At 45.4% G+C, this 288,358-nt stretch overlaps 3 protein-coding genes across 5 annotated transcripts in view; 1 reads left to right on the forward strand and 2 right to left on the reverse strand.

The window, feature by feature from the left end:
- Positions 1 to 42,712: 42,712 nt before the first annotated feature.
- On the reverse strand, positions 42,713 to 101,193 carry QRSL1 (glutaminyl-tRNA amidotransferase subunit QRSL1). The gene is made up of 11 exons (XM_075338377.1): positions 101,103 to 101,193; positions 90,901 to 91,060; positions 90,496 to 90,594; positions 88,436 to 88,532; positions 66,800 to 66,976; positions 58,795 to 58,970; positions 58,602 to 58,714; positions 51,752 to 51,944; positions 50,155 to 50,272; positions 45,082 to 45,287; positions 42,713 to 42,959 (listed from the first exon to the last, which is right to left on the reverse strand). Exons 1-11 carry the CDS (start codon positions 101,124 to 101,126, stop codon positions 42,748 to 42,750), a joined length of 1,575 nt encoding a protein of 524 aa, XP_075194492.1. The 5' UTR covers positions 101,127 to 101,193; the 3' UTR covers positions 42,713 to 42,747.
- Positions 101,194 to 101,273: 80 nt separating this feature from the next.
- Positions 101,274 to 160,874, forward strand: RTN4IP1 (reticulon 4 interacting protein 1). Of its 2 annotated transcripts, none has more exons than XM_075338378.1 (9): positions 101,274 to 101,815; positions 103,776 to 103,927; positions 117,760 to 117,828; positions 123,301 to 123,425; positions 127,454 to 127,502; positions 128,907 to 129,043; positions 156,163 to 156,346; positions 156,488 to 156,580; positions 160,735 to 160,874. In XM_075338378.1, the coding sequence occupies exons 1-9, from the start codon at positions 101,566 to 101,568 to the stop codon at positions 160,852 to 160,854; spliced, it is 1,179 nt and encodes a 392-aa protein (XP_075194493.1). In that variant the 5' UTR covers positions 101,274 to 101,565; the 3' UTR covers positions 160,855 to 160,874. The 2 variants fall into 2 exon arrangements, with proteins under 2 accessions (XP_075194493.1, XP_075194494.1); XM_075338379.1 differs by having other exon boundaries at positions 101,671 to 101,760.
- Positions 160,875 to 191,987: 31,113 nt separating this feature from the next.
- Positions 191,988 to 288,358, reverse strand: part of CRYBG1 (crystallin beta-gamma domain containing 1) — a 448,368-nt gene continuing 351,997 nt past the window's right edge. For both annotated transcript variants that reach the window (XM_075340074.1, XM_075340075.1), the window contains 19 exons: positions 255,658 to 259,063; positions 250,560 to 250,607; positions 250,351 to 250,469; positions 246,852 to 247,002; positions 242,397 to 242,536; positions 237,300 to 237,426; positions 236,031 to 236,066; positions 235,488 to 235,642; positions 233,399 to 233,525; positions 232,570 to 232,715; positions 226,807 to 226,933; positions 212,312 to 212,341; positions 207,492 to 207,604; positions 206,493 to 206,622; positions 206,209 to 206,348; positions 202,488 to 202,611; positions 197,287 to 197,445; positions 193,614 to 193,776; positions 191,988 to 193,377 (listed from right to left, as the gene is read on the reverse strand). In XM_075340074.1, coding sequence (XP_075196189.1) covers positions 193,289 to 193,377; positions 193,614 to 193,776; positions 197,287 to 197,445; positions 202,488 to 202,611; positions 206,209 to 206,348; positions 206,493 to 206,622; positions 207,492 to 207,604; positions 212,312 to 212,341; positions 226,807 to 226,933; positions 232,570 to 232,715; positions 233,399 to 233,525; positions 235,488 to 235,642; positions 236,031 to 236,066; positions 237,300 to 237,426; positions 242,397 to 242,536; positions 246,852 to 247,002; positions 250,351 to 250,469; positions 250,560 to 250,607; positions 255,658 to 259,063 — 5,530 coding nt within the window. In that variant the 3' untranslated portion in view covers positions 191,988 to 193,288. The remainder of the gene's footprint in view (positions 193,378 to 193,613; positions 193,777 to 197,286; positions 197,446 to 202,487; positions 202,612 to 206,208; positions 206,349 to 206,492; positions 206,623 to 207,491; positions 207,605 to 212,311; positions 212,342 to 226,806; positions 226,934 to 232,569; positions 232,716 to 233,398; positions 233,526 to 235,487; positions 235,643 to 236,030; positions 236,067 to 237,299; positions 237,427 to 242,396; positions 242,537 to 246,851; positions 247,003 to 250,350; positions 250,470 to 250,559; positions 250,608 to 255,657; positions 259,064 to 288,358) is intronic.

A 288,358-nucleotide genomic window follows, 5' to 3' on the forward strand; every position in this document is an offset into this window, starting at 1 on the left:
TCCTGCAGGTGTGTGCAGTAAAATACATAAAAATACAAAAAAAATGTACGCCGATTATTTTATTTTTTTTATAGCTTTTTTCCCCCATTTTTATGCATATTTTGTGTTTTGGATTTTTTTTGTTTAATACTGGGATTCTGTACTCGAAAACGCAAATGTGTTTCTTTAGGCTCCAAATCAAAGTCTATATGGAAATCATGCACTAAGCAATGCACGGTAGAACAGCTTCTTTCACCACACAGTGAGCATGCATTTTTATGAAATCACATTCCCTTTGATTGAATGAACTGTTAAACACAGTAGATTTACACAAAAAAAAAATCAGTGAGAAAAAACACAAGGTATATAGTGAAATGAGCCTGTTTTTTTCCAGGCCGGTTTCAGTCACTGCTCAGTACATAGTGAGCGGCGGCTGTAACCACTCCCCGGCACTGGCTGACATCCGACTCAGCACTGATGAAATACAGAGTCGGCTGACAGTCAGTGCCATGGTTAAAGGGCCTCTATCAGGACAGGATGACTGTTCACACCAAGTACAGGCGCTTGTGCATCATGGTGGGGCTAATCATTTAAATACACCTTCTCACCTGCTTGTTTTCCATCTATCGCCTCCCTTTTCGGGGTCTATTATGCCAGAGCTGTCAATCACAGAAGAGGGAAGGGTGGAGCTAGATGGAAACAAGCAGGTGGGAAGGTGGATTTAAATGATTAGCCCTGTCAGGATACATAGAGCACCTGTACTTGGTTGACCCTGATCTGGGCCCTAGGTAGGGAACGGATTGGATGAGCACTTAGTCAACCCCACTAAATACTAAAGAACACACAGGAAACATAAACAGAGGAAAGTATACAATCAACTTATCTCCAGGATGACTGTAGGAGAGGTACAGCAACAAACAACATTGTCTCTTCAGATGAATACAAGACGACTGCTTGCAGCCAAGACCTGTATAGGAATATAGCTCTATCACCAGCAAACACCAATGGGAAATGTGGGTATTTAAGGACACAAGGGGAAGTGATGATAATTAACAGCTGAAAGATGAGCATATCTGCAGGATCCAAAAAGGAAAGGGATTAACCCCAAACAGAGAGGATACATAGGATACCATTTACACCGCAGGAAGAATAGAATGTAAGGGAGCAGTTTGTATAACCTTTAACAGCCAGACACCACAGGACTGTGTCAACCGTGACACACAAATGACACGTAATTTGATGATACTTTTCTTGCATAGCATTTGTTCTTCTGTAGTTTTAATATTATTTATTCAGTATTATTTGGGTCTTGTACAGTGATAAATATTGGTCTTTCTAAATAGGTAGTATTTAGTCCTAGTATATCAGCAATAATGGTATATGATAGCGATTGAAACATGATCTTTTAAGACCCAAGCAGTGCAGCATTTAGATGGTTAGACAACAGTGATTGGAGCTAGCTTTCATCTCTGCTGTTAGAGGCATGTGCCGGCAGTATAAGGAACCTGCTCCATACACACGCAACACCCACCATACATGTATGCCAAATGATGTAAGGAGGTAAATAGACCTTATTTGTAAGGGACTTACTGCACAATCAGCTTCAAATACAATGACAGAGGAAGGCCATGTTCATACATTCAGTATTTTACCTCATTATTTGTAAGCCAAAACCAGGAGTGGAACAATCAGAGGAAAAGTATAATAGAAACATGTGAACCACTTCTGCATTTTTCACCCACTCCTGATTTTGGCTACAAATACTGAGTTAAAATACTGATCAAATACTGACGATGTCCTAAGGTTGATAAAAGACACAGCTCCATCAAGTTCAACTGAGGGTTTTCTCCTTGTAGACCTCTTTTAGCCTCATTGTGTCAGACCTACAGCCAATTAAAAGATCCACTGTCACTCGTAGTTCAATTTGACCTTGTGTATACACTATAATGTTGTAGGTTTCATGACCCTCTATAACTGGCGACTACCTGTACGGAAGTCCTTGAAAATGACTAGTTGTCGGTCGAAACGTTGGACAATTGTCTGTTTCTTCTTTCATGCTGAATCACAATAAACTACTTTTGCAGAGAGAATGTCTACGTTTGTCATTTTGGTGCTGAGGTTTACGCTACAGTTGTAGGAGTCATACCATTAATTCTGCGTCAATCAGAATAAAAGATGTGTGGCTTTACAATCCTTTTTTAAATTCACTTTCCCCAGTGAGCCTAAATAATAGCTCCTTAGTGTCACACCTTCCTGAGGCTGAGATCTATTATCTCTACATCAAATGTGCAATGTCATGCTCTGGTTTGCAAAAGACTCTTTTTTGCATAAACAAAATATTGGAGAAGGAGCGTGGAAACATAAAAAGCCACACAGTCAGCGCTGTCTGTACGTCTGTACCCAAAAAGCTACACAGTCAGCGCCATCTGTGCCCAAAAAGATATACAGTCAGCATTGTCTGTGCCCAAGAGATAACAGGGAGACCTCACTCCTGCGAGTGAACTCCTGGACTGACTGGATATCTATTCAAGATACAATGTGATTGGACAATTCTTCAATCTATTGCTATACAAACCTTTCTTCTGTGATGAAGCTGCTGGAATGAACAAGTAAAATTACAAAAAAATCACCTTATTTTTAAAAGCCATGCCAAAGCATGAAATAATCTTTTCATTGGAGCAGTTTCTCGCTGATTTTTATTCACAATAACGGTTTATATTGTGGAATCTGGTGACAGATCCACTTTTTTTTGATATTCATACTATGATAATTGAATTCAAAATATTATTTGCAGATAAAATTATCATTCCACTGAGCATCATAATTCAGAGGCTCAAAATGTATATAGGAGATTAAGTTGGGGCTCAGGCTGTATTTAGAAGGCTATGTGGGTCTCAAAATGTATATTGGAGGCTATGTGGGCCTCATGCTGTATACAGGAGTCTATGTGGGGTTCATACTGTATATGGAGAGGTTATATGGGGGCTCACATTATACTGTATATAAAAGGGCTATGTAGGGGCTCACAGTGAATACAGAAGGGCTGGCTGTGTGTGGGGTCAATGTAAACATTAAAGGGAACCGGTCACCACTTTTTTGGACTAGAAGCTGCAGCCACCACCACCGGGCTCATATATACAGCATTCTAACATGCTATATATAACAGCCCAGGCCGCTGTGAGAACATAAAAAACACTTTATAATACTTACCTCACGGTCGCTCTGCGGTGTAATAGGGCCTAATGGGTGTCTCCGTTGTCCGATGCGGGCGCCTTCCCTTTCGGCCATCTTAGTCCTCTTTGTGAAGCCTGTGTGAATGACGCGGCTACGTCATACACACTCGCCGATCCTGCGCAGGCGCACTACAATACTTTGATCTGCCCTGCTCAGGGCAGATCAAAGTGCGCCTGCTCAGGACCGGAATGCCGGCGAGTGTGGATGAAGTCGGACCCGTCATACACCGCGGCTAGAGGAGGAGAAAATAATGGAGACGCCCATTAGGCCCTATTCCACCGCAGCGCAACCGTTAGGTAAGTATTATAAAGTGTTTTTTATGTTGTCAATGGTCAACGTTGTCTTATATACAGCATTCTAACATGCTATATATAAGAGCCCGGTGGTGGTGGCCGCAGCTTATAGTCCAAAAAAGTGGTGACAGGTTCCCTTTAAGGAGCTATGTGGGGGTCACATTGTATATAGAAGGGGTTATGTGGGGGCTCAAACTATATAAAGGGAATATGAGGGGGCTCATACTGTAAATAAGAAGCTATGTGGGGGCTCACATGCTATATAGAGGGGCTATGTAGGGGCTCATGCAGAATATAAGGAGCTCTGTGAGGACCTTCTACTGTATATAGAGAGGCGGTGTGATTGCTTATATTGTATATAGAGGCTATGTGGGGGCTTATACTGTATACAGGGGGAGTATATAGGGGACTATGTGGGAGCTCTTGCTCTCTCATACATATATTATATATATATATATATATATATATATATATATATATATATATATATATATATATATACACACACACACACACACACACACACACACACATTATATATATATATATATATATATATATATATAGGGGCTGTGTGTGGACTCATACTTTATATAGAGGGTTATGTGGAGGATCATATTGTATGTTAGGGGCTGTGTGGAGGCTCATATTGTATGTAGGGGGTTGTGTGGCGGCTCATGCTGTATATAGGGAGGGCTGCGTTTTTGCTCACTCTCTATAGGGGAATGTCAGCACACCTAATTCTGCTCAATATTAAGTGATACAATTAATATAAAATAATTATATTTAATATTAATATTGATCATAATTAATTTCAGCCTATAGGTTCGGACCTCCACACAAGTCCCAATCTTTTATGTAGCATTTTGGAAAAATTGATTGCCCATCCATGGCCTAGGCTCTAAGACAGTTGCCAATACTCAAACTGAGCTGCAACACAGTGGCCAAAAGAATATAGTGGTATAACAAGACAGGTTCCACTCTGTGCAGGCCTCACCATGGTCAACCAAAGAAATTGAGTGCATGTGATCAGTGTCATATCCAGAGGATATCTTTTCAAAATAGACGCATGAGTTCTGCTAACATTGCTGCAGAGGTTAAAGAGGTGGTGGTGGTGGGGGGGGCAGCCTGTCAGTGCTCAGACCATACACAACACACTGCATCAAATTGGTCTACTCTGCTGTTGTTCCAGAAGGAAACCTCTTCTAATGATGATGCACAAGAGCTATTAATGGAAACATGAAATATGGTCTGATGAGACTAAGATAAACTTATTTCGCTCAGATGGTGTTAAGCATATGTGGCAGCAACCAGGTAAGGAGTACAAAGACAAGTATGTCTTGGCTATAGTCCAGTATGGTGGTGGTTCCAGGCTGCACAGAATGTTTCCCGGGGTGGACACCAGCTGCTGGAGATGTGGAGTAGAGGTGGGGGACTTTGTACATGTCTTATGGACCTGTCCGGCTTTGAGATGGTTCTGGGATGGAGTGTGTGAGGTGATCAGACATCTGACTGGATCTACCCCGGTCATCGGCCTGGAGTTCTTCTTTCTACAGTTGTAGGGGACCCTGGCATCTCTGTATAAGAAATCGTTGCTGCATTTCTTGGTGATGGCGGCATCCCCTGGAAAAGGAAGTTGGATGGTCTTCCCACTCTGGCCCTTTGTGCTTCAAGGGTTAATGATCTCCTACATATGAAGGATCTGACTTCCTCCCTCTATGATATAGATATGAGCTCTTATACAGGACCTGTTTCCCTTGGCTGAACTTTAAGTTTTCCAGCGAATATGCCCGGCTGTTGGATGACTCGTTGACATCCTCTGGTACTGGATGGATGTCTTCCCCTGAAGGGGCTGATCTCCCCCCCGCTTCTCTTTCCTCTCTGGCAACACTCCCCTCCCCTCTTTTTTTCTCCCCCCTTTTTTTTTCTCTCATCTTCTTTTTCTTCCCTTTGCTCTCCCTCACCCCCCTCATTTCCTCTCTTGCACCCACCTTCTAGACTCCCTTCGGGGGTTGAGGGGGCTGTTTCTTGGTTGGTGTGCTCACTATCCTTCTTTAATCCCCTTCTTAATATTTCAAAATGTATAGACCCACACACTAGGGGGGAAAGGTTACTTGGATTTGTATCTGCACACGGAGTTTGTTAGCCCCCATAGTTATGTATAATGGGGTCAAGTTTTACATGTTTTTGTTCTGTCTGGGAATTTTTATAAATCAAGAATTAATAATAATAAAAAAAAAAGCATGGTGGTGGGATTGTTATGGTTTAGGGTGGCATGAGTACTGCTGGCTGTGGGGAGCTACAGTTGATTGAGGGAACCATGAATGCCAACATGTACTGTGAAACATTAAAGCAGAGCATGATCCCCTGCCTTCAGAAACTCGGCCGCAGGGCAGTATTCCAACATGATAACGACCCCATACAAAATGAAGGTTAAAGTGCTGGACTGACCAAGCATGTCTCCAGACCTAAACCATGTTGAGCATCTGTGGGGCATGCTCAAATGGAAAGTGGAGACGGGCAAGGTCTTTAAAATCCAGCAGCTGATGTTGTCATGGAGAACTGGAAGAGCACTCCAATGTCAACCTGTTAAGCTCTAGTGAACTCTGCTGGCTGTGGGTAGCTACAGTTCAATGAGGGAACCATGAATGCCAACGTTCTACTGTGACATACTGGAGCAGAACACGATCACTGTCTCTTTATATTCCAGCATGATAACAACCCCAAACACAACTTCAAGAAGACCATTGCCTTGCTAAAGAAACTGATGGTAAAGATGCTGGTCTGGCCTAGCATGAATCCAGACTTAAACCCTATGGGGCATCCTCCAACAGAAGATGGAGGAACGCTTGGTCTCTAACATCCACCAGCTCCATGATGTCGTCATGGAGGAGTAAAAGAGTATTCTAGTGACTCCTGTGAAGCTCTAGTGAACTCCATGTCCAAGAGAGTTAAGACAGTGCTTGAAAATAATGGTGGTGACACAAATTATTGACACTTTGGGCACAATTTGGTCATTTTCACTTAGGGATGTACTCACTGTGTTGCTAGTTGTTTAGACATTAATGACTGTGTTGAGTTACAGGGCACACCAAATTTACACTGTTAAGCTGTAAACTGACTACTGTACATTATATCAAAGTGTCATATCTTCAGTGTTGTCCCATGAAAAGATATAATAAAATATTTACAAAAATATGAGGCTCATACTTTCCAACTTGACAGGTATAGGGACATGTATTGCAGCACATACACAGAAATAGAGCCCCAACTGAAGCCCTTTAGTATTATCAACCTGTAATGCCTGATAGGAGCCAAAGACTCAGACTGGCTGTAAGGGGAATCTAGAGAAAAGCCACTCACAAAGCAGGACCCCAAGAACTCTGCAACCCTTTAACCCCTTTACAGGGATTTGGAATTACACAGAGCCTCAGAGATCGTTTCCTGTGGTAGACTGTAGTCCGTGGTCGTCAGGCAGGGTCAAAATCCAGGAGATGCAAAACAGGAACAGAATCGGCAGGCAAGGGCGTAGTGAGGAGACAAAGCAGGGGTCAAATCCGGAACTGGCAGCAAGGTACAAAAATGACAGGCAGGAGGGTAGTGAAACAACAAGCAAGGTCAGCGCACAGGAATCACAATACAAACAGCACATGAGCCAGGAGAACAGAACTATCACTGGCAGTGGGCATGTGACAGGAGGGGGAATAAGAAGGGTGTGGTGTCTTCCCATAGGCTGCAGGTGAATGTTGGCCACTTCAGCCGGGAGACACACGCCAACTACAGTCAGCCAGTGGTACTACAGGTTCCAGGGAAACCCAGCCTAGTGGTTGAGCAGAGCCTGTGCTCCGCAGAACCTCGGGCACCGACTCCACTCCCATCACCAGCACTATCCATGGTGGGAACATGGCGTCGTCTGGCGATCGGAGCAGAAGTCGCAGGAGCGGACTCCGGTGGGGACGGGACAGTACCCCCCCCTTCCCCTCCACGAGGGGCCACTGGACCGTCAAAACCTGGTTTGTCAGGGAACTGGAGGTGAAATCGCCTGACAAGACCTTTAGCGTGGACCTCACTTGCTTTTGACCCATAATCGCTCCTCAGAGCCATAACCCTTCCAATGTACAAGATACTGCACCGTCCCTCTGAAAATACGGGAGTCAAGAATCCTCTGCACTTCATACTCCAGGTTACCCTTGACCAAAACAGGAGGAGGGGGGGGCCTGACTGGGAGAATGGGAACACGATACAACTTGAGGAGGGATTTGTGGAACACATTCGATATTTTGAAGGATTGAGGGAGGTTCAGGCGGAAAGCTGTGGGATTGATGACCTCGACTATCTCGTAAGGTCCAATAAATCTGGGACCCAGCTTAGCAGAAGGGACCTTGAGTTTAATATGACGGGTGGACAACCATACCTTATCCCCAACTCCAAGGCTTGGGCCCTTAGAACGCCTCTTATTAGCAGCTGAGGCTTGACCACACTGTGCCCTCTTCAAGTTCTCTTTCACCTCAGACCAGATAGCCTTCAGTTTGTTCACAGTGCTTTCAGCCTCAGGAGTATCCACCATAGCGGAAGAAAAGGAGCCAAAACGTGGATGCAACCCAAAATTGCAGAAAAAAGGGGTAGTCTGGATAGACTCCTGATACTGGTTATTAATGGCAAACTCAGCTAGTGGTAGATATTCCACCCAGTTAGACTGATGATCAGACACATAACACCGGAGATATTGTTCTAAGATTTGATTAGAACGTTCAGTCTGACCATTGGTTTCTGGGTGATAGGCGGAAGAAAAAGATAACTCTATATTAATCTTTTTACAAAGAGCCCTCCAGAATTTCGAGACAAACTGCGTTCCTCTGTCAGAAACAATATTTTCAGGAACCCCGTGTAACCGCACAATATGCCTAATGAACAACCTGCTAAGCGTTTCAGAGTTAGGTAAACCGGACAACGGAACAAAATGACACTGTTTACTAAATCTATCCACTACTACCCAGATACAAGTTTTCCCTTCTGAGGGTGGAAGGTCAATGATGAAGTCCATGGAGAGGTGGATCCAAGGGCTTTCTGGAATAGGTAGGGACTGGAGAAATCCAGCGGGACGGGTACGGGGTGTCTTGGCTCGAGCACAAGTTTCACAGGCCAGGATGTATTCCTTACAGTCCTTTGCTATGGTTGGCCACCAAAAGCTCCTAGTTACAAGTCGGAGGGTATTGCCTATACCAGGGTGACCTGCAAGGACAGAATTATGGGACTCCTGAAGTACCCGTAGACGAAGTGGGGGAGCGACAAACAGTTTACTGTCAGGAGTGGTTTCAGGGGCCTGGTCTTGGGCATTACGGATTTGTTCTATCAAATCTATGGATACCGATGATACCACAATGCCCTTACCTAAAATAGGGACTGGTTCGATGTTTTTTGACTGAGAGGGACAGAAGCTACGGGAAAGTGCATCAGCTATCGTGTTCTTGGTACCGGCCAAAACGTCACCACGAAATCAAATCTGGAGAAGAACAATGCCCACCTAGCTTGCCTAGGATTGAGTCTCTTAGCAGATTCCAGATAGGTGAGGTTCTTGTGGTCTGTGAGAACTGTGACCTTATGTTTGGCACCCTCGAGGAAGTGGCGCCATTCCTCGAAGGCCCATTTAATGGCCAACAGCTAACGATTACCAATATCATAGTGTGTCTCGGTGGGGGAAAATTTGCGGGAAAAGAAGGCACAAGGACGAAGTTGACTGAGAGACTGAGTACCTTGTGATAGCACCGCCCCCACTCCAACTTCGGATGCATCGACTTCTACAATTACAATAAACGGACGCATGAGGTCAGGCTGAACCAGAATCGGGTCTGAGGAAAAACATTCTTTTAATGTAGAGAAGGCATGGATCGCCTCTGGCTTCCAATTAACCACATCAGCCCCCTTTTTAGTCAAATCAGTGAGGGGTTTGGCAATCTTGGAAAAATCCCTAATAAATTTGCGATAGTAATTTGCAAACCCAAGGAAACGCTGCAAGGCTTTCAGGGACTTGGGTTGCACCCACTCCATAATCGGCTGTAGCTTAGAGGGATCCATGCGGAAGCCTCCTGCAGACAATATATATCCCAGAAAATTAACCTCATCAACAAAAAAAACCACATTTTTCATACTTAGCAAATAGGGAGTTCTCCCTGAGTCTCTGGAGTACAGTGGGGACATGTTTGACATGTGACTTAGCATCAGGAGAATAAATCAGGATGTCATCCAGATAGACCACCACATATTAACCACAGATATCCCTGAAAATGTCATTGACAAAAGCCTGAAAGACCGCCAGCGCATTACTTAACCCAAACGACATTACCAAGTATTCATAGTGTCCCTCTGGAGTATTAAATGCTGTTTTCCACTCATCCCCTTCTCTGATGCGGATTAGGTTATATGCACCCCTGAGATCCAGCTTTGTGACGTACCGGGCTCCTGTGAGCTGGTTAAAGAGATCGGGGATCAGTGGCAGAGGGTACTGATTCTTTACGGTAATGGGATTAAGTTCCCGATAGTCAATACAAGGTCTGAGGCCACCATCTTTTTTCTCCACAAAAAAGAATCCAGTGCCGACTGGTGACCTGGATGGTCTAATAACCCCTCTCTGCAGACTGTCTGCTATATAATCTTTCATGGCCTGACGTTCTGGACCAGAAAGATTATAAATCCTACCCTTGGGGAATCGGGAATTGGGGACCAAATCTATCAGGCAGTCATATTCTCTGTGTGGAGGCAATTTTTCAGAGTCAGAAACAGAGAACACGTCAGCAAAATCCCTGAATGCATGAGGTATAAGGACAGGTTCAGCTCTAGTCAGGTTAACAGATAACGACATACACGTCTCCTGACACTCAGGGCTCCAGCGCACAATCTCACCCTGGTGCCAGTCTATGACGGGGTTATGTTGCGCAGCCATGGCATGCCCAATACCACTGCTGCTGTCAGGTTCTCAAGAACAAAAAATGACACTGATTCTACATGCAGAGCACCCACAAGCATGGAGGTCTCTGGAGTTACAAGGTTAACCACACCCTGAGTGAGAGGGGTATTATCAATTGCAGAGAATTTAATGGGAGAGTTCAGTCTCAGCAAAGGCAAACCCAGCTCTCTTACTACATCAGAGTTTATGAAATTAACCACAGACCCACAATCAATAAAGCCTGTAGTTACACAGCTTTTCCCTGGTGAGACAATGAGACAGGTAACATTAACTTCATAGGATCTGCAGGGAGTACCTGGGCACCTGATTGAGTATCCTGCTCAATCAGGTGCGGTTGCTGCACTGGAGGCGATTGTCTCTGAGATCCAGGCTCTCCATGATGGTCTCTCCAATGTGATCTGCTCCCTTGATGTCGACAGGACTCTGGACATGATGAGGAAGGTGCTGCAGAAGCTTGGACCTGGGCAGACTGCAGCTCTTGCATCTGCTGTGCAAGTCCTTGAACCAAGCCAGACAGGGTCAGCACCTGGTCCATCACAGCTTGGAGAGGATCCATTTTTTTTTTCTGTGTTAGTGGGCCAGTGATAATGTAATGCCTGATAGGAGCCACAGACTCAGACTAGCTGTAAGGGGAATCTAGAGAAAAGATACTCACAAAGCAGGACCCCAAGAACTCTGCAACCCTTTAACCCCTTTACAGGGATTTGGAATTACACAGAGCCTCAGAGATCGCTACCTGTGGTAGACTGTAGTCTGTGGTCGTCAGGCAGGGTCAAAATCCAGTAGATGCAAAACAGGAAAAGAATCGGCAGGCAAGGGCGTAGTGAGGAGACAAAGCAGGGGTCAAATCCGGAACTGGCAGCAAGGTACAAAAATGACAGGCAGGAGGGTAGTGAAACAACAAGCAAGGTCAGCGCACAGGAATCACAATACAAACAGCACATGAGCCAGGAGAACAGAACTATCACTGGCAGTGGTCATGTGACAGGAGGGGGAATAAGAAGGGTGTGGTGTCTTCCCATAGGCTGCAGGTGAATGTTGGCCACTTCAGCCGGGAGACACGCCACCTACAGTCAGCCAGTGGTACTGCAGGTTCCAGGGAAACCCAGCCTAGTGGTTGAACGGAGCCTGTGCTCTGCAGAACCTCGGGCATGACTCCTCTCCCATCACCAGCACTATCCATGGTGGGAACATGGCGTCGTCTGGCGATCGGAGCAGAAGTCCGGTGGGGACGTGACACAACCACTACAATATCTATGTCGTGGTGTCATAAGGGTGTCTGCCCTCTTGAGACTTCGGGGATCAGAAATCAGAAGGTCTCAGCGTTTAGTCGGTTGTTTACAGATCCGTTTTAGAATTCGCTAATTGCTTGTCCTGAAATCCATTTGGTGCTGAAGAGGTTAAGGTTTCTTTTTTATCCTGCTATTGAAAATCTCAGCTGCAGCCACGCCCTTCCGCTATATAAGGTCACTCCTCACTCTCTCCTATGCCGGCTATAGTTCATTCTATAACGGACCACTTTGAAGGAACCTGGCTCTGGAGAAGCTGAGATGTTGTTTCTGTTGCAGCTGAGAAGCTTTTTGCTTGAGTAGCAAAGGAGAACCATTTGTTGTGTCTTTCCATGGTAGAGGTAAAACTAGTGTCTTACTAGCCTTCACACTAGTCAAAGTGAAATCAGGGTCAGTAAGGGCATAAGCACGTGATGGCGCATGGGGGCAGGACCCATCTCGGGACTTTAGGGTTCAGCCTCAAGTAAATGTGGAGGTGATCCAGCTCCCCTCTGCCTAGCACCAGGGACTTCCGTTGTATCGTTTCACTGGTGTATCTTTTATGTTGCGCCACTTGCCGCGGGTCCTCTTGCACCTGGTGTGACACCTGCAGTCACATCATGACACATGGCACCCATAGGGTATGATGCCCCCGAAACTCCCCCACACATACACTGTAATACCCATACAGTGAATTCCTTCACACAGTAAGGCCCTACACACACAGTATTGTGACCTCAGCAAAGTGTGATGCCCCCACAGTGCCTTCAAAACAGTACTGATAACCCCCACACAATATGATTGCACTCCCCCTGCCACACACAGTATGATGATCCCCTGAAAGCCCCATACAGTATACTGGCCCCCACAGTTCCCCTATGCATGATGAGTCTCGTATAGCATGAGGACGACACAGCAGCTCCACACAGTATGATGGCTCCCATAACACCCACACAGTATGATGTCCTCCACACACAGTATCATGGCTACACAGTCCCTTTACACAGTATGATGCCCTCTTATTTTTTGAGACTCTGCAGTCCCCCAAAAGTAATGACTGGCAAAAAAAATCTAAAACCTACTCACCTTGTCCTGTCATCTACTATGCTTAGACTCAAAAGAGGCTGAAGCTCCTTGTACCACCATTTTATTCGCCTGTATCCACATCCTGAGTGTACAGATGCCGTTGAAATCAAATTATGGGTGGGGCAGGGGGAAGAGCAGCGCTGTTTGGATTGAGCCCCTCGCCACCTTTGGAACTTTCCACATGTATGTTACATGCTAAACAGGGCACATTTACAGTGGTTTGAGCTCCATTTTTCTGCTACAATTTTCCAAATACCTTCTCTTCAACCAGCATTAGTTGTAAATGGCAAACGTTTGGCTGCCATTATCAGTTACTATACCTAATTTTTACTGCTCCTATACAACTCAATACTAATTGTCTAAATCTAAGTGAATGTACCTACCGGAGCTGTGCTTTTAGGAAAAAAGTATTTTAAAATAAAAATTTAATGGTGACAAGTGGCACATCAAGCCAAACATTTCACTAAACTCCTGATTGCAATACTGTACCCATGGTTATATAAGTCTACATAAACGGAGGTGTATCAAGATATGCAAAGAAAAAAGATGCCAGCATTTGTACGAAAAGCAAATAAGTAACCTGTTAAATAACTATATCAATCATCAATATGTCGTCTAATGGAGACTGTGGAATGCTCAGCAGGGGAGTGCAGTTTTACTATTATTTAGTATACTCCTGCAGCTACTATGCTGATTATGCGAGATTAACGAAACTACGGTAATAGAGGTCATGCATAAATAAATCACATAGATAAGAAGAATTTCACTCTACTAGAAACATTCCTTAAAAAAAGGTAGGCTGGTCTAATGAATTATTGTTTACACAGGGACTAGAAATATAAAACAATATCGTGGTTGGTGTATACGACCATTACTGCTTGTTAAAGATTGAGAAACTGGACCTCATACATAACATCTCTTGTAGAAGAAGGCATCCATAATCTCCATTGTAACTAATCATATTACTTCTTAAATGGTTATTCCAGTGCTGGAAAAAACTGGACTCTTAATGATATTGATTGATCACATTTTAAAATTTCTTTCTAAGGGCTGTATTGCTTTCCTGGTGTCTCCGTCCCCCCTTGCGTAAATGGCAATTATCAAATTGTCTCTTCAAGGAGGAAGAAGACGAACTCTGGTGCCGCCTACTGGAGGTAGCAATCCTAGAAGTCAAAGTCACCCTCCAACGAGTCTTGTTGTATGACTTAGGATTTATGCCAGATCAGAACATCAATTTGCAGACACATTGTTTTTGGATGGGTGTCCCTCTAAAGGCTGCTTTACATGGAATGATATCGCTAGCGATGTCGCTAGCGATCTCACCCATCACCGTCGTGCGTGCGTCACAGGCAAATTGCTGCCCGTAACCAACAATATCGGTAGTACGCGTCACACACGCACATACCTTCCAAAATCTCTTTTTTAAGGGGGAGGTTCGTGCGGTGTCACACAGCGGGCCACAAATAGAAGCGGAGGGGCGGAGAGAAGCCGCATTAACGACACGCCCACCTCGTTGCCGGAGGATGCAGGAACGCTGTTGTTCGTTGTTCCCGGGGTGTCACACGTAGCGATGTGTGCTGCCTCAAGAACGACGAACAACCTGCATCCAGAACGAGCAACGTTATTTGGAAAATGAACGTGTCAACAATCAACGATTTTGTGAGTATTTCGGATCGTTAGCGGTCGCTCGTAGGTGTCACACGCAACGACGTCGCTAACGAGGCCGGATGTGAGTCACGAATTCTGTGACCTCAGCGATATCTCGTTAGTGATGTCGTTGCGTGTAACGGGGACTTTAGTCATACGACAAGACTCGTTGGACAGTCACGTTGACTTCTAGGATTGCTACCTCCAATAGGTAGCACCAGAGTTCGTCTTCTCCCTCCCTAAAGAGATAATTTGAGTATTTCCCAGAGGAGCATTGTGGCTTAAAAGTCTCCTCACTGGCATGCTGGAATAGTTTGTCAGTCTCCGTAAGGAGAATAGCTTCAATTATCAGTAACAGACTGACCAGGCTGTCAGTTAGGTAAACATTTTTTTTTTTTTTAAATTATTTGAAATTGATTTAAGGCTATGTGCACACGTTGTTTTTTTTCAGCGCGAAAAAAAATGCACCCTCTGGCAGAGGGGAGAATTGTAAACAATGCTTTTTTGAGTAAAAAGCATCGAAAACGCATGCGTTTTTCATGCGTTTTTTTAGGTGCGTTTTTTAAGACTTGTCAGTGTTAATAAAGTTGGTTGAACACAGAACTTTGGAAAAAAAACCCTATGATGTCATTTCCTTCTCCACATTCTGTTTGGATAAATGGGAGGGCTTGGAATGGAAGGAGCACCATTTGAATTTTTGAAAAGTTGAAATAAACTTCGCACACCATGTCACATTAGCAGGGCCCCTTGGGCACCTATACGTCAAAAAAACCCCACAAGTGACCCCATTTTGGAATCTGCATCCCTCAAGGATTTTATTCAGGAGTATATTAAGCATTTTGAATCATCAGCTACTTCACCCAAAATGTTGCTGTAGCAACAATATTCTCACTTTTAGGCTATGTGGCCATGATCCAGCGACACGGCGTCTAGTACACAGTATCAGCCTTCCTGCAGAGATGTGAATGTTGTCCACGGGAGAACGCAGCTGGCCATGCCCACGATTTGGGTTCAGGCTGCTGTGGACTTTAGTTCTATTCTACCTGCAGAGAGCACTCTCGTCTCCACAGCATAAATTGACATGCTGAGGCTCGGGAAGCCACGCCACCGTTCAGTTTATGCTGCGGAGAAAAGAAGCACAGTGGGCACGGGATCTCCAAAAATCCTTCCACTGTGCTTCTACTGCACAACGCAGCGTTATGGACGCAGGGAAAACACTCAGCGCCCAAACCACTGCAAAACCTGATTGTGGGCACAGCCAAAAAAGCGTCAATGGATGAATGGATGTCAAATATATATAACGTCCCACCCCCGCCTGCATATTCTAAGCTGGCACCTTTAGTACCTTTCATGTGGCACTAAAGGGTGCCTAGCTTAGTATTTATCCAAAAAAAAAAAAAAACCCAATGAAAAAAATGGCGTGGGGTCCCCCCTATTTTTGATAGCCAGTCAGGGTAAAGCAGACAGCTGTAGCCTGCAAACCACAGCTGGCAGCTTCATCTTGTCTGGTGATCAATTTGGAAGGCTCCACAGGCTTTTTTTTTTATTTATAAATAAAGAATTAAAAAAAAAATAACGTGGGGTCCCCCCAAATTAGATCACCAGCCAAGGTGAAGCTGACAGCTGGGGTCTGGTATTCTCAGGATGGGAAGAGCCATGGTTATTGGACTCTTCCCAGCCTAAAAATAGCAGGCCGCAGCTGCCCCAGAAGTGGCGCATCCATTAGATGCGCCAATCCTGGCGCTTCGCCCCAACTCATCCCGCGCCCTGGTGCGTTGGCAAACGGGGTAATAAATGGGGTTGATACCAGATGTGTAATGTCACCTGGCATCAAGCCCAGCAATTAGTGATGTCACGGCGTCTATCAGATACCAGACATAACTAATTGATAGTAAACAAAAGCAGAAAAAAATGACAAAAAAATTTTTATTAGAAAAAACACTCCCCAAATCATTCCCTCGTTCACCAATTTAATAAAAAAAAAATTGAAAAAAATGGGTCCGCAGAAATCCATTTGGATGTCCCACGTCGGCTCTGGACCTTCTAGAATATGGGGGCACGTTCAGGGAACGTATCCCCCATTTTCTAGGAGAGCAGACCCTCCATTTGAGGAGAGTGGGTGCCAAAAATCTGCACCCACTCTCCCCGGGTCACAGCTGCAGAGTGCGAGCAGCCAGCACAGCTCTCTGAACACAGTGCTGGCTGTCAGCTGCTCTGCTCATGTGACCGCACTGACCGGCGTCTGCTGTGAAGGAGGAGGGGGCCGCGGGGGATCAGCGCTGCGACCGGACAGGTAAGTGGGAATACCGGGGGGAATAGGGGGAGACCTGGCAGGGCCTGGGGGCATTTTTCTGTCGCATGTCTCAAGGCACATGCGACAGAAATCATAGGAGTAGGTTGCGGCCGGTGCGCTACTGTGCGCGCGGCCATGTTGGATTTTCGGGAGGGGGGTCGGGGGTCGGGGCGGGCACTTTGGCGACACCGGGGGCTTTCCAGGACTTTGCCAGGAAGTGAGGTCAACAGGAAACCTCTTGACCTCACTTCCAGGTAAATGCCTGCGTTCTAGCATGCCGATAAAGCCCGTGGACCGCAACAAAAAAGCAGCTCACTGCGGTGTAGCTGCGTTCTGACCCACATCATTGATTCAATGGGGGAGAGAACGCAGCTACACCGAACAAAAGAAGTGACATGCTGCTTTTCTTTCCGCACCGATTTTTGGCATCCAAAACGCTGCGTTTAGAAACGCAGCGTGTGCACTGATTTTTCGGCTTTCTCATACACTTTGCTGGGAAAGCTGAATGCATGCAATTTGCCACTGAAACGCTGCGGTTCTAAACGCAGCGTTTCCGCGGTAAAAAACGCAACGTGTGCACACAGCCTAAACCCCCCCAAAAAATATGCAAAAAATAAGCTCTACATAACTCACATATCCTTTTTCTTTCTTGTTTTGTTGGTGCTGGGTCACTACTTCTAGCTCTAACGATATTTGGCATCGGGGACATAGGACTGCTGCAGCCAAACACTGGAAATGATGGAGTGAAAATGGCATGAAATCACTGAAGAACTAGCACATCATTGGGTCTCTTATTACATATTACCACAAAAAATACTACCTAGTAAAAGTCGCATACACAGAGAGCAAAGGGAAGTTGGATTAAAGGGCTATTGCCATTTTCTAGATCCTATCACAATATGTAGTAGGTGTAATAATAATGTTAGCAAATACCTCCAATTAGAAATGTAGTATAGTTCTTCTGATTCACTATGTTGCTTACCTCATGTGCAGGGCATTGCAGGACCTTAGCTGCTTACGGTCATAACCATGGATACCTAACTGTGACTATTTGTGTGGACGTAACCATGCATACCTAAAGGTCCTGCAATCCCATAAACATGAGGGAAGCGACATAGTGAATAAGAAGAACTATACTACATTTCTAATTGGAGTTATTTCCTTAAATTATTGGAAGATCTCCAGAAAAATGATAGTTTCGCATTGACCTCCATTATACTCGAGACACCCCTGACCTGCTTATTTAAAGTATCGAGCACGGCAGCACTCACTCAACACTAGTGATGAGTTGTAATTGTAGGAAAACGCCTTTTATCCCTGAATGACAGAGCCAATTTTCATCTTTCCTGATAGAACCCCATTTTTTAAATTTGACCAGTGTTACTTTATGTGGTAATAATTCTGGAATGCTTTTATATATTACAGTAATTCAGACACTTTTTGTGACACTTATGTTAGCGGTACTTTTTAGCTGATTAGCTTTTTTGTTTGTTTTTTTTGTGTGAAAATATCTGAAATTTGATGTATATTTTTTAAAAAACTAGCGTTTTTCAAATTTTGAAAGCTTATCTATTTAAACCAGATAGTCATATCACGCAGAATAGTTAATAACATTTTGGATATGTTTACTTTGTCACCATCATTTTTCAAATGTCCTTTTATTTAATTATGATGTTAAAAGGGTTAAAGTTTAGCAGCAATTTTCCATTTTTTTCAAGGAAAATGTACACTTTTAATTGTTTACGGACTTATTCAGTTTTGATAAGACTTTGAGGGTACTATGTATTGGAATATCACAGAAGTGATACCATTGTAAAAACTGCACCCCTCAAATTGTTCTAAAGTGCTGTTGGAAAATTTGTTAATCCTTCAGGTGGCAAACAGGAATTAAGGCAAAATGGATTGGAAAAATGAAAAATATTTTTTCCACTAAAATATTGCTTTAGAAGCAAATTTTTCATTTTCACAGGGGGTAATAGGAGAAAAATGGAACCTAAAGTGTGTTATACAATGTCTCTCAACATGGCAATATCCCATATGAGGTCAAAAACTGCTGTTTTGGCACACAGCCAGGCTCATAAGTAAAGAAACACTATTTGGTAACTGAAGCAATAATTTGGCTGGAGTAGGTTGCAGACATCAGGTTTCATGATCAGAGCTGCTGAAATACTAAAACATCAGAAATCCCCACAAGTGACCTCATTTTTCAAAAAACACCACTCACAAAATTTAAATAGGGATGTGCTGAACAAAACTTTTTAAAATTTGGATGTGAAAACAAAAATGTTTTTTTCCCCACTAAAATGTTGTTTTAATCCAAAGTTTGTAATAATAACAAGGGATAATAGGAGCAAATGGACCCCATCATTTGTTGCACCAATGGTATCCCATATGTGGTCAAAAAATGCTGTTTGGGCTCATGGCAGGGCTCTGAAAAGCGTGTTATTTACTTTTTGGAGAATACATTTGTCTGGAATAGATTGTGAATCACTTGTCACTTTTGCAGAACTCCCGACATTCCAAAACAGCAGAAACTCTCACAAAACTTTATAACATATAGATGTCTACAAAAAATTATTTTTTTTCACCAAAATACTAATTTTTAGCACCAAATGTATAATTTCCACAAGGGTTAATAGGAGTTGTCTCCAGAAGTCACCAAATAAGTAAATTGAGTTCACCTCTTTGAAATTTATTCTCCATATAACTACAGCTGTTATGTGAAGGCTTCAGAGGTTTGTTTGAGAACATTAAGCATCAAACAGCACCAGAATAACCAAGGAGCACACCGGTCAGGCCAGGGATAAAGTTGGAAAAAAGAGTAAAGCAGGATTAGGTTATTAAAAATAGCTCAAGCTCTGAACATCTTATGAAGCACTGTTCAATTCATTATGCAAAAATGAAAGGTATGACACAACTGCAAACCTACCAAGACATGGCCTTTCACCTAAACTGATATGCCAAACTAGGGTAACACTAATTAGCAAATCAAACAAAAAGCCCATGGTCACGCCGGATTTGCTGCAGAGATACACAGCTCAGGTGTTAGAATTTGTCCACAGGACAACTATTGTAAGCTCCACAAATCTGACTTTTATGGAAGAGTGGTAAGAAGAAACAGATTTTTTTTTAAAACAAGCCCTAAAAGGTCCTGTTTGTAGTTTGCAAAAAGCCACGTAGGGAAAACAGGTAGCATGTGGAAGAAGGTGCACTGGTCAGATAAAACCAAAGTAGAACTTTTTGGGGTACATGCAAAATGCTATCCCCATTGTCAAACATGCTGCAGGCAGGATCATGCTGTGGGGATGATATTCTTCAGCAGGGACAGGTAAGCTAGTGAATATTATTAGGAACATAGGTGGAGCTAATTACAGGCATATCCTGGAGGAAAACCTATTAGAGGCTAGAAAAGACTTGAGACTGAGGAGTAGGTCCATATTACAGCAGGACGACGACCCTAAACATACTGCCAGAGCTACAATTGAATGATTTAGATCAAAGGATAATTATGTGTTTGAATGGTGTAGTCAAAGTTCAGGCCTAAATCCCATTGACAATCTTTGGTGGCATGACTTGAAAATTGCAGTTCACAGATGCTCTCCATCCAATCTTATTAAGCTAAAGCTATTTTGCACAGAAGAAAAGGAAAAAAATTCCGCCTTGAAATCTGGAAAGCTGTTAGAGGCGTAACTCAAAAGACTTGCAGCAGTAATTGCAGTGAAAGGTGGTCCTAAAAAGTATGGACTCAATGCACAAATGCACATCACATTTTTGAGCCAAACTAGTTACAAAGTGGCATAAGGATAACAAAGTCAATGTTTTGGAATGGTCATCACAACGCCCTGATCTTAATCCTATTGAAAATTCATGGGCAGGCTGAAAAGGCAGGTGCGAGGAAGGAGACTTACAAACATGGCTCAGTTACACCAGTTCTGTCAGGAGGAATGGGCCCAAATTCCTACCAACTATTGTGAGAAGCTTGTGGAAAAATATCCAAAATATTTGACCCAAGTCATACAGTTTAATAGCAATGGGACCTAATACTAATGAAATGTATGTAAATGCTTGACTTTGCAGAAAGTAACAAAAATGCCTTAAAACATTCTCTCTCAATATTCTGGCATTTGGAAAGTATAAATGATTTTGGTTCCTAATTGACCTAAAATGGGAAACGTTTATTCTGATTTCATGTCAGATAGTGAAAAAAACATGCAGATGTGTCTTTTAGATAGTGTATGTAAACTTCTGGTTTTAATTGTATGGTCTGTGCGTCACATACAGAGATAGAGTTCTTTGTAGTGGGAATATGAACATTAGCAAGCCTAATCACTTCCTACATTTAAAGGGAAGGTGTCGTAATAAATAAAATAAAATTCAATAACTGAAAAAATTTAAAGTATTAATGTTTTGTTTAAATAGTATTTGTTTTTAATTGAGCAAAATATGAAAAGAAATATTTTAAAAGTTTGATATTTTCCACTCTTAAACACTAGAGGGAGCAGCTGCTGAATTCCTAGTGTACAACTAGCTCACATTACAACTGCAGTAAAAGTGGATGGAATCTCTCATGTGTGTGTGGTGCCACGCCTCCCCCTCCCCTTCTGGGTGTTTCCAAAAGGATAAGGGAAGATGTAGTTTAGGGACACAGTGCGGAGCCATTTTGTTGGTGACCACAAAGCGATCCTAATATGTCTAAAGTATCACCAATGACACCTGGCACAGTGCTCCACTGTATACTGTGCCCCATTGTATACTATGCCCCATATACTCTGCCACCATATTTATGTGCCCCTATATAATGTCCTCTGAAAGGAGAAACTGCTGAGACACCAGGCTGACAAGAGAAGGTGCTGACCGGGATTGGAGTCTGAGGTGACATACGGCGAGGAGGGGTGATCTGCAGCCTGAGCCCCGGTACTGCACTACAGATGTAATGGGCGTGAACACCGCTCTCAGCCGCATGCACTCATCTCAGACTTCCGCCCTTGGCAGCCTCTCCTGAGGGGGGAAGGGGTGATCGCAGCGTGACTTCCACAGCACACCAGGATCAGTTGGGGGGGGGAGAATGGGGGGAACGGTGATCACAGCGACTTCCACAGCACACCAGGATCAGTTAGGGTGGGATCATTGCTGCCTGCCACCGGTACTCACCCCATCCCGCACTATCTCCTGTGAGCCTGGTGTCTCGTCAGCTCCTCCTTTCACAGCTCAACTAGCGTTGAGCACAGTGCAGGTGACAGGGGGAAAGTGCACACAGCATACACTGTGGGCTACAGAGAGATGGCAGCAGTCTCCTCCCAGAGCTGCGATCCAGGTCACATTAGGGAGTAGTCACAGTGTAAAACATAGGGTCGGACGGCAACTATCAGTTGTTATGCACAGGGGTTTAAAATTAAAAAAAGTGACACCTTTCCTTTAGAAAAGAAAAAAAAGGCTCCGTAAGTATGAAATGCTCACTTAATTCTTTTCTCTCTTTATGTTTTCTTTAATTTCCCCAGTGCCAAATCCGGATCGTATGCGCGGAATCCAGGGCCCGGGCCCGGCACCCGGGCATCTTTGAAACCTCGCAGATCCGGACTATAACAATCTGGGTCTGCTCAGCCCTAGTTGTTGGTGGTTGTTTCCTCAGTATCTTGCACCTGTGCTGCCCCCACCTTTATCATGGGGTCCTGTAGTGTTTTAGTATTGTGATAAAAAGGTAAAGAATGCTGCATTTTTATGTGATTTTTTTCTCCTTTTCTGTCAATTATAATTGATGATGTTTGCATCATATGGATCTCACAGTTTTGGTAAATATTAGTGGAAAGCGAATATACTCTGCGCTATTCGTTACTCGCACGAATATTAAGGTATTCTCGAGATCCGTTACTTGTTGCGTATTTTGGTCCTCGCCTCATGAGTTTCGAGTCCCTTTCCTGCATCTTTGGCACCTGATTTTCAACCACTAAACATGCTGGGATGGCTTGCCAATCACAGTAATGCTATAGCCATCTTTGCTACTGGCATTATTGTGATTGGGAGGCGCAGTGGGGAAAAAAATAACTTGATGTCATTAAAGAAGGAGAATTACACTTAGCACGTTTCCCACAGCTGTAACACGACTTTCTAGTCTACTCATGAACTCTTATGAATAGGAACTTCCTCCCATGTCCACCCTCTGTGCCGGCGTCTAATTGGTTTCCCTCACACTAGCTGTCTGGGTCAGGAAGGGGAGTCGAAAAATAAATAAATAAATTGGAAAAAATGAAGAAGGGACCCCCATGTATTGATTCCTAGGGCAGATAAGAAGACAGCTAAATAATTAAAAAACGGTGTGCGGTACCCCCCAATTTTGATACCCAGCTAAGATAAAGCAGGCAGCTGGGAGTGGTATTCGTAAGTTAGGAAGGCCGACGATTATTGGGCCCCTGCTCAGCCTAAAAATAGCAGCCCACAGCCACCCCACAATTTGCGCATTGATTAAATGTGCCAATTGTGGCGCTTTACCAACACATCCTGACTGACCTGGTGCAGTGGCAAATCTAGGTTACATGTGGTTGATCTCAACTGTGTTTTGTGAAAAATCACAGCTACCTCCAAGCCATGGGGTGTTAATGGAGATGTTTATATCAGACCCCCCAATTACCAACTCTAAGTAAAAAGAAAAAAAAAAATCACAAATAAAAATCCTTTATTTTAAATTAAAAAAAAACTTTCACCAATTTATTAACTCCCCAAAACACTCCCACAGGTCTGAAGTAATCCACACAACTTCCTACAATGGTCCAATCTTTGCTGCATCCAGAAGCTGCAGTGACTGAAAACGCGATCACTCACTACAGCTCTTGGGACACATTGAGGGCAGCAGGGTGACCCGATGGTGAGAATTAGTGACGTCAGTCAAGTCACGGGAGTTCACAGCCGAGTTCACATGGCACCAAGTGTGTCTGCCAGTGAACTTGTTGCCGGACTGCGGGACATGGTGCCACAGAAATCCGGCAGTCAGGTAACCGGAGTTCACCAGACTGTTGGATTGCGGGACATGGCCGCATGACAATCCGGCAGGCAGTTCCATATTCACTGAGTGCAGCGAGTTCAGCTTTCAGGGAACCCAGAGCGTGAACTCCGGTGACCTGACGTCACACTTGGGGCTCCCCGCTACCCTCAGTGAAAGTTGGACTCGCTGCTCTCAGTGAAAGTGGAACCTGTTGTCGGATTGCCGGACTGTTGGATTGCAGGACACGGCAGGAGAGAATTTTTCCCATAATAAGAGAAAGTTAGCATTTAGCTCATGTTTTTTTTTTTTGCCTTGCTTTGGTAGATTATAGCATGAACTTCCTGGACTTAGGACTACTCTCATGTTAAAATAAATTTAATAATTTAATTTATTATTTTATGGATAATTGTGTTGTACGAAGGCTTCGTTTTTGCGGGACACGTAAAATACTCTTTTTGGTACCATATCTATTTATAATTTTAAAGTTTTCCCAGTGTGGTAAAAGCAATAAGGGCATTTTGTTCTTTGGGTCAGTATAATCATAGCGATACCATATTTATATTTTTTTTATGCTTTTATACACTAAATACAATACTTTGCAAAAATGAAGTTTTGCATTGCCATATTCTCAGAGCTGTAACTTTTTTTTATTTTTTTATTTTGGCATTTCAGTTATAAAATTTTTTATTTTTTTTTATAAATGATTGCTTTTTGTTTTTTCCTATGTTAGTACGATGAAAAGCTATATTTTTGTTGCATTTTTTTAATTTTTATTTTACTGTTTTTGCTAAACAGAATGTCCGGGTCGATGTATACGCAATGATGACAATTACGTGTAGGTGTAGTTTTTTTTTTTTTTTTTTTTTACACAAAAAGAAGATTTTTGTGTACTCACTGTAAAATTTCTTTCTTGGAGCCCCTATTGTGGGACATAAGACCATGGGTATATGCTACTGGATCTAGGAGGCTGACAGTAGGCAAACAAAAAAGTTAGCTACTCCCTAGCAGTGAAACAAACTCTGATTAGTGGACAAGTAGTAGTCTAATCAAAGAGAAAGGCACAAACTTGTGTCCCCCACTGAGGGCTCTGAGAAAGCGATTTTATGGTGAATACACAAATTTTCTTCTTTCGCTCGCCTCAAAGGAGGACACAGCACCATGGGATGTCCCAAAGTAGTTCCAAGGAGGGGATAAACAATAAAAAAACAAGAAGGAAGTGGCTCAGCCTGGACTAGAGATGGGCAACTGCTGTCTGCAGAACCTTTCTACTGAGGTTTGCATCTGCTGAGACAAAAGTATGCACCCTATAAAACTTAGAAAAGGTGTGTAACTAAACAACGTAGCAGCCATACATATCTGGGTAGCAGAGGCCTGGTGACGAAAAGCCCAGGAGGCCCCCATCGCCCGAGTGGAATGCGCCTTAAGGCAATGAGGAGGGGATCTACCCTTGACCCGATATGCATCCAAAACCGCAGAACGAATCCAGCACGCAATGGTGGAATGGTGGATTTAGAGGCCAGAAGACCCTTGCTCGGACCAATGGGAATAACAAATAAAGAATCAGTCTTCTTAAAGGGAAATAAAAATGTAGCAAGATCCAACTTATGTAAGGTGCGCTTGCGCAAATTAGAGGGATTCGTACAGAAAGGCGGCAGAATGATATCCTCATTAATATAGAAGGGAGACACGACCTTAGGCAGGGAGGAAGGAACCGAATAGAGCACTGCCTTTTCCTGATGAAGGACCAAGGAGCGAGAGTGACAGGACAAGGCAACCAATTCAGAAACCAGTCTAAGGCCTCTGTCACACGTTCGTGCCTCCGGTACGTGTTTGACAGTTTTCTCACATACCGGAGACACGTACACACATGGACCTATGTATTCCTAATGGTTTGGACACATGTAAGTATTTTGGAACGGAACGTTTCAGAGAAAAAAATAACAAATCTTTACTCACCTTCTCCTGCCCTCCAGTCTCTGCCGCTGCTGTCACTTGCTTCCAACCGCCACTCATTATGATCATTGCATATTCACTTCACTGCGGCCGGAAGCAGCAGCAGCGGGGAGTCGTCAGAACCGGAGACCGAAGTTCAGCACCACTTACAGCGACGCCAGGGACAGGTGAGTTAAAAGTTCTCGCTCTCCGTGTGTTATCACGGATAACACACGGAGAAGACACGTAGTGCCATAAACACGGCTCATGGAGGGGAAAACGCACCTCTGACACGTCCGAGAAACACGTGCGTGATTTTCACGGGTGTGTGACAGAGGCCTAAGAGAGTTAATAGCTACCAGGGAGGAAACCTTTTTAGGACAGAAGGAGAAGAGAGGACTCCTGTATGGGCTTGAAAGGCGAAGACAAAAGAGCACTAAGCACAAGATAAAGGTCCCAAGGGTCCACAGGATACCGAGGCGGGAGAGCAATATGAGCTACACCCTGGAGAAAAGTTTTAACCTGGGACTGGGAAGCCAAATCTTTCTGAAAGAAAAATTGACAGAGCCGAGACCTGAATTTAAGGATACTAATGGACAAATTGGAATCCAAACCTGATTGTAAAAAGGCAAGAATATTAGACAGAAAGAAACACAAAGCGGGGGCACGATTAAGCTTGGACCACTGAAAGAAAGCAATTCCATGTCCTGTAGTAAATACGGGACGAGGAGGGTTTCCTGGCTCTAATCATAGTTTGACCCACTCATTGGGAAAAGCTCGCCTTTGTCAAACCATCAAATCCAGCGACTGAGAATTGGAAGAAAGCTCCCCGAGAGAGAAGGCCGGGAAGGTCCAGAAGCTTCCAGGGTACATCCACATACCAAAACCTCCTGGGCCAGTCCGGAGCTGTTAGGATGACCAGGACCCCCTCCATTTTCTTGATGACATTCAGAACTAAGGGGAGAGGAGGGAAGATGTACAGAAGGCAAAAAGGAGACCAGGGAATGACGAGAGCATCTGACTGGACCGTGAAGGGATCCTGGTATCGCGACACAATGCACGGAACCTTGAAATTTTGGCGGGACGCCATAAGGTCATCCGGGGTTTTCCACCTTTGACAAATTTGACCGAATACGGCCGAGTCGAGGGACCACACTCCCAGCGAGAGCTCCTGGTGACTTATGAAGTCTGCAGTCTAATTCTCTACACCTGGAAAATGAACCGCAGAGATGGCGGGGACCTGACCTTGGCCCAGACAAGGATCCACGATACCTTTGCCATTATTGCCCTGCTGCGGGTCCCCCTGGTGGTTTAAATAAGCCATGGCTGTAGCATTGTTGGACTGAACTCTTACTGGGGAACCTGCTGACAGAGGTTGCAGACGCCTCAGAGAAAGAAAGATTGCCTGAAGCTCCAGAATGGTGATGGGCATGGGCAGGTGGAACTCTGTGGGAGACCACAGACCCTGCATAGTGTGGTGAAGGAAGACTGCCCCCAACCCTGGAGGCTCGCATATGTCCAGACCATACCATGCCATCGTAGGGGATAGAATGATTTCCCAAAGCGGAGAGAGGATGGGTGAGTCCACCAGGTGAAGGACCTCCTCAACGAAGGAGGAAGGCGGAATGAACGATCCAGAGAGGATGGACATCTGTCCCACACAGAAAGGAGGGCCAACTGGAGGGGGCATAGGGAACCGCTTCTATGGTTGCGACCATCCTGCCTAGTACCTAGCTGCCGCCTGAACAAACGAGAGCCACTCCTCTCTGAACAGAAGATGGCTGCTGACTCTGTCGTGGCCCTAGGGAGGAGGCCACAAGTCATGCGGCGGAGAAACAGTGGGATTTAGACCTTGAGGACCTTGCTTAGCGGGTACAGGAGCCCCAAGCTGGATTAGTCTTAAAAGACAGGGCCCTCTTATCCTTTTAGATCAGACAGCAATTCCTCAGAGACCATGCTGGCAAACGTCCGAAAGTACCAAAAACGGGAAGGGTGACCCCTTGGTAAAGGACGCATAGCCTTTTGCTGGGGAAGAGACATACTCTTACCACCCCCCGTGACATCCAAAATCAATTTGTTCAGATTTTTGCCAAAAAGACAAAACCCCTGGAAAGGGAGACTAGAAGGGGATTTTTAAGAAGCCGCATCAGTATTCCAATCCTTCAGCCAAAGAGTCCTGCGGACTACCGCTGCTTTGCTAGATGCAAGAATGGAACAAGATGAAGTGTCGAGGGACGCTAATAACAAGTATTTCTTGGCAAGGGAAATCTGATCCGAAAAATTCACTAGCTCCGCTGGGAAGGGTGGGGCAGGAGATGACAACATTTTCGAGGAGCTTTGTCCAGATACATACTGATTTGGCAACCCATTCAGGGGTAATAGAGGGGCAAAGAGAGGCACCGGCTGACTCAAAAATAGATTGACAGCGTCTCTATGTGCCTAATTGGTAGGATCCTTGTGGGAAGTCCCGTCCAGCAGTGAGAGGACATTATTGGATGATAGACAAAATACAGGTAGGTCCACAAACAGGGACTCTATCCAATCTTTAAGAAGCTCTGTGGCAAAAGAGTATAGAGAACAAGTCGTTTCCTGCCTTAAAAGCACTCCTATGGGTGTTTCCTTTGCTTGGAGAGGATAAGCAATGAGGGGGGGCTGGACTTTCTTAAAGTAGACCAAACGATCCAGGAGTGGGGGGGTCATCACACTCGAATTTAAGGGTATAATTAACTACAGTAATGAGGCTGTCAACCATCTTTTGCACACCACAGGACTCAGAGGCGTATCTAAGGGGGGCTGGCAGGGCATCTGCCCCGGGCGCAACTGTCAGGGGGCGCTGTCGGGCTGCCTGATGCGGCGCTGTGAAAGTCTCCCTGCGTTAGCCCGCCCCGTAGTGGGAGCCGCCATTCTCTGAGCGCAGCTGTCATGCTGACAGCCGAGACACAGGGAAACTGCAGTGCGCGGCTCCCACTGATCAATTGTCCTTGTATCTTTCAGACGTGAGGACAATTGAACCAGTGCCCGGCGGCGCTGACTTCCGGGTCAGAGCGATGGCTGTAGTGTGATGAGGTCAGCTGATCCCACTGCTGACGCGGAAGTCAGGGCCACAGCGCAGAGGCAGCAGAGAGCACAAATGATAAGTGTGGAGCTGAAGAAACAGAAGAGGAACTCTACTGGGTGAGGGGCGAGGCATCTATGGCATAGTATGAGGGTGGGGAAGGGGTAGTATCCATAGACACAGTATCGGGGAGAGAGGGAACTATCTGTGGACACAGTATGGGGGGACAGAAGGTGGAGAGGGGGCAGTATCTATAGACACAGTATGGTGGAAGAGATGGTGGGGGGAGAGAAATATATGGTCACAGTGTTGTGGGAAGAGAGGATGGGGAGGGGGAAGTATCTTTGGACACAGAATGGGGAGAGGGAGGGGTGATATATGGGCAGAGAGGGTGAGAGGTGATTTATGCGGAGAGAGGGTGGGGGTGATGTATACAGACATAGTATAGGGGGTTAGGGGGAAATGTAAACATAGTATAGGGAGTGAGGAGTGATGTATGGAGAGAGCGGGAGAGAGGTAATGTATACAAACATCGTATAGGGAGAGAGGGTGAGGGGTGATGTATACAGATATGGCGAGTGAGCGTAATGTATACAGACATAGTTTAGGAGGTGAGAGTATACAGACATAATATAGGGAGCGAGGGTGAGGGGAGAATGCATACATAGTATATGGAGCGATTTGGGTAACCTATATGGACATAGTATGGGGAGTAAACAGGGGAAAGAAATTTTGAAGACACAAAATAAAGAGTGACATGGTATGAGGAGCAAGTGGGCAGGATGGGGAGTGAGGGGGAAAAGTATATGGATACACAGGAGGTAGCGAGGAGACAGTAAGGGAGAAAAAAATGTGAGGGGGCAAAGAATAGAGACTGAGTAGTGGAGGGGGGCGGTATGGAGAGGGGATAGCATCAGGGGATAGTGTGAAACCATAGCGAGGAGGGGTGTGTGATGAGAGAGCACAGTATAAAGACTGGGCAGTATAAGGGGACACAGTGTAAAAGACAGTGTGAAGTGTGCACTCAATATGGAAAGGAGATGGAATGTGGAGAGCATGTACCATAAGAGGGACAGTGTGTGGGTCATATTTAGCACAGAGAACACAGTGAGGGGCCATTATTTATTCTGGGGCACAGTGTAGAGCAGATATTTTTAACTAGGTATATTATAATCATTCTGCTATTTTTCAGGGCATCGTATTTGGATGTGCTCCAGAAGACCAGAGAAGATGGAGGTCTGCAGAGACGAGATGTGAATGTGAAAAGTTATCATGGCGTCAGGAAAACATGAAGAATAGAAAGAAACGACTCAGAAACATCATCTATAAGGTACCTGAATGTAAATGTTTATTTGTGATACTGAGTATGTCCCATCATTAGGCCTCAGTCCCACTTGCGCATTGCTTCTGATATGACAGCAATGGGACCCCCACTGATCAGCTGTTCTTGGTGCAGGTGGCCGGAAATGCTTATTTCTGGATCTGCTGAATACTCTGATACTGTCCACAACCGGGTACTGCACATCTGCCTCATTGATTTTAGTAAGAGGTTGCTGCCATTATCAGAAGGCAGAGCAGATCCAGATCTGACCACTTAGAGCCACCTGTCACCACCGGCACCTAGAACAAGTGACTGGCAAGGGTCCCAGGTGCCGGACTCCGACCAATCAGACATTGGTGACCTATCCTTTTCAACAATCTCTTTAATAGTCTTGTGCCGTTTGACAAGTTAAGGGTTACTATTAGGGATGATCGAATACCTCAAATATTCGGCTTTGTGAATATTTGTCGAATAGGTCGCCGCTATTCGACTATTCGCGAATATTCGATGCGCAATGTAAGTCTATGGGAAACCCAAATAACTATTCGGGCTTCCCATAGACTTTCATCGCGCATCGAATATTCGAATAGCGGCGACCTATTCGTCGGATATTCGCGAAGCCGAATATTTGAGGTATTCGATCATCCCTAGCTACTATGTTTTTATTTATGTTATTAGGAGCATTAAAGGGGTTGTCCAAGTTTGTGATGAGTCTGCAGTCACTCCATTTGTTCTCACAGTGCACACACTGCATGCCGTCAGGATTCTCTGGTGCCGGCGGTGAGAGTGCGAGGTTACGAAGCTGCAAGTATGCGATTGCAATTAAAATGAATTGACTGAGGCCAGACACATCAAATCAGAATATGGCCAGAAGTATAAAAATCTCATACTTGTGCTCACATGATCGTCCACTCTCGTCACTGGCACCGGAGAATCCTAAAAGTGTGCAGAGCATGCATTTAAAGAATTAAGAAGCCTGAAGTCACGAATAGAGTCACTGCAGACTTTCATTTCAAACCTGGACAACCCCTTTAATTGTAAAAAAGAGAATTTTGTTTACTTACCGTAAATTCTTTTTCTTATAGTTCCGTATTGGGAGACCCAGACCATGGGTGTTTAGCTTCTGCCTCCGGAGGACACACAAAGTACTACACTAAAAAGTGTAGCTCCTCCCTCTGAGCTTATACACCCCCTGGTGAGCAGACCCAGCCAGTTTAGTGCAAACGCTGAAGGAGAATAGCCACCCACAAGTAGAACAGAGCAAGAGCCGGAACAACCGGAGACTCTGTCCACGACAACAGCCGGTGAGAACACGCGGAACAAGAAAAATTGCCAACAGGCAACAGGGAGGGTGATGGGTCTCCCAATACGGAACTATAAGAAAAAGAATTTACAGTAAGTAAACAAAATTCTCTTTATCGTTCCTTTGGGAGACCCAGACCATGGGACATTCCAAAGCAGTCCCTGGGTGGGAAATAAACAGAATAAACTAAGAAGTAGGCAGAACCTAACGTCACAAATGGGCGACAGCCGCCTGAAGGATGCGTCTGCCCAAGTTCGCATCTGCCGAAGCATGAGCATGCACTTGGTAGTGCTTCGAAAAGGTATGCAGGCTAGTCCAAGTGGCAGCCTGACAGACTTGTTGAGCCGTAGCCTGGTGTCTAAAAGCCCAAGAGGCACCGACAGCTCTGGTCGAATGTGCCTTGATCCCCGGCGGGGGAGGCACCTGAGTAGTCTGGTAGGCGTCCGAAATGGTCGATCTAATCCAACGGGCTAAGGTCGGCTTAGAAGCAGAGAGGCCCTTGCGCCGACCTGTGGTTAGTACAAAAAGAGAAGTGCACCGCCTAAGTGCAGCGGTGCGAGACACATAGATCCGGAGAGCACGCACCAGATCCAGAGTATGCAGCGCCTTTTCAAAGCGATGAACAGGAGCCGGACAAAAGGAAGGTAGGGTAATGTCCTGGTTAAGGTAGAAAGGAGAGACCACCTTAGGAAGAAAGTCCGGAGTCGGACGGAGAACCACCTTGTCTTGATGAAAGACCAAAAAAGTGACTCAGAAGAGAGCGCAGCCAAATCAGAGACTCTCCTGAGGGAAGTTATGGCCACCAGAAAGGCCACTTTCTGTTAAAGACGATACAAGGAAACTTCCCTAAGAGGCTCAAAGGGGGGTTTCTGCAAAACCGTGAGAACCAAATTAAGGTCCCAGGTATCCAAGGGCCGCCGGTAAGGTGGAATGATGTGAGACGCGCCCTGCATGAAGGTGCGGACCTGAGCAAGCCGAGCGAGACGCCGCTGGAACAGAACAGACAGAGCTGAGACTTGTCCCTTGAGAGAGTTGAGGGACAGTCCTAGCTGCAGACCGGACTGTAGAAAAGACAGACGGGTCGGCAAGGAGAAAGGCCAAGGAGGATGGTCGGTAGAGCGACACCAGGATAGGAAAATTCTCCAAGTCCTGTGATAGATCTTAGCGGAGGAAGACTTACGGGCCCGAGTCATAGTGGAGATGACTTCAGGAGGAATACCAGAAGCCGTCAAAATCCAGGACTCAAGAGCCACGCCGTCAATTTGAGAGCTGCAGAATTCAGGCGGAAAAACGGACCTTGCGAGAGAAGGTCTGGACGGTCCGGAAGATGCCACGGCATCTCTACGGACAGATGGAGCAGGTCTGGATACCAAGCTCGCCTGGGCCAGTCCGATGCAATGAGGATGACTCGACGGCCCTCCATTCTGATCTTGTGCAGGACTCTGGGCAAGAGAGCTAGAGGGGGAAACACGTAGGACAGACGAAACTGGGACCAGTCTTGAACCAGAGCGTCCGCGGCGAATGCCTGAGGATCGTGGGAGCGAGCCACGTAAACAGGAACTTTGTTGTTGTGACGGGATGCCATTAGGTCCACGTCCGGAGTGCCCCATTTGCGGCAGATTGACTGAAACACTGCCGGGTGCAGGGACCACTCGCCACCGTCCACGGTTTGACGGCTGAGATAATCTGCCTCCCAGTTTTCCACGCCTGGGATGTGGACTGCGGATATGGTGGACTTGGAGTCCTCCACCCATTGAAGGATGCGTTGTACCTCCAACATTGCCAGGCGGCTGCGTGTCCCGCCTTGGTGATTGATGTAGGCAACCGCTGTCGCGTTGTCTGACTGGACTCGAATGTGCTTGCCCGCCAACAGGTGGTGAAAAGCTAGAAGAGCTAGAAGCACGGCTCTGGTCTCCAGCACATTGATTGAAAGGGCTGACTCGGACGGAGTCCAAGTGCCCTGCGCTCTGTGGTGGAGACATACCGCTCCCCAGCCGGATAGACTGGCATCCGTGGTGAGGATCACCCAGGACGGGGCCAGGAAGGAGCGCCCCTGGGACAGAGAGAGGGGCCGAAGCCACCACTGAAGAGAGCTCCTGGTCTGTGGCGACAGAGCCACTAGCCTGTGTAAGGAGGAAGGCCGCTTGTCCCAACAGCGGAGAATGACCAGCTGCAGGGGGCGCAGATGGAACTGGGCAAAGGGGACAGCTTCCATTGACGCCATTTGACCCAGCACCTGCATCAGACGCCTGAGGGTATAACGGCGGGGCCTCAGCAGAGAGCGCACTGCCAGTTGGAGGGACTGCTGTTTGACTAAGGGCAACTTCACAAGTGCCGGCAAAGTCTCGAACTGCATCCCTAGGTACGTGAGACTCTGGGTCAGAGTCAGAGTGGATTTGGGAAGATTGACCAGCCACCCGAATTGGGCTAGAGTGGCGAGAGTGAGCGAGACACTCCGCTGACAGTCTGCGCTGGATGAAGCCTTGACTAGAAGGTCGTCCAGGTAAGGAATCACTGCCAACCCCTGTAGGAGCAGAACCGCAATCACTGCAGCCATGACCTTGGTGAATACCCGAGGGGCTGTGGCCAACCCGAAGGGGAGAGCCACGAATTGGAAATGATCTTCTCCTATTGCAAAACGTAGCCAACGCTGGTGTGAAACTGCAATTGGCACATGCAGATAGGCATCTCTGATGTCGATGGACGCCAGGAAATCCCCTTGGGTCATTGAGGCAATGACTGATCGCAGAGACTCCATGCGAAAGTGCCGCACCTGAACATGCTTGTTGAGAAGCTTGAGATCCAGGATGGGCCGGAAAGTACCGTCCTTTTTGGGGACTAGGAAGAGATTTGAGTAGAAACCTCTGAACCGTTCCCGGGCGGGAACCGGTACAATTACTCCGTTGGCCTGCAAGGATGCCACGACCTGTGAGAAGGCGGCGGCCTTGGAGCAGGGGGGGGGGGTTGAGAGAAAAAATCTGTTTGGCGGACTGGAAGAAAATTCTATCCTGTAGCCGTGGGAGATGATATCTCTCACCTCACCCACTGATCGGAGACGTGTTGAAACCAAGCGTCGCCAAAGTGGGAGAGCCTGCCACCGACCAAGGACATTGCTGGAGCGGGCAGATAGTCACAAGGAGGCTGCCTTAGTGGCAGCACCTCCTACGGTCTTCTGTGGACGCGCCTTTGGGCGCCGGTTGGATTTCTGATCCTTGGCTGAGTTAGTGGACGAGGCCGAGGGCTTAGAGGACGACCAGTTGGAGGAACGAAAGGAGCGAAACCTCGACTGATTCCTACCCTGGGCAGGTTTCCTGGCTTTGGTTTGTGGCATGGAAGTACTCTTCCCGCCAGTAGCTTCCTTAATAATTTCATCCAGCTGTTCTCCGAACAGCCGGGACCCAGCAAACGGGAGCCCAGCAAGGCACTTCTTAGAAGAAGCATCTGCCTTCCACTCTCGAAGCCACAAGATCCTGCGGATAGCGAGGGAATTAGCCGAAGCCACCGCAGTGCGGTGAGAAGCCTCCAGCATGGCAAACATGGCATAGGATGAAAAAGCTGAAGCTTGGGAAGTCAAGGCAACCATTTCGGGCATAGATTCCCTGGTGAGGGAATGCATCTCCTCCTCCTCCAGAGAAGCAGATATGGCTTTGAGAGCCCACACTGCTGCAAAAGTCGGGGAAAACGAGGCCCCCGCCGCTTCATATACGGATTTGGCCAGAAGGTCAATCTGGCGGTCAGTGGAATCCTTAAGGGAGGTGCCATCAGCCACCGACACAAAGGTCCGGGCTGAGAGCCTAGACACCGGGGGGGTCTACCTTTGGGGACTGAGCCCACTCCTTGACCACCTCAGGTGGAAAGGGAAAACGGTCATCAGAACCACGCTTTGGGAAGCGTTTGTCAGGACAGGCCCTGGGCTTGGACACAGCGGCCTGAGAACTGGAGTGGTTAAAGAACACACTCTTTGCCCTCTTAGGCGAGGTAAACTGGTGCTTTTCTGCCAGAGAGGGTTGCTCCTCTGATACTGGCGGATTAAGATCCAGAACAGAATTAATGGAAGCAATCAAGTCACTAAGATCTGAGTCACTTTCAGACAGATCAATGGGGTACATGGAGTCAGCCTCCGAGCCCCCTGTAAAGGCATCCTCCTCATCCTGCGAGTCCGCTCTTGAATCAGAGCCGCGGGAGGAGGAGGGAGAGGGAACCCTACATCTCTTCTTAGGAGGACGGGGTCTGGGACCTGATGATGAATCCTCTGTGAGCTCCTGTCCTGAGAGAGCCCTAGCAGCAGAGGCACCCTGTGAGGGGGGCTGATGCATATTCAGCAAAGTCCTGGACAGAAGTCCCATGGACTCAGCAAAAGACTGGGAGATAGACCTAGAAAAGGATTCTACCCAGGCCGGGGGCTCAGCCACAGGAGCAGGAGCAGCCTGAGAGACCACTGGGGGAGAGATTCCAGGCTATGGCACCGCCAAGGTAGAGCAGGCATCACAATGTGGATAGGTGCTCGGTTCAGGCAGCAGGAGCTTACATGCAGCGCATACAGAGTAAAGCTTTGGAGCCTTGCTCCTCGTGTGAGACATGCTGCTGGAGTGGGGGCTCTGCCAGAGAATGAACCCCAGAGAGTATATACAGGGGTCCACAACCAGAGCCGGTTGTGGCTTACCAGACCGCTGTGCTGTGCAGAGCGGTGTTGTGTGCCCTCCAGATCCCTAAGCCCGGACCCCCAAACACAGCACCTCAGCAGGGATGCAGAACGCAGACCAACGCTGAGAGAACTCTGAGAAAATGGCCGCCGGAGCGAAGAGAGGGGGCGGGACTTGCATGAAGAGCGGGATCTGGAGAGCCATAGAGACCTACAGGGGAGGAGACACGCACAGCAGTGGGGAGTGTCCCTCCCCTGTACAGAACGGCCTCCGGGAGGAGCCGCGCTGTCCCTCTGCATGAGTGACATGCGAGGGCAGTAAAACGAAACTAGGCCTCCGGCGAAGCCGGGGCCTAAATTTGAGCGGCGAGGTCGACGCGCAGGCACCATCGGCGCGGTTCTCGGGCGACAGCTAGAGAACCCGCCGGAAATGTCAGTAAATACAGTAAGCATACTCTCCCCAAACAATAAAGCACAGGGACCCCCAAATATAAACGTCTCAGGTACTTAGCTGCTGAGACGCAGGGCCAGGTCCCTGGGGATGAGTGCTCCGGTCCAGCAGGGTCCTGAAGGGCTGCGGATGGAGACCGGTCTCCTGCCAGGCATGGAGACCGTGCTGGCTCCCACTTCAAGCCAGAGCCCAGGAGGGATGGTGAAGGAGCACGGCATGTAAGGCTCCAGCCTAGGAAATCAACCTTACAACACCGCCGACACAGTGGGGTGAGAAGGGACATGCCGGGGGTCCAGACGTGGACCCACAGTTCTTCAAACTCATTCCAAAAGGAAAAAATCATATGAGAATGCATGTGTGGATGTATGCCTCCTGAACACAAAGCGATAAACTGGCTGGGTCTGCTCACCAAGGGGTGTATAAGCTCAGAGGGAGGAGCTACACTTTTTAGTGTAGTACTTTGTGTGTCCTCCAGAGGCAGAAGCTAAACACCCATGGTCTGGGTCTCCCAAAGGAACGATAAAGAAATTAAGCAGTGTAGTATACTCCGTTTTAACAATGTGTAATATACACCCTTGTCAAGATTCAGCTCTGCTTGTTGGTTCCAGCAGTCATCAAATGGCCGCTCCACTCAAATGTGATTTTCATACTTGCATGTGACAACTGGCTTTTCTTCCTATGTTTCTCATTGAACATTGAGAGAATTAAGAGAAGCTCATCATCACGTGACTATAAGTGTGCAAATCACATATAATTGGGTGGTTGTCGTCATGTGACCAAACTGCTTGGTTGGGGGCGTGCGCCAAACTGAATTTTTGCTCCGAGTGCTGGAAAGCCTAGGTACACCTCTGATAGGACTGATCAGAATTAAAATCTAGATCAGAGTGTGCAGAGGAATCTTGCTCACCTGGGGAGCGGGAGGAGGAACAAGAAGGTGTGGACCACCGCTTCCTCACCCTCTTATGCGGCCTGAAATGCGTCCTACCAAAGGGAGAGGTGTGACCAGGGTCCAAAGGAGCGCTCAGGGATGCATAGGGCAAATGCTGAACAGCCTGAACAAGGGACTGAGAGACCTTGGATAGGACATCCACAGACAAAGCGGTAGTACACTCCAGAGGAGAGTGTATGCTTTGAACCTAGGCACAGCATTGAACCTGAGCAGCGGGGGGCTCCTAAGGGGCTTGCATGATAGGGGTGGAAAAATTGGGACAGAGCACAGAATCCTGACCTAAGGGGAGTTTTTTAATGCAGTAAGAGTATGCAAAGTGACGAACTAGGGTGGCCTGGTCAGGACTGGACTTTTTGGAGTTAGGCATAAAGTTGGGGCTAGACACTGCTGAGGATGGCAAAGCCTAGTGAGAGGCTCTAAGTCAGAGCTTACCCAGACCTGGAGGCACAATCCACAAGGGTATGGTTCGTGGCAGGCTGTGAGGGTCCAAAGCAGGCTTTGAGGGTCCGTGGCGCTGAGCAATCACACAAGAGGATCCGAGAGACCCGCAACGTGGGAGGCAAGATGGCGACAGGAAGGGGCGGAGTCACAGAGGTCAGGCACACATACACTGCATGCCGACGCCGGACGTTAAGGAGCGGTGCATCAAACTTAGATAATGGTATAATGCCTCAAGCATATGGAAAATTATTGGAATATACAATGAAAAATGCTACTTGCTAATTTGAACATGTGAATAATGAATTGCATACCTGCTATGAATATTAGGAAAAAGGAGATATTTAGCAATCGCATTGATCAATGTAACTGAGCCCCAAGGCTTATGTATAGTATGTATTTTTGGCTTGCACTCATATATATATATATTAGTGCTCACTTCAGTTATCCTATTCAGTTAAGGAGCGGTGGGCGTGACCAAAGGCCTGAAAGAGGAGGTGCGGCTTTGCTGAGGCCTGAAGCCGGGACCTGACTCTAGAAGCAAGCTGAAAAGGGAGCCACTGTTGCCGAAACAGGACAGGCATGCAGAGCCAGGCACCTTATGTGAAGCAAAGGTTCCACACCACACAGTTGAGACCAGACAGCCAGGTGCACGTGGATGATGATCAGACTGCACAGAAGGTGGCTCTGAACCCTGAAGCCAGCAGGATGAGCCACGTTCCTCCTGGCAATGACTTGCAGGCAAATTGGGGGAGGGGAACTGGCACGGAACAGACATCACTGGTCATGGAGACAAAAGTGTAGAAGGGAAAATCAGCCTCGCAGAATGGAGGGGGTACGAAGTGGATCAGACTACCCTGTTCCCTGGAGAGGATCTGAAAAACAATAAAGGGAGAAGATTAAGATTAAAACATACTTACACAAGGTGGAAAGCGGGTATGACCGCAGTCCCACGTCCGCCTCCATTAGACACTAAGCAAAAAACTGAGTTGGTTTCCTGTCAGCTAGTGATTATACACTGCTGGAGAGGAGCTAGGTTTTTTGTTTGCGTAGTGTCAGCATCTTAGATTCAGCAGCATATACCCATGGTCCTGTGTCCCCCACTGAGGCGAGAGAGAAAGCTGCATTTTTAGTGGCAAAACAGATTTGTATTTTTGTGAGTTTTTATACTTTTAAATATTTTATTTTTTCTTTTTACTTAGCCACATGAATATTTTTCACTTTAATTGCTGGTCTCATGCAATCCAGTACTAGTGTATTGCTCTGCATGAGATCTGTGTCAGTTTATCACTGATACACCTTTTTAGACCAGGGGTGGGGAACCACCTTTTCTGCAGCCCCCGGGCAGATCTCCAGGGACCACAGTGCTTGGGAGGCAGTCGTATCTTCCTGGCTGCTGGCCCTTTAAACCCTGCATGTAGCGTTCGATGATGAATGCTGCAATGCTTACACTGGAGGATTAAGTCCTCACGCAGGCCAGTGCCGGTGTGTGGATGTACATTAAGGGCAGGGTACACGTACATTGTGGGCAGGGTAAGCGCACAATACACTCACATCCAACAGAAGAGGAGCAGCTGCCACAGCTTCCCCCAGGGCTCTTCGTGCCCCCCAGTTATGTCTGTTTCCCCAGGGCTCTCTGTGCCAACAGCTTCCACCAGGGCTCTCTGTGTCCCCAGCATTGTCTGTGTCCCCAGCCTTCACCAGTGCTCTCTGTGCCCCCAGCCTCCACCAGGGCTCTCTGTGCCCCCAGCGACCTCTAGGGCTCTCCGTGGCCCCCAGCGACCTTCATGGCTCCCTGTGCCCCCAGGGCACTCTATGCCCCCAGCCTGCCTCAGCGCTTTCTGTTTATGCCCCATCATTCCCAGGTGTCTGTTTGTGCCCCCAGTGCTGGCTGTTCCCCCCAGCATCCCGCAGTGCTCTGTGACCCCAGCATCCCCCAGTGCTCTCTGTACCCGCCAGCATTCCCCAGGTCTGTCCGTTTATGCCCCCAGGTAAGTATATACCACCTCAGTGATGTAATACACCCGGCAAATGTCTGTGCCCCCTAGTGATGTATCAACCCCCCAGTGAGGTCTGCCATGTCTATGCCCAGCAACTTCCCTAGTTATGTATATTATTCCCAGCCCTCCCCAGTGATGTATATGCCCTCAGTGTCTCCTATGATGTATATTCCTCCCAGCCCTCCCCAGTGATGTACAGCCACCAATCGTGCAAGTTCTCCCACTTAAAAGGGTCTGTAATTGACATCATAGGTAGACCACGACTATGAGAGTCAAAATGAGAAAACAAATCCAGAAAATCACCTTGTCTCATTTGGCAAGATTTTTTTTTTGAAAATTATGGTGGAAAATACATATTTAGTCAAAAACAAAAGTTCATATCAATATTTTGTTATATATCCTTTGTTGGCAATGACAGAGGTCAATCGTTTTCTGAAAGTCTTCATAAGGTTGGCACACACTGTTGGTGGTATGTTTCCCCATTCCTCCATGCAGATCTCCTCTAGAGCAGTGATGTTTTGGGCCTGTCGCTGGGCAACACGGACTTTCAACTCCCTCCAAAGGTTTTCAATGGGGTTGAGATCTGGAGACTAGCTAGGCCACTCCAGGATCTTCATATGCTTCTTACAAAGCCACGCCTTCGTTGCCTTGGCAGTGTGCTTGGGATCATTATCATGCTGAAATTCCAGCCACGTTTCATCTTCAATGTCCTTGCTGATGGAAGGAGGTTTGCACTCAAAAGCTCACGATACATGGCCCCCTTCATTCTTTCATGTACATGATCAGTTGTCCTAGTCCCTTTGCAAAGAAACAGCCCCAAAGCATGATGTTGCCACCCCCATGCTTCACAATAGGTATGGTGTTCTTTGGATGCAACTCAGCATTCTGTCTCCTCCAAATATGACAAGTTGTGTTTCTACCAAACAGTTCTACTTTGGATTCATCAGACCATATGACATTCTCCCAATACTCTTCTGAATAATCCAAATGCTCTCTAGCAAACTTCAGGTGGACCCGGACATGTACTGGCTTAAGCAGGAGAACACGTCTGACACTGCAGGATCTGAGTCCCTGGCGGCATATTGTTACTGATGGTAACCTTTGTTATGGTGGTCCAAGCTCTATGCAGGTCATTCACTAAGTCCCCCCGTGTGGTTCTCAGATTTTTGCTCACCGTTCTCATGATCATTTTGACCCCACGGGGTAAGATCTTGCGTGGAGCCCCAGATAGAGGGAGATTATCAGTGGTCTTGTATGTCTTCCATTTTCTTATTATTGCTCCCACAGTTGATTTCATCACACCAAGCTGTTTGCCTATTACAGATTCAGTCTTCCCAGCCTGGTGCATGGCTACAATTTGGTTTCTGGTGTCCTTCGACAGCTCTTTTGTCTTCATCATAGTGGAGTTTGGAGTGTGATTTTTGAGGTTGTGGACAGGTGTCTTTTATACTGATAACATGTTCAAACAGGTGCCATTACTACAGGGTATGAATGGAGGACAGGCCAGTCTCTTAAAGAAGAAGTTACAGGTCTGTGAGAGCCACAAATCATGCATGTTTTTAGGTGACTAAATACTTATTTTCCACCATAATTTGCAAAAGAAATCTTGCCAAATCAGAGAAGCTGAATTTCTGGATTAGTTTTCTCATTTTGTCTCTCATAGCTTGGTCTACCTATGATGTCAATTACAAACCTCTCTCATCTTTTTAAGTGGGAGAACTTGCACAATTGGTGGCTGACTAAATACTTTTTTTCCCACTGTATATTCCTCCCAGCCCTCACCAGTGATGTATATACCCAGTCTCTCGTGTGGTGTATATGCCCATAGCCTCTCCTGTGATGTATATTCCTCCCAGGCCTCCTGTGATATATATGTGCTCCAGCCTGTCCTATGTATGCGCTCCAGCCCCTCCTGTCATGTGTATGTACCCAGTGTATGTATATGCCCTCAGTGTCTCGTATGTGATGTGTATACAACAGTCCCAGTCAACAAAAACCTGACAAAAGTTGTGAGAAGCAATAAGATCAATATTGCCCAATATCACAGCCGCGAGAAGAAGCTCCAGCCACCACAGTGAGTTGTTTGACCAAACATAGCAGGGTAATTTTTAAGTTGATCATTTTGTGCGGCCCCCGAATGATGGTAAAAATTTCCAAATGGCCCCCTTCAGAAAAAAAGGTTCCCCCCCACTACTTTAGACCATGCTTATAATGAGGTTTAATAGGCCACGGTATCCTCAGGTCATCGGATGACCTCGGGTTGCGATAGCAATTATCAGCACTTGTGATGACAATCACTGGGAGCAAATGGTGTTTAAGAAGATGTTCTCACCCCCTTAACCATCTAGATGCCACTGTGACAACTGACAGAGGCATCTAATGGGATTACCAGCCCCAAGTGGTTCCAAAACCGGTAGGGATCGATGCCGCAGGAAGTCAGCTGTCATATAAAGTCAATGGCCTTTTTCGCCCGTTGAGGGGCATTACCACTTATTCTTCAGTACTGTGAAAAAGCAGAGTTTGAAGATAAGGCCTTTTAATAACCGTCATGAAAAGGTGCATCAGCTATCATTAAGGTGTTAGGTAACAGGTGAAGTTGATGACGTTCATGGATTGACCCCCCCCCCCCTTACTCTCGGGATGCCACCGGCACAGTTGTTATTTCTGCACATCATAGTAAGGAACCTGAATAGTGGCAATCCTCCAAAGGAAACAAGTTCTGTGTTTGCCAAAGGAGGCTGTGGAAAGTGGCTCTTGGAAAGTCAAAAGGAGAATTAAGGTATACCTAGATAAACAAGACAAAATACACTTCCAATCTGTAGATTTTGAACCAATACACTGCATGTACTGACTACATGAAGATAATTTTAACGTCAAAATATAATAAATAACAGAAGCAGACTTTATTTATATTGACTAAAATGAAGAAGCACATTTAGTTTGTCTTGTAATTATGTGTCCATTTTCATGATTTTTATGAAACTCTAGTGGGCAGAAGTTAGTTTGATTTTCAAACCATTTAGCGACACTTAGAAGCTGTTCTTCACAAAAGGCTTGTCCAATGAACTGGAGGCCAAGAGGTAGTCCTCTACTAGAAATGCCTGCAGGAACGGTTATGGCAGGAACACCTTAAGAGAGGAGAAACAAGACATTAAAGCAACTGAGCAATGTCAGAGTTAACATTACATATTGAAACAAAATATATAAGAATCTAAACATATATAGCAAATGTAACAGTTACAACATATTGTCCCATGCTAAACATTAAAGAAAAAATCTGGCTCAGGTTTTGCTCATATCTGTGTATAAATACGCAGAATGTATTGTGCTCGCCCCAATGTTATTCAATGAGTTAGCACTGATCTGTGATTTTTCCCTAAGCTGTATTTGGCCTGAGAAAAAAAAATGCAGCATGCTATGTATGGTCACATAAAACGGCTAAAATTCACCAATGCAAGTCAAAGGGTGCAAGGGAAAGAAAAAAAAAAAAAATCGGATGTCTCACGGACCACTCATATAGCACCTGATTTTTAAGGATACATTGCCATTCTGTAGTGTAGATCAGTGTCCTGGGTCTCTTGGTGTGCAGCATGAGCCCACTGTCTGCTGCTCAAAGCCTATGGAGCCTCGTTCTGAGGCATCATAGAGTTTCATGCAGGTAATCGAGGAACGACGTGGGAACCGCCGGACTATGTTGGAGCTGGGAACTTTGCTTTCCAATAAATTGGTGAATGAAGGACAGTGTCTTGTTTTGTTTTCTCTCTTTTTAGGTCTTTCCATTTTTGGACTATGTCGGAATCCCTGGACTATGGTGGACCTGCATGGATTTATTTTTTTTTTAATAAAATGGTGAACCAAGGAAACTGTGGTGGATTGTTTTTCCACATTAAGTATTTTTGTGTGTGTTTTGCTTCCTTTACCCTTACTGGGTCAGTAACGGGGGTGTCTGATAAACACTTCTCCATTACTAACACCAGGGATTGATGCCAGGTGACACTACACAGCTGACATTAACCCCGGGCAGTGCACATGACCAGAAGTCCTGGCACTTCCGGTCATGCGAACTAGACCTCTCTGAAGCCAGGACGCGTACACCCGGCTTCATAGCGCGCATGACTGGAAGTACAGTGACTTCTGATCATGCGCCCTGCCCGATGTCTGATGCGGTGACAACGGACACAGGTACGTGTGTCACTGCTAAGGCTGCTTTCACACTACGTTTTTTTAGCATGCAACATGAACGTTTTTTTGTTGCAAAAGCGGATCCTGTTTTTGCAGAGAAATACGCATGTGTTATTTTGCAGGATCCTGTCACTTGAAGTTTATGGGCGGGCATTGGAGTCATGTGATCGGGAGTGAGGGGAACTGAACGCGAGACTGGAAGCCGGCATCTGACAGCTGCGGTAAGCTGTAACCAAGGTAAATATCGGATAACTAAGTGAAGTGCTTTGCTCGAATACCCGATATTTACCTTGGTTACGAGCGTCCGCAGCTGCTAGGAGCCGGCTCCCTGCACACGTAACCAAGGGAAACATCGGGTAACTAAGAAGCGCTTTGCTTGGCTACCTGGTATTTACCTTGGTTACGAGCATCCGCCGCTCTCAGGCGGGGGAGAGAGGGAGGGGGAGAGAGACTGATCACGACAGGCTGGTTTCTGGGCATGCTCAGTAGAGCAAGCAGGATCCTGTCTATCAGCATGCCAGCGTTTACATGCATTTGCGTGCTGTTTAGTCAGGATCCAGTGATTTGCAGTATTTGGACGCAGCTCAAAAACGCTACAAGTAGCGTTTTTGAAAAAAGTTAAAATACTGCAAGTCGCTGGATCCTCACTATAACGCATGCAAACGCATGTGAACGCATGTTGACGCGAGTCCATTGCAAATGCATTGAAATGAAAACACATTTTGCACTGGATCAGTTTTTGCGTTAAAAAAACGTGCATGACGTATGTTAAAAAAACGTAGTGTGAAAGCAGCCTAATGATGCTAGGCAATGGCCAGCTGATGCCCAATGCTTATGCCTTTCCCATGTTGTACATTTACAGCAGTGTGGGAAGAACCAGCTTCCAGCACTGGAAATGTATGGCGTGGTGTGGAAAAGGATGACAATATTAGCACTTCAGAAGTAAGCTGTGAATTTAAACCCCACTAACACTGCTTACAAATAACTTCATCGGAGGGTTTGTAATAAATTGTGATGCAACATCTGCCACGACTTTGTTATTCAAGACAATTCTTAAATTATGCTTACCAGCCATGTTGGCACATTGTGTAAAGACGTCCTCCTGGGAACTGCGAGTTCTGTTATCCTCCAGGATGAACTCTGAGTAAGGAGCTGCATCTCCTAGTGTGGTTGGAGTAAGTAAGACATCTACCCCAGATGTGAACACATTCACAAAGTCATCTGCTATCAAACGTCGCACCTTCTGAGCCTTCAGGAAATACTTTTCATAATTTCTGGAACAAAGAACACAATTCCTAATGAGATGGTGTGAAAAATACATAAAGCTGGAGATTAAAAAATATATCAATTCACGGGAGGGGCCCGAGGGGTCTTTTCCATACATGCGGAAATGGGAGTCTCTATTGGGAAGGCGGATACTTCCTCAGGAATGGGCAGCAATCTGGGGAAACGCCGCCAAGACGTCAATATGCACACTATATAAGGAAAATATCTATAAAATTTTGCTATTTTGGTACCACACTCCAGATTTCCTTCATGGCATAGACCCCTCCATACCGGCTTGTTGCTGGAGATGCGGGGGAGGCAGGGGCACCATTCTGCACATATTCTGGTCCTGTCCAGGGATAGTCCCCTTCTGGGAGCGGGTTAGAGGGTTGATCCATAAAGTACTATATATAGAGGTTGATCTTGATCCCCTGATCTATGTTCTGGGTCTTGGGAATGGGGGATTGGGAAAAACGGCCTCTAAGCTTTTGTCCCACATCCTTACGGCGGCCAGATGCTTAATTGCAAAGAATTGGAGGCAGCCAGGGACACCCTCACTCCAGAGCCTCAAGTATAGATTACTGGACGTTAGACGCATGGAACATCTCACGGCACTATTGCATGACACAGTTGACCGCTTCCAGGCCGTGTGGGCACCATGGGACTACTTTGCGGGACAGGAGGATCTGTGAGACTGAGGCCTAAGGGTCCTATGGAAGGAGCATGGACTCTTGAAACCCTTCCCTCTTCCCTCCTATTTCTCCTCTCCCCTCCTAACCCTCCTCACCTGTCCTGTCATTGTTTGTCTAGGTTCGATAAGAATTGTGAATTTTATGTTTTATTTTATGTATGAAAAACGTAAATTGAAAATCTCAATAAAAATTCAAAGTTTAAAAAAAAAAAAAAAAAAAAAAAAAATATATCAAAATATATTTGAAAAGTCACTTTGAATATGATGAAAGCAAGATGGGCACTCTTCAGTGTGTCCCCTACTTATAGATTAAATGACACAAAATGTATATGGGCAACACTGCTCCTAACTCAAACAATACATTGCCATACAAATTAGATGCAGGAACACTAGTAAAAATGTACACACTTATGCTGTGTTATAGCTTGTGCAGAAATTGAAAAGGAGGTACATGAGTCATGCAGGCTGAGCACAGGAGATAGCATAGTGCATTAGTTTTTCCTGGAATGCTCCTTTAAGGGGTACTTCACACACAGCGAGATCGCTACTGAGATCGCTTCTGAGTCACGTTTTTTGTGACCTCATTAACGATCTCGCTGTGTGTGACACTGAGCAGCGATCTGGCCCCTGCTGTGAGATCGCTGCTCGTTACACACAGTGCTGGTTCGTTTTTTTATTGTTGCTCTCCCGCTGATAAGCACACATCGCTGTGTGTGACAGCGAGAGAGCAACAATCCTGAATGTGCAGGGAGCAGGAGCCGGCGTCTGACAGCCTGCGGTAAGCTGTAACCAAGGTAAACATCGGGTAACCAAGGTGGTTACCCAATATTTACCTTCGTTACCAGCCTCCGCAGCTCACGCTGCCAGTACCGGCTCCTGCTCCCTGCACACGCGAAGTTAAGCGGTGTGAGCTGGTAACTAAGGTAAACATCGGGTAACCATACCCGATGTTTACCTAAGTTACCAGTGTCCGCAGCTTCCAGACGCCGGCTCCGTGCAAGCGCAGTGTCGCTTGCACGTCGCTGCTGGCTGGGGGCTGGTCACTGGCTGCTGGTGAGATCTGCCTGTTTGACAGCTCACCAGCGACCATGTAGCGATGCAGCAGCGATCCTGACCAGGTCAGATCGCTGGTCTGATCGCTGCTGCATCGCTAAAGTGTGAAGGTACCCTAAGAGGTCAAGTCATTGAGCCATGTTGATCTAGGTTTACTAAAGAGGTTGTCTGTTACTGAAACACTCCCTTCTTAAATACAACTGTGCTCTTTGTAAAATAAAAAAAAACAAATATATACTCACCCCTTGGTCTAGCAGCATTTCAGAGATGTCAGTACTGTGTGATTTTAAGTTACCTGAGCACCTATGAGCGGCCACTATAGAACTAATGATAGCAAGATAAAAAAAAAGTTTTACCCCTTGGAAAAAGGGTGGATGGAGGAGGGGGTGGGAAAGTCGAAATTGTCCAGCCAGTAAGAGGTTAACTGTACTGTATTCAGAAATGTTCCTCAGCCTCCATAATTTACCTAACTTGCCTAACACAACTTTGGCAGATTCTGTTTAGCAATTGTACAGGGTGATTCATTCGCTACTTTCCCCCCTAAATTGTTGTAACTTCTAAAAGACGGTCGATCCTACTGAAATTTGGATGTAAATATTTTGGTAAATGAGACGTGAGAGTGCAGTGAACCTCAGCGACAGTGACGAGAAACATCCTGGTGCAGAGTGGTCTCACCAACTTGTCACCCTACTGGTTGTCTCTACTATGAGATAGACCTGGTAAGAGATTGAAGCCTTCTTTGATAAAAAAGTAATTTATAAGGGACATTGGCCATCAAGATTTAGCACTGCTGGATTTTTTTCCTTTTGGGGCTATTTGAAAGATTGGGTGTACAGCAACAAACCATGAGCATTACAGGCCCTCTGAGAGAACATACAGTGAGAAATTCAGGCTATGACCTCAGATGTCCTGCGAAATACATTCAGCAATAAGGAATGGCGAGTGCAGGCATGCTTGGATGCCAACAGTGGACATTTTCAGCACCGGCTTGAAAACATCAGTTTTTCATGAAGAAAAGTAGGTACAGTTCAAATTTAAAGAGAGACAACCAGCAGGTTTTTAACATATAAAGTACAGATGGTGCCATAGTGGAACTAGGACGCTGAATGAAATCATACCATCAGTTTAGAGATTTGATGCTTGATTGAAATGAAAATCCTTTATTAAAGCTTCAGAAATGACATCATTGGTACTGTGGCTTGAGCATCGGGGTGGTACTATGTGGGTCGGGTCTTGTGGAAATATTTCTCCCCTGTGTGCTTTGCAGGCTATTATGTAAATTTCTCCCCTCGATTGCCACCATTATACTTATTGCTGGCGCATGCGCAGTAAAATCTTAAATTATTACAGAAACTCTTCAATAAAGTGGTGCCAGAGTCAGCGCACGTACATACTACTATCTCTGGCAGCGGTTTATTGAAGACACTGTCCTCCTGCTTCTGAGTTGTCGAATCCTTGTGCTGTGGGCAGCGCATGTGTGCTCTTACCCTCTCCCCTCGTCAAAGCTGCAGAAGCACGCGTGGTCACACTAGCCCACAGCATGAGCATTCGACAAGTCAAAAGTAGGAGGACAGGGTCTTCAATAAAATGGCAACAGGGATAGCGGTATGGACATGCGCTGATTCCGGCGCCATTTTATTGAAGAATTCCTGTAATACTTCAATTTTCTCCTGCGCATGCGACGGCTATAACTATAATGGCAGCAACAAAGGAGAAAAATGTACATAACGGTCAGCCAAGCACACAAGGGAGTTACTGTGCATCTCCCGCCCCCCATCATGGGCTTCTCTTTACCCCTTCTAATAATGTTTCTAAAAGGGAACCTATTACCAGGATTTCCTAAACTAAACTAAAGCCACTACTTTTATCTCCTCTATCACTGCAATCCATAGCCCTGACGTGCCCTTGCACAAATTAAAAAGGAGCCGACGTGCAAAAATAAAAAAAAAAAAATATAAAAAAGATGTCCATCCTACTGGACCATGCCATATGCCAGAAGTATGGCATATGAAGGGAGAGTTCATGGCTTAGATAAAGGTTGATGGACTGCAGTGCAGAGCAGAACGAGGTGGCTTTAGTTTATTTTGAGAAAACCTGGTGACCGCTTCCCTTTAACTCTCCCTTTTTTGTTTTTCAACTCGGCCTTCTAAGAAATACAACTTTTTAATGTGCTTTGTTGCCTTGCTAAAAGGATTTGTGTCCTGCATTGTTGTCGTTTTTAGGAACCTTAAACCCCTTCCCAACATGGCTAATTCTATTTTTTTTTGGGTTTTCATTTTTTCATCCCTTTCTTCCAAAGGACATAACTTTAAATTTTCATATTTTCATTCACATAGATTTCTCTGACAGCTTTTTTTTTTGGCAGGATGAGTTTTACTTTTTGATTGACAGCATTCATTTTACCACATAGTGTACTAAAAAGTGTGTGGGGGGGGATTCCAAGTTTGGTGAAATTGCAAAAAAAACACAAACCTCCTGTAATTCTGAAAATTCATACTTTTTGTAGTAAAAATGACCTGCCATCAAGATTGTCTAGGTCAGTACAATTATGGAAATATCATACTTGTCCATTTTTTTTATTTCGTGCTGAAAATTTTTTGTAGAAGGATGATTGTGTTGCCAATTTATGAGACCCCATAACATTTTCAGGTTTTGGTGATTGAAGCGGATTGCTTTTAACTGCATGTTAAAGGCAAATATTGCTTACAATCTACAACCCAATTCCAGAGAACTCGGAACACTGTGTAAATGTCAACCATTTGTAAATTAGTTCATTTTTTCAAAATGAAATAATAAAAAAAAAAAAAAAAAGAAAAATTTCTAACTTTCAACTTGTAATCTACATTCTGTTGTGAATAAAATATGGCAGTAAGATATTTCCAAATCATTGCATTCTTGTTTTCTTTAATTTTCTAGTGTCCCAACATTTTTTGAATTGGGGTTGTATAATTTATTCAATATTTAAAAAACCCTTTTAATGTTTTTTTTTGTTTTTTAATTTCATACCTGACATAAATGGGGTGTTTTAAATTATTTTCTTGCAGTTTCAAAATTAAAAGATAACATTGTGTGAAGGAGCCCAATAGCAGGATGACATTGCCAGCAGTGGCTTGCAAAAAACAATGACCTACTGTTTCAGAAGGAAGAAGTTTCCTGATAATATTCTTCCCCTTACAACATCATTAAAGCCTTCTCTTCTGGTTGTAGAATACATGGCTTCTGTTGAAACGGTCACATCAGCCCGATGTCCTGTAAAGCATAAATAAACCATATTGCTGAATAAAAAAAAAATAACAGCATAAAAGAAAGATAAAAAAACAACACATTTCTAAATCATGGCTAAGGATTGATGATAAAAGAGGCAAAAGCAATAAAGGCCTCATCAGATAGAAATGTAGCATAATGGAGGGACAAAAACCCTGATTCCAGTAATGTGTCCCTTAGTTTACTGGGTGCAGCAGTTGTGATACAATAAGAGTTTTCTTTGCTGTAGATGTTGCAGCGCTCAGAAAGCTGACCCCATCCACAACCCTGATTATCAGCACTTTTGTGCACATTATATATATTGTCAGTAAACAGCTTAATCAATGTTGAGTGCGTAGCTGGGTCCAGGAGGCATGCGGGCAGCTAGTCCAACAGTGATTATCTCCTGCTCAAAAACCACTGATTGCATTGAAACAATGGCCAAATAAGAGACATCACTGTAATCAATGTTTTAGCCCCTGTATCATGGTGCTCTTAGATTACAGAACAAAAACCTGCTGACAGATTCCCTTTAAGGAGTAAGATTAAACTTTCAAGAGAAGCGTATTAAAGGGAACCTGTCAGTTGATTTATGCTGCCCAGATCACGTACAGCATAAGGCTGGGGCCACACAGGGCATTACTGCGATGCTCGCATGACACTCGGCTCGCGCTGGCAGCACAGCAGGAGCCGAGTGTCATGCTAGTATCCATGCGACTGAGGTCCAACTGTTCGAGCGGACCTCAGCTGCGGGTGAGCGGGCCGGTGCTGCGGGCCGGTGCTGCGGAGGGGCAGGCCGGCACTGCGGAGGGGAGGGATTTATCTCCCTCTCTCCTCCGTAGCCGGCTATTGCGAATCTCGCTCTGCACGCATGGTACACCGGTGTACCGCGAGTGCAGTGCGATTTTTCTCTCCCCCCATTCACTTTAATGGGTGCAAGAGAAAAGAGTCTCGCATTACAGTCGCAGCATGCTGCGATTGTTTTGTCGGTCCGATTAGGGCTGAGAAAATAATCGCTCATGGTTGCTGACACACAGGCTAATATTGGTCCGAGTGGAATGCGATGTTTTATCGCACTCCACTCGCACCGATTTTCATGCCGTGTGTCTTAGGCCTAAATCAGAGCCCGGCTGCACGATTGCAGCCAAGTAAGTTTTCCTTTGAGTTGCTCTGGTGCCGCCCCTGACTAGCTTCCCTATGCACAAACATGGGAGAGGCTTGTCAGTCTGCTAGATGAGGGGAGAAGGTGGCCGTAGCGCCACTGGACTAGTCATCTCTCCCAAGGGTCTCTGTCCAGATCTTCAAACTAGGTTCGCATTTAGGCTCGGATTCATGCTGTCTGTAGTTTGGGCAGCATGTATCGACTGACAGGTTCCTTCTAAACAGATGTAAATACGACAGCAAAGCATTACATAAGACAATATCAGACATTCTGGTCCAATTCTATTGACAACATAGTCTAATGTGAAGTTAGCAAATATTTACCATATTCGAGTCCATCAAATCGAGCCATATTTGAGGCTACTTCAGCTGTACACAAGACATGGTAGCAAACAATGGAGTAGCGTGTGTGAGGCATTGAAACTTCAACCACCTTGGCTCCAGCATTTTCCAACAAATCTGCTGCTTTTGACCACAGAGAAAGTATTTCCATAGATAATCCTGGGGCATGATATTCCTTTTAAAAAAAAACAAACAGCGGTAATCTCGGCTCCGCACAATGGACCTAGGTGGGTTAAACTTGAAAATTTGATCTTGGCTCCCTACTCCTATGGAATATGGACCCACTTCCAGAGAATTTGACACAGTTGACCCCTTTTACTTTCCACTCCCGCTGTGTTTGGAGACAGCTAAGGCTACTTTCACACATCCGGTTTGAGCACTGCGGCTCAATCCGGCTGTGAAACCTATGCAACGGATGTGGCGAAAACACCGCATCCTTTGCATGAGTTTTTACATGCGGCCCGTCCGTTTTTTTCCAGTTGCGGCACGCTACTGAGCATGCGTAGTGAAAGAAACTGCATGCGGCGGCCGGATGCGTTTTTTGCCGCATCGCATCCGGCGTCCATAGGCATGCGTTGAAAAATGTGCCACAGCGGTCGGATGCAGCGCGATGCGTTTTTTTTTCCGGAGCAAAAAACGTGCCAGGGAACGTTCCATCCGGCCGCCGCATCGGCTAAATCTGCAGCATGCGGCAAAAACCGGATGGAACGCAAGCCCATGCGGCACAATGTGGCGCCAATGCAAATCAATGCTGGAAAAAACGAAACCGGCGGCAAAAAAAAAATGGTTTCATTTTTGCAGCAGAGCGCCGGATTGTGCCGCACTGATACAGCCGGATGTGTGAACGTAGCCTTAGGCAGCACGACAAGCTGCAATCCTGCCCTCCTCCCCTCGGGCATCAAGCCTTTGCCTGGTGGAAACGCAAAGGAATCACAATGTTACAACACATCTGGAACATTGATAAAGTAATGTCTAGATTGGACCCTATCCAAAAAGTACAGCACCCCTTCCCCGCTAGAAGCGATGAGACTCAATCAAGTTTTACATTTGGGGAACACAGTGACTCGCAACACTAGTAAAACACCACCAACCTTTTTTGAATCCTTCTCCTCCAATAATACTTTTGGAAAAGGATTCACTTCCAGGCTCTACTTTTAATAACCCTCCAGACCCCTTAAAACTACCCTTTATAGCACAGTGGGAAAATGACATGAATCTATCACTCTCCCCAGAGATATGGCAACAATGCTTCACTCAAAGGCAGTCATCAATCCTCCCTTTCAGACACCACAATTAAATTGCTTCACAGAGCATCCTATGTCCCGTATAGACTCAAACTTTTATACCCACACGTCTCAGATCAATGCTTCAGTGGATGCAACACAACTGGGGAAATAAAACACATATGGTGGGATTTTCCTAGAGCCCAAACTTTCTGGACTAACGTGAACACACAAACACACAAAATGGAGTTGAGAAGGGGTTAAAGCCGCGCATCAGCCGAAATGAAGATGTAACGTGTTGATGAAGATAAACTTTCTTTTATTCCATAGGTCTACGCGTTTCGAGGTAAAACCTCTTCTTCAGGACCAGTACATCAACATAAAAGGCTTTTATGTTGATGTACTGGTCCTGAGGCTTTTATGTTGATGTACTGGTCTTGAGGCTTTTATGTTGATGTACTGGTCCTGAGGCTTTTATGTTGATGTACTGGTCTTGAGGCTTTTATGTTGATGTACTGGTCCTGAAGAAGAGGTTTTACCTCGAAACGCGTAGACCTATGGAATAAAAGAAAGTTTATCTTCATCAACACGTTACATCTTCATTTCGGCTGATGCGCGGCTTTAACCCCTTCTCGACTCTATTTTGTATGCTCATCCACGTGGGGCTGCAGCAGACGCCATTACCTTATGTGCATCAGTGGTTGTGACCATCACAACCCGTTCAGGTGAGTGTATACTTACAGTTTAACCTCACCGATCTCTCTGGTGTTACACTATCAGCGCTCCTTATTTTCAGATTTATATGGACTAACGTGAAGCAAGTCAGTCACAATGTCCTGGCCCATCTAACCTCCTGCTAGGACATAAACCTGTGGGACTCCACTACAAATCATTTCGCCTACACTGACATATTATTATGGCTGCAAAAATCCACCTAGCCTCCAAATGGAAAACTCCCTACTTATCCGTCCAGGCGGTCAAGGATAGACTCGATAAGATCCTGCTGTATGAACGCATTAACGCAACATGGTCGGACAGTTTAGAACCTTTTATGCTATATGGAATCCCTGGATGGATTTGCATCATGTCCGTGGCAATGACCTATCCAAGTCTTACACCTATCCACCATGATTTCACTTTGGATACAGACCTCTTTAGGAATATAACTTAATTACAATGGCATAGGTGCACACTCTTCCCCTTCCTTCCCCTCCCCCCTCACATAACTTCTCTCTCAGTTACTTATTTATTATTCTTCTCTTTTGAATTACCTTATCAGTTTGTATAGATTTCATGATTTCTATTTAATACATGTAATCACGCATAGTAATCCCCAGATAGGAGAGTATATGGTTTGTATTGTTGGAAAATTTAATAAAAAAAACTGTTTGAAACTGAAGAAAAACAGATAAAAGTGTTAAATTAGGGCAAGGATGGAAAAGCAATACCTAATTTAGGCTGGTATAAAAGCAAGAACACCCAAATGATGAAACATATACGTGTTTTTTTTAATGCTGTGTTTCTCAGGGCTCACAAACATGTAAAGTCCTTCCCAGGGTACCTACAGGACTCTACAGGATCATTTCTCCACAATGCAGCCTTCAGTGGAGCATTTCACAATCGGATCTCTCAAAAGCTTTGAGGAAATAAAATGCATTAAACAATAAGAGGCACACAGAGGTACACTATAATGAAAAAATAAAGCCCAAGCTAAATACAATAGCCACTGTATTTGCCGTTAATTACAGCCTTCCCTAACTGTGTAATCCAGACCATATAATGAGAAACAAAAAACTGCTTAACCCCTTCACCCCTGGGTGATGTTCCATTTTTGTTTTTTCCTTCCCCTTCTTCCAAGAGCCATAGCTTTTTTTATTTTTCCATCAATCTAGCCATATGAGGGCTGTTTTTGCTGGACCATTAGTACTTTTAAATGACAATTCATTCTGCCCCATATTCTACTGGAAATGGGTGCAAAAAAAAAAATTCCAAGTGCAGTGAGATTGCAAAGAAAAAAAAAGTGGAATTGCGCAATTGTTTTTTTTTGGGGGGGCTTTATGTACCATATTTACTATATTGTAAGCCTGACCTGGCATTATGATTCCCCAGATCAGTACGAGTTCATAAATACAAAGCATGTATAGTTTTACTTTCATCTAAAAATAGTGCTTTTGTCGTCACTTTCCGGGACCCGTAATGTTCTCATTTTTCGGGATCTGGGGCTCAGTGATGGCTGATTTTTTCGTCTTGATCTGGCATTTTCAATTATGTACATTATTTTTGCGTAGATGTGATATTTTTGATTGCCTTGTTTTGCATTTTAATGCAATATTGCGACGACCAAACAAACCCCATAATTCTGGCATTTTTTCTTTTTCTTGCTAAGCCCTTTGCCTTTCAGATAAATTGACTTTATATTTTGATAGATCGGGTATTTCTGAACACAGTGATACCAAATATGTGGATTTTTTTTTTAATTATTTTCTATTGTTTTATTTTCAATGGGACAAAAGGGAGGTGATATGAACTTTTAGGTTTTTGGGGCTTTTTTTTCATATTTTTTTAAAAAAATTTTTTCTTTTACATTTTTTTATTGATTTTCATAGACCCCCTATGCGACTTTATGCCTGCACAGTCTGATTGCTTCTGCTGATCAGAGCAAGGATTCAGCATCACTCTGATCAGCAGAAATGCTGATCTCCTATGAATGCTGGCACTGTGCAAGCATTCACACAAAGCACGTCATGACAGCAACAGGGGTCATCATCTGACCCCATGCTGTCATGTCTACCCATTGACACCCCATGATCATGTCAAGGGGGCATCGATGGCAGCGGGGAACAGCGCAATGCCTGGCTCTGTTAGATTGTGCTGTCAAGAGTTTATGAGCACAATCCAAGAGATCAGCAGGCGTGGGTCGTTCAGAGCTCCACCCACGCCTGTTAGCTGCACACGTTTGCTGCTCAGATCAGGAGACTTGTGCGGGAAATAATGCGAGCTTGCTGCGCAAGTCTGCATTAAAATGGACAGACAAGGCCAAGGACATATATACATTTGTCCTTGGTCGTGAAGGGGCTAAAGTCATTATTTACTTTTTTGAAAAGTTTCCTTTTTATGCGAGATACATAAAAACTTTTACATAAAGGAATGTACAGGAAAATCCAGATATATATTCACTTCTCCACAACTGCGGTTAATCTAAGTACTGGAAGACCAGATAAATAACATGTCCTAATCATTGCACACTGTCCCGGTATTCTTTTCATGCACATTATATTCAAAAATTCATCATATTAAAATTGATGCACAAAAATGCATAAAGAATGTCCAGACATAATCCAGTGGCTAAAAAGAGCTCAAAAAGTGCTATCATTTTTCTCTATGCATCTATGATGCGTGAGGAAGGTGGTGTGGCCCTCGAAACATCGGTCAAATGTGAAGGACTTGATTCCACGTTTATCATGGAGGTCTCACGTGTGGAGAGGTTACGGAGCCTTTCTATATCTGTTTGCACCGTCTACTGAGTGCTGGATCTGGAGATCGCTGAGCTTTTTACAGACGGTAGCTCCACATGATCCGCAAACTCACTGTATCCAATTCACATGAGGAATATACATGCATGCATGTCCTTAAACATACAGCTCAGTGCTTAAATATTGAGAGCATTGTGGATGCATGGAGAAAAGTAGTATAGCACTTTGAGCTATCTTTAGCCACTGGATCACATCTGGACATTCTATATGCATTTTTGTGGATTGATTTAATAGGATACATTTTTGAATATAATGTGCATGAAAAGAATAGCGGGACAGAGTGCAATGATTAGGACATGTTACTTAACAGGTCTTCCAGTACTTAGATTATCCTCTGTTGTGGAGAAGTGAATCTATATCTGGATTTTCCTGTATTTTCCTCTATGTAAAAGTCTGTATGTATCTCACATAAAAAGGAAACTTTTCAAAAAGTAAATAAGGACTTTAAGCCGTTTTTTGTTTCTCATTAAGAGTTAGAGTATAGGCAGATTATTAAAGAAAATAATTGTATGAAAAATACCTTGAATAATAATGAATAAAATGCAAGTGCTTAATAACAGGGTACTTAGTATATACATTTTTGCAAAAAGGTAAGAAGCCATCCCACCTCGTCACGGTCGTCAACTAAAGTTGCTTAGTTGGTTAGGGAACGTCCCAGATGGGTACACCGTGACGAGGTTGGATGGCTTCTTACCTTTTTGCAAAAATGTATATACTAAGTACCCTGTTATTAAGCACTTGCATTTTATTTATTATTATTCAGGGTATTTTTCATACAATTTTTTTCTTTGTTTTTTTCTTGTCTAGAGGCTGCCATTTACATGCTTGGAACGTTGCATGTTTACTGTTTTTTTAGTTACAGCTCAGTTTTTTGGTGTTTTTTATAGGCCGATTATTGCAGCTATTGTATATGAACCCTTAGGGGTACTTTGCACACTACGATATCGCAGGTGCGATGTCGGTGGGGTCAAATCGAAAGTGACGCACATCCGGCGTTGCTGTCGATATCGTAGTGTGTAAATCCTTTATGATACGATTAACGAGTACAAAAGCGTCGTAATCGTATCATGGGTGTAGGGTCCGACATTTCCATAATGCAGCTGCAGCGACGGTACGATGTTGTTCCTCGTTCCTGCGGCAGCACACATTGCTGTGTGTGAAGCCGCAGGAGCGAGGAACATCAGCTTATCTGCGTCACCGAGACTCACGCCGGCTATGCGGAAGGACCGAGATGGGCGGGATATTTACGTCCGGCTCACCTCCGCCCCTCCGCTTCTATTGGCCGCCTGCCGTGTGACGTCGCTATGACACCACACGACCCGCCCCCTTAGGAAGGAGGCGGGTCGCCGGCCAGAGCGACGTAGCAGGGCAGGTAAGTGCGTGTGAAGCTGTCGTAGCGATAATGTTCGCTACGGCAGCAATCACAAGATATCGCTGCTGTGACGGGGGTGGGTGCTATCGCGCTCGGCATCGCAAGCATCGGCTTGTGATGTCGCAGTGTGCAAAGTACCCCTTAGAATCCATGGTGAACTTGGCAGTGCGACTCCTGTTTACGCTGGAATATTCACTGCCGAGCACAATGATCTTTTATGCTGCGCAAAAGATCATTTCACCTGATGAATGAGCATTTTCCTTGTATATTGGGCGATTGCCAGGCTGTTAACACTAGATGTGCAATATGTGCTTCAGAGGTGGCACAGGTTGTACTGTTGCCATCCATTCTAAGGCTTTAGAAAACTGGATTTTTTTGTTAAGGTTTTTTTAAACAATTTCTCTAAAAAGGTAGAAAGAAAGCAGCAAACATACTAAAATAAAAAAATAAACAAGGCTCAATTCAACAGTGGCTGATGCAGTGGAGGTGCACAGTTGGGTGTCCAAAATATTTGGTTTACATACCTCTAACTATGGCATGCCATACCAGAAATGTTGAATACACATAACCAGTTCCATATTCTTCTAAGACTAGAAGCTGTATATTTCAAAAGCACTCTATGAAACCCATCTGGATAGTCATCCACATGTTTCTTAGTGCGTGCTTGCCAAGAACTAGGTTGGCATTCATATGTTTGGCCTTACCTTTGGAATTCCTACACACAGCTTAGACACATCTATTGTGTCGGGAAGAGTGAATGGCTGGAAGTGCTCATGGATTGTTGTTGAGTCTTGTGGGTCATGACCAGCAAGTACCCCTAAGAAAACAAGAGGTTTGTTCAGCAGTGAAAGTACCGGTAACACTTGTAGTATACAGTTGCATATGTCTTTATATTACCTAGTACAGCTGCAGCATCATCCACACATCTTGTTAAAATGCCAGGTACATCCATAGAGTTTACCAAAGGAATAAGTCCATGGCGGGACACAAGTCCATATGTTGGTTTCAAGCCCACTATACCACAGTGAGATGCTGGATTTCGGGTTGATCCTCCTGTGTCAGATCCAAGTGCCCTGTTCATAATCAAAAAGTTTATTTTTTATATTAAAATGCCAAAAATATATATAAAAAAAACAAAAAAAAACTGAGCTGTGACAAATGTTCAATAAACATGCAACATTACAAGCATGTGAATTGCAGCCTCAAGACTAGAAAAAAACCAAGGAGAAAATTGTAGAAAAAATACCCTGACTATAAATAAATAAATAAATTGCAAGTGCTTAATAAACAGGGTACTTAGTATATACATTTTTGCAAAAAGGTAAGAAGCCTCGTCACGGTGTACCCATCTGAGACAGTCCCTAACCTACTAAAGTTAAAAACATATTCTGTACCTGACTAGTGTCATGTCAAAACTTCAATATGGATGTGACAAATGTTCAATAAACATGCAACATTACAAGCATGTGAATTGCAGCCTCAAGACTAGAAAAAAACCAAGGAGAAAATTGTAGAAAAAATAATATGTAAGAATATGTTTTTAACTTTAGTAGGTTAGGGACTGTCTCAGATGGGTACACCGTGACGAGGTGAGACAGCTTCTTACCTTTTTGCAAAAATGTATATACTAAGTACCCTGTTTATTAAGCACTTGCAATTTATTTATTTATTTATAGTCAGGGTATTTTTTCTACAATTTTCTCCTTGGTTTTTTTCCAAAAATATATATAGTAAAAAAATGCATCAAATTAATGAAAACTAATAGGAAATATACAAGATTGTAAAGGAGAAATGCTTGTTCACTTGTACAAGTTGTAGCTACTTATTTTGAAGAACGCCCCTGGGTATAGCTGTAATGGAGAAGTACAATTCCCTCTTATATTGTATGCACAGATATTATAGCAAGGCATGAATGGTGGGAGAAAATTGACAGACAAATTTGGATTAGTACACTCTCCAAGAAAAGAAAAGAAAAAAAAAAAAAAAAAAGTACAGTTCTTCCCTTGGGGAACAGGAAATGACAGGAGATATGCCTCAAAAGCATTTTATTAACTGTAGTTTGTCGTCGTGTTATTGGCCTGCCTTTTAAAGTCCCCCATAAATGGTGGATATCTTATAAGTCCCCCAAACAAGTTCGGTCCGAGCACCTGGGTTGTGCATGAAAGAGCCAATGCCCCTCTCCTCTTACCCCCCAACAGACCCCACAGGTGCCAGTATAGCTTCTGAATAACAAAAGGATTGTCTGCTGACAATCTGAACTGCTGGATATGAGTCAGGCCTTGTGCGCACTAGGCGTTTTAGCTGCGTTTTTAGCGGCGTTTTTTACTGCGTTTTTGCGCTGAAAACACAGTGACTTTGCTTCCCCAGCAATGTCTATGAGTTTTCATTTTTGCTGTCCGGACAGGGCGTTTTTTTGTAGCTGCGTTTTTGTGGTGACCACAAAAACGCAGCATGTCAATTATTTCTGCGTTTTTCACTGCGTTTTTCAGCCATTGAATTCATTGAGATGTTCAAAAACGCAATGAAAAACGCATATAGCTGCGTTTCTATGACTAAAAACGCAGCTATAAACGCAAGGGGTGGGCAGTAAAGTGACGTGTACAGGAAGAGGATTCCTTCTGTTGGTAAACACAGAAGCGTGAATCCTCCCGGTACCGTCACTGCTGCGTCCACCTCCAGTCCTGTGCATGTCTGCTCCCGTGCGGCGCCATGTCTGGGCGGGAGGTGGAGGCAGCGGCGAAAACAAAAGTGAACAGTAGAAAAAAAAATGTCATACTCACCTGTCTGCAGGGTCCCGGTGCCATATCCACTCCCAGCTCCTCTCCCGGTACCGCCGCTTCGGCTGTGTGCAGTCTCCCTGGGCACCTACGATGCCTGCAGGACCTGGCGATGGATCACCTGATGCAGTCACCTGACGCATCAGCTGATCGTAATTCTCGCGGTGTCGCCGGCTTTTTAGCGCCCGGCCGACTTAACTTAACTTATCAGCTGATCCTGCCATCAGGAGACTTCATCAGCTGATTACCGGCAGCTCCTGCAGCGATGGGACAGGATCAGACTCTCATCCGATCGCTCCAGGAGCTGCCGGTAATCAGCACGGACGTGACTCAGTATTTTATTTTTTTTTTTCTACTGATGCATCAGCTGATTGTATAATCGGCTTTTATACAATCAGCTGATGTGTGATGTGATTCACGTCCTTTAACCTGACATCATCTGATCGCTTTGCCTTCCAGCAAACCGATCAGATGATATTGGATCTGGATTGGACGGCGAGGGACCCTTGACCCAGGATTACTGCGGAGGGGGGTTCTTTATTTCAATAAAGATGGAGTCACTAATTGTGTTGTGTTTTATTTCTAATAAAAAAATTTTTTGTGTGTCGTGTTTTTTTTTTATTCTTACTAGAAATTCATGGTGGCCATGTCTAATATTGGCGTGACATCATGAATTTCGGGCTTAGGGCCAGCTGACAATATACAGCTAGCCTTAACCCCTTTATTACCCAGCGAGCCACCCGTCACCAGGGCAGCTGGAAGAGTTGGATACAGCGCCAGAAGATGGCGCTTCTATGAAAGCGCCATTTTCTGGGGTGGCTGCGGACTGCAATTCACGGCGGGGGTGCCCAGAAAGCATGGGCACCCTGCACTGTGGATTCCAATCCACAGCTGCCTAGTTGTACCTAGCTGGACTCAAAAAATTGGGCGAAGCCCACGTCATTTTTTTTAAAAATTATTTCTTGAAATTCATGAAATAAAAAAAAAAGGGGGCTTCCCTATATTTTTGATTGCCAGATGGGTACAAATAGGCAGCTGGGGGTTGGGGGCAGCCCGTACCTGCCTGCTGTACCTGGCTAGCATACAAAAATATAGCGAAGCCCATGTCATTTTTTTTTTTTTGGGCAAAAAACTCCTGCATACAGTCCTGGATGGAGGATGCTGAGCCTTGTAGTTCTGCAGCTGCTGTTTGCTCTCCTGCATACACTAGTTCTGCAGCTGTCTGCTCTCCTGCATACAATGAAGAACATATTGAAGAAGGAAATGACATCAGACCTTTTTTTTTTCCCCATCAACAATCTTTAATGGCATTGTTCACGGATTAAAAACGTAGTGAGCAAAAACGCAGCAAAAACGCACCAAAACATGGTAAAAACGCATGCGTTTTTTGCCGCGGGTGCGTTTTTAAGACAAAAACGCACATAAAAACGCAGCGTGAAAAAAACGCCTAGTGCGCACTAAGCGTTTTTGGGATCAAAACTGCTTGACTTGGCTTCCCCAGCAAAGTCTATGACTTTTCATTTTTGCTGTCCGCACACAACTTTTTTTTAGCTGCGTTTTTGAGCTAAAAAAACCCCCCAAAATATGGACATGTCTATTCTTTCCTGCGTTTTACTGTGTTTATCACCCATACAATGCATTGGAAAAACGCAGCAAAACGCAGCAAAACGCAGTGATCAAAAACGCAGCGAAACGTGGTAATAACTCAAGCATTTTTTACAGGTGCGTTTTTTTGCTGCCTAAAACGCACAAAAACGCTGTGTGCGCACATAGCCTTAGAAGGACCACAGAAGCACACTAGCAAGAAAATTACTCATACTCCTTCCAACAATAGTGAAAAGATTTTCCCATTCCTGACAAGTGAACTGCAGAAAACAAAACGTTTCAGCCTACTAAATTACTCACGTCATCAGTGTGAACAATTAAATATTTCAAGATTATTTATTTATATTTGGGCAGTACAAAAAATATAGGAAACCAACATGCTACAGATGTTTAAAATCTGTTTAGAATAAAAAGCCTGTGAAGCCTGAGTGAACGCAGCAAAGACCGGGGAGCAAAGCTTCTGGGGAACGGGAGTAAGGCAAGTATTTTTTATAGGGTGTGAATGTGTGAGGGCCTATACTGTACGTAGGGTGAGGTGCTCTCTGAAGGGTCATATCATTTGGGTAGCTCTGTGGGGCTCATAGTGTATATAGGTGCCATGTGTGGGCTGCTGTGAGGACTGTCATGCCATTTGTGGGATGCAGTGAGGACAGTCATACTGTGTGCATCTGGCTGTAAGGACTATCATACCGTGTATGTGAAGGGCTGTCTGGACCATAATTACAGTCTGTGACGTCGATAATATTGTGTGAATGGGCTATGAGGACCATTAAACCATGTTTGTGGGGGCTGAGAGATCCATCATACTGTGTGGAGAGCTGTGGGGGGGTATCATGCTATATTGGGAAGCTGTGGAGGGGGTATCATACTGTGTAGGCAGGCTATGGGGCATCATAACTGTTTGAATGGTTGTGGGACCATTACCGTATATTGTGTGTAGAAGTGCTATGGGGATATCATACAGAGTCTGTGGGGACATCATACTGTGTAGGTTTATGGATCATGCAAAAGCCATGATCCATAAACAAACAGGAAACATTTTTTCCCCAAGGTATTAGATATACCATAGAAAACTGTGAAGATGGTCATTAAGGCAAAAAGAAAAATAATTGGTCCAAGAAGTTGCCAAAATACCTACAACTACATTAAAGGAGCTGCAGGAATTTCTGTCAGGTGTTGGTTGTGTACTGCATGTGACAACAATTTACTAAGCTCTTCATATATCGTATCTGTAAAAGCAGGGGGCAAGATGGAAAGCCTTTCTAACAAAAAAACAAAAAAAAAAACAAAAACAAAAACACATCAGAGTGCTGCTATGCTTTGCCAAAAGATATATCTGTCTGCCAACAGAACAAGTCTGCTAAAAGCACATCTGAAAACCTGAAATGGTCTAAGGAGACCAAGGATGAATTTTTTGGCCATAATTCCAAAATATATGTTTGCCCGCAAAGCTAGAACTGCACATCACCAAAAGAAAACCATACAAACCGTGAAGCACGGTGGAGACAGAATTTGGTTTTGGGGCTATTTTTCGACAAAGCTGGGGCTTTAGTCAAGGTGGAGCCAATTATGAATGATTCCAAAGGTCTATCAATTTTGCATCCAAATCTTCAAGCCTCTGTTAAAGAGCTGAAGATGAAGTGGAATTTAACACTACAAAAGTTGCTAGGAATAACTCCAAATCAACAAAAGACTAGCTTAGTCAGAAGAAGGTCCAAGCCAAAGCCCCCCTGAGGAAGAAAGAACAAAACGTGCGTTGAGGCCTGGCACAACTCTGAGGGTCTCCACTGACACTGCCGCTTCAGCATTTTATAAGTAGGTATATTAAATACCGATCCTGATTGTCCTTCTGTTGCACTATTGACAGCACCTTAATATGGATAGGCACCTTTACTAGGATTCGTCCATTCATGGTAGTAGGCTGTATATATGTCTTGCTGACAGAACTATACAGATAGTTATTTAAAGTGGGGATTCTTTATAGGCAACTTGTTATCATGCTCTTATGGAGGCTGAGTTGGAAAGGCTAAGTTACTGTTGCATCTGGTACACTAGTTATTTGTTAGCATTGTACATATATGCTGATTGAGATTCAATACCACTTTTGTATTGTGGAATGATACACAGGTTGTGCACACACTGGAACTTCCCTGCATTTGAAATTGTGACTTTAATTTTACTTTAATAAAGTTAGATGGCATTTTTTGTATCCATTGTTACAGTATTTCCTGGGGTTCTCCCTAGTTATATTGGATTTTGATAGTTACTAATAGTAACACTGTTTATTTACGATCGCATGTTCTGTGTTTTCTGTGGATGCCAATACCGTTAATATGGTTTTTAAAGGCTGAAATAAAACGGATGTTTTTACTTATCCCTACCTGCTGTCCGCTGGATTGGTTTCTTTTTTCCTTTGGAGACTGTTCATTTAAAAATGAGATTTGGATTATCACTTACTCAGAAGAAGATCGACATTTTGGAAGGGCAGAAACAAAGCCCAGACATGAATCCAATAGAAAATCTGTGGGTTGACCTGAAAGACGTCTGTATACAGAATAGGCCATTGCAATCTGTCTTCTACCCAAAAAGACTGAATTCTGTCATAATTTCAAAGAGTACGTCAACAAAGTATTGGGTTAAGGGGGGTACAGATTATAGGTGAAATTAAAGGTGGAAAAGTACTGAAATGATGCTTCTTGGTATAATTTGCCAAATATTGCATTTTAACAGGGGTGTGTAGGCTTTTTATGTCCGCTGTTGCTAGCGTAGGTATGCAAAGATGTGTGGCGTCAGCATCCCTGCATTGCTCTCTCCAGCAGGGATGCCATTTCACTCACAGTCACAGCCGGCCTGTGCCAGCTGCCTTCCCCATGGTTCTCCCGGGACTAGGCACGCCGCACAGGTCTGTCAGGAATACGCCTAGGGTGCGCCCACATACACCTGCCCGGCTCTTAAAGGGCCAGCGCACCATTTCCTTGAAGTGCCTCTCAGCCTGTTGCTGAGAGCACTAGTTACTTAAGGCACTCTCCCACTGGGGAGGTGCCTGAGCAATGTGGTTAGTTAGTTAATGGTCTGTTTCCTAGATAGCTTGTTGTCAGGTCCTCTTGTCCACTTTTTGTGTCCGTGCCAGAGTACATTTTTAGATTACTGTTTCCCGATCCCACAGATAACCATGCCTGTCCATGCCAACTGCCTCAGTTGTCCTGGTGATCTCTGTCTACAGTAGTGACTCTGCCTGTCCATCCTATCTGCCTCAGCCATCCAGGTTGCCTTTGTCTAAACTAGTGACTCTGCCTGTTTTTCCTGGCCATGCTAGCTGCCTCAGTCGTCTTGGTGGTTCCTGTCTAGACTAAACTTTGCCAGTCCACACCTGTGTCCGCTACTGCCCTGCGGGTCAGCTGCCACAGTCCTGGTCACTGCCCTGCGAGTGGCATGTGGCGTCCGCCTAGCGGCGTTTGCTTAGTCAAACCCCTCCCACTAAACGATAAACCCACGTCCCCCTGTGGTCCATTGAGTCCACTTGTGCTAGCGGTGAGCGTTACAAGATGTATGGAGCTCTCCATAAAATTTGACTGCTGGCTGAATTATACAGCAGACACCTATCTATAACTCCTATGTAATTTAAAGTTACCCTCCTAGATGCCAATGTAAATAGAAACTATGGCATCCAAGATGTTAGCCCTTGTGGCCTCCTGCCAGTACAAAATCCCATTCAAGTAGGAAGGAAACCAATCACTGTACTGGACATGTTTGCAGCAATGTGACTCAGCTGATGCTGCACCCCAATGACCCAAAGTAATAAACACAAAAGTTATGAAAGTTTAAAGGCATTATCTGGGACTTTGCTTATTTTTCCCTATTGGGCTAGGAACTTACAGTAAAGTATTTATTAACTACCTGTCCATTCTGCCCGGTGTCGATCTCTACTGGCACAAAGTGGTCACAGAGTGCTCCTCTGAGTTCTGGTGAGATAATGTCAATAGACAAGCGAGAGCCTGTATTAAAGGGACGCACACGACTTATGACGTACCGATACGTCATAGTTCGTGAAGGGGGTTAATGAATAATTAGATTTGTTTGTGGTTGAATTCTTGTTAGGTAGAATTTTGTAATGTTGGAACATTACTTTGTTCTTAAGACTTTCATTAGGGTGTAATCATTATTGCAACAGTCTTTACTTAATTTGTTGAAAAAAATTAAAATTTTTGGGTGTGCAAAATAACAAATCTTGTTTACAATCTATAACCCACATTATGGTATTCTGAATGGGAATTAAAGGTTTTCTGACAAATCTGTTGAGGTGTACTCATTTATGCAGAGCACAGTGTGTGTATTTTATATTTATATACACACAAAAGATAGAAGAAAACATTACATGTCCTTGGATTCACAAAAGCATTATTAAAGGTTAGTATTACAATGCACCCTCTTATTTCATTTCATGCCCAAACGTTATCTATAAACAAAAGGTAAGAAATCTGCTAACAAAGGAATCATTGTCCCCATGTCCAGTCACTCACACGTAGCATGTTCCAGCGGACACTGAAGCAGCGCTGCCTCCTGAACTTCCCCCTGTTATCACCCAATCTGAAGGTCCATCACCATCAGGACAAGAGTCTTTTCTCTTCTCTCGATGTTTCTTTGAATAGCTCCATGGATTTTTCACTGGTCCGAATATGCTATCAGTGCTGCCCGACCTGCAGGAAAGAAATGAAATGGCATAATATAACAGGATTTTATATAAAGAGCATGGTGACATTTCCGTAAACCCAGAACAAGCAGGTGTGCATTGTTTTCGGAGCACCAACATGAGTTTCCAAGCATTCTAGATTCTCAGAACACTGTTCCTGTTGCTAAATGACACAATTGACTCTTCACCAACCCTAACCTACTTATTTTATACAGGAGTAAAGGGTGTAATAAATCCTGAGCAAAAATTACATCACCATTACAGCCAAAGTAAACGTTTGGCTGTAATGGTGGTGGAATACTGATTACACAGTTACCTTTGGTGAAGAAATCAGTTTTCTGGTTCTTCTTTAATCACCATTTTCGATTTTCTGCTAAATAGACTATGGTGCACAGTGCATGAGATTTCTTCTCCCTGTCTGTAATTACAGAGCCCCTCTGCCTGCCGCCAGTCTGTAAATGACCTTGCCTCCTTTGAAATCTCAGCAGTGATCAGTCATTCACAGATCAGAGGCAGGCGGAGGGGCTGGGGAATCACAGATAGGGAGAAGTCCTAACTAGTAGAAAACTTCAAGGGTATGTGCGCATGTTGTGTTCATAACAGTGCGGAAAAGACTGTAAACACTGTAAAAAAAAAAATGCATCCAAAATGCATGCATTTTAGATGCGTTTTTTGCAGTGCGGCCCCATGGCAATTGAGGTCTGTAATGCCCACTGACAGCAGACAGAGTTGCGCGATGAGAATGAACTCGGATGAACTTCACCAGACTTCATTGTCATACTGTGGCTCTGTCTGTGTTGCGTCCTGATTAGCGGTCACCCGCGAAGGACTCACCGGTGACCGCTAATCCCCTGTATAAAGTGAGCAGCACGATCAGCGCTGCCGTCACTCAGGTTACCCGAGGCCAGCTGGAGTACTCCACCCAAGACCGCAACTCACCTGTGTCGTCATCGCTGATCGCGCAGATCACTTCAGTCACTTGGGCGACTTGCTGTCACAATTGGAGGATCCAGCAGTGGCCGCGGGTAACCTGACTGACGTCATCGCTGATCGTGCGGCTCACTTCAGTTGCTGCGTGGAGCTGACAGAGTGTTCTGGTCTGTGACCGTTCCTGTCAGCTTCATATAGCAGAGCTGAGAGCGTCGTGGGACGTCGTGTGAATTACGCCAGACCTGGATGGGTATTTGGGGGTTAATAAAGTGGTGAAAGAGGGTGGTTTTTTTTGTCTTTTATTCCAAATAAAGGATTTTTTCGGGTGTGTTTACTTTCTTTAACTTACAGATTAATCATAGAAGGTATCTCAGGGAGACGACTGCCATGATTAACCTAGGACTTAGTGGCAGCTATGGGCTGCTGCCAATAACCCTTTATTACCTCGATTGCCACCGCACCAGGGCAATTCGGGATGAGACGGGTAGAGTCCCGGGACTGTTGCATCTAATGAATGCAGCAATTCCGGGCGGCTGCTGGCTGATATTGTTAGGCTGGGGAGTTCCCCATAACGTGGAGCTCCCCATCCTGAGAATACCAGCCTTCAGCTGTGTGGCTTTACCCTGGCTGGTATCAAAATTGCAGGGGACCGCACGTTTATTTAAAATTATTTATTTTACTGCACGATATAGACCCGTTCATCGACGGCTGTGATTGGTTGCAGTGAGACAGCTGTCACTCAGTGTGGGGGCGTGTCTGACTGCAACCAATCATAGGCGTCGGTGGGCGGGGAAAGCAGGGAATACAAGATTGAATAATGAGCGGGCGGCATTTTTAAAAGAGGAAAAGCCGCCGAAGCTTGTGACAGCCGTGCAGCGCCGCGCTGGTGATCGGCGATTGGTGAGTATGAGAGAGGGGGAGAGACCGACCGACGGACAGAGAGAGGGACAATCAAAGAGAGACCGATGGACAGAGAGAAAGAGCGAGACAGAGCGACCAACTGACAGTGAAAGAGACTGACCGACAGACAGAGGGAGATTGACCGACATCGACAGAGAGAGACTGAAGACCTGCGTTTTGCTTGTCAAAAAAGCATGCGGAACGCAAAAAAATGCAGTCCAAGTGCATTTTAGTTGCGTTTTGACCCACATCATTGATTTCAATGGGTGGAGAACGCAGCTACAACGCACAAAAGAAGTGACATGCTGCTTTTTTTTCCGCAGCGATTTTTGGCATCCAAAACACTGCGTTTAAAAACGCAGCATGTGCATTGAATTTTCGGACTTCTCATAGACTTTGCTGGGGAAGCAGAACGCATGAAATTTGGCACTGAAACGCTGCAGTTCAAAACGCAGCGTTAACACGGGAAAAAACGCAACGAGCGCACATAGCCTAAATGCTGATTAGAGGAGAACCACAAAGCTGATTTCTTCACCAAAAATATCAATGTAATCTTTACATCACAAAATTCTGCGACAGGTTTTCTTTAACTATATTTTAGCATGGAATTAGATCACGTGTCCTCATTATGTATTTACAGAAGTATTCAAACTTCATAATTTGGCTTTAAAAACTCTACACATTTAGCCAAGCCAAAATCCTCAAAGCGCGTAATCATTTAAGCTATGTGCCCACGGGACAACGTACCCGCGGATATGTCCGAGGGTATGTCTGCAGCTGATCCCCGAAATCCGCAGCTATCCATTGCTGCGGGATTCCAGTGAAATATCTGCGGGAAACCTGCGGACATTCATGCGACTTACCTGCGGAAATCCCGGCTTCTATCTCCATAGTGGAGAGGCGGGACATCTGCAGGTATTTCCACAGGAATAATTGACATGCAGTTACGTGCGGCTGCGGGAAATCCGCAGCATATTCCGCAGCCGCACATACCACAGCATTGATACAGCACTCCCCAAATCCCATAGGGTAACATGGGGAGTGTCTGTACTTGCGATTTATCTGGATTTTCCAGCTAAATCGCGGGTTTTCCGCGGCAAAATCCGCGGGTACAGAGTCCCGTGGGCACATAATTTTAAAGTGATGCTAGGCAGTACAATCAAGACAAAATCTGTAAAATTATGTACATACTATATGAAGATTAGAATATAACAAAATTTAAAAAACCGTTATACAAAATGCAGGTTAAGACATTGAATAAAACTAAAGTATATAAAGCAAGTAGCTATAAAAGTTATGAACTTAAATGGGTTGCCTGCCACTGATCTGTATCGCCATGAACATACTGTTTTGGCAGAGGTGAGCTTGTGACCAGACCTGAAATCTTGTGTAAAGCATGGAAGAAGTATGTGTTACCTTCCCAAGCACAGAGAGTATTTCTCATAAAGTATTGACAAGTCTACTCTCACAGGGAACAAGATAAGGCAGTTCAGTTTGCTGTCCTAGAGTTCTGGAGATTTTAATGGAAAGTATCAAATCTCCTCGTTTCTCAGAGCAATGAAGGTAGACTGTGGTCACAGTGTACTTAAGTAAATTATTAGCCATTCATCAGCGGACGCCGCAGCTGCCTCTTTATTTATCCACATCCGAACGCAGGTGCAGGAAAACCATTTTACAGCCATCATAGTTTTCAATTATGTTAAATATAGCAAAATAATCTATAGCCTAAAACTAACAATGTATAAACATGAGCACCCAAAGCAAATCGACAGCAAGAGACACACTATACAAGTAAAGCAAATAGGAAACTCATCCCATCAAAGCAGCCGATTAGGGTCACTGGATGAGAATTTAGCCGTATGTAAGAAGATATACCCTAGATAATGTGGCAAGCAGAGTTTATAGAAAGAAAAAAGGCAGAGCACTGCTAGTAAGTGACAAGGAAAATACTGGTAACCAGCAAGGAAAGACCTCACCTACGGTTGCTGGGTATAGCCACAAAACCACATACAGGTTATAGTATGCAATTCCATATGTGCTCGAAGAGCCAAAGATGTCACCTCTTGGAGCCACTTTAGTTTAACCCCTTCAGCCCCCGGGCACTTTCCGTTTTTGCGTTTTTGTTTTTTGCTCGCCTTCTTCCGAGAGCCGTAACTTTTTTATTTTTCCGTTAATCTTGCCATATGAGGGCTTGTTTTTTGCGGGACAAGTTGTACTTTTAAATGAAACCATAAGTTTTACCATATGGTGTACTGGAAACAGCAAACAAATTCCAAATGCGGAAAAATTGGAAAAAAAAAGTGTGATGGCACAATAGTTTTTGGGATGTTTTATTCACGGTGTTCACTATATGGTAAAACTGATGTGTGGGTATGATACCTGAGGTCGGTGCGAGTTTGTAGACACCAAACATGTATAGGTTTACTTGTATCTAAGGGGTTAAAAAAAATTCACAAGTTTGTCCAATAAAAGTGGCGCACGTTTTGCGCCATTTTCCGAAACACGTAGCATTCTTATTTTTTGGGATCTATGGCTCAGCGACGGCTTATTTTTTGCGTCTCGAGCTGACGTTTCTAATGGTACCATTTTTGCGCAGATGCTACGTTTTGATCGCCTGTTATTGCATTTTGCGTAAGGCTAGTTTCACACTTGCGCTATTTTGACGCAAACGGAATCCGTCACTAATGTACTACAGTTCATTTATTTACAGTGGAAGCGCGTTACTATGGCGCGTGTGTGTGTCATGCAGTACCCGCTTGTGTCCACATGATGTCGCGCTTCCACTGTAAATAAAAGAACTGTACTACATTAGTGACGGATTCCGTTTGCGTCAAAATAGCGCAAGTGTGAGTGGGTCCTAAAACTTGCGGCGACCAAAAAACGTAATTTTGGCGTTTGGTAAATGGCGTAGTGGCAAAAAAATTCCAATCAGATTAATTGATTTTATATTTTGATAGATCGGGCATTTCTGAACGCGGCGATACCAAATATGTGTATATTTATTTATTTTTTAACCCTTTTATTTTCAATGGGGGGAAAGGGGTGGTGATTTGAACTTTTAGGTTTTTTTTTATTTTTTAAAACTTTTTTTTTACTTTTTTTTATTTTACTAGTCCCCCTAGGGGGCTATAGCGATCAGCAATCCGATCACTATTATCTATCTGCTGATCACAGCTATACAGTTGTAAACAGCAGATACAGTCACTTTCTTATTCCCTCTGCTCCGTGCCGAGGGAAAATGAAAGTGAAACATCATAGCTGCAGGCGTCATCACATGACCCTGTGCTACAATGGCAACACACGCACGTGACTTCCGGTGGGGGCGGCGGTAAGTAAAAAACATGGCCGCGCGCATTTAGATCTTGCTGCCAGACTTTGGCAGCAAGATTTAAGGGGTTAATGGCTGCGGGTGGAATCGCTAGCAGGCACACGTCAGCTGTTGAAAACAGCTGATATGTGTGCCGACCGCCGCCGCCTGCCCGCGGCAGGGGGCGGGGCTTAACGGGACACACTCCATGACGGATATATCTGTCCATGGTCGTGAAGGGGTTAACAGAACATAAAAATCAATTTTCAATGTAGAAGTAGAACACGCCACACAATACCACTCCCATGATGTAGCAAAACAAAGGAAAAGGAGTCCAGTAAGTGTGCATTTTAGGGATAAAAGTTCAAAACTTATTTCTGGAGAAATTTTCAATAACAACTTATTTTCTAATTTTACTTGACACCATTGATACCCAATTGTCGACCTGATGTCACTAACTGTCACGTAGAAATTTTCTCTAACGTCGCCGACTGTCATGGCGAAGTCAGGTCCTGTTCAGATTGCAGATTCTGACCCTCCACCTGAGAGATTCTCTGGTGATTGGAAGCAACACAGGCATACTCTGGCATCGACCTTCTGTGTGCTGATTTATAGGCAGACTAGTAAGAGTTAATCTCTGCTAGTCTGCTCTCTTTGATCACCTGTTGTGAGGAAACCTATCACATCTGCTCTCCGACTATGGGCACTTCCTCCTATGGCACCTATAGCTTGACTTACGGTAGTTGGTCTGGTGTCTCAGACTATCTGGTGCTTGTAGTTCTAGATGCTCTGTGCGGTTGTAGAATTTACTCCAGTTGCATTTTGTAGTTCCTTCCTGCTCTTGTTTTCCTCCCGAATCTCTTATTGTCCTATCCTGTGTGTGTGCAGTGTGTCAGAGTTTTGGTTTTTCCTTGTCTTCATCTGTGTTTAACATCATAACTCCTGCCTAGTCCTTTATTGGTGGGAGAAGAAAATCAAATTAGGTCTGGTCAGGAGCAGGGCCAGGAACAGGACTCAGATGTTTCCACCATCAGGAGTATCCCTGAGATTAGGGATAGCATAGGGCCCCCTAGCGAGAGGGACAGCATAGGGGCCTCTATCCCTCAAGTCAAATCATGACAGTAACCTTTGTAAACTGGATTAACCTAAACAAAATGGCTTTCAGAAATAGATTACTCACAGTTGTATTATATGAAGAAAAAAGGAAAAAAAAAAAAAAAAAAAAGTGTATATGGATTTCACCCACACTGTTTACTTTACTACTAGATACATAAAAGCTCAATTGCTAAGTAAATCATTAGCTGAAAAAGATGGCATTGTGATGTCATCCAACATATTCCCTGAATGAAGGAAGTCCTCCAGAAAAAGATGGCTTTCATCCCACACAGGCAGTGAAAACATTTGTGGTTCAGTGTTGACAGCGAGGACTGGTGTCTGTCCCCAATAACTCTCTATGAGCAATAGAGACAAAAATTGCTCATATCACTGAACAACCAATGTCGTAATACACAATTACCAGCATTAAGCTGGGTTCACACTAAGCGACAACGACGTCGCTGTTACGTCACCATTTTCGGTGACGTAACAGCGACCTTGTAAGTCGCTGTTATGATCGCTGCTTAGCTGTCAAACACAGCAGAAGCAGCAGCGATCATAACGTCGCTGTGCTACATGTGCAGAGAGCAGGGAGCTGCGCTTAGGGCTGGCTCCTTGCTCTCCTAGGTACAGTACACATCGGGTTAATTAACCCGATGTGTGCTGCAGCTACATGTCACAGTGCAGAGAGCAGGGAGCCGCGCTTAGCGCTGGCTCCTTGCTCTCCTAGGTACAGTACATATCGGGTTAATTAACCCGATGTGTGCTGCAGCTACATGTCACAGTGCAGAGAGCAGGGAGCCGCGCTTAGCGCTGGCTCCTTGCTCTCCTTGCTACAGTATACATCGGGTTAATTACCTGATGTGTACTGCAGCTACATGTGCACAGAGCAGGAGCCGGCACTGGCAGCAAGAGCGGAGGCTGGTAACGAAGGTAAATATCGGGTAACCAGGGAAAGGTCTTCCCTTGGTTACCCGATGTTTACGCTGGTTACAGCTTACCGCAGCTGCCAGACGCCGGCTCCTGGTCCCTGCTCGCTTCATTTCGTCGCTCTCTCGCTGTCACACACAGCGATGTGTGTGTCACAGCGGGAGAGTGACGACCAAAAAATGAAGCTGGACATTCAGCAACGACCGGCGACCTCACAGCAGGGGCCAGGTCGTTGCTGGATGTCACACACAGCGACAGCGACGGGACGTCGCTGCAACGTCACAGAAAATGGTGACGTAGCAGCGACGTCATTGTCGTTGTCGCTGTGTGTGACACCAGCTTTACAGTGCCTACAAGTAGTATTCAACCCCCTGTAGATTTAGCAGGTTTGATAAGATGCAAATAAGTTAGAGCCTGCAAACTTCAAACAAGAGCAGGATTTATTAACAGATGCATAAATCTTACAAACCAACAAGTTATGTAGCTCAGTTAAATTTTAATAAATTTTCAACATAAAAGCGTGGGTCAATTATTATTCAACCCCTAGGTTTAATATTTTGTGGAATAACCCTTGTTTGCAATTACAGCTAATAATCGTCTTTTATAAGACCTGATCAGGCCGGCACAGGTCTCTGGAGTTATCTTGGCCCACTCCTCCATGCAGATCTTCTCCAAGTTATCTAGGTTCTTTGGGTGTTTCATGTGGACTTTAATCTTGAGCTCCTTCCACAAGTTTTCAATTGGGTTAAGGTCAGGAGACTGACTAGGCCACTGCAACACCTTGATTTTTTCCCTTTTGAACCAGGCCTTGGTTTTCTTGGCTGTGTGCTTTGGGTCGTTGTCTTGTTGGAAGATGAAATGACGACCCATCTTAAGATCCTTGATGGAGGAGCGGAGGTTCTTGGCCAAAATCTCCAGGTAGGCCGTGCTATCCATCTTCCCATGGATGCGGACCAGATGGCCAGGCCCCTTGGCTGAGAAACAGCCCCACAGCATGATGCTGCCACCACCATGCTTGACTGTAGGGATGGTATTCTTGGGGTCGTATGCAGTGCCATCCAGTCTCCAAACGTCACGTGTGTGGTTGGCACCAAAGATCTCGATCTTGGTCTCATCAGACCAGAGAACCTTGAACCAGTCTGTCTCAGAGTCCTCCAAGTGATCATGAGCAAACTGTAGACGAGCCTTGACATGACGCTTTGAAAGTAAAGGTACCTTACGGGCTCGTCTGGAACGGAGACCATTGCGGTGGAGTACGTAACTTATGGTATTGACTGAAACCAATGTCCCCACTGCCATGAGATCTTCCCAGAGCTCCTTCCTTGTTGTCCTTGGGTTAGCCTTGACTCTTCGGACAAGCCTGGCCTCGGCACGGGTGGAAACTTTCAAAGGCTGTCCAGGCCGTGGAAGGCTAACAGTAGTTCCATAAGCCTTCCACTTCCGGATGATGCTCCCAACAGTGGAGACAGGTAGGCCCAACTCCTTGGAAAGGGTTTTGTACCCCTTGCCAGCCTTGTGACCCTCCACGATCTTGTCTCTGATGGCCTTGGAATGCTTCTTTGTCTTTCCCATGTTGACCAAGTATGAGTGCTGTTCACAAGTTTGGGGAGGGTCTTAATTAGTCAGAAAAGGCTGGAAAAAGAGATAATTAATCCAAACATGTGAAGCTCATTGTTCTTTGTGCCTGAAATACTTCTTAATACTTTAGGGGAACCAAACAGAATTCTTGTGGTTTGAGGGGTTGAATAATAAATGACCCTCTGAATAAACTTTTCACAATTTAAAAAAAAAATAAAAAAAGAAATAACATTCTTTTTTGCTGCAGTGCATTTCATGCTTCCAGGCTGATCTACAGTCCAAATGTCAAGTTAATTCCGAATGTGTAAACCTGCTAAATCTGCAGGGGGTTGAATACTACTTATAGGCACTGTAGATAATAAGAGAATAAGCAGGACACTGCAGCTGGCACTGCCTGCGGCTCACACTGTCATGGACATTCCGAGACTAGCAATGTCATGCAGACCTTGTGCAGTTTCTACATCCTTAGTGAACCAAAAAAAAAAAAAAGAATGGACACAATAATGTTAACAACAAGATAAAATGATAGAGTTTGCAATTGTAACAAATCGTATGATAAAAGTTAAATATTGTGCCTTGAAAAAACAGTGCCTTGATAACATTTTCTAACCTTGTGAACTTCTCTAAAATTTTCAATGTTACACGCAAACAATTACATGGATATTATTGGGATTTTTTGCAATATACCAACACAAAGTACCAAGTATTTGTGAAGTGTAATGAAAATTATAAATGTTTTTTGTTTTTTTGTTTTTTTTAAATATTTGAAAAATCTAGATCTGAAAATTGTGACGTGCATTTGTACTCCGCTCCCTGTAGTCAGATACCCCTGAATAAAATCCTGAGGGGCCAGTTGCCTTCAGAAGTTTATTTTCAGTATAACTACAGAGGTTCGTTTGAGAGCATTAGGCCGGGGTCCCACTAGCGTATAACGTCTCTCGACTAGAGATGAGCGAACCTCTAGAGGCTCGAGTTCGGTTCATCGAACGGAGGCCGCGTTCGAGTTCGGTTCAGCGAACCCCATTGAAAACAATGGGAGGCAATCACAAACACATAAAAACACATAGAAAACACCTTCAAAGGTGTCTAAAAGGTGACAAACAACTCACAAGACAACAAAAACACATGGGAAAGTGACAAGGACAAATACTCATGCGAAAACAAAACAGCTGGACGAGGAAAAAGAGGAGGAGACACAGATATAGGCATGTCATGCCCTTCTAAAATCATGCAAAACACAGCAAGGGAACTCCAAGCACAGTCTCCCTTTTTTCCAAAAATTGGGTCACACAGACACCCCTTCAGTGGCATCACTTGTGCCCTAGTTGCAAACTTGACAGGTACATTTGCATCAAGCACATTCCAAATCCACAAACCTTTACTCTCCCCAGGAAGACACAGGGGTAGTAAATTCCTTGTGGATCCATGACTTGTTCATCTTGATGAACGTTAGTCTGTCCACATTGTCACTGGACAGATGCGTGCGCTTATCTGTCAGCACACACCCAGCAGCACTGAAGACACATTCAGAGACAACGCTGGCAGATGGACACGACAAGATCTCCAAGGCGTAAGTGGAGAGCTCAGGCCATTTTTTCAAGATTTGAAGCCCAAAATGAGCAAGGCTGCAGTTGCAAACTCATGGCATCGATGTTCATTTGGAGATATTCCTGTATCATCCTCTCCAGCCGTTGACTATGTGTCAGACTTGTTGTCTCTGGTGGCCTTGCAAAGGATGGTCTAAAAAAAATTATGAAACGATTCAATAAAATTGCTGTTACCAGCACCACAAACGGTGCTGCTGTTACGGTTAGACTGTTGATGATGAGACAGTCCCATGTTTGTCAAGTTACAACTGGGAGATTCACTGTGTGCACCACTGTTTGGTGGAAAAGCAGAGCTAAGATTGAGTAACAGCTTCTGCTGATACTCCTGCATACGTGCGTCCCTTTCTATGGCTGGAATTATGTCACAAAATTTGGACTTGTACCGGGGATCTAATAGTGTGGCAAGCCAGTAGTCATCAACACTTCTAATTTTGACAATCCGTGGGTTATGTTGTAGGTAGTGCAGCAAGAAGGCGCTCATGTGTCTTGCGCATCCAGGAGGACCAAGTCCTCGCTGTGTTTGTGGCATAGAGGTTCTAACCGTTTCTTCTTCCTCTGACATCTCCACCCAACCTCGTTCAACGGAAATTTGACCAAGGTCTCCCTCATCTGCTGAGTCTTCCATGTCCATCGAGAGTTCGTCCTCCATTTCTTCATGGTCTCCTGCACCTTCATCAACATTTTGGCTGCTATCATGCGCCCTTGTTAATCCCTCTTCCCCATCGTCCCATGCCTGCTGCCTTGGTGATGATGAACGTCTGGACCTTGTAGATGTTGGTATCCTTTGCGCATATGAATCCTCCTGTACTTCCTCCCCTTCCTCTTGTCCCACCCCCTGACTCCAAATAGTGTTTAGCGTGTGCTCCAGCATGTAAATGACTGAAATTGGCATGCTGATAATGGCATTGTCAGCGCTAAATATATTTGTCGCCATGTCGAAACTGTGCAGAAGGGTGCATAGGTCCTTGATCTGAGACTACTCCATCAGCGTGATCTGCCCCACCTCTGCATCTCGTTGGCCCAGGCTATACGTCATAACGTATTGCACCAGGGCTCGGCGGTGCTGCCACAGTCGCTGTAACATGTGGAGAGTCGAATTCCAGCGTGTCGCCACATCGCATTTTAGGCGATGAACCGGCAGGCCGAATGACTTCTGGAGCGATGCAAGTTGGTCAGCTGCGGCGGTTGAACGGCGGAAGTGAGCAGAGATTGACCGTGCCCTGTGCAGAAGCCCATCTAGGCCGGGATAGTGAGTTAAAAATTGCTGGACAACAAGGTTCAACACGTGAGCCATACAAGGCACGTGTGTCACCTTGCCACGGCGAAGGGCCGCACCCATGTTTGCAGCATTGTCGCACACGGCCTTCCCTGGCTGCAAGTTGAGTGGAGACAACCATTTACGAAACTCGGACCGCAGAGCTGCCCACAACTCCTCTGCTGTGTGACTCTTATTTCTAAGACATTTCAAGCTAAAGACCGCCTGAGGCCGTTGAGCTCTGCTGCCAGCATAGTAAGGAGGTGTGCAGGATTCCTTGTGCGCAGTTGCAACGCGGGTGGCCTGACCAGGCAGGCTTGGGTCGGAGGTGGAGGACCCAGACGAGGTTGAGGAGGCAGAAGCAGTGGAGGAACTTCTACATACAGAGGATTGACGCACAAGTCGTGGGGACTGCTTGTTGAGCAGACCCTTCTCCATCTATCACCATAGTTACCCAGTGCCCAGTCAGCGACATGTAACGCCCCTGTCCATGCTTACTGGTCCAAGTATCGGTGGTGAAATGCACCCGGTCACACACAGAGTTTCTCAAGGAAGCGGTGATGTTGTGTGCGACATGCTGGTGTAGCGCAGGCACACCTTTCTTGGAGAAGTAGTGGCGACTGGGCATCTGGTACTGGGGCACTGCGACGGACATAAGGTCTCGAAAATCCGCTGTGTCCACCAGGCGGTAAGGCAGAATTTCGGTAGCCAAGAGCTTACAGAGGGATAAAGTCAACCTCTTTGCTTTGTCATGGCTCGGAGGAAATGGCCTTTTATTTGTCCACATCTGAGGGACCGAGATCTGGCTGCTGTGTGGAGACGGTGGTGAGTAGGGTGTCCCTGAAAAACTGCAGGTCTGTGAGGAAAGTGCAGGCGAAACATGATGTTGCCTTCATCCAAAGTTGGTGCTTTCGATGTCTGAGAGAGCTGTACACCAGCACTTGTTTCCCCTTTAAAACCAACTGACGACCTACGAAGCAAACTGCCTGTTGAGGTTAAAGTGGTGGAAGATCTGCGTGGAAGAACAGGTTTGACAGCTGTCCCCACAGTCATAGAAGATGAAGAGCACGCGGATGCACTGGAAGGGGCAGGCGGTGGATGGCCCGCTCCGCTAGGACGCATTGCAGCACGGTGAGCTTCCCACTGGGACTTATGCTTGTTATTCATGTGACGATTCATGGAAGAAGTTGTCAAACTGGTGAGGTTTTGGCCTCTACTCATAGATTGCCGACAAATTTTACAGATCACGTGATTTGGGACAAGGACCAGGCTAGGCAAGGCTTAGAGAACATGCGACCTGCAGAGCCACCCCGACTTGTGCTCAGAGGCAGAGTGGTGGATGAGGATGCACTTGTTGACATGCTTCCAGTACTCCGACTCTGTCCAGGAAGGCGCAAGGTAACTTTGTCATCAGTTGCATCCTCCTCCACCGCCTCTGGTGACCTCCTTGAGTGCCCGACTGAGGGTCGACAGTATGTGGGATCTAGAACTTCATCATGAAGCGTTGTGTTTGCACTCCCCTCGCCCTCAGACCTAACCTCTTCCTGCCCTGACTTAATACTTAAGTTGTTATCCCAATCTGGTATCTGCGTCTCATCGTCATCGGTATGTTCCTCATTGTCTCCACCAACAGGTGTTACAGTTTGGGAATGAGGCTCTACATTATGCTCTGAAACTTGGTCATCAGGGCCTGAATCTGACTCACAAAAGGTTCTGGGCATCACTGTAGACCATTTCCTGGTCTGTACTCACTGTAGCTTGGGAGCAGACCTCTGATTCCCAGCCTATAGTGTGACTGAACAGCTCTGCAGACTCAGCCATCTCTGTTACACCATACTCTGCAGGGCGGGTGGAGACTTGAGAGCTGGGAGAAAGCAAGTGCGATTGGGAAGACAACTCAGAGGACTGTTGTTTTTTGGATTTTGAAGTTGAGCTGGAGACGAGGCCACTCGTTGGAGCACTTGAGATCCATTCAAGCATGTGTTTTTTTTGTGCATCGTCTACCTCTGTTCCAGTTGTTTTGTTCTGTAAAAAAGGGAGCACATCGGATTGTCCACGGAAAGTAGTAGACATCTTACTTTTGCTGGAAGATGGCCAATCTTCAGCAGATGTTAATGTACCTGTCTCACCTTCCCCACGGACACAAACTTTTTTTCCTTTTCCAACACGCCTGTTCCCCTTTCCACCAGCATCTGTCCTTTTGCCACTCATTTTGTTAATGACAAGATTGGCCACTTAAAATGTGGTAGCAAAAATTGAGAAGTGGTGTAGATTGCAGACGTGGTCTAGCTTTATTGTCAGCTGAAGAACCAACACTGACTATCCCTGACAATGCAACTATGGCCCTAAAACTGGCAGCACTGTTTGCTATAAAAATATCGTAGCAAAATGTGCTGGAGGTGGTGGAACTTGCTTGGCACTAGTGGGACACAAAATTAGTATAGCAGACACTTTTTGAATGCCACTAAGTGTCAGCACTGTTTGCTATAAAAAATAGCTTAGCAAAAATGGGCAGGTGGGTACAGTGCCCCCCCCCCCCCCCCCCCCCCCACCCCCCCCCCCCCCCCCCCCCCCCCCCCCCCCCCCCCCCCCCCCCCACCCCCCCCCCCCCCCCCCCCCCCCCCCCCCCCCCCCCCCCCCCCACCCCCCCCCCCCCCCCCCCCCCTCCCCCCCCCCCCCCCCCCCCCCCCCCCCCCCCCCCCCCCCCCCCCCCCCCCCCCCCCCCCCCCCCCCCCCCCCACCCCCCCCCCCCCCCCCCCCCCCCCCCCCCCCCCCCCCCCCCCACCCCCCCCCCCACCCCCTTCTGTGGGTACCAGGACAGGAAAGGAAGCCTCACTTTCTATCCCTCCTAATGATAGATGCAGCAAGGAATTCCGGATCTGAGGTACACAGATGCTGTTATCTGAAGCTGTATACAGCGTTTGCACGACCCAGCCTGTCAGCTATGGCTCTGAGCACCTGCAAATAAGCCCTGGAAAGGGCTGAAACGAAAACTGTAGTCCCTAATCTGTACAGCGCTGTGTTACGACCAGGACCTGGGACAGCAACGTGAGCGGTGATTGTCACCCACACGCAGAAAGCACATAATGGCGGCGTGAGGGAAAATGGACGTATTAATAAGGCAAGGACATGTGACATTCACAGCCTATGACACATGCCCTTGCTTGTCTGGCAAAAAGTACACTTAACTGCGTGTGTGTTTGTGATTGGCTGACATCCTGGCCCGCCCCACTGCATGTGCGCTTGGGGGGGGGGGAGGCGATCGGCATTCTATCAGCATCACAGATCTAAACCGCGTCCCCCCAGCACACTATACGCTGAAATTTGATAATAGTGTGAATCACAGTGACTCACACTATTACAGTGAAAATCCAGCTAGTAAATAGCTAGGCTTTTTGCTGATCGAACCGTTCTCAAACGTAACTTGAGCGAGCGAGCTTTTAGCAAAAAGCTCGAGTTCGATCTCGAGCACCCCCCAAAATCGCTCGAACATGAAATTGGTGAACCTCGAACATCGCTCATCTCTACTCTCGACATTCAGTGAGAGAGCATTGGATGTGATATGCTAATGACATTCTGCTCAGGTTCTGCTGTGAGTGTCATGCAACTGTGATCCAATTATGCTTTGGAGCCACCAAGGATCCTGTTGCAGGACAGAAGAAGACGATCATCCATCTCCTCATCTGTAAAGGCTAGCTCAGCAACTACAGCTACTTGGCCGAATTTGCCTATACCCACTCCACCTCCTTTAATGGAAACCTGACTTGGCAGTTCTATTTATTGGCGTTTCTAGCTGATCTTAATAATTTTTACATTGTTCAGATGTTTATTTTGTATATTGGGTATCAATAGGAGGGTTTTACTTGGGTCATTGTCTTTTGGATGATCCTAGGTATTGGACTGCACTATAAGAATCTTTAAGGCTGTTTGGAGGGATACATATTTTATAGTTTCCTTATTTTACAAATGCTAATTTTTGCTTCCGACATAATTCAGGTTTTGCCCTCTCCCACACGGTTGTTGGGAGGAGTGTATTGTCCATTACATATGCTGGCTGAGGGGCTCCCTCCAGATGATTAGCTTCACTTTCACTTTATCCTAGTAGGTCCTAGGCTGGTTCCTGCACCTGTTTGTAAGCTCTCTCATTTTCCTGCTCTCCTTTTCCTCTTAATTGTTTTTCGTCTCTATTAGAGATGAGCAAACCTGAGATTTGGTATTCGAACTTCCATGACAAAACTGAGTTCAGGTTCACAGTTCCGGTGAACGTATGAACTTCACTTGCACGAGCATGACTGTGCTCAGGTACGCTTGGTGCTCAGTCCTGTACGAGCTGCTTGCAGTGTTTGAACGGCTCGCACACGGAGTAACAACAGCATGATCGGATGTAGTGTATATACACACACACATATATATATATTATATTATATATATACACACACACACACACACACACAGTCATATGAAAAAGTTTGGGCACCCCTATTAATGTTAACCTTTTTTCTTTATAACAAATTGGGTTTTTGCAACAGCTATTTCAGTTACATATATCTAATACATGATGGACTCAGTAATATTTCTGGATTGAAATGAGGTTTATTGTACTAACAGAAAATGTGCAATCTACATTTAAACTAAATTTGGCAGGTGCATAAGTATGAGCACCCTTATCAATTTCTTGTTTTGAACACTCCTAACTACTTTTTACTGACTTACTGAAGCACTAAATTGGTTTTGTAACCTCATTGAGCTTTGAACTTCATAGGCAGGTGTATCCAATCATGAGAAAAGGTATTTAAGGTGGTAACTTGCAAGTTGTTCTCCTATCTGAATCTCCTATAAAGAGTAGCAACATGGGCTCCTCAAAACAACTCTCAAATGATCTGAAAACAAAGATTATTCAACATAGTTGTTCAGGGGAAAGATACAAAGAGTTGTCAGAGATTTAAACTGTCAGTTTCCACTGTCAGGAACATAGTAAGGAAATGGAAGAACACAGGTACAGTTCTTGTTAAGCCCAGAAGTGGCAGGCCAAGAAAAATATCAGAAAGGCAGAGAAGAAGAATGGTGAGAACAGTCAAGAACAATCCAGAGACCACTTCCAAAGACCTGCAACATCATCTTGCTGCAGATAGTGTCACTGTGCATCGGTCAACAATGCAGCGCACTTTGCACAAGGAGAAGCTGTATAGGAGAGTGATGCGAAAGAAGCCGTTTCTGCAAGCACGCCACAAACAGAGTCGCCTGAGGTATGCAAAAGCACATTTGGACAAGCCAGTTATATTTTGGAAGAAGTTCCTGTGGACCGATGAAACAAAGATTGAGTTGTTTGGTCATACAAAAAGGCGTTATGCATGGAGGCAAAAAAATCCCCACGGCATTCCAAGAAAAGCACTTGCTACCCACAGTAAAATTTTGTGGAGGTTCCATCATGCTTTGGGGCTGTGTGGCCAATGCCGGCACCAGGAATCTTGTTAAAGTTGAGGGTCGCATGGATTCAACTCAGTATCAGCAGATTCTTGACAATAATGTGCAAGAATCAGTGACGAAGTTGAAGTTACGCAGGGGATGGATATTTCAGCAAGACAATGATCCAAAACACCGCTCCAAATCTACTTAGGCATTCATGCAAAGGAACAATTACAATGTTCTGGAATGGCCATCCCAGTCCCCAGACCTGAATATCATTGAACATCTGTGGGATGATTTGAAGCGTGCTGTCCATTCTCGGCGACCATCAAACTTAACTGAACTGGAATTGTTTTGTAAACAGGAATGGTCAAGAATACCTTCATCCAGGATCCAGGAACTCATTAAAAGCTACAGGAAGCGACTAGAGGCTGTGATTTTTGCAAAAGGAGGATCTACAAAATATTAATGTCACTTTTATGTTGAGGTGCCCATACTTATGCACCTGTCAAATTTAGTTTAAATGCAGATTGCACATTTTCTGTTAGTACAATAAACCTCATTTCAATTCAGAAATATTACTCAGTCCATAATTTACTAGATATATGAAACTGAAATAGCTGTTGCAAAAACCCAAATTGTTATAAAAGAAAAAAAGGTTAACATTAATAGGGGTGCCCAAACTTTTTCATATGACTTTTTATATATATATATATATATATATATATATATATATATATATATATATATATAAATTAGGGAAAAACTCTGCCCACCCACCCAAGGAAGTGATCTGTATATGGCTGGCTGCATGTGGGCGAGACCCGAACTGCCCAATTAGTGACTTCCATTGGGGTTCAGGTCAAATTCAGGTCCCAAACTGAACTTTAAATTAAGGTCGGCTAACTCCGCCGAACCAAACTTCAACAGGTCCGCTCATACCTAGTCTCTATCCTTTTCTCCTTCTTCTACCAGAAGATACTTCTTTCTTTTTCACCCCCCCATTTAATGTCTAAGCAGGTAAAGTCTGAGATTCATGTTGGCTCACTTAATCGAAAGAGTTTTCATAGCCCTGAAAAATGCTGTATTCTCCTGAATATGCAATAGAGTAACTGATTACAAATAGTCTTTTTACAAGAAACTTAATATTGTACAGGCAAACCCTTTTAAGACACGCTTCCAATAATTTACCATTCTCCCTCTCCTGGCTCGAAATCCTTTGGGACATGTATTTTGATATCAAGTTCACTTCCTTGGCAGTTTATTGAGTCTCACACTGATGAGGAAGGCATATTTTTGTTGCTCAATGGCCAAGTTACTTGCCTAATTCTTTACTTTTGCATTTCTATGTCTTCCTGATGTGGGTCAATGCTCTTCGCTCTTACATTATCTTGATTTAGAAGAGCATACAGAATACACGCTAATTTTAAGAGGTGATGTTAACGTATCTCTAGAACCTTCGGTAGATATATCAAAGTCAACTTCGTGTATGCCACAAACTACATTACAACGTATTAGACGGGAGCTTCATGAACATCAGTTGATTGGCATCTGCCGTCTTCTACACCCATCAGACAGGGATGATACAAACTACTCTTCAGTATATGATACTTATTCGCACATAGCTTAGTACGTCATCAAACAAACTACATTTAGGCTGTTTTCACACATCCGGTTTTTGCAGTGTGGCTCAATCCGGCTCAAAAACCTATGCAACGGATGCGGCGAAAAAAAACGGATCCGTTGCATAAGTTTTTCCATGCGGCCCGTCCGTTTTTTGACGGATGCAGCTTGATTCTGAGCATGCGCAGTGCAAAAAAAAACGCATCCGGCATCCATAGGCTTGCATTGTAAATCGCGCCACACAAAAAAACGTGCCAGGCAATGTTCCATCTGGCCGCCGCATGGGCTAAATATTCCGCATCTGGCAAAAAACGGACGCAACACAAGGCCATGCGGCACAGTACGGCGCTAATGCAAGTCTATGCAGAAAAAAAACGCAACCGGCGGCAAAAAAAATGGTTGCGTTTTTTCTGCAAAGCGCCGTATTGTGCCGCTCAGCAAATACCGGATGTTTGAAAGCAGCCTGACTTGTTCATGTCTCAAATGATAAAATTTCTGTCTCAAACTGTGTTTTAGTCACTCTAAAGGCCACTTTACACGCAACGACATCGCTAACGAGATATCGCTGGGGTCACGGAAATCGTAACGCACATCCGGCCTCGTTAGCGATGCCGTTGCGTGTAACACGTACGAGCGACCGCTAACAGTCTCACTTACCTCAAATATCGTTGATCGTTGACATTTTCCAAATGTCGTTGAACTTCTGGGACGCAGGTTGTTCATCGTTCCTGAGGCAGCACACATCGCTACGTGTGACAACCCGGGAACGACGAACAACATTGTTCCTGCGTCCTCCCGCAATGAGGTGGGAGTGTCGATAATGCGGCTGCTCTCCGCCCCTCCACTTCTATTGGTGGGCTGCTGTGTGATGTCGCACAAACCTCCCCCTTAGAAAAGAGGTTGTTCGCCGGCCACAGCGACGTCGTTAGTAAGGTATGTGTGTGTGATGCGCAGTACCGATATTGTCCGTCACGGGCAGCAATTTGCCTGTAACGCATGAACGACGGGGGCGGGTGCGATCGCTAGCGACATCGCTGGCAATGTCGCAGCGTGTAAAGCAGCCTTTAGGGTATGTGCGCACGTTGCTTTTTACCTGCTTTTTACCTGCTTTTTTGCTGCTTTTTCTTCTGCGCTGTTTAATGCCAAAATGGATGTGTTCTTCTATTCAAGCAAAGTCTATGGGAATTTGGGTTTCTTGTTCACACTATGTTGTTCAAAATGCTGCCTTTTTGTGGCAGAACTTTGGTCAAAAACTCAGCTGTGCAGTGCAAAACCCAAATGGCAAAAACAATTGACATGCTGCTTCTTTGAAAAGCTGAGTTTTTGACCAAAGTTCTGCCTCAAAAAGGCAGCATTTTGAACAACATAGTGTGAACAAGAAACCCAAATTCCCATAGACTTTGCTTGAATAGAAGAACACATCCATTTTGGCATTAAACAGCGCAGAAGAAAAAGCAGCAAAAAAGCAGGTAAAAAGCAGGTAAAAAGCAACGTGCGCACATACCCTTACTCTCATCTTATTACTTACTTGTCTCATCTAATTCCCAGGCATAGGCATTGGATACTAAATATGGCATTACTCAATGACCAGACAACTACCTGAGAAATCCAGAAGTCTCTAAAGGACTATTTCATCACCAACTCTACAGAGGTGATGGCTCCAAATATAATCTGGGAGGCTCAAAAATGTGTGGTCAGGTGAATCTTATTAAACATGGATCTAAAATGGGAGTGAGTTTTAGCAATCAATGAGCTGCTGGCCAACATTCGTACACTTGAAATCCGCCCTAAGGGCCTCCCTGATCACGCTACAGAAGTTTTTCTCATCCAGAAAAGAGAAGAGTTAAAATCCCTACTATCTCATAGACCTAGGTGCTCCTGGCCAAATGTCCAAGACACTTTTACAAATTTGGTAATAAAAGCAGTAGAAAACTTGCCAGAGCCTTGAGGATTCAACTATCAAAGAAATTTATTCCATTCATCCAAATCTCTTCAGGTAATAAAGCTATTTTGCCTAAGCACTTTGCCTCTCCTTTAAGGAGTTTTGCACTTCTCTATATCCTAAAGCATGGTACTCGACTGAGGTCAATAAACAATGTACAATGCTGCTGTGTTCCACCTGTACATCTTCTAGTTCTGGTCACTGTCGGAGCAGTTTTCAGCTCTTCGTAGAAGTGCTAGGTGTCAGACCCACACTCATATTGATGACCAATCCTGTGGATAGATGACCAATCAAAAAGTCCTGTAGAACCCCTTTAAGTGGGCAATTCCAAACATTTCACTGTTATAGAAGATAATGGTAGACACACCGGCCAGGTATATGTAGGTGCTCAGTGGTAGATAAACAAAATGAAGAGTAGTTGATTAGCATAGCACTGAAATGCATATAACACGAGGTTTATTAGAGTGATGCAGCAATATATCTGTTCAAGTAGAAAAACCATCATTTTGCACACACTGAGGCATTCTGCTTATTTCACCGGTTTGATTTTTGGGTGCCATGTCGCTTCTCAGTGCTTTTTAGCCAGTAGTAACATGTAGATTGGCATATTTTTCTCTGAAATGCATTGGCGTTTTCGAAAAAACATAGTTGGACGGGTCAGGGATCACAGAGAAACAAGACTAGTCTGGAGCCGTCCCTGGCCAAATTCTCCCAGCACTGGTTTTCTTTTAATGAACATAGTTTTCTCTGAAATGCTCTGCCCGCAACAAGATCCCTTTATTTCATTTTTCATTAATTCAATAAAATTACCAGCAAAACTGTATTCTGTGATGACTAGTCTAGTTATAAATCATGTATGATTTGGACAGTCATGTTATGAGCTAATTACTTACCCCATACCAAATTCATCCAGATTTGTTTTTCCCATAAGCACTGCTCCTTGATCGAGAAGTCTTTGGACAACTGTAGCATTATAGGGGGGGATATATCCTGAGGGATCAAAGCAGCAAGAATACTAGCGGTTAGATTTGTACAAATATCCTAGACTCTGAAACACCTACATGTGGCTGACGCTCTGATGACCCGTTGGAGGTTCCATTGAGGATTTCAGTGTTTTGATGGTGAGAACAGAGCAGCATCTTGCATTATTTTGAATGTTAAAAGGAACACCTCATGAGGTTTTGTCATATAATCCGAGAGCTGCAAGATACAGGAAAAGAGACTACGAATCCAACGATGTATCACTCAGTTTACTGAGTGCAGCAGTTCTGACACAATCAGAGTTTTTAGATTTAGTATGCAACAAAGGGGAAAAAGCTGCCCCCACCCACATGAGGCTCTGTATGTACAATGTCTATAGATAGTGAGCTGCTAATCACATCAGGGGGCCTCTATCTGACCTAGTCCACCAATGATAATCTCCTGAAGCTAAAACAAACATTGCAAATAAACAACAGCACCATAAGAGACACATCACTGAAATCTTGGTGTAAACCCTTACAGCACGCTGTCTGAAGATTACATAGTATAAACTTCTTGACAGATTCCCCTTAAATCTGATAGAACCGCCATTACCCGTTTTACCGTATATACTTGTATTAGCAGAGTTTTCGGCCCATTTTTTTAAGCTGAAAATGCCCCCCCTCGGCTTATACTCGCAAAAAAAATTACACATATTCTCACCTGTCCTCCGTTCCCGCGGTGACCTCAGCTGCTTCTTGTAGACCGCAAGGCACGTAGACCCCTCCATGATAGCGTCTGATGCACAGGGCTGCAGAATGCAGTCATGTCTTTACTACAGATGAATGCTTTACAGCGGCGGCAGTGCAGCAAAGCATTCAACTGCTGTAAAGCGCTGACAGTAGCGGTGGCCCCGTGCGCACTGCTGCCGCCGTAAAGCATTCAACTGCTGTAAAGCCATGATGGCATCCTGCGGTGTGATCATCAAGGGGTGCTTCTTACAGACTGCAGGCACATAGACTCCTCCGTGATCGTGTCCTGTACACGGGGCCGCCGCTGCTGCCGTCATGTCTTTACTGCAGTTGAATGCTTTAATGCACCGCTGCCGCCATAAAGCATTCAACTGCAGTAAAACCACGATGGCAGCCTGTAGCCCCGTGCATTGGACGCGAACACGAAGGGGTCTAAAAGAAGCAGCTGAGGTCAACACGGGAATGAAGGACAGGTGAGAATAATTTTTATTTCATAATAGAGGGGAAGGGGACTGATAGGAGGACATTACTGTAGGGCACATTACTAGAGGGAACAGCAGGAAAAGAGGGATGGGACTCAGCACCAATTCTGTATGATAAAACTTGGAATCTTTATTTAAAAAATTAAAACGATCACAGGTCATCCAGAAAAAACGCCATGCGGCTTGATGCGTTTCGGACGGAAAGGGGGGGATTAAAACCAGTATGATTAAGGACTGGTTTTAATCCCCCCTTACCGTCCGAAATGCGTCAAGCCGCATGGCGTTTTTTCTGGATGACCTGTGATCGTTTTAATTTTTGAAATAAAGATTCCAAGTTTTATCATACAGAATTGGTGCTGAGTCCCATCCCTCTTTTCCTGCTGTTGCCTTGGATCACGGACCTGCCTGTCCGGGGGACTACAAGCATCCACTCCAGCCTGAAGGACATCACACGGGTGAGCTGAAATCCATATTTTTACATTACTAGAGGGCCCAAGGAAGGGGCACAAAATGGGCACATTACTACAAGTGGGGACAAGGAAGGGGCACAGTACATTTTATTGGGGTTTATTTTTCTTTTTGAAACTTCCCAGTAGCTGCTGCATTTCCCTCCCTAGGCTTATACTCGAGTCAATATGGTTTCCCAGTTTTTTGTGGTAGAATTGGGGGCCTCAGCTTATACTTGGGTCGGCTTATACTCGAGTATATACGGTATTTGAACACGGCCTTCCAACAATACTCCTTAACATTTATACTCACCTTTTAGCATTTTTGATGCACATGTTGTCTCTATATTTTTGGTGCTAAAGTTGTCTTTAATTGCAATAGGAATTCCATCTAAAACCCCAAGGGGTTTACCTGTAATGTAATATGGTAAAAAATAAATACAAGATCGAGAGTCCCAAACAAAAATACAGTGAATAGGTACAGGACACTCCATTATATTGATAATAATACTATATTAATAACATGTTAAATAACCAAAGCAATCACACTCTTTATACAGCGGGATCAGGATCTCATCATGTACTAGCAACATTTTTTATTTTTATATCCGTTTGTATTTTTGATTTGTAGGCGAATGCTTGGTGGTTCACACATTTTCTATACCTTTGTCTTTACATTCTAGTATAGAGTAACCCGCTTTGCACTATTAAATCCTACCTTGTTGAAAACGCTTGTCTGCCTCTGCCGCCTGTTTTAGGGCAACCTCTTCAGTTACAGTAATGTAACAATTGAGAAATGATGTTTCCTTAATAAACGATAGGCACTTCTGGCATAGCTCTGTAGGATTCAGTTGTCCAAGTCTAAAGGCAGCAGCTGCCTGTGGAGCACAAGATACAACGTCAGAGACTATTCCCAATGCTATGGAGGTAACGCACAAACAGAGACGTTCTGCAGTGTTTTAATATGCTGCTTTATTGCATTGGCAATTTCTACAAGTCTGCCTGTGGTAAGGGAGTAGAAATCTACAAAACCTTAAAGGGATTGTCTGCAAATTGTAAAACCCCTAATAATAGAACTAGGGAACTTAAAATAAAACAATACTCACCTCCCAGACAGGCCCCATTCTCAGCGCTGTGTACCCTGCCGTTTTGTTTTTGTACCAACAGTCAGTGTTTCTTCTAGTTTGACTTGGACGAAATGTGAACAATACAAGAAATTAATGGATGCCGATTGGCTGCAGCGGTCATCCGACACCCCAACTGGATGATGATGGCTGGAAACCGGCAGAGAACGTAGCACCGAGTATGGAGGAGCGGTGCCGGTCTGGAGGGAGATAAATACTGAGTATGGAGGAGCGGTGCCGGTCTGGAGGGAGATAAATACTGAGTATGGAGGAGCGGTGCCGGTCTGGCAGGAGATAAAGACTGAGTATGGAGGAGCGGTGCCGGTCTGGAGGGAGATAAATACCGAGTATGGAGGAGCGGTGCCGTTCTGGGAGGAGATAAAGACTGAGTATGGAGGAGCGGTTCCAGTCTGGGAGGAGATAAAAACTGAGTATGGAGGAGCGGTGCCAGTCTGGGAGGAGATAAATACTGAGTATGGAGGAGTGGTGCCGGTCTGGGAGGAGATAAATACTGAGTATGGAGGAGTGGTGCCGGTCTGGGAGGAGATAAAAACTGAGTATGGAGGAGCGGTGCCGGTCTGGGAGGAGATAAATACTGAGTATGGAGGAGTGGTGCCGGTCTGGGAGGAGATAAATACTAAGTATGGAGGAGCGGTGCCGGTCTGGAGGGAGATAAATACTGAGTATGGAGGAGCGGTGCTGGTCTGGAGGGAGATAAAGACTGAGTATGGAGGAGCGGTGCCGGTCTGGGAGGTGATAAAGTTGATGAAAACACAAATGGTAAAAACAGACACATCAACCAAGCAAAACAAACATCTGAATGAGGTTTTGGGGATCAGACGTCTGTATTTTCAGTCAGTGTGCTGAACAATGTAATAACTGGTGTGCATGTACAGAACAATGATTTTCCACATGGACCAATAATGCGTGTGAATAAAACGAGCCAGACCAACACATGCTGCAATTTCTTAATTTATTTTTTAATTATAATTAAAAAATAAATTAAGAAATTGCAGCATGCGTTGGTCTGGCTTGTTTTATTGACCAGACTAGAGCAGGTAAATGCAGAAGTCCTATAAGGATGAGGCACATGGCCCTGCTTACACAAACAGTTATGTCTGAAATTTGTGGAAATAAATAGCTGACTTTTTTGTATGGTCGTTTGAACCGGTCCTAATTGTGTGCCCCATTTTTTTGCCTTAAAAAGTGGTTTAAAAGAAAGCCATCTAATAGACGGCATGTAAACTTAAAGGAATCTGTCAGCAGCTTTTTGCTATGTAAGCTGAGAACAGCATGCTGGAGGGGTTATAAAACAAAAAGCAACTGTGCCTCTCTTATCAGTGTGTGTGCTATTGTTAACTTAAACAAACAGCTTTATTACCCTGTGTTTAACATTGCAGGACTAGGGGGTGCTTCACACACAGCGAGCTCGCTGCCGAGATCGCTGCTGAGTCACGCTTTTTGTGACGCAGCAGTGACCTCATTAGCGATCTCGCTGTGTGTGACACTGAGCAGCGATCTGGCCCCTGCTGCGAGATCGCTGCTCGTTACACACAGCCCTGGTTCGTTTTCTTCAAAGCCGCTCTCCTGCTGTGACACACAGATCGCTGTGTGTGACAGCAAGAGAGCGACAAATGAAGCGAACAGGGAGCAGGAGCCGGCGTCTGACAGCTGAGGTAAGCTGTATCCAAGATAAACATCGGGTAACCAAGGTGGTTACCCGATATTTACCTTAGTTACCAGCCTCCGCAGCTCTCACGCTGCCTGTGCTGCCGGCTCCGGCTCTCTGCACATGTAGCTGCTGTACACATCGGGTTAATTAACCCGATGTGTACAGCAGCTAGGAGAGCAAGGAGCCAGCGCTCAGTGTGCGCGGCTCCCTGCTCTCTGCACATGTAGCTGCATTACACATCGGGTTAATTAACCCGATGTGTACTGTAGCTAGGAGAGCAAGGAGCCAGCGCTTAGTGTGCGCGGCTCCCTGCTCCCTGCTCACACTGGTAACTAATGTAAACATCGGGTAACCATACCCGATGTTTACCTTAGTTACCAGTCTCCGCAGCTTCCAGACGGCGGCTCCGTGCAAGCGCAACGTCGCTTGCACGTCGCTGCTGGCTGGGGGCTGGTCACTGGTGAGATCTGCCTGTTTGACAACTCACCAGCGACCATGTAGCGATGCAGCAGCGATCCTGACCAGGTCAGATCGCTGGTCGGATCGCTGCTGCATCGCTAAGTGTGAAGGTACCCTAGCTGGGATGTGGAGAGCAGTCCAACACGTTCCTGCTGTGACTGACACCTTACAGTCCATGAACAATCTCTATTGAGAGCCTGTTGGGGGCAGGACAGTTCCCTGGGCTCAGCTACATGCTTAAGGCTATGTGCGCACACTGCAGATTTACCGCGGATTTTACTGCAGAAAATATGTCTAACATTGCTGTAGTTATTCCCCTATAAAACCTATGCGTATAAAAAAATGCTGTACGCACACTGCATTTTTTTTTGATACCTGCAGATTTACCCACGGATTTTCCGATGCGGAATTAACGAGCCTGTCACTTCTTTTCTGCAGGTACCTGCGGTTTTTGCCATAGATAATGGTAAAAAAAAAAAACGCAGGGACCAACCCGTGGCAAAAACGCATCAAATCGCGAATTTTTCTTAAGAAGAGTCCATTTTCTAGTGCGCAGATAGCCTTAAGCCCGCTTTACACGCTTCAATATATCTCACAATCCGTCGTTGGGGTCAAGTTGTAAGTGACGCACATCCGGCATCGTTTGTGAGGTATCTGCGTGTGACACCTAAGTGCGATCAGGATTGAACGCAAAACCGTTGATCGCAAACACATCGTATCTTTGTCTAGAATTGAACGCTTTGTTGCACGAACCTAGTCAATTGTAACGTGTGACATCCCTCATACGATTTTGGTGTCTGATGCTATGTGCGCAGGTGTGCGCTCTGCACCGCAGCTTAAAAAAGGTCCGCTTCAGAGCGCAGCTGAAAAGCTGCGTTCTGAAGCGCCTCACAATGTCTGTCATTCACTAATCTCTGTCAGTCAGTCACTATCTCTGTCCCTCTCTCTCTGTCCATGTCAGTCTATCCCTCTTACCCCATCTCTCATATACTCACTGATCCCCGATCCCCGGCGCGGCGCTGCACGGCATTCACACTGCTCCGGCGGCTTTTACTATTTTGAAAAAGCCGGCCGCCCATTAAACAATTTCGTATTCCCTGCTTTCCCCGCCCGCCGGCGCCTATGATTGGTTGCAGTGAGACACGCCCCCACGCTGAGTGACAGGTGTCACACTGCACCCAATCACAGCAGCCGGTGGGCGTGTCTATACTGTGCAGTGAAATAAATAATTAAATAATTTAAAAAAACGGCGTGCGGTCCCCCCCAATTTTAAAACAGCCAGATAAAGCCATACGGCTGAAGGCTGGTATTCTCAGGATGGGGAGCTCCACGTTATGGGGAGCCCCCCAGCCTAACAATATCAGCCAACAGCCGCCCAGAATTGCCGCATACATTAGATGCGACAGCTCTGGGACTGTACCCGGCTCTTCCTGATTTGCCCTGGTGCGTTGGCAAATCGGGGTAATAAGGAGTTATTGGCAGCCCATAGCTGCCAATAACTCCTAGATTAATCATGTCAGGCATCTCCACGAGATACCTTCCATGATTAATCTGTAAGTGACAGTAAATAAACACACACACCCGAAAAAATCCTTTATTAGAAATAAAAAACACAAACATATACCCTGGTTCACCACTTTAATAAGCCCGAAAAAGCCCTCCATGTCCGGCGTACTCCAGGATGGTCCAGCGTCGCTTCCAGCTCTGCTGCATGGAGGTGACCGGAGCTGCAGCAGACACCGCCGCTCCTATCACCTCCACACAGCAACAGAAGACAGCCGCGCGATCAGCTGAGCTGTCACTGAGGTTACCCGCTGTAAGCTGATCGCGCGGCTGTCTTCAGTTGCTGTGTGGAGGTGACAGGAGCGGCGGTGTCTGCTGCAGCTCCGGTCACCTCCATGCAGCAGAGCTGGAAGCGACGCTGGACCATCCTGGAGTACGCCGGACATGGAGGGCTTTTTCGGGCTTATTAAAGTGGTGAACCAGGGTATATGTTTGTGTTTTTTATTTATAATAAAGGATTTTTTCGGGGGTGTGTGTTTATTTACTGTCACTTACAGATTAATCATGGAAGGTATCTCGGGGAGACGCCTGACATGATTAATCTAGGACTTATTGGCAGCTATGGGCTGCCAATAACTCCTTATTACCCCGATTTGCCAACGCACCAGGGCAAATCGGGAAGAGCCGGGTACAGTCCCAGAACTGTCGCATCTAATGTATGCGGCAATTCTGGGCGGCTGTTGGCTGATATTGTTAGGCTGGGGGGCTCCCCATAACGTGGAGCTCCCCATCCTGAGAATACCAGTCTTCAGCCGTTTGGCTTTATCTGGCTGGTTTTAAAATTGGGGGGGACCGCACGCCGTTTTTTTAAATTATTTAATTATTTATTTCACTGCACAGTATAGACACGCCCACCGGCTGCTGTGATTGGGTGAAGTGAGACACCTGTCACCCAGCGTGGGGGCGTGTCTCACTGTAACCAATCATAGGCGCCGGTGGGCGGGGAAAGCAGGGAATACGAGATTGTTTAATGGGCGGCCGGCTTTTTCAAAATAGTAAAAGCCGCCGGAGCAGTGTGAATGCCGTGTAGCGCCGCGCCGGTGATCGGTGAGTATGAGAGAGGGCTGCTAACTTCAGTCACTCAGGGGATTAGCGGTAACCGGTGAGCCCTTCACTGGTGACCGCTAATCAGGATGTGGCACAGACAGAGCCGCAGCATGACAATGAAGTCGGGTGAGGTTCACCCGAGTTCATTCTGACAGTGCGGCTCTGTCTGTGTCTGCTGTCATCTGCCATTAAGCTCTGCTACATGGCTGTCTGTGGCTGCTGTCAGCAGCCATGTAGCAGAGCTGAATGGCAGATGACATAGTAAAAACGCATCCCTACACATTACACACGCTTGGCAAGTCAATAAATAAAAAAAAAAAAAAAGGTGCCCAATGCATACGTCACAGAACACATGATCTAAAGGATCGCACACAAAATTGATCAATTTAACATAGACTACTAACGCACGTGTGACAGCAAATGAACGACCAACGTGAAATCTCATAGATCCCGTATGCAACCTGGGCGTGTCACATCGCAAATGCGATTGTACAACTAATTGCAACGTGTAAAGCAGGCTTAAGACTCAATTCTTTGATTATGTGAGAACGGCTGCACCCAGTAATCTATATGATACATCGTTGGATTCAGTATCTCATTGCCTACATAATGTTGCTCTCAGATGAGGTAGCAAAAATCTGCTGACAGATTCCCTTTAAGGGACATTTACACTGCAAGATAATTGTGAACTAGTGTAGTTAAAAGCACTAATGTCAAAATGATCTTGTCCATGTAAACAGGCTGCCGATCACCCAATGAATGGGCAAAATTATCTTTTATGAAGCATAACCAAATATCAATCTCGGCTATGCATCATGAGTAAACCGGACTCACACTGCTGAGAACAATGTTTGCCTATGGACACTGAGCGGTCTAGTATATATTCCTCAGTGCGCATAGTTTGCTTTGGTCTGACAGGCATTCAAACGACTGCCGATTGATAAAGGTTTACCACATGGCAACTGTATTGTGCCGCCGGTTTATGTAAACAGACTAGACAGTCTCATGAAGGAACTAGATTTGAGCCAACCCAACCCTCTGATCGAAACGCGTTGGTTTTCCTTACTAAGCTGGAGTGTCTGTACTTCTGATCCTGAAATAAAGTTGAAGATTTTAGCCCATGAGCAGAATGGCAGATATCCTTTCATCGTTACGGTGGTAGATTTGGTGCAGTTGGAGAATTTCCAATGTAATGTGTAATGGCCCTTTTACACAAGTCAGTCATTCGGTGACGTCAGCTGTTTACACAGGAAGAAAACTCATAACAATAACTTCTATGTATGAATAAAAATCGATACAACCAGCGATCAAGTCCTGTCAGCGCATGTTCATCAAGCTGGATCTTGGCTCAGTGAACATGATCCCGGAGTTTTGGTCATGTGCACTACTTCAGTTTGAAGCCAGGACGCATACACCCAGCTTCATAGTGCGCATGACCCAAACTCCGGAGTCATGTGCACTGAGCCGAAATCCAGCATCAAGCGGCAATGGCGGCGGAGAGGTGAGTGAGATCATCCCCTGATGCTGAACATTCATTAGCATGATAGCACACCCACAGGGGCGTACTAACATGCTAATGGGGGCGACTAGCAAGGGAAGCAACACCCTTGGGACTAGTAGTCGTGCTCATTAGCATACGGTGAAAGATCTTTAGAAATACTTTTTCTAAAGATCTCTTTATCTATGCTAGTGTATACAGGGACGATTAGGCAGGGATTAGCAATATACTCCCAGAACTGCTCGTGGTTCTGTGTGCATATTACACCTGACAGGTTCCCTTTAAATCAGCCTTTAAAGGGGGTGTCAAATTTCATAAAACATTGGACTATGAGTGTCGTGATGAATAAAAATAAAAATTCTGCCTTTACTCTCCCTTCCCGGGTCCACTGCTGACTCTCCACCACTGTTCTAGCCTCTGTCAGCAGCGCTGCAGACAATCGGCTTCTGCCATCTACACAAAACCCTCACAGGGTTAGTAAATCTTCAGGGAGTGTAGGAGTGCACAGCTTCCCCCTGCAGTCTTGCCAGGTAAGGCTACTTTCACACATCAGTTTTTTTTTTCCAATCAGGCACAATCCGGTTTGTACCTGATGGAATGGATCCGTCTCAGATTGGGTAAAAACTGATGTGACGGATCCGGTAAGAAACAGATCCTTTTTTTTTTTTTTTTTTTTAAAGGCTGAGGGAGAGACCCCATCATCACCGCACATACACCGGCACTCCCGCACATCACCGCACATACACCGGCACTCCCGCACATCACCGCACATACACCGGCACTCCCGCACATCACCGCACATACACCGGCACTCCCGCACATCACCGCACATACAGCGGCACTTCCGCACATACACCGACACTCCCGCACATCACCGCACATACACCGGCAATCCCGCACATCACCGCACATACACCGGCACTCCCGCACATCACCGCACATACACCGGAACTCCCGCACATCACCGCACATACAGCGGCACTTCCGCACATACACCGACACTCCCGCACATCACCGCACATACACCGGCAATCCCGCTCATCACCGCACATACACCGGCACTCCCGCACATCACCGCACATACACCGGCACATCACCGCACATACACCGGCACTCCCGCACATCACCGCACATACACCGGCACTCCCGCACATCACCGCACATACAGCGGCACTTCCGCACATACACCGACACTCCCGCACATCACCGCACATACACCGGCAATCCCGCACATCACCGCACATACACCGGCACTCCCGCACATCACCGCACATACACCGGAACTCCCGCACATCACCGCACATACAGCGGCACTTCCGCACATACACCGACACTCCCGCACATCACCGCACATACACCGGCAATCCCGCACATCACCGCACATACACCGGCACTCCCGCACATCACCGCACATACAGCGGCACTCCCGCACATCACCGCACATACACCGGCAATCCCGCACATCACCGCACATACACCGGCACTCCCGCACATACACCGGCACTCCTGCACATCACCGCACATACACCGGCATTACCTCAGTGACGTCACCACTGACAGCGCGACTCCCTACAGTTGCTGCGGTGTTCTACAACCGCTCCTGTCAGCTTCATGTAGCAGAGCTGAGAGCGTCGCGGGACCTCTGTGCATTACTTCGGACCTGGAGGGGTATTTGGGGATTTTAATAAAATGGTGAAAGAGGGTGTTTTTTGTCTTTTATTCCAAATAAAGTATTTTTTTGGGTGTATGTGTTTATTTACTTTCACTTACAGGTTAATCATTGGGGGTGTCTCATATACGCCTGCCATGATTAACTCCTTTTTACCCCGATTGCCACCGCACCAGGGCAATTCGGGATGAGCCGGGTAAAGTCCCGGGACTGTCGCATCTAATGGATGCAGCAATTCTGGGCGGCTGCTGGCTGATATTGTTATGGGGAGATAAGGTATGCACACCAGTGACTATGTAAGGGGAATACATGAAATAGTAGAAACTGCTGTGTGACCTTATCTCCCCATAGTGATGTTTTTTTAGGCTTTTGCACCCAGTTCAGACTTAGAATGGTGTTCCAAATGTTATTCGTTATTGTTAGTATTTTTTCGTTTGTGAACCCTCCCCATACACACCTATTGCCAATCCATATCATACGTATATATAGCCTGGGTCTCAGCTTCCCATACACGGTAAGTTTTTTAACTGCATGAGAGGACACACACAAGCTAGGGACCCCAACGTAGAGAAATACTTTGGCGTAGTGTTGGGGCTCTATTGCATTGATCAATTCAGTAGCTAAATTTCTCTTGATTCATATGTTCATGGCAGTAATGCAGATTCCATTTTTCACATTTTCACTTTTACACATAGCTATTGGATTTTTCATGTCAGTATTCACACAGCAGTTTCTGCTATTCCATGTATTCCCCTTCCATAGGCACTGGTGTGCATACCTTATCTCCCCATAGTGATGTTTTTTAGGTTTTTGCACCCAGTTCAGACTTAGAATGGTGTTCCAAACGTTATTCGTTATTATTGGCTGATATTGTTAGGCAGGGGGGCTCCCCATAACGTGGAACTCCCCATCCTGAGAATACCAGCCTGCAGCCGTGTGGCCTTATCTTGGCTGGTATCAAAATTGGGGGGGACCGCACGCCGTTGTTTTTTAATTATTTATTTATTTTACTGCAAGATATAGACCCGCCCACCGGCGGCTGTGATTGGTTGCAGTGAGACAGCTGTCACTCAGCGTGGGGGCGTGTCTGACTGCAACCAATCATAGGCGCCGGTGGGCAGGGAAAGCAGGGAATACGAGATTGAATAATGGTCGGCCGGCTTTTTCAAATCAGGAGAAGCCGCCAGCAATGTGAACGCAGTGCAGCGCCGCGCCAGTGATCGGTGAGTGAGTGAATGAGTCAGTGAGTGAGTGAGTGAGAGAGTGAGTGATTGCTTGTCAGAAAATCAATGCATTTCTCACTTCTGTGCATGCTCAGAAGTAAAAACCGGATACGGTACATGCTTCCGGCATTTGAAGCATGGCACCATATCCGGCGTGCATAGACTTTCATTATGCACCATGCCGCACAGCGCCGCACCCGGCGCTATGCGGTTTTTTGCCGCTGGCAAAAAACGTTCCTCTCTGCGTCCTGAGTGACGATTTTTGCCGCAACCGGATCAAACGCAGGTACATGCGGCACAATCCGGCGGTAATGAAAGTCTTTGAGGAAAAACAGCACCCAGCGGAAAAAAAAAACGGATGCGTTTTTCCTGCAAATCACCGGATTATGCCACACAGCAAAACCGGATGTGTGAAAGCAGCCTAAGTGATACCAGTGCCCCCTGTACACCTGTGTGTAACCAGGGGTAGCCCTCGGGTATATACAGCATATTGTGATGGAGATTAGTAATATTTGGGTACAATGGGGCCATTTTATATAAGAATTTAACGTGCCATGGAGTGAGATTGGCATTTTGTGTAATATCTGTCTCCACATTACAGCAGCCTCAACTAAGACACGGTCAGCTGTAGCCAAGAAACAGTCCAACATCTCCTCATCACTTACCTCCCGCAAACCGGAGCCGAGCATGCCTTATAATCGCTGCCAGACACTACATTCACAGACGGCTGGCAAACTACAGGAAGCCGACATGTGTTGGTTGGCAAAAAGTGACAAGAAGCAAGAACGTTTCCAATTGGTTGACAGTCCAGTATTCGACGCTGTGATTGGACGATGCGAAAACGAGGCTCGGGACGCGGAAGTGCACAGAGGACATAGCGGGGACAACACTTGAAAGTGTGGAGAACTGACAAGTGAAGCAGCGGCAGGCTGGGGACTGTTCACACGTGGGACGTATGAGCGCCGAGCTTTGACTGAAGGAGTTACTGTCTGTCTCTCGGCTCCTGTATTAATGATATGAAGTGCACCGCTGGAGGCTCGTGATGTCTCTGTAGGATCGTGCATGTGACAGTGCTGCTCTAGTCATTTATGTTTTGTAGGGCTCCTGAGGAGCACCAGGCTGATCAGGATGAACATTGTGTGCAGATCCGCCTTCCATCTGTGCAGACGACCCAGTATAATAGCAGATGGCGGTAGAGGGGTCCATACCTCATGTCGGAGGAGCATCGTTATGCCAGCCTGGGTCATTGACAAATATGGGGACAATGATGTGCTCCGCTTTAATGAAAACGTGCTTTTTCCCATCATCCACTATCCAAATGAGGTGATCATTAAAGTCCACGCTGCAAGTGTAAATCCCATTGATGTGAACATGAGGAGTAAGTGGCCAAGATCATATACTTGTCTGCAAGGATCCTACAAAAGGAGCTGTTAGGTTCTGGCTACGCGGCATCCTCGGCTGCGACAGGTCGGGATTGCTGTATGGCGCTGCTACATTGCAGCATAGTGCAAGTGAATGGGGTACGACAAGCACATCACTAGACGTCAGAGCCTGGTGGATATCATGAGACCTGAAGGTAACTGTGACCCCTTGCACTGTGCTGCAGTGGTGTTTGGCTATGCGAAATGAGGGGCAGCGACAGTTGCCGTGTAGCCTCAGCCTTAACCCGTACCAGGTAGTTTAGAAATTTGTATGGGTAAACCTTAAAGGGGTTGTCCATCCTCAGGGGTACACATTTGTTGTCTCTTTGTGACTGCAGACTTGTGAATCCTCACAGTGTGCACACTGTCAGGATTCTCCGGTGCCGACTGCAGGAGCTGGCAGTCATCGCCAGTATGTGATTTGCACACTTCTGATCCCATTCCCACTAGACATATCCGGCTTCACTCAATTCACTTGCATTGAATGAGGCCAAGTCTAGTCGGCACTACTTGCATACTTGCTGTCACAACCCCACTTGCTTCTGGCATCGGAAAATCCTGACAGTGTGCGTGTTGTGAGGATTAGGGCTCCTGTCCACTTGCGATTAAAAAATCCCTGCGATACACTGCCAGAAAAGTGAGTAGAGTGTCCTGTGTATGATCTGCGTATGATTTGCGTATAGTGTTTTTTTTTTTTCTCACATGGCATCCGTATGACATGCGAGCATCATGCGAGTGCTATGTGAGTGTTTATGCAAGCAGCAATGGACTGACTACCGGAGGAATCTCCAGTAATACCAGTCCTGGCCGCGGTTACCTGCACTGAACCCCGGAGCTGTCACCTGAGCTCCAGAGATCAGCCCGGTCTGTCTGCAGCTGTGCATATACCGTATTTTTCGCTTTATAAGACGCACTTCTGTTTCCCCAAATTTTGGGGGAAAGTAGGGGGTGCGTCTTATAAACCGAATATACGGATTATATACTGCAGGGTCCAGGGGAGGTGGGGGCCGCTCTGGAGCGGTGCTGGAGGGGCTGGTGGAGGCTGGTGAGCTGCGGGAGGGAGCCTTTGATCTCCTGCTCCCGCTCATATAATATGCACAGCCGCTGTCAATCACCGTGGTGCTGAAACCGTACCGCGGCGATGGGCTTGGGTAGCGGCGCATATTATATGTGCCTGCGCTTACCTTTGAAGGCACATGCCCCCCCCCCCCCCATGTTAGCTATGGCCCCCATGCTGCTGCCCATAGTAAAATAATAAACTCTTTACTTACCCCCTCCAGTGTGTCTCCCCGGTCTCCCTCCTGCCGCTGTGATCAGGCACACAGAGATTATATCACTCTGCTGTGCCGATCACGTGACCGGCCGAGATCCAGGAAATGCAGGAGGCCGGAGCTCAACCCCAAGGAGGGAGACACGAGGGAGCACAGTGCTCGAGAAGGTAAGGAAAGAGTTTATTTTACTAAAAGCAGCAGCATGGTGCGATATCTAACACAAGGTGATGTGTGCCAGCCCCAGGGGCCAGTGTGTGCCAGCCATAGAGGACGTGTGCCAGTCATAGGGGACGTGTGCCAGCAATAGGGGACATGTTGCATCACTGGGGGACGCGTGCCTGCACAAGGGGGCTATATTCAATATAAGGTGGCCATATCCAGATTAAGGGGGCTAATTTTAGAATGGGGGGGCTATGAGGGACATACTCTATATGATTTGTTAGATGGACACTGGCATTATAAGACAGACATTTATTAAAAAAAAAATTCTCTATTCCTTCACCAAATTTGGGGGTGCGTCTTATAAAGCGAAAAATACGGTATATATATATTACAGAAAATAGGAGAGATCCTATTAGAGATCCTATATAGAGAATAGTAGAAATTTGCAAGTACCAGCCAATAATTTCCCTCAATTTATTTCTAGATGGTTACGGAGCAAAAAGTCTGAATATGAGTCGGGATCCCCTTAATGTAAAGATGTCTGGAACTGAGTTCCCATTGACTTTGGGCAGAGATGCTTCAGGAACTGTCATGGAATGTGGACTTAGTGTACGCTACTTCAAACCTGGAGATCAGGCAAGTATATGAAAGAAAACTGGTTGTCATATTTTACCAGAAAGGTGTACAGCAGGTGAAATAAGTATTGAAGATGTCACCAATTTTCTAAGTAAATATATTTTTAAAGGTGCTATTGACATGAATTTCTCAGCAGATGTCGGTAACAACCCATCCAATCCACACCATCAAGGATATCAAGCTATAGTTGTGATTACTTCTGTATGGAGAAACTAGTCACATGCATTGTTCAGGTGTGATTTTTGGCCTGTTCTTCCACACAGACACTTTGCAAATCCTGAAGGTTCCGTGGGCTCGTTCTATTAAGTCTGAGCTTTAGTTCTTTACATTCATTTTCTATTGGATTCAGGTCCAGTGATGGGCTGGGCCATTCTAGCAGCTTTGTTTTCTTACTCTGAAGCCAATTTAAGAGGTTGTTTTTTTTGTTTTGTATTTGAGATCACTGTCTTGCTGTAATGTCCACCCTCGTTTCTTCATTATCCTAGTAGATGGCAGCAGATTTTTGTCAAGAATGTCTCTGTACATTTGTCCATTCATCCTTCCTTCAATTACATGAAGTTTGCCTGTGCCATACACTGAAAAACAGCCCCACACCATAATTTTCCCATCTCCAAACTTCACTGTTGGTATGGTGTTGTGGGTTTGATATGCAGTGCCTTTTGGCCTCCTAACATGGTGTGTATTATGGCATCCGAGTTTAATTTTGGACTCGTCTGACCAGACTATAATCTCACAGTATTTCACAGCTCCATATGCGCAAGTGGCGCTCTGGGTGCCATTTCTCTGAAGCCCGGACCGACGACAGTGCATCTGGGACACTCGCCGCATTGGCCTGTTCCACTGCAGCTTCCGCTGCCAGCACAGACCCACCACCGCTGCCAGCACAGACCCGCCGCCACCAGCACTGACCCACCGCTGCTGCCAGCACAGCCTCTGCCTCCTGTGACACCTGCTTCCGCTGCCAGCACAGACCCGCTGCCAGCACAGACCCGCCACCGCCGCCAGCAATGACCCGCTATCGCCAGTAATGACCCGATGCCGCTAGCACTGACCTGCTGCCAGCACAGTGACCCCCGCCCCACCACCGCTGCCGCCCCCTTCCGTTAACACAACACCGGAGTATAAGACGGACCCCATTATTTATTTTTATTTTTTTTTTACCTTTTTAATTTCTAAATTTGGGGTGCGTCTTATAATCCGGTGCGTCTTATAAAATGAACAATACGGTAATTTAGTGATGTGTTCAATTGTTCAATACTTATTTCACCCACTGTATATGTATTAATGAGATGTTAATGTTTTCTGACTCCTCTCAAGGTCATTGCTGACCCTTTTTATTGTTAACGCAGGTCAATAGACTGGCAACTGGTATTCTAATCTCCCCTTTTAAATTATATGTAACTGTCTCGGAGTTGTCAGGGATAACAGTAGACCGACGCTCCTTGCCTGACCTTCAGGCTAGGGAGCTCTAGCTGTCCTTTATCCTCTTATGGTGTAGATGTCTGGGCCGACTTCCTTGCCCTGCTCCTGGCCAGCCCTGATATAATACCCCCTCTCTCCCACTCCAGGTTAGGGCCGGGACAGAAGTTGTAGAACCCACAAAAATAGACAAACAGGGAAACCAAAACTTTTTCACACAGCAAGCATGCATGAGGTATAAGACAATACATGATTAGGAGGAAATAACCAGACGACAAGAGGGTTACCAAACACACCAAGCAGCACTCATTAAATCGACCAGCAACTGGATCACAACAACACATGGACCGATGTAGCAAAAGCTATAGTTGGCATGGGATGACCGTTTCCACCATCTTAAAAAGTCGGGGAGTGATTGTGATACGTCTTCCACAACATGAGATCCTAGAGGTAACCAACAGGATAGCAGAGATTAAGGCTATGTGCACATGTAGCAGATCTTTTTCTGCATAAAAAAGCATGTTTTGGCAGGAAAAAAAGAACATTTTTAGGCTGTTGCTTTTTTGTGTGCTTCTTTTCTGCACACAAATAGCATGTTTTGGCAGGAAAAAAATGTGTATTTTTATTGCGTTTTTTGTCACTTGCGTTTTTCCAGCTTTTTTTGGTGCTTTTTTTTTTTCAGTCATCAGGATTGCAGGGTTTCAGGCGCTGCCCAACCGGGATTGCCACCGGGTCTCTGGCTGATGTTACAGCTGGGACCGGGCTTTCACTTCTTGGACCAGTGCCTGCGCCACTCCCAGTAGTTTAACCCCTTGAATGCTCAGATTAGTGTGATCGCAGCATTCAGAAAGCAGGGAGAGGAATCGCTTACCTCTCCCTGGTGATCGGGTCCCTGTAATGCGATCACAGGGACCCGATCACTGCCATAGTAACCCTGGGTCGTCACCATGATGACCCCGGGTTACTGAGCTACGGAGAGCCTTGCACACCATGCGGTATGGAAGTAAAAACGTATGAAAAAACCTGCAATGTGTGCACATAGCCTCCTGCTAGACCAACCACTAATGAGCACACAGCTGGTCGATGCCCGAGCCTGCCTATGCAACTGGAAAGCACCGGAGAAACCACGGTGTGAAGTGTCAGAGTCTGTAGTGTGAACAGTGGCTGATGCCGCCATGACACATGGTGAGTTTTGAGCCAAACGCCATGTGACTGTAATATATTAGTCAGTTAGATTTTTTTGTCGATATATGGAAAAGTCTGCAAATTGTCCTAATTAAAAATCCTCTACGATTGTGTCCACCGCTCCTAAATAGCCTCGACCTGAGCCTCCGTGGATACAGACTACAAACAAACCCCGTGTAGCTTGAACCTGCTGTTATTCTCTTTCCATCTGCCCCTATTTTTATCTATTGCACATTAAGGCTCTGTGCGCACTGGGAAATGGAATTTTCTTGAGAAAATTCCGCATGTCCTCAAAGATTACCGCACCCGCGGTAAAAAACCGCGGGAAACTGCATCCGAAAACCGCATGCGGTTTGCCGCGGTTTGCTGCGGTTTTACCGCGGTATTATTCGCGGTATTTCCGCGGTTTTGGCGCGTGCGGGTTGGGATGTGCTTTATTGCATTCAATGCAATAAAGCACATTGAAGAAAAAAAAAAAAAAAAAAAAATAATACATTTAATTCTGATAGTAGTTAGACAGAAGAATAGATAGAGGGATAGATAGATAGACAGACAGAGGGATAGATAGATAGATAGAGGACAGATCGCTGCATTTCCCATGGTCGGCAGTGAGTTCACATTACCGGCCGTGGGAAATGACCGGTAATTACCTCTGCTGTCTGCTGCATTCATTCAGCGCTGTGTCTGTGACAGTCGCGGCTGGATGGAAGCAGCGCAGGACGCAGGAGCTGTGGATTACGCCGGAGCTTTGTTTCGGGGGGGTTAATAAAAGGGTGAACGAGGCTTGTTTGTTTTATTTAAAATAAAGGATTTTTCTGTGTGTGTTTTATTCACTTTACTTACGGGTTGATCATGTCAGCTGTCACATAGACACTGCCATGATCAAGCCTGGAGTTAATGGCGGTAGTCCCCCACCATCATTAACCCCTTGTATTACCTTGCCACCACTGCTACACGGTGGCAAGAAGAGCCGAGGACACTCCGGTAGTGCCGCATAATGCATGCGACAGTCCCGGGGCAGCTGCGGCTGATATTCTCGTCTGCCGGAGGGGGAGTGAGGCGGGGGACATTAACCCTGCCCCTGTCCCTCCCCAGCCTGAGAATACCGGGCCGCCGCTGTGTGCTTACCTCGGCTGGAAGGTAAATATGCAGCGGAGCCCACGTTCTTTTTTTTTTTTTCTATATTTCCGCTTTCTTTCTATGTGTGTTCTATATGTCTGTGATGTGTTCTATGTGTGTGTGTGTGTGTGTGTGTGTGTGTGTGTGTGTTTCTTTTTCGCTCCTAATTGGGAGACCCAGACAATTGGGTGTATAGCTATTGCCTCTGGAGGCCACACAAAGTATTACACTTAAAAGTGTAAGGCCCCTCCCCTTCTGGCTATACACCCCCAGTGGGATCACTGGCTCACCAGTTTTGTGCTTTGTGCGAAGGAGGCAACACATCCACGCATAGCTCCACTTTTTAGTCAGCAGCAGCTGCTGACTATGTCGGATGGAAGAAAAGAGGACACATATAGTGTCCCCAGCATGCTCCCTTCTCACCCCACTGTATGTCGGAGGTGTTTGTAAGGTTGAGGTACCCATTGCGGGTACGGCGGCAGGAGCCCACATGCTGATTCCTTCCCCATCCCTTTTTACAGGGCTCTGGGTGAAGTGGGATTTACCGGTCTCCAGGCACTGAGACCGTGCTCCATCTACAGCCCCTGGAGAAGATGCTGGATGGAGCGGAGTACATCAGGGACATGGCCCTGCTTCCTCAAGGTACTCTGTGTCCCCGTGCATTTGGCGCTTACACCGCAGCATGCTGGGTGTTGTAGTGCGCCGGGGGACATCAGCGCTGCGGCGCCTGTGCCATGGCCTCATTCAGCTTCGCTGAAGCAGGCTCACTTATGGGAATTGGTCGCGCCGGCCGCTGGGACTGCGGCGCGGCTGGCACTTGTAGTGCGCCGGGGACTTCAGCGCGGCCTGCGCTTTTACGGCGGCCGCGCTGATAACTAGAGTCCCCGGCTTTTGCGGCCTGCTTCCGTTCGTTCCCGCCCCCAGACCTGCCAGTCAGGAGAGGGGCGGGACGCTGGCCACTTCTAGGAATCGGTCGCGCCGGCCGCTGGGACTGCGGCGCGGCTGGCACTTGTGGTGCGCCGGGGACTTCAGCGCGGCCCGCGCTTTTACGGCGGCCGCGCTGTTAACTCGAGTCCCCGGCTTCTGGGCCTAGTCTCCCTTCGTTACCGCCCACAGCCCTGACAGTCAGGGTAGGGGCGTGACGCTGCATAGCACAGCAGCGCTGAGAGCTGGAGTATGTTTTGCATACTCCACCCCTCTCACTGTGTGCACTGTGAATCCGGATTCCCGCACTTTCTCAGGCACGCCCACGGCTTCCTTCTCTACAAGGACGCCGGCAGCCATTAGTGTCAGTTTCTGTACGATACAGAGACAAGTGTGGAAGACCCTGGCATTCTGATAGTCACACAATCGCTGCAACAGGCGTTAAGCAGCACCTGTGGTGCTAACCCCACTAGTGCAGAAGTGCACTTATAGATATGCTTGTACTATATACATTGCACTGTTTGGTCGCACGTTGTATATACCCTCCTGGATTATGCGGAGGAGTTATCAGCATATTCTCTGTGTAAAACAAAGGTGCAGAACCACATGTTTTTCTATACAGCTGGTACAGCATGTACGGCTATACGGCCGGCAGGTTACATAGACTCCCATTGTATGCACTAATGGCCAGGGGATGAGGACGGTGTCTGCAGTATTTACTGACAGTTTTTCTGAGACTATGGCTATGATACTAGAAGCCTAGCAGTCCGGACATGTCTCTCACAATATGGGCACTGTTGAATCATTGATCCATGGCCCCCCTCAGTGTGAACAACTAACAGCTCCGGGAATGTCACACGCATCCCAGAGTCACGGCTCTGCACGGACGTCAGTCCCAGACAGCCTAAGCGGGCTCACTATGAGCGGCCTCGCTTTCATCAGGGTCCTAGCAGAAGGACTCGCTGTGTAATGAGGCGGAAGTAGCGGCTCAGGATTCTGATCCTGAGACCGCTCTCAATCTGGATACACCTGATCGTGACGCCATAGTAAATAATCTTATAGCGTCCATCTATAGAATGTGGGTTATTTCTCACAGCTCCTCCAGTGGAGGAGTCAGCTTCACGTATTTTTCTGGACCACTCTGCCTTCAGAGAGGCAGTCCAGGAACACCACGCTTATCCAGATATGCGCTTCTCCAAACGGCTTAGGATACACGTTATCCCTGTCCCCTGACTTGGTCAGGGACTGGACCCAGTGTCTCAAGCGGCATCCTCCAATCTCCAGGCTTGTAGCTAGATCCATAGTTGCAGTGGGAGATGGAACTGCTGTTGGCTCCGGCATTCTCTCCCTTGGGGCACTCCAAGCTATTTCAGCTTGTCTTACACAGATTGACACGGTTACACGTACATCTGTGCCGCAGGTGGCATCCTTAACCTCTCAAATGTCTGCATTTGCTTCTTACGCGATTCAGATTGTCCTGGACTCTGCGAACCGTGCGGCGGTAGCCTCCGCTACTCCGTGTTTTTAAGCAGAGCCTGGTCTGCTCGTTAAGTGAATGGAAGGCAGATTCTGCTTCCAAAAAAGGTTGCCTACCAGTTGCCTTTTTCTGCTGACCGACTGTTTGGTGAATGTAACCATTAAACAGTCCAGGGGTAAGGATTCATCCTTTCCTCAGCCCGGACACAACAAACCCCAACAGAGCAAGAGGCAGTCGGGGTTTTCGGCCTTTTCGAGGCTCGGGCAGGTCCCATTTTTCCTCGTCCAATGTGGACTCAAAAGGATCAGAGGAGCTCAGATTCTTAGCGGGCTCAGTCACGCCCAAAAAATCGACAGTCTGAAAACCCGCTTCCAAGGCGGCTTCCTCATGACTTGCGGCCTCGGTCGGTAGCAGGCTCTCCCGCCTTGGCGATATTTAGCTGCCATAGGTCAATGACCATTGAGTGTGAGACATTCTGTCTCACGGGTACAGGATAGAGCTCACTTCTCGTCCTCCAACTCGATTCTTCAGAATTTCTCCACCTCCCGGCCGAGCCGCTGCTCTTCTGCAAACAGGGTGCACTCTATAGGCAGAAAGAGTGATGACCCCCGTTCCTCTTCAGGAACAAGGTCACGGTTTTTACCCCAAATTCTTTGCGGTACCTATAACAACGGGCCGTTCCATCCCGTTCTGGATCTAAAAATGCTCAGCAAGCTCGTGGACACCAGGCGGTTCCGGATGGAAACACTCCGCCTCAAGGTCCCAAGGATATTTCCTAGCATCATTAGGCATCAAGGATGCTTATCCACACGTGCCGATTGATCCAGAGCACTAGCGTTTCTACGCTTCGTTATAGGAGACAAACACCTTCTGTTCGTAGCTCTACCTTCCGGCTAGCGACAGTCCCACTGGTCTTCGCCAAGGTCAGGGCAGCAGTAGTCACAGTCCTGCACTCTCAGAGTCACTCTGTGATCCCGTATTTAGACGATCTACTTGTCAAGGCACTCTCTTAGGAAACATGCCAACACTGCCCGAACGTTGCGCTGGAGACTCTCTAAAGTTTTGGGTGGATCATCAACTTTTCAAAGTCAGATCCGACCCCGACCCTATCGATAACATATCTAGGCATAGAGTTTCTTACTCTCTCAGCGATAGTGAAGCTTCCGCTAGACAAACAGCATTCACTACGGGCTGCAAGCTCTTCTTTAAGAACCAGTCGCACACATTGAGACGCCTCATGCACTTCCTACGTAAGATGGTAGCAATGGAGGCAGTTCCTTTCGCGCAGTTTTACTGCGTCCACTACAATGGGACATTCTCCGCCAATGGGACGAGGAGTCGACGTCCCTCAACAGAGTCGTCGTTCTTTCTCAGGCGGCCAAGGAATCTCTACGGTGGTGGCTTCTTCCCACCTCTTGGTTAAAAAAGAAGGTCCTTCCTATCCCCATCCTGGGCGATAGTTACGACAGACGCGAGTCTATCAGGGTGGGGAGCAGTTTCTCTCCACTACAGCGCTCAGGGTACGTGGACTCAGCAAGAGTCCACCCTTCAGATCAATGTTCTTGAACACAGAGCAGTGTATCTTGCCCTACAAACCTTCCAACAGCGGCTGGAAAGCAAGCATATCCGACTTCAGTCGGACAGCTCCACAGCGGTGGCATACATCAACCACCAAGGAAGAACGCGCAACCGGCAAGCCTTCCAGGAAGTCCGGCAGGTTCTGATGTGGGTGGAAGACACGGCATCCACCATATCCACAATTCACATCCCAAGTGTGGAAACTAGGAAGCTGACTTCCTAAGTCGCTGAGGTGTGGCCGAAAGAGGATGGTCTCCTCACCCGGACGGGTTTCAGGAGATCTGGCGCCGCTGACAGAGGCCGGACGTCGATCTAATGGCGTCACGGCACAACAACAATGTGCCAGCTTCATGGCACGGTTTCACAATCATCGAGCTCTGGCGGCAAACGCCTTAGTTCAGCATTGGTCGCAGTTCCAGCTACCTTAGGTGCCACCTCTGGCATTGTTGCCCAGAGTACTGCGCTAGATCAAGACCGACTGCGGCCGCGCCATCCTCGTCGCTACAGATTGGCCGAGGATGTTGTGGTACTCGGTTCTGTGGTGCCTCACGGTAGGCTAACCGGGGGCACTACCAGACCAATCAGACTGGCTGTCTCAAGGGCCATTCTTCCATTTGAACAGGACGTGGAAGATATTCTTATCTCGGTGCTCGGCGCAGGGTGTTTCTCCCTGGCCGGTTGCATCGTCTATGTTTCCTTCCTTCCTGCAATCTAGGTAGGAAAATGGGTTGTCGCTCAGTTCCCTTTAGGGACAAGTCTCAGCGCTATCTGTATTTTTCAGAAACGACGACTTCCTCAGGTACGCACGTTCCTACGGGGAGTTTGTCTTCTCAGCACTCCGTACAAGCGGCCGTTAGAGCCCTGAGATCTGAACAAGGTTCTAATTGCTCTCCAGATGCCGCCTTTCGAGCCTTTGAAAGATGTCTCCCTTCCCGCTTTTCACGGGAAGTGGCCTTCTAGTAACGGTCTCGTCTCTCAGGACAGTGTCCGAGCTAGCAACGCTCTCATACAAACTCCCTTCCTGGTCCTTCACCAGGACAGGGTAGTTCTGCGTCCGGTTCCGGAATTTCTCCCTAAGGTGGTATCCCACTTTCATATCAATCAGGATATCACCTCACCTTCTTTGTGTCCTCGTCCAGTCCACCAATTTCAGAAAGATTTGCATCTGTTGGTTCTGGTGAGAGCACTCAGGTTCTACTTCCCGCATGGCGCTCCTGCGCCACCCGGATACACTCTTTGTCCTTGTCGCTGGTCGGCGTAAACAGTCGCAAGCTTCCAAATCCACCCTTGCTCGGGGGATCGAGGAACCAATTCTTGAAACCTACAGTTCTACTGGGCTTCTGGTTCTCTCAAGGCCGAAGGCCCATTCTATCAGAGCCGTGGGTGCATCCTGGACATTACGGCACCAGGCTACGGCTCAGCAGGTGTGTCAGGCACCTACCTGATTGGGTCTGCATACTTTTACCAAGCATTTTCAGGTGCATACCTACGCTTCGGCAGACGCCAGCCTAGGTAGATAAGTCCTTCAGGCGGCAATTGCCCACCTGTAGGAAAGGGCTGTTTGACGGCCCTATCACGAGGTATTCTTTTACCCACCCAGGGACTGCTTTTGGACGTCCCAATTGTCTGGGTCTCCCAATTAGGAGCGAAAAAGAAGAAGGGAATTTTGTTTACTTACCGTAAATTCCTTTTCTTCTAGCTCCAATTGGGAGACCCAGCACCCGCCCTGTTTTCTCTGGGTTTTTCTGTTTTTTCGGGTACACATGTTGTTCATGTGGTATGGTTCAGTTCTCCGATGTTTCCTCGGATTAAATTGGTCTTTAAACCAGTTATTGGCTTTCCTCCTTCTTGCTTTGGCACTAAAACTGGTGAGCCAGTGATCCCACTGGGGGTGTATAGCCAGAAGGGGAGGGGCCTTACACTTTTAAGTGTAATACTTTGTGTGGCCTCCAGAGGCAATAGCTATACACCCAATTGTCTGGGTCTCCCAATTGGAGCTAGAAGAAAAGGAATTTACGGTAAGTAAACAAAATTCCCTTCTTTCTCTGCACGGCTTCCTCTTCCTGTAATGACATCACTTCCCTGCAAAACCGCAGACAAGCGATGCACATTACCGGAGGTAAACCGCGAAATACCGCAGGGAATAACGCAGGAAAACGCAGTGAACCGCACAGAATTTGCTGCCTGCGTTATTCCCGGCGGGATTTCATGATTAACATTGGAGTCAATGGAGTGAAATCCCGCAGCGATGTGCGGAAAAGAAGTGACAGGCACTTGTTTTTGCTGCGGGATTCCCGCAGCAAAACATGCAGCTGTCAAATTCCGCCCAGTGCGCACAGGATTTTTTTTCTCCATAGGATTTGCTGGTGATTCACTGCAGAGATGTTATGAACATTTTCTGCAGCGAAACATGCAGCAAATCCGCGGAAAATCCGCGGCAAAAACCGGTAAGTGCGCACATAGCCTTAGTAGTTAGTAAGACGTCAGGGACTGGTGACTACTGTATCAGACTACCCTTGGCTTGTTTGAAGTTGGTTACTATGGAGACACATAGATCTGCATGATAACTGTAGACTCAAAACAGTGGAGCATTTTCAATCCTGACTATTTCGTTTGCCTATTTTCATTTTGCATTCATTGGAGCTAAGGAAATGGTTAATTGTACATACGATAAGCAGGGCTGTGGAGTCGGTAAGCCAAACCTTCGACTCCGACTCCGACTCCTCAAATTCTCTTGCACCGACTCCGACTCCGGCTCCGGCTCCGACTCTGACTCCTACATATATTGCTTATAGTTAGGTGAAAAATTTATTGTAGTACATCAATATGTGTATGTGAACATCAGACATTTAATAATTTTTATGATACAATAATCAAGATATTTGGATAGAACATAAAATATATTTATTGGAATACAACATTAGAACACAAAACTGTAATAAATTGTAAATATGTAATACACTATGTAATATACAGTAGATTACATATATATCTTGTGTGTGTATATACACTGTGTGTATATATATATATATATATATATATATATATATATATATATATATATATTACATATTTACAATTTATTAGTTTTTTGTGTTCTAAAGTTGTATTCCAATAAATATTTTATGTTCTATCCAAATATCTTGATTATTGTATCATAAAAACAATTAAATGTCTGATGTTCACACTGTACTACAATAAATTTTTCACTTAAATATAAGCATTATACTAAATGTTATTATTTAGTAAAATATTCAGCACATTCTGCATTGCACTACTGTCCCCAATTTATTATATATTTTAGGAGTCGGAGTCGGTGCATTTTATACCGACTCCGACTCCACCAAAATGAGCTCCGACTCCGACTCCACCAAAATGAGCTCCGACTCCGACTCCACAGCCCTGATGATAAGTATGGATGAGTAGTAGAGGCATATGTGGAAGACTCTGTGTTTCCTTTCTTCCCATCCAGCATCCGCTATGGTGTTGATCTTCTGAATACTTCTCATTGTACAGTATATACTACCGTGTTTTTCCAAAAATTAGACCTCCCCCAAAAATAAGCCCTAGCAGGGATTTTCAGCATTTTCGGAGAAAGGCTTAAATATAAGCCCTCCCCCGAAAATAAGCCCTAGTCGCGGATCAATAATGAAGTATCCATGCAGCTAAAAAAGTTACAGATACTGCAGAACATTTCATTATACACAGCGGCACCCAGCAATTACACTCACCCGAAGCTGAGCGGCAGGACCTGCAGTGATCACACACACACACACACACACACACACACAAACACACACACAATCAGATCTCACACACAAACATCGGATCGCACACACAGTCAGATCGCACACATAATCAGATCGCACACACAAACATCGGATCACACGCAAACATCAAATCGCATACACACTCACCTCATCCAGCGACATTAATCTCTTCTGGCTGGGAGAATCCTGAGAGGCAGTATGCAGTGCAGTGGAGCGCAACGAACAGGACCTGCGGCCGGACATGTGACTTGCTCTCATTCCCTGCTGCCGTAAGTGCTGGATGTGATGTGATGTGATGTGGTGTGTGTGTGTGTGTGTGTGTGTGATCTGCTGTGTGTGTCTGCAATCGGCTGTGTTTTTCTGCGTTCGGCTGTGTGTATCTGTGATCGGCTGTGTGTGCCTGTGATCGGACGTGTGTATCTGTGATCGGCTGTGTATATCTGTGATCTGCTGTGTGTCCCTGCAATCTGCTGTGTGTGTCAGCTAGCAGCAGGGGAAGACTGCGTGCAGCACCGACCGGAGATCACAGGAGGACCTTGGAACCACGCAGACGTCCTGGTCTGGTGAGTATAAAGGCTGCTTTACACGGTACGACCGATTGTGCAATTTCACAATCGATCGTACCCGCCCCCGTCCTTTCTGCGTCACGGGCAAATCGCTGCCCGTGTCGCACAAGGTCGGTAACCCCCGTCACACGTACTTACCTCTCGTGCGACCACGCTGTGGGCGGCGAACGTCCACTTCCTGGAGTGGGAGGGACGTTCGGCATCACAGCGACGTCACACGGCCGCCGGCCAATGGAAGCGGAGGGGCGGAGAGGAGCGGGACGTAAACATCCCGCCCACCTCCTTCCTTCACATAGCCGGTGGCGGTCGTGTGACGCAGGTGAGCTGCTGTTCTTCGTTCCCGGGGTGTCACACGGAGCGGCGTGTGCTACCACGGAAACGATGAACAACTAAATTAAACGATATTATGGAACCTAGCGACCAGTACACGACTCACGATTTGTGAGCGATACTGCGTCACTAGGAGGTGTCACACAGGCCGGCATCGCCAGCAATGCCGGATGTGCGTCACAAAAACCGTGACCCTGACGGTCTATCGCACGATAGATTGTCTGGTGTAAAGCAGCCTTAAGTCTCCTGGGATGTGGGGAGTCTGCTTTTTTGGGGGGTAAACTTACCCCCAACCGTGTTTCTCCAAGAATAAGACCTCCTCCAAAAATAAGCCCTAGTGCTTTTTTGGGGGGCAAAAAAAATATAAGACAGTGTCTTATTTTTGGAAAAACACGGTAGGTTGCTATGCGTTATTATTCATTTCTCAGACATAAGGAAGAAACCTTTACTTATAGTGTGGACCAATCAATATGTTTTTTCTATAGCGCAAGGGTAGTTATGAATTTTTCAGCCTCATTCACAATTATATGCAAATATCAGTCTGTTCAATACAAACCAGTTTGAAGACCTTTTATTTGGTAGCGGATGAACAAAATATGCAGTTCCTGAAGGATAGCAGAGGTGTGACCATCTCTATGGAGTCTTCTCCTATTCTTGGCCCATATTCAGTACCAATGCAGATGATCGATGTAACATGTGCAACTCTCATTTAGATGCATTTGCTTTTAGAGCCATGGAAAAGCGCAAAATAACCAAGGGTAGCTGAATAGTATTGAGTCTTCCATGCAAGAAGTTTAAAGGGAACCTGTCACCAGTTTTTTGGGTGTTTAAACCAAAAGTAGTATCTTATGCAGCTCCTGGGATGCATTCTATGAAAGTCCACCTTCTCCTCCGTTATCATCCACGTTGCTGGGCAAAATCGCGTGCCTGCGCAGTCATTCCCAGCTCGCACAGGCGCACTTTGCTCTGCCCCATTGTGGGCAGAGCCGAAAACATGTGCGCTTGTGCGAGCCGGTGAGCTCTCTCACAAGCTTGCGCCTGCACAGAGAGCTCACCGGCTCACGCAAACGCACCTATGGGACAGAGCAAAGTGCTACTGCGCTAGCCGGGAATGACCTGCGCAGGCACGCGATTTTGCCCAGCTATGTGGATGATGACAGAGGAGTCACCTACGTCAATCATCAAAGGAGGATGGCAGAAGGAGGAACAGGAGCTGAAAAAGAGGACGCCCATCCAACCAGAACGGTTCATTTCCATGCGTGGCAGCAGATTTTATAAAGGTATTTGTGGGGCTGCGAGGGGAGTCAGCTTCATAGAATGCAGCTGTGGAGCTGCATAAGTCCCCTTTTGGTTCAATACTGAAAAAACTGGTGACAGGTTCCCTTTAATAGCTATAGCATTCTAATAAATCTAAATAAAATGTACGATTTTCATGCTAATTCTGTAAGTTTTCGGCTTTGACAGGTGTGGGCAGCCATCCCTCCATGGAAGCAAGGGACCTTTGCAGAGTTTGTCGTTGCAAGTGTTAATGAGGTAAAGATACAATGTTCACTCCATCTTTATCTCCACTTGTGTTGTATTTTTCTGCATACTACAATATATAGATAGATTTTATATTAGAATATTAATATTCCTATCTATGTGTCAGTGATGTAGCCATGAATCCATGCATATGGTGCCTTTCCTTTTTGCGATGCCACATGTCAACGCAACAAAATTTGTGACGCAAAGCACAAACATCTAAAAAAAATATTAACATTCCTTCAACCTACCATTTAATAATCCAACACAGGCTTGTATGATCTTGCGTTTTACATGAAAACTGACCAGAAAGCAAAGATTTCATTAAAGGGGTGTTCTAAAGTTCATATATTGCTTTAATTAGACAGCATGAAAATAAGCAAGTTTGCATTTGACTTGCTTTTTCTATCTCATGCCATTCTCCTGCAATGAGAGACTTTATATTTTATAGTGTGCAGCTCTTTTCCATGAAGGTTTCTAGTGCCTACCCAGACCCTGGCTGAGTTTGCAGAGTAGTTATATTCCAGGAGAGGGGTTAACTCTTAACATACCAGCCACCTTTGTCCAATCCATTGATTTATATACAGCAGTTAGCTGCTCACCTCCCCCTCTCATCTTCTGAAGAGATGCAGTTATAAATCACCCACCCTGCAGCTTTCAGAGCAGGTTTCCTAATTGTGGCTCGCACTCTTCAGACCTGTGTGCTTGTTCAAATGCCATGTTCTCCCTATGTGTATATACAGTGATAACAATGTAGACTCAGAACACACCACTGAGGGTAGAATGTGTTATAGCAGAACCATTGCTGGGCTTTATAGTTCTATAAATACAGCAGTTCTATTCACTAAGGCCGGGGGCACACGGGGCACTAGTGCGATCCCCTCGCATGACACTCGGCTCACGCTGGCAGCACAGCGGGAGCCGAGTGTCATGCTAGTATCCCTGTGACTGTGGTCTGACTGTGCGAGCGGACCTCAGCTGCAGGGGGGCGGGCCGGCTCTGAGAAGGGGAGGGAGTGATTTATCTCCCTCTCTCCTCCGTAGCCGGCTATTGCGATTCTCGCTCTGCACGCGCTGTACACCGGTGTACCGTGAGTGCAGTGCGGTTTTGTTTTTTTTCCCTCTCGCCCCATTCACTTGAATGGGAGCGAGAGAAAGAGTCTCGCATTACACCCACAGCATGCTGCGTTTGTTTTCTCGGTCTGATTAGGGCTAAGAAAATAATCGCTCATGTGTGCTGACACAGGCTAATACTGGTCCGAGTGGAATGCAATGTTTTATCACACTCCACTTGCACTGATTTTCTCGCTGTGTGGTTTAAGGTACCGTCACACTAAGCAACATCGCTAGCAACATCGCTGCTGAGGCACAACTTGCTAGCGATGTTGCTGTGTGTGACATCGAGCAACAACCTGGCCCCTGCTGTGAGGTCGTTGGTTGTTGCTAAATGTCCTGGACCATTTTTTAGTTGTTGCTCTCCTGCTGTGAAGCACAGATCGCTGTGTGTGACAGCGAGAGAGCAACAACTGAATGTGCAGTGAGCAGGAGCCGGCTTCTGCGGACGCTGGTAACCAATGTAAATATCGGGTAACCAAGAAGCCTTTTCCTTGGTTACCCGATATTTATCTTCGTTACCAGTGTCCGCCGCTCTCACACTGTCAGTGCCGGCTCCCTGTTCCCTGCAATCCTAGCCACAAACAACTTACCAGCGATCCCAACAACGATACAACCTGATAGGGATCGCTGGTAAGTTGCTAGGAGGTCGCTGGTGAGATGTCACACTAAGCGACGCTCCAGCGATCCCACCAGCAACCTGACCTGGCAGGGATCGCTGGAGCGTCGCTACACGTGAAAGCATGCTGCGCTTGGTAACTAAGGTAAATATCGGGTAACCAACCCGATATTTACCTTGGTTACCAGCGCACACCGCTTAGCACTGGCTCCCTGCACACCTAGCCACAGTACACATTGGGTTAATTACCCGATGTGTACTCCAGCTACGTGTACAGGGAGCCGGCACTGGCAGTGTGAGAGCGGCGGACGCTGGTAACGAAGGTAAATATCGGGTAACCAAGGAAAGGGCTTCTTGGTTACCCAATATTTACATTGGTTACCAACATCCGCAGAAGCCGGCTCCCTGCTCACTGCACACGTAGCAGAGTACACATCGGGTAATTAACCCGATGTGTACTGTGGCTAGGTGTGCAGGGAGCCAGTGCTAAGCGGTGTGCGCTTGTAACCAAGGTAAATATCGGGTTGGTTACCCGATATTTACCTTAGTTACCAAGCGCAGCATGCTTCCACGTGTAGCGACGCTCCAGCGATCCCTGCCAGGTCAGGTTGCTGGTGGGATCGCTGGAGCGTCGCTTAGTGTGACATCTCACCAGCGACCTCCTAGCATCTTACCAGCGATCCCTATCAGGTTGTATCGTTGTTGGGATCGCTGGTAAGTTGTTTAGTGTGACTGGGCCTTTAGGCCTAAAGGTGTCCTTCAAGGAGGATGTCCCACCCTGCTAGAAACCAGAAAGTAAGAAAACAAAGGCAATTGCATTGTTCTGCGCAAGGTACAGCTTCAGAATACCCTATAAATAAATAATAAGTTGTAGTAAAATATTTTCTATTCTGTTTTGCCATTAATTGTTAATTTGATATCCTTTTTTATGGTTGTTAAATAAATCAGAATATTGAGTATGGTAAGCATCGTGTTCTAGTACGGTAATACTAAGTGAAGCGAAATATACTTTGCATGGGAGACTGAATAATGCAAATAAGTCCTGTTTGATTTTTTTTGCATTTTTTTTTTTTTTTTTTTTTTTTTAAAGAGGTTTTCCCCAAATTGCAAATTATCATTTATTCACATGATCAGGGATAACTTTATTGCTGGGGTCGTGCCTTTTAGTCCTTAGTAATCCCAAGAACTAGGATTTGTAGGGCTATGTCGTGAATGGAGGGGAGATAGGTTTGCATGGCCTTTGCCCTTTTCATTGTCAATGGTGGAAATGACTGAGCACTGTAGTTGGCATTGTCTTACAGTCCCATAGACAATGAATGGAGCAGGGGTCAAGCATGCACACCACTGCTCTCTTCAAGATAGGGTTTTGTAAGGGGTGCTTCACACACAGCGAGATCGCTGCTGAGTCACGGTTTTTGTGACGCACCAGTGACCTCATTAGCGATCTCGCTGTGTGTGACACTGAGCAGCGATCTAGCCCCTGCTATGAGATCGCTGCTCGTTACACACAGCCCTGGTTCGTTTTTTTTATTGTTGCTCTCCCGCTGTGACACACACATCGCTGTGTGTGACAGCGAGAGAGCGACGAAATGAAGCGAGCAGGGAGCAGGAGCCGGCATCTGGCAGCTGCGGTAAGCTGTAACCAGGGTAAACATCGGGTAACCAAGGTGGTTACCCGATATTTACCTTCGTTACCAGCCTCCGCCGCTCTCACGCTGCCTGTGCTGCCGGCTCCCTGCTCTCTGCACATGTAGCTGCTGTACACATCAGGTTAATTAACCCGATGTGTACTGTAGCTAGGAGAGCAGGGAATCAGCGCTAAGCAGTGTGCGCGGCTCCCTGCTCTCTGCACATGTAGCAACGTTATGATCGTTGCTGCGTCGCTGTGTTTGACAGCTAAGCAGCGATCATAACAGCGACATACAAGGTCGCTGTTGCGTCACAGAAAATGGTGATGTAACAGCGATGTCGTTGTCGCTGTCGCTATGTGTGAACCCAGCCTAAGCAGTTCTTAGCATGGCAGAGTGATAAAGAATAAGATGAACTATTTGGAAAACCCCTTTAACTCCTTAAGCTTGAAGCCAGTAGACTATGTACACCTATAGTAACTTTCTATAAGTCTGAAAAGGTTGCCGGTATCCTCCAGAAATGTGCAGTTTTTTGGAGATCCATCATTCAAAATACCATGTATCAGCCTGCACTGAGGCCTTATTCAAGTGTCACTTGCTATTTTGTATGGAATTGCACTTATATTTTTATCACGGTCCGTGACGTTCTGTAGAATTAATAGCACAATATACAGAATATATAACAAAAGTGAGTACAGTCCTCATATTTTTTGTAAACATTTTTTTTATACCTTTTCATAAGTCAACACTGAATACCATGTACAGTTGTCAGTGTACAGCTTGTATAACGGTCTGTAAATTTGGGGTCCTCTAAATACCTGAACACAGCCAGTAATTTCTAAACCTCTGGTAACAAAAGTGAGTACACCCCTAAGGGAAAATTGCCAAATTGTGCCCAATTAGCCATTTTCCCTTCCCAGTGTCATGTGACTCACTGGTGTGAATGGGAAGCAGCTGTGAGTAAAGGGAACCTGTCACCAGAATTTTCGCTATTAAACTAAAAGAATCCCCTTCTGCAGCTCATGGGCTGCATTCTATAAAGGTTCATCTTGCTACTGGCCCTCCTTTCAGACCTACATAACAATTTTATAAAATATTATTTTTTGCTATGGTAATGAGGTTTGCTAGCCCCAGGGGGCGGGCTGTATTTCGTATGTTATCCCCCCTCCTGCCGCTGTTCGCCATCCCCCCAGTGTTCATTTACATAGATGAGGCCACTGCTCTCATCTTCCGCAGTGCTCCAGAAGTCTCACTCATGCACAGTGGCACTATCGTGGGACTGAGCACTGTTTTCAAAAAAAGGTAAACGGGGATGATAAAAAATAAGCAATTGCCAGCGCAAGCGCATAACAGTAGAGGCAGAGGTAAAAGCGCGGGCAAACGATTAAGGACGGGTACTTGGATGACGATGGTGATGACATTCACAGCGCCGCCCATAATCTCGCGTCTGCGCAATAACATCACTGGCGCTCGCGTTTTGAAAACAGTGCTCAGTCCCACGATAGTGCCACTGCGCATGCGGAGACTTCCTCATCTATGTAAATGAACACTGGGGGACGGCGAACAGCGGCAGGAGGGGGGTAACAGATTAAATACAGCTCACCCCCGTGCCCAGCAAACCTCATTACCATAGCAAAAGGTAAGATTTTATAAAGTTGTTATGTAGGTCTGAAAGGGAGGCCAGTAGCAAGATGAACCTTTCTAGAATGCAGCCCATGAGCTGCACAAGGGTATTCTTTTAGTTTAATAGCGAAAATTCTTGTGACAGGTTCCCTTTAAATTTAGTGTTTATCGTTCACACACACTCTCATACTGGTCACTGGAAGTTCAATATGGCACCTCATGGCAAAGAACTCTCTGAAGATTTGGAAAAAAACTGTTTATAGATCATGTTCTGCTCAGTGGTAGCCCCACAATGGCCAAATGTCCTTGAAGCAAGGTATTCCAAGTATAGGAACTGAGCTCTTTTAACGATGCTACCAAACGTTCTTGTATCTCTTGTATCTCGATGAATACTATCTGGAAATGGAATACGGATTGTTTGGTGGACCCTGCTTGTACGGTCTAAAGATTTGTCTTTGCTATGGTTAAATTGATTTTGAAATAATGTGCTATTTGTTTCTAGGTATCCTTAAAACCAAAGTCCCTTAGTCATACAGAAGCTGCATCCTTACCCTATGCCATACTCACCGCATGGGCAGCCCTTGTTAACAGCTGTGGATTGAGTAAGGAGAAGTGTCCAGGAAAACGGTAACCGCCACTCAATTATTAATGCTGCACTTATAATATTACTAGAAGGTGGCCCGATTCTAACGCATCGGGTATTCTAGAATTTATTGTGTAGTTAATGTATGTTTTTTGTTATATATATATATATATATATATATATATCGATATATCGATGTTGTTGTGTGTAGTTGCCAGTGTTTGTGTAGGGCGCTGTAAATGTTCTGGGTGTTGTGTGGGTGTGTGAGAGCGGTGTTGTATGTGTGTTGCGTTGTTTGTGGAGCACTGTGTGTCTGCAGTGTTGTCTGTGTGTGGTGCTGTGTGTGTTGCGCGGTTTGTGTGGGTGTGGAGTGCGTGTGTGTGTTTTGGGGGAGGTATGTTTTGTGCAGTGTGTGTGTTGCGCGGTATGTGCGTATATTTGTGTATGCCGCGGTGTTTGTGTGTTGGGTGTTGTGTGTGTGTGCGGCGTTGTCTGTGTGTGGGTGTCTGTGTAGGGCGGTGTTTGTGGTTCCCAGTGTGTGTGTGTGTGGTGTGTTGTGCGGTGCACGTGTGGCGCTGTGTGTGTGCACCCCCCATTGTGCTCCATCCCCCATGCAGCCCACCCCCCATCATGCTCCATCCCCCATGCTGCGCACCCCCCATCGTGCTCCATCCCCCAGGCTGGGTACCCCCCATCGTGCTCCATCCCCCAGGCTGCGCACTCCCCTTCGTGCTCCACAGTCACACATCAGACAGTATACACGCACACATCTGAGCGCATACACTCACACCCCACTTCTCCCTGTGCCCTCCGGTGGGCGGTCCCAGCAGCTGTGCTGCACGCCGTGCTCCTCTGCCGACACTCACAGATCCGATCGCATACACGCACACATCCGATCGCATACACGCACACATCCGATCGCATACACGCACACATCCGATCGCATATACGCACACACACACTGACTATATCGCACATACGCGCTCACACACTCACAACATCCGGAGATACCACATGCTTCCGGCCATGTGATCCTCCGGCAGGTCCTGGAAGGTCACTGCACGCACAGTATCGCCGCCGAGAAGTAAGCGATATCACTGGATGTTGTGAGTGTGTGGATGCGATCTGATGTGTGTGTGTCTGTTCTTATGTGTGTGTGTGTGTGTGTGTGTGTTCCGCCGCTGCAGGACTTTGATGCGCTCACCTGCTCCCGTTCTGCGTCTGGTGAGTATGATCGGGGGTCTTCTTTCTTCTGTCTTCTCTCTTCTGGGGGTGCCCGCTGCCTATAATGAAGTGTCTTGCAGTGTCTTTAACTCTTTCACCGCTGCATGACACTTCATTATTGACCGCACCGTATGCCGGCTCTCTGCATATGTGTACCGGGAGCCGGTGTTCGCTGGTAACCATGATACACATCGGGTAACTAAGGGAAGCGCTCCCTATAGTTACGCGATGTGTATCATGGTTACCAGCATACACCGGCTCCGTCACGATCCCAGCATCGCAAGGTTATGTCCGCCGGGGGCAAGGCCGAGTGTGCCAACGAGTGGCGGGGGCGGGCGAGGCGTCAGCGTATGCCGGCTCCCTGCACATGTTTCCCGGGAGCCGGTGTACGCTGGAGTGGGTGATGCGTGCGGAGGGCCGGGGCGAGCGGCTAATCCATGCGGGGGGCGGGGCCAGGCCGAGCCCAGCGGCCAATCCGACAGTTGTCACGCTAACGACACTGTCGCGGTGACACAATTTTGGAGCAAGACAGACAGACAGAATAAGGCAATTATATATATACTAGAAGGTGGCCCGATTCTACGCATCGGGTATTCTAGAATTTACGTATTGTGTAGTTCATGTATGAGTTTTGTTTTATATATATAATATATAATATTATATAGATGTTGTTGTGTGTAGTTACCAAGTGTTTGTGTAGGGCGCTGTACATGTTCTGGGTGTTGTCTGGGTGTGGCGGGGAGGGAGAGCGGTGTTGTTTGTGTGTTGCGTTGTTTGTGGAGCGCTGTGTGTCTGTAGCGTTGTGTGTGTGTGTGTGTGTTGCGCGGTTTGTGTGTGTGTGGTGTGTTTTGGGGGGAGGTATGTTTTGTGCAATGTGTGTGTTGTGCGGTATGTGCGTATATTTGTGTGTGCAGTGTTGTCTGTGTGTGGGTGTCTGTGTAGGGCAGTTGTTTGTGGTTCCCAGTGTGTGTGTGTGTGTGTGTGTGTGTGGTGTGTTGTGCAGTGCGCGCGCGCGCGTGTGTGTGTGTTGGGGGGAGCTGTGCACTCCCCATCGTGCTCCATCCCCTATGCTGCGCACCCCCCATCGTGCTACATCTCCCATCCTGCGCACTCCCAAACGTGCTCCATCCGCCATGCTGCGCACTCCCAAACGTGCTCCATCCGCCATGCTGCGCACTCCCAAACGTGCTCCATCCGCCATGCTGCGCACTCCCAAACGTGCTCCATCCGCCATACTCCGCACTCCCCATCGTGCTCCATCCCCCATGCAGCGCACTCCCCATCGTGCTCCATCCCCTATGCTGCGCACCCCCCATCGTGCTCCATCTCCCATGCTGCGCACTCCCAAACGTGCTCCATCCGCCATGCTGCGCACTCCCAAACGTGCTCCATCCGCCATGCTGCGCACTCCCAAACGTGCTCCATCCGCCATGCTGCGCACTCCCAAACGTGCTCCATCCGCCATGCTGCGCACTCCCAAACGTGCTCCATCCGCAATGCTGCGCCAGCATCAGCCTCTCTGTCCCCAGCATCAGCCTCTCTGTCCCCAGCATCAGCCTCTCTGTCCCCAGCATCAGCCTCTCTGTCCCCAGCATCAGCCTCTCTGTCCCCAGCATCAGCCTCTCTGTCCCCAGCATCAGCCTCTCTGTCCCCAGCATCAGCCTCTCTGTCCCCAGCATCAGCCTCTCTGTCCCCAGCATCAGCCTCTCTGTCCCCAGCATCAGCCTCTCCGTCCCAGCCTCCTCCAGCACGCCATGCTCCTCTGCCGACACTCACACACCCGATCGCATACACTCACACACACCCGATCGCATACACTCACGCACACACACATTGACGATATTGCACATACGCGCTCATACTCACAACATCCGGAGATACCACATGCTTCTGGCCATGTGATCCTCCGACAGGTCCTGGAAGGTCACAACAGCACATTATCGAGGCCGAGAAGCAAGCGATATCGCCGGATGCTGTGAGTGTGTGGATGCGATGTGATGTATGTGTGAGGTGTGTGTGAGAGTGAGTGTGAGCCGGTGTACACTGTTAACTATGATACACATCGGGTAACCAAGGGACCTTAGTTACCCGATGTGTATAATGGTTAACAGCGTTCACGGGCTCTGTGAAGATCCCAGCATCGCAAGGTTATGTCTGGCGCTGCTGGGATCGTGACGGAGCCGGTGTAGAAGCAAGCGATATCCCAGGATGTTGTGAGTGTGTGGATGTGATGTGTGAGGTGTGTGTGAGAGTGAGTGTGATCTGATGTGTGTGTACTCACCTGGGAGTCGGAGCTACGTGTCAGTTGGGCAAGAGCGAGCGTGCATTGCGTGAGGGGGGCGGAGCCTGCAGAGAGCCGGGGCGAGAGGCCAATCCGTGTGGGGGGGCGGGGCCATGGCGAGCCCAGCGGCCAATCAGCTTTGTGTCACCGTAAGGACACAATTTTGGAGCAAGACAGACAGACAGACAGACAGACAGACAGACAGACAGACAGACAGACAGAATAAGGCAATTATATATATAGATATAGATAATAAATGAACCCTGAAACTAAACATAATATATAGCACCAACATATTCTGCAGTGCTGTTCAATTTAGAGGGAACGTGCACAAATGTTATCAGACACTATAGAGTAACGCATAACAGATCAAAGAAGAGCAATGAGGGCCTGGCTTACAAGCTCATTACATTTTTTGGTTTTATTACATCAATGACATAGTCACCGTTCCTCTCTTCATTTTTTGGATACTTTAGATAAAATACAGTGGAAATTTGACTTGCTTGATTGTCTGCATCACATAGGACAGGGATGTCAGTAACCCCTTCTTTCTTTCTTTTTTTATAGTGTATTAATTATCGGGTCATCAGGAGGAGTTGGTACAGCAGCCATTCAGGTATTCGTATCTTCTCATATGATTCCATACAACTCAGCTTACATTTTGGTGAAGTGGTTGAGGCACTTATTGATAGATACCACCAGCACGCCTCCGCAGCCTCACTGAGGACATCCTCTAGGCAAAAAAAAATACTTGTCCTCCACTTATGACTTCCAGATAAAAAAAAAAATTGGGGCTACAAACTGAAAATGCATATTATTACATATAAAATAATCAATACGAAACTTGGGGGCTGTGCCCCCTTCCTGTTAAGCCTTTCACTTACTACAAATATGTGATGTAAAATTAGCTCTTTCATTTTACTCCAAAATACTGGCATAAAGTCATTGTTTAAAGGGAACCCGTCACCAGGTTTTTCCCTTATGAGCTGCGGCCACCACCATTGAGCCCTGCTATACAGCATTCCAGAATGGTGTGTGTATATATAAGAGCCCAGGCTGCTCTGCAGAACGTAAAAAACACCTTTATAATACTCCCCTATTGGGGCGGTCCGGTCTGATGGGTGTCGCTGTTCTTGGTTCGGTGCCTTTTCCATCTTGGGCAGTTGCCGCCCTCCTTCCCAGCCCTATGTGCATGACGTGTCCTGCGTCATTTACAGAGAGGCCGGCATTGTGCTCCTGCGTATGTGCACTTTGATCTGCTCTTTTATGGACAGAGCAAAGTAGTGTAATGCGCAGGCACGAGGAAAGGTCAAAGACCACTGATGCATTTGCACTACAATAGTTTGATCTGCCCTCAACCGGGCAGCTCCAAGTGCGCATGCGCAGTAGCACAATGGTGGTCTCTGTAAGATTGATGCAGAACGCATCATGCACACGGGGCTAGGAAGGAGGACGTTGATCGCAGAAGATGGAGGAGGTGCCAGACCGAGACCAGCAACACCCAGAGGATTGGACCACCCACTAGATGAGTATAATAAAGGTGTTTTTTTACGTTCTATAGAGCGGCCTAGGCAATTATATACAGCATTCTGGAATGCTGTATATCCTTGCTCACTGGTGGTGGCCGCGACTTATAAGGGAAAAACTTGGTGACAGGTTCCCTTTAATTTCCTCAATGTGCTCTACCTTATAGCTACCAACTGCAGCCACTAGAGGGAGCATAGGAGCTAACTGCATACTATACATGGAAGGCCATAGTAATACTTTATTAATTAAGTCCTTGAGCTCCCTCTAGTGGCAGGCTGAATGTTATGATTCAAATCTGTGTCCATGCAACTTATGATATTCAGGAACCAGATTATATGTGCCATTATTAAATACTATGTTCATAGTATATATATAATATATATATATATATATATATATATATATATATATATATATATATATATATATATATATATATATATATATATATATATTATAATATAAATTTTAACTTCAGATCCATCTGTTTTAGTTACTGAAAGCATGGGGCGCGCATGTGACTGCTGTCTGTTCTGGAAACGCCTTTACCCTGATGAAAGATCTGGGAGCGGATGACATGATTGACTATACTGCAGCGAGGCTGGAGGAACAGTTAAGGACAAGGGAACTGTAAGTCTATGCTTAATTCTTACATCTTGGTGGTATAGTTCTTCAGATTTAGGTATTCTCCGTCTGTTTCTTGTATAGTAGCTCACCTCTGTCTCTAATGATACTATGTAGCTCTGTATGCTAGTTTCTTTACCATATCTAAGGCACCAAACGTCAAAATAATGTGTTACAAATATCGGTAACTGTATAGAGTATTTTTCTACTTTGACCTGAGCATGGTGAATTTGTGAAGGGTAATAAATTCTCTTCTAACCTGATAATACTACATAGGCGACTATAGAGAATTATTTTTTCTGTTTTTTGGCTCGCTCAGATTCAGACAGACCAGTACTGCTTATAGCCTACAACATAAAGCTTTATTCCCAGCTTCATAGATAGGTTGGATATTGTCGGATAGTGCTTGTAAACACAATTACTTTTGGAATTTACTGCTTATTGAAATCCGAGATATTAACACTTTTGTTTACAGCTATTACCTAGGAGACCGACCACTGCTGCTGTTCACCTTGTAAGCACTGCGCTGATGCTGACCAGGATTGGGAGGTAATGGTAGTCTAGCGATCCTGCTAGCTAGTGCTTACAAGCTCAATAGAAGAGAGCTTGTAAGCACTGCACAAGTTCTGCTGTCTAGTAGTGCTGGTCGATCTCCAAGGAAACAATCTGTAAACAAAATAAGTGTTTATATCTCAGCAGTGGCTGAAAAATTGAATAAGCTCCAAATTGCAAAATTGCTTCTGTTTATATACTATCTGACAATACATGATCATGGGAATAACCCTTAAGACATCAGGTTTGACCTGTAATCCACATTGTGAACTGTACCACAGTATGTTTTATGGAAACTAGGTTTGAGAGAGATCTTCAGTCGTCCATATGCTGTGTCTTCACTCTCTGCAAATTTTCCTTGACTCCTATTTTACAGCTTAGCAAGAGACGTCCTACCAAAAATACGCAGCTGCCTCTTGAAAATGGAGACTGTCTGCTTGTTAAAAGGGTATCATTATCCAGCTGATTTACCTGTAGAAAGTCTTCCTTCCAAGCCTATAATGTGCATTAAAGTGGTTGTCTGCACTTATCACACAAGTCTGCAGTCTCTCTATGTGACTGCATTCTTATGAATCCTCACATTGCTTGCTGTTAGGATTCTCCGGTGCCTGCGGTGAGACAAAGCGGTTATGTGACCCCAAGTATGATGATATACAGACTCTCGGCCACATTCTCATTAGACGTTTGTGGCCTTGCTCAACTCGCTTATATCATATGACCGCTCTGTCTCGCTGCTAACATTAGAGAGCGTGCACTGTGTCCAATGTGAGGATTCTCAAGTCTAGATTTACATAGACTGACTGCAGACTTTTGTGATAAGCCCTCTTAATTTCAATTTCTGTTGACCTTGGTTCAATTTCTGTACATTTACCAACAGGTGTCAAGGGAAATTCAGTTAGTTTTTCTCTAAATCTCATGTGACTCACGGTGTCACAAGCAGGTTTTATATATGCAACTCTATTCTAGAAGGTCACCATAATAATGCCGAGTGCTCAATGTCCAAACTAGAGGACATTCTAAGGGTAAGGCTATGTGCGCACATGTGCGCTCTGCACCGCATCTAAAAGGTGCGCTTCAGAGCGCAGCTGAAAAGCTCCGTTCTGAAACGCATGGTGCCGGCAGAGAACGTGCGCTCTGCATGCTGCCTCTCCCTATAGACCGCAAGCAAACTGCACGGAAGAAGTGACATGTCACTTCTTAGAACGTAGCGATTCGGGCAGCAGCTGAATCGCTGCGTTCTAATATGCCACGTGCGCACGGCTCCTGCACAATCTCCATAGACTGTGCAGGGGACGCAGGACGCATGCAGTTACGCTGCGGTGCAGAACGCAGCGTAACTGCATGTAATACGCACACGTGCGCACATAGCCTGAGAGCTTTTTGGGGTAGAAAGTCTCGAAACAAGACTTGAGTTTTTTTGGGGCAGAAAATCAGAAAAACCACAATGTGAACAGACCCTAAAGCCTGCTTTACACGAGACGATGGATTGTGCGATAGCACAATCGATCGTACCCGCCCCCGTCGTTTTTGCGTCACGGGCAATTAGTTGCCCATGGCACACAAACTCGTTTAACCCCCGTCACACGTACTTATCTTCCGGATGACCTCGCTGTGAGCGACGAACGTCCACTTCCTGGAGTGGGCAGGACGTTCGACGTCACAGTGACGTCACACGGCAGGCGGCCAATAGAAGCGGAGGGGCGGAGATGAGCGGGATGTAAACATCCCGCCCACCTCCTTCCTTCCATTAAGCCGTCGGGTGCCGCGGGAGGCAGGTAAAGCTGCTGTTCATCGTTCCCGTGGTGTCACACGAAACCACGTCGTGCGGTATGCCGGATGTGCGTCACGAAAACCGTGACCCCAACGACATATCGCACAATCTATCGTCTCGTGTAAAGCCCGCTTAACAGTATGTGCACACTGAGTTTTTTTGCAGGGAGTAAAAGTTTTCTTGTTTCTAAGGATACACTCCTTAATTGGGGTGCTGTGGAAGATTTTATGGACTCCTGAAGCAAATTTGAAATTTTTTTGAAGCTTCATGGAATAGTTTTTTTTTTTTTTTTTTTTTTTCCCAGAACGGTTTTTGTAGCCTTTTGATTGGGCAGTTCCCAGCTTTCAGCAAATTCAATCAGGAGCCACTTTAAAGAAGCCTGTTTTCTCACAAAGCATTTTTAAAACCTGAAGTGGAAAAAAAATGCTCAAAAGAAAGAAATTATGAACGGTAAAATGGTTCTATCATAGAAATGAATAGGAAAAGACCTGCAATGATAAGGGTCCTGCTGCTTAAACAAACAGCAAATAAACAACAGATTGGACTGTAACAAGCCAGGCTTCTTTAACCTTTGTGTTAACCCTTGCAGCATGCTGGCATCTGATTACATAGCGAAAACCTGATGACAGATTTAAGCTTTATTTATATACAGTGGAACCTTGGTTAACGAGAACAATCTGTTCTGGGAGTGTGCGTGTTAACCAAGTTACTCGTTCAGCAAAGCAATATTTCCCATAGGAAATCATTGCAATGCAGACAATTCGTTCCACAACTTGTTAAATGTCCCATTCAGGTCCCCTATTGTGTCATTCCACACACGCACAAACACACACAAGCACGCACGCACACATTATGCTCACCTTACCTTCCGTTCCATCGCCGGTCTCCTGGGACTTGCTCTTCACCAGTACGGGTTGTGTATCGGGTTACCATAACGACGAGGAAGGAACTTCCGCTCCCAGCTCCTTTTTGAGTAGCGTCTGACAGGGGAACTTCCTGCTTCGTCGCTATGGTTGCCGATGCACAGCCTAGAGTGGAGCGGTGAGCTAGAGGACCCAGGAGGCTGCCGATGGAACTGAAGGTACACATATTATGCTCACCTTACCTTCCGTTCCATCGCTGGCCTCCTGGGTCTTGTAGTTCGCCGCAAGGACGTCGCAATGAGTCATCGGATTACAAGAACCATGAGGCCGGAGGTGGAACGGAAGGCAAGGTGAGCAGAATACTGTATGTATGTGTGTGTTTGTGCGTGCTTGTGTGTGCTTGTGTGGACTGCAAGTGCGGGTCAGAGCGCGGTGGATGTACGGAACCGGAAGTGTGTGCGGTAAGTATTTTGCTCGTACAGCAAAGCTTTCTCGTAAACCGGGTTACAAATGTACAGAAAGCTTTGCTTGTTAAGCGAAATTCTCGTTAAGTGGGTTACTCGTTAAGCGAGGTTCCACTGTAATACCAGAAAGTATCCTCAGTTGATTTTGCTGCATTTATGCAATCCTCAGTGTACAATAGCTGCTTGTTGCAGTTTACAGGTTTTGGTTTGTTTTTTATTTTTTATAAAATTTTTGCGTACATAGTGACTGTGTCATGTTTCATAAAGTACAAGATCATATGCAGGCAAGTATATTATATTCCATTTTTTTAGACCTTTAGCTTTTTATTCTTTAGAGGCCAAATGTTTTGTCAGTACAATTGATAAGGCGTTTCATGCAAAAGAGAAGAGCCTTGTTTGTTGATGGCAAATATATTCTATCAGAATGTGAAGAATATGACGGTCTTGTCTACTGGCAAATACTGGTTTAAAGCAAAGCAAATCAGTTTGCATATTTAATCATAGGCCATGGTCCTATCCCATGCAACATGGAAATCCCAGCTTCAGTGGCTTTTCTGCTTAGTCATTTGAATGATTTGACTGTATCATGGCCGGCCTTTCATTTCTACACTGAAGCTCTGGAACCCAGAAATGAATGAATGAATGAATGAATGAATTATATTATCTTCTGTATGAGTAATTCCTCAATCATGCGGTTCTACAATTCTTGGAAAATTATCTTTAGAATTAAATGAATGGATGCGATAACTTGACAGTTCTGTGAGACAGAATAAAAGCTTTCCTGAAACGTAGTAGTAGTTGTTATGTTTGTTACAAAGGCCTTTTTTCAATTAGATGAGGCCACCATCTTTCCAAAAAGGACACCTCAGGTAGTATGTTCAGGCAATACCAAGGTGGCAACTTTCCTTCAGTTGCTGACAACCTACAGCAAGAGTGACAACCAGTATAGCCGTACTATCAGAATCTATTGATCGTTGAAAACATCCACTTTACATACACATTGTGATCTTCTCTATAAGGAATACTCCTTACAATGGAGCATTAAAAGAACCTAGTAATGATTTCCTCTCCTTCACACTCTTAAGCCTCATTCTGTCTGGGTTTTTTCCCCATATGAGAAATCAGACCAAGTTTCATGAGTGATTTTCATTATATTTTTTATCGGAGTGTCATCAGAGTTTCTTCAGGTTTTCTGTGATAGGAACAAAAAAAAAATCTACAGCTTCTCCTATTGGTCATTGAAAAAATGGACAGCAGATGGATAGCTTCCAAGTGCTGTCCAAGGTTTTATGCAGACCTATAGACTTGCATTGCCGAATTGCTTGTTCACTCTGTTCAATGTCAGACATATTTTTGTGACTTTGCACAGGGCGCTCGGTCAGAGGAAGCCATCAGACATCTAAAATGCCCCTCACACAATCATAGGAATGAGTGCTATCTGTGAAAAACAAAGATTGTGGGGGGCATGACCAGAAGTCAAGCAGGCCGATCACACTGGTGCAAACTCTGAACCCATTTCCTCTAATCCACACCAATCTAGAGCAAATAAAGGCATTCCATCCTCCAAATCGCCCCGCCTTGTTTCAATCATCTATATTCTTTTGAGCCCACTCACGCTATCCAGTGAGGTTGCGGTCATTGCTGCCTACTTGTTGGCCTGAAGTCTTGACCTATCCTGAACCTGCATCCTCCACACGCTATCTCACTGGAGGCCTCCTCTGTCTTACCCCCGGAGGTGGTCTGGAAGCCCAGCAGGCAGCAGAGGGTGTATGCCACAACTCCGGAGGTGAGAGACTCCTGCGCCTTGTGGTGGGCAGGCTTTCCCGCAGACTTGTCTTCCGGCGGTTCTGGAACCAGCAATGATCCGTGTTACGGCTGGGCGGACCACGCTTACATTAACCCCAACGGTCCACCCTCTCCTGCATCAGTCCTGTTGGGACCCTTGCTGATCCTCTCCTTTCATCTCCTGCCTATAGTCACCTGGTGTAAGGAGACCACATTTGGAGACTCTTAGTAGCCTCCCACCTTAGGACCCTCCAAGATGAAAGATCTGATGATGGCCTCCTTGCAGTCTTCCATTGTTCTGCGAGTCATTCTGGTGTAGCATCAGCTGAGGACCTTGTGGTTCTTTTAGAAAGGGTCTTCGGATCCTTGATAACAACTTTGGAGCAGTCTCTCTTCACAGGCCTGTTGGTTGTTCAAGATCACCGGCAAGCCCTAACTTAAATTGGTAATGTAAGTGTTAAAGGGAATCTGACAGCAGGTTTTTTGCTATGAAATCTGAAGCCAGGCATCTCTTATCACAGTGTTTTTTTGTTTACCTGCCATGTTAGTTTAAAGGGAACCTGTCAGCAGATTTGGGGCCTATAAGCTATGGCCACAACCACCGGGCTCTTATATTCAGCATTCTAACATGCTGTATATAACATCCCAGGCCACTGTGTAGAACGTAAAAAGCACTTTATAATACTTACCTAAAACGGTCACTGCGGTGGAGTTGGGCCATATAGGCGTCTCCGTTCTCCAGTGGCGGAGCCTCTTCTTTCGGCCATCTTCGTCCTCTTTCTGAAGTCTGTCTGCATGACGCGTCCTATGTAATACACACTCGCCGGTCCCACACTGGCGCACTACAATGCCTTGATCTGCCCTGCTCAGGGCAGATCAAAGTGCCCCTGCACAGGACCTCAATGCCAGCGAGTGTGGCTGATTTAGGACGAGTCATGCACCCTGGCTTCAGAAGAAGGACTACAAAGATGGCCAAAAGAGGAGGCGCCAGCACCGGAGAACGAAGACACCCATCTGACCCAAATCCACTGTAGCGACCATTTAGGTGAGTATTATAAAGTCATTTTCTTCAGCGCTCTATTGGGAGACCCAGACGATTGGGGTATAGCTACTGCCCTCCGGAGGCCACACAAAGCACTACACTAAAAAGTGCAAGGCCCCTCCCCTTCTGGCTATACCCCCCCGTGGTATCACGGGTTCTCCAGTTTTCAAGCTTTGTGCGAAGGAGGTCAGACATCCACGCATAGCTCCACAGATTTTAGTCAGCAGTAGCTGCTGACTATTTCGGATGGAAGAAAAGAGGGCCCATATAGGGCCCCCAGCATGCTCCCTTCTCACCCGTGGATGGTGTTGTAAGGTTGAGGTACCTATTGCTGGTACAGGGGCTGGAGCCCCACATGCTGTTTTCCTTCCACATCCCCTTGTAGGGCTCTGTGGAAGTGGGATCCTGCCGGCCTCTAAGCTCTGACGCCGGGCTCCATCCACAGACCCAGTTGAACCTGATGGATACGGAGCAGGAGTACAATCAGGGACATGGCCCTGCATCATACAGGTACTCTGTGTCCCCGGCAGGCACAGACACACTCCGGGCTGGCTGGGTGTTGTAGTGCGCCGGGGACCGTAACGTTGGAGTTAGTGTTCCTACAGTTTACTGGGGGACTTTGTGTTGTGGGAACGCAGCGCCGACCCCCACTGGACCGGGCGGCGCTGCTGTGACTTGTGGTGCGCCGGGGACACGCCGACCGCGCTTTTACGGCGGCGGCGTTTATAAATCCAGTCCCCGGCTTTTGCGGCCTAGCTCCGCTTCGTTCCCGCCCCCACCCTGTCAATCAGGGTAGGGGAGAGACGCTGTTTCGCAGCAGCGACGAGGGCTGGAGCCTGATTTACATGCTCCAGCCCTCTCACTAGGCACAGAGGGAAGCAGGCTTCCCGCTCTTAGCCAGGAACGCCCAGGGCCCTCCCCCCCTCCTCTCCCAGGACGCCGGCAGCCATTACATGCAGTCTGGCTGGAGGAAGGACGCAAGGCTCTGGGAGACCTGGACTAGGGGGCTTTTGGAGAACACACACCCGCTCTTAAGCGGGCGGTAAGCGGCTTTTCAGCTGGCCCCTCTAGTGCCTCAGTGTGTATTGGTGTACTGTGTCACCAGATATATATATTTAGTTATTTCTTGCACTGTGAGGTCGCTTCCTGGCTAGACCCCAGATCGCTCTGAGGAGGCAGCAACATGTCATCCACAAAACGCAAGGCTGCCAAGGCTAGGGCTGTGTACACTGCGTGTGCTGCATGTGGGGCTGCTCTACCAGCAGGTTCCAAAGACCCCCATTGTGTGCAATGCTCAGATCCGGTGCTGCTTCGCCAGCCGGAGTCCGGAGGGGTAGTGACCCAGGCTGAGACGCTTGTAAGTCCTGCCCCGGTGTCAGGGACAGACTTTGCAGTTTTTGCTGATGGAATGTCTGTGACTATGGCAAAGATCCTTGAAACTTTGCAATCCATGTCTGGGGCTCAGTCTATGGACACGGCGAGGTCTCTGTCCTCTAATCCCCCTCAGTTGGAATTAGTCCAGACTGCAAGGGGGTCCCCGGCTTCCCAGGCTGAGTATTATGACTCAGATGATAGCCCCAGCCACCCTAAGCGAGCTCGCTGGGAAAGACCCTCAACGTCATCACACTGCTCAGGGTCTCAGCGCAATCAGTCGCCCTGTGATGCGTCTGAAGAGAGTGATCAGGAGTCTTATCCTGGAACCCCTCTCAATCTGGATACCCCGGATGGGGACGCCATGGTAAACGATCTTATCTCAGCCATCAATAGACTGTTGGATATTTCTCCCCCAGCTCCCTCTGCAGAGGAGGCAGCTGCAGAGCAGGAGAAGTTTCGTTTCCTCTATCCCAAGCGTAAATTGAGTGCTTTCTTGGATCACTCTGACTTCAGAGAATCAATCCAGAAACACGACGCTCATCCAGAAAGGCGTTTCTCTAAACGTTCTAAGGATACACGTTTTCCTTTCCCCCCTGATGTGGTCAAGCGCTGGACCCAGTGTCCAAAAGTAGACCCCCCGATTTCCAAACTTGCAGCTAGATCCATAGTTGCAGTGGAGGATGGCGCTTCACTTAAGGATGCCAATGACAGACAGATGGACCTTTGGTTAAAATCTGTCTATGAAGCTATCGGCGCGTCGTTTGCTCCAGCATTCGCAGCCGTATGGGCACTCCAAGCTATTTCAGCTGGTTTAGCAAAAGTGGATGCTATCATACATCCAGCGGCGCCGCAAGTGGCGTCCCTTACCTCGCAGATGTCTGCGTTTGCGTCTTACGCTATCAATGCGGTCCTAGAATCTACCACCCGCACCTCAATGGCGTCCGCCAATTCGGTAGTTTTGCGCAGAGCCTTGTGGTTAAAGGACTGGAAAGCAGATGCTGGTTCCAAAAAATGTTTAACCAGCTTGCCTTTATCTAGAGATAGACTGTTTGGCGAGCCATTGGCTGACATCATTAAACAGTCCAAGGGTAAAGACTCTTCCTTACCCCAGCCCAGATCAAGCAAACCTCAGCAGAAAAAATGGCAGCAGAGGTTTCAGTCCTTTCGAGGTTCGGGCAAGACACAATTCTCCTCGTCCAAAGGGACTCAGAGGACGCAAAGAGTCTCAGATTCCTGGCGGGCTCACGCACGCCCCAAGAAAGCAAATGGAGGAACCGCTTCCAAAGCGGCTACCTCATGACTTCCAGCCCCCCCCTCCGCATCTCCGGTTGGGGGCAGGCTCTCCCGCTTTTCCGACATTTGGACGTCACAGGTCAAAGACCGGTGGATGACAAACATTTTGTCTCGCGGGTACAGAATCGAGTTCAGTTCTCGTCCTCCAGCTCGGTTCTTCAGAACCTCCCCATATCCAGACCGAGCAGATGCCCTGCTGCAGGCGGTGGACTCCCTAAGAGCGGAAGGAGTAGTGGTTCCTGTACCGCCTCAGGAACAAGGGAGAGGGTTTTACTCCAATCTCTTTGTGGTTCCAAAAAAGGACGGCTCGTTCCGTCCTGTTCTGGATCTAAAGCTGCTCAACAAACATGTGCACGCCAGACGGTTCCGGATGGAAACCCTCCGCTCTGTCGTTGCCTCAATGTCTCAAGGAGACTTCCTTGCCTCAATAGACATCAAAGATGCTTATCTCCACGTGCCAATTGCTACAGAACATCAACGTTTTCTACGTTTTGTGATAGGAAACGACCATCTTCAGTTCGTAGCTCTGCCATTCGGTCTGGCGACAGCCCCCCGGGTCTTCACCAAGGTCATGGCGGCGGTGGTAGCAGTCTTGCACTCTCAGGGACACTCGGTGATCCCTTACCTAGACGATCTACTTGTCAAGGCACCCTCTCAAGAGGCATGCCAACTCAGTCTACATGCTACGCTGGAGACTCTACAGACGTTCGGATGGATCATCAACTTTCCAAAGTCGAATCTGTCACCGTCACAGTCGCTAACGTATCTTGGCATGGAGTTTCATACTCGAGCAGCGAGAGTGAAGCTTCCGCTGAACAAGCAGCGGTCCCTACAGACAGGGGTGCAATCCCTCCTTCAAGGCCAGTCGCACCCCTTACGGCGCCTCATGCACTTCCTCGGGAAGATGGTGGCAGCCATGGAAGCAGTTCCCTTTGCGCAGTTTCATCTGCGCCCACTTCAATGGGACATTCTCCGCCAATGGGACGGGAAGTCAACGTCCCTGGACAGGAAAGTCTCTCTTTCCCAGACGGCCAAGGACTCTCTACAATGGTGGCTCCTTCCCACCTCATTGTCTCAGGGAAGATCCTTCCTGCCCCCATCCTGGGCAGTGGTCACGACAGATGCGAGTCTGTCAGGGTGGGGAGCAGTGTTTCTCCACCACAGGGCCCAGGGGACGTGGACTCCGCAGGAGTCCACCCTTCAGATCAATGTTCTGGAAATCAGGGCAGTGTATCTTGCCCTACTGGCCTTCCAACAGTGGCTGGAAGGAAAGCAGATCCGAATCCAGTCGGACAACTCCACAGCGGTGGCATACATCAATCACCAAGGAGGGACGCGCAGTCGGCAAGCATTCCAAGAAGTCCGGCGCATTCTAATGTGGGTGGAGGACACAGCCTCCACCATATCCGCGGTTCACATCCCAGGCGTAGAAAATTGGGAAGCAGACTTCCTCAGTCGCCAGGGCATGGACGCAGGGGAGTGGTCCCTTCACCCGGACGTGTTTCAGGAAATCTGTCGCCGATGGGGAGTGCCGGACGTCGACCTAATGGCGTCCCGGCACAACAACAAGGTCCCGGCATTCATGGCGAGGTCGCGCGATCAAAGAGCTCTGGCGGCAGACGCATTAGTTCAAGATTGGTCGCAGTTTCGGCTCCCATACGTCTTCCCACCTCTGGCACTCTTGCCCAGAGTGTTACGCAAGATCAGATCCGATTGCAGCCGCGTCATACTCGTCGCCCCAGACTGGCCGAGGAGATCGTGGTATCCGGATCTGTGGCATCTCACGGTCGGTCGACCGTGGTCACTGCCAGACCGACCAGACTTACTGTCCCAAGGGCCGTTTTTCCATCAGAATTCTGCGGCCCTGAACCTGACTGTGTGGCCATTGAGTCCTGGATCCTAGCGTCCGCAGGATTATCTCAAGGAGTCGTAGCCACAATGAGACAAGCTAGGAAGTCAACGTCTGCTAAGATCTACCACAGAACGTGGAAGATTTTCTTATCCTGGTGCTCTACACAGAGAGTATCCCCTTGGCCATTTGCATTGCCTACCTTTCTTTCCTTCCTGCAATCGGGGTTGGAAAAGGGCTTGTCGCTCAGCTCCCTTAAAGGGCAAGTCTCGGCACTATCCGTGTTTTTTCAGAAGCGTCTAGCACGTCTTCCTAAGGTGCGCACGTTCCTGCAGGGGGTCTGTCATATTGTGCCCCCGTACAGGCGGCCGTTAGATCCATGGGATCTGAACAGGGTACTAGTTGCTCTCCAGAAGCCGCCTTTCGAGCCTCTGAAGGAAGTTTCCTTTTCTCGCCTGTCACAGAAAGTGGCGTTTCTTGTTGCGATCACATCGCTTCGGCGAGTGTCGGAGCTGGCAGCTCTGTCATCCAAGGCTCCCTTCCTGGTGTTCCATCAGGACAAGGTAGTGCTGCGCCCCATTCCGGAGTTTCTCCCTAAGGTCGTATCCTCGTTTCATCTTAATCAGGATATATCCTTGCCTTCCTTTTGTCCTCATCCGGTTCACCGGTATGAAAAGGACTTACGTTTGCTAGATCTGGTGAGAGCACTCAGAATCTACATTTCCCGCACGGCGCCCATGCGCCGTTCCGATGCACTTTTTGTCCTTGTCGCTGGTCCGCGCAAGGGGTTGCAGGCTTCTAAAGCCACCCTGGCTCGATGGATCAAAGAACCAATTCTAGAGGCTTACCGTTCTGCGGGGCTTCCGGTTCCTTCAGGGCTAAAAGCCCACTCAACCAGAGCCGTGGGTGCGTCCTGGGCATTACGACACCAGGCTTCGGCTCAACAAGTGTGCCAGGCAGCTACCTGGTCGAGTCTGCACACTTTCACCAAGCATTATCAGGTGCATACCTATGCTTCGGCGGATGCCAGCTTAGGTAGAAGAGTCCTGCAGGCGGCAGTGACACCCCCGTAGGGGAGGGCTGTTTTGCAGCTCTAACATGAGGTATCTCTTTACCCACCCAGGGACAGCTTTTGGACGTCCCAATCGTCTGGGTCTCCCAATAGAGCGCTGAAGAAGAAGGGAATTTTGTTACTTACCGTAAATTCCTTTTCTTCTAGCTCTTATTGGGAGACCCAGCACCCGCCCTGTTGTCCTTCGGGATTTTTTTGTTGTTTGCGGGTACACATGTTGTTCATGTTGAACGGTTTTTCAGTTCTCCGACGTTATTCGGAGTTAATTTGTTTAAACCAGTTATTGGCTTCCTCCTTCTTGCTTTGGCACTAAAACTGGAGAACCCGTGATACCACGGGGGGGTATAGCCAGAAGGGGAGGGGCCTTGCACTTTTTAGTGTAGTGCTTTGTGTGGCCTCCGGAGGGCAGTAGCTATACCCCAATCGTCTGGGTCTCCCAATAAGAGCTAGAAGAAAAGGAATTTACGGTAAGTAACAAAATTCCCTTCTTTACGTTCTACACAGCGGCCTGGGCTCTTATATACAGCATGTTAGAATGCTGTATATAAGAGCCCAGTGGTGGTGGCCGCAGCTTATAGGGCAAAAAACTGGTGACAGGTTCCCTTTAAGCTTCAGTAGCTTTATCATTAGTGGACTGAGGGGCATGTGAGCTCAATTCCGACTCCACACCTTCTGTGATTAGAAGCTTTTGTCTATGAAAATCTACACTGAAAGCCTGGTGTGGGCAGGGGCAGCTAGTTAGGCTCTGCTACATGCTAAAACTAAAATATTTGATTTTGTCAGAATGGCTGTAGCCAGTAATCTATGTGACACATCTTTTGATTCAGGCTCTTTTTGCCTACATCATGCTACTCTAAGATCAAGTATCAAAAACCTGCTGCCAGATTCCCTTTTAAGCCTCCATGTTTTTTCTCACTTCTTTAGTACTCTACTGTCATCTAGTGGCCATCCACTAGTACTGCATCTCTAATCATCAGTTACTAGCTTGCTGCATTCTTTTATATTTAGTTGAGACCATTCTGTGCATTGCCAACATCTTGCTGTTTAACGTAATCATATCTACAAATGCAGCATTTCTTAAACACAACCAAGGTGTTTCTCTCACCAGCTGCCCTGTTTAGCAAAAAGGTTATTCAATACTTCTGGCCTTTTTAGGGACCTTCTTGCATCTTTCTTGAAGATAAGCTAGCCTGAATATGATGATGTGAGAATCCACGTTGTTCGTGCTCCATGGGCCCGAAAAGCACGATTACGGCATAAGATCTTCGCCACTGAATACACGTTCTGAAGGCTTAAACAAAAATGCCATTCAGCAATTTTTTACACTTGCAACTTCAGATGCAGACGGCTCTTATTCGGTCAAAATGGACCTATGCTTAAACCAACCAGCTGACCAGCGGGGAGTCGCGAGACAAAGTCTGGATCCCCAGCATAAGAATATGAGTGACACTCGCATAGAGACCACCTCTTGTCCATCTTTGGCCACTGCTCATAGTCCCATTAACATGAGGGACGCAGACTCTTTGCAAGCCACAGGATACACTTGGACCTTCAGTCATTGCGGTATCTAATAAAGGTTTTACCAACAAAGCAGGACATTGATTCACTTGCCAGAGGATTGAAGCCAACAGGCTATAGATTCGGTGCATAAAGACATCAACCTACTATCCTCCATGCTAACAGCAATGGAGTATATCCTTAAGGACGTATAAAAAAAAAAAAAACAAAACAGAAAAAGTCAAAGAGTATCAGGGACCAAACTAGAAATTACAATAATACCCAATATCAGTTACCCGAGTCAGGGTTGTTTATTCGGTCATTATTTTTCAGCTTGGCTCTGTTATGAGGTGGTGTTCTGATCTTTTTGTAAGATAAATGGTGCAATAAATGTTTTAAAACTTATATTGGGTATTATTGTAATTTCTATATCACTAAGGACCTATCTGATAAGATCCAAACTCTACAGGGTAAACATAAGTCTCTTAACTCTCAAGTAAAAACCTAACTAGGGCTGATCGAATCCGCCAAAATCCGGAATCGGCAGATCCCTGCTGGATTGAACGAAAAATCCGGATCCGCTTCAGATTCCGGTGCCCATATAAGTCTATGGGGACCAGAAACCGGAGATTAAAAACGTTTGTGGAGGGGACAGTGGGATAGGAGCGTCACGCTTTTCCCTTCCGGAGCTGACAATTCAATATTCATTGTTTTGCCCGCCCACCGGCGCGTGTAATTGGATGCAGCTAGATGCGCCTCCACCCTGAGTGGCAGCGTGCCAGCTGACTGCAACCAATCACAGGCGGCAGGATGGCCGGTGGGCGGGGAAACCAGTGCAAGTGTATGCAGGTCAGTATGGTGAACGTGCATGTCTTTCAGAAACACATGCACGTTCCTGTCAGAAGTGTGCGACTGTGCCAGTGATGTGCTGTTAAACTCGTACAAGTCTGACATGACATCAGCCGGCACAGCCTGCGCTCTCTGAACATAAGCGTGCATGTACCTAGAAACACATGCACGTTCCTGTCAGAAGTGTGCGCGGCTGTGTCGGTGATGCGGCTTTTTTTTATTTTTATTATTTAAAAAAAATAAAAAAATGACGTGCGGTCCCCCTAATTTTCATCCCCAGCTATGATAATACCGGCTGGGGGCTGGTATTCTCAGCCCGCAGCCGCCCGGTATTGCCGCATCTATTAGATGTGACAATCCCGATGCAATACCGGCTTTTCTCTATTGCCCTGGAGCGATGAGGTGTTAATAGTAGTGCACAGCTGCTACTAAACCCTAGGTTACTGTGATAGCACAGGCATCTATGAGATACCTGCATCACACTAACCTGTACATGAATGTAAATAAATACAGACACAGAGAAAAATCCTTTATTTGGGAAAAAAATACAAAAACACACACCCTCCTTCAACTCTTTATTAACAACACCCTGCAGCTCTGGCGTAATCCACACGAGGTCCCACGCCGCTTCAGCTCTGCTACATAGCCAGCGGCCATAGATAATGACCACTGGCTGTGCAGACAATGACTGAGCCACAATGACTGCACGGCAAGCAGATACTGTCACAGGCTGGGGGCGCGTCCGCCTGCAACCAATCACAGACGAGAGGACGGCCGGTAGGCGGGGAAAACGCAGAAAGCTATGTGTATACGATGCACAGTACAGGAAGTGAATGCGCCACCCGGAAGCAGTGTACCACCATTACACCGAGTCTCAGTAAGTATGAAACGCTGTTTTATTTCTGGATTTCTTTATTTTTCAATTATTTTCCCAGTACCGGATCTGGATCTTGCACCCGAAATTCCGAATCCGGCACTCGGAAATCTTTGAAACTGCGCGGATCCAGATTTTTAAAATTTGGATCCGCTCAGCCCTAAACCTAACCCTTCTCTTCGGTGACCAGGGAACTAGAGGTCAAAGAAACTATATCCACACAAAGAGGCTGCTGGAGAATACGGGCCAGGAAGATCTTAGGTCACACAGAATCTCTTAGATACCCTTATGTCATTGACCGAGTACATTGAGTCTCCAAAATAGATCCTATTGACCCCAACAATCTAAGAGATGTTTTGTGTAGACTTCATTGTTATACAGACAAGTAAGACATCCTCCTTTTGCGCTTGGTCCATCAATTCTATTTCCATGGGCGTTGTGGTGATCGAGCTCTTTCTTGATGTCTCTGGCCGTATCCTTTACATAAGACATCTCCTGAAGCCGCTTTTGTTGAAGATTAGAGAAACTGGAGCCTCCTACAGATGGGTCATTCCTTCTATCTAATCGTGAAAAAAGGCTCTACATTCTATCTGAAACAACATGCGGACCTTCTTGCACTTTTCAAATTTTTCATCATGGGTCCTGTCACCATACCCAACTGGCTCTCACTGGAAGGGTACCCTCCCTTGCCACATCCGTGAACAAGACAACGTGACCACTTGTCACCGGACATTACTTGAATATCTTCAGACTTTTCTTCATTGGCTGATCCCTCTGATGTACTCTCTAAATTTCTAGACCAACACTCCTGTACCGTACTTTCCAGTCTGGAAGATGCAGCTGAACTGTGCAAGTTGTTCTATCCTTTTTCTTGTTATCCTCGCACAGTGGTCGGTCATACTGGGGTACAGGCAACTTTACTTTGCCTTTTACATGTATGGTCCTCAGTTCTCAGACGGGCCTCTCCTGAGGATAAGGAGAATGGAGGGGGAAGTTGGGGAAGGAGAGGTTGGCAGCCTTGCACGTAGACATTAATGGCTGCAGTTTGTGTTTTGTTTTAATATTTGGTATCAATGTTTTTTTTCCGATATTGGTTGTTTTACAATTATAATTACTACCTGGTTGTACAATTTACATTTCTAAAAGACCCTTAAGCTAATGTGCCTTCCCCTATCTTTCAATGTGGAATTCCTATATTGAGCTGGAGGATGAGGTTGCAGTTACTGTTTTAATCATCATACTTCTCATTTAATAGTTGTTTGGTGCCCCGCAGCACTTTTCTGTGGTTGCCTCCCTCCCTCCAATCTCCAAGAGATTGGAGACTGTCCAGGATTTTTCCTGGGCAATTAGTCTTAGCGTTGCACTGATTCTGCATGTCTTCTATTTTTGTCTTGCCTGTTTTTTTCTAGGCCTTCTTATTTCAACCAGATTTCTTATTTCCCTTCCACCCCCCCCCCCCCCCCCCCCGCCGTTATTGTTGCCTTCCCATTTTCCAGTACTTTAAAAACAATTGCAACGTTTTTGTTATTAATGGTGGGTTCCCTGAATGTGAAGGGTTTACATAGTCCTGAGAAAGAGGTCTATCTTACTGAATCTCCTTTATAAGAAGATGGACGTTGCCTTTCTGCAGGAAACCTATTTCTGCCAATGTAAGCTTGTTAAGATTTCTAATTACAGGTTCCCTTCGGCTTACCATAGTCCTTCACATGACTCAAAATCTGGAGGCTCATGCATACTTATTTCACGCTTGGTACCCTGGGAGTTTTCTGTGTCACTGATGGAGAGCGATGGCTGCTGATGATCAAGGGTCTCATTGCTTTCAATAAGTTCACGTATGCCTCCCTCCATCTTCCAAATTTAGGTTAGAAAAAAGCACTGTACAGCTAGCTAGATCAACTGGCAGTATTCACAGAAAGTACTGTATACTGATCTTGGGAGGCGACTTTAACACTACTCTTGACTCGTCTATGGACCATTCAAAGGGCTTTTCTTCCTGTTCATGCCCCATACAAAAACATGTACATAAATTCTCCAAGTTCTCAGTTCCAGGAGGTGAATTACAAACTCCTCTAGAGATGGTATAGGGTTCTGGTCAAGTTAAACAAAATGTTCCCATTTAAGGATTCCAGGTGTTGGAGATGGGGATCAGGCAATGGAGCTGTTCTTCACATTTAACCATTTTGGAGAAAAATGAAGAGCATTATCTAAAAAGTTACAGGTATTACATATGATTTGGCCCTGAGCTATTCTTAATGTAGCTGTATGAGACCTCTGTTTCCTCTTATAAACATTAATTGCTGACATTTTTGGTGATTGATACCAGAGCTTACATTCCGTTGTTCTAGAAGAAGGCCAGTCCTCTTGGTATGTTCCTCTGGATGGCTAGGATCAATGACTTCCTGTATTTAGTTGACTTGATTGGTTCTCTATACAATACAGTGGAACCTCAGTTTACGAGTAACTTGGTGTGTGAGTTCCCTCGCCGGCCTCCTGGTTCTTGAGTCCGCCTTTACAGGATGTGTATCGGGTAACCATCGTGACGATGGAGGAACTTCCGCTGTCAGCCGCTTCTCAAAGGCAGTGTGCTGACCAATCCGAGGCAAGCGGATCATGCCTTTGACGTCAGCGCGCTGGCAGCGGAAGCTCCGGCATTGGTCGTGAAGGTTACCCGATACACATGCTGTACCTGCGGACTACAAGAACCAGGAGGCCGGAAATGGAACGGAAGGTTAAGTGTGTTTGTGTGTGTGTGTGTGTGTGTGTAATGGCACAATAGGGGACCAGTGTGTGTGTCCGTGCGTGTGGAATGGCACAATAGGGGACCAGGATGGGACATTGAACAAGTTGTGGAACGAATTGTCTTAGCTTGCATTATTTCCTATAGGAAGCTTTGCTAGACGAGTAACTTGATTTACAAGCACACTCCCAGAACGGATTGTTCTTGGAAACCAAGGTTCCACTGTAGATACAAAGCCTTTTATAAAACCTTGTTCTATTGGGTGGAGTTCAAGCACTGTAATGAATATAGGGATCATTTGCAATTTGATTCTTTGCCTTTTTGCCCTCCTTCCCTTGGTTTGAGCAGTCACCTGATGAGGCTTTGATTTCTGTTTAGCCCATTGTTCTTTTCCCTTTATGTTCACCCTTTAATTCTTTGTCTCATCCACTTGTACGTAATCCTATTATAATTTTTTTTTTTTTTTGTTTTGTTTTTTACTCCTTTTCCTGATTTTACAGGTTGGGTAACCCACTTTCACCTTTAATTTTCATGCTTACATTAATGCCATTCCTCAGAAGGGTCTGGTCCAACATGAATATTATGGGCTCTTTGTGTTCTTGGGTCTTATTACAAGATTGCGGCCTATGCAGCTAATCTGCTTTTCTTCATTAATATTCTGACCACCTTACTCCCAAATTTGATGGCAGAATTCTGTACATACAAGAGCCTATTTAATTTTAAAATCCAGTTTTGCAAATCAGAGGCTCTGAACATTAACACCTCTCCCTCTATTTTAGTTCCTCTGAAAGCTGCATTCAGCTTTAAATGGGCTAATTCTGCTATAAAATACTTAGGGTTATTGTTAGCAAGAGACCAAGAGACATAAGCTTGAGATATTCTCATAATTTCCCTAAACCTCACCAATCAGTACAGGGAAAACTGCACATGATTTACGAGAAATGCTTTTACATGGTCTTTAAAATAAACCTCCCATGGATTCTGGTTGTCTTTCAAACTCTTCTGATTGTAGTTCCCCCTTCTGTCTTCAGGAGCCTTGACTCGGTTGAAAACAAGTTTGTATGGTCTGGTAGATCTCTCTGTATCAGCAAAAAAACACTATATTTTTCTAAGTCCTCAGGGTGCATAGCCTTGCCTGATTTCAGATTGTGTTATTTTAGCCTCTCGCCTTTTTTCAGAATTCTGGATTGCTGCAGGAATGGGAGAGAAGAAGCCTTGATTAGGATCATGCAACATACCCCTTTGACTGCTACTGTTTAGTTAGATGTATCTGTGGTGAAAACCCTTAAATCTCAGCCACACTTGCTTGCTGCTCTTATCCGGCGGTCCGTTCTCATATCTAACCGTTAACGTCCTCTTTGTCCCTAATTTTTGGCAATCCCCGACTCCTGTTTAAGGCTGCTTTCACACTACGTTTTTTTAATGGAAAAACGGATACAGTGCAAATGCGTTTTCATTTCCGTGCATTTGCAATGGACTCGCGTCAACATGCGTTCACCTGCGTTTGCGTGCGTAAGGCCCGTTTCACACGTCAGTGAAAAACACTGACGTTTTTCACTGGCGTGTAAAACACGCACATGTCCCTCCGTGTGCCGTGAATGACGGCACACGTGGGTTCTCCGTGGCCCGTGATTGCACTTAGAGATTAACTCACCTGTGCGCGCTCCTGCTCTCCATGGTGCTGATCGCTGCCGCGGTGCAGCATCCGGCCGGCGCTGACCCCCGCAGCAGCTGCTTCCGGGTCGGCTGTGTCGTGCATCATGAATATGCGTGACAGTAATGAGCCGGCTCAGAAGCAGCAAGCTGTACGGGCTGCAGAGGACATCGCTGGAGCCAGGTGAGTAAAAATGTTTTTCTTTATCGTTCCTTTGGGAGACCCAGACCATGGGTGTTTAGCTTCTGCCTCCGGAGGACACACAAAGTACTACACTTAAAAGTGTAGCTCCTCCCTCTGAGCTTATACACCCCCTGGTAGCCAGTCCTAACCAGTTTATCGCTTTGTGTTCAGGAGGTCATACATCCACACATGCATTCTCATCTGATTGTTTGACTTTTGGAAAGAGTTTGAAGAAAAGCGGGTCCATGTCTGGACTCCCGGCATGTCCCTTCTTACCCCACTGTGTCGGCGGTGTTGTTAAGGTTGATTTACAAGGCTGAAGCCTTACATGCCGCGCTCCTTCACCATCCCTTCTGGGCTCTGGCTTGAAGTGGGAGCCAGCACGGTCTCCATGCCTGGCAGGAGTCCGGTCTCCATCCACAGCCCCTTGAGGATTCTGTTGGACCGGAGCACTCATCCCCAGGGACATGGCCCTGCGTCTCAGCAGCTAAGTACCTGAGACATTTATGTTGGGGGTCCCGGTTCTTTATTGTAAGGGGAGAGTATGCTGTATGTGATTGTTTTTAACTTTTCCGGCGGGTTCTCCAGCTTTTGCCTGAGAACCGCGCCGATGGTGCCTGCTTGTCGGCCTCGCCGCTTAAATTTAGGCCCCGGCTTCGCCGGAGGCTTAGTTTCGTTTTCCTGCCCTCGCATGTCACTCATGCAGAGGGACAGGTTCGGCTCCTCCCGGCAGCCGTTCTACACAGGGGATGGACACTCCCCACTGCTCGGGCGTCCCTCCTTCCCGGCAGGTCTCTATTAGCCCTCCAGTTCCCGCTCTTTTATAGGAACGCCCCTAGTCCCGCCCCCTCCATTTCTCAGTCAGAGTTCACTCTGCTCTGGGACATCCTGCATTCTGCATCTCTGCTGAGCTGCTGCGCTCTGGGGGACCGGGCTTCGGGATCTGGAGGGCACACAACACCGCGCTCAGCGGTCTGGTAAGCCACAGCCGGTCTCCGGTTGTGGACCTCTGTATATTCTCCCTGGGGTTCATTCTCTGCAAAGCCCCCACTCCAGCAGCATGTCTCACACAAGGAGCAAGGCTCCAAAGCTTTATTCTGCATGCACTGCATGTAAGCTCCTGCTGCCTGAGCCGAGCATTTATCCACACTGTGATGGTTGCTCTAACTTGGCGGTGCCACAGCCTGCAGTCTCACCCCCAGTGGTCTCTCAGGCTGCTGCTGCACCTGTGATTGAACCCCCGGCCTGGGTAGAGTCCTTTTCTAGGTCCATATCCCTGTCATTTGCTGAGTCCATGGGACTTTTGTCCAGGACTTTGATGAATATGCATCAGCCCCCCTCTCAGGGTGCCTCTAATACTCTTGACAGAGGACTCCTATCCTCTGACCTCCGTCCATCAGAGCTCACGGAGGATTCATCATCTGATCCCAGACCCCGTCCTTCTAAGAGAAGGCGCAGGGTTTCCTCCCCCTCCCCATCCCACGGCTCTGTCTCAAGAGCTGACTCTCAAGATGAGGAGGATGCTCTCACTGGGGGCTTGGAGGCTATGTATCCCATCGATTTCTCTGAGGGTGACTCAGATCTTAGTGATTTGATTGCTTCTATTAATTCTGTGCTGGATCTCAATCCGCCAGTATCAGAGGAGCAACTCTCTTTGGCAGAAAAACATCAGTTTACCTCGCCTAAGAGAGTGAAGAGTGTGTTCTTTAACCACTCTAGTTTTCAGACCGCTGTGACCAAACCCAGGGCCTGCCCTCACAAACGCTTTCCAAAGCGTGGTTCTGATGACCGGTTTTCATTTCCACCTGAGGTGGTCAAGGAGTGGTCTCACTCCCCAAAGGTAGACCCTCCGGTGTCTAGGCTATCAGCCCGGACCGTTGTGTCGGTGACTGACGGCACCTCACTTAAGGATTCCACTGACCGTCAGATTGACCTTCTGGCCAAATCTGTGTACGAAGCTGCGGGGGCCGCGTTTTCCCCGACTTTTGCAGCAGTGTAGGCTCTCAAAGCCATCTCTGCTTCTCTAGAGCAGATGCATTCCCTCACCAAGGAATCTATGCCTGAGATGGTTACCTTAACTGCTCAGGCTTCAGCCTTTTCATCTTATGCCATGTCTGCCATGCTAGAGGCTGCTCACCGCACTGCGGTGGCTTCAGCTAATTCTCTTGTTATCCGCAGGATTTTGTGGCTTCGAGAGTGGAAGGCAGATGCTTCGTCCAGGAAGTTTCTTGCTGGGCTCCCTTTTGCTGGTTCACGGCTGTTTGGTGAACAGCTGGAGGAAATCATTAAAGAAGCTACTGGCGGGAAGAGTACTTCCATGTCACAAACTAAGACCAGGAAACCCGCCCAGGGTAGGAATCAATCGAGGTTTCGTTCCTTTCGTTCCTCCAACTGGTCATCCTCTAAGCCTTCCGCCTCGTCCGCTAACTCAGCCAAGGATCAGAAATCCAACTGGCGCCCAAAAGCGCGTCCGCAGAAGACCGCAGGAGGTTCTGCCACTAAGGCAGCTTCCTCATGACTTTCGGCCCGCTCCAGCCACGTCCTTAGTCGGTGGCAGGCTCTCCCACTTTGGCGATGCTTGGTTAAAGCAGGTCTCCGATCAGTGGGTGAGAGACATCATATCTCACGGCTACAGGATAGAATTCTCTTCCAGCCCTCCAAACAGATTTTTTTCTCTCAACTCCCCCCTGCTCCAAGGCCGCCGCCTTCTCGCAGGCCATGGCGTCCTTGCAGGCAAACGGAGTGATTGTCCCAGTTCCCGCTCAGGAACGGTTCAGAGGTTTTTACTCAAATCTCTTCCTAGTTCCAAAAAAGGACGGTACCTTCCGGCCCATCCTGGATCTCAAGCTTCTCAACAAGCATGTCCGGGTGCGGCATTTTCGCATGGAGTCTCTGCGATCAGTCATTGCCTCTATGACCCAAGGGGAGTTCCTGGCGTCCATCGACATCAGAGATGCCTATCTACATGTGCCAATCGCAGTGTCACATCAGCGTTGGGTACGTTTTGCGATAGGAGAGGATCATTTCCAATTCGTGGCTCTCCCCTTCGGGTTAGCGACGGCCCCTCGGGTATTCACCAAGGTCGTGGCGGCAGTGATTGCGGTCCTGCACCTCCAGTGGTTAGCAGTGCTTCCTTATCTGGACGACCTTCTGGTCAAGGGTCCATCCAGCGCAGACTGTCAGCGGAGTGTTTCGCTCACTCTCGCCACCCTAGCCCAATTCGGGTGGATTGTCAATCTTCCCAAATCCACTCTGACTCCGACCCAGAGTCTCACGTACCTAGGGATGCAGTTTGAGTCTTTGCCGGCACTTGTGAAGTTGCCCTTAATCAAACAGCAGTCTCTCCGGCTAGCGGTGCGCTCTCTCCTGAGGTCCCACCGTTATTCCCTCAGGCGCCTGATGCAGGTGCTGGGTCAAATGGTGGCTTCCATGGAGGCGGTTCCCTTTGCCCAGTTCCATCTGCGTCCTCTGCAGCTGGACATTGTCCGCTGTTGGGACAAGCGGCCTTCCTCCTTACAGAGGTTAGTGGCTCTGTCGCCACGGACCAGGACCTCTCTTCAGTGGTGGCTTCGACTACTCTCCCTGTCCCAAGGGCGCTCATTCCTGGCTCCGTCCTGGGTGATTCTCACCACGGATGCCAGCCTATCCGGCTGGGGAGCGGTACATCTCCACCACAGAGCTCAGGGCACTTGGACTCTGTCCGAGTCAGCCCTTTCAATCAATGTGCTGGAAACCAGAGCTGTGCTTCTAGCTCTCCTAGCCTTTCACCACCTGTTGGCGGGCAGGCACATTCGAGTCCAGTCAGACAACGCGACAGCGGTTGCCTACATCAATCACCAAGACGGGACACGCAGCCGCCTGGCAATGTTGGAGGTCCAACGCATTCTTCAATGGGCGGAGGACTCCAAGTCCACCATATCCGCAGTCCACATCCCTGGCGTAGAAAACTGGGAGGCAGATTATCTCAGCCGTCAATCCGTGGACGGTGGCGAGTGGTCTCTGCACCCGGCAGTGTTTCAGTCAATCTGCCGCAAGTGGGGCACTCCGGACGTGGACCTAATGGCATCCCGTCACAACAACAAGGTTCCGGTTTACGTGGCTCACTCCCACGATCCTCAGGCCTTCGCTGCGGACGCTCTGGTTCAAGACTGGTCCCAGTTTCGTCTGTCCTACGTGTTTCCCCCTCTAGCTCTCTTGCCCAGAGTCCTGCGCAAGATCAGAATGGAGGGCCGTCGAGTCATCCTCATTGCACCGGACTGGCCCAGGCGAGCTTGGTATCCGGACCTGCTCCAACTGTCCGTGGAGATGCCGTGGCATCTTCCGGACCGTCCAGACCTGCTCTTGCAAGGTCCGTTTTTTCCGCCCGAATTCTGCGGCACTCAAATTGACGGCGTGGCTCTTGAGTCCTGGATTTTGACGGCTTCTGGTATTCCTCCTGAAGTCATCTCCACTATGACTCGGGCCCGTAAGTCTTCTTCCATCAAGATCTATCACAGGACTTGGAAAATTTTCCTGTCCTGGTGTCGCTCTTCCGGCCATTCTCCTTGGCCATTTTCGTTGCCGACCCTTCGGTCTTTTTTTTACAGTCCGGTCTGCAGCTAGGACTGTCCCTCAACTCTCTCAAGGGACAAGTCTCAGCTCTATCAGTGCTGTTCCAGCAGCTTCTCGCCCAGCTGGCTCAGATCCGCACCTTCATGCAAGGTGCGTCTCACATCGTTCCGCCTTATCGGCGGCCCTTGGATCCCTGGGACCTTAACTTGGTCCTCACGGTATTGCAGAAACCCCCCTTTAAGCCTCTTAGGGAGGTTTCTTTGTATCGTCTTTCTCAAAAGGTGGCCTTTCTAGTTGCCATAACTTCTCTCAGGAGAGTCTCTGATTTGGCTGCGCTCTCCTCGGAGTCACCTTTTTTGGTTTTTCACCAAGACAAGGTAGTTCTCCGTCCGACCCCGGACTTTCTTCCTAAGGTGGTCTCTCCCTTCCTCCTTAACCAGGATATTTCCTTGCCTTCCTTCTGTCCGGCCCCTGTTCATCGCTTTGAGAAAGCGCTGCATACTCTAGATCTGGTGCGTGCTCTCCGGATTTATGTGGCTCGCACCGCTGCGCTTAGGCGGTGCACATCTTTTTGTGCTAACCACAGGGCGGCGCAAGGGTCTCTCTGCTTCTAAGCCGACCTTGGCCCGTTGGATTAGATCGACCATTTCGGACGCCTACCAGAGTACTCAGGTGCCTCCCCCGCCAGGGATCAAAGCACACTCGACCAGAGCTGTCGGTGCCTCTTGGGCTTTTAGGCACCAGGCTACGGCTCAACAAGTCTGTCAGGCTGCCACTTGGACTAGCCTGCATACCTTTTCGAAGCACTACCAAGTGCATGCTCATGCTTCGGCAGATGCGAGCTTGGGCAGACGCATCCTTCAGGCGGCTGTCGCCCACTTGTAAAGTTAGGCTCCGCCTACTTCTTAGTTTTTTCTGTTTATTTCCACCCAGGGACAGCTTTGGAACGTCCCATGGTCTGGGTCTCCCAAAGGAACGATAAAGAAAAAGAGAATTTTGTTTACTTACCGTAAATTCTTTTTCTTATAGTTCCGTATTGGGAGACCCAGCTCCCTCCCTGTTGCCTGTTGGCAATTTTCTTGTTCCGTGTGTTCTCACCGGCTGTTGTCGTGGACAGAGTCTCCGGTTGTTCCGGTTCTTACTCGGTTCTACTTGTGGGTGGCTATTCTCCTTCAGCTTTTGCACTAAACTGGCTAGGACTGGCTACCAGGGGGTGTATAAGCTCAGAGGGAGGAGCTACACTTTTAAGTGTAGTACTTTGTGTGTCCTCCGGAGGCAGAAGCTAAACAGCCATGGTCTGGGTGTCCCAATAAGGAACTATAAGAAAAAGAATTTACGGTAAGTAACAAAATTCTCTTTTTTATTTTAAAAGCACGTTTTTTTCTGGCACGTGTTTCACGGACCACACCACTGCGTGGTCCTTGGGACATCAGTGATGCCAGAAAAAAATGGACATGTCTCCGTGCGGCAATCACGGACACGCGGGTACGCCGCACAGAGACACGTGCAGTGAAAAATCACTGACGTGTGAGCAAACCCATTCATTATAATGGGTCTGCGTATGTCAGTGATTCTGGTACGTTTAAAAAAAAAAAGCACAAACGTACCAGAATCACTGACGTGTGAAACAGGCCTTATAGTGAGGATCCAGCGACTTGCAGTTTTTTAACTTTTTTCAAAAACGCTACTTGTAGCGTTTTTGAGCTGCGTCCAAATACTGCAAATTGCTGGATCCTGACTATACTGCATGCAAACGTATGTGAACGCTGGCATGCTGATAGACAGGATCCTGCTTGCTCTACTGAGCATGCCCGGAAACCAGCATGGTGTGATCAGTCTCTCTCTCTCTCTCCCCAAGCAAGCATTGTTGACCTTAGGGAGATCAACATTTCCACTGCGGAGACACCATCACGTGTTTCTCAACGCAGTGATTCTAGAGCAAAGCCCCCTGGGAAGTATGCAAATGAGAAAGCCGCGGAGACACCATCACATGTTTCTCAACGCTGGCAGGAAACTAGCCAGGTCTTTCACCGGGAAGGAACAACCACGGGAAGGGCAGTCTCCAGTCAAGGAGACCACCTATACCAAACATGGTATCCATCCACAGACAGCCAATTTTCAAACCAACTGGAAAGAAGACTTGGGCCTTTCTCTAATGAAAGATAGTGGAAGCGTATGTTCACCTTGATGCATAAATGATCTATCTGCTCTCGTTTTTATGAGGACAGATATAAATTACTCTATGGTATAGAGTCCTGACTCGCCTGCACTCTATCTTTCCAGAGGCGAATCCCTTGTGTTGAAGATGTGGGCAGGAGGAAGGTGAAATGCTACATATATTCTGGTCCTGCAGGCTTCTTTCTTCCTTTAGGGGGGAAAGATTCAGCAGGTGATACATCAAATCACAAATCTTATTTCATACTTGGACGCGGCACTTGTCCTCCATCACTGCGAGGTTCAATTAACAGCTTATAGGCATTCAATATTAAGACATCTAATTGCAACTTAAAGAGCGTGGAGTCTTTTACATCACCAGTGTTATTTTAGTATATTCTACACAAAAAGCGAAACTTGTATATATGTATTTAAAAAATCCTTGCCATCCCAACATGAGAACAAAACAATATGGATCCATGTAGGAAGCACGGTCCATGGATTTATTTTCCTTATCAATATGTGGTTCTTAAATCATTGTTTATATAATTTATATTTCAGATTTGATACCATTCTTGATAATATTGGAGGAACTCATGAAGAACTGGCTCTTCAGTTTCTAAAACCATGGTCTGGAGCCTCATATGTCACCCTGGTCACCCCTTTCTTGTATAACAATGACCAGCTGGGGATAGCAGATGGCATGATGCGTACAGGCGTTACACTGGCATCAAAAGTAATGAAGGTAATAATCCTCCTTTCTGAATAATCAAAATATAGATCTGTGTGGACGAGATTACTTGCTATATATGCGCTGGTAATTTTAGATTGTTTCTTGTACTGTACTGTGTCTAAAATGTAAACATCTCCTGCTGTTCTGTTTTAGCACTACTACAAAGGAATCCACTACCGATGGGGATTCTTTGCTCCCAATGGTCCATCACTAGATGAAATAGGAGAACTTGTCGACGCTGGCAAGGTACGTGGCAGTTCAGTGAGTGAGTGCTATATATACTGACAGTCCTGTGAAACGATATGTCCTAGAAAGTTCTGTCAAAATCTTCTTACTAATTCATAGACATTTATGCATGTTGAGCCAAGTCATTATTTGAGGATTTTTTTTTTCTTTATCTTGTCAGTAACTGAAACAGTATGGTGCACGTGGTTCATGACTGTGGCTTAAAAGGATTCTGTCACTAGGTTTTAACACTTAATCTGAGAGCAGCAGATCCTGATTTCTGTGATGTGTCACTTACTGGGCTGCTTAGTGTAGTTTTGATAAAATCACTGTTTAATCAGCAGTAGATTATCATTAGAGGACTACTTGGCATGCTGCTAGTTAGTCCAGCATATTCATGAGCTCTGTATAAATGCTAGATCTGCAGCAGAGAAAACGTTGATTTTATCAAAATGAAAGCAAACGGTTCAATAAGTGATCAATCGCTGGAATCAGAGTCTCTGTATATTATGCTGCTCTCAGATGGGGGAGCAAAACTTAATGATAGATCCCCTTTAAAGTAAAAAAAAAAAATGACGTTGCAAAAAATTTCTGGCATACAGGAAATCACTCCAGGAGTGGACTGATGTACATTTTAGATTTTTGTGACTTTGTCTAAAAATCTCAAATGATGACTTGGTCGTAAACTTGTGGACAATCCTAAATCTGTTCCACAGTGGTGAAGTAAAAAAAAATGTGACTAATATATAAAATAGTTTTTTTTTTTGTTTTTTTTTTTTATAAAAAATGGCACAATATGCCAGAAACCAAAAAAACAAAAACAGGAGCAAATGCAATAATGAATCGGGCCCTTGGTTTTGCCTACTGTTTCTTTACTATTCCATATAGACAAAGTTAATGGTGGAAAATCCATTTGTTTGAAAATGTTTCCATTTATCACAGATTGCTGGTTAACCCCTTCCCACCTCAGGACTAGCACTTGCAGGTGCTTGTTGGGTGTTTAACATTGCCAGCACCCAACTTATCTGTGTTCGGGTTAACTCTTAATCAGAGATCACTTGTTGCCTACTGCCTGGCCTAATTGGTGTGGATCGAGTGCATGCTTGAAAAATGACATCAGACACACAGTCGGATATTCATCTTTCCTCGGTCAGAGGTGGCTCAGAACTGCCTAATTTATTCAAGAGCATGCCTTTATATAACCTAGGAAAGGGGCATGGTCGGCTCTACAGTGAGCATACTTGGTTGTGTCCATTGGTCAGTGGCTTGAACAATGTGTTAGCCCATGAGCTGATTGGTGGGCGTCATCATAGGTGGGTCTATGACATCATTGGATGGATCCATGGTGATGCTGATGGGAGGGTCTGTCGTCATCTGGTAGATCCATGCTGATGGGAGGGTCTGTCGTCATCTGGTAGATCCATGCTGATGGGAGGGTCTGTCGTCATCTGCTAGATCCATGCTGATGGGAGGGTCTATCGTCATCTGCTAGATCCATGCTGATGGGAGGGTCTGTCGTCATCTGGTAGATCCATGCTGATGGTAGGGTCTGTGATGTCATTGGTGGCCATCTTAGTTATATCTGAAAACCTGGCTTATGTATAGAGAATCGATTTCATTGAACACATGTCTCACAATCCTCTGCATACAGAGGTTAATAAAGTATTTGATCTAATGGCTCTCCTCAACAATCTGGAGTAGGCTCAATGTCTGCACCTACATCTCCTTCCGACCTCAGAACATGTACCATGCATATCGGGTAGGAATTAAAGGAATATTCCATTAAAAACGGATACTCCGTAGTATTGTAGTAGTGCGGGCTATAGGTCTCATTTATATGTCCACAAATCATAGACTGAATACAGACTGCAATGCAGAGACTGGCCGGGGTTCTCCTGACCTGAACTCAACAGCCTCATATGAGCCTAGTCTACATTGTGACTGAATTTGGCTTTAATTATCCACTTGGACTAGACTTAACTTGTTTTCATTGGATAACCACAAGATAGGTGATAATTTTCTAACTTCTGGGTGCCCAAGTGTTAGGACAAACTCTTACCGACAAAATGGGAAACTTTTTTATCCTCGACAGGGAACTTTTCTAAACTTGAAAATGAAGTGGCATGTCGGACACCCAACCACCGCTTCATTTATACTCTATATGGCTCTCGAAAAAGGCATAGGGAATGAGTGGAGTGGTATGTCAAGCATGCACACTGCCACTTGTTTCTAATGGAGGTAAAAATGTACCATTTTGCTGATAAGTGCAGGTCCTAGCAGTCAGACCCCTACCAATCAACAAAGGAGAACCCCTGTAGCAATGGTAAGTGAGCATGATATTTTTTAGAGGGGGTGAGGGAATATGGGAAGTAACCACTATGTGGAGAGGAATCTTTGTCATTCATGGTAATTTTGCATAAACAGATGTATATTTCTCTAATCCCTGCTCTCTGTAGACCTACGTGTTAATCCCTCTTCCCAGAGCACAACAAAAGTGCCTTGTGCCAGGAATCTGATGTTCTGCTGTACATAGGCTGTGCCTTTATTATGCACATAATCTCCCCTGATCATTGTGCATTCATCCTGCACCAAGCCGTCGCCGCCTCTGCTGCCTTAATACCGGAAGGACTTTCAACTGACTCAGTTGATTTTAGTAGTGGCTCAGTGTTATGTTGTCCCACTGTATCGTCAGCCGTTATAGGATTATATACACAATGTAGCCGATCAATGCAAATAGCGTAGTTGTGCAGTGCTAGATGGAGGGGTCACCACTTTGGTATTCACGTCTCAGTGTTTTCTTTATCACAGAATAGAGTCGAATTACAAAAACAATACAAGAGATGAAGTGATATCGATCAAACCTACTGACATCTGTTCTATGGTGAAAACAAATCAATTGTGTCCTTATTATATAAATATGAGTTCAACATTCTGATAAATTCCGGGTACTGATGATGACACAGAAAAAAGGGTGAACTAAATATTTACCAGGGTAGTTAATATAAGAACATTTGGGCAATGTTTTCATAATTTTTTAGGTGGTTTCATGGATATGTATATTTTTCAAGCTTTTTTTTTTTTTGGGTGCTATGTATTTTAAACAGATAATGGCGCAACTATGCAAATAGTCATGTATATAGTTGAAAATTGTAATTTGTTTTCCATGCAGTGACCCAACCCAGCAGGAAAGGCTTGGTTGCAGTCAGACTGCAGGTATCTGTGAAAGGTTGCGCTCACACTAGCTATCTGGGACTCAGTCAAGTGTAAAAATAAATAATTAGAAAAAATGGCATAGAGTATTCCGTATTTTGATACCCAGCGCAGATAAGGCAGATAGTTGAAGGCTGCAGCCCCCATCTGTCTGTTATCTTGGCTGTGTATCAAAATTCAAGGGACCCCATGCGGCTTTTTTTTAATTATTTAACTAATAAAAAAAAAGTGTGGTCCCCCCAGTTCTGATAAAGGAGACAGCTGGGGGTTGGTATTCTCAGGCTGAGGAGGCCCATTGTTACTGGGCCCTCCCCAGCCTTAAAAATAGCAGCCAATAGATTGGAGGTGGACACCCATCAGTTTCTCAATAAAATAGTTAGAGAACAAAGCTGTGCCATTCCAAAACCAAATTCTATGTAAAAATAGAGTAAGTCCCCTAAAGTTCCAAGTATGAGATGCCTCTAGCTCCATAAACTCCTGCACCCCTACAGTCTGGGTCGGATTTAAAGGACCTGTCACCAGATTGAATGTAGACAAGTTTTGGACTTATTTTATTTTCGCTGCTCCCCCTACTAATTAATTTTTTTTTCTTTCAAATACTCCATATGGTTACAGAGATATTGGTATTTTTGTTAAGTGCTAATATTTAATGTTTTTGGGTTATGGCACACAGGATTCTCTGGGAGGTGGGTGTATTTATGCTGAATATGAGATGTCATCATTGTATTACATAGGAAGCATAAGGAAATGTACTTTCTTCAATACTTGTAAACTACCAAAACTGAAAAAGCACATGTGCACAGTTTGTTCAGTTTGCTTTATTGTGCTATTCTTTTCTATCGTGATTTCAATTTAATGCGTTTTAAAAAAGAAAAGATATTTTTTGTGGGAAAACCTTTTTATTAACCTATAGTATTTTGATTTACTATTCCACGTAACACAGAAGCCATTTTTCTCTTTCGCAGATACGTCCTGTAATTGAAAATGTAGTTCCATTTACTGACGTCCCTCAAGCCTTCAAAAAGTTAGAAGCAGGACATGCTAGAGGAAAGACTGTCATCCAAGTTGTTGATCCTAAAAAATAAACATTTTTGTACTTAGTCCATTTTTTCGTGCTTGGCTTTTTCTTTGCATGGAACCAGTGATGTCTTCTCACTTGTGATGTTATTATTTTTTTTTTTCTCCCATTTTAAAATCTGTCCAATAAGAGTGATATCAGAAGGTCACGGTAAGTAAGTTATCGGAAGTAGATAAATGGTGAGAAGATCCAGAAATCTGTTATGATCAATTTAGGTGGGCCCTGAAAAGTACTTTGCAAAATCAATGTGTCTTACTTGTGGATTAACAATGGAAGTGCCGCAGAATTGCTGTAGATTTCACCCTAAACGTGTTTGCATGGGTTTTCTCCGGTTTCTTTCCACACTCCAAAGACATACTGACAGGGACCTTAGATTGTGTTGCTAATGTATGTAAAGCGCTGTGGAATTAATGGCGCTATATAAGTGAATAAATATTATTATTAAATAACTGTAAATTATTTCTACACCAAACTGCAATGTAATTTTTGACAGGAAACTAAAGTTATGGCCCTTGTGAATCCAACCTTGGGTAACAATCTCATGAGTGGAACAAATATGCACACGTAAAAAAAAGAACCTTGTGGCTGAAAAACGCAACAAAATACACATGCATTTTGATTGCTTTTTTTTTCTCTATTCAGTGGCTGGAAGGAAAAAACGGACTAACAATTGACATGCTACTTCTTTTTTCTGCATCAAAAGCTGCAACGAAAAAAGAAGCAACTTGCGCACAGCCCTTCAGAATTCTTATTGACTTTGCTGGTATAAGGAAAGACATGTAGATTTGGGCCACAAACTGCACCATAAAGTGCAACATAAAAACGCATCAAAAACTGCACTGTGGCTCACACTCATTGAGGTTTATTCAGCCAATAGCAGACCATTGATCAGAATATACCAGGATTGATTCTCCGGTGTAGGGCGGTACTTCTTAGATCATTAAATGGTTAGTAAGGCCCCCTGTGAAGCGGCTAGTTCATTACTTTGCTTTCATCCTCTAAGCTATCCCGGTGCCCACCTTACCCTGATTCTTGTGACCTGCTGTGGAGCTCTGGCCAGGTGCATCTCATTTTGGTGTTAAGACAAGTTGTTCAGACCATTATCGTTCAGGGTGGCTGGAGATCTTGCACCTGTATGGATTTCCCAAGAGGCCTACTGCATTCACTGGAGCTTACCTCAGTAGGTGATGGGTCAGGGCAAACGTCTGAGCTCTTCCATATTCCACCACTGGTATGGCAATATCCTTTTTAATTTTTTTTACATGTCTAGTTTATCTTGGGTAGACTCCCCAAGAGCCAAAATCATGCCTTGCCTTTCCTAGCCCAGCATAATTTATCTTGTAGTCCAGGGGTCAGGACTGCAAGACAACATAGAAGAGAGCTGCATGAAGAATGGGGAGCACAACCACAATATTATATAATATAGAAGTCAATCCTTTTATTGTAGCAAAAGATTAAAAGCACTAAAAACATAACACACACAGTGGCACGGCAAGATACCGTCTACACTGCCCACAATTTAGACAATATAAGCAATAGCAATTGTGCAATAAATATACATAGAAGAAGCACATGCAGTTATAATATACGTAAACAACAATAACCGGCGTTATTGCACTCTGGTGTCTATAAGCACCATGGTAGAATGAACAACCAACATCCGTCAACAGGATAATATCCTGTGCATAAATAACACACCTGAATGGCTTATGGAGAGCTCAGGCAACAGATCCTATAGGATCAAATATGTCCTAATTAGTCACCAGAAATAAGATACAGAGAAATTCTCAGCATAAATAAAAAAAAAAAGAGAGAAATTCTCAGCATACTCAATTAAATCTGTAAGGACAATAATTCTCCATGGATCCGGCAGCCGGGGCAGGCAGAATTGCAGCAGGCAAGACGTTGTAAGAAAAAGAGGAAGGGGGAGGGGGAATAAGGATCCCGTGGAAGAGACCCACGCGTATCGCCGCAACGGCGGCTTCCTCAGGGCAAGTGTGTGTGTGATTTGCTCCTCCTGCACCTGTGATGCCTCCACTTAGTTGGGGCTTAGCTGTATCCTGCTAGAGCATTAGTTTTTGGCCTGGGCGATGTACACACTGCAACCCATCTTTGCTGTAAGTAATAATTTTTGGAGGATATTCATTCCTCTTTTTGTTGCTATTTTTAATTTTCAGCTTTGCCCAACACCTGATCGTCTAATGGTTAGATGGAGACCTGGATAGGCGTACAAGCCACAGTGTCTTGCACCCATTGTGAAATTTGGTTGAGGATTGGTGATGATCTGGAAATGCTTCAGCAACGCTGGAATCGGGCAGATTAAACTTTGTGAAGGACGTATGAATCAAGCCGCATACAAGGTTATCCTGGAAAAACACTTGCCTACTGCTCAGGCAATGTTCCCTAACTCTGAGGACTGTTTTTTCCAGCAGGACAATACGCCATGCCACACAGCTAGGTCAATTAATGTGTGGATGAAGGACCACCACAACAAAACCCTGTTATGGCCAGCCCAATCTCCAGAACTGAACCCCATTGAAAACCTCTGGAATGTAATCAAGAGGAAGATGGATAGTCACAAGCCATTAAAGAAGAACTGCTTAAATGTTTGCACCAGGAGTGGCATAAGGTCACCCAAAAGCAGTGTGAAAGACTGGTGTAAAGCATGCCAAGACGCATGAAAGCTGTGATTAAAAATCATGGTTATTCCACAAAATATTGATTTCTGAACTCTTCCTGAGTTAAAACATTAGTATTGTTTTCTAAATGATTACGAACTTGTTTTCTTTGCATCATTTGAGGTCTCAAAGCATCAAAGCAATGCATTTTTTTATTTTGACAATTTCTCATTTCTTTGTCGCTCCATTGGGAGACCCAGACAATTGGGTGTATAGCTTCTGCCTCCGGAGGCCACACAAAGTATTACACTTAAAAAAGTGTAACCCCTCCCCTCTGCCTATACACCCTCCCGTGGATCACGGGCTCCTCAGTTTTATGCTTTGTGTGGAAGGAGGCACACATCCACTCATGCATTCCCATTTTAGTCATATCGGTTGGAAGAAAAGAGGGCCCCCACGGGGCCCCCGGCATGCTCCCTTCTCACCCCACTACGTCGGCGGTGCTGTTAAGGTTGAGGTACCCATTGCGGGTACAAAGGCCGGAGCCTCATGCCGTTTTCCTTCACCATCCCTTAGCGGCTCTGGGAGAAGTGGGATCCTGACCGGTCATCCATTTACTGGGACCGGGCTCCCTCCGCAGCCCCTGTGGGAATCTGTCGGACAGGAGTCTATGCATCCTCAGGGACCGGGCCCTGCATCTATAAGGTACTCTGTGTCCCCATGGGGATGGTGCATGGAGCGCTTGTTTCCCGGACGCTGCAGCAGCTGCTGATTTGTGAAGACCGGGACTTCCGCGCCGACCAAGCCTGCTTGTCGGCCGCGGTCTTAAATTTAGTCCCCGGCTTCATTGCGGCCTAGTAGCATAACTCCCGCCCCCGGGCCTGCCAGTCAGGGGTAAGGGCGGGACGGCCGACCTGACGTCGGTGGTGAGGGCTGGAGCATCCTGTATGTTTCCTCCCCCCTCACTGATCACTGTGGGGCCCCAGATTCCCGCACTTTTATAGCACCACCCACGGCTCCCTCCTCCCCTGAGAGCTCCAGCAGCCATTTTTACTGCACATTCTGCCGGTGGAGGATTTTTCAGGAACGAGCTCTGCAGCTCTGGGAGACCTAAGGCAGGGAATCTGGAGGACACACACCCCGCTTTGGGCGGTCGGTAAGCCACGCCGGTCAACCCGGTGCTGGTCCCCCTAGGGTGCCGGAGTATATATATATATTACCCTTTCCCATATACCCTCAGTGATCACTCTCCTAGGAGACAACAGCATGTCGTCCACAAGGAGCAAGGGCGCTAAGGCACAGGGTTTTTTTGCAACCTGTACCTCTTGTGGGGCTATGTTACCTGCGGGTTCCACCTACCCTCACTGTGAGCAATGCTTGACCCCTGTTTCGCTTGCTCAGCCGGAGCCTCGGTCACTAGTGGGCCCCTCGGCTCAGGCAGACCCCCCTGCTTCCACTGTCCAGGCGGCAGGGACAGAGTTTGCAGTTTTTGCTGAGAAACTCTCTGAGTCACTTTCACAATCCATGGCTCAGTCTATGGAAAAATGGTCTGCCAAGCTGCTAGAAGCTTTGCAGCCCAGACCGGTCCTTACACAGGCCCCGGGCCCTGTTGGATCGTCGCCTCCAGGCCCCTCTCGGTCCGCGCCGCAGCGCGCTCCCGGGGTGGCCCCTAGGTCTCACGTGGAGGACTCCTGCACGGACCACAGTCCCAGACCGGCTAAGCGGGCTCGCTGGGAATCTTCCCCGACTTCTTCACGCTGCTCGGGTTCCCAGCTTGAGGACTCTCTGGAGGAAGAGGCGGACGTCGCAGCTCAGGGCTCTGACCCTGACGTTGCCCTCAATCTTGATACACCTGAAGGGGACGCCTTAGTAAATGATCTTATATCGTCCATCAACCAGGTGTTAGATCTATAGATCTAGATCTAGATCTAGATCTCCACCTATAGAGGAGTCGGCTTCTCAGCAGGAGAAACACCAGTTTAGGTTTCCCAAACGTACACGGAGTGAGTTTTTCGATCACTCTAACTTCAGAGATGCTGTCCAGAAGCACAGAGCATTTCCGGACAAGCGCTTTACTAAGCGCCTTAATGACACACGTTACCCCTTCCCCTCTGACGTAGTTAAGGGTTGGGCTCAATGTCCCAAGGTGGATCCTCCAGTCTCTAGATTGGCGGCTAGATCTGTGGTATCAGTTGCAGATGGCTCATCGCTCAAGGATGCCACTGACAGGCAGATAGAGCTCCTGGTGAAATCCATCTATGAAGCCACAGGCGCGTCTTTTGCCCCGGCTTTTGCAGCCGTGTGGGCACTCCAAGCTATCTCAGCTTGTCTGTCTGAGATTAATGCGGTCACACGTGCCTCTGCTGCACAAGTTGCGTTGACTTCTCAGGCGTCGGCTTTTTCGTCCTACGCCATGAACGCCGTCCTGGACTCTGCTAGCCGTACAGCGGTGGCATCCGCTAATTCTGTAGCAGTCCGCAGGGCCATGTGGCTGCGCGAATGGAAGGCAGACTCTGCTTCCAAGAAGTTCTTAACCGGTTTGCCGTTTTCTGGCGACCGATTGTTTGGCGAACGATTGGATGAAATTATTAAGGAATCCAAGGGAAAGGACTCTTCCTTACCCCAGTCCAAACCGAAGAGAGCTCAGCAACGGAAAATACAACCGAGGTTTCGGTCCTTTCGGCCCTCAGCCAAGTCCCTATCCTCTTCGTCCAACAGGCCAGAGAAAGGCCAGAGGAACTCCTATGCGTGGCGGTCTAAGTCACGCCCCCAAAAAGCCGCCGGAGGCACTGCCTCCAAGGTGGCCTCCTCATGACTTTCGGCTTCCCCGAACCGCATCCTCGGTCGGTGGCAGGCTCTCCCGCTTTTGCGACGCCTGGTGGCCACATGTTCAAGACCGATGGGTGAGACACATTCTGTCCCACGGTTACAGGATAGAGTTCAACTCTCGTCCTCCGACGCGTTTCTTCAGAACATCTCCGCCCCCCTCTCGGACCGACGCACTTTTTCAGGCAGTGGGCGTTCTGAAGACAGAAGGAGTTGTGATTCCCGTTCCCCCTCAGGAACATGGTCACGGCTTTTACTCCAACTTGTTCGTGGTGCCAAAGAAGGACGGATCATTCCGTCCCGTTCTGGACCTCAAACTGCTCAACAAGCTTTCTCTGCAGGCAGGGGTGCAATCTCTTCTTCGGGGTCAGTCACACCCCTTAAGGCGCCTCATGCACTTCCTGGGGATGATGGTGGCAGCAATGGAGGCAGTGCCCTTCGCGCAGTTCCATCTGCGCCCACTCCAATGGGACATTCTCCGCAAATGGGACAGGAGGTCGACTTCCCTCGACAGGAACGTCTCTCTTTCCCTTGCAGCCAAAACGTCTCTTCAGTGGTGGCTTCTCCCCACTTCTCTATCGCAGGGAAAATCCTTCCTGCCCCCGACCTGGGCTGTGGTCACCACGGACGCGAGCCTGTCAGGGTGGGGAGCGGTTTTTCTCCACCACAGGGCTCAGGGAACCTGGACTCCAATAGAGTCTTCCCTTCAGATCAATGTTCTGGAGATAAGGGCAGTGTATCTAGCCCTATTGGCTTTCCATCGGTGGCTGGAGGGCAGACAGATCCGTATACAGTGGACAACGCCACGGCGGTCGCGTACATCAACCACCAGGGCGGCACGCGCAGTCGTCATGCTTTCCACGAAGTCAGGCGGATTCTGCAGTGGGTGGAAGCAACAGCTTCCACGATCTCCGCAGTTCACATCCCAGGCGTAGAAAACTGGGAAGCAGACTTTCTCAGTCGTCAGGGCATGGACGCGGGGGAATGGTCTCTTCACCCAGACGTGTTTCGAGAGATCTGTCGCCGCTGGGGAACGCCGGACGTCGATCTCATGGCGTCACCGCACAACAACAAGGTCCCGGCCTTCATGGCACGGTCTCAAGATCACAGAGCTCTGGCGGCGGACGCGTTAGTTCAGGATTGGTCGCAGTTTCAACTTCCTTATGTATTTCCTCCTCTGGCGATGCTGCCCAGAGTGTTACGCAAGATCAGATCCGACTGTCATCGCGCCATTCTCATCGCTCCAGATTGGCCGAGGCGGTCGTGGTCCCCGGATCTGTGGCATCTCACGGTGGGTCAGCCGTGGGCGCTTCCAGACCGCCCAGACTTGCTGTCACAAGGGCCGTTTTTCCATCTGAATTCTGCGGCCCTCAACCTGACTGTGTGGCCATTGAGTCCTGGCTCCTAGCGTCTTCAGGGTTATCTCAGGATGTCATTGCCACTATGAGACAGGCCAGGAAACCAACGTCCGCCAAGATCTATTACAGGTCTTGGCGGATCTTCTTGTCCTGGTGCTCTGATAATGGTTTTACTCCCTGGCCTTTTGCCTTACCCATTTTTCTTTCATTCCTTCAATCCGGAATGGACAAGGGTTTGTCACTGGGCTCTCTCAAGGGACAAGTATCGGCGCTCTCAGTATTTTTTCAAAAGCGCCTGGCAAGGCTTCCGCAGGTCCGCACGTTCCTGCAGGGAGTTTGCCACATAGTTCCACCCTACAAGCGTCCGCTGGAACCCTGGGACCTTAACAGGGTGCTAACGGCTCTTCAGAAACCACCTTTCGAGCCGCTGCGGGATGTCTCTTTATCACGTCTTTCGCAGAAGGTGGCATTTCTAGTGGCCGTTACCTCACTCCGAAGAGTGTCGGAGCTTGCAGCGCTGTCATGCAAAGCCCCCTTCCTGGTTTTTCACCAGGATAAGGTGGTTCTGCGTCCTGTACCGGAATTTCTCCCTAAGGTGGTATCCCCTTTTCATCTCAATCAGGATATCTCCTTACCTTCATTTTGCCCGCATCCAGTTCACCAATGTGAAAAGGATTTGCATTCATTAGATCTAGTGAGAGCACTCCGGCTCTACAAGTCTCGCACGGCGCCCCTGCGCCGTTCAGATTCGCTCTTTGTCCTTGTCGCTGGCCAGCGTAAGGGTTCGCAGGCTTCCAAGTCAACCTTGGCTCGGTGGATCAAGGAACCGATTCTCGAAGCCTACCGTTCTTCTGGGCTTCCGCTTCCTTCAGGGCTGAAAGCCCATTCTACCAGAGCCGTGGGTGCGTCCTGGGCATTGCGTCACCGGGCTACGGCTCAGCAGGTGTGTCAGGCAGCTACGTGGTCTAGTCTGCACACTTTCACGAAGCACTATCAAGTGCATACCTATGCTTCGGCAGACGCCAGTCTAGGTAGGCGAGTCCTTCAGGCGGCGGTGGCCCACCTGTAAGAGGGGGCCGTTTCGGCTCTTTTTATTGAGGTATTCTTTTACCCACCCAGGGACTGCTCTTGGACGTCCCAATTGTCTGGGTCTCCCAATGGAGCGACAAAGAAGAAGGGAATTTTGTTTACTTACCGTAAATTCCTTTTCTTCTAGCTCCTATTGGGAGACCCAGCACCCGCCCCTGTTCCCTTCGGGCTGGTTGTTCTTTTGTGTACACATGTTGTTCATGTTGAATTGTTCTTTTGGTTCATGGTTTCAGTTCACCGAACATCCTTCGGATTGAATTTACCCTAGACCAATTTATAAGTTTTCTCCTTCCTGCTTTTGCACCAAAACTGAGGAGCCCGTGATTCACGGGAGGGTGTATAGGCAGAGGGGAGGGGTTACACTTTTTTAAGTGTAATACTTTGTGTGGCCTCCGGAGGCAGAAGCTATACACCCAATTGTCTGGGTCTCCCAATAGGAGCTAGAAGAAAAGGAATTTACGGTAAGTAAACAAAATTCCCTTCTTTCTGAAAGTAAATACAAAATGTATTGCTTGGAAAATCGGAGACATGCAGGCAGTAGATTATAGAATAAAAGAAACAATTTACATTTTACTAAAAAATATACCTATAAAGAGGAATATCAGAAAAACTGACAATTTTGCAGCGGTCTCTTAATTTTTGCCAGAGTTCTGTGTGTGTGTGTGCGCTCGCGCATATTATATATATATATATATATATATATATATATATATATATATATATATATATATATATATATATATATATATATATATATAATTTTTTTTTTTTTTTCTCTGACGCCTCATTGGGCGACACAGGACCATGGGTGTTATGCTGCTTATCCATAGGAGGACACTAAGTAGATGCAAAGATGTTAGCTCCTCCCCTGCAGTATACACCCCCTGGCCCAACCAGGCTACTTCAGTTTTAGCTTAGTGTCTATAGGAGGCACATCTCTGCAGACTACTGCAGCAAGAATTTTTTGTTTTTAGAGGGCGACGGTTTCCTTCGGGGACCGATTTCCCCAAACCATAAACAGGCGGGAACGTGGAGTGTCGCCTCCCCGTACCCCCTCCTGCAACGCTGGATCCTGGGCTGTTACTCACTGGACGACGGGTCTCACAGGCACCGATTTTCCAAAGCCCAGAACAGATGAAAACTTCCTCAGTCCCTCTTGCAGGCTCTGAGTTGATACACGCGCTGCACCAGCTTGACCAGGCAGCAAGCGTTAGACTGCCATCTCCACATGAGGTGAGATCCTTCCAATTTCCAGAGCAGATGAAAAAACTTCCTCAGTCCCTCTTGCAGGCTCTGAGTTGATACACGCTCTGCACCAGCTTGACCAGGCAGCAAGCGTTAGACTGCCATCTCCACATGAGGTGAGATCCTTCCAATTTCCAGAGCAGATGAAAAAACTTCCTCAGTCCCTCTTGCAAGCTCTGAGTTGATACACGTTCTGCACCAGCTTGACCAGGCAGCAAGCGTTAGACTGCCATCTCCACATGAGGTGAGATCCTTCCAATTTCCAGAGCAGATGAAAAAACTTCCTCAGTCCCTCTTGCAAGCTCTGAGTTGATACACGCTCTGCACCAGCTTGACCAGGCAGCAAGCGTTAGACTGCCATCTCCACATGAGGTGAGATCCTTCCGATTTCCAGAGCAGATAAAAAAAACTTCCTCAGTTCCTCTGGCAGGCTCTGAGTTGATATAAGCTCTGTGACCGGGGGCTTAAGAAAGGAGAGGCAGCTTCACAGCAGGCATCAGAATCTCCACACTTAAATGCTCCCTGACTGGATTCACATGGGCTGATTGCAGACTCCTGCATAGCATTCCACCTGTGGCGGGGGGAGGGGAGAGCTCCCAGGACTGCGGTACACTTATAGAGTTTTTTCTGTCCACCATTGTTGTGCAGAGCTGGAGGGGGGAAGGGGAGTCCCTTCCCACCATTTTTTTGTTTATTATATTTTCTCATGCCTTCTTGTCGGAGCTAAGCCCCGCCCCCTCCGACACTCGATAAGCCACGCCCCCTCACGAAAGCGTGCGTAAGTCGCCTCATACAGGAGATCTGCAGAGCATTGCTCCCTCTTGTTGTGATCAGAGCCTGTGGGTGTCTCTCATCCTCCTTCCCACAGGAACTGGGACACAGAAGGAGGGGGGAGGGGCCATCAGGGTTCTGGGTGAGTTATATCCTCACCTGCACATTAGCTCTGCAGAGCATTGCTCCCTCATTACAATCAGAGTTTGTGGCTCATCAGCCAGGGGCTGCAGTCACATGTTTTATGCCCTGAACAACTACAGCAACAACTATAAGACTTTTAATGTATCCTACCACGCTGAGCTACTAGGGGATGATAGCACCTCTTCCTTCTGTGAGTCCGGTGCCCCTCTAACTACCCCCCCCCTGCCACCACCACAGCAACCACTGCCAGCCCAGAGCCTACGGCTCCCAGTCCCCCGGAATCGGCACAGTTCCCAGAACCTGGTGAGGGCTATGCAACATCGTCCTCACACCCCTCGGGGCCCCTGGACAGAACGCAGCCTGATGACACCTCTATAGAGGTTCCTTCTGATAAGAATCAGCCCTCTGCTTCACCGGTTGCAGATCAGAAAAAGGGCATGACCCCCATGGTTCTCCCTCCGGGGTACACAGATGGAGTTCTCCCACATGTTCCGTGGTCTCTGAGGAGCCAGAGGAAGGGGAATGATGTTTGTACCGGGATGATTCCTTGGTTTCAACCTCCCCGAGCGATCAAGCTGCGATGGACTTCCTTATTGCAGCAATCAACCAAACTCTGCATGTGGAAGATCTCCCATCCACTACTACTGACCCTGCGGTCTCCTTTAAAATGGTGAAGACACCTCAAAAAAAAAGAAAAAAGTTTTTTGACGCCACTTCGGTATCTGTAAACTCATGGAGTCCCGATATCCCTTTGCCTTAGCTGCCTCTAAGGACTGGGCCTATCCGGCCTCAGTGCACCCTCACCCGGCTTCCCGCCTGCCTGAAGGACCCTCCTGTCTTTTACAGACAGACAAGTGGAGCAGCTCGATCGCTCCGCCTTGAGGCTGCGGGTCCCTCTCCTGTTCCGTGTGGGTCGCACAGGCACCAGGACCATCAGTTTCCCTCAGACCCTCACAGATGTAACAGTTCACATTGCTGCGGTGGCAGAGTACCTCATGCAGGCCTCCCTCGACGCTGCTACCTGCGCAGTTATTGCCGCCTCAAATACCATAGCCATCCGTAAGGCCCTCTGGTTTCGATAATGGAGAGCGGACTCTAAGAGGCCTCTCACAGTACTCCTTTCCAGACCGATGGTTTGCTGATCGTCTGGACAGGCTCTTTTTTTTTCTGACGCCACAGGAGGAAAAGAGTACCTCCCACCCCCAACTCTAGCCCAGGATGTTTTTTACTAGACACACAGGGTCCGACCTTCTCAGCCCTCCCCGAGTCCACCTCGTCCTGGCAGTCTAGACAAAGACCGAGAAGTCTTGTCCTCCTCCATCTGGGCCGCTGCCTCAGACCACAAATGGGTGCGATACCTTGTGTCTTCCAGTTACCACATTGAATTCCGGACCCTATCCCCTGGTCAGTCTTTTCTCTCAAACCCCCCCCAAAGGCTCCAAAACACCACGAGGCCTTCTCCTCAGCAATCCACTCCCTCCAAACGGCGGGGGCGATGGTACCTGTTCCGGACGGCGAGAGGTTCAAGGCCTTCTATTCCAACCTTTTGTGGTCCCCAAAAAAGGATGGGTCAGTTCGACCCATCCTGGACCTCTAACACCTGAGCAAACATGTGCACATAAGGAGATTCAGAATTGAATTCCTAGGGTCCATTATTACCTTTATGGTCGAAGGAGAATTCCTTGCCTCCCTAGCTATCAGGGACGCGTACCTGCACATACCCATCGCTCCAGCTCACCAAAAGTTCCTCCGCTTCGCGGTTCAGGACTTCTTTTTTTTTTTCATTTGTGGCCCTACCCTCGGCTTTGCCACAGCACCAAGGGTCTTAACTAAGGTCATGGCGGCCGCCATGAGTGCCCTTCACGCCAGGAGAGTGGCTGTTCTGCCTTGCTTGGATGACCTCCTCATCAAGGGCTCAACCAGCGTGCAGATCTCTCTGGGCATCCTATCCCGCTTAGGGCGGCTTCTGACTACAGTCAAATCATCCCCGGTCCCGTCAAAATCCGTCACCTTCCTGGGCATGTCCCTGGACATCCTTCGGGGCTTGATATTTCTCCCTCAAGACAAGGCGACCGCTCTACAACAAGCGGTACAGTGCCCTCTACGTACTCTCGCTCCATACGATTCAGTATGAGAGTGCTAGGTAGGATAGTGGCGGCTATAGAGGCAGTGCTGCTCGCTTAGCCACACCACTGCAGCTTGCGCTTCCAGCTGCCTGGGACAAGAGCCCCTTTTCCTTGGACGAACTTTTCACCTGACACTTTCAGTCAGGTATGCGCTTTGCTGGTGGCTTCAGTCCTCTTCCATATTGAGGAGTTTTTCTCCCTCAAGTGGACTGGCTACTCCTGATCATGGACGCCAGCCTCTTAGTCTGGGGAGCAGCGTACTGGCTCCACACTGCTTCAGGACGTTGGATGCCCCAGGAGTCTTCCCTTCCCAGAAATCCTGAAAATCAGCGCAATACTCTCGCGTTCAGGTCATTCCCCCCTTCTGCTAGCAGGTCGTTTGATTCGGGTCCAATTGGACAATGCAACAGCTGTGGCCTATGTCAATCGGCAGGGAGGTACCAGCAGCAAGACAGCTTATTTCAAGGTCCTCAGGATCCTCACCTGGGCCGAATCGACGGGGGTCTGTGTTTTCAGCGTTACACATACCGGGAGTAGAGAACTGGGCGGCGGACCTTCTAAGTCGCCAAGGCCTGGCCGCCGGAGAGTGGTTTCTCCACCCAGAAGTGTTCCCACACATCTGCACTCGCTGGGGTACACCAGACGTGGATCTAATGGCCTCAAGGTTGAACGCAAAGGTACCCGCGTTCTTAGCCAGGTCACGTGATCCACAGTCCATTGGCGCGGATGCTCTAGTCTCCTGAAGTCGTTTCCGTCTACCTTACATGTTTTTCGCCTCTGCCCCTGCTGCCGCGAGTAATCCGGTAGATCAAGGCAGAAGGAGTCCCGGTGATAATAATAGCACCGGACTAGCCCAGGTGCGCCTGGTATGACTAATTAGTACAATTGCTCATGGCGCCTCGTAAGCATCCCAGACCTGCTGACCCAAGGGCCCATTTTCCCATCAGAACTCCAGAGCCCTGAACCTGGCCATTGAGACTTGGACTTTAACAAGAGCGAGATTCTCTCCCGCGGTCATCTCCACCATGTACAGTGCCTGAAAGCCGGCCTTCATCCCGTATTTACCACCGTACGTGGAAAACTTTCCTTTCCCAGTGCCGGGAATCTAATGTCCAACCTATGCCTCTGGCGATCCCCAGAATTCTTGATATTTTTTTTTGCAGTCAGGTTGCAAAAGGGGTTGGCCCTCAGCTCCCTTAAGGGGTAGGTTTCATCTCTCTCAATATTCTATCAATACCGCTTAGCTTGCAATCCGCAAGTCAAGACTTTCCTCCAGGGCGTTTCCCATCTAGTTTCCTCGTATAAACGGTCGCTGGACCCATGGGACCTCAATCTCGTTTTGGACGGTATCCAGAGGTCCCCCTTTGAACCTCTTAAGGAATCTTCTCTTGCTCTTCTCTCCTGGAAGGTAACATTCTTAGTGGCGATTACATCCATCAGACAAGTTTCGGAACTGGTAGCACTCTCTTGCCGCGAACCCTTTCTGATCTTTCATCAGGACAAGGTGGTTCTACGCCCCCTTCCGGATTTTCTTCCGAAGGTTACTTCCCCGTTTCATATGAATGAGGACATTGTTCTGCCTTCCTTTTCTCCACACCCAGTCCATAGGGTGGAAAGGTTTCTATATTCGCTAGACCTTGTGAGGGCTCTCAGATATTACGTACCTAGGACAGCCCCTTTAGGAACATAGACTCCTTGTTCGTCATTCCTGAAAGGCTTAAGAAAGGACAGGCAGCTTCATAGGCAACGCTGGCTCGCTGGATTCGCTCTTCGATCCAGGAGGTCTACCGCTTGCAACTCAAGCCCATTCCTAGTGGGCTGCGGACTCATTCCACGCGAGCAGTTGGTGCCTCTTGGGCCATTAGGCATCAGTCTTCAGTGGAACAGAGGTGTAAGGCTGCGACCTGGTCTTGCCTACATTCAAAGCATTACCGAGTCCATACCCAGGCTGAGGCGAACCTAGGTAGGAAAATTCTGCAAACGATAGTGGAGCACCTATCTTAGTAGACGCTCCTGGCTATCTGGGACTGGTTCCTAGTCCTTGGGTTGCATTGTTTACCCTCCTTTTTTGCCCTGTTGGGCCTTAGCTTTTTTTCTCTCTCAGTACTTTTTTGTTATGAGTATTCACTCACGTTTTTTGTTACTTGTTCTCCTACTGCTTGTGTACTAAAACTGAAGTAGCCTGGCTGGGCCAGGGGGTATATACTGCAGGGGAGGAGCTAACATATTTGCATCTACTTAGTGTCCTATGGATAAGCAGCATAACACCCATGGTCCTGTGTCCCCCAATGATGGCTAAGAGAAAACAATTTTACGGTGAGTACACAAAAATCCGTTTTTTTTTGTTTATTTGGGGGGGGGGGTTATTTGAAAGGTCACTTCTGATCAAGGAGTTTTCTCCTAATTTAGTCTCAACCTTGCTTAGAAGTAGAAAACCGGTAGCAATGAGGATTTATGATAGAAGCTGGAAGAAGTTCTTGTCTTTTCATGAGGCTCAGCCACATAATTGCAGTAATCTCGGGGGAGGACATTGTGCATTATTGAAATGCAAAGATTTGTGTTATAGCTGGAGTGTTATATAAAACATCAGTGCTCCAATTTTGCTGACGTTCTAGCTTGTTCACTATCCCCATGTGAAGAACAAGGCCCCAAAACGTCATCACTTCTCCTGTGTCCACAGTTGTGTAGTTAAATAATGATGAAGCAGGGTTCTGGGCCAAAAAAACAACTGTTGGACATATGAATTTGTTTCTGCCACCATGAAATTCTCAGAGAAAAAGACTGCGAAAAAGTCTATTTATGTGAGGCCGGCAGTGTCAAACTGAATTCCTGATTGGGCCAAGAAAACAGCAATCTGTGGGTCATAATCTTTGGGGGTGAGGTCCCTCATGGGTTACTAACAGTGGGGGCTGGCTCATTTTTTGCCCTGGGGCATCTGCGTGGGGGTGAGGTATCACTGGAGGAAGAGGAGGAAAAATAAAGTAAGGTTTGGATCCTTTTCCTCACTATCACTGTTGGAGACAAAGGAGTATGCCTCTGCAGCTGAATACAATCTTTTTGATGAGCGGGACACTTTTTTGTGCGGTGTGTAAAATAATCACATTTTATTCAGGTGTGTTTGGTGTAATCTTTTTGTTAGGATAGAATAAAGAAAATAAAATAATCTAGAAAGAAAATATAAAATATAAATTTTGGTGAAATAAAACAAAAAGACAAAACGTAGGATAGTAAAAAACAACTACTGAGCGACTGCAACTAAATTACACTAATTCTATGCAGTTATAAAAAGTGTAGGAAAGTACTACAAGAATTTTGCACTACAATTCTGAAACTGCAATTACTAAAAAGAAGTCAGTAAAAAATAAAATATTACTGAGCACCTCCAACGATCTGGCACTAAACCTGACTATATTCAGTGAAAAATACTGTAGTAGAGGCAGATTACTACAGTATTTTTACGGTCCCTAATCTAGCCCTAACAACTAATCAAAATGTATTTTATTTAATTCTTATTTTTACCCAGATAAAATTGGACGCCGATCAGTGATTGTCACTGATCAGCACTCAACAGCTGCAGGAGGCATGTATGGATGTGGTGCTAAAGGAGAAAAAAATTGAAAGGAGAAAAAAAAAAAAAAAAGAACTGTCCAAAAAGAATCCCGGACACTGATGTGTGTCACTGGGCAGTGCTCGGCGACTGCTTGATGCTTGCATGTAGGTGGCGGAAAACAAAAAAATGAGAAATCACGTACGGATGACGCCCAAGCACATCAATCTGTGAGCCGAGACACCGTCTATTCTCAAAGTGACCACTCTGCTCCTTCTCATTCCAGCTCGGAGATATGAGGAGCGCAGTCACTGTGTTAATCTGCTGGTCCTTGCAGAAAACAGTTTTTGCTCATTTTTTTGGCCAAGAAATGCAGATTTGGTGCTGAAATTCTTACACCATATTCCTGCACCAATCTACACCACCTGGCAAAAAAAAAAAAAAAAAAAATGTACAATTTTCGCAACAGTTCTGCATCTCTTGACGAAAAAACATAATTTTCTGCTAAGAGATGCAGGTCTGTGAACCCAGTGACCTCATCTGGGGTGAGGTCAATCAGTTCAAGGTCGTCAGGTTTCCTACGGTCACAGGTGGAGAACAGTTGGAACCTTCAGCTGTGACCACAAATAACCTGAGTTACGTCACCGCTCATCGCTGTGGCTCAGTCTCTGCCTGAAGGCCGCAGCGGACGGTCATGTTCCATGCCTGCACACTGTGCCTTCAGTAATGTAGCAGATCTGGAATAGTCATGGGACCTCATGTGGATTATGTCGGAACTGGGTGTTTTGGGGGTTGATAAAGTGGTGGGTTTCATCCCTTTTATTAAATCACATGTCCCATAGCTCGGAAGATAGAAGATACAAAAGAGGATTTTTGCCAAACACCAAAAAAAATGCAAAAGGGTGACAGATTCCCTATCAAAGGAACCTGTCACTAGGTTTTCCCCGTATGAGCTGCGGCCACCACCAGTAAGCCCTTATATACAGCATTCTGGAATGCTGTATAGAAGAGCCCAGGCCGCTCTGTATGACAAAAAACAGCTTTATTATACTCACTTAGGAGGCGGTCCAGTCCGATGGGTGTCACTGCTCTCAGTCCAGTGCCTCCTCTATCTTGTGCAATCGCCTTCCTCCTTCCCAGCCCTGTGTGCATGACGCGTCCTGTGTCATTCACACATAGGCCGCAATTGCACTCCTGCACATGCACACTTTGATCTGTCCTACTGAGGGCAGTGCAAAGTACTGTAATGCGCAGGCGCAAGAAAAAGTCAGAGACTGCCTACACACTACAGTACTTTGATTTGCCCTCGGCTGGGCAGATCAAAGTGCGCATGTGCAGGAGCGCAATAGCGGCCTCTGTGTGGATCATGTAGGGTGTCCTTCAGACGGGACTGGGAAGGAGGACCGTGATCGCAGGAGATGGAGAAGGTGCCGGACTGAGACCAGTGACACTTATCAGACCAGACTGCCCCCTAGGTGAGTATAATAAAAGGTGTTTTTTGTTCTACAGAGTGGCCTGGGCTCTTATATACAATATTCTGGAATGCTGTATATAAGGGCTCACTGGTGCTCGCCAGAGTTCATAGGGAACCTGTCAACAGGTTTTTCCATTTTTAAGCTACTATCCATGTTGATGGCTAATTGCCTGGCACTAGTTCTTCCTAAAATAATTTCTCCACCACAAGTGGGGTTTATAAAGGAGAGATCAGCAGTAACCAATGTAAGAAAGGCCATGATAGTAATGGATTCTAATGGAAGAGATGTGTGTAAGAATGAGCTGCCAGCAATAATTGCATTAGATGCAGAAAAACCACTTGATAATGTTAGATGGTCATGGTTAGAGTTGGTGCTAAATACCATTAGGTTTAAAAGAAGCATTTAGAGAGTTCATACGGTTATATTCTGATCCACAAGCGAGAGAGTTTACTCCTGGCTTCCTGTCCAAAGCTTTCCCTCAGTTGAAAGGAACCAGGCTGGGCTGCCCAATGTCGCCCCTACGCTTTAATTTTTCTATTGAGCCGCTGTCTAGGTATCTAAATGGGGGTAGCTACTTTGACTCAATAGGCATAGGAAGAAAAATGCTACTCAGAGCTGTTCGCTGACGATATTGTTTTATTTATGAATAGGCCTCAAAAAGAAGTCAACAGAATTGTTTGGAGCGTTTGCAGGATTTAAAGTTGAATAAATCAAAATATGAATCTTCTAAAAAGGTGAGAAATGTTACGGTTAATTCGGACTTCGGGGACAGTTTGTGTAGCATACCCATAGCAAAATCCTCGATCAAGTACCTGGGCATACAAATAGGGCATTATCCAGAATTGATTTACTCCCTTAACTGTACCCCACTAATTGGAAAAATAGAGAAAATTGAAGGTTTGGTCTGGCCTACCATTGTCATTATTGGGAAGAAATAATTTAATTAAATGATGAGCTTTCCGAAGCTACTCTATCCACTACAGACTATCCCCTTTGTTATTGAAACACTCAGATATAAAAGATTAAACAAAGCATTCTCTCATTTTCTGTGGAGATGCAGAAGATCTAGGATTGGTGTCAAGAAATTGATGTTACCTATGGAATTAACTTACCAAATATTAGAGGCTATAATTTGGTGTTTCTGATGCGAAATGTAATAGACTGGCTATAATAGCCTGCATGTCAAGCAGTTATTCATACTACGATATAGAATCAGAGTTTTGAAAACCCTGGAGTCTGGGATCTATTCTTCATACATCTTTCCCAAACATCTCTTTTCCATCTACACCTTCGGCCTACGACAACTAATAGTCTATCGGCTTTCAGTTTCATCTCTATGTTGACGATACACAGATCTACCTCTCTTGACCCGCTATCACCGCCTTACTAACCAGAATCTCACAAGGTCAGTCTGCTATTTTATCCTTTTTCTCCACTTGATTTCTAAAACTAAATATGGACAATAACAGAATTCATCATCTTTCCCCCACCTCACTCAATCCCCCCTCCCCAACAGATCTAACCATCAGTCAATGGCTGCTCACTCTCCCCAGTCCTGCAAACTCGCTGCCTCAGGGTAACCCTTGACTCTGCTCTATCCTTCAAGCCACATATCTAAGCCCTTTCCAACTCCTGTCAACTCCAACTAAAAAAAGAGAATTTTGTTTACTTACCGTAAATTCTTTTTCTTATAGTTCCGACATGGGAGACCCAGACCATGGGTGTATAGCTTCTGCCTCCGGAGGACACACAAAGTACTACACTAAAAGTGTAGCTCCTCCCTCCGAGCATATACACTTCCCGGATGACAAATCCAACCAGTTTAGTGCAAAAGCTGAAGGAGGACATCCACCCATAAGTAGAGATAGAGTAAAACCCGGAATAACCGGAACCTCTGTCTACAACAACAGCCGGTGAAAACACACGGAACAAGAAAGCTGCCAACAGGCAACAGGGAGGGTGCTGGGTCTCCCATGTCGGAACTTTAAGAAAAAGAATTTACGGTAAGTAAACAAAATTCTCTTTTTCTTCATCGTTCCTTATGGGAGACCCAGACCATGGGACATCTCAAAGCAGTCCATGGGTGGGAATAAACAGAAACTGAGAAATAGGCAAACCTAACTTCACAAATGGGCGACAGCCGTCCGAAGGATGCGTCTGCCCAAGCTCGCATCTGCCGAAGCATGAGCATGCACTTGATAGTGCTTCAAAAGGGTGTGCAGACTAGACCAAGTGGCAGCCTGACAGACCTGCTGAGCCGTAGCCCAAGAGGCACCGATCGCGCTGGTCGAGTGCGCCTTAATCCCCGGCGGGGGAGGCATCGGATATGGCCGACCTAATCCAACGAGCTAGGGTCGGTTTAGAAGCCGAGAGACCCTTGCGCTGACCTGTGGTCAGCACAAAAAGAGAGGTGCACCGCCTAAGAACAGCGGTGCGTGACACATAGATCCGGAGCGTCCGCACCAAATCTAAAGCATGCAACGCTTTCTCAAAGCGATGCACAGGAGCCGAACAAAGGGAAGACAATGAAATGTCCTGGTTAAGGTGGAAAGGAGACAACACCTTAGGGAGAAGGCCCGGAGTCGGACGGAGAACCACCTTGTCTTGGTGAAAAAAAACAAAAAGGGTGACTCCGAAGAGAGAACAGTCAAATCAGAGACTCTCCTGAGAGAAATTATGGCCACCAGAAAAAACCACTTTTCTGTGAAAGACGAAACAACGAAACCTCCCTAAGAGGCTCAAAGGGGGGTTTCTGTAAGGCCGTGAGGACCAGATTAAGGTCTCAGGGATGCAGAGGCCGCCGGTAAGGCGGAATGATGTGAGATGCGCCCTGCATGAAGGTGCGCACCTGGGCCAGCCGGGCGATACGCCGCTGGAGCAACGCTGACAGAGCCGAGACCTGTCCCTTGAGGGAATTGAGGTACAGTCCTAGCTGCAGACCGGACTGTAGAAAGGACAGGATGGACGGCAAGTAAAAACGGCCAAGGGGCATGGCCGGAAGAACGACACCAGGACAGGAAAATTCTCCAAGTCCTGTGGTAAATCCTGGCCGAGGAAGACTTCCGAGCCTGAGTCATAGTGAAGATGACCTCGGAAGGAATGCCTGAAGCCGTAAGGATTCAGGGCTCAAGAGCCACGCCGTCAATCTGAGAGCCGCAGAATTCTGGCGGAAAAACGGACCCTGTGAGAGAAGGTCTGGCCGGTCCGGGAGATGCCACGGCACCTCTACGGACAGACGGAGCAGGTCTGGGAACCAAGCTCGCCTGGGCCAGTCTGGGGCGATGAGTACGACCCGACGGCCCTCCATTCTGATCTTGCGCAGGACTCTGGGCAAGAGAGCTAGGGGGAAACACGTAGGCCAGACGGAACTGAGACCAATCTTGAACCAGCGCGTCCGCTGCCAAGGCCTGAGGATCGTGGGAGCGAGCCACGTAAACCGGGACCTTGTTGTGCCGGGATGCCATTAGATCCACTTCCGGAGTGCCCCGCCTGCGGCAGATTGACCGGAACACTGCCGGATGCAGGGCCCACTCGCCGCTGTCCACGGTTTGACGGCTGAGATAATCTGCCTCCCAGTTTTCAACGCCTGGGATGTGGACTGCGGAGAAGGATACGTTGAACTTCCAACATTGCTTGGCGGCTGTGAGTCCCGCCTTGGTGATTGATGTAGGCAACTGCTGTCGCGTTGTCTGACTGGACTCGAATGTGCTTGCCCACCGACAGGTGGTGAAAAACTACGAGAGCTAGGAGTACAGCCCTGATTTCCAGCACATTGATCGAGAGGGCTGATTCGGACGGAGTCCAAGTGCCCTGTGCTCGGTGGTGGAGAAACACTGCTCCCCAGCCGCAAAGACTGGCATCCGTGGTGAGAATCACCCAGGACGGGGCCAGAAAGGAGCGTCCCTGGGACAGAGAGAGGGGCCGAAGCCACCACTAAAGAGAGCTCCTGGTCTGTGGCGACAGAGCAACCAGCCTGTGCAAGGAAGAGGTCCGCTTGTCCCAACAATGGAGAATGTCCAGCTGCAGGGGACGCAGATGGAACTGGCAAAGGGAACCGCTTCCATTGACGCCACCATCTGACCCAGCACCTGATGGAATGACGGCGGAGCCTCAGCAGAGAGCGAACCGCCAGATGAAGGGACTGCTGTTTGACTAAGGGCAGCTTCACAAGTGCCAGCAGAGTCTCGAATTGCATCCCTAGGGACGCAAGGTCCTGGGTCGGAGTCAGAGTGGACTTGCAAGCGTGACGAGAGTGAGCGAGACACTCCGCTGAGAGAGAGCGAGACACTCCGCTGACAGTCTGCACTGGATGAAGCCTTGCTAGAAGGTCGTCCAGGAAAGGAATCACTACCAACCCCTGGAGGTGCAGAACCGCAACCACTGCTGCCATGACCTTGTGAATACACTAGGGGCCGTGGCTAACCCGAAGGGGAGAGCCACGAATTGGAAATGTTCCTCTCCGATTACAAAACGTAGCCAACGCTGGTGTGAAACTGAGGTTGGCACAAGCAGAAAGACATCTCTGATGTCGATGGATGCTAAGAAATCTCCTTGGGTCATTGACTGATCGCAGAGATTCCATGCAAAAATGCCGCACCTGACATGCTTGTTGAGAAGCTTGAGATCCAGGTCGGAAAGCACCGTCCTTTTCGGGGACTAGGAAGAGATTTGAGTAGAAATCTCAGAACCGTTCCCAGTCGGGAACTGGAACAATTACTCCATTGGCCTGCAAGAATGCCACGGCCTGTGAGAAGGCGGCGGCCTTGGAGCAGGGGGGAGTTGACAGAAAAAATCTGTTTGGCGGGCTGGATAGAATTCTATTCTGTAGCCGTGGGAGATGGAAACCCACACCCACTGATCGAAGACTTGTTGAAACCACACGTCACCCAAGTGGGAGAGCCTGCCACCGACCAAAGGACGTTGCTGGCGCGGCCAGATAATCAAGAGGAGGCTGCCTTGGTGGCAGCAGCTCCTGCGGACTTCTGAGGACGCGGCTTCATGCGCCAGTTGGTTTACGGACCTTGGCTCAGTCAGTGGACGAGGCCGAGGGCTTAGAGGACGACCAGATAGAGGAACGAAAGGAACGAAACCTCGACTGCTTCCTGCCCTGGACAGGTTTCCCGGGTTTGTGGCATGGAAGTACTCTTCCTGCCAAAAAACTTCCGTAATAATTTCATCCAGTTGTTCACCGAATAGACTGGTCCCAGCAAAGGGAACCCAGCAAGGAACTTCTTAAGAAGCATCTGCCTTCCACTCTCGAAGCCACAGGAGCCTGCGGATAGCGAGGGAAGTAGCCGAGGCCACCGCAGTGCGGTGACAGTCTCCAGCATGGCAGACATGGCATAGGATGAAAAGACTGAAGCCTGGAAGTTAAGGCAACCATTTCGGGCATAAAGTCCCTAGGTGAGGGGATGCATCTCCTCCAGAGAAGCAGAGATGGCTTTGAGAGCCCGCACTGCTGCAAAAGATGGGGAGAACGAGGCCCCTGCCGCCTCATATATAGATTTGGCCAGAAGGACAACCTGGCGGACAGTGGGATCCTTAGAGAGGAGCCGTCAGCCACTGATACAACTGTCCGGGCTGAAAGCCTAGACACCGGAGGGTCCACCCTTGGTGAATGAGCCCACTCCTTGACCACCTTTGGGAAGCGTCTGTCAGGACAGGCTCTGGGCTTGGTCACAGTGGGCTGACAAACTGGAGTGGTTAAGGAACACACTCCTTGTTCTCTTAAGGTATACTGATGCCTTTCTGCCAGAGTGGAATGCACCCCTGATACAGGCTGATTGAGGTCCAGTACAAATATAATGGACGCAATCAAATCATTAGCATCTGCGTCACCTTCGGACAGATCAATGTACATGAAGTAGCGTCCGAGCCCCTAGTAAAAGCATCCTCCTCGTCCTGCGAGTCGGCTCGTGAATCAGAGCTGCGGGACGAGGAAGGAAAGGGGACCCTGCGACTCCATTTTAGGAGGACGGGGACTGAGACCAGATGAAGAATCTCTGTGAGCTTTGCTGAGCGAGCCGTAGCAGCAGAAGCGCCCTGAGAAGGGGGCTGATGCATGCTCAGCAGTGTCCGGGACAGCTGTCCCCTGGAGAGAGGGATTCTGCCCAAACCGGGGGATCAGCCACCGGAGCCGGAGCAGCCGGAGGGACCACTGGGGATGAGCCTCCAGGCTGAGGCACCACTATGTTAGAGCAGGCATCACAATGTGGTTAAGTGCTCGGTACAGGCAGTACGAGCCTACAGCAGTGCATAATAAGAACAGCCTTGCAGCCTTGCTCTGATGTGAGACATGCTGCAGAAGTGGGGGCTCTGTCCAGAATGACCCCCAGCAGAGTATATAAACAGAGTATATAAGCAGCTGCACAACCGGAGGTTGTGGCTTGCCAGACCGTTTAACATAGGGACATCTCTGTGCCCTCCAGATCCCCCAGCCCAGGCCCCCATTTGTCACAATGTGGTTATGCACTGCTGAAAAGGGGGGAAAAAAGGCGCAAATAGGGTTTTACCCGGTATTAACCGTGTAAGGATGTAGAGAGATACACTCACCTGGAGCGGTTGTGCCAGTCACAACCCCTTGTAAAGCATATGAGTGTCCGCGTGGTTCCAGCAGCAGCCCCGTGAAGACTTAGTGAAAAATTGCATATATATATATACATATATATGTGAGAATCGGGTTTTAGCCGCGCTAAGAAGCCACTGGTGTCAGGATGTAGTTTATATTAAAAATCTCTTTCTTTATTACAGCATCCAACGCGTTTCAGAGGCATAAGCCGTCTCCTTCTTCAGGGAAAAAGAGAATACATGCATAGTACACAGGCCAGTTACTTATAGAGGAGTTCAATACGCCATGCTACCAGCTATGACGTCAATGCTCTCATGGTAACGGAGTGACTCATAGACACGTGAAAAATACAGAGGAGTATTTGTTGCTGAGTATAAAGTATATAACGGAGCATTGAAGGAAATAAATGTATAATGAATAAAATATATATGTAACATGGATTTTTAAAAATTGGGAAAACATTGACCCAAAAATATACATAAAAATGTGTGCTGTTTGGTTTTTCAGAGCGCGTCCATATGATGACAGGTGCGTGTGCTTATTGTGATTCTCGAACTCAAAAATTAAAGTTCACTCTGTTGAGTACTGAGTGATTAGTGCACATCCATGTCTCTGAAACTGATTATTTGTAAGGGAAACGAATAAATAAAGCACCTAGTGAGGGAAATATTTCTGAATTCACTGGTTCTGTGAAGAGTGTGCATTACGTTTAAGAATTGAAAGCTCAAAGTGTTAGAGGAATTCCTGGAAAGCAAAGGATAGTGTACGTGAAGGGCGCTTGCGCAAAGACACAGAGCAAGTTCCCAATGAGAGCAAGGGGTGAGACAAGTTCAGACCGTGGGAACTAAAGGAGTGCGCATGCGGGAAAACACAGTGAAAGTGACACAGAGTAGGGGAGCCTGAGAAAAAGACAGGCTTCGCTTCAGATTACAAAGACAAAGTATACACTGCTGCAAATTAAAACACATACAAATGTTTAAATTGCCCAAACAAAATAAATAGTCTACTTAATTGTTCAAGACATGCCACATGCCAGATGTGTATATTATATGTGATCCCAGAACTCAAGAAGTTTGAGCACTGGGTTATATGACAGGGGTTAGTGAACATCCGTTCCTCTAAAGACTGACCGATTAAAAAGTGAGTTAGTTTTAGGGGATTACTATAAGTGTCACAGTGAGGAACTGATAAGGAAGAGTGCAATTAGCTCGTGTTATCTGCCCGAAGGGAGAAAAGCCATGTGTTCAAAGAGAAAGGGGAGGACCAGTTGTAAAATACTGAATTGACTATCCATGGAAATAGAACAAAGCAAGTTCAAGCCGTGGGGACCAGAAGAAAGTGCATATGTGGATGCACAAAAACCAAGCAGAACGGTACAGCAGAATTTTGGAAAAATCGGTACAGAAAAATAATGAATTGAGAATATGTGAAACAGAGATTACTTGTCCGGGTTATCAAGTCGTGGAAAAAGAAATGTCTCACATAGTAATATGGTTAACTACACATAGTAATATGGTTAACTACATAAAATTACAAATTTGTAAAAAGGAATGAGAATTATGCCTGTAATGCATAGAAACGCGCTAGGATAAACTTTTAAATAAAAATTATGAATAAAAATTATATGGACCATTATAAATATATGGTCCAAAAATATTAATATTATTATTATTAATATAAATACTGACCATAAAAAACAATAAAAAAACAACAATAAAAGGTGGTCATGCGGGGGTTCATTACATTCAAGGCTGGGTCTTATTAGTTAGATGCTGTTATGGGGATGAACAATTAAAATGTTAAAAATAAATACATATATGATAAAAGATATATATATAAAACCCATATACAGATGGATATGAAAATATATAAATAATAAATGATGAATAATATGCATTTATAGATGAATATACATTCAATGAAACTTAGTAAAACATTTTTTAATAAAAAAGATCCGCTATTTCATTCAGTCCAAATGGGTTTAAGGTATTGAGTTTATGTATCCAGAAGGTCTCTTTGCGACTAAGTGCCTCTGGTCTATTATGCACCAAAGGACCAACCTGCTCAATGGGAGTAATCTTGAAGTCCAAACTTTTATTATGTTGAATCGTACAATGTTTGGACAGACCGTGTAAGAGATAGCCAGATCTTATATTGTGACGGTGTGAATTTAGCCTATTATGTAGGGCTTGACTTGTCCTGCCAACATACAATTTACCACAAGAACATTCTATTAAATATACAATAAAGCTTGATTGACATGACAGTCTATCCTTTATTTTAAATGATTCAACGCCATCGGAGGAGCAGCAGGAGGTCCTGCCATGGCAAATGCTTTTGCAGCATAGGCATTTACTGGAACCGCATCTGTATGAGCCGGCTAGAGTATGGGATTCGGACTGCGCTGTTTTTGATTTTAATCTGCTTGGTGCTAATATATTTTTTAACGTAGGGGCACGCCTGAAGGTAATTCCCGGAGTGGGGGGTATTACGGATTTGAGAAAGGGGTCACACTGCAAAATCCCCCAATGTTTCAGTAAAATATTCCTTATATTGTGGAAGTTTTAAGACAACGGTTTTTGGAGAAGGAATATCCCAAATCCTTGATCCAGAAGGCTTTTAATGAATCCTCTTGTCTGAGACAGGCGGATCTCATAAAGCCAAAAAGAGGCACCCACCTCCCGCCCAGAACTCGTGGGGCACAGAAAAACATGGTAACACAAAAGGAACAGGATTGGAGTTTGAACCTAATCACCACATATAGCAGTGACAATTTAGCAATAAGGAATATTTTACTGAAACATTGGGGGATTTTGCAGTGTGACCCCTTTCTCAAATCCGTAATACCCCCCACTCCGGGAATTACCTTCAGGCGTGCCCCTACGTTAAAAAATATATTAGCACCAAGCAGATTAAAATCAAAAACAGCGCAGTCCGAATCCCATACTCTAGCCGGCTCATACAGATGCGGTTCCAGTAAATGCCTATGCTGCAAAAGCATTTGCCATGGCAGGACCTCCTTCTGCTCCTCCGATGGCGTTGAATCATTTAAAATAAAGGATAGACTGTCATGTCAATCAAGCTTTATTGTATATTTAATAGAATGTTCTTGTGGTAAATTGTATGTTGGCAGGACAAGTCAAGCCCTACATAATAGGCTAAATTCACACCGTCACAATATAAGATCTGGCTATCTCTTACACGGTCTGTCCAAACATTGTACGATTCAACATAATAAAAGTTTGGACTTCAAGATTACTCCCATTGAGCAGGTTGGTCCTTTGGTGCATAATAGACCAGAGGCACTTAGTCGCAAAGAGACCTTCTGGATACATAAACTCAATACCTTAAACCCATTTGGACTGAATGAAATAGCGGATCTTTTTTATTAAAAAATGTTTTACTAAGTTTCATTGAATGTATATTCATCTATAAATGCATATTATTCATCATTTATTATTTATATATTTTCATATCCATCTGTATATGGGTTTTATATATATATCTTTTATCATATATGTATTTATTTTTAACATTTTAATTGTTCATCCCCATAACAGCATCTAACTAATAAGACCCAGCCTTGAATGTAATGAACCCCCGCATGACCACCTTTTATTGTTGTTTTTTTATTGTTTTTTTATGGTCAGTATTGATATTGATAATAATAATATTAATATTTTTGGACCATATATTTATAATGGTCCATATAATTTTTATTCATAATTTTTATTTAAAAGTTTATCCTAGCGCGTTTCTATGCATTACAGGCATAATTCTCATTCCTTTTTACAAATTTGTAATTTTATGTAGGTAACCATATTACTATGTGAGACATTTCTTTTTCCACGACTTGATAACCCGGACAAGTAATCTCTGTTTCACATATTCTCAATTCATTATTTTTCTGTACCGATTTTTCCAAAATTCTGCTGTACCGTTCTGCTTGGTTTTCGTGCATCCACATATGCACTTTCTTCTGGTCCCCACGGCTTGAACTTGCTTTGTTCTATTTCCATGGATAGTCAATTCAGTATTTTACAACTGGTCCTCCCCTTTCTCTTTGAACACATGGCTTTTCTCCCTTCGGGTAGATAACACGAGCTAATTGCACTCTTCCTTATCAGTTCCTCACTGTGACACTTAGGGCTAAGCCACACGGCGAGAAAATCGGTGCGAGTGGAGTGCGATAAAACATCGCATTCCCCTCGGACCAATTCTAGCCTGTGTGTCAGCACACATGGGCGATTATTTTCTCAGCCCTAATCGGACCGAGAAAACAATCGCAGCATGCTGCGATTGTAATCCGAGACTCTTTCTCTCGCACCCATTCAAGTGAATGGGGCGAGAGAAAAATCGCACTGCACTCGCAGTACACCGGTGTACTGCCAGTGCAATGCGAGAATGGCTATAGCTGACTACGCAGGAGAGAGGGAGAGAAATCCCTCCCTCCCCTCCTGAATGCCGGCCCGCCCCCCGCAGCTGAGGTCTGCTCGCACGAACGGACCTCAGTTGCAAGGACACACGCATGACACTCGGCTCTGCTGTACTGCCAGCACGAGCCGAGTCTCATGCAAGTGGATCGCAGTAATCCCCGTGTGGCCCCAGCCTTATAGTAATCCCCTAAAACTAACTCACTTTTTAATCGGTCAGTCTTTAGAGGAACGGATGTTCACTAACCCCTGTCATATAACCCAGTGCTCAAACTTCTTGAGTTCGGGGATCACATATAATATACACATCTGGCATGTGGCATGTCTTGAACAATTAAGTAGACTATTTATTTTGTTTGGGCAATTTAAACATTTGTATGTGTTTTAATTTGCAGCAGTGTATACTTTGTCTTTGTAATCTGAAGCGAAGCCTGTCTTTATCTCAGGCTCCCCTACTCTGTGTCACTTTCACTGTGTTTTCCCGCATGCGCACTCCTTTAGTTCCCACGGTCTGAACTTGTCTCACCCCTTGCTCTCATTGGGAACTTGCTCTGTGTCTTTGCGCAAGCGCCCTTCACGTACACTATCCTTTGCTTTCCAGGAATTCCTCTAACACTTTGAGCTTCCAATTCTTAAACGTAATGCACACTCTTCACAGAACCAGTGAATTCAGAAATATTTCCCTCACTAGGTGCTTTATTTATTCGTTTCCCTTACAAATAATCAGTTTCAGAGACATGGATGTGCACTAATCACTCAGTACTCAACAGAGTGAACTTTAATTTTTGAGTTCGAGAATCACAATAAGCACACGCACCTGTCATCATATGGACGCGCTCTGAAAAACCAAACAGCACACATTTTTATGTATATTTTTGGGTCAATGTTTTCCCAATTTTTAAAAATCCATGTTACATATATATTTTATTCATTATACATTTATTTCCTTCAATACTCCGTTATATACTTTATACTCAGCAACAAATACTCCTCCTCTGTATTTTTCACGTGTCTATGAGTCACTCCGTTACCATGAGAGCATTGACGTCATAGCTGGTAGCATGGCGTATTGAACTCCTCTATAAGTAACTGGCCTGTGTACTATGCATGTATTCTCTTTTTCCCTGAAGAAGGAGACGGCTTATGTCTCTGAAACGCGTTGGATGCTGTAATAAAGAAAGAGATTTTTAATATAAACTACATCCTGACACCAGTGGCTTCTTAGCGCGGCTAAAACCCGATTCTCACATATATATGTATACATATATATGCAATTTTTCACAATGTGGTTATGCAGACATTGAGAACGCTGATAAAATGGCGCCGGAGTGAGGAGAGGGGGCGGGGCCTACTCTGAGAGCAGGATCTGGAGGGCAAATGAGGTATACAGGGGAGGGAATCTTTCCTCAGTGAGGAGTGTCCGTTCCCTGTGCTGAACAGCCGCTGGGCGGAGCCACACTGTCCCACTGCACTGACTGACATGCAGGGGTAGAGAATCGAAACTAGGCCTCAGGCGAAGTCGGGGCCTAGATTTAAACATGCGGCCAGCGTGCAGGCACCATCGGCGCGGTTCTCCAGTGAAAACTGGAGAACCGGCCGGAAATGTTAACACAGTCATATAACACACTCTCCCCAATATATAAAGTACAAGGGACCCCTGGAAAGACCACTGTCTGTGGTAATAACGTCTCAGTACTTAGCTTGTGAGACGCAGGTGCCAGGTCCCTGGGAGGTGAGCGCTCCGTCCGGCAGGATCCTGAAAAGGGCTGCGGATGGAGACCGGTCTCCTGCAAAGCAGTGAGAACCGTGATGGCTCCCACTTCAAGCCAGAGCCTCAGGGGATGGTGAAGGAGCGCGGCATGTGAAGGCTCCAGCCTTGTAAAATCAACCTTAACAGCACCGCCGACACAGTGGGGTGAGAAGGGACATGCCGGGAGTCCAGATTGGACCCGCTTTTCTTCCAAATCTTTGAAATCAAAATTCAGAGGATGCATGTGTGTGTGTGACCTCCTGAACACAAAGCATTGAACTGGTTGGATTTGTCATCCGGGGAGTGTATATGCTCGGAGGGAGGAGCTACACTTTTAGTGTAGTACTTTGTGTGTCCTCCGGAGGCAGAAGCTATACACCCATGGTCTGGGTCTCCCATAAGGAACGATGAAGAAATATTTCCTGGATCCTTAACCAAGATTCTGCAAAAGCACTAGTGCATGCCCTCATCATTTCATTTCCCACCTTGACCACTGCAACCTCCTGCTCTGTGGCCTCCCTACTAACATTCTTGCCCCCCCCCCACCCACCCCCATCTATCCTATGCTCTGCTGCCTGACTAATCCACCTTTTCTCAGCGATTTTTCCTGGCCTCTACACTCTGGGCAACGGGAAGACTTCAGTTTAAAACTCTAACCATGACATACAAAGCAATCCACAACCAGTTTCCGTCATACATACACCTGTGACCTAGTCTGCTGGTACTTGCCTGCATGTAAGCGCCAATCCTTACAAGATCTCCTCTTCCAACAATCTTGTAAAAGATGTCTCCCATGCCTCCCCCATATTCTGGAGCTATCTACCCAAACATATTAGACTCTCGCCGACAGTGAAAACCTTCAAAAGGAAGCTGAAGAGTTACCTCTTCCAACATGCCTACAATCTGTAGTAACCTTCAGGCCACTATACCACTGCATGACTAGCTCTACCCTCACCCCTCCCCTGTATGTGAGCCTTTGCTGTACAAGTCTGTGCCTAGTATTGTTCATGACTATTGTACGTATTTTTATTATGTAGAAACCTTTTCAAATGTAAACCGCCATGAAATAATTGCACTATATTAAAATATACTTATTTATAAAGTACAATATAGGATGAAAAAGCATGCTTTTTGTTTTGGACATAATTGTTCAGCATAGTGAATAATGTAGATAATAGTTTACAAACACAAACTTTTTCAGATTATTTATTATCTTTTTAAAACAAACATAAGATCTAAATGTTTTTTATTTAAAAAAAAAATATGCTGCATTTGTAAGAAAAAAAAATCCACCAAATGTTATGAAACATACAGAAACAATAGATAAGAGCTATATGGAACCACTGTCATTCTTCTCTATTGAAACACCTTTTGGTTCATACCGTGTAAAATCGATAAGGCACATGCGGTTTTTGTAGAATTTGTAAATTAACTTAAATACTTAAAACAAAAAAAACCCTTTACAATTCCAGTGTTAATTTTTCATGTTTATGTCCCCCTAAGGTGCCTTGGTCATGTTAGTGTCCAAAAACAAGTTAATCAGTGCTGGCATAAAGAAGAATAACAAAATAACATAAAAGCTTGTGAGACACAAAATTACATTCACACCACCAGGAAAAAAAGATTGCTAAAATTCCATTAAAAAGTGTGCTTATAGTATGTGCATTTCAGGATATATTGTCATTTACACCAAGGTATCTGTTTATCAGTACCAAGTTTCAGAGCAGCACATTCATCTTGTAAGAGAACTATTAAGAATCCATTGTCCAGTAGTTCTGTCTATTACTAGAACATACAGATAAACTCTTCATGAGGGTAGCACTAACAGGTATATTTTTTACATCAATTTTATTACATCCTATGCAAGGTGCTATAAATGGCAGAAAAAAAGAATTAATTCTAAATAATACGATTAATCGTAATAACACACATAAAAAATACATTAATTTATAGAAAAGCAAAGCTGAATTAAGGCATGTATGTTGAAGAAAGGCCTCATATTGTGCTCTGAATGACACAACCTGCGGAGCTGGTGAATACTCTTAGGTTTTAATACCCTTCACATGCAGGTCTGTGAATACTGTCACTCTTATTTTAGTGTCTACTAATAAATCAGTGCAGATCTTTGGAGATGAGAGAATTTCCATGATGAATATAATAGTCTCCTGCGAGTTTGCTTCCGCATGTGGTCCCCTAAAGTTAGGGATGAGCTGGCGGCTCACATGATATTGATCTGTTCATTTCACATGCTTGAAGTTATAAAATAGAAAAGAAAAACCCCAAACAAATCCAGGGGATCAGAAAACATCCTCAATGTATTTTGCGCATGGGAACCAGGCTTCACCCATGTATCCTTTCCTGTGTAGTAAACATCTTTATGTGTATTATTGTATGCAGGATATGGGAACCCTGGTAACAGTGCAGAGTGCATAGCACCAAAAAGCATTCAGTGCTGTAAAATACAGTCTCTCTAGTCCGTGGTAAAGCTTGGTTATAGCACACATATTTCCCAGAGCTGGCTAAGCTTTCCCTCTGTAACAGGATTCAGAACAATATGCTGCTGATCATATTGGTTGCCCCCTACAAGACAAAAAATAAATCATATCAATATTAGACAAGTTTTACAGAAGAGGTTCCCATATAGCTCAAAAGCTACATTCTAAAGAAAGTTTACAAGAATTGGGGCTTAAGTTATTAAAAGCTATGATAATGATAGTGTACATGCAGGAGGTCAGAGCCAAACCCCTGGTTAGAGATTATCTTTCACCTTTATGGCAACACATGTGAATCTCCCCAGCATATCCCTTTAAGCTTACCTTTGATGTCTAAAACAAAATTGGGTTTTGAACGACAATAAATCCTGCCATCTGGGCTAACAGTCCATAGCATGCTTGCTCCAGTCTGTTCAGGGCTCAGGCCAAGCTTGCTTCCAGTAGTAATAACAGTGCCAGCACTAGCAAGGGTACAGTCTTCACCAATCTGTGGGTTAAAACAAAAATGTGATCTGTCTGACCAGGAAAGATGCAAGGCTAATTTGAAGTTGGGAAGCAGCATGGTCGGTTATATAGATGTGTCCACGCTTACTTTTCCACAAATTCTCTAAGGACTCCAGTTTCTCACAAATTCAAACAATTCACAATATGGTTTTAAAAAAACAAAACAAAAAAAACCCCAAAAAACTAAAGCTGTAATACAAATTACAACCACTGGGTGGCAACATATACAAAGAACAGCTCCTCAAATCTTTTTCGAAGCTGCTCATCTGCAGCTACTAATCGAAGGTAAGACAAAAAAGGTAAGGAAAGACATTTTTCCTGGTAAGCGAAAAATGGGAGGCAAAAGCTGCAAGTAGCATCAGGAAGACAAATCAGTGTTACCGACACCTTTCTATCGACACCAGACTTCAATGATCCCAGGGGATTACAGAAATATTTGGTAATGGTTTTACCCCTTTAATTTATTTGGGAACATATGTTCCCTTGGATTACCAAATTTGAGATGGTATTTTTTTTTTAACCTCTAAAAAGGAGATAATTAGTTTTGAATATTATAATAATCCTTGTTTTTCTAATAAAACGATGTGTTTGTAAGACAAATGCTGACGATCATTTATCATTGACAATTTTGCTAAATTGGTTAATAACTAAACACCGGCTATGATGAAAGGACACTTATCTGTATACTTGTATTTAAAGGTTAATTCTTCCAAACTGGAGCGATCATTAATAAACCATGAATGTACAGTCTGTCCATGTGTTATTTGATTTGTGAAGGCAGCACAACTGAAATCAGTTCTTAAGGTACTTAAGCTGTTAAGACCTCCATACACAGATGCTGTCTAAATCTAAACGATTAGCTAATGTGTATGTGGACTTCCTAATTTCAGGGGAAAAATTTTTTTGGCAAAATGAATTTCAACAGTAATCCTTTTGTACCCGAGGAAGAGAAGTTGCCTTATGCCCCTTCACATGTCCATGTATCCAGTAATGTGTGTTGTTCGTTTTTGACATGTTCTTGAAATACCTTCACACGCACACACACATTATAAATTGTTTTTGATTTTCACACCTCCGTCTGTTCCATGTGATCCACAAGTTGATGCACCTTGACATCCATGCTGACGCTAAGAAATGGACAAAAGTCTATCGGGCTATAAAAAAACGTGACGGCGCAAGGATGACATCCGTGTGACATGGACCAGAAGTAAATGCATCCAAGATATTAAAGATTTTTATGTGTTAAAGATGTGCAATGATGATTGAGAGATTTTACAGCTATTAACCAAATAAGATAAAAAAAATAAATAAATAACCCGCCCCCCAAAAAAAAAAACAACAAAAAACAAAACCCCACACTGTGGAGTCCCACCCATTTTTGATAAGCAGCAAAAGTAAAGCAGACAGCTGTGAGGCGATCTTTGATCTTACTAGGCTGGGAAGGTCTATGATTATCGGGCCCTTTCCAGCCTAAAATTATCAGCCCGCAGCCACCCAGGAAGTTGAGTATCACATTAGATGCACCAGTTCTGGTGCTTTGCTTTGGCTCTTCCAGATTGTACCGGTGTGGTGGCAATCTAGGTAATGGTTTATGGGGTTGCTGTGTAAGGTCAGCTAGCATCAAGCCCTGGGGTTAGTAATGGAGAGGTGTCTATCATACAACAGCCCCATTATTAAACTCATTAATAAATTTAAAATAAATAAATAATTTCTTTCAAAAAACATTCCCTGAAACTCTCCCTAGTTTACCATTAAAAAAAACAAAACAAAAACAAAGAGAAAAAAAACCCATGCAGCTCCACCATAGCCTTAAGGCCCCGTTACATGCAACGACATCGCTAACGAGATGTCGTTGGGTTCACGGAAACAGTGACGCACATCCGGCCTAGTTTGTGACGCTGTTGCGTGTGACACGTACGAGCGACCGCTAACTATGCAAAATATTTACCAAATCGTTGATTGTTGACACGTCGTCCATTTCCAAAATATCGTTGCTGCTTTTGGACGCAGGTTGTTTGTTGTTCCTGAGGCAGCACACATCGCTACGTGTGACACCCCAGGAACGACGAACAACACCGTACCTTCATGCTCTGGCAACAAGGTGGGCGTGACTTATATACGGCTGCTCTCCGCCCCTCCGCTTCTATTGGATGCCTGCCGTGTGACGTCGCTCTGATGCCGCACGAACCGCCCTCTTAGAAAAGAGGCTGTTCGCCGGCCACAGCGACGTCGCTAGGAAGGTAAGTATGTGTGACGGGTAGTAGCGATATTGCGCATCACAAGCAGCGATTTACCCGTGACGCACAAACGACGGGGGCGGGTGCTTTCACGAGCGACATTGCTAGCGATGTCGCTGCGTGTAAAGCGCCCTTTAGTCCAGGGAATCTGCCGAGGTCCACTGAATTCATTGTAGTTTAAAAAAGGATATCTGAAAAGAACTAAACACAGAAATAAAACAAAACACTTACCCTCGTTCACCACTTTATTCAAAAGAAATAGAAAAAAAGTCCCAACTGATCTGACATAGTTCAGGGATTCTGACGGACAGTGTTTACAGGAAAAATCTGTGTCATGCGATGTTGTGCGATACCAAGCGCTTCTGAACAGCAGTGACGTCAGTAACTTTACCGATCATGAGAGTTGCCAGGTCGCGCTGCATGATACCCAGCTCCGAGTCACGCACAGTGCAGTGTGAGCTGGTGACCCTGAACAGCGGTAACATTACTAATGCCACCGCTCTAAATATGCGCTGGGTTTCATGCAGTGAAACCCGGAAATGCCTGTAAGCAAAGTTTATGGAGTGTCAGAACAAAGGTCCATAGACTGTGTCAGAATCTCTGGACTACGTCAGATCAGCTGGGAATATTTTTCTTTTTGATTAAAGTGGTTGAACAAGGGTAGGTGTCTTGCTTTATTTCTCTGTGGGTTTTTTTTTCTTCAGATATAATTTTCTGGTCTAAAATGGAATCGATGGACTATAGCAGAGCTGAATGGGCTGTTTTTTGTTTTTTTAAATGGTGTGGTTTTTTTTTTTTATTATTATTACTGGGTTCATAATGGGGGTGTCTGATAGACACCTATCCATTATTAACACCATGGCTTGATGCCAGCTAACACTACATAGCTGACATAAGCCCCGACTACCATTACCCAGATTGACAACACTCTATACCCCCCCCCTGCTATTATCTGATCCTCAGCTGCTGTCACTCAACAAGCTGCTGATTTTGTAAACTTTACTTTCTTGGATTTCAAAACCTATACATCCGAGCTGACCATTAAAGGTATGTAGAGAATCAGCCTGATAGTTCCAGTACAGCACTGGCTTTAAGTTATATACAAAAATCCTGGTGATTGCTAGGTCTTAGCCCTGAAGTTAAAGGGAATCAATCTTGAACCCAGTCTACATTAGATGGTAGCATTGCAGTCACACAATCACAAATAATAATGGTAAAAACTGACCTAATAATATTGATACAAAAAGAAAACTTACACGGCATCTAAAGACTCCTTTGTGATAAACCCAAATCTGATCTTCAGCTCCTGTGTCCTCCATGACTTGTATCCTCAGAAGTTTGATATCATTCAGGCTTCCATTTGTGGACATAAACATTCCATTAGATTTATTTTGAAGCTTGAAGTACAGTCGTTTCTAAAAATAATTTATAGATAAAAATATAAATAAAATTACTTTATAACACCATAAGGAAAATAGTAACATCATGAGGTAAAATATACCACAACATTCCATATAGATGCTTTCCATGGCTTATTGATTTTATGCCATAAGAAGATATAAACCAAATATACATTTTTTTTACTATTAAGAGACACACTTTTTAGCAAGAAAAAAAAACTTCCTAAAAAAAAAAAAAGTGCCTGTCTTATGCTCTGGAGGCAGCTTCTTATAATACAGAAGAAAGCTGAAACGATGGGCTTCCTGATCATTGAGACAACTGCTCTCTCTTGCCCTGCCAGAAAATGACCTTCTCAATGGTGGCCAGGACCTGCACGTCACTGAAAAATATGGTAATTGATATAGGAGTATTGTGTATGGCAGAGTTATGTGTCTACTGTGCATGCAGTAGTGTTGTGTATACGTATGAGCTGCAGAAAGTGCACATAATGAATGTACTGTAAAGTTAGATCTGTATAATTCACCTGCTGCAGAGAAACACTAACAGTGGATCTCTTACCACCATTCCACTGTTATAGACAAGATTATGAACTATTAGGAGTATATAAGAGTTATATGAAGATATCCAAAAACCAGGATTTAAGATGGTGTTTGAACTGTGTACCACACCTACAGTATATCTGCATTCAGACATAAGACTCAGACAGTCTGGACTTTCATGTGACAAGTGAATCATGCTGACATAGCTGAATATAAATGAGGAAATGCATTATACATTACAGTTTACTGTATATCACAGAATAAGCTATTTTATCCAATAGGAGACGTGTTACGTATTCTTGGCTCCTAGCCAACTAGTTCCATATAAATGTTTGTCCACTTCCGTATTAAACCAGTCATATTTTCTATATAGATCCGTGTCATTTCTCTGGGCTGTATGGAAGAATAAGTATGCATGCTGCTAACAAATGACTGATGATTTGGATGCAGACAGGGTTAAAGTAGATGCACAATTAGATTGCATAACTGTAAATTTATGACCGCCTTAACACCACCTTCCGTATTTTTCACTTTATAAGACGCACTTTTGTTTCCCCAAACTTTGGGGTAAAGTAGGGGGTGCGCCTTATAATACGAATACATGGAGTGCGTGTGTGTGTGTGTGTGTGTGTGTGTGTAATAATATATATACAGTGCCTACAAGTAGTATTCAACCCCCTGCAGATTTAGCAGGTTTGATAAGATGCAAATAAGTTAGAGCCTGCAAACTTCAAACAAGAGCAGGATTTATTAACAGATGCATAAATCTTACAAACCAACAAGTTATGTTGCGCAGTTAAATTTTAATAAAATTCTCAACATAAAAGTGTGGGTCAATTATTATTCAACCCCTAGGTTTAATATTTTGTGGAATAACCCTTGTTTGCAATTACAGCTAATAATCGTCTTTTATAAGACCTAATCAGGCCGGCACAGGTCTCTGGAGTTATCTTGGCCCACTCCTCCATGCAGATCTTCTCCAAGTTATCTAGGTTCTTTGGGTGTCTCATGTGGACTTTAATCTTGAGCTCCTTCCACAAGTTTTCAATTGGGTTAAGGTCAGGAGACTGACTAGGCCACTGCTACACCTTGATTTTTTCCCTCTTGAACCAGGCCTTGGTTTTCTTGGCTGTGTGCTTTGGGTCGTTGTCTTGTTGGAAGATGAAATGACGACCCATCTTAAGATCCTTGATGGAGGAGCGGAGGTTCTTGGCCAAAATCTCCAGGTAGGCCGTGCTATCCATCTTCCCATGGATGCAGACCAGATGGCCAGGCCCCTTGGCTGAGAAACAGCCCCACAGCATGATGCTGCCACCACCATGCTTGACTGTAGGGATGGTATTCTTGGGGTCGTATGCAGTGCCATCCAGTCTCCAAATGTCACGTGTGTGGTTGGCACCAAAGATCTCGATCTTGGTCTCATCAGACCAGAGAACCTTGAACCAGTCTGTCTCAGAGTCCTCCAAGTGATCATGAGCAAACTGTAGACGAGCCTTGACATGACGCTTTGAAAGTAAAAGGTACCTTACGGGCTCGTCTGGAACGGAAACCATTGCGGTGGAGTACGTTACTTATGGTATTGACTGAAACCAATGTCCCCACTGCCCTGAGATCTTCCCGGAGCTCCTTCCTTGTTGTCCTTGGGTTAGCCTTGACTCTTCAGACAAGCCTGGCCTCGGCACGGGTGGAAACTTTCAAAGGCTGTCCAGGCCGTGGAAGGCTAACAGTAGTTCCATAAGCCTTCCACTTCTGGATGATGCTCCCAACAGTGGAGACAGGTAGGCCCAACTCCTTGGAAAGGGTTTTGTACCCCTTGCCAGCCTTGTGACCCTCCACGATCTTGTCTCTGATGGCCTTGGAATGCTCCTTTGTCTTTCCCATGTTGACCAAGTATGAGTGCTGTTCACAAGTTTGGGGAGGGTCTTAATAAAGGGGGCTTTACACGCTGCGACATCGCTAATGCGGAGTCGTTGGGGGTCACGGAATTTGTGACGCACATCCGGCCGCATTAGCGATGTTGCTGCGTGTGACACCGATGAGCGATTTTGCATCGTTGCAAAAACGTGCAAAATCGCTCATCGGTGACAAGGTGGTCCATTCTCGATTATCGTTACTGCAGCAGTAACGATGTAGTTCGTCGCTCCTGCGGCAGCACACATTGCTATGTGTGACGCCGCAGGAACGAGGAAGCTCTCCTTACCTGCCTCCCGGCCGCTATGCGGAAGGAAGGAGGTGGGCGGGATGTTCGTCCCGCTCAGCTCCGCCTCTCCGCTTCTATTGGGCGGCGGTTCAGTGACGCTGCTGTGACACTGAACGAACCGCCCCCTTAGAAAGTAGGCGGTTCGCCGGTCACAGTGACGTCGCCGGGCAGGTAAGTATGTGTGACAGGTCTGGGCGATGTTGTGCGGCACGGGCAGCGATTTGCCCGTGTCGCGCAACAGATGGGGGCGGGTACCCACACTAGCGATATCGGGACCGATATCGCAGTGTGTAAAGTAGCCTTTAGTCAGAAAAGGCTGGAAAAAGAGATAATTAATCCAAACATGTGAAGCTCATTGTTCTTTGTGCCTGAAATACTTCTTAATACTTTAGGGGAACCAAACAGAATTCTGGTGGTTTGAGGGGTTGAATAATAAATGACCCTCTGAATAAACTTTTCACAATTTAAAAAAAAAAAAAAGAAATAACATTCTTTTTTGCTGCAGTGCATTTCACACTTCCAGGCTGATCTACAGTCCAAATGTCACAATGCCAAGTTAATTCCGAATGTGTAAACCTGCTAAATCTGCAGGGGGTTGAATACTACTTGTAGGCACTGTGTGTGTGTGTATATATATATATATATATATATATAATATATATATATATATATATATACATACACACACACACACACACACACACACGCACACGCACACACACATATATGTATATATATATATATACACACACACACACACATACTACAAAGTCCAGGGGAGGTGGGGGCAGCTCTGTAGTAGTGCTAGGAGTAGGAGTGCTGCTGGTGGCTGGTGAAAGCTGCAGGAGGCAGCGTTAGATCTCCTGCTCCCGCTCATATAATATGCACTGCTGCTGTCCATCACCGTGGTGCTGAAACCGCACCGTGGTGATGGGCTGGGGCAGCGGTGCATATTATATCTGTCTGCGCCCCCCTTTGATGGCACATGCCACCCCTGTGTTAAGATATAGCCCCCATGCTGCTGCCCATAGTAAAACAAAAAAAATATTTATTTACCTTCTCCAGCGCTGATCTCTCGGTCTCTCTGCTGCCACTGTGATCAGGCACGCAGAAATGATATCACTCTGCTGTGCCGATCATATGACCGGCACAGAGAACCAGGAAGTGCAGGAACTCAGCAGCACGGAGGGAGACACGAGGGAGGACAGCACTGGAGAAGGTAAGGAAAGAGTGTTTTAGTTTACTACGGGCAGCAGCATGGGGGCCATATCTAACACAGGGGGAGGTGTGCCATCCATAGGGAGCCATATCTAACACAGGGGGAGGTGTGCCCTCCATAGGGGGCCATATCTAACACAGGGGGAGGTGTGCCATCCATAGGGGGCCATATCTAACACAGGGGGTGGTGTGCCCTCCATAGGGGGCCATATCTAACACAAGGGGAGGTGTGCCATCCATAGGGGGCCATATCTAACACAGGGGGTGGTGTGCCATCCATAGGGGGCCATATCTAACACAGGGGGAGGTGTGCCATCCATAGGGGGCCATATCTAACACAGGGGGAGGTGTGCCATGCATAGGGGGCCATATCTAGCACAGGGGGACGTGTGCCATCCATAGGGGGCCATATCTAGCACAGGGGGACGTGTGCCATTCATAGGAGACCTTTGCCAGCTGTAGGGGATATGTGCCAGCAATAGGGGACGTGTTCCAGCACAGGGGGACGTGTGCCATAAATAGGGGACGTGTTCCATCAATAGGAGACATGTGCTACCAATAGGGGACTTGTGGCATCACTGGGGGACGTGTGCCAGCACAAGGGATCTATATTCAATATAAGGGGGCCATATCCAGATTAAGGGGGCTAATTTTAGGATGGAGGGGCTATGAGGAACATATACCCTATATGATTTGTTACATGGACATTGGCATTATAAGACGACCCCATTTAACAATAATAAAAAAAAATCTCTTTTCCTTCACCAAATTTGGGGGTGCGTCTTATAATCAGGTGCGTCTTATAAAGCGAAAAATACGGTGGTTATTGGTAGAATCATGTTTTTCGTAATTTCTACTGTCTAAACCTGTGTTTTATAACAAGTTGCATCCTATAATTTGAAAAATATGTATCCATGTCATAATGTACATAAATGTGGGACATCATCAAATGCTCAAGGAACTAGTCCAATCAAATCAAGTTCACCAAATTCACTAAAAAGTAAATGGCTTTTGTAACACTTGCAATGAGTAATAACTGATGGTGTAGCAGACATGACACAACAGTAACAGAAAACATAAGAAATTAGGATCTATATACCTGTCGAAGTGGACGCAGAGATCCAATGTCATTCCATCCGCTGAATTGTGACCACTGTGCAATTTTTTGGGGTGAAATAAGTATTTGTCTACCTCGGTAATTTTTATATTCATAAAAGACCCATCTGAAAACAGGATTAGTATAATTGATATCATGTTTAAATGTCCATAGATAGAAAATACAAGCAAATTAATTTCACACTAGTGGCTCTTGCTTCATTTTTTTTCACTACCACTCACAAGTGAGGCTCTCCTTGCGCCACGTGATGTCACTAAGCACAATGAATGTGGATTAGCATTCACTTTTATAATAGAAGGGATGCAGATCATAAAATACCTTTCGCATATAACAGTATGTACACACAAGTATGTACAAGTATTTGCTGCCTTTTTTCCATGCAGCTTTGACACAAAAACTGAAGTATTTCCTAGTACAAGTAAGGTGAATGAGATTCCTGAAATCAGATGCACATGCTGCTTATTTTTGAGGCGGTTTAAAATTTACAGCACGTCCATTCCTTCAAACAATTTTTTTTTTTTAATTTTTTATTTTATTAGATCATTTAATTATACAACCGTACAAACATGGATTCAGTGAGAATAAAACCTATACCAAAACGGGCACATCATGCCCAATACCCTTCACACATTTTTAACCCATTCTAATGACTGGAAAAAGGAAACCGCTAAAAAAAAAACCAAAAACACTTTATGCGTTATTTTTTTCCTGCCAAGAGACATGTTTTTGATGCAAAATTGTCTGCTACAAATACTTAACATGTGCACATACCTCAAGCCTGATGCAGCTAAACACAAGTTCCTTTTTACATTTAGAAGGTGCTTTTATTGTGGCTAGTTAAATTCTGATTTTGTTTCCTTCCCTATTATTTAAAATAAAAAAGAAGTTGTACCCTTTCTAAAAATTCCACTTTGTTTTGTAATAAAACAAACAAACCATGAATAAAGCTTTACTCACCCTCCTTGGCTTGATCACTGAGTCTCTAAGGCTATGTGCGCACTGGGAAATGGAATTTTCTTGAGAAAATTCCGCATGCTCTCAAAGATTACCGCACCCGCGGTAAAAAACCGCGGGAAACCGCACCCGAAAACCGCATGCGGTTTGCCGCGGTTTTACCGCGGTTTTATTTGCGGTATTGCCGCGGTTTTGCCGCGTGCGGGTTGGGATGTGCTTTATTGCATTCAATGCAATAAAGCACATTGAAAAAAAAAAAAAAAAGTCATTTAATTCTGAGATAGTAGATAGACAGAAGAATAGATAGATAGATAGACAGACAGAGGGATAGATAGAGGACAGATCGCTGCATTTCCCACGGTCGGCAGTGAGTTCACATTACCGGCCGTGGGAAATGACCGGTAATTACCTCTGCTGTCTGCTGCTTTCATTCAGCGCTGTGTCTGTGACACATCGCGGCTGGATGGAAGCAGCGCAGGACCTGTGGATTACGCCGGAGCTTTGGTGCGGGAGGGGTTAATAAAAGGGTTAACAAGGCTTGTTGGTTTTATTTAAAATAAAGGATTTTTCTGTGTGTTTTATTCACTTTACTTACGGGTTGATCATTTCAGCTGTCACATAGACGCTGCCATGATCAAGCCTGGGGTTAATGGCGGTGATCCCCCACCATTAACCCCTTGTATTACCCTGCCGCCACTGCTACACGGCGGCAGGAAGAGCCGAGGACACTCCCGGTGCTGCCGCATAATGTATGCGACAGTGCCGGGGCAGCTGCGGCTGATATTCTCGGCTGCCGGAGGGGGAGTGAGGCGGGGGACATTAACCCTGCCCCTCTCCCTCCCCAGCCTGAGGATACCGGGCCGCCGCTGTGTGCTTACCTCGGCTGGAAGGTAAATATGCAGCGGAGCCCACGTTCTTTGTTTTCTATATTTCCGTTTTCTTTCTATGTGTGTTCTATGTGTCTGTGTCTATGTGTTCTATGTCTGTGATGTCTGTGTCTGTGATCTGTGTGTGTGTTTACTCTGCACGGCTTCCTCTTCCTGTAATGACATCACTTCCCTGCAAAACCGCAGACAGGCGATGTACATTACCGGAGGTAAACCGCGAAATACCGCAGGGAATAACGCAGGAAAACGCAGTGAACCGCACAGAATTTGCTACCTGCGTTATTCCCTGCGGGATTTCATGATTAACATTGGAGTCAATGGAGTGAAATCCCGCAGCGATGTGCGGAAAAGAAGTGACATGCACTTGTTTTTGCTGCGGGATTCCTGCAGCAAAACATGCAGCTGTCAAATTCCGCCCAGTGCGCACAGGATTTTTTTTCTCCATAGGATTTGCTGGTGATTCACTGCAGAGATGTTATGAACATTTTCTGCAGCGAAACATGCAGCAAATCCGCGAAAAATCCGCGGCAAAATCCGGTAAGTGCGCACATAGCCTAATGCTACTCCTGGTGTCTGGTATCAGCTACAGTGCTGATGTCATGTCGACAGTGCAGCAGTCAATCAGTGAGCTCAACGACACTGAGCAGGATTGGGTAGAGCAGCAAAGTTCACTATTTGGCTGCCACGCTGTCGGTCAATGCTGCAGCCAAAACCAGATACTGGAAGCAGTGGTGTAGAATTAGCAGTGGACCCAGTGACAGTAAAGCATAGCTAGTTTATTTTTTATAACAAGGTGCCCCAGGGGATGAGAAATTTCTGGAAAGGAACAACTCCTTTAGATACACCATCTGTAATTTAGATACATGACCTCCACGAAAACTATCACACGTTATTAGAACAACACTACTCATCAACAACCTATTACTTTTGTCATGCATGGACTATACAGATTCTGAGGACAATAAAGCAATCCACAGGAAAATTATGATATCACAACATGTAGATTGCAATTACATAGGTTTCTTAATTTGTAGCAAATACACAAAACCATGATTCAAAAAAAATAAATAAATAATCTTTTTGTGGAGCGTAAAAATGGAAATACAATTACAGTGCCCATTCAACTGAATTGGTTTTCTTTTTCCTAAAATGACATCAGTTCACATCTCTTCGGTCTGGTATTTGCTATTTGGATAGAGAAATAATACATGTAGTCTACACAACTTTTCTTTCTATTAGAAAAAAAAAACTCCACAAAGACAAAAATGTAGATAGAAGATGTAATGGACACTTTTTTTTTTTATAAACATTAGAGTGAGATCATATCATATTGAATTATTCTATAATTTATTCTCTGCCTGATCTATAAAAACACACTGTAAAAAGAAAAAAAACATGGTGTCATTTTTAACCTATGTATCATGAAGATATAACAAAAAGCACATTTGTATTCTAATCTGTAATTTCTTAAGTTTTCTATGAAGTAAAAAAAAAATATATATATATATGGATTGTGTTTGCTCTTCTGGCCATTTTATTACTTACTCTATATATAGTCTTATCATTCAAATCATTCATCTAATCCATGACCCTGCTTTCAGCCCCTCTTTGGCCATGTTATCCTCTAAAAATCTCCCCTGTGTTTTGTTTTTCCAATGTGACGTACAGTATGACAGCAGTAATAAGCACTAACACTTTGAGTTAGGATTTTTGATTAGCAATGTGCATTTTATCTGTTGGAGAGTTTCTTGTGGCGGAAAATAGCTGAACAGAGATTCCTTCAACGTGGAAAGGCACCACCTCAGAAAAAGGTGACCAATATGAGAAACAAGACCAGGAAACGATAAAATGATATTACTCACATGCCTCCTATAATATCGAGAGACTGTATATCTGGGGAGTAGCCCATTGCCCGTAGATCAATTGTTTCCTTGCCAAGGTTCACTCTTCTTCCTGTGTAGTTCTTTCTTCCATAAAGTACTAGACTGGGGTCTGAAAACTCCTTTGAAAAAGCAAAACAATTCAACAGCCATCAGTAAAAAGTGCTTAGAAAACCAGCAAGGAGACACTGATAAAACCATTGATAGAGCAGCTGACTGCCTTATGAAGCTCACAGTCATGCTATATTTAATGATAAAGTACTTACATATTTTATAGTCTTCACAGATCTAATAACTGCTCCATTTGGACATCCCATAGCACATAAATTAGGGAAGCTTCCTTCTTCTAATATCCAAACACTTCCTGAGAACTCAGTCTGGTCATATGCAGCCCATCTGGAAATTGTTAAGTGCAATTAGAAGCAAGACATACAGAAACACTAATTTCATTGACAGATAACAAGTTTGTCACATGGTCAAATGCTAAGGAATGGAAAAAGATTTCTCAAATGCCGCTACATGACAATATGGAGTTTTAAAATAAAAAGGAACCTCCTGGCTGGCGCCTAATCCAATGAAGAAGTTCTCTGTAGCTCATCTTGAGAAATTTTCTTTATTATAGGTGAATAGTCATACAATACAGTTTGTGGACAAACTACCTTTTGTCAGGTAAAAACACCAAATATATTTTCTGTTTGTGCAGTAGTATCCTGTCTATGAGCAGCAGTGCGGGTAACAGGATATCATCTTCCCGTTACCCACACGGTTATTCTTATATATTATATATATCTAAATTAAAACTTGTGCATAAAATAGGAGACTACAAGCCTAAGACTTCCAGTTCTACTGTGGTCTTAAGAAAACGGTCAGATGAAGAAGTAGTGGCAGTGCGGCCAAAGCTCCACACAACCGTGGCGGGCTACTGGACTGTGAATCAGAATAATGTGGCAATTAGCCATCACAGAAGAGCTTCAACTGATTGTCTGGGGGTTTCTGAATCTTACTGCAGATACTGCAATTCCTTGCACACCCTGTGCATATGAAATTGATATGTACACATACATAGGCTTTATGCTTTGAACCCTCACAAATATCAAATTACAAAAATAAATAAAAAAAATCATTGGCCATCTTCATCACCATTTTATTGAAAACTGAATACTTTGATTATCATTGTCCTTCAATTTCAGCAATTTTGTTTAAAAAATTAAAAGAATTGGTTTGCTTACAAATTAGAGCAACTGTTCTAAAATCATCTTGCTTACCTGCCAGATGTAACCTTGCATGACATTACTTGAAAGGACTCCTCGAGATTACTTGAATCCGCCTCCAATAACTGTCTTTCACCTTTGAAATTAGATTCTGAAAACAGCTCAATCTAAAGGGAATTTAAAAAATAAAAAAAAATTGGCGACCCTTAAAGACACAGCCCACAAAAATACCAAACCCAAAACCTGAACAGAAGACACTATTAACTTATGTATAAGCTCATTAAATACGTACACAAGATCTCACTTTTTGCATTGATGACAATTAAAAATTAATTTTCCCCCATCACTGTATACAAGTCTATAGCACCATGCTGTCACATTTACGGTAAGGCAGAAACTGTAAAACTACTTGGCAAGTAAGATGTTTTAAGAAGCTCAACGTACCTACCCCAAATTCCCAAAACACCAGGGAAAACGTCTTCAGTGCAAAAGTGAAATATTTTCTAGGAATAGTCATATCTATTTGATATACACTGAATCACTGTATCATCATGTATAGCCAATACCATAAAAATAACAAATACACATTATGATTTAGAAACATATACTTCCCATCACAAATACTCAGGGGGTCTTGTAATGGATCCATATACTAGACCAAGGTTGTCAAACTAATTTTACAGAGAAGGCCACATCAGCATTATGCCTTCAAAAGGGCCACTTGTAATTGTAAGGGCTCATGCAGATCTCAATGCAACACGGTATGAGCATGTAAGTGGTGGCTGCCCCTGGATTGCAGAGCTGTAAGGGGTGGCTGCCCCTGGGTTGCAGGGCTGTAAGGGGTGGCTGCCCCTGGGTTGCAGGGCTGTAAGGGGTGGCTGCCCCTGGGTTGCAGGGCTGTAATGGGTGGCTGCCCCTGGGTTGCAGGGCTGTAATGGGTGGCTGCCCCTGGGTTACAGGGCTGTAATGGGTGGCTGCCCCTGGGTTGCAGGGTTGTAAGGGGTGGCTGCCCCTGGGTTGCAGGGCTGTAAGGGGTGGCTGCCCCTGGGTTGCAGGGCTGTAAGGGGTGGCTGCCCCTGGGTTGCAGGGCTGTAAGGGGTGGCTGCCCCTGGATTGCAGGGCTGTAAGGGGTGGCTGCCTCTGGGTTGCAGGGCTGTGAGGGGTGGCTGCCCCTGGGTTATAGGGCCAAGGGAGCTGTCCCGGAACGCACGAGTCAAAGATAAATTGCTCCCTATGCTAACCATTGGCTGCCCCTGCTCTAAATGAAAAATGAAACCTGCTCCCTTTTACAAGACCGTATGCGAAGTACTGGCTACCTCCATGCTGATTTAAAAGGTTCAAAGATGAAACCTGCTCCCTGTGCTTATGACACGTGACTGCTGACAGCATCCCCTCTATTTCAAAGATGGCACCCGCTTCTTCTGTCGGCACTGCCTCTTCTATTAAGCTGCCTTTTGCAGGCTCTGCCCCTCCGTTTATCACTGGCTATGTCAAAATAAAACGCAGCCAGTACGTAGTAGAGGGGGTGGCACTAGCACAGGGGGCAGGAGCCATCTTGGATTTTGAGTTTTGGTGCATACATCAGCACTGCTTTTTAGAGAGAACCTATCAGCCAGATTTTACTAAGTAAAGTACAGACAGGGTCATATTGGCTCGTCATACTCATTAAAATGATATAAGTAGGAGATAGCAGTGAAAAAACATGCACTGCTATACCAACTCATATGACTATCTTATTCAAAGATGTAAGAGTTGTCGTCATATATGACTGCACGTATGGACAATTTTAGGGCAATCGTGAACAACATTCAATACGGAAAAGAAGTAAAAACGATCAAAATGTTTACATATATTGCATATTTAATAAAAAAAATTGATTTAAGTTAATATATAATATAGCAAGTTCATTGGTGGAACGTACATATACAGTATGTATAAAGTTATACAGATTAACAAAAGACCAAGATCACACAAACCAAAGCATTATCAGATATACTCATACTGCGTTACATTGACCTGCCACCAGAGGTCACTATGGTCCAATTACCACAAAGGTAGGGATATAAGTCAAGGCTCATGTTGGTAAATAACCCATCCAGTAGACCCAATTCAGATTTCAAAAAGTATCCATAGGAAATACAAAGGGGCCACAGATATATGCTGCATGTGTCTGGTGCCTTGTATAACTCAGGTGAATATAAGAAGTGATCACCACGGTCCAACACCCTACACGTGTATCTGCTGCCAAAGTCCGTCGTCAGGGGGTGTGTCCAAAGACCGGAGGGGGAGGTTTAAATATTGCCTGTGTCCAATCACTACATAGTACTATTAGTGATGTGTGCGTTGCCATGGCAACACCCCGACGCCAGGTTGGCCGCTGCGTCACTGATCAGATGACCCGGGGCATACGTCATATAATTATAGCGCTTCTGTGAGGAAATAGGGATATATTCTGAGCTATTAAACCATATTCCTATAGCCGCCATCTTGTCAAGGTACGTAAGGCCTAAGGAGGATTCAATCAGTATGCTAATTAACTTGAGGAAATTGTCTATTAGCAGTGGTGTACCCCATGGCAAACTCCTATGATATGGAAATTAGATGAGCTGGATAGTCCTTTAGAACAATAAAGGGAAGGAAGACCCCCTCTGTGACACTGCAGAAGAAGTAAACTAAATAGAGGCATCCTGTACACCTGAGAGACAGGCACCATGAATAAATGTTTAATATCTCATGAGCCGTGCTTCCTATAAACATGTCAAGCAGAAATATCGCATCCAGACATCCCGACGATTCTAGCACATATTTTATATAGGTGTGGGACCTCTGTAGGTATCCCAAACTTGATATTGGCCAGTGGGGTACCAGCAGACTAGTCATGTGTCCTATCATTGTGAAGATAAAATCATAACTGTAAATATGAAAGCACTGTCGTCCGCCTACAACATTCCCAGGCAACGTTATGGCCAATAATCACTTTGGGATATTGTTTCAGACCCATGACAGAGGTGGGGCAGTACTCCCCTGTGAGGTCACTAGGTAGGAGGGGACATGGATTGTAGCCAGTTTGATATACACAGTACGGACACTTGGGTTTTCTTCGGGTGGTCTCGTGTGTGGCACATGGGGGAAGATCCAGGAACCACACAGTGGCTACACAGCGCTCCCCTGTGTCCGCTAGGGAATAAGGTAATTGATACAGCTGTATACCTGCTTGTTATCCATAACTTACCTGTAAATGTATTCTGACAAATATATATATATTCTGTAAATTCCATATTGTATATATTGCAGCTTCTAGTGTGCCTTAGGCCGATTAAAATATTCAATTTAATCTTGAGCTGTTCTGTTATCTCGATCCTGAATTCCACGTCTGTGTGCTCGGCGTAATAGTTATCGTAATCGATTGGTGGCAGAGAGTTTATGCCAAGGATCATTGTGGGGCAACCAGTGAGCTCTGGGGGAGGTTTAGATATATTCCGTCCGCAGAGGTTAGGGGAATATATACCTTACTCTCACCGGGAACCCTTCAATCATCGGCATAGTAGAATAGCGGCCTCCTTGCTTATTATCGGGCAATTCCATAATTGGCCTGACTATAAGAGGGGCGCTAGAGAGCGCGTCACGTGCTCGGTCTGTTGGGTGGTGGAAAGGGGGGCTATAACTTCCATTTCCTACCCCCCAGCTGTTCGTGACAGCTTCTATGTACTTGCACGCGCGATTGCCATGGTTTCCCATCGTCCAGCCGGTCAGCTGTGTCTTTACCGGTCTAGTGATCAGATCAGTTACGCGGCGGCCGACTTGGCGTCGGGGTGTTGCCATAGCAACGCACACGTCACTAATAGTACTGTGTATAGTGAATGGACACAGGCAATATTTAAACCTCCCCCTCCGGTCTTTGGACGCGCCCCCTGACGAAGGAGTTTGGAAGCCGAAACACATGTAGGGTGTTTCACCATGGTGATCACTTCTTATATGCTGCATGTGTCTGGTGCCTTGTATAACTCAGGTGAATATATCTGTGGCCCCCATGTATTTCCTATGGAGTCCTTTTGAAATCTGAATTGGGTATACTGGATGGGTTATATACGAACAAGAGCCTTGACTTATATCCCTACCTTTGTGGTAATTGAACCATAGTGACAGTCACCTCTGGTGACAGGTTAATTTAATGCAGCATGAGCATATGTGATAATGCTTTATGTTTTGTGTGATCCTGGTCTTTTGTTAATCTGTATAATGTGATACATATATAGATAGGTTGTTCCACCAATGAACTTGCTATATTATATAATAACTTATCTTGCATATTGAATACAATTTTTTTTTTTATATATATATATATATATATATATATATATATATATATATATATATATATATATGTAAACATTGGGCATTTTGATATTTCTTCAACTCTGGTATCATTTTAATGAGTACAGAAAAAAGGAAAAACTAAGTTTTGTATATTTTCTTTAATCGGTGTTTGGAGCTTTCTTCTATTCAGATCTTCATTTATTGGGGATTTGCATGTGCAGATTGCTCAGTGCCATCGGTGCCATTTTAGTTAAGTCCACCATGAGATCAATCTGCGCAAGCGCCATCCACATCTGAAATGGCGCCAGCACAAAATTTAAATTCAAATCCTTATGTACCTTGACCTTGTTGGCCACATAAAATAATATGGTGGGCCGGATCTGGCCCGCACACCTTGAGTAGGAAAATGGTGGGTTACACACACAAATGCTTGACTTATGAATGAAGATAAGTACATTGAGAAACTATTTATACTCTAATCAAGTTAGAATTTCAATTAATGTTCACACATTTTAATACAAAATAGGATTATAAAAATTTGACAAAAAAGTACATACCCTAAAATGTCCTGGACTTTCAAGTGCTTCCTGTTGAAAATGAACAAAAAGTATTAAGAGGAATAATTATGTAACAGAAAATGCAAATTTATAAGCTCCAAGTCTGCCTAAGTACAATTAAAGGAGTTGTCCACTACTTGGACAACCCCTTCTCATTTCTTATGTTCGCCACCATAAAAATAAAAAAGTCTATACTTGCCTCCAGTGCCAGCGCGGTTCTTGAGGTGACGAAACTCACATCCCAGGGCTCACATGACATTGCTATGACTCGTGAACAGTGGGCCAATCACCGCCGGCTTCTCTCTCCCCTCCTTCGGATTTTAAGCATCGCGGCTGCCACTAACTTCTTATTAATTACTTAACTGTGTCCAAAGGCAGGGAAACCAAAGCTGGCGCTGATTGGTAGCAGCGCTTGTGTGTCATAACAATGTCACGGGGGCCCCTCAAACGTGAGTTTCATCACTGCTGAAACCACACCAGCTCTGGAAGAAAGTATAGGGGTAGTTTTATTTTTATGGGAAGCACACATGGGGAATGAGAAGAGGTTGTCCAAGTAGTGGTGGAAAACACCTTAAAGAGAAGAAAGAAAATGTTAAACAGAACTACATTAAAACTGAATATTGTGTTGAATTTGGAGAAACTTTTTTTTATTAATAAAAAGCAGGGTTTGTAAATTTTGATAATTAACCTAATTTGCAATTGGGTTTGCAAAACATTTTTATTGCAACTACAAATACTACTGGTGCCTAAAGTGTCCTGTGGATGATGATTGAGACTGATTATTTGCAAGTACATCTCACCAAGCAATAGGCATAGCATCAAAATTCAATAATGATTTTGGATTCTGCCTTTGTCATGCCCTGTTCAAACCACGTATACTATATTTTTGGCACGTCCTACCTAAGGTTATCTAAAGTAAGACCAGTGGAGGACCATAGGAGCACATGTGCTGGCGCAGTGGGGATTCTAATAGGTGAGTAAAAGAGGTTCTGTTCTCTTAATGGATTTTAAAAAATGGCAATTGAATCTAAGAAAAAACCCTGTAATGCGTAGGACAGGACAAAAGCACAAGCTAGGGCAGGGGTCGGGAACCTATGGCTCGCGAGCCAGATATGGCTCTTTTGATGGCCGTATCTGGCTCGCAGACAGGGCTCCTACCTGTCTATGGGAAGGATCAGGGCCGGCGCCAGCACCCGGCAAACCCGGTCAGCTGCCGGGGGGGCCCACTCGCGGTGGCAGGAGTGGCGCACCGCTACTCAGGGGGGCCCGGTGGCCGCGCTGTCACCGACCCCGCCGAGGATCGAGCTTTCAATTGCATCGGCATCGCAGGTGCCGATACAATTGAGAGCAATGATGAGGGAGTGAGCGGCGCTCTCTCTCTTATCATTCTCCCCGCTGTGACTGTCGGCGTTCTTCTGACAGCTCTGCAGAGGACCGCGGTGACGTCATCACTGCGCGCCTGCTGAGAGGTCAGCGAGCGACAGCAATGGACGATGCGCCGAGGAGACCGGATCAGCGGGGGAACGAGAAGTGAGCCGCCCCTCTACTGACACTGGGCTCCCCTGACTCACAGGCCGGCCACTACACAGCGGCACTAGTACACATAGGGGCCCGGCAGCCGCTCTGCGTCTATGTGTAGTGCTGCTGTGTAGTGGCCGAACTGTGAGTCAGGGGAGCCCAGTGTCAGTAGAGGGGCCCCTGACCTGGAGAGGCCACCAGCCGTGTCTGAGCTGCAGGAGTGCTAGTCCTGACCTGCACAGCAGACGGAATCTCCATCCTGCAGGACCTGCGATGATGTCACGCCCATGTGACTGTGTGGGAGGAGACACAGGATGCCGGGGAGAAAGCAAGATACTGAATCCTGAAGGAGATGTGGACACATGATGACAGGTAATAAGAAAAGAGGGGACATGAGGGTGAGGGGGGCTGCAGGGTGAGGGGCATATGAGGGCTGCAGACTGTGACAGAAGCATGTGAAGGGGTGCAGAGTGTTTGAGAGGGGTAAGTTGGAGTACAGGCAGGGTGAGATATGTGAGCAGGGTGTGTGAGATATGGGGGTGTATTGTGTGTGATATGGGGGGTGCAGGCTGTATGGGAAGCAGGGTATGTGACATATGGGGGTGTAGTGTGTGAGATCTGGGGGGTGCAGGCTGTATGGGAAGCAGTGTGTGTGTGTGTGTGTGGGATATGGGGGGTGCAGGCCGTATGGGGAGCAGTGTGTGTGTGTGTGTGTGTGTGTGATATGGGGGGTGCAGGCTGTATGGAAAGCAGGGTGTGAGAGATATGGGGGTGTAGGCTGTATGGGAAGCAGGGTGTGTGAGATATGGGGGTGTAGTGTGTGTGATATGGGGGTGCAGGCTGTATGGGGAGCAGGGTATGCGACATATGGGGGTGTAGTGTGTGGGATATGGGGGGTGCAGGCTGTATGGGGAGCAGTGTGTGTGTGTGACATGGGGGGTGCAGGCTGTATGGGGAGCAGTGTGTGTGTGTGTGATATGGGCGGTGCAGGCTGTATGGGAAGCAGTGTGTGTGTGTGTGGGATATGGGGGGTGCAGGCCGTATGGGGAGCAGTGTGTGTGTGTGATATGGGGGGTGCAGGCTGTATGGGAAGCAGGGTGTGAGAGATATGGGGGTGTAGTGTGTGTGATATGGGGGTGCAGGCTGTATGGGGAGCAGGGTATGCGACATATGGGGGTGTAGTGTGTGGGATATGGGGGGGTGCAGGCTGTATGGGGAGCAGTGTGTGTGTGTGATATGGGGGGTGCAGGCTGTATGGGGAGCAGTGTGTGTGTGTGATATGGGGGGTGCAGGCTGTATGGGGAGCAGTGTGTGTGTGTGATATGGGGGGGTGCAGGCTGTATGGGAAGCAGGGTATGTGACATATGGGGGTGTAGTGTGTGAGATCTGGGGGGTGCAGGCTGTATGGGAAGCAGTGTGTGTGTGTGGGATATGGGGGGTGCAGGCTGTATGGGGAGCAGTGTGTGTGTGTGATATGGGGGGTGCAGGCTGTATGTATGGGAAGCAGGGTGTCTGGGCCACTGACAGATACAATTGCTCCAGCGGTCACTTAGTACACAAAGGAGTGTTCCTCTCTGCTGCACTAAGCCACCGCTGGACCTAAACAATAATTCGCTGTAAAATAATAAAATAGATAATTGACATAACTGACAATGCGTTGTGTGACATGTCCAATATTCCAGCTTCTTTCTTCTGCGAATGCCTCAAAGCTGGCATTCTCTCAACATCAGGTGGGAAGAATGCCAGCTTCCAGTCATGCGCAGGAAAAAGAAGAAGCCAGACTGCTGGACTGATGTCATGCATCGCAAGTTCACAATGTAAGTTATTTATTTGATTTTTTTACTGCTAATTACCATTGTTTCAGTCCAGTTGTGGCTTTATACAGCAGGGAGGAGCATTCCTTGCTGTACTAAGTGAACATTGGAGCGATTGATCTGTCAATGGCCCTTTAAACATATTGTACGGCTCTCGCGGAATTATATTTCAAAATATGTGGCGTTTACGGCTCTCTTAGCCAAAAAGGTTCCTGACCCCTGAGCTAGGGTATTCCCAAAGCCTGTTTGCCAAAAGGTTTTTCAATCTTATGTGTGAAACCATCCATCCAAATACACACTGGAATATATTTGTCAGCGACATGGCATTCAGGGTGAGCAATGTATTTCTCAAGCCTTCTACGCTTGCACATTATGCACATAATACAGTTGTAACATACTGGCACACTGTGGGCTATGCCAGTAATAACAAATATACTTCATTATGAAGAACATACAATTGAGGAAATGAAAAACCATCACCAGGGTTTCAGGCAGTTCCTCTGCCAGTTATGGACAACAAAGTAAAAACTTAAAGCATACCCGTCATTTTAATTTAATAAATCAATAGTACACATGAAAATAAGCAACTTTGTAATATATTTTAAGAGAAATCTGCATATTTCTCCTCCTGGACTGATGTTTCATTCCCAAAAATCTCATTTCCCGGGTATTATCTGTGTTCAGTGAATAAAGGTATTTATATTACTAAGATAGCAGATGGTAGCTGGTTTTTTTTTTGTTTTTTTGTTTTCTTTTGTTTTTTTTAAGATTGGAGGAGAGCGGGTGAGCGAGGAGTTCTGCCTCTAGCTCCACCGTCCTTCCTGCCTCTCCCTTTTACAGACTGCTTCCAATCTGAAATACCTTATACCAAAACCCATGACCTTTACTCTTACCAATACCTAAAAATAACTCACACCACAGACCGAATGTTGGGTAGGCAAATGGCCACAGCTTTATTAATTAACTGATATTTATAAACCTTTTAGATCGCCTTATTGGGCCCTGACGACCACCAACCACATCTTCTTTCCCCATGCCTGGTCACTGCACAAGGCAACGAGAATGTGACTCTTTTCAGGGCCCAAACAACCTGCTAGCTGTGACGACAACATACCTCGGAAACAGAGTATGGACCGAAATACTGACAAACAAAGGGGGAGGGAGGGTGTTAATCCACGATCCAGGAGTAAGAGGGAAAGAACCTGTATCCCACAAACTTTTATACTCCTTTATACCCCTCCCTTGTACCCCCAAACCAATCACAGCACCTGTACAAGCACCATATTTAATAAACGCGGTCATTTTACAACATTTTCCAGTACATTAACCCCTCGCAGTCCTTGGCCACTGTGCTATCTGCTATGGGACCTGCTAATAGAATCTTGTAAGTAGAAACTGCCATCTCCTAACTCGGAAATATAAAAATCTGCATGCACTGAAGACAGATATTACCCGGGAAATAAGAATTTTGAAGAGTTAAAGATCAGTCCAGGAGGAGAAAGAAGCACATTGCCTGATAAGATATATTACAAAGTTGCTTATGTGCACTACTGATTATGAAACAAAAATTAAAACGACGGTTGTGCTTTAATGCAAAATAGTTTTCCTACTTGTATAATAAAACAATTATATATGCTAATTTTTCTTTTAATTATTACCAAGTACAATTTTATTTTTTTTTTTTTGTATGAGTGCCAAATTCAAGCTGTTCCATGGCCTGTCCTAGCCTGCACACAGCGCCGTGTGAGGGAAGGAACATGAAAACTGCCTTGTGCTCAGAGCTGCAGAAGAAGAAAGGTCTCATTCACACAATAGTATTTTTCATCAGTATTTCCTCAGTATTTGCATGCCAAAACCAGGAGTGTCTTTTGGCTTTGGCATACAAACACTGATGCAAAAATACTGAAGTGTGAATGAGGCCTTACATTGCTTGGTCTAAACCAGTGTTAATCTCAGTGTTAATGAGGACCTTTTATCAGCTTTAGCATGTTAAACTGGCCACATCATGGAATAGTGGCTGTAGAGTTATGTAAAATGTATTTTTTTTTTCTAATCCCTCGATCCGTCTTCTCCGTTGTAGAGATATTAGCTTGTAAAATTGAGGTTATAAATTATGAGAAGCCAAACTGGGTGTTACCAGAGATTTTTCTCTGGGGGCTGTTACTTTTCACCCTGCACAACATTGCCCAACCTTAAGCAGGACCTGTCATGTAGGAGAAATAAGAACATGCTTTCTCCTGCAAGACATGTAATGATAAAAAGCCCTGCTATATTGAAACTGCTGTAAGAATAGAGAGCGCAATAGGGTTTTACCAAATTATAATGTGAGCTGTATAAGGGGTAACACTTACCTGGCAGAGTTGTGGAAGGCCCAACCCCTATAAAACACATAGGATGTATATAATGGCGGCTGCCGCAGCTCCACGTGCGTCAATGTTCGGTGCTGGAGAAAAGAATGGGTATATTGCCGCTCTACCGCCAATGAAAAGAATTTTGCTGATTAATATAGAGATCTATATTCTATAAGTCGACGCGTTTCTGGGATCCAGTCCCCTCCTTCAGGACCAAGAAAATCAACAACATGTTGATTTTATTTGTCCTGAGGAAGGGGACTTGATCCCAGAAAGGCAACGACCTATAGAATAAAGATATCTATATTAATCAACAAAGTTCTTTTCATTGGCGGTGGCGCGGCAATATACCCATTCTTTTCTCCAGCACCGAACATATACTCAAACTGCTTAAAGACCTTCTTTAAAAGGGCTTCTCCAAGAGTGTAGTAACAAAGCCCTACTCACAATATTTCATATTCCTAATCAAGTGTCAGGGTGGGCTACTGTCTGATGAAATATGGCTGCTGACGCCTGTGTCTCACCTGACAGGAGTTGTATCGTAAGAACACATATCGGAACTGCCAAAGAAGTATATTTTCTCCTTGGCTGACTAAGAAAAAAACAATTCTTTTCTTCAGTCTTAATCTTTTGTGGTCAGTCAACCCAGTCCCAGTGCTTCTTCAGCAGCTCTGGCATGTGTGCTTGAGATACAGCTCCTCTGACAGTTGAGACACAGGTCTCAAGACTGGTGCTTCTGCAGACTTCTGCTCATTGTAATGTGAATAGGGGGCTATTTTATTACATTCTTGGAGAATTCTTTTAAGAAGAAAGTTTTGACAAACACTAATTATCTATATATATATAATTGCCTTATTCTGTCTGTCTGTCTGTCTGTCTTGCACCAAAATTGTGTCCTTACGGTGACACAAAGCTGATTGGCCGCTGGGCTCGCCATGGCCCCGCCCCCCCGCACTGATTGGCTGCTCGCCCAGGCTGCGCCCCCACACGGATTGGCCGGCCGCTCACCCAGGCTCCGCCGCCCCCACAGATTGGCCTCTCGCCCCGGCACCCTGCAGGCATTGGCAACTCGGCCACGCCCCGCCCCCCTCACGCAATACACGCTAGCCCCCCCGCATTCCAGCCGGCAGATACCCTCGCATTGCTGGGGCTGGCCGGCGTATGCTGGTGTAGGCACTCATGCGAGTGGGGGACGAGATGCGCTGGTAACCATGGTAGCATAGTTACCAGCGCATCAAGGTCCTGCAGCGGCGGAAAATACACACACGCACACACATAACAGCACACACACACACACATATACACACACACACACACACACACATCAGATCACACTCACTCTCACACACACACACATCACACACACACACATCACATCGCATCCACACATCAAGGTCCTGCAGCGGCGGAAAATACACACACGCACACACATAACAGCACACACACACACACACATCAGATCACACTCACTCTCACACACACATCACATCGCATCCACATACTCACAACATCCTGGGATATCGCTTGCTTCTCGGCGGCGATATTGTGCTGTGAGCTTCCAGGACCTGCCGGAGGATCACATGGCCAGAAGCATGTGGTATCTCCGGATGTTGTGAGTATGAGCGAGTATGTGCAATATCGTCAATGTGTGTGTGCGTGAGTGTATGCGATCGGGTGTGTGTGAGTGTATGCGATCGGATCTGTGAGTGTCGGCAGAGGAGCACGGCGTGCTGGAGGAGGCTGGGAGGAGAGAGGCTGATCCTGGGGAAGGCTGGGATGGGGAGGCTAAGAGAAGAGAGGCTGATGCTGGGGAGGCTGAGGCTGGGGTAGGCTGGGAGGAGAAAGGCTGATGCTGGGGACCGAAAAGGCATCAGCTGGGGACAGAAAAGGCTGATGCAGGGAGGAGAGAGGCTGATGCTGGGATGAGAGAGGCTGATGCTGGGATGAGAGAGGCTGATGCTGGGAGGAGAGAGGCTGATGCTGGGAGGAGAGAGGCTGATGCTGGGAGGAGAGAGGCTGATGCTGGGAGGAGAGAGGCTGATGCTGGGAGGAGAGAGGCTGATGCTGGGAGGAGAGAGGCTGATGCTGGGAGGAGAGAGGCTGATGCTGGGATGAGAGAGGATGATGCTGGGATGAGAGAGGCTGATGCTGGGGACAGAGAGGCTGATGCTGGGGACAGAGAGGCTGATGCTGGGGACAGAGAGGCTGATGCTGGTGACAGAGAGGCTGATGCTGGTGACAGAGAGGCTGATGCTGGGGACAGAGAGGCTGATGCTGGGGACAGAGAGGCTGATGCTGGGGACAGAGAGGCTGATGCTGGGATGAGAGAGGCTGATGCTGCGGGTAGAGAGGCTGATGCTGCGGGTAGAGAGGCTGATGCTGGTGCAGCATGGGGGATGGAGCACGATGGGGGGTGCGCAGCATGGGGGATGGAGCACGTTTGGGAGTGCGCAGCATGGCGCATGGAGCACGTTTGGGAGTGCGCAGCATGGCGCATGGAGCACGTTTGGGAATGCGCAGCATGGCAGATGGAGCACGTTTGGGAATGCGCAGCATGGCAGATGGAGCACGTTTGGGAGTGCGCAGCATGGCGGATGGACCACGTTTGGGAGTGCGCAGCATGGCGGATGGAGCACGTTTGGGAGTGCGCAGCATTGCGGATGGAGCACGTTTGGGAGTGCGCAGCATGGGGGATGCAGCACGATGGGGAGTGCGCAGCATGGCGGATGGACCACGTTTGGGAGTGGTGCGCAGCATGGCGGATGGAGCACGTTTGGGAGTGCGCAGCATGGGAGATGGAGCACGATGGGGGGTGCGCAGCATAGGGGATGGAGCACGATGGGGAGTGCGCTGCATGGGGGATGGAGCACGATGGGGAGTGCGGAGTATGGCGGATGGAGCACATTTGGGAGTGCGCAGCATGGGGGATGGAGCACGTTTGGGAGTGCGCAGCATGGGGGATGGAGCACGATGGGAAGTGCACACCTCCCCCCAACACACACACATGCGCGCGCACACTGCACAACACACCACACACACACACTGGGAACCACAAACAACTGCCCTACACAGACACCCACACAGACAACGCTGCGCACACACAAATATACGCACATACCACACAACACACACATTGCACAAAACATACCTCCCCCAAAACACACCACACACACAGAAACCGCGCAACACACACACAACGCTACAGACACACAGTGCTCCACAAACAACGCAACACACATACAACACCGCTCTCACCCCCCGTCACACCCAGAACATGTACAGCGCCCTACACAAACACTTGGTAACTACACACAACAACATCTATATCTATCTATAGAGATATATATATATATATATATATATAGATATATATATATATATATATATATATATAGAGATATATATATATATAGATATAGATATATATTTATATATATTGTGAGGTAGCGTGGTCGGCTGCGCAGCAGAAGACACGTGATCCAGGCATTAAGGTTCACAGCACACGGTTTAATGTCCAAACAAAAGTCCACAACAATATACATGTGCCTCTTCAGCAGAGAACTCAGGGAGTTCTGTTCACTCCCTCACACCCGGCACACCTGCCCTCGTTCCGGTTTCCATTTAACCCTTCCTTCAGCCTGTAGGAAAACAGCATTAACCCTAGAGTGGATTTACTTTCTATCATGGAGTGAGCACAACCGGGGCGAGACATACCGGCTGTCATAGATAACCCCGGTCACAGTCTCACATACCCCCCCCTCAGTTCAAGCGTGCGGGGTTGAACTCCCGCCATCAAACACGGGCCGCGGGACAAGGCATCGGCGTTGCCCTGCAACCTACCGGCCCTATGTTCAACCGTAAACCGGAAGTTCTGCAGAGAAAGGAACCACCGGGTAACCCGGGCATTCCGTTCCTTGGCGGACCTCATCCAGACCAGTGGAGAGTGATCCGTCACCAAGCGAAACTGCCGTCCCAGCAGGTAATAGCGTAGGGACTCCAAGGCCCACTTGATCGCCAGGCACTCCTTCTCCACTACGCTATAATTCCGCTCGGGAGGGGTGAGCTTCCTACTTAAGAAGGTGACGGGGTGTTCCTCCCCCTGAACCACCTGAGACAGCACTGCCCCCAGGCCGACCTCTGAGGCGTCAGTCTGTACTATGAACTCCTTCCGGAAATCAGGGTGTACAAGAACGGGCTGTCCGCACAGGACCCCCTTCAGGGCCCGGAAGGAGTCCTCGGCCTGCGGAGTCCAGCGCACCATGACGGACTTCTTGCCTTTGAGAAGGTCCGTCAAGGGGGCTGATAGTCCCGCAAAATCCTTTACAAACCTCCTGTAGTATCCCACGATACCCAGGAAGGCCCTAACCTGCTTCGTGGTCAGGGGTCTAGGCCACTTCTGGATCGCCTCAACCTTGTTAACTTGGGGCTTAATCACTCCTTGGCCTATCACGTAGCCCAAGTAGCGGGCTTCCGTGAGTCCCAACGCACATTTCTTGGGATTGGCTGTCAATCCGGCTGTTCGAAGCGCGTCCACCACCGCTTGTACCTGTTCCAAGTGGGTCTGCCAATCGGAGCTGTAAATAATGATGTCATCAAGGTACGCTGATGCATACGCCTGGTGGGGTTCCAGCACTAAGTCCATCAACCTCTGGAACGTGGCCGGAGCGCCATGTAACCCAAAAGGCAAGACAACATAGTGGAAGAGACCCTCTGGCGTAACAAAAGCGGTTTTCTCCTTGGCGGACTCCGTCAGTGGCACCTGCCAGTACCCCTTGGTCAGGTCGAGCGTGGTAAAATATCGCGCCTGTCCCAGCCTATCAATCAGCTCATCCACCCGGGGCATGGGGTAGAGATCGAACTTGGATATTTCGTTCAATCTCCTAAAGTCATTGCAGAACCTTAAGGAGCCATTGGGTTTTGGTATTAGGACAATCGGACTAGCCCATTCACTCCGGGATTTTTCGATGACCCCCAGGCGTAACATTGTCTTTACTTCCTCCGATATGGCTTGTCGTCGAGCCTCCGGTACCCGGTATGACTTCAGGCGTACCTTCAGGTGGGGCTCGGTGACAATATCATGTCGTATCAGACTGGTCCTACCGGGCAGCTCGGAGAAGACATCGGGGTTCTGCTGAACCAACCGTCTGGCCTCTCGCCTCTGTTGCTTGGTGAGGGCTTCTCCAATCCTTACTTCCGGTTCGTCCTCTCCGGAGGTCGCTGGAACCGGATGTGAACGACCCGAAGAGGAGGGAGATGGGGAAAAAACAGCCATCAGGCTTTCCCGTTCCTGCCAAGGTTTTAATAGGTTGACATGGTATATTTGTTAAGGTTTCCGCCTACCGGGTTGCAATACTTTATAGTTAACCACCCCGACTCTTTCCTTTATCTCGTAGGGGCCTTGCCACTGAGCCAGGAATTTACTCTCCGCCGTGGGGATTAATACCAACACCCGATCCCCGGGTTTAAAGGTCCGCACGGTGGCTTGTCTATTGTAGCGGCCGCTTTGCGCGGCCTGAGCCTCCTGTAAATGCTCCTTCACAATTGGCATGACCGCGCTTATGCAGTTCTGCATACCCAAAATGTGTTCAATCACACTTTTATGGGGGGTGGGCTCTTGCTCCCATGTTTCCTTTGCCAGGTCCAACAATCCCCGGGGATGTCGCCCGTATAACAATTCAAAAGGCGAAAACCCCGTGGATGCCTGTGGCACCTCTCGTATGGCAAACATCAAATAGGGAAGCATCATATCCCAGTCTTTCCCGTCTTTTGAAATCACCCTTTTGAGCATGGTTTTCAGGGTTTTATTGAAACGCTCGACTAAACCGTCCGTTTGATGATGATACACAGACGTACGCAACTGCTTGATCTGGAGTAGCCGGCATAGCTCTTTGGTCACTTTAGACATGAATGGGGTCCCCTGATCCGTAAGGATCTCCTTGGGCAACCCCACCCGGCAGAACACAGCAAACAACTCCCGAGCTATAAGCTTTGCTGCAGTATGTCTGAGAGGTATCGCCTCGGGATACCGGGTGGCATAGTCAACGATCACTAGGATGTGTTGGTGCCCTCGAGCGGACTTTACGAGGGGCCCCACCAGATCCATCCCTATCCGTTCAAAAGGGACTTCTATAATGGGTAACGGTACCAACGGACTGCGAAAATGGGTCAGGGGTGCGGTAAGCTGACACTCCGGGCAGGTTTCGCAGAACCGTTTTACCTCCCCAAAGACCCCGGGCCAATAGAACCTTTGCAATATTCGCTCCTGCGTTTTCTTGACCCCCAGGTGGCCACTCATCAGGTGTTTATGAGCCAAGTCGAGGACCCGCCGGCGATGCGGCTGGGGCACCCCCAACTGCTCTACCCCCACGCCCCGTATTTCATCTACCCGGTAGAGTAAATCCTGCTTAAGAGCGAAATGGGGGTACCTTACCTGGGCACCGGGCAGCTGTGCCACCCCGTCAATTACTGTCACCCGACTCCGGGCATGTATTAATGTAGGGTCCTGGAGTTGGGCAGTCCCAAACGTATCCGGGGACGCCTCCAACTCCGGGATGGGTTCGACCGTCTCAGCCTCTCCTGCCAATACCTCTAGGGGCGACCTATCGGGTTCACATTCTGTCCCTATCATGGGGACCCCTACGGCAGGTGTCCCGGATTCAGGATTGTAGGGCTCAGGTCCCGGACTGACCAATATCTGAGGAGACTTAGGGGGTCCCTTCCATAAAGTCCAAAAATAGGGCAGATCCCTTCCTAGGATCACGTCATAGGGAAGAGTGTTAAGAAGTCCCACCTCATGTTGCACCTGACCGCAAGGTGCTGTGATGGTGACAATCCCTGTGGGATAGTCTCGGCGGTCCCCATGTATGCAAACCACCCCCACGGTACGTCCTGTGGCCTTTACTTTAGCCCTCAAGGTGGATCGCACAAGGGTCACTAAGCTCCCGGAATCCAACAATCCTGTAACCGGACATCCATTCACCTGTATTTGGCACAAGTGGGGCTCCGTCTCTGGGGAGACCAGGTCAGCGGTACACACCACCTGAGCATACATTGAACCCCGCCGGGTAACCCCACAGTCCATGGGCTCCGTGGTGAGTGGACACTGGGCTTCCATATGTCCCACCCGCTGGCACCGCCAACATCTAATGGGGACGGAAACCCCCTTGACGGGTTGTCGTTTAGGGTACAGAACCTTCCGGACCTCAGGAATGGCGGCCGCGGCCTCAGACAGGACGGTAGGGGACTCCTGCACCGTTGTCAGCGGTGGGTCCTTGGCCCTAGGCTTGGAGGGGCCGGACCGACGGGCGGTACGCAAAGTCTCAGTGTCCCGTATCAAGTCCTGCGTAGCCATATGCCGCTCTACCAGGGACACCAATTGGTCCAGGGTACTCGGGTCACCCTGTCCTACCCACCGTTGAACGGTGACGGGTAAAGTGCGCACAAAACGATCCACTACTACCCTTTCCACCATTTGCGCCGGGCTCAGAGTGTCAGGCTGCAACCACTTTTTTACAAGATGCAACAAGTCATAGGCCTGGGAGCGCACGGGTTTGGCTTCCTCATAGAACCACTGATTTACCCGCTGAGCCCGTACATAGGTATTCACCCCCAACCGAGCCAGTATTTCGGCTTTCAGGGTCACATAGTCAATGGCGTCCTCGGTACAGAGGTCCAGGTACGCTTTTTGGGGTTCCCCCGTCAGATAGGGCGACAATACCTCAGCCCACTGGGGGTCGGCAGCTTTTCCCGCTCGGCCACCTGCTCAAACACCGCCAGGAACGCTTCCACATCATCCCCCGGGATCATCTTTTGCAACGCTTGTCTCACCGCTTTCCGGACGCTGCCGTCGTCACCCGGTCCCGGGGTTGTTGCTGCCGGTCCGGCACGGATCGACTTGGCCAGGAGAACCATCTGTTCTTGATGTCTTTGTTCCTGCAATTGCAAGGCTTGCTGCTGACGTGCATTGGCCTGAACCATCTGTTCTTGGTGCCTTTTGTCCTGCCCTTGCAAGGATTGCTGCTGACGTTCCAACGCCCGGAGCAGGTGTGCATTGGTCTGTTGCTGCTGTGCATTAGCCTCTTGTAGCTGTGCATTAGCCTGTTGTTGCTGTGCATTAGCCTGAGCCAGCTGCTTTAGTATGTCCTCCATGGCGTCACCGGGTTTGGGCTGTAGTATAGCCGCTCGAATCCAGGACATGTGCTACTGGGTCACCAGGGATGGATGCTACACCTCACCGGCTGGCATGCCCGCCGATTCTCCACCATATGTGAGATAGCGTGGTCGGCTGCGCAGCAGAAGACACGGGATCCAGGCATTAAGGTTCACAGCACACGGTTTAATGTCCAAACAAAAGTCCACAACAATATACATGTGCCTCTTCAGCAGAGAACTCAGGGAGTTCTGTTCACTCCCTCACACCCGGCACACCTGCCCTCGTTCCTGTTTCCATGTAACCCTTCCTTCAGCCTGTAGGAAAACAGCATTAACCCTAGAGTGGATTTACTTTCTATCATGGAGTGAGCACAACCGGGGCGAGACATACCGGCCGTCATAGATAACCCCGGTCACAGTCTCACAATATATATATATAACAAAAATCATACATGAACTACACAATACGTAAATTCTAAAATACCCGATGCGTAGAATCGGGCCACCTTCTAGTTTAAATATAAACTTCTAGATAGAGATACCACCATGCAAAGCAACAACAACAACAAAAAAAAAAAAAAAGAGGAAAGTCTAGAAAATTTTATTATGCCCTTCAAAAGCCTGTAATGTGCAATACACCAAACATTTCTACTGAACTTACCATGAGTATTGGCTGCAGTGAGGTTATCTTGCAGTTCTTGGCTCCCCAGTTACTAAAGTTAGAGTACCTTCCTTTTTCCAGGATGTATTGCGCACCAGTAAAGTCAGGCGATTCATAAGCCACCCACCTATTGTATGACATTGACAATATGAATTACTCTGTAGCAATCACATCTTCTACCACATAATTGTTATTTATTTTAGCGTACAATCAACTACAGAGGCCTGACCATGTGAACAGAGTTTACATATTAGTTATCGGCAAGTACTAAACTATTCGGGTTCGGATTATTTATCTTGAATATTTTGTACTATTCGTGTATTCGTCACTAATAACAAATCTAATGCATTTAATGAAAAATTCAAATCATTTTCCGGCGGACCCTTCTAGGATGTCTGGCGGGCTGTTAAAATGCTGAACTGGATGGAAAAGAGCTGAAATTGAATGGGAACAACATGGAGAAGATAAACTGAAAATGGATGTGTATCGCCAACCAAAAATCATAGGAAAAACCCTCAAAAAACATGGAGACTTAAAAATATAATTTTACTTCTCTTGAATAAAATACACAAATATTAAAAAGGAGGGGGAATAGCAGAAAAATGCAGGGAGGTCAAGGTGGGACAAGATGTAAAAATGCCAATGGTAAGAAGAGCAGATGTTAAAGGGAACCTGTCATCAGAAATTTAGCTTGAAACCTAAAAAGATTCCCCCTCTGCAGCTCCTGGGCTGCATTCTAGCAAGGTTCCTGTTGTTCTTGTGCCCACTTTCTGACTAAAATAAAGACTTTATAAAGAGGTACCTTTTTGTATTCAAATCTTGGTAATGTTACACGGGGGCGGGCTCTCTGGTGGCCGTTAGTCTGCCTCCTGTCGCTTTAGGCCGTCCCCCATCGCTCCATTCAATACTTCAGGATACCGCCCACTGCGCCCGAGGTGCCGCGCACGCGAGGACCGCTGGTGACGTGTGTGCAGGCACGAGGTTATGCGCGGCGCTGTGATTGCATCGCAAGTGCCCGCCCATCATCTTGTGGCCACGCGCTCCCCCCTGCCTCCAGCGTTCTGTGCAAGCGCTGGCCAGATGACCCGACGTTGGAACGTTCTGCGCAGAACGCTGGAGGCAGAGGGGAAAGGGCGGGCACAAGATTATGGGCGGGCACTTGCGATGCAATCACAGCGCCGCCCATAGTCTCGTGCCTGTGACACACGTGACCAGCTGTCCTCGCGTGCGCGGCGCCTCGGGCGCAGTGGGCGGCGTCCTGAGATATAGAATGGAGCGATGGGGGACGGCCTAAAGCGACAGGAGGCAGACTAACGGACACCAGAGAGCCCGCCCCCGTGTAACATCATCAAGATTTGAATACAAAAAGGTACCTCTTTATAAAGTCTTTATTTTGGTTAGAAAGGGGGCACAAGAACAACAGGAACATTGCTAGAATGCAGCCCAGGAGCTGCAGAGGGGGAATCTTTTAGGTTTCAAGCTAAATTTCTGATGACAGGTTCCCTTTAAGCCAGAAAAAAAAATAAAAAAAAAATTGAGCAGTATTGGAAAGTACAGTTTCAAAAAAAAAAAATGCTAGTGCTGGCAGCCTGAGGTAATAAATATATGTACTATTGAGAGCAGCAATACTGGGTAACATACCGCAAAGTGCAAAGGGCTCAAAACTAGTTGATCATGAAAAATGAATATACCAGGACTAGCAACATAATATACAATGTAAAGAACAATGGTGACTGAATAATACTGAACGACACAGCAAACTTTGCAAAATATGCATATGTATAAATACACAACTGAAGGATAATGGCTGAAGTCAAATACATGTAGTAAATAAGGAAGGAATGCCAATTAGCATCATTAGGGTTTCCATGCCGACAATCATTGTATATGAAATAAAGTAACATACCAATGCAAGTCCTTCCTCAGCCTGTGGTGTCCCCTGGTACGTATTTTGCTACCGCTTCTTGTGGGGCATGAAAAAGGGAGCCTTTACTAGAGTTCACAGCCTCCAGGTGACCCAACAGCTGGGAACTGCAGGAACCTTAAAAGCTCATTTAAGGTTTCTGGACCACAGCTACCAGACTGCTGTGCCCCGCAATCCGACAGTACGACAATCAGGTCACCGAAGTTCACACTTGGGGGTTTCCCCGCTGCTCTCAGTTGAACCCACTGCTGGATTACCGGATTGAGGGACACAGCCGCACAGCAGCCCGGCAATCCGGCAGCAGGTACAACTGAGTTCACTGAGCTGACTGACGTCACCGCTTCGCACAGCCAGGTTCCCTGCTGCCCTCAGTGTATCCCAGGAGCTGCAGTGATTGTTTGTGTTTTCCATCACTGCAGTTTCTAGATGTAGCAGAGCCGAGATTGTCGTGGGATGTCATGAGGATTACATCAGACCTGCGGGGGTGTTTTGGAGTTAATACATTGGTGAGAGATGGTGTAGGTTTTTGGTTTTTATTATTTCAACTAAAAGGATTTTTTTTTTCTTTTTACTTAACCCCATCACGACCGGCCGATTTTTTGCTTTCAGTTTTCTTTTTTCGCCATTCTTTTTCTAAGAGACGTAACTTTTTTATTATTCAGTCAATATGGTCATGTGAGGGCTCATTTTTTGCGGAACGAGCTGTACTTTTAAATGAAACCATAAGTTTTACCATATAGTGTACTGGAAAATGGCAAATTCCAACTGCAGAAAAATTGCAAAAAAAGTGCGATAGCACTATTATTTTTTAGATATTTTATTCACTGTGTTCACTATATGGTAAAACTGATGTGTGGGTGTGATGCCTCAGGTCAGTGCGAGTTCGTAGACACCAAATATGTATAGGTTTACTTTTATATAAGGGGTAAAAAAAAAAAAATCGGAAGTTTGTCCGAAAAAACTGGTGCACATTTTACGCCATATTCCGTGACCCGTAGCATTCTCATTTTTCAGGATCTATGGCTCAGTAATGGCTTATTTTTTGCGTCTCGAGCTGACGTTTTTAACGGTACCATTTTTGCGCAGATGCTACGTTTTGATCGCCTCTTATTGCATTTTGCGCAAAAGTTGTGGCGACAAAAAAAACATCGTTTTGGCGTTTGGAACTTTTTTGCCGCTACGCCGTATACTGATCAGATTAATTGATTTTATATTTTGATAGATCGGGCGTTTCTGAACGCGGCGATACCAAATGTGTGTATATTTTTTATTTTTTTAACCCTTTAATTTTCAATGGGGCGAATGGGGGGTGATTTGAACTTTTAGGTTTTTGTTTTTTTTTAATTTTTTAAAACTTTTTTTTTAACTTTTTTTTTTATTTTACTAGTCCTCCTAGGGGGCTATTGCGATCAGCAATCCGATCTCTCTGCACTATCTGCTGATCACAGCTACACAGCTGTAAACAGCAGATACGCTCACTTTCTTTCTTTTTCACTGTGCCGTGGGCACAGCGAAAGTGAAAGCAATTCATGTGTAGTACAGGAGTCATCACATGACCCTGTGCTACCATGACAAGTACCGGAAATCACGTGATCGCGTCACGTGACTTCCGGTATTGGGCGGTAAGTAAAAGTTTACCGCGATCGCGCTTATAATGGCGCGGTCACATATTGACAGCACCATTTAAGGGGTTAAAAGGCACGAGCAGATAATAATTCTGCTCATGCCTAGCAGGCACACATCTCAGCTGTGAAAATCAGCTGAGATGTGCGCCGATCGCAGTATGCTGCCGCCGCCAGACCGCGGGCAGTAACGTTATGACCGCTAGGACGTAATTTTACTGCCCGCGGTCGTTAAGGGGTTAATGGGGGGTGGAGGGGGAAGATCAGACACCGCTCCATTACCAACTCCGGGATTGATGGCAGCTGTGATTTTTGACAAATCACAACTGACATTAACCCAATATTTTACCCCGATTGCCACCGCACTAGGGCAATCGGAATGAGATGGGTAAAGTGCCACAATATTTTGATATTTTTTAGGCTGGGGAGGGTCCATTAACCATGGACCTTCCCAGCCTGAGAATACCAGTCCCCAGCGGTCTACTTTATCTGCCCTGGTTATCACAAATAAGGGGGGGGGACCGCACATCACTATTTTTTTTTGTAATGCGCCTGCCAATCACAACAATGCCAGTAGCAAAGATGACTATACCATTACTGTGATTGGCAGGTAATCCCTGCATGTTTAGTGGCTGAAAAATCAGGCGCCACACACGCGGGTAGGGGACTTTAAACTCACGAGGTGAATACCAAAATACTCGACGAGTAAATTGAATACCTTAATATTAGTGCGAGTAATGAATAGTGCTGAATATGTTTACTCATCACTATTTACATACCAATTATACAAATCCAAAATATAAAAGTACAACATCAAGAAGATCCTGTTCTTGCAGGTTTACAGTTTACAAGGTATTGGGGGTAGGTTAAGAGGTTAGAACAATTCTGGTGGTAAGCAGTTATTTCAGGTTGTAAGATTTACTGAAAAAGGAAGGGGGTTCAGGGTGCATCTGAAGGCTGCAATCATAAAAGACAATTTGATGTGCTGAGGTAGTGTGCTCCAGAATATGCAGTATGCTCAGGAGAAATCTTGTAGACAATTATATGAGCAACATACAAAGGCGGGGGAAAGAAGGAGATTTTGTGAAGAACGCAGATTTTGTGAGGGAAAGTATCAGGAGATTAGGTCAGAGATGTATGGTGGAAACAGATTACTGACAATCGTCTAAGTCATTAATAGAGTTTTAAATTGAATGCTCTAGGTAACTGGAAGCCAGTTAAAGGATTGGCAGAGGGGAGTGGTGGATTAATCAAGCAGCAGAAATTAGGTGGTAAGGTTTTAGACGCATGGTTTAAAGGACAGAGCAGAGTCAAAGATTACACCCAGGGTGCGGACTTGTGAGAGAGTGGAAAGCATGATGTAAGTTACTGTAATAAATAGGTCTGGTTAGGTGGGTTGAGTGAGACTGAGAAAAGAGGAGTTCAGTTTTGTCCACAATGAATTTTGGAAAGCGTGATGAGAAAAAGGGAGGATATAGCTGATTGACACTGAATAATCTGCTCCTGTCTGTTGCTCTACATGATTGGCTTAGGGAAGACGTCACTATGTTGCTGAAACACGTAGCCTTGTAACCGGATTTTGGTGATCCATTAAAAGTGGTAAACTATACCCTGGAAAGAGTCTCTACTTCGGCAGCACTCTTACTTTTTCCTTAACTACAAAACAAGAGAGGATGGGATGAGGAAGTAATGTGGGGATGGGAGATGCTACACATGTGATTAGTAAGGTATGAAAATATCAAGGAAAAAGGCCAGGTTTCTGATACCAAGAAAATAGAAGGATTTCTAGTAAAAGGGAGTCGCTGACTGTTTCAAAGGTAGAGGACAGATTTAGGATTGTTTAAATAAAGTGGTGGGGAAGGAAGTTAGATTGTGGTTTGTCAAAAAGTGTGCATAAGAGGTGGAAGGAGAGTTCAAGGTGGACGATGCATCAATGTAGTATCAAGACTAGCAACAAAATGAATTATTAAAAAAAAAAAAAATAGTACAGCTTTATAAAGCCATTACAATACACTTACAGGTGTCATGCATGTGTCCTATTCTAAAGAGCTGAACAGGTGCACCGCTCACCTCCTGATGTGTAAATGAATGGCGCCAAACCATTCTTTTGACATATGATTGGGTTCACCCATTTTAACATTACAAGAAAATTGAGAAATCGATAGAAGAGGTAAACAAAAATAAGGACAAATATGTACATTTTACAAAGACACTTACACTCCACTTAAAACATTAATTGACTGTATCTTCACTCCAAAACCTGTCTCTTCCATGTTTGATATAATACCCAATACATTGATATTTGATGCCTTCTCATCAAAGTCTTTTTCGCTATACATCACCATATGTGGTGTGGAAAAGTCCTGTTGAAAATCAGATAGGTTAAACATGGAAGTTTTCATACTGCATGCTCCAATTACAAAACAGATAAACATATAAATTAGTTTCCAGCCTTAAGAGAAAGCATAGATAATAGAATACATAATACACGAGTAAAATAACATTTGTTTCAGCGTACGAAATTCGATGATAAACACCAATATAAGTTTGGACAGTAAAATTGAAGGTCAGCGTAAATTCTAAAATTTAAAACTTTTTGTATGCCTTTAAACCTGAGAGTCACCAATTCCAATATAAAAGTAAAGTAGTGAGTATGTTTTCAGCGGTCTAAGCAAAACAACCTAGGGTTAGGTGAGAGCCCCCAATGTGGTGATCCGGGGATACCAAAGCGAGAGGTAGAGAAAAATAATAGAATGCAAGTACACTGCAGGGATTAGTACGAGTTATAGCAGTTTATTTCTCCTTGTAACACACTCATTTAATGATTGAATTGTATTGGGTCATTGCTACCTCCACAGTTTTCTTCAAGGAGCAGTGGGCCTACATACTCCTGTTAGGCCATTTAAACAGGTTCTCTCTTTTTAGAACTTTAGTTCAGGATCAAAGATACTCAGTTTATGATATTTATAAAAAGTGTAATGTTTTAGATTGATTTCTCGGATTACCAAAAGGTTAGTACATTTGTAATAAAGAAAAATAAACTTACAGATAAAATGGGGCGTAAAGATTGCAATAGTCCATTGTAGCCACCCCATTGGCTCCATTCCTCATAATCACCTTCTTCAAGCAAATACTGATGACCTTGATATCCAGGTTTTTCATGTCCAACCCATCTATAAACAGTCATACAAAAAATATTACCCATTCACTTATCTATGGAATTTTTCTGACAAGGGTAAAATAGCAAAACATGTTTTTAATACCCATGTGTACCAAAACCTAGCACAAATGAAGATCTTGGTACTTTTGCTTTGACAAGCTGCAGTGAATCCACTTTGAATGGAATGAAAGAAGCTTACAGTGTATAGATCAGATGTGACCAGGGGCCATGATAAGACAGAGGTTTATAGCATGTTAATAGTCTATAGGACTATAGTTGATATAAAATAAGTATATTTATTAATAATGATAAATTATTGCAACAGTTCCTGTTGTTGTGTTTCAGGGAAACTAGTTTGAAAAATTGTGCGTCAACTAGTCCAAAACAGGTTCCTGGCAGATTCTCCAAGCTCAGTTCCCTGTGACAGGTTTCTACCTATACACATACATAGTTGACCAGTCTGTGGGAGTGTGGTAGGGGAGTGTGGTAGGAAAGCGTGGCACTCCCTGAAGTAGTATTGACATGAAAAGTACGTTGGGGCAGCAGGACCTGACAGATTAACACTTGTAGCAATGTAATCGTAGCCCATATATACTTATATTATTTATATCCCTTTAATCAGCGTTGCCCTAAATAGTCCTCTTATGCACTGATGCAGTTTATTAACAAGTTCATTGTCCCTATATGTCTTAGTTAACTATGTTTGATACTATGCACTGAGCTGTTATTGATTATCTATGCTCCTAGTTAACTATGTATGATACTATGCACTGAGCTGTTATTATTGTCTACCTATGCACTTTTGCTGGACTAAGTGCAATAGCACAATTTAATTCTTTAATTAAACATAGGATTGAGAATCTATTTTTGCATACATTTTAGGACAATATTTTACTTTTCCCAGCTTATTATAATTAATTCCATATCTTAACTATTATTCTTTTATGCTGGGCTTATGCAATAACTATAGTTCGTACTTTTTACATAATCCAAAATTAGGTATTATTGTTGCAATTCACATTAATTCTTTGGGCATATGGATAATTTATTAAAAACTGTAATAAATACAGAAATGTAATTACTGCGCATATACATTGGGCTACACCTCATGGCTTTGACTTAATTATTTTTTGGATATAGAATTTTTCACATGCACTTGGCACTTTACTATGTGATATTTTTTATCCAAATATATTGTAAATTATTATATATTATTGTCATTGTCCACCTTTTCTGTCTAGTCCTGATACCTGTACTACCACTATCCTTAATATTATTATTTTAAATAAAAATTTGATATTTTAGGCCATATACTTTTGTTCATGTTGTTCTTGTTCATAGTTTGAAAAACTGTCCGTTGAGTAGTCCAAAACAGGTTCCTGGCAGATTCTCCATGCTCCATGCTCACGTCCCTGTGACAGGTTTCTCCCTATATACATAGGTGACCAGTCTGGGGAGCGTGGTAGGAAAAAGCCGCTGGGGAATGGCACTTTGAACCAGTTTTCTGAGATGCATAGTCCCAGTTTCTTTTCAAGGCATATTTTCTCAGAAACGCTGCAGCATTTCAGAGTAAAACATACACGGCTGAAATAACGCAACCAGTGTTTAATTCATGCTGCCTGTTAGGAAAGTTTCCCCTTATATAAACAAATAGTTTACTGGTGTTGCCACTGTGGTTAGCCAAATGTGACCAATGGTCATAACATGATACTGATAGAAAAGGTATTCTAAAGAGTTTATATTGAAGATTAAGAAATAGAACACTTTTTACTTCAACACCCTAAAGTGCAATTTAAAGAAAAAGTTTCCTTCCGCAATGCATGTTATAATCGTGTTTAAGACTTCTATCTATATTCAAATGTGAAAGTCTCATATTGAAGAATTCACAGGCCGCTTAACTAGGAAAAGTAAAACATTTACAGTTAAATATTATTTCTCCCCCAAAAAATTATACTAAAAGTATAATAATACTCACAGCCCACTGAGAACTCTTATTGACCCAACAGTGTTAAAACCAGGTTCTTTCTCTTCTCCCGTTACTTCTGATATTTCTACATCTTTCAGGTTGAACAAATCTTTGTCTATCTCCACCTGCCTGCCTTCAAACAAGGGCTTCTCAAAAATAATTATCTGGAAGACAAAAATTTGACATCACGTCTGCAGTCTACGGTTTACTTTACTAAGTTTTGTGATTTACAATTAAGGTTAACTGAAACATCACTGTACATGTTTATGGTTTTGCACTTTGATATGGCCACATAGTCCTTCTTTTGGTACCGAATTATTATTTATAACATTTTTCATTCTATACAGTAGATGGTTTAAAACCCCATTTACTCTTCACACAACAATATATTAGCTACATAGATAAAATTATATTTGCACCTTCAACTAGAGGCCACTTGCTACATAGGGATTTATATATCTTTCATCTACAATCTATCCATAGTGGCAGCAGTAAGATTTTATCACTTGGTGTTTCCACACAAATAGAATAACCAGTGCGTGGTGGTCTTACCTTGGGTTCATAGGGTATTTCAACCTTGCGGCTTCCCTGTAAAGAGATGACAAAGGTCTGGTTAGGTAATGTTTCACAAAGCGAAGTCATAGGTCTATACATTGAAGGTGGAGTTTCCACAGACTTGCATCATATGACTGGAGTGCTCCCATGATTAGAGAGACTTCTCAATAGCAGAATTATACAGGGAAGCCATTTTTGTAGGATCATTGTTTCTAAATGGATTATTTTAAATGGCTCCGAGGTTGTGGTTAATGTCACTCCACAGCAAATCTGACAGCTTTCACTAAAATGCATTTCATTAGTTCACTACAGGAGTATGCAAACTTAAAACTGGCAAATGACAAGTTATAAAAGTAGTTTTATGAAACTGTAGCTAAAAGTGGAAATAGAGAGGGGGATCTGCAGAAACTCCAACACTTAAATGCAAAATATTTCTAAATTCTAGTGAATATTAAAGAATAAACTAAACTAACCTACTGAATTAAAGGGAACCTGTCATCAGAAATTTTGCACTAAAACTAAAAGATTCCCCCTCTGCAGTTCGTGGGCTGCATTCTAGCAAGGTTCCTATTGTTATTGTGCCCCCTTTCTGACCAAAATAAAGACTTCATAAAGTGGTACCTTTTTGTATTCAAATCTTGATAATGGTACACGGGGGCGGGCTCTCTGGTGTCCGTTAGTCTGCCTCCTGCCGCTTTAGGCCGTTCCACATCGCGCAATTTCATACCTCAGGAGGCCGCCCAGTGCGTCCGAAGTCTCGCGCATGCGCCATGCCACTCTTGCGGGACTGTGCAATGTCTACAGTGTGACTGCTGGTGACGTGTGCGCAGGCGCGAGATTATGGGCGGCGCTGTGTTTTCATCAGCAAGTACCCGCCCATAATCTCTGCTCGCGCTTTCACCGCCGCCTCCACCGTTCTGCGCAAGCGCTGGCCAGCTTACCTCACGTCCCCTCTTTGAAATTGCGCGATGGGGGATGGCCTAAAGCGACAGGAGGCAGACTAACGGACACCAGAGAGCCCGCCCCCGTGTACCATTATCAAGATTTGAATACAAAAAGGTACCACTTTATAAAGTCTTTATTTTGGTCAGAAAGGGGGCACAAGAACAACAGGAACCTTGCTAGAATGCAGCCCAGGAGCTGCAAAGGGGGAATCTTTTAGGTTTAGTGCAAAATTTCTGATGACAGGTTCCCCATACATCAACTAAGGATATGTAGAAAGTGATTTTTCTGTTACTGGCACTTTGCTGCCTCTAAAAATCTCACCATTTTCAAAGGCCTCATTGATCCAATGTACGCTTCCTGAATGTTTAAAAACGAAAGGTCAGGGTATTCCCCTGGCTCCAAAATGAATGGTACTCCTTGGAAACCAGATTCCTCATAAATGAGCCACCTGAAGAAAAAATGTCTCCATAAGATAATAAACACAAAAACATATCTGCCAAGATATCTCAAAAACAACGATAGGGAAAGACACAAAAATCAGGGTTACACACAGGCACCACATCCAGCATATAACAAAATTACAGGCATACGGAAGTATCAAGCACCCTATTTACTAATAGCAATGCTCTAACAATACCAGTGTGTGGGGGGGTGCTAATTGCTGCACATTCTATCGCCTAATAACTCTTATGACAGCCGCTCAACATATTTCTGTAGAAAGTGTAACATAACAGCTATAATTTCTTAGAGTAAAGTGTCGTCCCCTTCTCTCAATTAATAATGATTGGAACAGATGCATACATGCAGGAGACACATAACTAAGGCCTCATTCAGATGTCGTTTTTTCATTTATTTGTACTATTCATGTTTTCCCATATAGAAGTCGCACCTATGATAGACTATGGGGCTGCTCACATAACCGATTTGTCAGACCAAGTGGGCCACACAATCGCAGAGATACATTTGATTATTTTAAGAAAAAAGGTGCACAGCAATATTGACATGAGTAACGTAACAGGGTGCTGCCACAAGCAGTATAGGCATAATTCACAAGGAAGGAGAAAAAGTACTGCTTATAACGGGAAGCACACCTAACAATCATTAAATAAATAGGATTTTATTGAATTGCAAAAGGAGATTAAAAACAGTTAAAAACATATAGCCCACACCTGGGCGTCTCCATAAGCCAAAAATATCTATGTGGAATATACACTTGCAATAAATCAATAATACAAAACAGTGTAAATCACAACACACCAATACTCAGTATTGTTAGTGAGGTTAGGGTCACCAAAGCATCCGATATATCAGACCATAATATAATCCCTAAAATAGAGAATCAATACATATTCCCAGTATGGGAGAGAGCTGATAAAGCGACCCTAGTCAGTTTTTTTACAGACCAATGGTGGACCCAGCTGGATAAAGCAACCTCACTTCATGGAGACCCCGGGATACGCCCCACGCGTATCGCCACTAGGCTTCATCAGGGACAGACAGAGATACATTTGATATTGATTCAAATCAAAATTGCCAATGCAATTATATGGGTCATTGAAAAAACTTAGACGGCACTCTGATGCCATTGTGCTGTCCGTTTTTTCACGGACTGGTTGATAGAAGCTGGAGAAACTTTTTCTCTCATTTGATAAAAATTGATTTGGACCAAAGTGATGACACTGCTGAAACGTGAATGAATCTCTGATCAAAAACACTGATGAAACTCAGATTTATTTCTCAAATGTGAAAAAACATGTATCAATTAGCACTGGTGCTGAAAAATATTGTGTGAAAAATCCCTGTTTAGAACCATGTTTTTCTTGGCAAGAGAGGACCAAGTAAGTGAAAGGACAATTTAACTCAGGAGACAGCACTACATAAAATGTATTCACACTTGGAAACGTGTGCATACACACCCAAACTTCAAAGCCATGTGGAATACCATACACTGCGTGATGTGTGCATGCGAGGCAAACATATTTCACATATTAAAATAATCTTAAATTTAGCACAAAAATCTCACCCAGCAACGTTCTTGTAATTGTTCACATTGTAAACAACTCCTACATCTATAGGTCATACTGGTAAAATATTATAGCTATTTTTTTGCAACAAGCATCAAGCGAGGGACCAATTTCTCATACTATCCTGATTTTATGCTCAAAGTGTTCTATTGGTTTTCATACAAAATTTTCAAAAAGGCGCCTTTTCCTGTTCAAACTACCTCCTACGAATGACCTGCTTCTCTTACAGAAATATGGGGTATGTAATAAACAACTGGCTGTTATGGGCACCAAGAGAGGGCACTTACTGAGGACAGATTCATCAAGCTCAACGGAAATGTATAAACCTACCTACATGTAGTAGGCTGCAACTAGTGGTGCATGGTGGAATCTTATTTAATAGGTGCTCTTTATCATGAACAGAGTACATATTAAATCATTAGATCTTGGAAAAATAATAAAATTCCACATTTGTGTGGGTTAATAAATGTTGCTGTCCTGAGATAATCCTATAAAAGGTGACCGTGGTATGTACTGTTTTTTTTCCCCTGTGTCTGACCATGCAGAGATGCTCCATTTCATGGCTGGCACATACCCCAGCTCCTGGAAGCATATCTCACTTATAAGGCTATGTCCGCACGTTGCTTTTTACCTGCTTTTTACCTGCTTTTTTGCTGCTTTTTGCAGTTCAAACTGCAGCCTTTTTGTTGCAGAACTTTGGTAAAAACTCAGCTTTGCAGTGCAAAACCCAAATGGCAAAAACAATTCACATGTCAATTGTTTTTGCCATTTGGGTTTTGCACTGCAAAGCTGAGTTTTTGACCAAAGTTCTGCAACAAAAAGGCTGCAGTTTGAACTGCATAGTGTGGACAAGAAACCCAAATTACCATAGACTTTGCTTGAAAAGCAGAACACAACCATTTTGGCATTAAACGCTGCAGTTGAAAAGGCAGCTAAAAAGCAGGTAAAAAGCAACGTGCGGACATAGCCTAAGAGAGTAGGGGCTAACATCTTATGCTTTTTCAGGTAAGACATTTCCCTGCCTGTGTTATCACAGGAGCGAGTGTTTCTGCCGCATCTCTAGCTTTCTTTGTTCAGTGACTTTCTTACATGCAAAAAAAAAAAATTAAATAAAAACTTGCAAAGCGTCTCTACCCACTATTATGTTAAAAACAGACATCACTCAAATTTTTACGGACCAACAGATGTGTATGGATAATTTTGACCAGTACTCAGATTAAATCATTGAGACGACTATATTTGTTTATTTATTTTTTGGGGGGGAAGGGGGGGGGGACACACATATGAACAGCTCTATAAATAATTGAAGCGTCTTTTATCCGTGAAAAACACTAAGGTGGGCTTTGCACATTACGACATCGCATGCCGATGCTGCGATGTCGAGTGCGATAGTCCCCGCCCCCGTCGTACGTGCGATATCTTGTGTTTGCTGGCGTAGCGAACAGTATCGCTACGCCAGCTTCACACGCACTCACCTGTTCTGCGACGTCGATCTGGCCGGCGACCCAACTCCTTCCTAAGGGGGCGGGCCGTGCGGCGTCACACGGCAGGCGGCCAATAGCAACGGAGGGGCGGAGATGAGCAGGATGTAAACATCCCGCCCACCTCCTTCCTTCTCATAGCAGCCGGGACGCAGGTAGGAGATGTTCCTTGCTCCTGCGGCTTTACACACAACGATGTGTGCTGCCGCAGGAACAACATCGTACCTGTCGCTGCACCGGCATTATGGAAATGTCAGAGACTACACTGATGATACGATAACGCTTTTGCGCTCGTTCATCGTATCAAAAAGGTTTTACACACTACGACATCGCAAGTGAAGCCGGATGTTCGTCACTTTCGATTTGACCCCACCGACATCGCACCTGCGATGTCGTAGTGTGCAAAGCCGCCCTTAGAATTAGGCCTCACTTACAGCACAAGTACATGAAAATCGGATGTCTAAGGCTCTGAGAAGCGGGTGATTTAAAACTTCTCTACTATTTGCAATGTATTTTTTCAGTTACACATGTTGTGTTGTAAAAGTGCATTGTCCAATACTTACTTATGTATTTTAGGTGTTGATACACCACAGGTTGACTTACAGCTTCACATCCTGTCTACTGAACACTGTTATCCCCACATAAGACTAATGCTTTGACATACAAATAATTTATTTGAGGATTTCATTCACTGTTGTTGTATTTTGTGATGTGACAAGTGAAAGAAACACTAGCAAAATGAAAAAAGTATTCCACTTTGTTGGAGGGGAGATTATTTTCTTTGGATTCATGGAAGATTGAGGTGAAAATTAAAAAAATAAGAAAATAGATGATTGATTTCTAGCTCTGAACTTTACAGGGGACTGGAATTTAGATAACAGTGCTGCTAATGATAAATGAACCTAAACATAAGGAAATAAGAAAATATAGGCAACTCAAATTACCCTCGTATTTGCTAAAAAGGAGTGTTCGATAATAGCATTCACCTACATTTATACTTAATTGCACCAGGATATATGCAATTTGAGAGAGCTTTGTGTACATAGGAACAGCTGTTCTGTAGTTGTAGCTTAAAACAGGTGCACAGCAGGCCCTGCATTTGGGCATAGCAAGTGAAGCAAGGAAGCCTAGAAGGTGTATATACAGTAGTACTTTTAGCAGTGTATATATAGTACTTTTTTTTATATTTTTGATGCTTAATTTTGATCTTCAAAATGACAATACTAATTGGTAATGTTTCTGTAAAAAAATGGTTTTTAAAGTCCAAGATAATCCCTTTAATTACGTATTTAAAAGGGCTTTTCCTCTTTCTCTTGTAAGAGCAGCTTATCGTAACAAACTGACCAGTGCATAATAAAAGTTGCTGGTGGATGAGCATGTGATTGAACCATTAGCCTCCTCCAAACAGAACACCTGATATGAAAAAGCTGCTTTTCAATCAATCAGAGGAGGATGAGGATGATGGACTGATCTGGTCTACTGCTCCTCCATCAGAAACTATCTGCTAGTCATTTTGTGAGGAAAACTATATTAAACAAGAGAAAGTGACGAACCCCTTTGATGTCTGTTATGATTTATACACGCAATTAAACGTCCTACATATTATTTAAGTTAAAGTGAGCCTATTATTTTATCCAGTCATAGCTATTAATGGCCTATCCTGAATGCAGTAATATGTATTCCCAGTTTCTGGACAATAAGATTGGACATACATGGATATTCCTAAGGAAAAAAAAAATCAATGTGAAATCACTAAAGAGAAACTAAGTCTTTATTTTGGATTTTTCATATTTAGCAAATACTTTTATTGCCTACAGATCTGGACCCAGCTAAATATGAATAATCAAGAAGAAAGTTTAGTTTACTCTAAGACCTCGTCCCCTAAGTAACATAAAATGAATTTAATTCCTTACACTCCACAATGCACTTTCACAGAACATGTTCTCTGCAGCCTCCCATACACCTGCACCTCTTCTGAGTCATCATAATAGGAAGTCATAACGCCAAGACCATCCGGATCCGTGAACAGATCAATTCTGCAAACACGATAATCCTGAAATGAAAATTCAAATCTGCGTTTTACAAGTTACCACAATACGGATGATAACATTCCTTCTGCATGCATTCCTTAAAGTATACAGGATAGTATTCTTGAAGTAAGGAGTCATATATTCATTTCGTACATGACTGTCACGCTTTAAAACCCCTAAACATAGCCTAAATAAGGTAATTATACATATTCTGTTTTTCTGTAAATTATAATGGTCGAGTCATTGTGGTATCAAATTTCTGAGGCATATTCTCTAAATCCTTTAACCCCTTTACCACCTGGCGATTTTCGTTTTTGCGCTTTCGTTATTTCCTCCCCTTCTTCTAAGAGCCAGAACTTATTTATTTTTTATCAATATAGCCATATAGAGTGCTTGTTTTGTTTTTGCGGGGCTAGTTTTACTTTTGAATTACACCATTCATTCTGCCACCATATTGTATTGGAAAATGGGGAAAATATTCCAAGTGTAGTGAAATTGCAAAAAAACTTTAATTACAACTTTTTTTTTTTTATTTACCATGTTCACTATATGGTAAAACTGAACTGGGGTTATGATTCCCGAATTCAGTACAAGTTTATAGATAGATAAAAGTAAAACTATACATATTTGCTAAGTGGTGAAACCAGAAATCAGAAGTTTGTTTAAAAAAAAAAAAAAAAAGCATTTGAACTTCTTCACGATGTAGGACATATAGATACGCCCTAGGTAAGGCTCCCTCTCGTTATAACGAGCCCGCATTCAGCCTCGCACGCATTTGCTGATCTGATCAGCAGATATGTCCAGCTAACAGGAGAGGGTGGATCGGAGATCCATCTGCACCTGTTCTCTCCTTCGATCACGCTGTCAAAATCTGACAGTGCGATCTAAAGCCTTCTGGCAGGGATCGCGCTGTTTCCTGCCACAATCACAGGGTGCCAATGAGTTGCCATAACATCACGGGGTGAGAAGACTACCCTTGTTGCTGACATGACTCCACTTCCTGTGAATGCTGGCAGAGCGCCGCACTAACAGGAGCACAGCATTTCTGCGGATCAGAGCGATGCCTAAGCATCACTCTGATGAGCAGAAGTGACCGTACTTTGCAGGAATAAAGTCCCCTAAGGGGACTAGTGAAATCAATTAAAAATAAAAAAAAAAAAACAACACAACAAAACACAAACACAAAACACACAACATACACATTTGGTATTGCCGCTTTCAGAAATGCCTGATCTATGAAAATATAAAATTAATTAATCTGATCAGTAAAGGGTGTAGTGAAAAAAAATTCCAAACGCCAAAATTACAGGTTTTTTGGTTGCCGTATAATTGTATTAAAATGCAATAACAATTACCAAAACATCGCATCTACGTAAAAATGGTATAATTAAACACGCCAGACACAAAGATGTAAAAAAATAAGTCACTGAGCCCCAGATCCCGAAAAATGAGAATGCTATGGGTCTCAGAAAATGGCAACAAAAGCGCAATTCTTTTTTTTTTCCAAAAACTAATACATTTTTTTTCACCACTTAGATAAAAGTAAAAACTATACATTGATGGTATTTAAGAACTCCTACTGGCTTGAGGCATTATACTACTATGTCACTTTTACCATATAATGAACATGGTAAATGTTTTGGATCCGCAATTAATACCAGACTTCTTTCTTAATAATTACTACAGCGTAAAGCCTACATTTTCTGAAAGGCAGCCATTTTTATAGGGGCATCTCTCCAGTAGAAAAAGTGCCCAGCATGTTTCCCAAAATGTCCCTTCATTGGTTGCTACAAATAAAATATATAGTAGTCAGACCTGGTATTTCCCCCAGCTCCCCCTTCACGCACAACTATCCATTATTGGCAAGCTGTTTTGTTTCAGAAGTGGGTTATATTTCCAAACAAAACAAAGACCTCTTAAAGGGGTTAAGTTTCATTGTAATGCCATGATGTTCTTTGTTCGTTACCAAAGAAATATAAACAGGTACCAGTTTGAACATATTTTAAATAGAAAAAGCTCTGGAAACTTTTGTCAGGCACAATGCCATTTCCATTATCGTCATAGTGTGTAATCAGAGTAGTGACCAGGTTTGTGCATGGCATTGCTAATATCACAGTCTTTAAACACCTCATACACAAGACTAATGTATTAGAGCTTTCAATTGGTTGTTGGGGGAAATATTGATCTGGCATGTGAAGTTTCAGACTGCTAAATCGTATGGTCGCTCAGAGATAAGCCATGTATGGCTACAGCTCTCTCGGAGAACACAGGAGCACTCAGCCAAAAGAGGGCTCTTGTGCATATGACTGCTGGCCAAGATTGCTGCTAGCCAAATCAATAGCTGAACCATCGTTCGGCTGACAGCCATATAATGTACATGGTAGCTTTCATGCTTCAAAAATTCAACTATCATATGTGCCCCAATTCAAAGTTATCCACTTTACTTTTGGAAGCTACACTTTTGGCTTGTGTGCAAGAAAGGATAATATTTCCTTTGTTGGCACATAATCAACGCGGTGTATTGAGGGGGGCAGACTGCCTCATTTCAATAACTATGCCATCCCCCTTCTCAGGATTTGCCTGAAATGTGAGCGAGAAGGGGCTGGCTGAGCTACTGAAATGAGTGAATCAGCCAGCACTTTTCACACACGACACTGATTATGTGCCAACACAGAACAGGTTATCTTTTATTGAGCACAAGCTGAAAATGGATCTGGAGGGACCCAGATACAGAGGACCTATTTGAATTGTGGTGCCTGTAACAACTGAGGAATATTAACACATTTTGTAACTTCCTTTGTAGACCACAAGGACCTCGATTTTACAAGTAATGTTCAGTGTGGAAACTATCTAGTAAGCGATTATTTGTGAGATGCCGTATTAATTAGATCCTAAAACCAGTTAGGACTTCACATCTAACCCCTTTATAAACATTCGTTAAAGCATTATTGACATTTAAGGAGCGGTTTATAGAAACAAGACTCTAAGAAGGTGTAATTAATGTACACAGCCCATGAACCTCACAAACATAGAAGTCAAATAGTGTATAAGGCAGCACATAAAACAAGGGAAAATGCTGTTTGGGAAGGATTTACTGCTGGAGAACATGTACTAATTGTTCTGGTTACAAATTCTGGTATATTATTTTTATAGAAAAGTTGACTGATAATGACATTTCATAAATCTAATATATAAAGCGGAGTGCATGTATGAGTGTGTGTGTGTGTGTGTGTGTGTGTGTGTGTGTGTGTGTGTGCGTGCGTGCGTGCGTGCGTGCGTGCGTGCGTGCGTCTCTCTCCGCTAAAGGAATCCGCAACATCGCATTTACAATCACAAAATTTGGCACAACCACCTTATTTGACTCTGGGAACGTCAGACTATGTTTTGAGGGGAAGTTTTAACCCTGCGCTTTACAGTTATTAGCAAAAAAAACCCCGCTGTGTGAGCGGATGTGTGAGGTAACATATTGGCTGTTTTGACAGTAGGGCTAGAGTCACACTGGCGTATGACTTGCAAGAGTGCAATGTGAGAAAATTTCGCATTGCACTCGATCCCATGTAAGACAATACTGCAGCTCAGATCTGCGAGTTTCTCCTCAGCACTAAATCGGACTAAGGAAAAAAAAATTAAAAAAAATCGCAGCATGATGCTATTGTCTGCGGGTCTCCCATCACTCGCACCCATACAGGTCTATGGGTGCGAGTGAAACAATGGCCCGCACTCGGATGACATCTGAGTGCAGTGCGATATACGTACAGGCTGACAATGGAGGAGATGGAGAGGTTAATCCCTCTCCTCCACAGCTGTGATCTGATCGCAAGATCGGATCATAGTATAATGACACTCGGCTCATAGCAGAGTGGGAGTTGAGGGTCATTAGCATATCGTATCTGATGCTCTCGTATCGGATGCCATACGCTAGTGTGACTCCAGCCTTACCCTGGATATTTATCAGGTGGTCTATAGCAACCAATCACAGCTCTGCTTCTATTTTGCCACAGGTTATTAATATGAACTCTGATTGGTTGCTATAGGCAACGAAGGACATTCTTAGTATAACTGGCTTATGTGTCAGGTACCATGATTTTGGTGGTGAGAAGGAGAGTAGGAAAGTGAGCGAGAGACAGAGAGATTAGAAGAGTGAGTGAGAGAGAAAGAGTGTGAGTGAGTGAGTGAGTGAGTGAGAGACTTTGTTACTATCCTGGGCAACACCGGGTACTACAGCTAGTTGTTGATAAATTGTAAGAAACATTTAAGACAAAACGTATCCTTACAAAAGGGCAGTTTGGCAATCTGTCCCCGATACAGTAAACTGGTTGCAAAGTTTAAAATATTTACCTTTACCACATGTCTTAATGAACCAATTATGACAGGAGATCGAGAATTTTCATCCTGGGATTCAACTCCCCATGGGTTAGTGACTTCTATGTCACCTTCCTCCAATGCGATGGTCCGTCCCTCATAATTAGGGAGTTCATAAAGTATCCAGCTAAAAATACATAATTGTTTTAAGTACAATAATTCATAGAATGAATATTCCATTGGACAAAAGTTACAAAAATATAGACAGTTTAGTAAAAACTAAACTAACTAAACTAACTATAGGAAAGCTGTTGACACAAAAGCATCATTTTCACTGTAAGAATGCTGTAAGGCAATGATGCCCAAAAAGACAATATTATACATTAAACAAAAAATATAAAAAAAACACAACACTTCTGTTTCTTTTACCCAATTTTCATGAACTGAAAGAAAGATCGAAGACTTTTTTTTATAAACTCAAAACACGTTTTTCTTTCAAATATTTTTCACAAATTTGTCAAAATCTATGTATGTGAGCACTTTCACATGATAATCCATCCATCTCACTGGTGTGACATATCAAGATGCTGATTAGGCAGCATGATTATTGCACATGTGTGCCTTAGGCTGGCCACAATAAAAGGTCACTATAAAATTACTAATATTCCACAGTTCTCAACCTGATCAACTCTATACGAAGGAGATGTTACACAAATGTGGTCACACCAGATACTGACTGGTTTTCTGAACCCTCCCTTCCCCGATCCCCCCAAAGATCACCCGAATACAGTAAAACTGCACATTTTAGGCTATGTGCGCACGCTGCGTTTTTTTGACGCTGCGTTTGTGCGTTTTTGTCCGATAAAAACGCACAAAAACGCACCAGCGTCAAAAAAATGCGTCAAAAAACGCATGCGTTTTTACCGCGATTTGGTGCGTTTTTGGCTGCGTTTTGCTGCGTTTTTCCAATGCATTGCATGGGCGAAAAACGCAGGAAAGAATTGACATGTCCATTTTTTTTTCAAGCTCAAAAACGCAGCTTAAAAAAACAGTTGTGTGCTGACAGCAAAATTGAAAACTCATAGACTTTGCTGGGGAAGCAAAGTCATGCAGTTTTGAGGCCAAAAACACACCCGAAAAACGCGCAAAAACGCCGCGAAAAACGCACTGTGCGCACATAGCCTTAGAGTGGTTTTTATTATAGCCAGCCTAAGGCTATGTGCCCAAGCTGCGGAAAATGCGCGGATTTTGCCGCGGATTTTCCAGAAATCTGCAGCTCAGCTACTTCCCAGCCATTTCTACGGCATTTGGGAAATGCTGTGCCCACGCTGCGGATTTTTCCGCAGCGGAAATCGTGCGGATTTTCGTGCGGAAAAATCTGCAGCATGTCAATTATTGTTGCGGATTTCTCCGCAGGGTCCCATATACTTACCTGCCTTGATAGAGACCCGAGTCACTTTCTCCGTCCGGTGTACAGCAGCGTGGTGGATCCAGCCAGGTACAGGAAGGAAGAGGTGGGCGGGGCCTGCACGAGCTCCGGTCATGTGACAGCCAGAGCTAGTTCAAGCCCACCCACCTCCAGCACAGTGCACCAAACCAGACGCTGACAGTGACCCGGCCGCTGGAAAGCGAGGTGCTGCATGATGGAGGTAAATATGAGCACCCCGATCACTGCAGCACTTGTTCTGCATTGAGGATGCAGTGCCGAAGCCATGGTACTGTATCCTCAATGCAGAATGTCCGCACCATATCCGGACGACATTCCGCTGTATATCCGCAGCATTGAAACAGAGAAAGTTCTGTTGCGGATTTCTGGGAGCACCTGCGGAATGTCTTGCGGATATAACCGCAGGACACTGTCCCCGTGGGCACATAGCCTAAGGAACGCCTGTGCAATAATCATGCTGTCTAATCAGCATCTTGATATGCCACACCTGTGAGGTGGATGGATTATTTCAGCAAAGGAGAAGTGCTCACTAACACGGATTTAGACAAATTTGTGAAAAATATTTCAGAGAAAAAAAGCCTTTTGTGTACATGGAAAAATCTTAGAAGTTTTAGTTCAGCTCATGAAAAATGGGCGCAAAAACAAAAGTGTTGTTTATGTTTTTGTTTAGTATACATCAGTTTGTATTGTCCTTTTGCTCCTGAACATGGTCACAAGGTATTACAGTTTGAAACCCATATAAAAATGGAAACTTTTTTTTTCATTACTGCATATTATATTTTTCTTGAGCAAAAAAGTTTGTAGCATATCTTGTCTAATATGTATGAGGTAACCAATGCCACTTAATTCCCACTAATCAGACAGCCAGATCTCAATCCTTAAATTTGATTCCATAAAACAAGGATTGTTATATTCACCTCCGGTATCGGCACTGGCTCTCCTGAGGATCACTTTACGATGTGTCATGTGATGATTGCGGTCAATCAGCATCCACTTCATATACATCCGGAAGAATTGAGAGCAGAAGTTCTGGCTTCCTCCGGGTGTATGAGATTTGTCCGAAGGTGGGAAGTGTGAAGCCAGCGCTGACTGGCCGCAGGTATTGCATGACATAAAATTACACAATCACCAGGAGAGCCAGTGCTGTCACTGCTGGAAAAGCGCCGACACCAGAGGTGAGTATAAAGAGTTATTATTTTACCAAGGGCAAACATAGGGATTGAGAAGGGATGTGCAAGTAGTGGACAACCCCTTTAATAAAGTCTATTCAAATAAACACTGGCACACCTTATACACCATTGTTCAGACTACAGACATTTGGTGGTGTTCAACTAAATAAGAAAACAGTTCCATTAACAAAAGCTTTCTGTAAGGATAAAATATGGAAGCACTCGCCACTCTGTACAATATAAATGATTTATTCCATATTGCTTAATCACTACATGGAGTACATACACACAAACAACAGCAGATTCACCTATTGGCTGTAAACCGTGTCTGACTGGGGCAAAACAGCTCTTGTTAAGGTGTATCAATGGTCTCCACACTGTATTTAAACTACATGGAATAAAGAGTTTAGATTTTACCGACTGGGGAGTGCTGTCATATTGCTGCCTTTTGGAGACTGTTTATAACATTGTAATTTAAGGTGCACATATATTCTATGAATGTCAGCCAAATCCACCAATTTGTAGGGCGATCACCCAAAAATGTAATATGTATAAATGTTTGATGACCATAGCCTGACAGCAAATGTCATGCAAATAAGCATTGGGTTGGTCATGCTTTATTTCAACATGCCTGATCCATTACAATCACAGAAGATATGCTGCCAATAGAGGTGTGTGTTTATGGAGTTCGTGGGGCTTGGAGGAATAGCCTCTAACAGATATCTAAAGTTTTATGTCAACCTCATTACTTGGTAGTTCTAATCAGGATTCTACCTAGATATAGTAATTTGTCCACTGCTCTAGTCTGCCTAATTAAATAGTATTGATAAGGTATATAGTTTGATGTATCTTGAGGTGTTTGTGATCTAAAATACATGACTGACATTCAATGAGTGATTATGAAGGTTTAATTTCTTACCATCCTCTAACGGTTTTAATAAAAACAGTAGGAGAAAGCTCCCAAGAAGTACAATCATTGACATCAGAAAAGATTTCAAACACAGCCTCTCCATATTCCGGCTCAGTCAGAATGACTACCTGTGAGATGATAAAACAGAAATTGATCATTTGTGTAATCATTTAAAGAAACAAACTTGCAGAGATAGCATGTGAAAGTATTCACAATACCTTTCCTGGTCTAGGGTTAACTTTCTCTGAACTTTTCAAGGGTAGTGCCTAAAATGCAAAACACATTTTAAAGAATTAATTTTATATTATATCTGAAAGTGAGATACACATATTTACGTACACATCCCAAAGCTTCTTTAGGAAATTATTCCGGTAGTTTGCATTTTATACAGGTTACATGCAGTTACATCTCCCTGCCTGCAGAGGTCATTCTCCCCTTTGCCACGTGCTACTCATACTGTATATTTGGACAAATACACCTTTGCATAGAAATGTGTATAAAATATGGCACTTTGATACATTGAATAAAAAAGTAGCTGGCACTGCAGTTTGCTTGTGCTTATACTTTATGCCAAGCACGTGGGATGTGGGGTCAATTTAGCTAGAAGACTGAAAAATAACAATGTTGCTTTTCAAGTTCAAGAAAACTTCTTAATGTATATTTTGTTTGTTTTTTTATTTTTTAAAAAAGGACATAGTTGTTGTAACATATTTCTCTCATAGGCAGAAAAATCCCAAATTATATAAAAAAAAAATGTTTTTTTTTACTTGATTCACTGGCCAGATAAAATAGGCTAATGAACTATTGAAGCAACAGCAATCTGTAAGTGATCTTCCGCAGAAAAGAGGATATTGTTTATTTCTTTTGCACGTAATATTCAATATTGCTAACTATATAATGGGATAAATAGTAAAGATGAATCACTTAAACCTGGTTTAAGAAAAACTATTTAGTGGGTTCAGAAAAGTTCCTTAGGATATTTCACGTCTGTATCGCGTGGCGATGCCTACATTCTCTACAAGTCCGAACAGAAGTGCTGACATATTTAACATTATAGTAAGAAAAATGTTAGGTGGGTTGTAAGGTTAATGGAAAAAAAATATATAAATGGAGGTTAAAACATGCCAGAAATTTGGGGACCTTCAGAGGCTGAAAAAAGAAAGTTTTTCCTAACTACCTGTTAAAGAGGTACTTCAGGGAGATAAAAAATGCTTTTCTGGTCATGCCATCAAACGATAAAGACGAGATCCATCGTGCTGTTCCTGTAATTCAGTGTAAGGCCTCACTCACACGATCATATGAATCGGATAAGTGCAAAGTGAGAAAATCTCATATTGCACTGTCACCAATCTAAAGGGGGCTTGACACGCTACGATATCGTTAATGTTTTATCGTCGTGGTCACGCCGTTAGTGACGCACATCCGCCATCATTAACGATATCGTAGTGTGTGACCCTTTTGTGTGACCTAAAACGATCGCAAAAGCGGCCAAAATAGTTTGCCGCGGAGAGGTCGTCCTAAAACCAAAAATCGTTTAACGCTCATTAGCGATGTTGTTCCTCGTTCCTGCGGCAGCACACATCGCTATGTGTGACACCGCAGGAACGATGAACTTCTCCTTACCTGCCTCCACTGGCTATATGGAAGGAAGGAGGTGGGTGGGATGTTTACGTCCCGCTCATCTCCGCCCCTCTGCTTCTATTGGACGTCTGCCGTGTGATGCCGCACAACCCACCCCCTTAGAAAGGAGGCGTAACGCCGGCCAGATCGACGTTGTAGGGCAGGTAAGCCGTGTGACGGGGGTGCGTGATTTTGTGTGCGACGGGCAGCGATATGCCAGTATCGCACAAACTATGGGGGTGGGTACGCACGCTAGCGAAATCAGCACTGATATCGTAGCGTGTAAAGCCCCCTTTAGTCAATGAGGCAGAGCAGATCTGTGATTTTTCTTCTGCCATATCTGCATGAGAGAATAATTGCAGTATGCTGCAATTGGCAGCTTATCTTGGCTCACGCGTATCCATATGTCTATAGGTGCATGTGAAACATTGGACTGCACTGACGTCATCCAAGTGCAGTGCGATATATGTAAAGACGGGCAGTAGAGAAGATGGAGAGATTAATCTCTCCTCCTCCTTACCTGTGCTCAGATTCTCTCGCATGCGAAAGAATCAGATCACAATAACATGGATACTGTTCACGCTCGCAGGAGTTTCAGCCAAGTGTCATTGAGTGAAAACTGTGGAAAAAGAAAGTGCAATAGGGTCTTACCCCAATATATATAGGGTGAAGCAAAGAATAATCCTACTCACCAATTCGGGTTGTGACAGTCACAACACCTATAGCAGCATGTAACACCAAGTCCCGGCAGCGGTCCCCATGAGGCAGATAACAGAGAGTAGTAGAGAATGGGTTTCACAGCCGCGCCAAAGACTACTGGATTCTTCTCAGATTAATGTTTCTTTTATTTCATAACAGGTCAAGTCTACGCATTTCAGGAGAACACAGCTCCCTTCTTCAGGACAAACCAATTTGATGATTCTTTGCTGGTTTGTCCTGAAGAAGGGAGCTGTGTTCTCCTGAAACGCGTAGACTTGACCTGTTATGAAATAAAAGAAACATTAATCTGAGAAGAATCCAGTAGTCTTTGGCGCTGCTGTGAAACCCATTCTCTACTACTCTCTGTTATCAGCCAAGTGTCATTAGTGTATCACTTCCGATGCTCTCGCATCAAACGCTATTCGTCTGACCCTGGCCTAACACTGGAGCAGTTCCCTCTCCCTCCTGGGACATTACATCACACATCCGGGTGCTTCCCCTGCTCCTAGTAACAGCCTAGATAATATCTGCTTCTCTGCAGTCTGAAAACAGGAGCCCCCTGCTCTTGAACAGAAGCAGAGATTATCAGAGGGCCGTTACTAGGAGCAGGGGAAGCACCCGGATGTGTGATGTAATGTACCAGAGAGGAGAGGAAGCACTAAGGAGCAGCTTCAGCGTTACACAAGTACAGGAACAGCACTATGAATTTCATCTTTATAGTTTGAGGGCATGGCCAGTAAAAGAATCTTTTATTTCCCCGAAGTACCTCTTTAACATTACTGTTCACATGAAAGTATACTACCAAGTGACAGATTTTGCAGGGATTGTCCGAAGTAATAGGGTTGAAAATTTTGAAAATATCTAACTTCACTATATTCAACTTCCCCTACTTCAGCACTGCCTCACTGCTGACGCTCCCAGTGATAGTTTTCAGGCTGCAGAGTTGAGGCTAAAAACCACTTTACACACGATATCGCTAGCGATCTCGTTAGCGATGTGACACGCCCAGATCGTTGCTACGATTTGCAGAGATCGCTCATAGGTCGTTTTGTAGCGGTCACACATACCCATCTCACAAACAACTCTACATCGTTCAGCGATATATTGTTTGACCAAGGCGGTTGTGTGCACACAGTCACACAGCATTCCTTCCAACGATTCCGGCAACGACAGAGGCGCATAATTGTCCATAGCATACACCCTGGCGTGTGATTGCCTCGCCCTCTACACGCCCCAACTTCCATACTGTCAGAATCTCCTAAGATTTGTGTCCGCCTTATCAACCATGCCTGCCAAATCAGAATGCAGTTGGTACCACCAATCAGAGCAGAGGAGGCATGGAGTATTGCTCATAACGACACGCCTGCGTCGCTGATGACGGATGCACTAACGATGTTGTTCGTCGTTGGCAGGATGTCAAACGTAGCAATATGTCTGCTGCATTCGAAACGACGAACAATATTTTGAAAATGAACGACGTGTCAATGATGAACAATTTTCGCTATTTTTGCAATCGTTCGAAGTCGCTCGTAGGTGTCACACGCAACGACGTCGCTAACGACGATGGAAGTGCGTCACAAAAATCGTGACCCCAACAACATATCGTCAGATAAATCGTAGCGTGTAAAGCGGTCTTAAGACTACAGCACACATAACCGCTAAATAGTACTCATGCCATCTACATCAGAATAGCCACTAAGCCCAAGGATTAGGTGAAGTAGTTAGGTGCACAAAGAACTGCAGCCTATAAACAATCACTGGGAGCTGCAGCAGAGAGGCAGTGCTCGAGCTGGGGAAGCTAAGTGTAGCAGAGTTTATTTTCAACCCTACAAAAAAAAAAAATTAAATATCTTAGACAATCGTTTTATGAGCAGCTGTTTCCACCATATGTGGTTGGAAATTTTACCACATGCAAACTTTCGACAAATTCTATTTTTCTCCTCAAATGACTTTCTGATTCAATGAACTGTTAAGGCCATGTTCACTCAGGTATGGGAGAGCTTACATTATAAAACTCTGTCAGGTAGTCCAATATAGACAGGAATAGCAGGACTACATGTAATGGGATATATAAGTCACTGGTGTCAGGGTATCCGTTTAGAATGGAAGCCACAGTGCACATGTGAACAGAGCTTTAGTGACATATCGCAGTTTATGCTTTTCCTGTATAGTAACTCTAATAAAATCTGAATATCAATTTCATTCCAGAATGGTATTTGATCCAGTTTTGTTATATGAAAATATCTGTAGTAACTGACTTATTCCTTTATGTATAAATGGGTGTGCCTAAATATAGTGCAATAAATGCAGTGCAATGCACACTTTGTCACATAGGTAAAAGTGTAATGAAGACTTCCCCATGCGACATAAAAGAAGTAGTTAATGAACTACAATAAAGTAAAAAAAAAAAGCTGGTGTGTCAACTATTATGTGTTAGACTTCCTGCTGTGCATTGGTGAAAGTCCATTAGACAGATCTAAATGTGGTCTGTGCAGTTTCCCTAGGTTTGTGGAAATTTCATATATGAATATTCTATTGTTGTCTATAATCTACATGTAGCATGTGTGTACCTGTAGCAAAGTTAATGCTATTCATCAATTAACCCCACCTAGCCACCAACCAAATATCTGAATACTGCACTTGCAAGGACAAAAAGTTAGGACAAAGTCGGAGACATAATAAATGAGCGAAAGGATTAAATTTACTTATGCAGCATTCCAATTATGTATTTCCGTCTGTGAACATATACAGATATTAGAAATAATATTAAATAGAAACAACGTGGTTTCATTTAATCTTATGTGACACCATTGCTATGATTGTTCTGAAACCCTAAGTGGCTAGTCTGTCGCAAAAAAAAAAAAATAATAATTTCACTTTTTAGCCAATAGCATTGCCTATATTGCCAATTATACATATATATGAACATATGTGCATTAGACAGAAAGCATGAACATGGCAGCTGCTACAGCAATGCAATAAGCAAACAGCACTCACCTCTGAGCTACCGGGAATGCTTTGCTCTTGGCCCTTAAAATAAAATATCTCTGAGGAATCAGGTTTGTCAAGTGCCGAAATGCTGTCAAATGGGGGCGCTGTCTTGTTCCCTTCAGGTGTGGAATGATTTACACCTAAGTGGCCATTGGAATCAGGCAGTTTACGTGATAAGTCACCATTTGCTTGGATATTGCCTTCCTGGTTGCTGTCCATGCTGTGCACGGGTATGGATACTGACTTCTCTGCAGAGTCACTCTGCAAGAATTCTGAAGACGGCTGTGTGAAAGCACCTTTGCCTTCGTTAACCGATGTATGAGCTGTCGTTACAGAGTCTGTAGTTTTAAGATCACAGGTTTTGCCTGAGGGAGTAAACTCCTTCCGGGGTGTGTCAAAGGAGGTAGTTATTGTGCTGACAGTGGTTACAGAAGGCGAGAACACGTTCTCTTCAGACCTTGCTGCAAAGGGTGACTTGAAGCCTGAATAAATTGATTCTATTCGAGATCTCTTCACAGCTAAATCAGTCACATCTGCATTTTCCTTGTCACATGTTTCCTGTGGTACAAAAAGTGGTTCTCTTTTTGATTTTAGAGATTTCAAAAGCATGCTTTGTTCAGCAGATGCCCGCTTTGGCTTTAATTTCTCTGCAGTTTCTTTGCTTTGCATCTTAAATAGTGCCATTGGTGCAAGGTCCTTTGCTCTATCTTTCTTTCCTAAGCCGAAGGAGAATGCCTCGTTATCCAGGATCTTTTCCAAGTAATCCTCACGGATAGGGGGCAAACCGCAATATGGACCTGGCGATTTAGGAGCTCTGGGTTTTTTTCTCTTTTGAGGCAACGTAATGGGGCTTTCTAGCTTTCGAATGGTTTCAGCAAATTTTTCCATGTCAGAAGAAGAATCTAAAGTATATTCCTCACTTGCCACCGAGTCATTAAAACTCGTTTCAGGGCTACATTGCTCATTTGTGAAACTTTCTTTTTGAGTCACTCTATGATGAAGGCTTCCATTTGTATAGGTAATGGCATGGGAGTCAAAATGGTATCCATTCTCAGGTACCCTAGGGTCTGGAATGTCAGAATCAACCCTATTCCCGTTAGGCGTACACTTGTTAAAGACTTCAATAGAGATTGCAGGGTCTTCTATATCATCTGTATTTAATACATTTATTTGCTGAGCTTTAGTGTTCATATGCTTCTCACATATTTTTTCTACACCCTCAACAATATTTTGTAACATTAATTCATTCTCTGTACCTGAACTACCAAGTGTGCTATTGAAATCCCTTTGATGCTCATTAATTTCATGTATAGATCCATCATTTGCAGTTTCTGAAAAGGAAGCAATACCCTTTGCAAGGTCAGGCAAGATTTGGGTGTTCGGTTTTGATAAACTATTCTCATCATGAAAAAAGGTTGTCTCACTTTTATCTTTGTTGGACCCAGTTGGAAGCTCGTTCTGTGGTGAGAAATTTTTGACAACAGGGAAGTCACCAGATTCGAGCTGGGAACTTGGTGAGAACTGCAGTACACCATCTTCTATTTGTGGTGAAAAATTCTTAGTATATGAACCTTCTGACTGTGCGTCATCACTGGCTTCAATAGTATCTACTGTAAGACTTTGTAGATCATTTTTCTGATCAGAGAGAATTTTTTCCTGTCCTGCCAGAATAACTGCATTTAAAAGAGATGGCTCAGCAGTTGCTCCGCTTTCCTTTTCATGGTAAGCCATGTCTGAATTTCCATGTAATGAACATTTTTCCTCAACTCCTTCTTGATTGGATTGCATCTTCTCGGTTTCTTGTGATTGTTTAGATGTACCATTTGTAATTTCCATTTTTACTGAATTACTGTCAACCTCGTGGTCTGCCTCTGAATCTTTATTTTTCTTTGGAATATCTTTTCGAACCTCTTTGGGCTGAATTTTCTCTGTGACCATTGTTTTTTTAAGTGACTGTTCTGTGTCTTTACCATCAGAGGTTGGTGTTTGAGCTTCAGTTATTACTTTACTACTTGGTAACAAACCTACCTCTTGGCTTCCTTCTGAATCTAGATTTTCCTTTTGAACATCATTTGTTGTATAGGAATTTAAAACGGCTTTGGGATCAATGTTTTCTGTGCCCATTCTTGCTTTAGGCGATTTGACAGTGCCTTTACTTTTAGCGGTCAGGGTTTGAGCTTCAGTTTCAACGTGAGTTATTTCTTTACTTCTTAATAAGTCTACCTCATGGCTTCCCTCTGAATCTGTATTTTCGTGTGGAACACATTTGGTATTCCCATTTAAACCTTCTTTGGGATGATTTTTTTCTGTGTCAATTATTGCTTTTGGTAACTGTGCAGAGTCTTTTTTCTCAGAGGTTGATGCTTTAGCTTCTCTATCCACTTCGGTTGTGTCTACATTTTTTAATAAATCTCCCTCATGGCTTGCTTTTATATATGTTTTTTCGCTTTTAAGATCTCCTTTGGCATCTCCAATTAAAACTTCTTTGCTCTGGATTTTCTCAGTTTCCATTTCTGTTTCAGGTGACTTGCCAGTGTCTTTTCTCTTAGAAGTTGGTGTTTGATCTTCCCTTTCAACTTCAGTCATTTCTTTACTGTCACTTAACTGTAACTGATCTGTACTGGATGATATTGTTGAATGTAAAGATGAACGTTCAGCATCTGAATATAGTGTTGTAGACTCTTTAGTTAGACCCTCATTGTTATCTTGTTTTGAAATTTCAGCATCAGATGGTTCTTTTATAGAGCCATGTTTATTACCCATAGCTGGATTATGTTTGGATGAAACAGCACCACTGTCAGAATCAACTGAAACGGCAACTAAATAATTTGAAGTATTCTCAGATGACTGTGTTAAAGTGTCCTTGGTATTTTCATCAAACATTGAACCATTGGTCTGTGTACCAATACTCTCACCTAAAGTATCAGCATTACTGGTTTGTTCAGTAGGAGGTTCCTTGTGTTTTTCATTCTTCTCTGAAGGCAAAATATTTTGTCTTGAAAACTTATCTGATATTGCTAATTCATTTCTGCTGTGTTCCATCTGCAACTGGCTTGGTGGAGTTACAACAGTGCCTTCTTTCTTTTTGTCTGCCTTTATTTCATGATGTCCATTTTCAGCCCTTTTCCCAACTAAATTGCTGGCTTGTTTAACCAATGAGCTATTTTCTTTTAACACAGCCCCCTTTACCTGTTTCCCAAAGTTAAGTTTGGTTCGTTCAACATATTTCTTTTGGGAAATGTTCTTTGTAGCATAGAAATCAATTTGCTTGTGGCTTGTTCTTTTACTCTCAAATAAGGAAACTTTACTTGCAATGTTTCCTTTCGGGATTATTGCTTCAATGGTACCTTCTTCCACATTATCAACAACCTTAGACTTAATTGGCAATTCCACATTCTTTGGTTTTGGAGGGCTACAAAGAAGAATGAAAGTGTATTAATTCATATTTTTCTAAACTTTAAGCAGCCTTATTCAACAAATGCCATACTCTTTCACACTTTAAGCAATATACAAAAAAACATTGCTGCAAATAAGTAGCCAAATAAGGATAAATCATTCAGACAAGTTTTATTTAACATGCCAATCCGAAAATAGATTGGACAGTTTTGTAAGGATATAAATAACAGTAACAATAAAAATAACAAATTAATTAGAAACTCTAGCGCAATAGCACAAGGAAAAATCATAAAACAGTAATAATAGAAATACATTTTTCTCCCATAACGTATAAAACATTTTATTTTATCCAGGGTACTCAATTTAAAATTTAAGTACAACATTAAGTAACTTGAATTACCAGATAAAACTTAAAATGTGAAAAAAATATATAAAAAAAAATAAAATGTGCTTAAAAGGGTTATTACCATCTCCAAGATCCTATCCCAATATGTAGTACGTGAAATAATAGCAAAATACCTCCAATTAGAAATATAGTATAACTAGCTGTAGTACCCGGCGTTGCCCGGGATAGTAACTGTCTCTCTGTCTCTCTCCCAGTCTCTGTCTGTGTGTCTCGCTGTCTGTCTCTTTCCTTGGCTGTCTGTTTCTATCTCTCTGAATTTGCATCAGTCTGTCTCAATCTCTGTATCTGTTTGTCTCTTTGCCCGGGCTGTCTCTTTGCCCGGGCTGTCTCTTTGCCCGGGCTGTCTCTTTGCCCGGGCTGTCTCTTTGCCCGGGCTGTCTCTTTGCCCGGGCTGTCTCTTTGCCCGGGCTGTCTCTTTGCCCGGGCTGTCTCTTTGCCCGGGCTGTCTCTCTATGTCTGTCTGTCTTTTTCTGTCTCTCTCTATCCGTCTATCCTATCTTATACTAACAGTTTATTTTGTTCCTATAGCAACCACTGACAGTTGCTATTTATAAATAGCTATAGCTCCCAGCTCCATTCAGTTTAATGGCTGCAGGATTTTTGTAGAGTAACTGGAAAGCACGGGGTTAAATTTTCCCGCCCAAACATAGTCTATGACATTCCCTGAGTCACATGGAGTGTCTGTGCAAAATTTCGTGATTTTAAATGCGACGGTGCGGATTCCTTTAGCGGACACACACACACACACACACACTAAGCTTTATATATTAGATTCTCCTGATTCACTGCCGCTTGTCTCATGTACAGGGCATTGCAAGGCCTTAGGTATCCATGGTTACGACGACATACAGGCAGTTAGTTGTTTATGTGTGATCGTAACCATGGATACCTAAGGTCCTGCAATGCCCTGTATATGAGGTAAGTGACATAGTGAATCAGGAGAACTATACTACATTTCTAATTGGAAGTATTTGCTAACATTATTATTGAGTAGGATGTTGGAGATGGGAATACCCCTTTAATAGCTAGGCTATATGAGAACACCAAGTACAAAATCTTGCAGGACTGAGAAGAGATGGTGTCTGTCAGTATCAGTTAGCATAGTTTGCATTTTTATAGACAATACGAAACCTATAGCCCATCATTCCAGGGAATTACAATGTCAATGTTGTGATGTAACTTATTTTTTGTCTAAAGACGTTCCATTAGATACCTTTATTTTCATCCCTAAATCCTGTCTTTGCATAGGACAGGCTAAAGGCCATAACGTTGTGCTGTAGAGTAGTACATATTCACTGCTTCCCAGTCCACAGTCAATCCCGGCGTCTGTGACTGGTTGCAGTAAGACCACGCCCCTACCCTCTGTGACAGTCTCGGGTTGGAATCACACACTCCATCTGTGACAGTGTTAAAACAAATAAATAAAATGGCGTAGAGTCCCCACATATTGTAATAATCAGCACAGAAATCAGACGGCTACAGGCTGCAGACCCCAGCGCTTATCTTGACTGCATCAAAATAAAAGGAACCCCATACGCCTTTTTTAATTATTAAAATCATTTTAAAAAACGGTGTGCAGCCCCCTCCCCACACAGTTTGATGCTCAGCCAAGATAAAGCAGATAGCTGGGGGCTGGTATCTCAGGCTGGAAAGGCCCACGCTTATTGTGGCCTCCAGGCTAAAAATATCAGCCTGCAGCCGTCCCAAAATTATCACATCCACTAGATGCGACAATGCCGCTGCTTTTCCCAGCCCATACAGATTGCCCTGGTGTAGTGGCAATTGGGGTAACATAAGGTGTTAACAACAACTCCGATGCCACTAAGCTCTAAATTAGTCATGAGTAGGGGGGACAATGAGACCCCCATTACTAATCCTGTAAGTGAAAAGAAATACACACAAACACTAAAAAATTCCTTTTTTGAAATACAATACAAAAAACCCCACTCGTACTTCTCCAATTTATTAACTCCCCAAAACACCCATGTCTGACGTAATTCACACGTCATCCCACAACGATTCTGACTGACTCTGCTATATACTGGTCGAAGCGCACGAGCACATTATAGAGCAAGACCATAAACATCAGGTGAACTCATTGAGCATCAAATTTGCATCTCTTGGCAAAAAAACGCATCAAAACACAATGTGGTTTTTTTTGCCAGGAGATGCAGATTTGGTGCAGGAATTTGGTTAAAGAATGCCGGTACCAAGTCTGCATCTCCTGGCAGAAAACTGCACAAAAAACGCAGTTGTGACTCTGTTTTAGTCCGCTTTTCTGCCAGGAGATGCAAATTTGGTGCAAAATGTCTCCACCAAATTTGCATCTCTTGGCAAAAAACCACACCGGAATTGCGATTTTCTGCCAGGAGATACAGACTTTGTAATGGAATTTATACACCAAATTACTGCTCCAAATCTGCATCTCCTGGCAACCCAACCCCACCCCCCCTTTGAATAAAAAAAAACACATCAAAACCTAATTGCTTTTGGATGTAGTTTGTTGGTTTTTTTTCTGCCAGAAGATGCACACTTTGTATAGGAGTTTTGTTAATAAATTTCAGCACCTAATCTGCATCTCCTGTCAAAAAACAAAACAGTTTTCTGCCAGGATATGCAGGTCTCATTGACCTCAATGAGTTCCCCTGAGGTGAGGTCACCGAGTTCAATAAATTCACCTGAGGTTTGTTTACCTGGGGTCACAGGTGGTGTACAGTGGGAAACCTCCAGGTGTGACCGCAGGTCAACTCAGTCATATCACCGCTCACAGCTGTGGCTCAGTCAGTGTCTGCCTGAAGCTGCAGTGGGAAGTCTTGTTCTCCAATGTGCCCACGCGCTGCAACCTCAGTATGTAGGAGAGCCGGGATCATCGTGGGACCTTGTGTGGATTACGGCGGACCCGGGTGTTTTGGAGGTTAATAAAAGGGGTGAACGAGAGTGGTTATTTTGTATTATATTTCAAAAAAGGGATTTTTGGGGTGTTTATTTTCACTTACAAGTTTAGTAATTATTGCTTAGTGGCAGCTGTGAGCTGTCACTAACCCCTAGATTACCACCACACTAGGGCAATCTGGGAAGAGTCGGGGAAAGTTCCGTGATCGTCACATATAATGCATGTGACAATCCTGGGTGGCTGCAGGCTGCTATTTTTAGGCTGGGGAGGCCCAATAAGCATGGGTCTCTCCAGCCTCAGAATACCAGTCCCCAGCTGTTGGGCTTTATCATGGCTGGGCATCAAAATTTGGAGGGGGGAGGGCGGCACACCCTTTTTATTAAATTTAAAGATTATTATTATTATTATTATTATTATTATTATTATTATTAAAAAAAAGGAAAAAATCTACATAGGGTTCTTCCGATTTTGATACAGAGCCAAGATAAGCACACGGCTGCATGCTGTAACCGGATGCATGGTCTGTGCTAGGTATCACAATATGGTGGACCCTACACCATTTTTATTTTGACACCATTATAGGGACGCAGACAGAGTATGCGATTCCAACCAATCACAAACGATGTCACACATGGTGGAGGTGCGGTCTGACTGCAACCAATCACAGACTGTGGGACTGACAGTGGGCGGGGGAAGCAGTAAATATGTAAGAGAGCTAATAATCGGACTCTGATCCGAGTGGCCGAACCAGTACAGAACAGTCCCTGAAAAGTCCATGTTCGAGGTCCATGCACGGACACTAGGCGTCCAGTCCGGACCCTGAACTTCACAGTTCGGGTTCTGCCAGCACTACTGTAGAGCCTTCATGTTTTGCACAGTATGCTTTTATGTCTGGATGCTATCCTTGAGGTCTCCAAAGGCTTCTTTACTATGTTTAGGTTTATGGAAGGGAGTGGGATTGGAAGTGGGGAAAAATATTGAAGCTGTTCCTTTGTATTTTTGTGTGTGAATTTTAAAAACAATTATCTGATTAAACAAACAAACAAGTTTCTTTAAAAGGCTTTGTCCAAAATGTACCAGTTAATTTAATATTAATGTCTACATTTATTTTAAAAACAATTTTCAAATGTTCTTCAATTAAAAATTCCCTAATGTTCCCCCTCTATTCAACTGTCTTTTTTCTTACAACTGATGACATTTTGTTGGAGTCTGGACTATTCTTAAAGGGGTTGTCTGGTCTAAATCCACAAGTCTGCAGTCATTCTATGTGACTGCAGACTTGTGAAATCTCACATCTAACACACTGTCCACTGTGAGTTAGCTGTGCAAGACCCAGGGACAGCGGTCACAGGGCTACGAGCATGCGATATGCATACTCCTGGCCACATTCTGGTAAATGGGTGTGGCCTTACTCAATACACTTACATATGGCATACCTGCGCCACGTGACAGCCGTTACCGGCTCAGACACTGGCGAATCCTCACAGCGAACAGTATATGCAATATGAGGATTCACAAGTGGGCAGTCACAAAAAGAATGCAGACTTATGGATTTTTGACCAGAAAACTCCTTTAACAAGGGCATCAGGGGGTGTCACTGCAGTCACTTCTGCAGCTGCTGTCATCACCCTGAAACATGATGTTGTCTTTTCAGGTGCTGCCTTGGTCTCTGCTATTTTGAGCATGCGCCAATGTCAATTCCAAAGCATATTCAGATTTTTTTTTTTATTTAAAAAAAAAAAAGTAAAAATTTTAGAGGTAATCTTTAGATGTAAACTACAGTATGATCCTTTAGCAAACAAGATATACTCATTCTGCTTAGGAATTAAAAAAAATACATACTTCCTCTGGTACAACAAGCACTGGATCCCCTGAAAAACCGGACACGCAGGGTATGGGACAAGAACAAATAAAAATAGGTATTAACTGTGCAGCAACAACTTTTATTCCAGGTTTGAAGAAAAAAAAAAAAATGTAAAAAATGTACGGTAGTCCTGAGTAGTACGACAGTGAAATGAATTGCAGAATGGCAGTTATCAAGTAGCATTCCTCAGTCTGCAAGTGTCAAAACGCAGTCAGAGTTTAGGCAAACCCCACAGCCCAGCCTTAGGAGTTGATAGACGCATGATATTGCCAAAAAGTAAAAATCATGCTGTTATAGACATGGTTTTGGTCAAGGATAGAAGTTGGATCATGTAGTCTTATGTTTTGTTCACAAATAACCTATTCCTTAGGATAGATCATTCATGTGTGATTATTAGAGGTCTGACCAGGTACACCAACAGAACAAACGAGTAAAGCGGGCTTTACACGCTACGATATATCTAACGAGATGTCAGCGGGGTCACGTCGTAAGTGACGCACATCCGGCATCGTTAGCGATATCGTTGCGTGTGACAGCTATGAACGAGCAGAAATACTCACCTTCTCGTTCATCGCTGACATGTCGCTCATTTTCTAAAAATCGAGCGTCCGTTTGTTCAATGTTCCCGAGGCAGCACACATCGCTCTGTGTGACACCACGGGAAAAATGAACACAGCTTACCTGCGTCCCGCCGGCAATGCTGAAGGAAAGAGGTGAGCGGGATGTTTACGTCCCACTCATCTCCGCCCCTCCGCATCTATTGGCCGGCCGCTGTGTGACGTCGCTGTGACGCTGAACATCCCTCCCCCTTCAGGAAGTGGATGTTCGCAGCCCACAGTGAGGTCGTTTGGAAGGTAAGTACGTGTGACGGGGGGTTACAGGATTGTGCGGCACGGGCAAGAAATTGCCCGTGCCGCACAAACGATGGGGGCGGGTGCGATCGCAAATGTGATTGCACAATTAATTGTAACGTGTAAAGAAGGCTTTAGGCTCCTTTCACACTGTGTTTTACCTTACGTTCACAGGTCCCGTCGGGGCATCCATCCGAACCACCCCTCCCCCACCCCGCAAAGCGTGTTATGGACGCATGCGCCGGCAGGGCCATTGACTGTAATGGAGCACACTACGTTAGCGTGTGCTCTGTTTTGTACCATTTTCGTGCAGATACGCTTTCTGCAGCCAGACACCCAAACAACATAGTCGACTATGTTCGGGTGTCTGCCTGCAGAAAACGTATATGTGCAAAAATGGTACAAAACAGAGCACACGCTAACGTAGTGTGCTCCATTAGTCAATGGCCCTGTCGGCGCATGCGTCCAAAGCACGCTTTGCGGGGTGGGGGAGGGGTGGTTCGGACGGATGCCCCGACGGGACCTGTGAATGGAAGGTAAAACCCAGTGTGAAAGGAGCCTAATAGTATTACAGTTGGCACAGACCGTAATTGTTTTGAGGGTCATCAGAATATCATTACTACAATGTGGCTATGAAAGACTGATAGTATAACGGTGGAGACAGAGATTTATGATTCAAATAGAAGCTCTTTTGTTAGTTTAATTCATCTGTTGGTTTCTGGCCATTATGGAAAATTCTGGCCATTCTCCACACCATATGGAGCCCCACTAAAGCAAAGTATACTTCAGTCCTAAAGAGCTAGTTAAAACAAGGAAAAGCTGACAATTCAATATTAAGCAATTTAGTGTTTTTGATCCCAGGGGAAATGGATATCCACAGTTTCTTAAAGTATGCGTGTACGTTGAGTATTTGGTGGTAGAAATTTCTGTTGTCTCACAAAAATCCAGTGAAAAACGAGCATTTTATGTGTTTTTTAATTGAATCCAGTGGGTGAAAAATGAGGGCAAAACCGCTAGGAGAACTGACATGCTGCAGAATAATTTCTGCACCAAATTTGCCAGGAGAAAATATTCAATGTGTGCACTATGCTTTAGGATTCTCATTGACTTTGCTGGCATCAGGATTTGCTTGCAGTTTTGTGACAAAACTGCACTCAAACGCATAAAAAACAGTGATAAATATGCACTGTGTGCACTGTGTCTTAGTAAGTTATAGCACTGGTAACCAAAGAATAAACCTTTATGGCATACCCCTAGAATATACCGTTATAAGTTGATTTGGGAATCCAAATGCAGTGACACTAACTACCATAGTGCCTTTAAGCGCATGGTAGAACCCGGGGCTGGCTGGCATAATTCAGCCTGGGGGGCAATCACAAGGCATTGGCCCCTTGAGTTTCGGTGACCCACCTTTGACCAGCTTATCTTTGGCGGCTGCATTATAGCAGCGGAGGTAACAGGCTTTAAAAACAGGTTAGTAGATAGATATTGGAACAGAACTGAGTTTACTGCCTACATAGCTATAGGAGAACTCTGATTTTTTTGTCTTTCCTTGATAACGACACTTGTGAACAAGACCCAGATGGGCAGCATGGTGGCTCAGTGGTTAGCACTGCAGCCTTGCAGCGCTGGGGTCCTGGGTTCAATTCCCACCAAAGACACAATCTGCAAGGAGTTTGTATGTTCTTCCCGTGTTTGCGTGGGTTTCCTCCGGGTACTCTGGTTTCCTCCCACACTCCAAAGACATACAGATAGGGAATTTAGATTGTGAGCCCCAATGGGGACAGTGTTCCCAATGTATGCAAAGCGCTATGGAATTAATAGCGCTATATAAATGAATAAATTATTATTATTATTGGTCAAAATGTTTTATATTTTTGTTGCAATTATTCCTGCACCTAAATTCATGTCCATGTGAATGTGTACACTGTAAATAAAGCCTAATTTCTGCATCAATCCACCTGAGTGTGCAGAGAAATTCTCTACCTGGTATCTTGGGACTGCCAGCACCTCATCATATTGACTGCGTGCACAGCAACCAGTATGTACTACATAGATACTGCAACAGAAGCAAGTCTACTACATACCATAGATACAAGAACTGAACTACGGTTAAGTGGCTACATATAGACAGAAGAACAGAACCAATATTATTAAATAGCTAAGGGAAGTGAAAAGAGCTTACTATAGAAATACAGGAGGCAGAACCGAGCTTACTACATAGATACAGGAACAGATTCAAGCAGATCCAAGCTTCCTACATCAATATAGGAATAGAACTTACTCAGTCTACCACATAGATACGGGAACAGAACCAAGCTAACTGCATACACATGGCACCAGAATCCAGATTACTATATACATATGGTAACAGAGTCAAGTTAACTGCATAGATATGGGAGCAAAACCAAGATTACTACATAGATATAGTACCATAACCCAGCTCACTACAGATAGAAAAGTTATCAAGTGAGGCTCTTTTGAACACCATCTTTAAAAAAAAAAAATAACTAGCTTTTGGAAACTATTTTCACCCTCAAAAAATATTTTCATATCAATTGCAGCATGTAGGGGATTGGGAAAGGGATCGCTCTCCAGGACCAAATCGTTGCTATGGTGACCTGAGGTAATCACGACAACCGTCAGTTCACCAAGCTACAGGAAACCTCAGGGATCATACCAGGAGCATGATCCCTGAATGCTTCTGTCAATATAAAACACCATATAATCTATTGCAATGATTGTGAATTGCAATACATACCAGTGACCAGGGAATAAAAAGTAAATCTATAAAACTGTCATACTAGTTAACCCATCCAGTGAACACTGTAGAAAAAAATATAGCAAAAACGGTCTTATACAGCTGCCAAAAAAGTGGAATAAAATACGATCAAAAATTCATGTAAATAAAAATGGTACATCAAAAAAACGTCATCTTGTCCCGCAAAAAAAAAAAAACAAAAAAAAACAAAAAACCCAAAACAAAAAAACACAACAACACACAAACGTGGTATCGCTGTGTACTCGTACTGACCTCAGGAATAAAGTAACTTAATCACTTATACTGCATAGTGAATGGTGTAAAAAAATAAATAAAGCCAATTCTTCAACTACTTTTTGTGCATTCTGCCCAAACATCTCAGTACGGTGAGGTTCATATATTTATCCTGCGCTTTACGCTGAGCGCCTAAACCGGGGAATACGTGTATCTCTAAAAATCGTCATTCAGAAAAAAGTCCCAATGAAAAATTCACTAATGAGGCAGATGGAGTCACTTTGAACTCCTGTTTGGCCTGGGATCCGGCGGTGTCCATCTTTTTAAACATGCGCAAAAGTGCAGTCATCAACAATTTTATTCACCTTTGAAAATAATGGATACAGCGGAACAGTGGACGAATGGAGTCCGGAGTAACTCTGCTTTTCGGAGTAAATGGATCCATTCAAATGAATCATGTAGTCCAGAGATGAAGATGGAAACCCTGATGTAAGTGCTCAGCATAGAGCACAAGATAAATGTGAACTGATCCAAAATGTTCTGCATTCCAAATTGCCACCAAATAGCATTCAACTCAACCCACAAAGACACAGGTCCTCACTCAGGTCATCTCTTAACGGAAATATAAGGGGCTTCTATATTACTTGTAGCACAAAGGCTCTGGAAAAACTCTGCCATTCCACCACCTTCCCTAGACCAACCAAATCTGCGCTTTTAAGTCCAAATGCCCCCCTGCCTTCTGAGCCCCACAATGCACATAAACCACAGTGAACATCCACATGTTTGGCATTATTGTAGTGAGCAGAGCCCACTTACATTTATGGGGTGCAGATTTCCAGAAGCACGAGCTGGGCAAAATGTACGGGATTAGAAAAGGACTTCTTTGTAATTTTTAATTCTGAAACATTGGCTGCATTTGACACAATGGGTGTATTAAAAAGACTAAATAGTCACTACACCCCTTACATGACCCCCCCAGAAGGGTGTAATTTAAAAAAAAAATATGGTCACTTGAGGGGGTTTCTGTTGTTCTTTCACTTAGAGTCTCACAAATGGAGTTCTAAATTATTCTATGAAAATTTGCACTCCAAAAATCAAACGGCGCACCTTCCCTCCCAAGCCTTGCAGAGCGACCAAACAGTACTGCACAGTCACATGTGGGGTATTGCAACATTCAGGAGAAATTGTATAACATTATGGGACCTTTCTTACCCATTGTGAAAATTGGAGATCTGGTGTTAAAACAACATTTTAGTGCTAAAAATGTATTTCTTTTTTATTCACTGCCCAATAATATAAAATTTTGTGACACACCTGTTGTGTCAACATACTCACTGAACCCCTAGATGAATTAATTTGTAAAGTGGGGTCACTTGTGGGGAGATCTCTGCTGTTTTGGCACCTCAGGGCTCTCCCAATGTGACAAATTGTACATCATCTCCTATTACCCTTGTGAAAATGAAAGATTTGGAGTTAAAAGCAATATTTTTTTTCTGGTAAAAATGCATTTTTTTCATTTTCACAGCTCAACATTATAAAAATTTGTGAAGCATCTTGGGGTTCAAGATGGTCAAACATCTAGAAAAATTCCTTTAGGAGTCCAGTTTCCAAAATGGAGTCACTTGTGGGGGAACTCCACTGTTTAGGCACATCAGGGGTTCTCCAAACGCGACATGGCGTCCACTATTTCATATAGACAATTTCATGCTTTAAAATTCAAATGATGCTCCTTCTGTTCTGAGCCCTGCCGTGCGCCCAAACAGCAGGTTTCACCACACAAGGATTCTTGGTGTACTCAGGAGAAATTCCACAACACATTGTAAGGTCCATTTTCTCGTTACCCTTGTAAAAATGCAAACTTTAGGGCTAATAGTAACATTTTTGTTGGAAAATAAATGACTTTTTTTTTTCATTTCTCCTTGAACATTGCTTTAGTTCCTGTGAGGCACCTAGCAGGTTAATAAACTTCTTGGATATGGATATTTTGAGTCATTTGAGGGGTGCAGTTTTTTAGAATGGTATTCTCTGAGTATTTCCTATCACCCAGACCTTTCAAAATCACTTAAAATGTGATGTGGTCCCTAAAAAATGGTTTTGTATATTTTGCTTTAAAAATAAGAAATTGCACTGAAACTTTGAACCATAACAAGAAAATAAGGTTTCAAAAATTGTACTGATGTAAAGTAGACATGTGGGAAATGTTACTTATAAACTATTTTATGTGACATAAGTCTGGTTTAAGGGCATAACATTCAATTTTAAAAATATTTGCTAAATTTACAATATTTTCACAAACACAAAAGAAGTACAATTTGTCACAAAAAAAAAAAAAATATCAGAATCACTTGGATCATTGAAATCTGGAATGCTTTATTACATCATAAAGTGACACTTGTCAAAATTGAAAGAAAAAAAAATGACCTTGTCATTAAAGTGAAAACCAGGCTCAGGGTTCGGCTGGTGTAAGGCTATGTTCGCACGTTGCGTTTTTTACCGCGTTTCTGCAGCGTTTTTGGCAGCAGCGTTTTTGGGCAAAAATGCATGCGTTTTTGATTTCCAGCAAAGTCTATGGGAAAAGCAGAAATCCTGTCTGCACTTTGCTTTTTGTTCAGCAGCGTTTAATTTGCATATTTGTGGTCAAAAACCATGCTGAAAAAGAAGCAGCATGTCAGTTGTTTTTGCCATTTCTGCAGCGTTTCCTTAACATTGGAGTCAATGAGAAATGGCAAAAAGCAACCAAAATCACAATTCCTGCGTTTTTCATGCTTTTTACCTGCTTTTCAACTGCGTTTTTGGCTCCAAAAACGCATGCTTTTCTGGGCAAAAATTAATGGGTTCTAATGTTCCTTTACACACACACAATAACCGAAAATTTAAATGCTAAAAAATAATAAACTTTAGCTATTTTTCTGTTAAAATGTGCATAACCGCTATTATTACATTTAAATTGATAATTTCCCATTTAATTTTATTAAAAGTTAATTTTATAATTTTTTTCTCTTTTTTCAATCTTTTTGACTATTTCAACTTTATTTCTCAGTGTCTTGATCTCAAAAACGCATCTGCAGAAACGCAGGTGAAAACGCAGGTAAAAAGCGCTAAAAACGCACTAAAAACGCGGTAAAAACGCATGCGTTTTTAGCGCTAAAAAATGGTCAAAAGCCATTTGGTCAAAAACCAAGGGAAGGAAAACGTGCAGAATAAACTGCAGGTACTCCGACGCAACGTGCGAACATAGCCTAATACTTGCAAGTGCCTCGAGTGTATCTTGCGAGAGTCTCACATTGCATCACCTGGCACGGACTCACACTATGCTCACAGGAGCGGGTCGGTTGCATGTATCTCTATGCAACCGTTCCGCTCCTGTGATGAGAGTGTGAGTCCGTGCCGGGTGATACAACAAGGCACTTGCAAGTGTGACACCGGCCTTAAAGACAAAGCTTGATAAAACTGGTTGGGAGTTGTAGTTCCATAATACAGGGCAGCTCTTAGTCTAATAGTCTCCATGTGAGCTCATGGACTGAAGAAGGAAAGGGGGCTAGCTAAAAGTTGAAGTTCTATAGAAGCTGTTGGCCACAATATTTGACAAATCTTATGACAGAATGAAAAATCTAAAGATAGACATCAAATGGTTATAGAAGCCAGATTTGTACTTAATGCCCAGGCCATTTTTTGTAATTTTGACCAGTGTCACTTTATAAGGTTATAACTCTGGAACGCTTCAATGGATCCCGGTGATTCTCAGATTGTTTTTTCGTGACATATTGAGCTTCATGTTAGAGGTAAATTTAGGATGATATTTTTTTTATTTTATTTGTGAAAAAATCTGAAATTTGAAAAAAAAAAATTAAAACTTTTGCAATTTTTCAAACTTTTAATTTTTATGCCCATAAACCAGAGAGTTATGTCACACAAAATAGTTAATAAATAACATTTCCCACATGTCTACTTTAGATCAGCGCAATTTTTGAAACAAAATTTTTGGAGATTAGGAAGTTAGAAGGGTTCAACGTTCATCAGCAATTTCCCATTTTTTCAACAAAATTTACAAAACCATTTTTTTAGGGAGCACATCCCATTTGAAGTGATTTTGAGAGGCCTAAGTGACAGAAAATACCCAAACGTGACACCATTCTAAAACCTGCACCCCTCAAGGTACTCAAAACCACATCAAAGAAGTTTATTAACCCTTCAGGTGCTTCACAGGAACTAAAGTAATGTAGAATGAAAAGAAATAAAAATTAACATTTTACCTAAAAATGTTACTTTAGCACTAATTTTCATTTTTTTCACAAAAATGATTCTTTAGCATCACATTTCTCACTTTTTCAAGAGGCAACAACAAAACGTGGACCCCACAGGTTGTTATCCAATTTCTTGTGAGCGCAGGGATACCCCATATGTGGCCAAAAACCTCTGTTTGGATAAATGGGAGGGCTTGGAATGGAAGGAGCACCATTTGAATTTTGGAAAAGTTGAAATAAATTGCGCGCACCATGTCACATTAGCAGGGCTTCTTGGGTACCTATACATCAGAAACACCCCACAAGTGACCCCATTTTGGAAACTGGACCCCTCAAGGATTTTATTCAGGAGTATAGTAAGCATTTTGAATCCACAGGTACTTCACAAAAATGTTGCTGTAGCAACAATATTCTCACTGTTAGGCCTCTTTCACACGTCAGTGATTCTGGTACGTTTGTGCTTTTTTTTAAACGTACCAGAATCACTGACATACACAGACCCATTATAATGAATGGGTCTGCTCACACATCAGTGATTTTTCACTGCACGTGTCTCCGTGCGGCGTACCCGCGTGTGCGTGATTGCCGCACGGAGACATGTCCATTTTTTTCTGGCATCACTGATGTCCCACGGACCACGCAGTGGTGTGGTCCGTGAAACGCATGCCAGAAAAAAAACGTGCTTTTAAAATAAAAAACATTTTAACTCACCCGGCGTCCAGCGATGTCCTCTGCAGCCCGTTCTACCTGCTGCTTCTGAGCCGGCTCATTATTGTCGCGCATCATGAATTGATTCATGATGCGCGACACAGCCGACCCGGAAGCAGCTGCTGCGGGGGTCAGCGGCGGCCGGATGCTGCACCACGGGAGCGATTAGCACCATGGAGAGCGGGAGCGGGCGCAGGTGAGTTGATTACTAAGTGCAATCACGGGCCACGGAGAACGGAGCCCGGATTGCACTTAGACAACCCACGTGTGCCATGATTCACGACACACGCAGGGACATGTGCGTGTTTTACACGCCAGTGAAAAACGTCAAGGTTTTTCACTGACGTGTGAAACGGGCCTTAGGCTATGTGGCCATGATCCAGCGACACGGCATCTAGTACACAGTGTCAGCCTTCCTGCAGAGATGTGAGTGTTGTCCACGGTAGAACGCAGCTGCCCATGCCCAGGATTTGGGTTCAGGCTGCTGTGGACTTTAGTTCTATTCTACCTGCAAAGAACACTCATCTCCGCAGCATAAATTGACATGCTGAGGCTCGGGAAGCTGCGCCACAGGTCGGTTTATGCTGTGGAGAAAAGCAGCACAGTGGGCATGAGATTTCTAAAAATCCTTCCACTGTGCTTCTACTGCACAACGCAGCGCTATGGATGCAGGGAAAACACTGTGTCCAAAATGCTGCAAACCCTGATTGTGGGCACATAGCCTAAAATGCTACAATGGATGAATGGATAGATGTCAAACATATATAACGTCCCACCCCCTGCATATTCTAAGCTGGTGCCCTTTAGTGCCTTTCATGTGGCACTAAAGGATGCCTAGCCTTGTATTTAGCCCAAAAAGAAAAAAATTAAAAATAATTAAAATAAATGATGCGGGGTCCCCCCTATTTTTGATAGCCAGCTAGGGTAAAGCAGACAGCTGTAGCCTGCAAACCATAGCTGACAGCTTCATCTTGTCTGGTGATCAATTTGGAGGGCTCCCCAAGCTGTTTTTTTTTTTTTATTAAATTATTTATAAATAATTAAAAAAAACAACAAACAAACAAACGTGGGGTCCCCCCAAATTAGATCACCAGCCAAGGTGAAGCTGACAGCTGGGGTCTGGTATTCTCAGGGCGGGAAGAGCCATGGTTATTGGACTCTTCCCAGCCTAAAAATAGCAGGCCGCAGCCGCCCCAGAAGTGGCGCATCCATTAGATGTGCCAATCCTGGCGCTTCGCCCCAACTCATCCCGTTGCCCTGGTGCGGTGGCAAACGGGGTAATAAATGGGGTTGATACCAGATGTGTAATGTCACCTGGCATCAAGCCCAGCAATTAGTGATGTCACGGCGTCTATCTGATACCAGACATAACTAATTGACAGTAATAAAAAAAAAAAAATGAACAAAAAAAAATGTTTGAAAAAACACTCCCCAAAATATTCCCTCTTTCACCAATTTATTGGAAAAAAAAAAATCGGGTTCGCTGTAATCCATTTTGAAAGTCCCGCGGCGATTCTGAACCTTCTAGAATATGGGGGGCACGTTCAGGGAATCCCCCATTTTCTAGGAGTACAGACCCTCCATTTGAGGAGAGTGGGTGCAAAGAATTCCCCGGGTCACAGCTGCAGTGTGCCGAGCAGCAGCAGCCAGCGTCTCTGAACACAGGAAGCTGAGCTGTCAGCTGCTCTGCACGGGTGACCAGCGTATGCTGTGAAGGAGGGGGGATCACGGTAGATGAAGGCTGGAAAAGGTACGGGGGACACCGGGGGGATATAGGGGGTGACCTGGCAGGACCTGGGGAGCAGTTTTCTGTCATATGTGTCATAGCACATGCGACAGAAACCAGAGGAAAAGGGTAAATGCGGCCGGCGCGCTGCTGTGCGCGCCGGTGTGCGCGCGGCCATCTTGGATTTTCGGGAGGGGGGGGGGGGGACACTTTGGCGACACCGGGGGACCGGAGGGGACCGAGGAGGAGATTTATCTCCCTTCAGACGTGTTTGTTTATGCCAGATGGGAGATAAATCATTTTTTACCGGCGCTGTCATTTACTGTGAGGTGATCGGTATACGGTGTATACCGGTCATCACGTGAGCGGGGACCGGAAAAACGAGCCTGAATCATGATCTCCAGGGTCTCAGCTACCCCCGGCAGCTGAGACCCCGGAAATTTTCCGACTCTGGGGGGCGCTAGACCCTTTTTTCCGACCGCTGTTAAAAAGCGGCGGATCGGAAGAAGTACCCTAATTTGTCGCCGTTAAAAGGCGTATCGGCGGTCGTTAAGGGGTTAAACAATACAAAGATGCAATGAAAATATGGAGGTCAATGGGAGCATACATACTGGCCCTGGTGGCCATTGGGGTGCATACATACTGGTCCTGGTGGCCAGTGGAGAGCATACATACTGGCCCTGGTGGCCAGTGGAGAGCATACATACTGGCCCTGGTGGCCAGTGGAGAGCATACATACTGGCCCTGGTGGCCAGTGGGGAGCATACATACTGGCCCTGGTGGCCAGTGGGGAGCATACATACTGGCCCTGGTGGCCAGTGGGGAGCATACATACTGGCCCTGGTGGCCAGTGGGGAGCATACATACTGGCCCTGGTGGCCAGTGGGGAGCATACATACTGGCCCTGGTGGCCAGTGGGGAGCATACATACTGGCCCTGTTGGCCAGTGGGGAGCATACATACTGGCTCTGGTGGCCAGTGGGGAGCATACATACTGGCCCTGGTGGCCAGTGGGGAGCATACATACTGGCCCTGGTGGCCAGTGGGGAGCATACATACTGGCCCTGGTGGCCAGTGGGGAGCATACATACTGGCCCTGGTGGTGCTGAGGGCACAGGCTGGTATCACTGCAGCAGCAGAGCCTGAGGGCTCCTCTGGCTGCCTTGTCTGTGTCTCCTGTGTGTCTGCGTCTTCTATTGCAGGCACAGGGGGACCTGCGAAGACACAAGTGCTGCTCCTCTGCTCCCCCCTCCTGCATTCACTCTGCACTTTCCTCCTGATGAAAATGAAAATTTTACTTTTTAACACAAAAATGTTACTTTAGCCATAAAATTTTCATTTCACAAGGGAGAAAAGAGAAAGTGCACCCTACAATTTATTGTGCATTTTCTCCTGAGTACGCCGAAACCTCATACGCGGTGGAAATCAAATGTTTGGACACACGGCATGGCTCGGAAGGCAAGGAGCGCCATTTGAATTTTTGAGTGCAAAATTAGCTGCACTCATTAGCGGACGCCATGTCGGGTTTGAAGACCCCATAAGGTGCCTAAACAATGGAGCTCCCCCACAAGTGACCCCATTTTGGAAACTAGAGCCCTCAAATAATTTTTCTAGATGTTTGGTGAGCACTTTGAACACCTGGGGGCTTCACAGACGTTTATAACGTTGAGCTGTGAAAAGAATTTTTTTTACCACAAAACTGTTGCTTCAACTAGGTAGCTTTTTTTTCACAAGGGTATCGGCAAAAAATTCACCATAAAATTTATAGTGCATTTTTTCCTGAGTACGACGATACCTCATATGTGGTGGAAAGTAATTGTTTGGGCGCATGGCGGGGCTCAGAAGAGAAGGAGCGTCATTTGACAGCAAAATTGGTTGGAATAATTAGACGCCATGTCACGTTTGGAGACCCCCTATGGTGCCTAAACAGTGGAGCTCCCTCACAAGTGACCCCATTTTGGAAACTAGACCCCTCAAGGAGTTTATCTAGATGTTTAGCGAGCCCCAAGGAGCTCCACAGAAGTTGATAATGTTGAGCCATGAATACAATTGTTTTTTGCACCACAAAACTGTCACTTCAACCAGGTAGCTTTTTTTTCCACAAGGGTATCAGGAAAAAATGCACCATAAAACGTATTGTGCAATTTCTCCTGAGTACGCAGATACCTCATATGTGGTGGAAAGTAATTGTTTGGGCGCATGGCGGGGCTCAGAAGAGAAGGACGCCATTTCACAGCAAAATTGGTTGGAATCATTAGCGGACTCCATGTCATGTTTGGAGACCCCCTATGGTGCCTAAACAGTGGAGCTCCCCCACAAATTACCCCATTTTGGAACTAGACCCCTCAAGGAATTTATCTAGATATTTGGTGAACCCCTTGTACCCCCAGGGGCTCCACAGAAGTTGATAGTGTTGAACCGTGAAAATTATTATTTTTTTTTTTAACCACAAATTTTTTGTATCAACCAGGTAGCTTTTTTTTTTTTTTTTTACAACGGTATCAGGAAAAAATGCACCATAAAACGTATTGTGCAATTTTTCCTGAGTACGTAGATACCTCATATGTGGTGGAAAGTAATTGTTTGGGCACATGGTGGGGCTCAGAATAGAAGGAACGCCATTTAACTTTTCAAACGCACAGACGCGGTGCACTGATCGGCCGCTGCAGGACGCACGGTCGGATGAGATACAAAAAGCGTTGGGGATAAGGAAAAAAAAAAGGTCACGCCAAAAATTGAGCAGGGATGCCGATCCGTTATGTGCATCCCTGATCAGCGCCTCGGCGGGACGCACAGATGGCTGCGATACAAAAAGCGCCGCAAATACAGAAAAAAGTCACGCCAAAAATTGACCACGGATGCAGATACGTTATGTGCATCCCTGATCAGCGCTCGGCGGGGCACATGGACAGATGAGATACAAGAAGCGTCGGGGATATGGGAAAAAAAAGTCCTGCTGAAAACTGACCACGGATGCATATCCGTTATCTGCATCCCTGATCAGCGCTCGGCGGGACGCACGGACGGATGAGGTGTAAAAATGGACAGGATACAAGAAAAAAAAAAAAAATTATACTCACAGTACCAAGAGGATCACTGACCAGAGGAACAGCAGAGGAACAAGAAGGCAGTGAGATGGACAGCTTTACACGAGCAGCAGGCAGGACGTTGGACAGATCAGCAGAAGGACCCAGCGATGGAGGCAGATGTGATCGGGCCAGTGAAGACCTCGGAAGACCCGTGAAGTCAGGTAAGAGGACGTCGGGGGGGAGGGGGGGTTGCAGAGGGGGATGGGGAGAGGGGGGTCAGAGGGGGCGGAGAAGCAAAGGCAAAAGGAAGGAACTTTGGAAGCAGAATAGAGATGACAGAGGAGGCAGGCAGATCGCGTGGGGAGCAGATCGGGATGCCGGGGGGCAGATCGGGGGGGCACAGGCAGGGGCCTTCACGGGAGCGCGCAGGGTCCATCGCGGGAGCGCAATACTTACCATTGGAGCAGGCGCAGTGACATCAGAGGCGGCGTCTGCGGCGTCAGCAGCGGTGGCGTGGTACCAAAAGTACCAGCCAGTGCACGCTGCAGACATGTTGGGGGAGGGTCCCCAGACCAGCACAGGCCTGGGGAGGGCGGCCACCTGCAGATCACACCGCCCCACTGCACACTGATTGGAGCGATTGGGCGTCATAGCACGATCGCTCCAATCAGTGCTGCAGGGGCTGGGGGCGACATGTTTGAGATCCATCTATGATCTGCTGTAGCTGCTACAATAGATCATAGCAGGATCTCACAGTATCGCACTAATTCGGGCATTATTTTTGCCGAAATTAGTGCGAACGATGTGGTTGGCGGTTCAGATTTGAACAGCCAATCACATCGATCGCCTATGGGGCGATGCCACCCCCCCTGGGGTCAAGCAAATGTCCCCTGCTGTAAGAAACAGCAGGGGATATCATTTGAAAGCCGTTGCTATGGCCACGGCAATCAAATGAAGTTTAGGCAGTAAAATTACGTCCCTGGTCGTTAAGTCACGTTAAAATAGGACGTAATTTTACTGCCCGCGGTCGTGAAGGGGTTAAAGGGAAAGTGTCGTAAAAAAGAAAAAATTCTTCAATAACTCAAAAAATGTTAGGTATTAATGTTTTGTTTAAATATTATAATTTGCTTTTAATTGAGCAAAATACAATTTTTTATTTTTTAAAAGTTTGATATTTTTCACTTTTAAACACTAGGGGGAGCAGTCGCTACAATCCTACTGTACAACTAGCCTACATTACAACTGCAAAAAAAAGTGGGTGGAATCTGCTCTCCTGTTTGTGATGTCACCTCCCCCTCCCATTCTGCGTATTTCCAAAAGGATAAGGGAAGATGAAGTTTAGGATCACGGTACGGAGCCATTTTGTTGTTGACCGCAAAGTGATCCTAATATGTCTAAAGTGTCACTAAGGATAGCTGACATAGTGCCCCACTGTATTCCGCACCCCACTGTATGCAATGTCTCACTGTATAGCATGTCCCACTGTATGCTGCATCCCACTTTATCCCACGCCCCCATATACTGTGCTGCTGACCGGGATCGGAAATCCGAGGTGACATGCAACAAGGAGGGGTGATCTGCAGCCTGAGCGGTTCTGTACTACAGATATCACACCGCAATCACCACTCCCAGCTGTATGCACTCACCTCAGACCTTTGTCCTGGCAGCCTGTCCTCTCAACCTGCTGTCTTGGCTGTTCCGCCTTTCAGCAGTCAGAGCACAGAGCAGTGAGGAGGAGCTGTCGAGAGCAGAGGCCCTAGGTGAGCACACGCGGGGAAGCGGGGGAGTGAACGGCGGAGTGGGGAGCAACATGCCAGGATCAGTTATGGTGCAATCACCATTGCCCGGCACCAGTACTCACCCCAGCCTGAGTGTGTGACGGGGAAATTGCAGCACACAGCATACGCTATGGGCTCCACAAAGATGGCAGCGATATCCTCCCTCTACTGTGATCTGGACAATCCAGGGGGCAAGTCCAGCTTACAGCAGGGAGCTCCCAGTGTTAAGTATAGGGTCGGAGCCAGTCTATCAGATCCAATGCACTGAGAGAGCGGCTATAAATGAGGGGAGTAACTGTCGTTACTCCAAGAACGCAGCCCCCCAGTGCTTCTGTAAAAATAGGATTAAATAAAAACTAAACAATGAATTTAATTTTGTATTAAAAATAATTGATTCCATAATCACTATTAATACTATATATATTATAAAAAAAAAAAACAAAAACACCTTACCTTTAATTTACATACATTAGTAACACTGACCCCACTGGGGTTTACAATCTAAATTCCCTATCAGTATGGGTTTTTTTTTGGAGTGTGGGAGGAAACCATTGAATCTGGAGGAAACCCACGCAGACTCGTGGAGAACATACAAACTCCTTGCAGATGTTGTTCTTGGTGCTAACCACTGAGCCAGTATGTCGCCCTGAAACAAAGTAGAGTCCGTTGGACACCGTTGCAAAATATGGACCTGAGCCCCCAGCATGTAAGTTAGATGTATGGGCTATGGGACCTTGTAGCTTTTAAATCTTATAAAAAGATATACATGCATTCCAACCTCCCCGCCCCCTGCCCCCAGCCACATTTGTACGAGATGAGGTACATTGTCCAGCCATCCTGGTATACTTGTCTCCCATCCTGGGCCCCTTCCTTGTATACATGTCTTCTATTCTGCCTCTAGTGCATAAAAATAAAAATGTGGTGTCCTTTTCTGTAGCCGGCAGCTGACATCAGCATGCCTGCTATGGATGATGCATAATCACTGCCATCCAACGCCAAGCCCTAGAATGCCAACGTCAGCTGTCGTCCTCTTATAGATCGGTGGTGTGCATTGCAACGCAGGGGCCCTATGTGTGTCTGCACCACAACACATTTCATCTGAATGCGTGTCCCCCTCCAGCACTGGCCTTGTCATGGTCGCAGGGGGTGCACTTGTTTTCAAACACCTTGTATATTTGTAATGGAAGCACTAGATTTACTTCCACAAACACCTTTTTCTGATTCTCAAACGCCCCCAATGCTCCTCAACCCAGTATTATTGGATATGGAGGAAGACATATAAACTCACTACTTTTCACAGAAGCAAGTATGTTCCTAAGGTGCCGACTGCTTCACTGCCAGAATCCAAGTAGATAGACATCTGCTCCAGTATCAATAAAACAGAAGGCAAGCAAATAGACTGGGAAAAATAAGGGGTTTGGAAGCCACTTATATGCAAACTTTTTAGGGGAATGAAAAATCTCCTAATAAAGGTATTTTCAAGGTTTCATATCTTCCTATCCTGGATAAAATAATAAAAAATAAAATTATCCAACTTTTTTCGCTGCAATTATTTGGGATGTTGGCAATAGTTAGCAGATATAAAAATGTACAATGATTGCGGTCATATTTTTCTTTTTTTCTTCACTTACTTTTCAGTCTAGTGTTACTATTTGCAATGTAGAAAAATTTGAGCCCTACAGAGCAGAGGCATAATGTTAGCAGTAGCAGAGGGTGAAACCATGACCAGGACCATGAGGGAATGGGACCTACTGACACTGGCACCTATTTCAGCTGGATGTGTGTCCAAGGACGCACACTCAGCTAAGATGTATTGCGTCACAGACACCTGCCAGGTCCCTGAACTGCAGTACAAGCCACTGGTCAGAAGCCGAAAGATGATGTCGGAGAGATCATCGCAGGCTGCACATGGCAGTGACACCAAGCGGTACCCGTGGCTGGGACGCATAAGTCAGCTGTCGACTTCTCCACCTACTTTGAAGGAAGCCACACACCATGGAAGACCGGAAAGGTAAGAAGATTTTTTTTTATTATTGAATGTATTTTCCTTTCTTTTGGCGTGTTAAGGGTTAATGTCAGTTTTTTCTTGCCAGCAGCCTTCTCATTACCTTTTCAGATCCTTCCGGTTTGGGACCACTCCAAGTCCCTACATATATCATCTACTCTCTGCAGAAGGTGCCAGTAATACCCTCAGTCTGAGACTTGGCCTGGAGGTGGAAGGAACGGATGGAACCCCTTTTGTCTGTTGTGGTGTAGGCTACAGTACTGGTGCCTGACTGCAGTAAAGAAGTAGGAGTTTATCCTTTTTTGATTCCACTGTTTGTTTTCCTCCCCGTGTGGTGTTTTAGTGCACCTGTGGGACTAGTGATTGTTACCGGTCCACTTACTAGCCATGACTATTGTAGGGTCACTTAGGGCTTCAGGTTCCTGCTCAACGACAGGTGAGGAACCTATATTAGTGACTGGCTAGGAGTGCAGGGCACAGTTGCAGGTAAGTGGAGGTGGTGTCCTTCTTCCCTCTCACTAGTGCTAAGGCCCACTGTTGTTAAAGTGCCCCCGGTGAACCCCTTGTTTGTCCTTTCGAAAACCAGTTTGTTGTACATTTTGCCCCATGCCAGACCATCCCCAAGTCTGTGTGTGACACTAGGTGAGTAGAATAAAGGTGTTTTTTACTTTATACAGTAAAGGCCTGGGCACTTATATACAGCATTCTCAAATGATGTATATAAGAGCTTACTGGTGGCGGCTGCAGCTCATAAGAGAAAAACCTGGTGACATGTCCCATTTAAAAAATGTTGCCATTTTCTTTACTCTATATGGTAAACTGACTGGGGTCATTCAAAACTATAATCCGTTCTGCAAAAAAAAAAAAAAAAAAAAAAAAAAAAAAACAAGGCCTTATATTTCTATTGCAGTTAAAGGGAACCAGTCACCAGTTTTATGGCCTATAAGCTGCGGCCACCACCAGTGGGCTCTTATATACAGCATGTTAGAATGCTGTATATAAGAGCGCAGGCCGCTGTGAGAACATAAAGCACACTTTATAATACTCACCTAAACCGGTCGCTGCAGTGCTGGTTGGCCCGGTGGGCGGCGCTGTTCTCCGGGACCGGCACCTCCTCTCTCGGCCATCTTGCTCCTCCGTCTTCTGAAGCCTGTGTGCATAACGCGTCCACGTCATACACACTCGCCGGCACTGAGGTCCTGCGCAGGCGCACTTTGATCAGGGCAGATCAAAGTATTGTAGTGTGCCTGTGCAGGACCAATACTTTGATCTGTCCTGAGCAGGGCAGATTAAAGTGCGCCTGCGCAGGACCTCAGTGCCGGCGAGTGTGTATGACGTAGACGTATTATAAAGTGTTCTTTATGTTCTCACAGCAGCCTGCTCTCTTATATACAGCATGTTAGAATGCTGTATATAAAGAGCCCACTGGTGGTGGCCGCAGCTTATATATAGACCATAAAACTGGTGACAGGTTCCCTTTAAAGATAAGAGTTCTGGCTATTTAAGAAGAGAGGAAAAAATGAAAACGTAAAAACGAAAATTAGCTGCAGATAAAAGGGGATAAAAGACCCATGAATTATTCAGAATTACAGCCCATTGGTCAAGGGACTGAACAGATACCTTTAACTGAAGAGGTTTCATTTTTTTTCAAAGCACAATACATATCTGCTGATTATATTTTCCATGTTCACTTTACATTACAGGGCAAAATACACAAGATATGAAAATAAATTGTAAAAGTGCAAAGTGCTTTCTACTGAAATTCTAGACATTGATTGCTGGACATAATTGTTCTTAGGAAAGGATGAAATGGCTTACACGACTCAAGAAGTGTTTTTTTAAAGAAAGCTTATAACCAATTCTACTCAGCCGGTCATAAAATGATGCCCTTGTACTGAACAACATTTTCTATCCAGCATGATGCAACTCAAGCACAGTTTTACTAAAACAAAAAAAAAAAAATGCTCATAGTAAAAATAGTTTAATGGGAACCTGTCACCAGATTTTTCCCTATTAAACTAAAAGAATCACCTTCTGCAGCTCCTGTGCTGCATTTTATTAAATAATTTTATAAAACTTGGCCCTTAGGTATGCTAATTACCCGTGTTGGCCAGATGGGCGGGATCATTTTCTGCTGCTGATCACTGTCCTCTTTTCTTGGTTGACGGGATGACGCCCTCCGTCAGCATCCTCGTCGCATTTTCAAATCTTGCGCCTGTGCAGTTAGGTCGGCTCGCGCAGGCGCAGTTCACTCTGCCATATGGCGGGCAGAGCAGAAAATATGGCTGCCCTCGCTCACGCCGGTGAGCTAAATGCGCAGGCGCGAGATTATGGGCAGGTACGAGAATGGTGTTGGTGAGGTCATGTTCGGTGCCGACCTCACCAGCGCCATGCTCGTACCCGCCCATAATCTTGCGCCTGTGTATTTAGCTCACCGGCGCGAGCGAGGGCAGCTGTCTTTTCTGCTCTGCCCACGATATGTCAGAGCAAACTGCGCCTGCGCGAGCCGACCTAACTGCACAGGCGCGAGATCTGAAAATGCAACGAGGATGATGACGGAAGTGTCATTCCGTCTATCAAGAAAGGAGGATGGTGAACAACGGAAGAGGCGGACAGGAGCAGAAAATGAGCCCGCCCATCTGGCCAACACAGGTAATTAGCATACCTAACGACCAAGTTTTATAAAGTTATTTTTGGGGTCTGGAAGGGGAGTCAGGGCCAAGGTGCACCTTCATAGAATGCAGCCCAGGAGCTGCAGAAGGTGATTCTTTTAGTTTAATAGGTAAAAATCTGGTGACAGGTTCCCTTTAACCATCATGTATGTATGTATGTATGTATGTATGTATGTATGTATGTATATATATGGAGTCTGTGTAGGTATGCTGCAAAATCCTATCAAATCACTAAACCATGAGTGATCAAAAACTAACAATGAGCTTTCAGCTTGAGTTTCTATACAACCAACAGCTACAGCAATACTGTAAAAACAGGAAGAGCAGAACGGATATGACTAACAAGCTTGTCACAGTCTCACTTATTACGACTGATGGGTAGACGCAGACTATAAAAGTCCAGATCCGCGCAGTTTCAAAAGTATTCAAGATCCAGGTCCAGCAACTCCGGTAATAAAACAAAAAAAATTAAAAGGAAAAATAAAGAAAATAAGAATAAAGCAGGCGCACTAAAATTAGAGAGTCTCAGACGCCGCTGTAACTGCTTCTGGGGTCACTCATTCTACTTCTGGTGCCACTCATTAACTTCATACATATTCACTGCTTCCCCCGTCGACCAGCAGTCCAGGCATCTGTGATTGGGGCGCATCTAGCTGCAATCCATCCTGTGAAACAGCATGTCTGACTGCTTTTAATCACAGACCTGCGCTGTCTGTCTATATCGTGGTGTAAAAATAAATATATTATGGGGGGACCCTATGCCAATTTTTTTTTTTGATACCCAGCACAGATGAAGATACAGGCTGCAGCCCCCAGCGGTGCGTTTATCTTGGCTGTGTATCAAAATAAGGAGGAATCCCATGCGTCTTTTTTTTTCTTTTTAAATTATGAAAATTTTTAAAAACTGGCATGCAGTCTCTCCTAATTTTGGTAACCAGCCATGCTAAAGCAGACAGCTGGGAGCTGGTATTCTCAGGCTGGGGAGACCCATGCTTATTGCCTCACTCAGCCTAAAAATAGCAGCCTGCAACCGCCCAATATTGTCACATCCATTAGATGTGTTGCGCCTCGAGGCAGCCGAGCTGCTCGGATCTGGGCAGTCTGTGGCTCGAAGGGTCCCGGATACGGGGGCACAGTCAATCAGTTTTAAAGAAAAGGAAAAATAAAAATAGTCCAACTACAGCACTTGCGGTGTGTGGCCAGGGATGGTAAGGCCGCTGCTGCCGATCCTATCTGGGGATAATTGATGGGGCAGCTTGGATGGTGAAGCCCTCCGTGAGTAGAGCTTTTCACCAGGGATAGGTACGGGTTATCGTGGAGTCGCAGGGATATAATTCAGTCCAGACAGGGAAGTGTAGTTTGGCCTCTTTACTGACAGCTGGGTTTGCACCCTGGAGACGTGCTGGATCCCAGGTGTGCCCGAGTCCTGTGTCCCTGTGCCAGCTGACCTGGTGCCACTCGCCCACCGATGCACTCGTGTGTGTGGGTCCTCCCTGGCGTGGAGCACTTGGAGGCCCTCCTGGTGTCTGGGTCCTGCCGCAGGCAGCTTAGACTATTTAAGGGAATATGTCCCGGTCCTCCCTTTGCTGTGGATGCCTCAGACGTTAGTGGTGGCAGATGAGTCCTGGAAACCCACCCGCATAGCAGAGTTAACAGATGGCTTAAAGTCCTGGTCTGTTCTGGGATCTGCACCCTATGCAGTCAAAGTACTGGGAGCCCTGAACATCGCCCCATGGGGTTCCACTGTCCCTGAAGCTTGATCACTCGCTCTCCAGCTACTTTCTTCCCTGAGTGGCTGCTGTTTCTCCTCAGGTTCTGGCGGGGTCTTTGCTACTTTCACTGTGTCTCAAGATTCCTTTTTCTGTCTTGACACCTTTACAGACAACCCTCTCCTTCTTGCGACTGCTCACTTTCACCTACTTCACTTCACTCTCTCCAACCACCTGACTCCTCCCACTGTCTACCCACACTCCCCAGGCCACCCGCTCCTCCCCCAGGTTTGATCTCTCCCTCCCCAGTTGGCTGCCTGTTAGCTCACAGTGCCGAGCCCTGTCACCTGGCTCTATGGGGGTCTCCTACCCTGGCTTTGGAGTGTAAGTATCCTGGTGTACTGGTGTGTGTACTGACTGGCACAGTTATGCAGGACCCGAGCTGTTACAGTGATGTTATCTTGATTTGTGACACCTGGTTACCGCAGGGGCATCACAGATGCAACAACCCTGGACCTTTACTCGGCTCATCCTGATTGCCTTTGTGCAGTGGCAATTGGAGTAATAAGGGGCTAATAACAATTCCCAGCTGTCACTAAGCCTTATGCGGGCGTCACACGAGACGATCTATTGTGCGATCGCACCCGCCCCCGTCGTTTGTGCGTCACGGGCAATTAGTTGCCCGTGGCGCACAAAGTCGTTAAACCCCCGTCACACGTACTTACCTGCTGAGCGACGTCGCTGTGGGCGGCGAACATCCACTACCTGAAGGGGGTGGGACGTTCGGCATCACAGCGACGTCACACAGCGGCTGGCCAATAGAAGCGGAGAAGGGGAGATGAGCGGGACGTAAACATCCCGCCCACCTCCTTCCTTCTGCATAGCAGGCGGGACGCAGGTAAGCTGATTTCATCGTTCCCGGGGAGTCACACAGAGCGATGTGTGCTGCCTCGGGAACAATGAACAACCTGACGTTCGATTTTTGAAAATGAGCGACGTTACAACGATGAACGAGGTAGTGAGTATTTCTGCTCGTTCATAGCTGTCACACGCTACGATATATTAAGCGATGCCGGATGTGCGTTACTTACAACGTGACCCCGCCGACATATCGCACGATATATCGTCTCGTGTGACGCCCGCATTAGATTATTAATGGGAGGCGTCTATGAGACCACCCTCCATTACTAATCTAAGAAAAAACACAAATATAATACAAACACCCCCCCCACAAAACACCTACCTTTTTCACCCATTTATTAACCCCCAAAACACCCAGGTCTGACGTAATCCATCTGCTACATCTGAAGTGACAGCGCGCGGCCATAGAACATGACCACTCACTGTGAACTTCAGGCAGACACTGAGCTGCGCGACGAGCGGTGACGTCAATGAGGTTATTTGCGGTCCCAGCTGGAGGTTCCCACGGTCCTCAACCTGTGATCACAGGTAACCTGTCCTCAGGTGAGGTTCTATGGCCGCGCACTGTCATTTCAGATGTAGCAGAGCTGGAATCCTAGTGGGACCTTGTGTGGATTACGTTGGATCTGGGTGCTTTTGGCGTTAAAAGGATGAAAGAGGAAGGAGGGTTTTTTGTACTTTATTTCAAATAACTGAGTGTTTATTTCTTTTCTCTTACAGATTAGTAATAAGGGTTGGGGTCTCAGATGCCTCCTATTACAAAATCTAGGGCTTAGTGGCAGTTGTAAACTATCATTGACCCCTTATTATTTATATTGCTACTGCACCAGGGCACTCGGGATGAGCCCAATACAGTTTTGTGATTGTCGCATCTAATGGATGAAACAATCGTGGTCAGCTGCACAATCATAAGCACAGGATAAATGTGAGCAGAATCATGAATATATAGCTATTTTATTTTTCTGAGTAGGGGGCTCAGAAAAACACAGTTAGAGTAATAAGGAAAGTAGAGAGAATTCAAAATTAAAAAGTATATTAGAAAAAATAGTAGATTATGACATTTCATAGATCGATGTTTAGGAGTAAAATAAAATTTAGTTTCAGACCACCCCTTTACATTACACAGATTGATATCCAAGCTGTTAGATTTGCCCCCAAAGGGATACGAACAGGAAACAATGGTGTAGAATGGAGGTAGCACAGATTCAAATTACTGGTGAACTTCTCTCATACACCTATGTCCATGGAGTGGGGATGCTCATTATTAGTGTTGAGCGGACTGTGAATAATCCGGGTCCGGCGGATCCGCGGCGGGTTGATATAGAAGTCCGGATCCGATCCGGAATCCGGCACCATGCATGTCAATGGGGAGCAGAATCCGGGACGGAGCAGAATCCGGGACACGAGAGAGAGAGAGCGAGCGAGAGCGAGCAAGAGAGCGAGCGAGAGAGAGAGCGCGAGCGAAAAAAAAAAAACTGTTCCGGATCGTGCACCCGGAATCCCGCGTCCA

The sequence above is a fragment of the Anomaloglossus baeobatrachus genome, chromosome 3, assembly GCF_048569485.1.
Source record: "Anomaloglossus baeobatrachus isolate aAnoBae1 chromosome 3, aAnoBae1.hap1, whole genome shotgun sequence".
NCBI lineage: Eukaryota > Metazoa > Chordata > Amphibia > Anura > Aromobatidae > Anomaloglossus > Anomaloglossus baeobatrachus.

Bases quoted from the DNA above. Each gene is read 5' to 3' on its own strand.
- QRSL1 (XM_075338377.1), bottom strand. From the start codon at position 101,126: ATGCTCGGCTCCGGTTTGCGGGAG. The intron at 90,595-90,900 runs GTAGGATTTAAT...ATTACATTACAG, and splicing joins AGACAAGCGTTTTCAACAAG to GTAAACCCCTTGGGGTTTTA. The intron at 51,945-58,601 runs GTAAGGCCAAAC...TTTTTTTAAAAG, and splicing joins TGTGTGTAGGAATTCCAAAG to GAATATCATGCCCCAGGATT.
- RTN4IP1 (XM_075338378.1), top strand. From the start codon at position 101,566: ATGAACATTGTGTGCAGATCCGCCTTCCATCTGTGCAGACGACCCAGT. The intron at 117,829-123,300 runs GTAAAGATACAA...ATTTGTTTCTAG, and splicing joins TCGTTGCAAGTGTTAATGAG to GTATCCTTAAAACCAAAGTC. The intron at 127,503-128,906 runs GTATTCGTATCT...CATCTGTTTTAG, and splicing joins TTGGTACAGCAGCCATTCAG to TTACTGAAAGCATGGGGCGC.